Source organism: Natrix helvetica (genome assembly GCF_964273705.1).
Source record: "Natrix helvetica genome assembly, chromosome: 4".
Taxonomy (NCBI): Eukaryota; Metazoa; Chordata; class Lepidosauria; order Squamata; family Natricidae; genus Natrix; species Natrix helvetica.
In genome coordinates, this window is record NC_138550.1 from 94147631 (window position 1) to 94423343 (window position 275713).

Below are 275713 nucleotides of genomic sequence, written 5' to 3' on the forward strand. Positions count from 1 at the left end.
GGTTGGAGAAACCTTAGCTCCCCGAGCTGAGGAATGGAAGGAAACAAAGAGAGCCTCCAAACGTCTGAAGGGGGCTGTGCACTTGAGGTAAATGCGCAGAGCCCTCCTCACGTCCAGGTGGTGCCAGGACCTCTCTCTCTCCGTTGCAGGGCAAGGACAGTAATCTGGAAGGATTATCTCCTGGCCCCTATGGAAGGGAGAGTTAACCTTGGGCATAAGGTTGGATCGAGCCTAAGCACAACTATGCACCTGTGAAAGGTGCATAGATCTGCCCTGGTAGAAAGAGCATTAAGCTCAGAGACCTGTCTGGCAGAGGTGATCGCCATGAGGAAGACCACCTTGAGGGTGAGGAGTTGAAGGCTAATCTCCCTGAGGGGTTCGAAGGGTGCCTCCAGGAGAGCCTGGAGCACCGTGGGGAGATCCCAGGAGGGGAAACGGTGGTTCACTGGAGGCCGAAGGTTGGCCGCTCCTTGGAGGAATCTCTTAATGACCGGAACCTGTGACAGGGACTGGGAGTCCCCCCCAAGGATCGTGGCTAGAGCAGATACCTGTCTCCAGAGGGTGCTATGGGCTAGCCCCTTCTCCAGACCAAAACCTGAGAAACCGAGGCTGATGTTGGATCTATTTGTGCAGACTGACACCCGGCCGTGTCAGGAAGTCCAGGTCGCATCGTAGATGGGGGTGGTAGATCCCCTCCTAGAGGCCTCAATTGTCCTGATGACCCTAGAGGAGAATTCTCACCCTGTGGAATTTTCCAATGGAGCAGAATCGACAATTCCACCAGGTCCACAAACCAGGGACGCCGTGGCCAGTGAGGGGCCACTAGGATGATCTCTGCCCTGTCTACCACTAGCTTCCCCAAGTCCCCGGGAATGAAGGGAAGGGGAGGAAAGGCGTAAAGGAGGCCTGCCGGCCATCTGCAGTGTAGGGAGTCGATGTCGATGGCTCCCCACGTTGGAAATCTTGAGATGAATCTTGGCAGCTGGGCGTTCAACGGTGAGGCGAAGAGATCCACAGTTGGAAGACCGAACCTCTGGCAGATCTGGTTGAAGATGTTGGGATGAAGTTGCCACTCCCCGTGGTCTACTGTCTCCCTGCTGAGCCAGTCCGCCTGCTGGTTTTCCACTCCGGAGATGTGTTCTGCCCGGATCGACAGGAGGTTCCGCTCCGCCCAGCATCCCAGACGTCTTGCCTCATCGCGCAGTGCCACGGAGTGAGTGCCTCCCTACTTGTTCACATGGACCTTGGCTGCCACGTTGTCCATCAGCACCAGAATGTGATTCCCGGCGACCGTCTGCTTGAACCATCGAAAAGCTTGGTGAATCGCTCTGAGCTCCAGCCAGTTGATGTTCCTCCACAAGTCCATTGGTGTCCACCAGCCCTGGGCCAACTGAGACTGTAGGTGAGCCCCCCATCCGAACAGGCTTGCATCTGTCGTTAGGACCAGCCTGTCCGGTTCCCTGATTAGGGAACCCTTGGCTAGGGCCGGAGACATCCACCAGTGGAGAGAGAGAAGCACCTCCACCAAGACCTTGAAGCTTGCATCGCTTGTCCCGTTCCTCTGGTGGGGAAGAAGGGACCACTGCAACTCCCTGGCATGGAGACGAGCCCAGGGGACGATCCCGATGCAGGAGATGAGTTTCCTGAGGAGCCTGGAGAGAAGAGCTATGGGAACAGATCGAATCCTGCAAATCTCTTGAATCAATTTCACAATACCGCTCCTGGGACAGGAACACCTTGCCCTCCACTGAATCAATAACTGTGCCCAAATGCTGAAGCCTAGTGGAAGGGACTAGATTGCTCTTCTCTAGATAATCGAGAACCCCAGGGACCGTAATGTGCTAATGGTGGTACTGAGGTCCCCCTCTGCCCGAGCCGCCGAGGGGGCTAGGACAAGGATGTCATCAAGGTAACAGTGTAAACAAGTCGGGAAGGAACAAAGGTGAGCCGCGGCCAGCTCTTTGGTAAATGTCCTGGGGGCAGAGGCCAACCCGAAGGGAAGAGCCCTGTATTGGTAGTGAGACCCCCAGTACGAGAATCTGAGGAACCTGCAATGCACAGGGACAATCATGATGTGGAGATACGCCTCCGTGAGATCGATGGAGGCTAGGAAGTCCCCATGACGGATCCCCACCAGTATGGACTTGAGGGAAGCCATTTTAAATTTACGATATATGATCCTGGAATTTAAGAGCTTGAGATCGAGGATGGCTCTCCACCCCCCACCCCTCCGAGCTCTTGGGGACCAGGAACAGGTGGGAATAGAACCCTGACTCTTTCGCCCCTTCTGGAACTGGTTCTACAGCATTGATTTCTAGCAGATAACAGATGGCTTTGCGCATGAGAGAGTGCTTAACCGGGTTCTTGGAGGAAGGGAAGGTGCAGAATGTATTCGGGGGTTGGGAACGGAATTCCAGGTAGAGCCCTGACCTGACTGTCTGGAGGACCCAGGCATCCATGGTGATGCCCTCCCAGCAGTCCGTGAAGATGAAAAGGCAACTGCCGATGGGGTGATCTGGTCCCAAATTACTTAGTTCTGCGGAAGGGGCGGCCACCTCCTCCTCGAAAGGGCCACTTGCCAGGCTGCTGGAACCTATACCTGTCCCTGGAAAATTGCCTATCCCCCTGTCCGGGATACCTAGGAGCAGAGTACCTCTGCTGTTGGAAGTCCTGTTCAGGAGGGCGGTAGGAAGGTCTCCTGGAATACGGAGTCACCCGGTGGTCCAAGCGTCTGGACGTGGATGGGAAGACTTTCCTCTTGTTCTTGTCCTCGACAAGGATGGGATCCAGGGAAGGTCCAAAAAGCTTGTCCCTTGTGTATTCTGCTTCTGCCAGATGCCACTTTGCCCAGAACTTGGCCTGCCAATGGCGTAGCCACAGAAGACGTCTGGAAGCCACTGAGGATGACAATGTCCTGGAAGAATACTTTACCACGTCCAAGGTGGTGTCCGCTGAGAACTGAATGGCCGCCATCAACTTTGTAATGTCCTGCAGTAGCCTCATGTCTGATGCTGGTGTCCTATCTAGGATCTGCTCCAGCTATAGAAGGGTGGACCTGTTGAAGAAAGAGGTGGCGGCCGCCCCCCTGATTGCCCATAAGACAGCCTGGAAGGTCTTATGCATGACCAGCTCCGCTCTCCTGTCCTCTGCTTTCAGGCAGTTAGAAATATCTCCTGTCACCATGGCAGAGGAGGAAACCAGGGCTGTTACTGGGGCATCCACGGGAGGAACCTGTAAGGCTTGGGCGAAAGAAGAATTCAAGTTATAAAATCTGTGATTATTGCTCCCTGGAGTGGGGAAGGAACCAGGTTTGGACCACTGGGACTCTAGGAAGAGGTCTGGGGTGGGAATCTCCTCCTTCTCCACCTGGGGTCTGTGAAAGGGACGCTTCTTATTACCCCTGCTAGTAGAGGGATTAGTGGGATTCTGGTTAAGGGTAGGGTCCAAGTCTGATGTGGCTTTGGCCTTGCGTAGCAAGGAACTAAATAAGGAGAAAATAGACCCGTGATGGTTGGGGCCTCTGGGCTGTGGCCTCCTCATCTGAGAACCCAAGATACTTCTGGTCCTCCCCCTCAAATTCTGAGCCCTCGCTAGCAGTGGAGGGTGAGGAGTCTCTGAAATCCCTGGAGGTTGAGGGCTCGGGCTGGGCTGTATGTTCTTGTGGAGCCCCACGAGTAGATCTATGCCTGGCTCCCTGAAATTGGTGTTGCATGCCTGATGCAATGCCATTCGCAATGGCTCTGGCTAACACGTTTTGGAGGCTTTCAGGGAGCTCTGGATAGCAGGAGAGAGGCTTATGGTTCCCTGCTCTCTCTGGAGCCATGAGATTGAGGGGCCAGGCGTTGCCTGGGGGAAGCTGCTGCCCTGCGACCAAAGGGATCACCCCTCGCCCTAGGGGAGTGGGATGGTGATAAGGGAGGAGATAAGGGACTGCCCTCCGTAGGGCCTCTCTCTGGGCCTGGAGAGCCAGGCTCTTCATGCAGGGACGAAGGCCTGTGGGGTAATGTGATCTGGCTGGGGAAGGGCTGATAAAATTCCTGGCCCTCCTACCAGCCGCTCTAGTGAGGGGGCCATCCTGCCTGTGCCCTTCCTTCCTGGAAGACTTGGAGGAGCACTTCCTGGGAAGGGCTCTCCCCCTCGACACAGGGCCTACCTCCTGAGAGGTTCCCTCGCCCGGGTCTGATTCCCCTGGGAGCTTGGAGCAGCCGCTCCTCTGCTCCTGGTGGCCTCTGCCATTGCAGTACTCACTGTTCGTGGATTCTCTCTCTCTCTACCTCCTCTCTTATAGTCCCAGTCTCTCTTCTATCTCACGGATTCAGCGCTCCTCGAATCTGCGCTCTTCACAGCCACCCGCCAATCTGCGAGTCAAATGGAGACCAGTGCACTGCTGGCGAAAAGGCCCTCCCCGGATTACTGGCGGAGCACAGGCCAGCTAGCCCTCCTGAGTGAACGTGGTGTAAAATGCTGTGGCGGCTGCGACAGCATGCCTCTCTACGCCTCCCGCATGTGCTCTTGCTTTTAAAATGGCGACTGCTGACCACGTAGTCTGATAGCCTGAGGCGGCTCCAATCTAGCCGTTCTTCCCGCGCCGCTCTGCCTTGACAGAATATTCCACGCTGTCTTCGCTGGATTGCCTCCTGTGAGGTTGGTGGCGGCGCGTGAGCTCTGGGGAACCCCACCCACCCACCGAGTGCCGGTAGCTCAGGGCCCACGAGACTGCCACGAGCGTAGCTCATGCACAGGCAGGAAGAGAGCGCAGGAGAGAGAAGTAGGAGGGTAGGAAGAAAGATAGTGAAAGACCTTAAAAAACTTTAGAAAAATTTAAAGAAATCCGGAGAGTCACTAAATAGTCTCCTTTTAGGCCGAAGACTGAGGTTAATCTGGGAAGTCAGAAGGAGGAACAGAGGGAGTGTCCTCAGATTTACCTCAGTCTCCAGACAATTGGGCCATGATAATACCCATCCGTGACTCCTCCCACGCCCCACCTTGGAGACTATCGTGTTTTGCTAAAACTCCCTACTCCCACACCATATTGTTTCTCCAGGTGCATATTCCATGGCAGCTATGAAATATGCAGATTTACAGGTTCCTTGTTTTTCTCTCTTTTATCCACACACAGTTATGTTTCTTGTGAATTGTAGAAGTATTGCAGCTCACCTTATGAGATAGATCCAGATTTTTCAATTAAATTGCAAACTGTATGTATAATATGCATCTCTTTTCAGAAGAATAAACTTTCCCCAAAGACAATTCTGTTCAGGGTACATTTCAATCAAAACAAAGGATGCTAATCTCATGGTTAAAGTACTGAAGAAGGCTAGTGGTGTTGTTCAGCTTAAGCATGGTTATCATGACAGTGAATTGGAAAATTTCAACACAGACTACATCAGCCTTGAGGGACATGTCTTCATTATGTTATTATGACTGCTTGCTTAAATGCAGTTAGAAAAAGCAAAGGCTGTCAAGAAGGAACAAGGAGATTAATTGCATCTCTAATTGATTGGAGATGAGCATTGTTATTATTCATTAAATGTAAATGCTTCCCCGCTTGCTATCCATAAAAAATATACTTATTTTAAAATTCTATAATTAAATACATGTCTCATTTTCATAGGATTTCTTGACTAGCACCCAGAATTTGTATGGAGCTGAATTATCCACAGTGGACTTCTCAAATGCTCCAGGCAAGGCAAAAAAGGAAATTAACCAATGGGTTGAACAGCAGACTGAAGGTGAGATTTTTAAAAAAATTAACAACTATAGTATTATCTTTTCTTGGGTCTACATGATAGTCAAATCCTTACTTTTATTTGCCATAATGCTGCTATAAAAGCATTGATAAAAGTGAAAGCAAAATAATAGTTTGGAACAGTTCATTTTACAGAATGGATTCTTTTTGCATACTGTTTAATAAGGGATCCAGTTAGCAGCACGTAATTTAAGAATAATTGCAGAGCAGAAATGTCCATTTAAGAAAATAAAAATAGGAAAGTGCATTTTCTATTAGTCTCAATGATCTGGTAATATTATTTAAGTCTCAGTTCTTTGCACAGCTAATTAACAGTGAACTTTGTCTGTCAAGGTAAAATCTCTGAGTTGTTATCTGAAGGATCCATCAATGAAATGACTAAATTGGTTTTGGTGAATGCTGTCTACTTTAAAGGCAACTGGGCAAAGGCATTTAAAGAAAAAGATACTAAAGACAAGCCTTTTAGACTAAATAAGGTAAATAATTATTTTCAGTCTCTTTTCTGTAATAATAGTTTGTTGTTTAGGCATATGTATTAGGCATGAAGCATCAGATCCAAGCTTTTATGATGGCGTTGAACACATAATCCTAACTTATCTGTAGCCATGTAGCCATTGAAGCCTTATATCAGTTCCTTTGAGCCTAATCACTAGTTTTTTCCCCTTGGTTTACCGTAATTTTTAAATGGGTTTAGATGTTCTATTTATCCTTACCTAGAAATGAATTTCAGTTAGCCTAATAGAGTTGTATGATTCCAAAGAACAGTTATATATTAATATAGTTTTGCAAAGATCCACTTCCCAGAACTAGTTCTATCAACTTCAGTATATACATAGAGAAACTTTCTTTCCTTCTTGTTTGATAAGCTCCTCACTGTAATATTCTTAAAATAATGTAGACAGAAAAGAAGAATGTGAAGATGATGTTTATGGAACAGGAACTTCCTTTTGGTTATATCCCTGAATGTACGTGTTGTGTGCTGGAACTGCCATACAAGGGAAAGGATCTTAGCATGATAATCCTTTTGCCTGATAACATTGAGGATAATTCCACCGGCCTGGAACAGGTGATTCTCTTGTTTTCTTGCTATTGCTGTAAAATCATTGTCCTAAACAAAATTATTCTAAATATCACATAAATACAGTACAGTGGTTTATGTGATACGTTGAGTGGGTCCCAGTGGTGAAATCTAGATTGTTTTGCCATTGGTTCTGTGGGTGTGGCTTGGTGGTGGTGGGGTTATGTGACTGGGTGGGTGTGGCCAACATTTTTTCAATTTTTAAAGCATTTTTTCCCCTGCCGATTCGGGCCAATAGACAGGAAAATAATGCTTTAAAAAGCGGGGGGGGGGGGGGGGAGAATTTCCAATGATTGCTCGGCTCACAGTTGGAAGCTTTTTTTTTTACTACCAGTTCGCAGTACCTATGATACTCAGCCCTACTGGTTTGGCTGAACCGGGCCGAACCGGGAGAATTTCACCCCTGGTGGGTCTACGTGCATCTGTGGGATTCTGAAGAGAGGCTGTTATTCTGGGAATCTCCAGAAAATCTTTAAAAGTTTTCTGCATTTTTGTACCAGGCACTATGAATTCCTAATCATCTTGGGTGAAAGAACTGAAAACAAATTAGAACTGAATTCAACTTAAGTAGTATCTTAAATGGTAAACAACAAGGTATCTATAAAATAAATGAGTTATGTGTTATGTTATGACAAGATAACAATAGTTTGCCCGAAAATACTTTTTTAAACATCTATGTTTACTTCTAATAATGTTTATGCTATAAATTCTGCATTATTTTTTTCCCACCTGAACATCTGTTAAAGATGCAAATAGTTTAGCATGAGGCAGAAACCATCTTGCACTCAGTTAGAGAAAGGCCATGTCTGAGGTACAGAAATGTGCCCTCTGGCTCTGCAAATTAATTCATACTGAAGTCAGAGATGCCCTTTTCTCTCTGTGCTGAAATGGAAATATTGTGGCACAGAGATGCAAATGACTACTTCTTCTTTTTTGCCGTTTTAGCTGGAGCAGCAGCTTACTTTGGAAAAACTGCAAGAATGGACCCAGCCCAAAAATATGAATTATGACATGGTCGTCTGTGTACATCTACCTAAATTTCAGCTGGAAGAAAACTATGATCTTAAATCTTACTTTGCAGCTCTGGGGCTATTAGATGTGTTTGACAGTGACAAGGCTAATTTGTCTGGAATGTCAGGATCTCAGGATCTCCATGTATCTAAAATTGTTCACAGGTCATTTCTTGAAGTAAATGAAGTGGGCACTGAAGCAGCAGCAGCCACTGCTGCTACATTTGAGGATTATTGTTCGCCCATGGAGGAGGATTTTAATGCTGATCATCCTTTCCTATTTTTTATCCGTCATAATCCAACAAACAACATACTTTTTCTTGGTAGATTTGCTTCTCCATAAAGAGTATCATAAGTCATAAAGCTAACTTCCAGTCACCTAGCAAATACTTTTTTCTCTACTTGCTTGCGAGAATTGCTATAAACAAGTTGGGTTCCTCCAGATATTTTCCATCTTTGATTTTCTTGAACTCCTACACCTGTTAATAGATTTTGTGTAACACTTTGCTCTAAAGCAGGGCTTTAAGCTCAAAGCAGGGCTGTCAAACTAATGCAGGGCTGTCAAACTCGCAGCCTGTGGGCTGGATGAGTCATTCACTGGCCACGCCCACGCCTGATTTAGTAAAGGCAGAAAAAGTCATGCGAATTTGACACCCCTGCTGTAAAGGGTAGCCATCTCTAATTTAGGATATTCAGCTGTGTTTGACTACGGTTCCTTTAATTTTCAGCTAGCTAGGAATTCTGGGAATTGTAGTTTGAGCTGTTTGAAGCCATCAGGCAAGAGGCAGCTACTGTACATTATATTTGTAAAATGAATAACGCATGAATTACTGGAATAAAATTGGCTTTCATTCAATATAATGTGTCTTTGATCCTTTGACTTTTTTGTTCTCCAAAATACAAAACAATTTGGCACTTGTCTTAGTAAATACCTTATGAGGAATTATGGTACAACTTTTTTATCATTCAGTAAATGCAGAATTTTCATACACGAATCACCAGTGACCTTAATCTACTATTTTTTTTTGATATTTTTTGTCCACATTCTCTCTCCTCAGTAAATATGTAAAGTACATATTGTTGTCCATCCTCCAGGCATTGCTTTTATTAAAGGTGGGTGTGAAATAAAGACATTCTAATGACATTTTGAAGGAGTTGAAAGACTAGCTGTGAATATGAACAAGCACAAGTAGGAGTTCCTGTTCAGATTACATCTTGGTGGTAAAGGAGGCAGTGTCAACATCTCTCCATCTTTATTGAGTTTACATACTGCCATCCTAGTCATATTCAATTTGAATACTTTTTTTCCAGGATAGAATTATCTTTAATGAAGTCAAGGAAATAATTTTAATACAAGATTCCAGTGCTCTGATTAATAGATGAATCCTGCACAATTGCTTTGAGATGCATGGGAATTTGGTATGTGGGGGAGAAGTGACTAAGCATAAATCAAGGTTCACAACATAGACTTATCTGCTGGATGGGGAACAATGGGTTGAAACCTAACCATGGCAAGACTGAGTGGCTCTGGGTTTGGGGTTCTTGGCTCAGGGAGAATTGCCACCTCTGGTCTTGGGTGGGGTGGCACTACCCCAAACAAACCCTGTGTGTAATCTGGGGGTTCTCCTGGACTCACGACTCCTGCTCGAAGAGCAGATGGTGGTCATGGCCTGGAGGCCTTTGTGCAACTGGTAGTTGTGCACCAGTTACGCCCTTTCATGGACCAACAATCCCTACTCACAGTCACTCATGCCCTAGTTCCATGATGGCGAACCTATGGCACGCATGCCAGTGGTGGCACACAGAGCCCTATCTGTGGGCACACACGCTGTCACCAGCTGCTCTTCCAGGTTCCGTCGCATGCATGTGTGCTGGCCAGCTGCTCTCTTCCAGGTACTGGCATGTGGATGTGCGTCAGCCTTCTGGTCTTTGTGTGAAGACCAGCTGGCTGGCGTGCACATGCACACCGGAACTGAGAAGAGAGAAGCTGTCCAGCATACATGCATGTAACAGAACCTAGAAGAGCTGCTGGCTGCTGTGTGCATGCGCACCAGCCTGCTGCTCTCTTCCGGATTCCAGAGTTTCCAGTTCACGCACGGTCCAGTTTAGACACTCAATGCTGGAAAGGTTAACCATCACTGCCCTAGTCACTTCCTGTCTTGACTATCGCAACACGCTTTACATGGAGCTGCCCTGGAAGAGCATCCAGAAACTCCAATTGGTACAAAATGCAGTGGCCCGCATGGTTTTGTGCAGACCCAATTGTGCACATATATCACCTCTCCTGTGGGACCTGCATTGGTTGATGATTTGCTTCTGGGTACAATTCAAGGTCCTGGTTGTCAACTTTAAAGCCCTTCACAACTTGGGATCAGGTTATCTGTGGGACTATCTGTTGCCAGTCACATCTACCCGACCCATCACAGTGGGGAGGCAGGGAATGTTGCGGGTCCCATCCCCTAGGAAGATACACCTAATGGGACCCAGAAGAACTTCCAGTTTGCTCAAAGGGCCGGCTTTAGCCCTCCAGAGCCTTCAGGAGCCTTCAGAGAAGCCTCACTTCCGTTCCCGAAGTTCCAGTTTGTCCCTTAGGGCCAGTTTTGTGCACACCGGAGGCTTCAGGAAAGCTCCTGAAGCCTCTGGAGGGCTTCGGGGGGGGCAGGTGAGGCTGTTTTCACCCTCCTCAGGCTCCCATAAAGCCCCACTGCGCTTCCCCCGCTTTTGGCATGCAAGCCAAAAAAGTTTCGCCATCACTGCACTAGACAGTCACTTGTCTGAAATAGTCTCCTGCTTGAACAGGGGGTTAGACTATATGACGTCAGAGTGTTTTCCAGTAATAGATAGATGGATTGATTGATTCTGGAGATATAGCACATTGATAGAAATGGCCAGTCAGTGCCATTTATATCAGCCTTTGCAAATTCAGGATTTTTTTTAAAAAAAAATTATAAGATAATTGCAAAGGGGAAATATACGTACATTTAACAACTGCATTTACAGTAGATCAGTCTCACTGACAATATTATTTAAGTCCCAGTTCTTGGCACAGCTAATTAAGAGAAAAATGTCTCTGTCAAGGTAAAATCTCTGAGTTGTTACCTGAAGGATCCATCAATGAGATGACTAAATTGGTTTTGGTGAATGTTGTTTACTTTAAAGGCAACTGGGCAAAGGCATTTAAAGAGCTGTTGTCAAACGGTCCAGTGCTGGATTTGTAAATAGTTTTCTAATGAAGAGCTGTTGTTTGTCACTGAAGCCTGAGTGTGTTTTATCCATTCACCCAATCAAACACTCTCTGTCAGAAAGTTTTTCCTTATTTCTAGGTTGAATCTCTTCTTGGTCAGTTTCCATCCATTATTCCTTGTCCAGCCTTCAGGTGCTTTGGAAAATAGCTTAATCGCCTCCTCTCTGTGGCAGCCCCTCAAATATTGGAACACTGCTATCATGTCTCCCCTGGTCCTTCTCTCTCTGTCTTTTATATGTTTTAGCCTCCAGTCCCCTTGGACTTGGCTGGCTTTTTGTTGCTGGCTTGAAGAACTTCTCTTGCATCGATCAGGGACTTTGCGATGTCCCTAAGATCAGCAAGATGTATTCTTCCTGTTCACCATCTCTTTGGGATGGTTTAGGTCCGATTGGATGACCCAGTGGCAAAAGTATTGGTTGCGGCCTCGGATCATCGAGACCGCACGTCCGTATCGTTGCGACGTTGGAACCTCCTTCTCTCAACATCTTTTTATAATGTGGTGACCAAAACTGGATACAGTACTCTAGGTGTGGTCAACAAAGAAATAAAGATTCTGTATGTATATGCTGAAGTTGACAGAATTAGTTCTCAGAAGTGAATCTTTGCAAAACTATATTAATATATAGCTGTTCTTTGGAATCATACAACTCTATGAAGCTAAATGAAACTCATTTCCATGTTAAGGATAAACAGAACATCTAAACCAAGTTAAAAATTATGGTAAACCAAGAGGAAAAAAACTACCTATTGTATAAAGAAATTAAACTACTTCATTATTTTCCTCCATGTATTACAGAAAATGACAATGCTAAATTCAGTAAAATATTTCAGAATGGTATTAGGTTTAACTTATGGGAAAGTTGAGGTTTGTAACACGTGATTAGGCTCAAAGAACTGATATGAGGCTTCAAAAAGATGACTACAGATAGCTTAGGGTTATGTGTTCAGCGCTATAATAAAAGCTTGGATCTGATGCTTCATAAGTGCTTATTCCTATGCCTGCCTAGACAACAAGTGATTATTACAGAAAAGAGACTGAAAATAATCATTTACCTTATTATAAATATATATTTTAATAAATTTACAGACATTTCTAAAATTTTCTTTGCACTTTGTCATTATGGGGTACTAAATGTCGATTAATGAGCAAAAAGTGAATTTCAACAACTGTGGAATCAGGCTGCAGCATAACAAAATTGACAAAAGTGATGGGGCTCTGAACACATTCTGAATGCACTGTAGAAAGTATCAATAATTACAGTCACCATGCACCCTTTATTATAAAGGATAGCAGCCCTTTAGAGTTAATTATTTCATCATTTTGCTCTTGAATTTTTCTCTGTAAAACAAAGGCATAAAAAATTATTAGCATGTTTCCCCGAAAATAAGACAGGGTCCTATTTTCTTTTGCCCCCCCCCCAATTTTGCTTGGGACTTAGTATCGGGTGGGCTTATTGGTTTGGGTTTGCCGGGTGGTTGCTCTCTTGAGAGCGGCCGGCCGAAGAGCCGGGCACAGCCTCAGGAGCAAACGGCTGTGTTGCGCTGTCGCAGCAGCACAACAAAGCTGCCATGAGGTGACCACGCTCATGAGCAGCCACCCGGCAACCCCCTTTCTAGCTGGACAGAGAGCCACTCACCGACCCAGTAATATCCCAAAGACGCTAAGCCGCGTGGTGCTCTGCCCGTCTGGAAAGAGAGATTGCGCGAGCACCTGTTCTGCCTCCAGCTCACATGCCTCCCAGCCTCACCATGCCCAGATCTCCCTGCAGGGTTTGGCCAGGCCGCCGCTGCCACCGGGCCCCCGCTGCCACCGGGCCCCCGCTGCCACCACCACCGCGCTGCTGCCGCCATGCTCCAAGTATAACCAGCTTCCAAACTCTGGAGATCCGCTGCCGAATCTTCCGGCAGCGGCCACTCTGCGACTACGCTCTATGGTTGTGGGCTGGCTGCGGGAAGACTCTCTGTCCCACCAGAGTCTTTCAACAGCCAGCCCACAACCATAGAGGGTAGTCCCAGAGCGGCCACTGCCGGAAGACTCGGCAGCTGATCTCCAGAGTTTGGAAGCCGGTTATGCTCAGAGGATGGTGGTGGCGGCGGAAGTGGGGCAGCGGCAGCGGAGTAGAAGCGGTGGTGGGGCAACGGTGGCACCAGCACCCTCGCTCAGCCTTGCAGGGAGAGCTGGGCATGGTCAGGCTGGGAGGCACGTGAGCTGGAGGCAGAACAAGTGCTCGCGCAACCTCTCTTTCCAGCCGGGCAGAGCGCTAAGCAGCTTAGCGCCTTTGGGATATTACTGGGTCAGTGAGTGGTGCTCTGCCCAGCTGGAAAGGGCCGTTGCTCGGTGGCTGCTCGTGAGAGCAGCTGCCCGGCAACTCCCCACTCTATCTGGGCACAACACCACCCACCAACCCTGCAGTATCCAAAGGCATCAAGAAATGTGAGCGCCTTTGTCTCCCCTCGCCCTGGCTCCTGCGACTTTGCGCCTTCGGGATATTGCTAGGTTGGTGAGTGGCGTTCTGCCTGGCTGTACGGGGGGGTTGTCCAGGGCCTTATTATTGGGGGAGGGCATATATTTTTGCCCACAGGAAAAATATGGCATGGTCTTATTATCAGGACATGTCGTAATTTCGGGGAAACACGGTACTATTTTAATCCCTGTGAACCTCCTTCAGATTTGCCGCTTTTTTTCTGTTTCTCCTTTATTTTTTCTGAAAAATAAAGTGATCATTGTATCTACAATCCATTTCTCTAGCATGTGATTGAGAAGAACCCCAGAGGATGCTTTAGATATCATGGCAATTTTTGAAACTACATTGGGGTGGGGTATGTTTTTCTTAAGAACTAAATAACACAGTTGGAAGGGACTTTGTAGGTCATCTGGTCCAAACCCCCCCCCACCCCAGCAGGAGACCCTACACCATTTCTGACAGATGGCTGTCCAGTCTCTTCTTGAAAGCTTCCAGTGGTGAAGCTCCCACAACTTCTGAAGGCAAGCTGTTCCGTTGGTTGATTGCTCTCACTATCAGAAAATTTCTCCTTTTTAGAGGTGGTAAATGAGAGAAGAAGAGGGGGAGGGTAGTGAAATTGTAGAAACAATGGAAAATAAAAAGCAGACAAGATTTCACTGGGTTTGACAGTGGTGCAAGGAAAATTGAAAAGGGTGGATATGTCCCAACAAAGAAACGGGAACAGATTATAGAAGAAAGGAAAGGGAATGGCCAGACAGGAATAGAGAAGAAAGAAAGGAGTGATGAGAGAAAAGAGGAAGAAAAGATGCAGCAGTAGGTGATGGAAAAGTTTGAGAAGGAAGAATATATACCCAGTAGAAAGGAAAAGCAGTTTAGAGTTTGGGATAAAAGGCTCACTAGGAAGAAATTGGATATTTAGAAACTACTATGTGGAGAATATATAGTAGAGGTTTACTCTCTTACATGATAATTCAACTGAGTTGCTAATTGATTGTATATGATAATGAAAAGATAATCAAATATAGGTTAAAATATATGAAATATGGATACATATAGAACTTTTAAGATGAATAAAAGTCAGGTCCATATTGCTTGTTATTTTATATAGCAGATCAATGGAATTGTAATAAGCATTGAACAGCAAGAATTGTAATTTAAAAATAATTAAATGTAAGCTAAGTAAAACTATAGAAAAATGGAGGGGAACTTGAAAGATACTTATAATAGAAAATTTGTGGTGTGTAATGATGTATAACTATACAATATTATGATGAGAATAGCTGGAAATTGTAACCAGATCCACATTTCGGCAAAAATAAGTTTGGGGGTGGGGTTTAAAAATATAATTGCTATATATGTATACTTTTCTCTTTTTTTAAAAAAAAGGATATATGTTAAAATTAAAGGTGTTTATTTAAATGAAATTACTAATACCATCAACATAAAATGGAGCCCACTAAGAGGCTGAAATACACCATGTAAATGAGATGAAGAGTAAATGGAAGAGAGGAGAGAGGTAAGAGGAAGAAAAGAGGATTAGCAGAGAGGTCAGGAGGGGGCAAGAGGAGGAGAGAAAGAAGGAGTGGAAAGAAGAGAGAGGAGAAGGAGAGAGGAAGGGGAAGTAGAGAAGAGAAGGATGACAGAGGGAAGAAAGGAGGTCGGGAGGAGGAGAGAGGGAGAAGAAAGTGAGGGATAGGGTACAAATATGATGTATGGAGAGCAGAAGAGCCAATGGTAGTTCTTGGGGGTTGATGGTATGATGAATTGACATAATATTTAATAATATAAAATAGTGTTGGTTATGTAACGGTATACATGTGGTTATTTGTATGAAAATTAAAAAATAGAAAACTTCACTATGTATAAAAAAGAAATTTTCTCCTTATTTCTAGCTTGAATCTCTTCTTGATCAGTTTCCATCCATTATTCCTTGTCTGGCCTTCAAGGGCTTTGGAAAATAAGTTGACCCCCTTCTTTGTGTGACAGCCCCTTAAATATTAGAACACTGCTATGATGTCTCCCCTGGTCCTTCTCTTCACTAGACCAGCCATGCCCAGTTCCTGCAACCGTTCTTCATATGTTTTAGCCTTCAGTCCCCTAATCATCTTTGTTGCTCTTCTCTGCACGCTTTCTAGAGTTTCAGTATCTTTTCTATAGTGTGATGACCAAAACTCGATGCAGTATTCTAGGTGTGTTCTTACTAAGCCTTTATAGAGTGGTATTAGAATAGAATAGAATAGAATTCTTGATTGGTCAAGTATGATTGGACAAACAAGGAATTTGTATTTGGTGCATATGCTCTTAGTGTACATGAAAAGACAGATACTGTACATTCATCTATGACTATCATTAAGTGTTGTACCTTATGATTCTTGACCAATATATCTTGTGCCTCAGGTGATCTTCATTGAATCCCTCTGTTGGCTGATATTGAAGAGTACTGGGCCTAAGATGGAACCTTGTGGTACGCTGCTGCTTACTTCCCTCATGTAGACATAGTACCAGTGGTGGGTTGCAGGCGGTCCATACTGGAGCCTGCCCGGCACACCGGGTTCTGTTCTGGTATGGTGCTCCAGAGGGCCCACCCTCCCAACAAGCTCCTTACCTGTCCTTTAAAGCCTTTGGCGCTTCCGTGCATGCACATGGCATGTACAGCGCCTGTGCGACACTCGGATGAGCAGCTCGCAGCTACAATGCATGTGTGTGCCCCGCGCGCATGCGCGCAAGCTGCACATGTCCATGTGGGTAACACCGGGCCCGTTCCAAACGTACCAGTTTGAACGGGATCTGGAACCCACCACTGCATAGTACCATTCAGGACTACTTATTGAGTACCGTTAGTTAGCCAGTTACAAATCCATCTGATGGTGATGCTATCTATCCCATTTTTTCAAAGCTTACCAAGAAGTGGGTTGTGGTCTACTCTGTCAAAAACCTTGCTGAACTCTAAGTATACTATGTCCACAGCATTTCGATGTCTACTAATTTAGTCATGATGTCAAAGAATGAAATAAGTTTGGTTTGGCATGATCTGTTTTTAACAAACCTGTGCTGACTTCTAGTTATTACTTTACTTGTTTCTAGAAGTTCGGAGATCTGTTTTTTGATTATTTCCCCCCCCCAGTATCTTCCCTTGTATTGGTGTTAGGGTGATTGGTTTGTAGTTTACTGGGTCTCCCACCTCCTTTTTTTTTTTTTGAAGATGGGAACCACATCAGCTCTTTTCCAGTCCTCTGGTAGTTCCCCAATGCTCCAGGATTTTTGAAAGATATGAAACAGTGGTTCTGAGATGACATCTGTCATGTCATTTAGAACTCTGGGAAGAATCTGTCAGGGTGCAGTGATTTAAATTCATTGAGATCAGACAGGTGTTCTCTTATCTTTCTTTTTTTTTTTTTGCTTATTTTAACTTATATTTCCAGGCTGTCTTTTACAGTTGTTTTTGGTAGGTGGATCTATATTTCTCTTTGCATGAAGACTGGATGCAAAGAATGAGTTAAGCAGCTCTGCTTTCTCTCTGCTGCCTGTTACTTCCTTTGCGGTCTTCTCTCTTTAGTGGACTGACTGTTACTTTCATTTTTTCCGATGTTATTTATATGTTGAACGAAACTTTTTAAATTATTAGCTTTGACTTTTGTTGCAAGTCTTTGTTCATTCTGAGCCTTTGCTTTCTTAACATCTTGACAAGACTACATATATATCGGTGCCTTTAAGAGGAAGTTCTCTCCAGTAGGTTTTTCACCCCCTCTGGCTTCGGCTGCTCCTTTCGGTTTTCCTTCCCTCCCCCCTCCTTCCCCCCTTCCTCTCCTCTCGCTCCCTTTCGGTTCAACGAGTTTGTGCAGCTGGGGTTGGTGGACTAAGTGCGTGTACTGGATGCACTGTGCTGATGTGGGCAAATTGATAGCAACCCCACCCTTCCTCTTCCTCCTCCTCCTCCTCCTCTCGCTCCTCTCACACCTTCCAACTCTCGAAGCCTGCCTGGTTCAGAACTCTTCCCCTACCAGCCGATGAAAGTCTGAGTGAGGCCCAGGGCTTTGCCGTCTTGCCAGCTCCAGAGACCTTCCTCACAACGTCAAGACCTGGGATCTGTGCGGCTGTGGCTCTCTGTGCATCCAACCCACCTTCAGCATCGGCGCTGGTCTTCTCTCGGCAGGTAAGGGCGGGTCCCGCAGCGTCGCTTGTTGCCGTTGAAAGCTTGTGCTTGCTCTCCGGTGGACGTTGTTCGGGATTGGTGCTATGATTTGAAAGGTGCCTCAGAAATAATTGTCTTTCTTTTTGCTTGTTTTCAAGCTTTCCCGTTCGTCACTATGGATAAATTGGCTAATGCAAACTCGCAGTTTGCTCTGGATCTTTTCCAAAAGTTGAAGGAAGCCCATCCAACCGGCAACCTTTTCTTTTCTCCGTTCAGTTTATCCTCCGCCCTGGCCATGATCGTCTTAGGGGCCCGGGGTAACACAGCCTCGGAACTCTTGAAGGTCAGCAGATATATTTTTTTCTGACGTTTTAGTTACTATAAATACGGCTGCTATGAGGAATTGTGGCTGTTTTGTAAGGAGAGTTGTACTTTAAGTACTGTATATTTGAAAGATCGCCTCTAGTTTAGGGATGAATCATTGACTTAAATGTATTAAGTATGTTGCTAGATTTCGTTAGGACTTCCAAAAAGTTAGTAAGACACAAGATCAGCAATGTTGCTTCTTTAGTGATTTACTAGTGATCTGCTGAATAAACAATTCTCAAGATAATAAGGATGATGGAGAGATAGATGATAAAGATAGATAGATACATGATATAGATAGCTAGGTAGCTACTATCATTAGCTAGCCAGATGATGATGGAGGGTGGGAGGCATTATGGAGATAGATGTAGGTAGGTAGGTAGATAGGTAGGTAGGTAGTCAATTTTCTATCAGTAAAGTTGACCTATTGATCAGATGTTCTTGGAATTGTATTTTTAACTGTCAGGTTACACTCTGAGAAAGTTTGAAAACCCTTGGTTTAGATTTTCTACATATAGTCCAACCTGTATGGAATAAGGATGTAAGAACAAAATTGATATACAAAGACATACAAAGACGTAATGCTCTTTTTTTTATCACCAGGCCTCAAGCAAGCTCAGCATATGTACAGACTCATGCCATTGTCAGCTATGCTGAAATTTTCAAGCACAATGCAATTGTATTAATCTTAGATACTGTATGCGCCTCTTTTAAAATGAAACATATGTTTGCAAAGAGTGGTCCATCATACTATTTGTTTATGTATGCTTTCTACCTGCAATTATGCAGATTTCTGAAATGTCTCCATTGTTCTTAGACAAAATTATTTTTGAACTAACCAATTCTTATTGGTACTAAATTAAGACTTATCTTTTCCATGCAGACACTTCATTTTGAGGGAGTTGAAGACCTTCATTCATTATTTCACACACTCAATACTAAAATTAACCGGAACAATGCACCCTACATTCTGAAACTTGCTAACAGGTTGTATGGAGAAAAAACTTTCAACTTTTTGTCTGTAAGTAGATTGCTAAATAAATAAACATCAATAATATATGGGTCATCAGAATGGCTTTATAGATGAATTTCAAAATTTATTAGACTATGATATTCATCAATACAATTATCCTTTGTTTGAAGTGAATCTTTAATCTCTCTTAATTAGGTCTGTTATGGTCAGCCCTGTCCAGAAATGATACTGAGAGATCCAATCGCATCCAGTCATTCATTTTCTTACACCTAATGGACAGAATTTAGCCAAATGAAGGTTATAACCATATAACCTACTATATCCTGAGAAATTCCAGGATGTGGCTACCTTGAACCTCTTCCCCTCCTCCCCTTCCATATTGGGACTACACAGCCTCTTAATCTGGGTATCTTCTTTGTGAAAACTTGGTATTTTGTTAAAATGCTCCCATCTCATTCCTCACTGCTTCTCCAGGTCCACATTCCATCACAGCTTTGAAATATGCAGTTTTACATTTCCATTGAATTTCTAATTGATTGGAATAAATATCTAATTGATTATTTATTTATTTATTTATTTATTTATTTATTTATTTATTTATTTATTTATTTATTTATTTATTTATTTATTTATTTATTTATTTATTTATTTATTTATTTATTTATTTATTTATTTATTTATTTATTTATTTATTTATTTATTTATTTATTTATTTATTTATTTATTTATTTATTTATTTAGTCATTCATTCATTCATTCATTCATTCATTCATTCATTTTAGGTGCTTCCCTTCTTGTTGTCCATAGTAATTCTATTCATTTTACAATTTTATAATGTATTTTACTAATAAATATTATATGTCTCATTTTGCTAGGATTTCTTGACTGGCACCAAGAATATGTATGAAGCTGAATTGTCCATGGTGGATTTCTCAAATGCTCCAGACAAGGCAAAAAAGGAAATTAACCAATGGGTTGAACAGCAGACTGAAGGTGAGATTTTTAAAAAAATTAACAATATTTTTATCTTTTTTTTGGGTCTACCTCAAGAGTGTCAGACTCTTGTAATCATGGTGGCGTCACATGACGCATCGGGACTTTCCCCTCCTTCGCTAAACCAGGAATGGGTGTGGCCAGAGCATAATGGATCCGGCCCATGGGCTGTGAATTAACAGCCCTGATCCCCATGGTAGTCAAACCCTTACTTTTATTTGCCACAATGCTGCCATCAAATACCAATTTCAGGAATTGATAAAAGAGAAACCAAAATAATAGTTTTCAGCAGTTAGTCTTACAGAACAGTGGTTGTAAAGTGGTTGATAAAGGATCCAGTCAGCAACTGGTATCTTAATAAAAGGTATTTTGGGTTCACATAACAAGTCTGAGAATAACCCATAGATACTTATTGACTAGATTGATTTTTATATATAGAAATTGCTAGTTTATACTATTATAGAAAAGTACAAGTTGAGGCTCAATGTTAATGCTTCATTCTATTGCAAGAGAGGGAGTTGGAAGTCAATGTCTTTATTTCTTTTCTATCCTTTCTTCCTCACTTATTTTCCCCCTCCCCACCCCTCAGTGTACCCAGTTTCTCTGAAAATAAGACCTATCCCCAAAATAAGCCCTAGCATGTTTTTTTTCATGTGCACCTAAGCCAGTGGTGGGTTTCAATTTTTTTTAGAACCTCTTCTGTAGATGTGGCCTGCTTTGTGGAAGTGGCTTGCCGGCCATGTGACCGGGTGGGAGTGGCTTGCCGGCCATGTGACTGGGTGGAGTGGCTTGCCAGCTATGTGACCGAGTGGGAGTGGCTTGGCAGTCATGTGACTGGGTGGGCATGGCCAACTTGTAAAATGTGGGGAAACTCACTTAACAATGATCTTGCTTAGCAACCAATATGTTGGCTCAGAAACTCTGGCATTTGAAGCACGCAAGTCTTAAAGCTATCAAGTTACAAGACCCTTGCACCCCTAACCCTTTAGAAAAGAACCCCAGGGGTGTTCAAACTTGACAGCTTTAAGACTTGTGGACTTCAACTCCCAGAATTCCTCCTCTTGCTCTTCATCAGAGCGGTGGCGAGGCAGCCCAACAAGCGAGGGAGGGAGGATCGGGCATCCTGATCCTCCATCGCTCGCTCGCTCTTTCACCTGCCCAGGCCGCCTCGCCATTGCTCTGGCTACCTTCCTCCATCCAAGCCCAGCAGCGCCCAGCAGGCACTTGAACCGGTTCTTAATGGCCTGGTAGATTTCTACCGAACTGGTTAGAACAAGCAGGAACCCACCCCTGACCTAAGCCCTAGCCGCACAATAAACCCTACTTAAGAGCCTGCAAACCCATTCAGGTGTCTGGGATAGATGGCCTGGCTGTGGTGGCCCTGAGGAAAGCCATTGTGGGGCACATGGAGTAGCTCCACCTGTCTCACCTCATGGCCACAGCACCAGTTCATTGTTCAGCCTCCTGCTCTGTTGTGCCCACGAGCAAGAGGAAGAAGTGGGACAGAAGCTACATGAGGTCCTACTGGATGGGGCTGCTGGTGCTGTGGCCACAAGGCAAGGCAGATGTTGGGGCATGTGTGGCCTGGCTGTGGAGGCCCTGAAGAAAGCCAGTGAAGGGCGCGTAGGGAAACTTCATATCTCCTGCCTTGTGGCAGAGGCACCGGCACAGTGCATGGCTGCCTGCCCCATCGCAAGCAAGCAGAAGAAGTGGGCCTCTTATACATCGGGAGGGAAAAGACACTCCCTGGAAATAAGCCCTAGTGCTTATTTTGGGACCCACAAGAAAATAGGACCCAGTCTTATTTTGGGGGGGAACACCACCATTTGCTTTCATATTTGTGTATTTTATTCTATAAGGAAGCTGTGGTCCACTCTCTTCTTAAGAAGCCATCGCTGGATTCCACCCTGTTGGGTAATTTCTGACCTGTTTCCAATCTTCCCTTGTTTTGGCATGGTGGTTGAGAAGGTGGTTGTGTGGCAGCTCCAGAGGTTTCTGGATGAAATCTAGACTCCCTCCAGTCAGGATTCAGGCCTGGATTTGGGAAAGAAATGGCATTGGTTCTGCTTTAGGATGATCTCTGGTGGGAGTGGGATGGGCATCCATCCTTGATCTACTTAACCTCTCAGCAGGTTTTGATAGCACCGTCCATCATATTCTCCAGGAGCAGCTTCGGGGGATGGGAGTGGGAGGCCTTTTGCTATCCTGGTTCACTTCCTTACTCTGTGGCCGCTCTCAGTCAGTGTTGATAGGAGGGGAGAGATCCAGCCCTCGCCCACTACTTTGTGTTGTTCCACAGGGCTCGGTACTCTCCGCTCCTATTCAAAATTGATATGAAACCACTGGGTGAGATCATCCGTCTCCATAGACTGAGGTATAACCAATATGCTGATGGTACTCAGCTGTATGCCTCAGCCCGTGGTGAGTTAAGCAATGCCGTGTTCTCCCTCTCGCAGTGTCTGGAGGCTATTAGGGGCTGGATGGGGAGCAACTAAACCCTGGCAAGACTGAGTGGCTCTGGGTTTGTTGGCTCAGGGAGAATTGCTACCTCTGGTCTTGCATGGGATGCCACTACCCCAAACAGACCCTGTGTGTAATCTGGGGTTTCTCCTTGACTCAAGACTCCTGTTCAAAGAGCAGGTGGCGTTTGTGACCAGGAGGCCCTTTGCACAACTGCTAATTGTGCACCAGTTATGCCCTCTCCTGGACCAACAATCCCTACTCATAATCACTCATGACCTAGTCACTTCCCGTCTTGACGATTGCAAAATGCTTTACATGGGGCTGCCCTTGAAGAGCATCGGGAAAGTCCAATTGTGTGAAATGCAATGGCCCGCGTGGTTTTGTACAGACCCTGTTGTGCACATGTATCACCTCTGCTGCGGGAGCTGCATTGGCTGCTGATTTGCTTCTGGGTACAATTCAAGGTGCTGGTTGACAAGACAATTAAAGCCCTTCATGACTTGGTACCAGGTTATCTGAGGGACTGTCTTTTGCCAATCACATCTATCCGACCCATCAGAGTAGGGAGGTAGGGAATGTTGTGGGTCCCATCCCCTAGGAAGATACACCTGATAGGACCCAGAGGGACTTCTCTGTGGTGGCCCCCCCTCTCCGGAACATCATCTCCCCAGAGATTAGAATGGTCTCCACTCTAGCACTCTTCCAGAAGGGAATGAAGACCTGGTTCTGCCAGAGGGCCTGGGGGACCCAGAGCAGGATGGAGCCCATTAAATGGCTCATGTGAGGTGCAGCCGCTGGGATGGGAGGTGATTTTATTATATTAAGTTATAATATGATTCTTCTTTTATTAGTTTTATTGTTTTTATATGAGGTTTTATATTCTGTAAGTCGCCTTGAGTCGCCTCGTGTGAATAGGCAGCAACATAAATTCAATTAATGTATTAATTAATTAAAAGAATTTTAGCTTGAGAGAACAAACCACAGATACATAGGACACAATAAACGAATGTTCCATATTGTCCTTGCCCTTAAGAATCTCCCGAAAGATACAGGTAGTCCTCAACATGACCACAATTGAGCCCAAAAGACATTTATAAAGTGAATTTTGCCCTATGTTACAACTTTTCTTGCCACAGTTGTTAAGTGAATTACTGCACTTATTAAATTAGTAACATAGTCGTTAAGTAAATCTGGCTTCCCCATTGACTTTGCTTATGAAATGGTGATCACATCACTCCGGAACACTGCAACCGTCATAAATATGAGTCAGTTGCCAAGCATCTGAATTTTGATCATGTGACCATGGGGAGGCTGTAACAGTGGGAAGTGGGAATAATGGTCATAAGTCAACTTTGTAACTTCGAATGGTCACTAAATAAACTGTTGTAAGTCGAGGACTAACTGTACTTAGAAAGTAGACTTTTAATATTAATGTATCTGCTTAACTCAACTCACATTCTTTTATTTATTAAATGTATATTCTGCTTATCTCACCGCTACAGCGACTTTGGAGATCTTATAAAATGATAAAAAAAGAAAAGCAATACAAAATAATTGAAATTTATAAAGAATAAATAAACCAAAAACCAATAAGACGGGAGACATGAGGATGGGGATCTACTCTCTATCCCATCAGCCAGCCCCCCAGCATAGGACTCTCCTGTCGGAGCTCCAGACCAGCCAGCAGAGTCAGATTTTAAGACTCTTCCAGAAGGCCAGGAGTTTTGGGACTGATGTTACCTCAGCAAATGAATATTAAAAACACTGAATGTTTTGATTAATATGTTGAGTAAAAAGAGTATTTTACTTTAAATTGGGTGATTTTGGGTTTGGTTAGTCTAGAGAAAAGAAGGATTAATATAATAATAGCAGAATTTCAGTATTTGAGAGGTTGCCACAAAGAGGAGGGGGTCAAATTATTTACCAAAGCACCTTCAGGCAGGACAAGAAACAATGAATGGAAACTAATCCAGGAGAGAAGCAACTTGGAACTAAGGAGAAACTTTCTAACAGTGAGGACAATTAATCAGTGGAACAGCTTCACGGCAGAAGTTGTAGTTTGTCACTGTACAGTCACTTGTCTGAAATGGTCTCCTGCTTGAACAGGGAGTTAGACTAGAAGACCTCAAGGGTGCCTTCCAGCTCTATTCTGATTGGTTGATTGATTGATTCTGGATATATGGCACATTAAGTACATGGCAGAAATGGCCAGTCAGTGTCATTTATAGCAGCTTTTGCTAATTCAGAATTTTTAAGAGAAAAATATTTATAATTGTAAAGGGGAAATATACATGTAACAAGTGCATATAGATTAGTCTCATTGATAATATTTTTAAGTCTCAGTTCTTCACACAGCTAAATTAACAGTGAAATTTCTCTATCAAGGTAAAATCTCTGAGTTGTTACCTGAAAGATCCATCAATGAAATGACTAAATTGGTTTTGGTGAATGCTGTCTACTTTAAAGGCAACTGGGCAAAGCCATTTAAAGAAAAAGATACTAAAGACAAGCCTTTTAGGCTAAATAAGGTAAAAAAAATGTTTCTCTTCTGTAACAAGTGTTTGTTGTTTAGGTAGGTGTTGTAATAGCCACTCTAATGAAGCATCATCAACCTTTTTTGATGGTGCTGAACAGATAATCCTAATCACTCGTTACAAATCTCAACTTTCACTTGAGTTAAATTTAATTCTGTTCTGAAATATTTTACTGAATTTAGTGGGTCATTTGTCTATTTGCTCTAATATATGAAAGAAAACAATAAAGGAGTTTTTATTTATTTTTATACTAAAGGTAAATTTTCCCCTTGGATTATTTTTTAAATAGGTTTAGATGCACTGTTTAGCCATACCTGGAAATGAATTTCATTTAGCTTAATAGAGTTCTATAATTTTAAAGAACAGCTATATATGAATATAGTTTTGCAAAGATACACTTCCCAGAACTAGTTCTATCAACTTTAGCATGTACCTAGAGAAACTTTCTTTCTTTCTTGTTTGATAAGCTCCTCACTGTAATATTCTTAAAATAATGCAGACAGAAAAGAAGAAGGTGAAGATGATGTTTATGAAAGAGAAACTTCCTTTTCGTTATATCCCTGAATGCAAGTGCCGTGTGCTGGAACTGCCATACAAGGGAAAGGATCTTAGCATGATAATCCTTTTGCCTGATAACATTGAGGATAATTCCACAGGACTGGAACAGGTGACCCTTTTTTTTTCTTGCTATTGCTGTAAAATAATTGTCCTAAGCAAAATTATTCTAAATATCACATAAATACTTGGTAGGATCACCCATATGCATGGACAAACTTGTGGGTTTTGTGATGCGTTGAGTGACTACACATACAACTGTGGGGTTCTGAAGAGAGGCTGTGTAATTCTGGGGATCTTCAGAAAATCTTTAAAAGTTTTCTTCATTTTTGTACGAGACACCATGATTCCTAATCATCGCAGATGAAAGAGTTGAAAACAAATTAGATCTGAGTTAGATTGAAATAGTATCTTAAATAGTAAACAGTAAGGTATCTATAAAATAAATGATTTTTACGTTACGTTTGGAGAGGACAACCTGAAAATACTTTCGTTTACTTCAAATAATGTTTACACTATAAACTCTGCATTATTTTTTCCCCATCTGGACTTCTGCTAAAGCTGCAAATAGTTTAGCTTGGGGCAGAAACCACCTTGCACTCAGTTAGAGAAAGATCATGTCTGGGGTAGAGAAATGTGCTTTCTGGCTCTGCAAATTAATTCATACTGAAGTCAGTGACTTCCTCTTTTTCAGCAACATGTATCTTTGTGCTGAAATGGAAATATTGTGGCACAGTGATGCAAATAATTACTTGTCTTTCTTTGCCGTTTTAGCTGGAACAGCACCTTACTTTGGAAAAACTGCAAGAATGGACCCATCCAATAAATATGAATTCCGGCTGGGACATCTACATACATCTACCTAAATTTCAGCTGGAAGAAAACTATGATCTTAAATCTTACTTTGCAGCATTGGGGTTAATAGATATGTTTGAATGTAGCAAGGCTGATTTGTCTGGAATGTCAGGAGCCCCGGATCTCCATGTGTCTAAAATTGTTCACAAGTCATTTCTGGAAGTAAATGAAGTGGGCACTGAAGCAGCAGCAGCCACTGCTGTTACACTTGTGCCTTATTGTTGGCCCTTGGAGGAGAATTTTAATGCTGACCATCCTTTCCTATTTTTTATCCGTCATAATCCAACAAACACTATACTTTTCCTTGGTAGATTTGCTTCTCCATAAAAAGTATCGTAATTCATAAAACGTCCAGTCTCCTATAGAACACACATTTCTCTGCCTGCTTTGGGGAATTGCCCAGGAACAAATTGGATTCCTCTGTGTATTTTCCATCTTCGATTTTCTTGGACTCCTGAGTCTCTCAATAGGTTTTATGTCACACTTTGCTCTAAAGCCATCTCTAATCTAGGACATTCAGATGTATTTGACTGGCGTTCCTTTAATTTCCAACTACCTAGGAATTCTGGGAATTATAGTTTGAACTGTTTGGAACCCTTCAACTACTGTGCATTATATTTGTAAAACAAATAAAACATGAGTTACTGGAATAAAATTGACTTTCATTCAATATAATGTAAGAGACTTTGGTTCAGACTCTTTAGTCCTGGAAAATCATTGATAATCTAGAATCCAGAAATGACTTTTTTGTTCTTCAAAATACAAAACAATTTGGCACTTGTCTTAGTAAGTACCTTATGAGGAATTATGGTACAACTTTTCTTATCATTCAGTAAATGCAGAATTGTTCACATACAAATCACTAGTGACCTCAATTTACTAATTTTCTGATATTTTGGTCCTCATTCTCTCTCCTCAGTAAATCTGAACTATATATTGTTGCCCATCCTTCAGGCATTGCTTTTATTGAAGGCAGGTGTGAAATAAAGAAATTCTAGTGACATTTTGAAGGGCTTGTTACTTCTATAATTCAGTTTAATTCATGTTAACCAGATGTTTTAGAGCTGGCAGCTTGCCTAACGTTCCTGTCCTGTTGTCCCCATTTATTTGTACCCATTTCCTATGTTCTTATTTATGTTTATTCTTATTCCTGTTAACTTGTACATGAGTGACAATATATGTATGTATGTATGTATGTATGTATGTATGTATGTATGTATGTATGTATGTTACAACCCCTGGTATGCCAAAATATGGGAGGAAGGTCACTACTCCCTCTTTCTGTCCTTCGGCTTATCACAGACGACCATGCAGGCAGAAAACCATATTTTTATTTTTAATGTTGCCTTTTTTATATTTGTGTTGTATTTGAACTGATAAATAAATAAAGGGAGACTAGTATAGATCTATTTCGAGCTAATTAGCTCTCATCAGCTAGCCAGGTTCGAATCCCAGTAAGGGTATGGCTAGCTGATGAGAGCTAATTAGCTCGAAATAGATCTATACTAGTCTCCCTTTATTTATTTATCAGTACAAATACACAGTAAAGTACAAATTTATCAGTAAAGTACAAATTTATCAGTACAAATACAACACAAATTATATATATGTTTTCTGAGGTTTTCGCAGGTGTTTGTATGTACATCTTTGGTTGTTCGGGTTTTCTCCCGCGTAGAATTGGAAGTATCTTCACGACGTTTCGATGAAGTCTCATTCATCATCTTCAGGCTGGTGCTTCCGGCTTGGTGCTTCCAGCTTGGTGCTTCCTTGGTGCTTGCTCCTGGAAGCACCAAGCCGGAAGCACCAAGCCGGAAGCACCAGCCTGAAGATGATGAATGAGACTTCATCGAAACGTCGTGAAGATACTTCCAATTCTACGCGGGAGAAAACCCGAACAATCAAAGATGTACATATATATATATATATATATATATATATATATATATATATATATATATATATATATATATATATATATATATATATATATATATATATATATATATATATATATATATATATATTTGACACCCTCCTCTCAATTATTGGAACATTGCTATCATGTCTCCCTTGGTCTTCTCTTCATTAAACTAGACATACCCAGTTCCTGTAACCATCCTTCATATGTTTTAGCTTCCAGTCCCCTAATCATCTTTTTGCTGTTCTCTGCACTTTTTCTAGAGTTTCAATATATTTTTATAGTGTAGTGACCAAAACCTGAGGCAGTATTCTAGGCGTGGTCTTACTTAGGCTTTGTAGAGTGGTATTAGTGCTCTTGTCACTAAAGCAGAGGGTTGTCCTATTACAACGGTCGCGGGGAGGAGGGGATGCGAGGACAGGATAAGATCTCAAGGTCGGTTGGGAGACCGTGGCTGTTGGTTACGCCCGGTCGCTTGTACCAACCCCTGCAGTCTAGGTGGACAGGTCATACAGAGCCAAGGCCTGCGGCTGATGCTTTGCAACGCAAGGTCTGTCACCAACAAGGCCCCCCTCATTAATGAGTTGATCTCAGAGGGGGAGCTAGACCTTGCAGGGATAACGGAGACCTGGCTGGGCCACGAGGGTGGTTTACCCCTCGTGGAAATGTGCCCACCGGGTTTCCGTGCATTCCATCAGCCTCGGGCCCTGGGTAAGGGTGGAGGGGTGGCGGTGGTTATGCGGGAATGTTTAGAGCCGAGGGAGTTCACTGTCCCTCAGATACCCGGGTGTGAGTCCCTTGGTGTGAACTGGGGCCCAGGGAGGCAGTGGGGCTTGCTGATTGTATACTTGGCTCCTCGCTATGCATCAGCAGCCCTGCCCGAGCTCCTCGAGCTAATCTCAGCGACGGCAGTTGAGACTCCCAGACTCTTGGTCATGGGGGACTTCAACTTGCCGTCAATGGGAGCGGCTTCCGAGGTGGCCCGGGAGTTCATGGCTTCCATGACGGCCATGGACCTGACCCAATTAGTGCAGGGCCCCACTCACGAAGGGGGCCACACACTGGACCTCATTTTTGTATCTGAACAGTGGACGAGTGATCTGGGAATAGGGGATTTAGTCATCACGCCCCTGTCATGGTCAGACCACTCATCCCTCCGGCTGGACTTCCCTGGCGCTATCCCCCACCGCGAGGAGGCGGAACCAGACTCTATAAACTGGTACCGCCCCAGGCACCTGATGGAATCTGATAGATTCCAGACGGAGCTTGGGCCAATTCCTGTAGCCTTGTCCCGCTCCCGCTCCGAGGACCTAGTGACTGCCTGGAATAGGGCGACGACTGGGGCCTTGGACCGGGTTGCGCCTTTGCGACCTCTCCTGCGGCATCGACCCACCCGGGCTCCTTGGTTCACTGAGGAGCTTAGGGTGATGAAGCGCCACAGGAGACGTCTAGAGAGCAGGTGGAGGTCCTCACGCTCCGAATCTGACCGAACATAGGTAAGAGCCTATTTGCGGACTTACCTTGTGGCAATAAGAGCGGCCAAACGTAGACATTGTGCTGCTCTTATTGCGTCCGCGGATAACCGCCCTGCCGCCCTGTTTAGGGTGACTCGCTCCCTTTTATCGCAGAGGGCGCGGGAGACACCCTTACAGGGTAGAGCAGAGGAGTTTGGGGAATATCTTCAGGACAAAATCGATCAGATCCAGAGCGGGTGGACCTCCGTCAGTGGACCAGACGAGCCGCCAACAGCGAGTCTTGAGAGACCATTCTGGGAGGAGTTTGACTCTGTTGCCCCCGAGGATTTGGACAGGTTGCGTGGACGGCTGCGACCCACCACTTGTTTAACGGACCCGTGCCCCTCCTGGCTGGTACTGGCAGCCTGGGAGGTGACACGAGGCTGGCTCCTGGGCCTGGTGAGCGCATCACTGGGTGAGGGATACTTACCAACCGCCTTGAAAGAGGCGGTGGTGAGACCCTTGCTCAAGAGGCCTTCGCTCGACCCAATGGAGCTAGCTAACTATCGTCCAGTCTCCAACCTCCCCTTCGTGGCGAAGGTTGTTGAGAATGTGGTGGCGCAGCAGTTCCCGCGACACCTAGACGAATCCGACTATCTAGACCCACGCCAGTCCGGCTTCCGACCCGGGCACAGCACCGAGACAGCCTTGGTCGCGTTGGTCGATGATCTCTGGAGGGCCAGAGATAGGGGTTGCTCCTCTATCCTGGTCCTATTAGACCTCTCGGTGGCTTTTGATACCATCGACCATGGTATCCTATTGCGCCGGTTGGAGGGGATGGGAGTCGGAGGCACCGTTTTGCGGTGGTTCGGCTCCTACCTCTCCGACCGGAAGCAATGTGTGTTGACAGGGGGACAGAGGTCGTCCCTGAGGCCACTCACTTGTGGGGTGCCACAGGGGTCGGTCCTCTCGCCTCTCCTGTTCAACGCATATGTGAAGCCGCTGGGTGAGATCATCCGTGGTTTTGGGGTTGAGTACCATCTCTACGCTGATGATACTCAGCTGTATATTTCAACCCCAAACCACCCCAACGAGGCTGTCGAAGTGATGTCCCGGTGTTTGGAAGCCGTCGGGGTCTGGATGGGGGACAACAGACTCAAACTCAACCCCTCCAAGACCGAGTGGCTGTGGTTGCCGGCACCTCGGTTCAGCCAGCTGACTCCATCGCTGGCCATAGGGGGCGAACAGTTGTCCCCTGTGGAGCGGGCGCGCAATTTGGGTGTCCTCCTTGATGCCCGGCTGTCAATGGAGGACCATGTGGCAGCCGTGGCAAGGGGGGCATTCCACCAGGTTCGCCTGGTGCGCCAATTGCGCCCCCTACTGGACCGGAGTGCCCTGCGCACGGTCACTCATGCGCTGGTGACGTCTCGCCTGGACTACTGCAATGCCCTCTACATGGGGCTTCCCTTTGGACGCATCCGGAGACTGCAGCTAGTTCAGAACGCAGCCGCGTGGGTTATTATGGGAAGTACCCGTTACTCCCACGTAACACCTCTCCTGCGCGAGCTGCACTGGCTACCTGTGGCCTTTCGGGTGCGTTTCAAGGTATTGATCACCATCTTTAAAGCGCTCCATGGCAGAGGACCTAGTTATCTGCAGGATCGCATCCTACCACACACGTCCCTGCGACCTATCCGCTCACACAGGCAGGGGCTCCTCCTGGTGCCGTCTGCTAGGCAATGCCAGCGGGCGACACCTAGGAGTAGATCCTTCTCTGTGATGGGCCCAACCCTCTGGAATGACCTCCCCCCAGACATTCGAACTACCACCGACCTCCGTTCCTTCCGGCAAAAGTTAAAGACTCACCTATTTCAATCAGCTGGCCTGGCACTTTCTTAGTTTTACCTCCCGGGATTTATTTATTTTAATTGGGTTTGGGGTTTTAATAGGCTTTTAACGTATTATATTTATTATTCTATTACAGTCTCACAACCTCCTTCACCTACGTATTTAATTATTTAACTGTTTTATGTATGTATTTTACAACGTATTTTAGTGACTGTACACCGCCCCGAGTCCTCTCCGGGAGAGGGGGCGGTCTATAAGTGAAATAAAAATAAATAAATAAAATAAATAAAATTAAATGCCTCTGTTAATGCAATTGAGGATTACATTGTTTTTTTTTTTTGCTGCCACTGCACACTGTTGGCTCATATTTAATTGGTTGTCCACTAAGACAACAAGATCCCTTGCAAAGCTGCTGAAGCCTGGTTTCCAAAAATATGTGTACTTTTGGTTTTTCTTGCCTAAGTGTAAGCATTTACTTTTCTCTACATTATTGTAGTATCACCTGAAAATTTGGTAAGTTCCCCTTCTATTCCCTCATCTAAGTTGTTTATGAAGATATTGAAGGGTACTGGGCCTAAAATGGAACCTTGTGATACCCTGTTGCTTACTTCCATCATGTAGACATAGTACAGTTCAGGACTATTTGTTGATTATGGTTTGTTAGCCAGTTACAAATCCATTTGATGGCGATGCTATCTATCCCAATTTTTCAAAGATTACCAAGAAGTGGGTTGTGGTCTACTTCATTGAAAGCCTTGCTGAAGTCTAAGTATACTATGTCCACAGCATTCTAGATGTTCAAAGATCTGTTTTTTCATTAGTTTTTTCCAGTATCTTCCCTGGTATTGGTGTTAGGGTGATTGGTTTGCACTTTCCTGGATCTGTTTTTTTTTCCTTTTTTGAAGATGGGAACCACATCAGCTCTTTTCCAGTCCTCTGGTAGTTCCCCAATGCTCCAGGATTTTTGAAAGATATGATACAGTAGTTCTGAGATGACATCTGTCAGATCCTTTAGAACTCTGGGAAGAATCTGTCAGGGTGCAGTGATTTAAATTCATTGAGATCAGACAGGTGTTCTCTTTTTTTTTTTTTTTTTTTTGCTTATTTTAACTTATATTTCCAGGCTGTCTTTTACAGTTGTTTTTGGTAGGTGGATCTATATTTCTTTTTGCATGAAGACTGGATGCAAAGAATGAGATAAGCAGCTCTGCTGCTTTCTGCTGCCTGTTACTTCCTTTGCGGTCTTCTCTCTATAGGGGACAGTTTCCTTGATTTTCACCCCCCCCCTTGTTATTTATATGTTGAAAGAAACTTTTATTATTATTACCTTTGACTATCTTTGTTCATTCTGACTCTTTGCTTTCCTAACTTCCTGACAAGACTACATATACTGTATATATATATATATCGGTGCCTTTAAGAGGAAGTTCTCTCCAGTAGGTTTTTCACCCCCTCTGGCTTCTGCTGCTCCTTTCGGTTTCCCTTCCCTCCCTCCCCCTTTCCCCCCTTCCTCTCCTCTCCCTCCCTTTCGGTTCAACGAGTTTGTGCAGCTGGGGCGGGTGGACTAAGTGCGGTACTGGATGCACTGTGCTGATGTGGGCAAATTGATAGAAAGCCCACCCTTCCTCCTCCTCCTCTCGCTCCTCTCACACCTTCCAACTCTCGAAGCCTGCCTGGTTCAGAACTCTTCCCCTACCAGCCGATGAAAGTCTGAGTGAGTACCAGGGCTTTGCCGTCTTGCCAGCTCCAGAGACCTTCCTCGCAACGTCAAGACCCGGGATCTGTGCGGCTGTGACTCTCTGTGCATCCAACCCACCTTCATCATCGGCGCTGGTCTTCTCTCGGCAGGTAAGGGCGGGTCCCGCAGCGTCGCTTGTTGCCGTTGAAAGCTTGTGCTTGGTCTCCGGTGGACGTTGCTCGGGATTGGTGCTATGATTTCAAAGGTGCCTCAGAAATAATTGTCTTTCTTTTTGCTTGTTTTCAAGCTTTCCCGTTCGTCACTATGGATAAACTGGCTAATGCAAACTCGCAGTTTGCTCTGGATCTTTTCCAAAAGTTGAAGGAAGCCCATCCAACCGGCAACCTTTTCTTTTCTCCGTTCAGTTTATCGTCCGCCCTGGCCATGATCATCTTAGGGGCCCGGGGTAACACAGCCTCGGAACTCTTGAAGGTCAGCAGATATTTTTCTGGCATATTAGTTACTGTAATACGGCTGCTAGGAGGATTTGTGGCTGTTTTGTTAAGGAGAGTTGTACTTTAAGTGCTGTATATTTGAAAGATCGCCTCTAGTTTAGAGATGAATCATCAACTTAAAATGGGTTAAGTATATCGCTAGATTTCGTTAGGACTTCCAAAAATTCAGTAAGACACATGATCGGTAATGTTGCTTCTTTCGTGATTTACTCCAGGGTTTTACTAGTGATCTGCTGAACAAACAATTCTCAAGAGAATAAAGGTGATAGAGAGATGAATGGATGGATGGATGGATGGATGGATGGATAGATAGATAGATAGATAGATAGATAGATAGATAGATAGATAGATAGATAGATAGATAGATAGATAGATAGATAGATAATTTTCTATCACTAAAGTTGGCCTATTGATCAGATGTTCTTGGAATTGTATTTTTAACTGACAGGTTACACTCTGAGAAAGTTTGAAAATCCTTGGTTTATATTTTCTACATATAGTCCAACGTGTATGGAATAAGGATGTAAGAACAAAATTGATATACAAAGACATACAAAGAAGTAATGCTCTTTATTTTTGCCATGTCTCAAGCAAACTCAGCATATAGACCCATGCCATTTTCTGCTATGCTAAAATTTTCAAGCACACGGCCATTGTATTAATCTTAGATACTGTATTTGCCTCTTTTAAAATGAAATATATGTTTGCAAAGATGATCCATCGTACTATTTGTTTATATATGCTTTCTACCTGCAATTATGCAGATTTCTGAAATGTCTCCATTGTTGTTAGACAAAATTATTTTTGAACTAACCAATTCTTATTGGTACTAAGTTAAGACTTATCTTTTCCTTGCAGACACTTCGTTTTGAGGGAGTTGAAGATCTTCATTCATTATTTCACACACTCAATGCTAAAATAAACCGGAGCAATGCACCCTACATTCTGAAACTTGCTAATAGGTTGTATGGAGAAAAAACTTTCAACTTTTTGTCTGTAAGTAGATTGCTAAATAAATAAACATCAATAATATATAGGTCATCAGAATGGCTTTATAGATGAATTTCAAATTTTATTAGACTATGATAGTCATCAATACAGTTTGCTTAAAGTGAATCTTTAATCTCTCTTAATAAGGTCTGCTATAATCACCCCAGCCCAAAGATTATACTGTGAGACCCAACCACATCCCTTTATTTATATTCTTATACCTAATGGACAGAATCTGGCCAAATGAAGATTATAGCCATAATAATAATAATAATAATAATAATAATAATAATAATAATAATAATAATAATAATAATAATAATAATAATAATAATAATAATAATATTTAATTTGTTAGCCGCTCCCTCTCCACAAGGGACTCGGGGCGGCGTACAATAAAAGCACATACATATATACATATAAACATACACATAAACACATACACATACACGGAGGAGGTAACAGCCATTAAATACATACAATAATAGTAATAAAATTAGCAATTAAAATACCCCACATTAAAAATTACAAATTTAAAAAAGGCTGTCAGGAGGAATAGGATGAAACTATGGTTGAGCCAGGCCAGATAATTGAAAAAGGTGGGTCTTGAGCTTTACACGGAAGGAGCGGAGATCGGAGGTAATCCTGATGTCAAGGGGGAGGTCATTCCAAAGGGCTGGGCCCATCACAGAGAAGGCCCTGCTCCTGGGTGTCGCCCCCCGACACTGTTTAGTGGACGGCACCCGGAGAAGTCCCTCTCTGTGCGAGCGGATTGGTCGTAGGGATGTATGGGGCAGGATGCTATCCCGCAGGTAACTAGGTCCTGTGCCATGGAGCGCTTTGAAGATCGTAATCAAAACCTTGAAATGCACCCGATAGACCACAGGAAGCCAGTGCAGCTCGCGCAGGAGAGGTGTTACATGGGAGTACCTAGTACTCCCCATAATCACCCGCGCGGCCGCATTCTGGACCAACTGTAGTCTCCGAGTGCATCTCAAGGGAAGCCCCATGTAGAGAGCATTGCAGTAGTCTAGGCGAGACGTCACCAGCGCATGGGTGACTGTGCGTAAGGCATCCCGGTCCAATAAGGGGCGCAATTGGCGCACCAGGCGGACCTGGTGGAATGCCCCCCTTGCCACGGCTGTTACATGGTCATCCATGGACAGCCGGGCATCCAGGAGGACGCCCAAATTGCGCACCCGCTCCATGGGGGCCAGTTGCTCACCCCCGATGGCCAGAGATGGAAGCAACTGGTTGAAACGGGGGGCCGGAAGCCACAGCCACTCCGTCTTGGAGGGGTTGAGTTTGAGTCGGTTGTCACCCATCCAGACCCGTACGGCTTCCAAGCATCGGGACATTATTTTGATGGCCTCGTTGGGGTGGTTCGGGGTGGAAATGTACAGCTGATTATCATCAGCGTACAGATGATATCCCACCCCAAAGCCACGAATTTAATTTTTTAATTTAATTTAATGCTTCTAGACCGCCCCCTCTCCCGAAAGGGACTCGGGGCGGTGTACAGTTCATACAAAATATAACAAGATACAATAAAATTAAATATGTACAGTTGACAGTTGACATGGAGGAGGTTAAAATGCCGTTAAAAGAACTCTACAAAGCAGATATAAAATAAATTCAAACCCCTAAAAACAAATACAGTAAATTAAAAAACCCCTAAAATAACCAGATATAGTACGTTTGCCAGGAGGGACAGTTGAATTATGCCAGGCCTGCTAATCGGAACAGGTGAGTCTTCAGTTTTTGCCGGAAGGAGCGGAGGTCAGAAGTGGTTCTAATGTCGGGGGGGAGGTCATTCCAGAGGGTTGGGCCCATCACAGAGAAGGCCCTACTCCTCGGTGTCGCCCGCCGGCATTGTCCAGTGGATGGCACCAGGAGAAGTCCCTCCCTGTGTGAGCGTATTGGCCGCAGGGATGTATGTGGGAGGATGCGATCCCGCAAGTAACTAGGTCCCGTGCCATGGAGCGCTTTAAAGATGGTAATCAGCACCTTGAAACGCACCCGGAAAACCATGATCTTGCCCAGCGGTTTCATGTATGTGTTGAACAGGAGTGGCGAGAGGACCGACCCCTGTGGCACCCCACAAGTGAGGGGGCTCAGGGTCGATCTCTGCTCCCCTGCCAACACACGTTGCGTCCGGCCGGAGAGGTAGGAGCCGAACCACCATAAAACGGTGCCCCTAACCCCCAACCCCTCCAGCCGGTGCAGTAGGATACTACGGTCGATGGTATCGAAAGCCGCCGAGAGATCTAATAGGACCAGGATAGAGGAACAACCCCTATCTCTGGCCCTCCAGAGATCATCAACCAACGCGACCAAGGCCGTCTCCGTGCTGTGCCCGGGTCGGAAGCCAGACTGGCACGGGTCTAGATAATCATTTTCCTCCAGGTGACGTGGAAACTGTTGGGCCACCACACTCTCTACTACCTTCGCTAAGAAGGGAAGGTTGGAGACTGGACGATAATTGGCTAGCTCCGTTGGGTCCAGGGAAGGCTTCTTGAGTAAGGGTCTCACAACCGCCTCTTTCAAGGCGGCCGGCAGAGACCCCTCGCCCAACGAAGCATTCACTAGGCCCAGGAGCCAGTCGCGTGTAACCTCCCAGGATGCCAGTACAAGCCAGGAGGGACATGGGTCCAATGAACATGTGGTAGGTCGCAGACGTCCACGTAACCTATCCAAATCCTCGATGGCAACCGAGTCAAACTCGTCCCAGAGTGGTCTCTCAAGACTCACCTCGGGCATCTCCACTAGACCACTGAAAGGGACCCATTCCCTCCGGATTTGAGCAATTTTATCCTGCAGATATTTCCCAAATTCCTCTGCCCTGCACTGTAGAGGGGCTTCCCGCGGCCTCTGAGACAGAAGGGAGCGGGTCACCCGGAACAGGGCGGCAATCTAACCTACTATATCCTGAGAGATTCCAGGGTGTGGCTACCCTGAACCTCTTCCCCTTCCATATTGGGACTGCACAGCCTCTTAATCTGGGCGTCCCTCTCTGGGAAAACTTGGTATTTTGCTAAGCTTCCCCCACCTCACATCTCACTGCTTCTCCAGGTCCACATTCCATCACAGCTTTGAAATATGCAGTTGTACAGGTTCATTGAATTTTTAATTGATTGGAGATGATTTTATTTATTTATTTATTGTGAATGCTTCCCTTCTTGCTATCCATAATAATTCTATTTATTTTATCATTTATGAATATCAAAGCTGTGATGGAATATCCACATTCCATCACGGTTTTGAAATATGCAATTTTACAGGTTGATTGAATCTTTAACTGATTGGAGATAATTCCATTCATTCATTCATTGTAAATGTTTCCTTTCTTGCTATCCATAATAATTCTATTTATTTTACAATTTTATGATTTACTTTTTCATTTACAAATATTATATGTCTCATTTTGCTAGGATTTCTTGACTGGCACCAAGAATATGTATGAAGCTGAATTATCCACGGTGGACTTCTCAAATGCTCCAGGCAAGGCAAAAAAGGAAATTAACCAATGGGTTGAACAGCAGACTGAAGGTGAGATTTTTTTTAAAAAATTAACAATATTTTTATCTTTTTTGGGGTCTACCTCAAGAGTGTCAGACTCTTGTCATCATGGTGGCATCACATGACAAATCGGGACTTTCCCCTCCTTCGCTAAACCAGGAATGGGCGTGGCCAGAGCATGACGCATCCGGCCCATGGGCCATGAGTTTGACAGCACTGATCCCCATGGTAGTCAAACCCTTACTTTTATTTGCCACAATGCTGCCATCAAATACCAATTTCAGGAATTGATAAAAGAGAAAACAAAACAATAGTTTTCAGCAGCTAGTCTTACAGAACAGTGGTTGTAAAGTGGTTAAGAAAGGATCCAGTCTGCAGCCAGTAACTTGATATATGGTATTTTGGGTTCTCATAACAAGTCTGATGAAAAACAAAGGCTGAGAATAATCCACAGATACTTATTGATTAGATTGATTTGTCTGTATAGAAGTTTCTAGTTTGTACCTTTATAGAAAAGTAAAAGTTAAGGTTCAATGTTAATGCTTCATTCTATTGCAACAGAGGGTGTCGGGAGTCAGAAGTCACTGCCTTTATTTCTTTGCTATCCTCTCTTCCCTTTTCCCCTTCCCCACCCCTCTGTGTACCCTGTTTCCCTGAAAATAAGCCCTGCCGCCAAAATAAGCCCATAAGCCTTAAGAGTCTGCACAGCTGACCGCCCACCCGTTTTGTCTGGTTCAGTGGTGGGTTTCAAAATTTTTTAGAACCTCTTCTGTAGGTGTGGCTTGCTTTGTGGGAGTGGCTTGCCGGCCATGTGAGCGGGTGAAAGTGGCTTGCTGGCCATGTGACTGGGTGGGCGTGGCCAACCTGTAAAATGTGGTGAAAATCACTTAACAACGCTCTTGCTTAGTAACCAAAATGTTGGCTCAGAAACTGGCACTTGAAGTCTTAAAGCTGTCAAGTTACAAGACCCTCGCACACCTAACCCTTTAGAAAAAAAACCCCAGGGGTGTTCAAAATTGACAACTTTAAGACTTGTAGACTTCAAGTCCCAGAAATTCTCCTCCAGTCACGTTGGCTCAGGAACTCTGGCATTGAAGTGTGCAGGACTTAAAGCTGTCAAGTTACAAGACCTTTGCACCCCTAACCCCTTAGAAAAAAACCCCCATGGGTGTTCAAACTTGACAGCTTTAAGACTTGTGGACTTCAACTCCCAGAATTCCTCCTCTCGCTCTTCATCTTGATGATGTGCGGATGTGCGGGGGGAGGGAGCTGGAACCGGATCTAAACGGCACTGTAGATTTGTGGAACCTCTTCTATAGAAGAGGTTAGAACTGGAAGGAACCCACCCCTGGTCTGGTTGCTCATGGTGCTGTGGCCAAGAGGCTAGGTGGGGTGATGGAGCTGCCCCATGCACCCACACCAACTTACCTCAGGGCCCCCACAGTCGGGCCAGAAGTGGGTTCCTACTAGTTCAGCCCGGTTCGGCTCAACCAATAATAGTATGTCAGCCTCGGCTGCAGAACCAGCAGCGACCCAGGCTGACCATGTCCTCTGCCACTGCCGCCATCTTTTTTTTGAGTTCTGCACCATGTGCAGAACAATTTCCATTGAACTGCGCATGCACGCAAAGTGCACGATCGAACTGGCAGTAACGCCAGCTGAAACCCACTCCTGAGCCAGGCCATCCATTCAACACCTGCCTCGCGGTGGCAGCACCAAGAGCTATGTGCAGCAGGATTCCAGTAATTGAGAGGTTGCCACAAAGAGGAGGGAGTCAAATTATTTACCAAAGCACCTTCAGGCAGGACAAGAAACAATGGATGGAAACTAATCCAGGAGGGAAGCAACCTGGAATTAAGGACAAACTTTCTAACAGTGAGGACAATTAACCAGTGGAACAGCTTGCCTTCAGAAGTTGTAGCTGCTTCATCACTGGAGGTTTTTAAGAAAAGACTAGACCCGTGATGGCACACCTATGGCACACGTGCCAAAGGTGGTACATGGAGCCATTTATCAGGGCATGCGAGGCGTTGCCCTGTCAGCTGGCCAGCACACATGCGCGTGCTGGCTAGCTGACTTGGTCTTCTTTGGAGGCTATTTTGAAGCCTCCAGAGCGTGAAAAACCGGCCCTATGCGGTTTAACTGGTAGTTCAGGAGCACACTTCCAGTTTGCTCGAAAGGCTGGTTTTAGCCCTCCAGAGCTTCCCTAAAGGCTCCAGAGGGCAAAAAACGACCCTATGAGCAAACTGGAAGTCACCCTATGAGCAAACGTTCCCGAAGTTCCGGTTTGGGAAGCTCCTGAAGCCTCTGGAGGGCCTCGGCGTGGGGTGAGGGGAAGAATGTTTTCACCTTCCTCAGTCTCCTATAAAACCTCTGGAGCCTGGGGAGGGTGAAAAAAGAACGCCAAAAACGGGGGAGTGCTGGTTGGGCGTGCATGCGCGCTGGGGTTGTGCGCATAGCATTATGGGTGTGGCATGCCCTCGCATGACCCCACTGCGCTTCCCCCGCTTTTGGCCCACGAGGCAAAAAGGTTCGGCATCACTGCACTAGACAGTCACTTATCTGAAATAGTCTCCTGCTTGAACAGGGGGTTAGACTAGATGACCTCTAGGCTTCCTTCCAGCTCTAGATTGTTTTTTTTTATTCTGGAGATGTAGCACATTGACAGAAATGGCCAGTCAGGGCCATTTACAGCAGCCTTTGCTAATTCAGGATTTTTTAAAAAGATAATTATTTATAAGTAATTGCAAAGAGGAAATATACACTTAACAAGTGCATTTACAGTAGATTAGTCTCACTGATAATAATATTTAAGTCTCAGTTCTTGGCATAGCTAATTAACAGTGAAATTTCTCTGTCAAGGTAAAATCCCTGAGTTGTTACCTGAAGGATCCATCAATGAAATGACTAAATTGGTTTTGGTGAATGCTGTCTACTTTAAAGGCAACTGGGCAAAGGCATTTAAAGAAAAAGATACTGAAGACAAGCCTTTTAGATTAAATAAGGTAAATATTTTTTGTCTCTCTTCTATAACAGCTTGTGGTTTAGGTAGGTGTAGCAATAGCTACTCTCATGAAGCATCATCAACCTTTTATGATAGCGTTGAACACATAATCCTAACTCATCTGTACTCATCTTTTTTCAGCCTTCTATCAGTTCCTTTGTGTCTGATCAATAGTTACAAATCTCAAAGTTAAACCTAATTCCATTCTGAAATACTTTACTTAATTTAGTGGGTCATTTGTTTATTTGCACTAATACATGAAGGAAAACAATAAAGGAGTTTTTATTTATTTTTATACTATAGGTAGGGTTTTTCCCTTAGTTTATTTTTTCATTTGGCTTAGATGTTCTGTTTATCCCTACCTGGAAATGAATTTCATTTAGCTTAATAGAGTTGCATAATTCCAAAGAACAATTATATTAATATAGTTTTGCAAAGATTCACTTCCAAGAACTAGTTCTATCAATTTCAGCAAATACGTAGAGAAACTTTATTTCTTTGTTGTTTGATAAACTCCTCACTGTAATATTCTTAAAATAATGCAGACAGAAAAGAAGAATGTGAAGATGATGTTTATGGAAGAGAAACTTCCTTTTCGTTATATCCCTGAATGCAAGTGTCAAGTGCTGGAACTGCCATACAAGGGAAAGGATCTTAGCATGATAATCCTTTTGCCTGATAACATTGAGGATAATTCCACAGGCCTGGAACAGGTGATTCTGTTGTTTTCTTGCTATTGCTGTAAAATCATTGTCCTAAGCAAAATTATTCTAAATATCACATACCATATTTTTCAGAGTATATGACACACTTTTCCCTCCAAAAGAGAATGAAAATTTGGGCGCATCTTATACACCAAATGTAGTCCAGCCCCCCCACCGGCTCCACCCTTTGGCCTCTGCCTCCCAACAATTTGCCTTCTTGCAACAAACAGCAAACAGCCTGTTTCAGTTTCAGCTTTAGCACAGCTTGATTAGCACAAGCAGCTGAGTGTTGGTTGGATCGGCCTCCCTATGATCAGCTGTTTCAGGTTGCAGGGATTGCCATTGCCTATTGCTGCCTCCGTGGGCCCTTTTCTTCGCCCATTCCGATCCCTGTCACCCAGGCATAAAGTGGGGCATGTAGAGGCTGAAAACAGGGCATGTGGAAGCTGAAAATGGGGCATGCGGAGGCAGCAATAGGCAATGGCAATCCCTGCAGCCTGAAACAGCTTATCATCAGGAGGCCATTCCAAGCGGCAATCAGCTGCTTGTGCTAATCAGGCTGTGGTGAAATTGAAACTGAAATACGCTGTTTACTGCAAAGAGGCAAATTGCTGGGAGGCAGAGGCAGATTTTTTTTTCTTGTTTTCCTCCCCAAAAGCTAGGTGCATCTTATACTTTGGAGCATCTTATACTCCAAAAAATATGGTAAAAACCTAGTAGGATCCCCCATATGAATGGACAAAGTTGTGGTTTGTGTGATGCATTGAATTTTTTTACATTCTGAACATCTGTTAAAGCTGCAAATAGTTTAGCCTGGGGCAGAAACCATCTTGCACTCAGAGAAAGGCCATGTCTGGGTTAGAAAAATGTGCTCTCTGGTTCTGCAAGTTAATTCATACTGAGGTCAGTGATGTCCTGTTTTTCAGCAACACATTTCTCTGTGCTGAAATGGAAATATTGTGGCATAGTGATGAAAATAATTACTTGTCTTTCTTTGCCGTTTCAGCTGGAGCAGCAGCTTACTTTGGAAAAACTGCAAGAATGGACCCAGTCCAAAAATATGAATTCTGGCCTGGATGTCTATGTACATCTACCTAAATTTCAGCTGGAAGAAAACTATGATCTTAAATCTTACTTTGCAGCCTTGGGGCTATTAGATGTGTCTGACAGTGGCAAGGCTAATTTGTCTGGAATGTCAGGATCCCAGGATCTCCATGTGTCTAAAATTGTTCACAAGTCATTTCTGGAAGTAAATGAAGTGGGCACTGAAGCAGCAGCAGCTACTGCTGCAACATATGAGCTTTGTTGTTTGCGCTTGCCGAAGAATTTTAATGCTGACCATCCTTTCCTATTTTTCATCCGTCATAATCCAACAAACACTATACTTTTCCTTGGTAGATTTGCTACTCCATAAAGAGTAAGTTATAAAATCAACTTCCAGCATCCTAGCAAATACATTTTTCTCTGTCTGCTTGGGGAAATTGCCACGAATACCATATTTTTTGGAGTATAAGACGCACCTTTTTCTCTCAAAAAAGAGGATGAAAATCTGGGTGTGTCTTCTACACTGAATACAGCACTTTTGGCCTACTGAAACCCTGACCCCTTTGAAAAAATGGCCGTGCAGAGGGTTTTGGAGGCTTGCAAAGTGCTCCTGAGGGCTGGGGAGGGCAAAAAAGAGCAAAAAAGGGCCTGTTTCCCCCCAGCCTCCAGGAGTACTCTACAATTCTTCCAAAGCCTCTGCATGCCCCCCCTTTTTTTCCAAAAACTGGCCCTTTTTTGCTCATTTTTACCCCCTCCCCCCCCCAGCAGCACTCCAAGAGCTTCCAAACTCTGCATGCCCTTTTTGTTGCAAAATACGGCCTTTAAACTCCTTCCATAGACTTCTCAATTTCGAAGGTACTGGACTATTTAGCTGGAGAAGTTGGGGGTGCGCAATGAGTTTCGAATGAACCGGCTCTAAAAACTCCAGCCACGCCCTGGGGAAGTTTCCAAGAGCTTCCAACAGGCGAAGCCAGAGAAGCAACAAGTCCAACCAACCTGACCGAAGTCCCAGCACCAACTGAACTGCGCAGGTCAGAGAAAGTCTCTAAATGACCCGCCTATCTGTGTGACTACATCACAGGCCAGATCAGTCCAATTAAGAGGGGAGGGGTGTTACATAATGGCAGCCAAATGGTAGGTTCCACCAAGGTCCTCCGATCCAGCGGGAAAATACTGAAAGCCGATTGGCCGAGCCGTTGTCAAACAGGCCAGTGCTGGATTTGTAAATAGTTTTCTAATGAAGAGCTGTTGTTTGTCACTAAAGCCTGAGTCTGTTTTATCCATTCACCCAATCTTGTCAGAAAGTTTTTCCTTATTTCTAGGTTGAATCTCTTCTTGGTCAGTTTCCATCCATTATTCCTTGTCCAGCCTTCAGGTGCTTTGGAAAATAGCTTGACCGCCTCCTCTCTGTGGCAGCCCCTCAAATATTGGAAAACTGCTATCATGTCTCCCCTGGTCCTTCTCTCACTGTCCTTTATATGTTTTCGCCTCCAGTCCCCTAATCATCCTGGTTGCTCTTCTCTGCACTTTTTCTAGAGTCTCAACATCTTTTTATAGTGTGGTGACCAAAACTGAATGCAGTACTCTAGGTGTGGTCAACAAAGAAATAAAGATTCTGTATGTATATGCTGAAGTTGACAGAACTAGTTCTCAGAAGTGAATCTTTGCAAAACTACGGTATATTAATATAGCTGTTCTTTGGAATCATACAACTCTATGAAGCTAAATGAAACTCATTTCCATGTTAAGGATAAACAGAATATCTAAACCAAGTTAAAAATTATGGTAAACCAAGAGGAAAAAATGACCTATATCAGTGATGGTGAACCTTTTTTGGCTTGCGTGCCATAAATGGGGGGAATGCAGGGGGATCGTGTGCGGGTGTGCCGCACCCATAATGCAATGCATGACCCCCCCCCTGTGTGCATGTGCACACTACAGGCGCAACCCCATTTTTTGCACGCTTTTTTCATCCTCCCCAGGCTCCAGAGGCTTTATAGGAGCCTGGGGAGGGTGAAAACAGCCTCCCACGCCTCCCGGAAGCCCTCCGGAGGCTTCAGGGACCTTCAGGAGGATTCCCTGAAGCCTCCGGAGCAGTCAAAATGAACCTCCGAGCAAACCGGAAGTTACTTCCGGTTTGTTCAGAGGGTCGTTTTGAGCGTCCCGAAGATTTCAGGGACCTTCAGGACGCTTCCCTCAAGCCTCCGGAGCAGTCAAAATGAACCTCCGAGCAAACCGTAAGTGCATTCCTGAATGTCCGGTTTGCCCGTAGGGCTGGTTTTTTGCGCTCCGGAGGCTTCAGAGAAGCTCATGAAGCCTCTGGAGGACCTCCGGGGTGGGGGGAGGGGGAGGCTCCTTATAAAGCCTCTGGAGCCTGGGGCGGGCAAAAAATGGCTTTAAAAAAGGGTGAACGCCTCGCGTGCCCTGACAAATGGCTCTGTGTGCCATGTATTACAGAAAATGACAATGCTAAATTCAGTAAAATATTTCAGAATGGTATTAGGTTTAACTTATGGGAAAGTTGAGGTTTATAACTAGTGATTAGGCTCAAAGAACTAATATGAGGCTTCAAAAAGATGACTACAGATAGGTTAGGGTTATGTATTCAGCGCTATCATAAAAGCTTGGATCTGGTGCTTCATAAGTGCTTATTCCTACGCCTGCCTAGACAACAAGTGATTATTACAGAAAAGAGACTGAAAATAATCATTTACCTTATTATAAATCTATATTTTAATAAATTTACAGACATTTCTAAAATTCTCTTTGCACTTTGTCATTATGGAGTACTAAATGTAGATTAATGAGGAAAAAGTGAATTTCAACAACTGTGGAATCAGGCTGCAGCATAACAAAATTGACAAAAGTGAAAGTGGGTCTGAATACATTCTGAATGCACTGTAGAAAGTATCTATAATTACAGTCACCATACACCCTTTATTATAAAGGATAGCAGCCCTTTAGATTTAATTATTTCATCATTTTGCTCTTGAATTTTCCTCTGTAAAACAAAGGTATAAACAATTATTACTATTTTAATCCTTGTGAACCTCTTTCATTTTTGCTACTTTTTTCCTGTTTCTCCTTCATTTTTTCCAAGAAATAAAGTGATCATTGTATCTACAATCCATTTCTCTGGCCTGTGATTGAGAAGGAACTCCAGAGGATGCTTTAGATATCAAGGCAATTTCTGAAAATACTGTATATTGGGGGTGGAGTATGTTTTTCTTAACAACAACAGAATAACCTAGTTGTAAGGGACTTTGTAGGTCATCTGGTCCAACCCCCCAGGAGGCCCTATAAGCAGGAGGCCCTACCCCATTTCTGACAGATGGCTGTCCAGTCTCTTCTTGAAAGCTTCCAGTGGTGAAGCTCCCACAACTTCTGAAGGCAAGCTGTTCCTTTAGTTGATTGCTCTCACTATCAGAAAAGTTCTCCTTATTAGAGGTGGGAAATGAGAAAAGAAGAGGAGGAGGGTAGTGAAATTGTAGAAACAATGGAAAATAAAAAGCAGACAAGATTTCACTAGGTTTGACAGTGGTGCAAGGAAAATTGAAAAGAGTGGATATGTCCCAACAAAGAAAAGGGAAGGGATTATAGAAGAAAGGAAAGGGAATGGCCAGACAGGAATAGAGAAGAAAGAGAAGAAAGAAAGGAGCAATAAGAGAAAAGAGGAAGAAAAGACAGGGAGATAGAGGATACATCAATGGGTGATGGAAAAGTTTGAGAAGGAAGAATATATACCCAGTAGAAAGGAAAAACAGTTTAGAGTTTGGGATGAAAGGCTCACTAGGAAGAAATTGGATATTTAGAAACTACTATGTGGAGAATATAAAGTAGAGTACTCTTTTACATGATAATTAAACTGAGTTGCTAATTGATTGTATATGATAATGAAAAGATAATCAAATATAGGTTAAAATATAGGAAAAAATATATGAAATATGGATACATATAGAACTTTTAAGATGAATAAAAGTGAGGTGCATATTGCTTGTTATTTTATATAGCAGATCAATGGAATTGTAATAAGCATTGAACAGCAAGGATTGTAATTTTAAAATAATTAAATGTAAGCTAAGTAAAAATCTGGAAAAATGGAAGAGGAACTTGAAACATACTTATAATAGAAAATTATTGAGATTATAACGACAGAACTAAAAATTGGGGCATCTAATGATGTATAAACTATACAATATTATGATGAGAATAGCTGGAAATTGTAACCAGGTCCACATTTTGGCAAAAAATAAGTTTGGGGGCGGGGTTTAAAAATATAATTGCTATATATGTATACTTTTCTTTTTTTAAAAAAAAGCAGGATATATGTTAAAATTAAAGATGTTTATTTAAATGAAATTACTAATACCATCAACATAAAATGGAGCCCCCTATGTGGCTGAAATACACCATGTAAATGAGATGAAGAGTAAATGGAAGAGAGGAGAGAGGTAAGAGGAAGAAAAGAGGATTAGCAGAGAGGTCAGGAGGGGCCAAGAAGAGGAGAGAAAGAAGGAGTGGAAAGAGGAGAGAGGAGCAGGAGAGAGGAAGGGGAAGTAGAGAAGAGAAGGATGACAGAGGGAAGAAAGGAGGTAGGGAGGAGGAGAGAGGGAGAAGAAAGTGATGGATAAGGTACAAATATGGTGTATGGAGAGCAGAAGATCCAATGGTAGTTCTTGGGGGTTGATGGCATGATGAATTGACATAATATTTCATAATACAAAATAGTGTTGGTTATGTAAGGATATACATGTGGTTATTTGTATGAAAATGAACAAATAAAAAAAACTTTATTATATATAAAAAAGAAAATTTCTCCTTATTTCTAGCTTGAATCTCTCCTAGATCAGTTTCCATCCATTATTCCTTGTCTGGCCTTCAAGGGCTTTGGAAAATAAGTTGACCCCCTCCTTTCTGTGACAGCCCCTCAAATATTAGAACACTGCTATCATGTCTCCCCTGGTCCTTCTCTTCACTAGACCAGCCATGCCCAGTTCCTGCAACTGTTCTTCATATGCTTTCGCCTCCAATCCCCAAATCATCTTTTTTTTTTAATAAAAAGTTTTTATTTTAGAGGCATATAGACAAACAAAACATACAACATAAAACCATCTTCAATTACACACAGCGATTTGTTATAAGATTTTTGTGCATCCTTTCCATAGTCCTCACAATTTATGTAAAGTCACATATTATCAATCCAATATATATGTATACATTATTATCATTGTACATCGTTTATATGACTATAACTATTATTCCTTCATTTTAAATGAGATATTATAAATATTGGATTCCTTTATATTATAACAATTCATTACATCATCTTAAATCTATCCAATAATAATGTATCTTTATGTTGTAATTCTGCATCATTCTATTATTCTTGTCTTATTAAAATTCTCCAGTGTCTTTCATTTCCATGTTTTTTTATCTAACCAGTGATAAAATAAATCCCATATCTTGTAAAATTGTTTAACTTCTTGTTCTCCAATTTCAAATGTCAGTTTACTCATTTCAGCACATTCCATTATTTTCTGAATAACTTCCTCCTGCGTTGGTATTTTCTCATTTTTCCAATTTTTAGCAAATACAATTCTAGCCCCTGTTAACACATTTACAATCAAATATTGCAATTCCCTACTATATGTTTCCAGTAAAATTCCCAATAAAGTCCCCTAATCATCTTTGTTGCTCTTCTCTGCACTCTTTCTAGAGTTTCAATATCTTTTTTACAGTGTGGTGACCAAAACTCGATGCAGTATTCTAGGCGTGTTCTTACTAAGCCTTTACAGAGAGGTATTGGAATAGAATAGAATAGAATAGAATACAGAATAGAATAGAATAGAACAGAACAGAACAGGATTCTTTATTGGCCAAGTGTGATTGGAAAAACAAGGAATTTGTATTTGGTGCATATGCTGTCAGTGTACATAAAAATAGATATATTCATCTATGACTCTCATTAAGTGTTGTACCTTATGATTCTTGACCAATATATCTTGTGCCTCACATGGTCTTCATTGAATCCCTCTGGTGGCTGATGCTGCACACTGTTGCCTCATATTTAATTGGTTGTCCACTAAGACTCCAAGATCCCTTGCACAGTTACTGCTATTAAGCCTGGTTTCTCCCAATCTATATGTGTACTTTTGGTTTTTATTTGCCTAAGTACAAGCTTAGTATAAGTATAAGTATGTAAGTTGTTTATCAAGATATTGAAGAGTACTGGGCCTAAGATGGAACCTTGTGGTACGCTGCTGCTTACTTCTCTTATGTAGACATAGTGCCATTCAGGACTACTTGTTAACTACCCTGACATCAACTGGGAAACAAACTCTGCACCAAGTGGAAGATCCAACAGGTTCCTAACAAACCTAGCAGACAACTTTGTTTTCCAAAAAGTAGAGAAGGAAACAAGGGGATCAGCCATACTGGACTTAATTCTCACCAACAGAGAGGAAATGATAGAAGGTGTTGAAGCCATAGGAACCCTGGGGGCAAGTGACCATGCAATATTGGAATTCAACATTATCCAAACACAAGTAGTAGAACAAAGTCAAACTAGAGTCTTGGACTTTAAGAAAGCTAATTTCAATAAACTTAGAGAGAGCTTGGGAAAAATTCCATGGATGAGAATCCTCGAGGGGAAAACAACTCAAGAAGCTTGGGAAATTTTGAAAAATGAGATTAGAAAAGCCCAGTCTAACACAATACCAATGAAGAAGAAAAACAACAGCTCCCAAAAGAAACCAGCATGGCTGCATAAACAACTATCTGACAAACTGAAAGACAAAAAAAGTAAGTATAAAAAGTGGAAGGAGGGGGACATAACTAAGGCAGAATATCAGCAAATAGCCCGAGCCTGTAAAGATGAAGTGAGGAAAGCTAAGGCTCACAATGAAGAAAGGCTTGCCACAAAAGTAAAAATTAACAAAAAAAAGCTTCTTCCAACATGTTAAAAACAAGAAAAAAGTTAAGGAAACAATTGGTCCATTGCTAGGAGAAAGTGGCAAGAAGGTGACAAGCAACAGGGAGAAAGCAGAACTATTTAACTCATGTTTTGCATCTGTCTTTACACAAAGGGATAAAACAGTCCAACCTATCAAAAGCAGCACCACAAAATTAGGAACACAAATTGAAATAGGGAAGAAAATGGTAAGTGAGCACCTGTCTACCCTAGATGAGTTCAAATCACCAGGACCGGATGGATTACACCCCAGAGTTCTGAAGGAACTAGCAGACGAGATCTCAGAACCACTGAATTATATCTTTCAGAGATCCTGGAACACCGGGGAACTACCAGAGGACTGGAAAAGAGCTGATGTGGTTCCCATCTTCAAAAAAGGGAAAAAATTAGATCCAGGAAACTACAGACCTATCAGCCTAACCTCAATACCAGGAAAGATTCTGGAAAAAATAATCAAGCAACGAATTTGCGAACACCTAGAAGCAAACAAAGTAATAGCCAAAAGCCAACATGGATTTGTCAAAAACAGATCATGCCAGACTAATCTTATTGCATTCTTTGATAATGTGACAAAATTAGTGGACCAGAGGAATGCCATTGATATAGTTTACTTGGACTTCAGTAAGGCTTTTGATAAGGTAGACCATAACCTACTACTAGATAAAGTAGAAGAATGTGGGTTAGACAGCATCACCACCAGATGGATTGGTAACTGGCTGACCAACCGCACTCAACGTGTAGTTCTCAATGGAACTGCATCTACATGGAGGGAAGTATGCAGTGGAGTACCCCAAGGCTCTGTTTTAGGCCCAGTACTCTTCAACATCTTCATCAATGATTTGGATGAGGGAATAAATGGGGAACTCATCAAATTTGCAGATGATACCAAGCTGGCAGGAATAGCCAACACTCCAGAAGATAGGCTTAAGATACAGAAGGATCTTGACAAACTTGAACATTGGGCACTATCTAATAAAATGAAATTCAATGGTGAAAAGAGTAAGGTTCTACATTTAGGCAACAAAAACGGAATGCACAGGTACAGTATAGGTGATACCATACTCAGTAGTAGTAACTGTGAAAGGGATCTTGGAGTCCTAGTGGACAACCATTTAAATATGAGCCAGCAGTGTGCAGCAGCTGCCAAAAAAGCCAACACAGTTCTAGGCTGCATCAACAGAGGGATAGAATCAAGATCACGTGAAGTGTTAATACCACTTTATAATGCCTTGGTAAGGCCACACTTGGAATACTGCATTCAGTTCTGGTCGCCACGATGTAAAAAAGATGTGGAGACTCTAGAAAGAGTGCAGAGAAGAGCAACAAAGATGATTAGGGGACTGGAGACTAAAACATATGAAGAACGGTTGCAGGAACTGGGTATGTTTAGCTTAAGAGAAAGAAGGACTAGGGGAGACATGATAGCATTATTCCAATATCTCAGAGGTTGCCACAAAGAAGAGGGAGTCAAACTATTCTCCAAAGCACCTGAGGGTAGAACAAGAAGCAATGGGTGGAAACTAATCAAGGAGAGAAGCAATTTAGAACTGAGGAGGAATTTCCTGACAGTGAGAACAATTAATCAGTGGAACAGCTTGCCTCCAGAAGTTGTGAATGCCCCAACACTGGAAGTCTTTAAGAAGATGTTGGATAGCTATTTGTCTGAAACGGTATAGGGTTTCCTGCCTAGGCAGGGGGTTGGACTAGAAGACCTCCAAGGTCCCTTCCAACTCTACTATTGTATTATTGTATTATTGTTGAGCCAGTTACAAATCCATCTGATGGTGATACTATCTATCCCATTTTTTCAAAGCTTACCAAGAAGTGGGTTGTGGTCTACTCTGTCAAAAACCTTGCTGAAGTCTAAGTATACTATGTCCACAGCATTTCGCTAATCTACTAATTTAGACATTATAGTCAAAGAATGAAATTAGTTTGGTTTGGCATGATCTGTTTTTAACAAACCTGTGCTGACTTCTAGTTATTACTTTACTCGTTTCTAGAAGTTTGGAGATTTGTTTTTTGATTATTATTTTTCCCAGTATCTTCCCTTGTATTGGTGTTAGGGTGACTGGTTTGTAGTTTACTGGATCCCCGCCCCCTTTTGTTTTGAAGATGGGAACCTCATCAGCTCTTTTCCAGTCCTCTGGTAGTTCCCCAATGCTCCAGGATTTTTGAAAGATGTGATACAGTGGTTCTGAGATGACATCTGTCATGTCCTTTAGAACTCTGGGGTGTAATCTGTCAGGTTCCAGTGATTTTCATTCATCAAGATCAGACAGGTGTTCGCTTATCTTTTTTTTGTTGTTGTTGCTTATTTTAACTTATATTTCCAGTCTGTCTTTTACAGTTGTTTTTGGTATGTGGATCTATTCTATAGTTGTTTTTTGCATGAAAACGGATGCAAATAATGAGATAAGCAGCTCTGCTTCTCTCTGCTGCCTGTTACTTCCTTTGCAGTCTTCTCTCATTAGCGGACTGTTTCCTTGATTTTCGCCCTCCCCCCTCCGGTTATTTATATGTTCAAAGAAACTTTTATTATTATTAGCTTTGACTGTCTTTGTTCATTCTGAGCCTTTGCTTTCCTAACTTTCTGACAAGACTGCATATATACATATATCGGTGCCTTTAAATGCAAGTTCTCTCCAGTAGGTTTTTCACCCCCTCTGGCTTCTGCTGCTCCTTTCGTTTTTCCTTCCCTCCCTCCACCGTTCCCCCCTTCCTCTCCTCTCCCTCCCTTTCGGTCAACGAGTTTGTGCAGCTGGGGCGGGTGGACTAAGTGCGGTACTGGATGCGCTGTGCTGATTTGGGCAAATTGATAGCAACCGCACCCTTCCTCCTCCTCCTCTCGCGCGCCTTCCAACTCTCGAAGCCTGCCTGGTTCAGAACTCTTCCCCTACCAGCCGATGAAAGTCTGAGTGAGTACCAGGGCTTTGCCGTCTTGCCAGCTCCAGAGACCGCCTAGCGCGCCCTTCCTCCAACGTCAAGACCTCGGGTCTGTGCGGCTGTGGCTCTCTGCGCATTCAACCCACCTTCAGCATCGCCGCTGCTCTTTTTTCGGCAGGTAAGGGCGGGTCCCGCGGCCATCGCTTGTTGCCGTGGTCCTTGTTCGGGATTGGTTTCAAAGGTGCCTCAGAAATAATTGTCTTTCTTTTTGTTTGTTTTCAAGCTTTCCCGTTCGTCACTATGGATAAGCTGGCTAATGCAAACTCCCAGTTTGCTCTGGATCTTTTCCAAAAGTTGAAGGAAGCCCACCCAACCGGCAACATTTTCTTTTCTCCTTTGAGTCTATCTTCAGCCCTGGCCATGATCGTCTTAGGGGCCCGGGCTAACACAGCCTTGGAACTCTTGAAGGTCAGCAGATTTTTTTTTTCTGACGTATTAGTATGGCTGCTATGAGGAGTGTGGCTCTTTTTAAGGCGCGTTGTATTTTAAGTGCTGTATATTTGAAAGACCACCTGTTGTTTAGGGATGAATCATCGATTTAAAATGTATTAAGTGTATCACTAGATTTCCTTAGAACTTCCAAAAAGTTAGTGAGTCACTGGGTAAATAATGTTTCATTCGTGATTTACTTCAGGTTTTTACTAGTGATCAGCTGAACAAACAATTCTCAAGAGAATAAGGGTGATAGATAGATAGATAGATAGATAGATAGATAGATAGATAGATAGATAGATAGATGATAGATAGATAGATAGATAGATAGATAGATAGATAGATAGATAGATAGATGATAGATAGATAGATGATAGATAGATGATAGATAGATAGATAGATAGATAGATGATAGATAGATAGATAGATAGATAGATAGATAGATAGATAGATAGATGATAAAGATAGATACATGATAGAGATAGCTAGGTAGCTACTATCATTACCTATCCAGATGATAATGGAGGGGGGGAGGGAGGGAGGCATTATGGAGATAGATGTAGGTAGGTAGTTAGCCAATTTTCTATCACTAAAGTTGACCTATTGATCAGATGTTCTTGGAATTCTATTTTTAACTGACAGGTTACACTCTGAGAAAGTTTGAAAACCCTTGGTTTAGATTTTCCACATATAGTTGTCCAACCTGTACGGAATAAGGATGTAAGAACAAAATTGATATGCCATTGTCTGCTATGCTAAAATTTTCAAGCACAAGGCCATTGTATTAATCTTAAATACTGTATGCACCTCTTTTAAAATGAAACATATGTTTGCAAAGATGGTCCATCATACTATTTGTTTATGTATGCTTTCTACCTGCGATTATACAGATTTCTGAAATGTCTCCATTGTTCTTAGACAAAATTATTTTTGAGCTAACCAATTCTTATTGGTACTAAGTTAAGACTTATCTTTTCCTTGCAGACACTTCATTTTGAGGGAGTTGAAGATCTTCATTCATTATTTCACACACTCAATGATAACATAAACCGGAGCAATGCACCCTACATTCTGAAACTTGCTAATAGGTTGTATGGAGAAAAAACTTTCAACTTTTTGTCTGTAAGTAGCTTGCTAAATAAATAAACATCAATAAGGTATGGCTCATCAGAATGGCTTTATAGATGAATTTCAAATTTTATTAGACTATGCTAGTCATTATCAGTTTTCCTTTGCTTATAGTGAATCTTAAATCTCTCTTAATTATATCAGCTATGGTCAGCCCAGCCCAAAGATTATACAGAGATCCAATCGCATCCAGTCATTCATTTTCTTATACCTAATGGACAGAATCTTGCCAAATGAAGGTTATAACCATCTAACCTACTATATCCTGAGAAATTCCAGGGTGTGGCTACCTTGAACCTCTTCCCCTCTTCCCCTTCCATATTGGGACTACACAGCCTCTTAATCTGCGGGTCCCTCTCTGGGAAAACTTGGTATTTTGCTAAAATGCTCCCATCTCATTCCTCACTGCTTCTCCAGGTTCACATTCCATCACAGCTTTGAAATATGCAGTTTTACGGGTCCATTAAATTTCTAATTGATTGGAATAATATCTAATTGACTATTTATTTATTTATTTATTTATTTAATTACTTATTTAATTATTTAGTCATTCATTCATTCATTTTAGGTGCTTCCCTTCTTGCTCTCCATAATAATTCTATTTATTTTACAATTTTATAATTTATTTTACAAAAAAAATTATATGTCTCATTTTGCTAGGATTTCTTGAGTGGCACCAAGAATATGTATGAAGCTGAATTATCCACGGTGGATTTCTCAAATGCTCCAGACAAGGCAAAAAAGGAAATTAACCAATGGGTTGAACAGCAGACTGAAGGTGAGATTTTTTTAAAAAATTAACAATATCTTTATCTTTTTTGGGGTCTACCTCAAGAGTGTCAGACTCTTGTCATCATGGTGGCATCACATGACAAATCGGGACTTTCCCCTCCTTCGCTAAACCAGGAATGGGCGTGGCCAGAGCATGACGCATCCGGCCCATGGGCCATGAGTTTGACAGCACTGATCCCCATGGTAGTCAAACCCTTACTTTTATTTGCCACAATGCTGCCATCAAATACCAATTTCAGGAATTGATAAAAGAGAAAACAAAATAATAGTTTTCAGCGCTTAGTCTTACAGAACAGTGGTTGTAAAGTGGTTGATAAAGGATCCAGTCAGCAGCCGGTATTTTAATAAAAGGTATTTTAGGTTCACGTAACAAGTCTGATGAAAAACAGAGTCTGAGAATAACCCACAGATACTTATTGATTAGATTGATTTTTCTTTATAGAAATTGCTAGTTTACACTATCATAGAAAAGTACAAGTTGAGGTTCAATCTTAACACTTTATTCTATTGCAACAGAGGAAGTATGAAGTCAATGTTTTTATTTATTTTCTATCCTCTCTTCCTCACTTCTTTCCCCCCTCCCCACCCCTCGGTGTAGCCTGTTTCCCTCAAAATAAGCCCTAGCATGGTTTTTTTCATGTGCAAGTAAGCCCTACCCGCAAAATAAGCCCTACTTAAGAGCCTGCAAAGCTGGCTGGCTGCCCATTCTGTCTGGTTGCCCTCGGTGCCACAGCCAAAAGGTGAGGCAGGGTGATGGAGCTGCCCCACGCGCCCTGCACTAACCTACCTCAGAGCCGCCGCAGCCAGGCCAACCATCCAACAGTTGCCTCGTGGCGGCAGCACCAACAAACATGCGCAGCAGGACCCCATGTGGCTGCCAGCCCACATCTTCTGCTTGCTCACGGCCGCAACAGGGCAGGAGGCCGAGCAGTGTGTTAGTGCCATGGCCACAAGGCAAGGCAGGTGTCTGGGATGGATGGCCTGGCTACGGTGGCTCTGAGGAAAGCCAGTGTGGGGCACATTGGGCAGCTCCACCCGTCTCACCTCATGCCCGCAGCACTGGCAGCAGTGCATTGTTCAGCCTCCTGCTCTGTTATGCCCACAAGCAAGCAGAAGAAGTGGGCCAGCAGCCACATGAGGTTCTACTGGATGGGGCTGCTGGTGCTGTGGCCACGAGGCAAGACAGGTTTTGCAGTGTGGGTGACCTGGCTGTGGACGCCCTGAAGTAAGCCGGTTCAGGGCTCATGGGGCAGCTTCATCCCTCCTGCCTTGTGGCAGCTGCACTGGCACACTGCACGGCTGCCTGCCCCATTGCGAGCAAGCAGAAGAAGTGGGCCTCTTATACATTGGAAGGGAAAAGACACTCCCTGGAAATAAGCCCTAGTGCTTATTTTGGGACCCCCAAAAATAAGATCTTCTTTTGGGGGGAAATACTACCATTTGCTTTTGTATTTGTGTATTTTATTCTATAAGGAAGCTGTGGTCCACTCTTTTATTAAGAAGCCATCGCTGGATTCCACCCTGTTGGGTAAATTCTGACCTTTTTCCATCTTCCCTTTTTGGGGAAGGTGGTTGAGATGGTGGTTGCATGACAGCTCCAGAGGTTTCTGGATGAAACAGATTATCTAGACCAGGGGTGGGTTCCTGCCAGTTCTAACCTCTTCTATAGAGGAGGTTCCATAAATCTATAGTGCTGTTTAGAACCGATTCCAGCTCCCTCCCCCCACCCATCCGCACATCAAGATGAAGAGCGAGAGGAGGAATTCTGGGAGTTGAAGTCCACAAGTCTTAAATCTGTCAAGTTTGAACACCTTGGGGTTTTTTTTCCTAAAGGGTTAGGGATGCAAGGATCTTGTAACTTGACAGCTTTAAGACTTGCACACTTCAATACCAGAGTTCCTAAGCCAACATTTTGGTAGCTAAGCACCAAGTCACTCCCAGCCGGTCACATGGCCCGCAAGCTACTCCCACAAAGCAGGCCACACCTACAGAAGAGGTTCTAAAAAAATTTGAAACCCACCATTGATCTAGACCCCCTCCAGTCAGGATTCAGGGTTAGGGTGCCTTTAAACTATCTCCCAAGAGATACAGTCGGGAGTTGGGAGTCAGAAGTCACTGCCTTTATTTCTTTTCTATCCTCTCTTCCTCTCTTCCCTTTTCCCCTTCCCCACCCCTCTGTGTACCCTGTTTCCCTGAAATAAGCCCTGCCTCCAAAATAAGCCCATAAGCCTTAAGAGTCTGCACAGCTGACCGCCCACCCATTCTGTCTGGTTGCTCATGGTGCTGTGGCCAAGAGGCTAGGTGGGGTGATGGAGCTGCCCCATGCACCCACACCAACTTACCTCAGGGCCCCCACAGTCAGGCCAGAGGGGGGTTCCTTCTGGTTCAGACCCGTTCGGCTGAACCAATAATAGTAAGTCAGCCTGGGTTACAGAACCAGCAGCGACCCAGGCTGGCCACGTCCTCTGTCACTGCCGCCATCTTTTTTTTTGAGTTCTGCGCCATGTGCAGAACAATTTCCATTGAACTGCGCATGCATGCAAAGTGCACGATCGAACTGGCAGTACCGCCAGCTGAAACCCACTCCTGAGCTAGGCCATCCATTCAACACCTGGATCGTGGTGGCAGCACCAAGAGCTATGTGCAGCAGGACTCTGTGTGGTTGCAGGTCCAGTTCTTCTGTTTGCTCACAGCCGCAATGGAGCAGGAGGCGAAGTAGTGTATTGGTACCACAGGAACAAGGCAAGGCAGGTGTCAGGGCATCTATCGCCTAGTTGCAAGAGCCATGAGGTAAGCCAGTGCAGGGCACAGGTGGCAGCTCGGGACTAGGTTATCTGAGGGACTCTCTCTTGCCGGTCACATCTTACTGAGCCATCAGAGCAGGGAGGCAGGGAATGTTGTCGGTCCCATTGCAATCCTCATAAATGCGCCTGCTGGCCAGCTGACTTGGTCTTCTTTGGAGGCTATTTTTCACCCTCCTGAGGCTTCCTCGAAGCCTCCAGAGTGTGAAAACCTGGCCCTACGGGGCAAACTGGAAGTTCAGGAGCACACTTCCGGTTTGCTCGAAGGAGCGGTTTTAGCCCTCCAGAGGGTTCAGGAACCTTCAGGAGGCGTTGAAGATGTAGTTCTGCCAGAGGACCCGGGGAACCCAGAGCAGGATGGAGCCCATTAAATGGCTCATGTGAGGTGCTGTTGCTGGGATGGGGGGGGGGTAATTTTATTATATGAAGCTATATATGATTCTTCTTTTAGTAGTTTTATTTTTATATGATGTTTTATATTCTGTAAACCGCTTTGAATCATCATGTGCAAAGAGCCAGCAATATAAATTCAATTAATTAATTAATTAATTAATTAACTAATAAAAGAATTAAAGCTTGAGAGAAGAAGCCGCAGATATATAGGAGACAATAAGTGAATGTTCCATGTTGGCCTTGCCTTTAAAGTATCTCCCAAGAGATACAGGTCGTCCTCAACGTATGACTCCAATTGGGCCAAAAGACATTTATAAAGTGAATTTTGCCCTATTTTATCACTTCTTTTGCTACAGTTGTTAAGTGAATTATTGCACTTATTAAATTAGTATTAGTATTAATGGATCTGCTTATTTCAATTCACATTCTTTTGTTTATTAAATGTATATGCTGCTTTCCTTGCACTGTTGCAGCAACTTTGGGGATCTTATAAAAAAAAACACAATACAAAATAATTAAAATTTAGAAAGACTAAATAGACCAAAAACCAATAAGACAGGAGACATGAGGATGGGGATCTACTCTCTATCCCATCAGCCAGCCCCCCAGCATAGGACTCTCCTGTCAGAGCTCCAGACCAGCCAGCAGAGTCAGATTTTAAGACTCTTCCAGAAAGCCAGGAGTTTTGGGACTGATGTTACCTCAGCAAATGAATATTAAAAACCCTGAATGTTTTGATTAATATGTTGAGTAAAAAGAGTATTTTACTTTAAAGTGGGTGATTTTGGGTTTGGTTAGTCTAGAGAAAAGAAGGACTAGGTGTGACATAATAGCATTAGTTCAGTATTTGAGAGGTTGCCACAAAGAGGAGGGGGTCAAATTATTTACCAAATCACCTGCGCGCAAGACAAGAAACAATGAATGGAAACTAATCCATGGGAGAAGCAACCTGGAACTAAGGAGAAACTTCCTAACAATGAGGACAATTAACCAGTGGAACAGCTTCACGGCAGACGTTGTAGCTGCTTCATCATTGCAGAGTTTTAAGAAGCGACTAGACAGTCACTTGTCTGAAATAGTCTCCTGCTTGAACAGGGGGTTAGACTAGAAGACCTCTAGGGTCCATTCCAGCACTAGGTTGATTGATTGATTGATTGATTGATTGATTGACTCTGGAGATATGGCACATTGACACAAATGGCCACTGAGTGCCATTTACAGAAACTTTTGCTAATACAGGATTTTTTAAAAAGAAAAATATTTATAAGATAATTGCAAAGGGGAAATATAGGAACATTTAACAAGTGCATTTACGGTAGATTAGTCTCACTGATAATAATATTTAAGTCTCAGTTCTTGGCACAGCTAATTAACAGTAAAATGTCTCCATCAAGGTAAAATCCCTGAGTTGTTATCTGAAGGATCCATCAATGAAATGACTAAATTGGTTTTGGTGAATGCTGTCTACTTTAAAGGCAACTGGGCAAAGGCATTTAAAGAAAAAGATACTGAAGACATGCCTTTTAGATTAAATAAGGTAAATGATTTTTTGTCTCTCTTCTATAACAGCTTGTGGTTTAGGTAGGTGTAGCAATAGCTACTCTCATAAAGCATCATCAACATTTTATGATAGCATTGAACACATAATCCTAACTTATCTGTACTCATCTTTTTTCCGCCTTCTATCAGTTCCTTTGTGCCTGATCACTAGTTACAAATCTCAAAGTTAAACCTAATTCCATTCTGAAATACTTTACTTAATTTAGTGGGTCATTTGTCTATTTGCACTAATACATGAAGGAAAACAATAAAGGAGTTTTTATTTATTCTTATACTATAGGTAGGGGTTTTTCCCTTTAAAATTTTTTTTAAGTTGGTTTAGATGTTCTGTTTATCCTTATCTGGAAATGAATTTCATTTAGCTTAATAGAGTTGTATGATTTCAAAGAACAGCTATATATTAATATAGTTTTGCAAAGATTCACTTCCCAGAACCAGTTCTATCAATGTCAGCATATATGTGGAGAAACTTTATTTCATTGTTGTTTGATAAGCTCCTCACTGTAATATTCTTAAAATAATGCAGACAGAAAAGAAGAATGTGAAGATGATGTTTATGAAAAAGAAACTTCCTTTTCGTTATATCCCTGAATGCAAGTGTCGTGTGCTGGAACTGCCATACAAGGGAAAGGATCTTAGCATGATAATCCTTTTGCCTGATAACATTGAGGATAATTCCACCGGCCTGGAACAGGTGATTCTGTTGTTTTCTTGCTATTGCTGTAAAATCATTGTCCTAAGCAAAATTATTCTAAAAGGGTGAAAATTTGGGTGCGTTTTATACACAGAATGTAGTCCCGCCCACCTGCCAGCCCACCCTTTGGTCTCTGCCTCCCAGCAATTTGCCTCCTTGCAGTAAACAGTCTGTTTCAGTTACAGCTTCACCATAGCCTGATTAGCACAAGCAGCTAATTATCGGTTGGATCGGCCTCTTGACCATCAGCTGTTTCAGGCTGCAGGGAATGCCATTGCCTTTGCCTATCTCTGCCTCCACGTGCCCCATTTTCTGCCCATTCTGATCCATGTTGCCTGGAACTGGCAGAAAATGGGACACGCAGAGGCTGAAAACGGGGCATGTAGAAATTGAAAATTGGGCGCGAGGAGGCATCAATAGGCTATGGCAATCCCTGCTGCCTGAGACAGCTGATCGTCAGGGGCCTGATCCAAATGACAATCAGCTGCTTGTGCTACTCACACTATGGTGAAACTGAAACTGAAACAGGCCGTTTGCTGCAAGGAGGGAAATTGCTGGGAGACGGAGGCAGCTTTTATTTCTCGTTTTCCTCCCCAAAAACTAGGTGCATCTTATACTTCAGAGCATCTTATAGTCCAAAAAATATTGTAAATACTTGTAGGATCACCCATATGCATGGACAAAGTTGTGGCTTATGTGATGTAATGATTGGCTCAAAATACATCAGGGGATTCTGAAGAGAGTCTGCCTTATTCTGGGGATTTCCAGAAAATCTTTAAAGTATTCTTCATTTTTGTACCAGGGACTATGAATCCCTAATCATCTCGGGTGAAAGAATTGAAAACAGATTAGACTTAAATAGTACCTTAAATGGTAAACAGTAAGGTATCTATGAAATAAATGATTTTTATGTTATGTTTGGAGATGATTTTGCCTGAAAATGCTTTTTAAAACATCTATGTTTACTTCTAATAATGTTTATGCTATAGATTCTGCATTAATCGTTTTCCCACCTGAACATCTGTTAAAGATGCAAATAGTTTAGCATGAGGCAGAAACCATCTTGCACTCAGTTACAGAAAGGCCATGTCTGAGGTACAGAAATGTGCTCTCTGGCTCTGCAAGTTAATTCATACTGAAGTCAGTGATGTTCTGTTTTTCAGCAACACATTTCTCTGTGCTGAAATGGAAATAGTGTGGCATAGTGATGCAAATAATTACTTGTATTTCTTTGCCGTTTTAGCTGGAGCAGCAGCTTACTTTCGAAAAACTGCAAGAATGGACCCAGCCCAAAAATATGAATTCTGACGTGGACGTCTATGTACATCTGCCTAAATTTCAGCTGGAAGAAAACTATGATCTTAAATCTTACTTTTCAGCCTTGGGGCTATTAGATGTGTTTGACAGTGGCAAGGCTAATTTGTCTGGAATGTCAGGATCCCAGGATCTCCATGTGTCTGAAATTGTTCACAAGTCATTTCTGGAAGTAAATGAAGTGGGCACCGAAGCAGCAGCAGCTAGTGCTGTTACAATGAGGGGTTGTTGTTTGTCTTTAGGGGAGAATTTTAATGCTGACCACCCTTTCCTATTTTTTATCCGTCATAATCCAACAAACACTATTCTTTTCCTTGGTAGATTTGCTTCTCCACAAAGAGTATCGTAAGGCATAAAACCAAATTCCAGCATCCTAGCAAATAAGTGTTTCTCTGCATGCTTGGGGGAATTGCTATGAACAAGTTGGGTTTCTCCAGATATTTTCCATCTTCAATTTTCTTGAACTCCTAAGTCTGGTAATAGGTTTTATGTGGCTTTGCTCTAAAGGGTAGCCATCTCTAATCTAGGACATTTAGGTGTGTTTGACTGGAGTTCCTTTAATTACCAGCTAGCTAGGAATTCTGGGAATTTAGTTTGAGTTGTTTGAAAGCTCTCAGGCAAGAGGTAGCTATTGTGTATTGTATTCGTAACACAAATAACACATGAATTACTGGAATAAAATTGGCTTTCATTCAATATAATGTGTCTTTGATCCTTTGACCTTGAAACTCTTTGGTCCAGACTCTTTGGTCCTGGAAAATCATTGATAATATAGAATCCAGAAAGTGACTTTTTTGTTCTTAAAGATACAAAACCATTTGTCACTTGTCTTAGTACCATGAGGAATTATGGTACAACTTTTCTTATCATTCAGAAAATGCAGAATTGTTCACTAATGACCTCATTTTACTAATTTTCTGATATTTTTGTCCACATTATCTCCCCTCAGTAAAGATAAATTACCATGAATTGTTGTAATGGGCCTGAACATTTATGCCAAGTATTGTGGCATAAGCATTGATATTTCAGTTTTTTTCTTTTTTAATAAATTTACAGACATTTCTAAAATTCTGTTGTCACTTTGTCATTATGGGGTACTGAATGAAGATTAATGAGAAAACAAATGAATTTCAACAACTGTAGAATCAGGAATGGGCGTGGCCAGAGCATGACGCATCCAGCCCATGGGCCATGAGCTTGACAGCCCTGATCCCCATGGTAGTCAAACCCTTACTTTTATTTGCCACAATGCTGCCATCAAATACCAATTTCAGGAATTGATAAAAGAGAAAACAAAATAATAGTTTTCAGCGGTTAGTCTTACAGAACAGTGGTTGTAAAGTGGTTAATAAAGGATCCAGTCAGCAGCCGGTATTTTAATAAAAGGTATTTTAGGTTCGCGTAACAAGTCTGATGAAAAACAGAGTCTGAGAATAACCCACCGATACTTATTGATTAGATTGATTTTTCTTTATAGAAATTGCTAGTTTACACTATCATAGAAAAGTACAAGTTGTGCTTCAATCTTAACACTTTATTCTATTGCAACAGAGGAAGTATGAAGTCAATGTTTTTATTTATTTTCTATCCTCTCTTCCTCACATCTTTTCCCCCTCCCCACCCCTCGGTGTAGCCTGTTTCCCTCAAAATAAGACCTATCCCCAAAATAAGACCTAGCGTGTTTTTTTTCATGTGCACCTAAGCCCTACCCGCAAAATAAGCCCTACTTAAGAGCCTGCAAAGCTGGCTGGCTGCCCATTCTGTCTGGTTGCTCTCGGTGCCACAGCCAAAAGGTGAGGCAGGGTAATGGAGCTGCCCCACGCGCCCTGCACTAACCTACCTCAGAGCCGCCGCAGCCTGGCCAACCATCCAACACTTGCCTCGTGGCGGCAGCACCAACAAACAGGCACAGCAGGACCCCATGTGACTGCCAGCCCACATCTGCTTCCTCACAGCCGCAACAGGACAGGAGGCCGAGCAGTGTGTTAGTGCCATGGCCGCAAGGCAAGGCAGGTGTCTGGGATGGATGGCCTGGCTACGGTGGCCCTGAGGAAAGCCAGTGTGGGGCACATTGGGCAGCTCCACCCGTCTCACCTCATGCCCGCAGCACCGGCAGCAGTGCATTGTTCAGCCTCCTGCTCTGTTATGCCCACAAGCAAGCAGAAGAAGTGGGCCAGCAGCCACATGAGGTCCTACTGGATGGGGCTGCTGGTGCTGTGGCCACGAGGCAAGACAGGTTTTGCAGCATGGGTGACCTGGCTGTGGAGGCCCTGAAGTAATCCGGTTCAGGGCTCATGGGGCAGCTTCATCCCTCCTGCCTTGTGGCAGCTGCACTGGCACACTGCACGGCTGCCTGCCCCATTGTGAGCAAGCAGAAGAAGTGGGCCTCTTATACTTTGGGAGGGAAAAGACACTCCCTGGAAATAAGCCCTAGTGCTTATTTTGGGACCCCCCAAAATAAGATCTTCTTTTGGGGGGAAACACTACCATTTGCTTTTGTATTTGTGTATTTTATTCTATAAGGAAGCTGTGGTCCGCTCTTTTCTTAAGAAGCCATCGCTGGATTCCACCCTATTGGGTAAATTCTGACCTTTTTCCATCTTCCCTTTTTGGGGAAGGTGGTTGAGATGGTGGTTGCATGACAGCTCCAGAGGTTTCTGGATGAAACAGATTATTTAGACCAGGGGTGGGTTCCTGCCAGTTCTAACCTCTTCTATAGAGGAGGTTCCACAAATCTACAGTGCTGTTTAGAACTGGTTCCAGCTCCGTCCCCCAGCCCATCCGCACATCATCAAGATGAAGAGCGAGAGGAGGAATTCTGGAAGTTGAAGTCCACAAGTCTTAAATCTGTCAAGTTTGAACACCCTGGGGGTTTTTTTCCTAAAGGGTTAGGGATGCAAGGATCTTGTAACTTGACAGCTTTAAGACTTGCACACTTCAATACCAGAGTTCCTAAGCCAACATTTTGGTAGCTAAGCACCAAGTCACTCCCAGCCGGTCACATGGCCGGCAAGCTACTCCCACAAAGCAGGCCACACCTACAGAAGAGGTTCTAAAAAAATTTGAAACCCACCATTGATCTAGACCCCCTCCAGTCAGGATTCAGGGTTAGGGTGCCTTTAAAGTATCTCCCAAGAGATACAGGTAGTCCTCAACGTATGACCACAATTGGACCAAAAGACATTTATAAAGTGAATTTTGCCCTATTTTATGACTTTTCTTGCAGCAGTTGTTAAGTGAATTATTGCACTTATTAAATTAGTATTAGTATTAATGGATCTGCTTATTTCAATTCACATTCTTTTTTTATTAAGTGTATATGCTGCTTTCCTTGCACTGTTGCAGCAACTTTGGGGATCTTATAAAAAAAACACAATACAAAATAATTAAAATTTAGAAAGACTAAATAGACCAAAAACCAATAAGACGGGAGACATGAGGATGGGGATCTACTCTCTATCCCATCAGCCAGCCCCCCAGCATAGGACTCTCCTGTCAGAGCTCCAGACCAGCCAGCAGAGTCAGATTTTAAGACTCTTCCAGAAGGCCAGGAGTTTTGGGACTGATGTTACCTCAGCAAATGAATATTAAAAACCCTGAATGTTTTGATTAATATGTTGAGTAAAAAGAGTATTTTACTTTAAAGTGGGTGATTTTGGGTTTGGTTAGTCTAGAGAAAAGAAGGACTAGGTGTGACATAATAGCAGTATTTCAGTATTTGAGAGGTTGCCACAAAGAGGAGGGGGTCAAATTATTTACCAAATCACCTGCGCGCAGGACAAGAAACAATGAATGGAAACTAATCCAGGGAAGAAGCAACCTGGAACTAAGGAGAAACTTCCTAACAGTGAGGACAATTAACCAGTGGAACAGCTTCAAGGCAGACGTTGTAGCTGCTTCATCATTGGAGAGTTTTAAGAAGCGACTAGACAGTCACTTGTCTGAAATAGTCTCCTGCTTGAACAGGGGGTTAGACTAGAAGACCTCTAGGGTCCATTCCAGCACTAGGTTGATTAATTGATTGATTGACTCTGGAGATATGGCACATTGACACAAATGGCCACTGAGTGCCATTTACAGAAACTTTTGCTAATACAGGATTTTTTAAAAAGAAAAATATTTATAAGATAATTGCAAAGGGGAAATATAGGAACATTTAACAAGTGCATTTATGGTAGATCAGTCTCACTGATAATAATATATAAGTCTCAGTTCTTGGCACAGCTAATTAACAGTAAAATGTCTCCATCAAGGTAAAATCCCTGAGTTGTTATCTGAAGGATCCATCAATGAAATGACTAAATTGGTTTTGGTGAATGCTGTCTACTTTAAAGGCAACTGGGCAAAGGCATTTAAAGAAAAAGATACTGAAGACATGCCTTTTAGATTAAATAAGGTAAATAATTTTTTGTCTCTCTTCTATAACAGCTTGTGGTTTAGGTAGGTGTAGCAATAGCTACTCTCATAAAGCATCATCAACATTTTATGATAGCATTGAACACATAATCCTAACTTATCTGTACTCATCTTTTTTCAGCCTTCTATCAGTTCCTTTGTGCCTGATCACTAGTTACAAATCTCAAAGTTAAACCTAATTCCATTCTGAAATACTTTACTTAATTTAGTGGGTCATTTGTCTATTTGCACTAATACATGAAGGAAAACAATAAAGGAGTTTTTATTTATTCTTATACTATAGGTAGGGGTTTTTCCCTTTTAAATTTTTTTTAAGTTGGTTTAGATGTTCTGTTTATCCTTATCTGGAAATGAATTTCATTTAGCTTAATAGAGTTGTATGATTTCAAAGAACAGCTATATATTAATATAGTTTTGCAAAGATTCACTTCCCAGAACCAGTTCTATCAATGTCAGCATATATGTGGAGAAACTTTATTTCATTGTTGTTTGATAAGCTCCTCACTGTAATATTCTTAAAATAATGCAGACAGAAAAGAAGAATGTGAAGATGATGTTTATGGAAGAGAAACTTCCTTTTCGTTATATCCCTGAATGCAAGTGTCGTGTGCTGGAACTGCCATACAAGGGAAAGGATCTTAGCATGATAATCCTTTTGCCTGATAACATTGAGGATAATTCCACCGGCCTGGAACAGGTGATTCTGTTGTTTTCTTGCTATTGCTGTAAAATCATTGTCCTAAGCAAAATTATTCTAAAAGGGTGAAAATTTGGGTGCGTTTTATACACAGAATGTAGTCCCGCCCACCTGCCAGCCCACCCTTTGGTCTCTGCCTCCCAGCAATTTGCCTCCTTGCAGTAAACAGTCTGTTTCAGTTACAGCTTCACCATAGCCTGATTAGCACAAGCAGCTAATTATCGGTTGGATCGGCCTCTTGACCATCAGCTGTTTCAGGCTGCAGGGAATGCCATTGCCTTTGCCTATCTCTGCCTCCACGTGCCCCATTTTCTGCCCATTCTGATCCATGTTGCCTGGAACTGGCAGAAAATGGGACACGCAGAGGCTAAAAACGGGGCATGTAGAAATTGAAAATTGGGCGCGAGGAGGCATCAATAGGCTATGGCAATCCCTGCTGCCTGAGACAGCTGATCGTCAGGGGCCTGATCCAAATGACAATCAGCTGCTTCTGCTACTCACACTATGGTGAAACTGAAACTGAAACAGGCCGTTTGCTGCAAGGAGGGAAATTGCTGGGAGACGGAGGCAGATTTTATTTCTCGTTTTCCTCCCCAAAAACTAGGTGCATCTTATACTTCAGAGCATCTTATAGTCCAAAAAATATTGTAAATACTTGTAGGATCACCCATATGCATGGACAAAGTTGTGGCTTATGTGATGTAATGATTGGCTCAAAATACATCAGGGGAGGCTTCCGGTTCCGGCGGCTACGGCGACAGGCAGGTCTTTGCCTGCTCCAGCTCTCCCGGTGGGCTCCCCCCGCTTCTAGGGGGGCACAAGACGCCCTGGAGGGGCGTCTTGCCGAGGGAACGGCTCGCGGAGGGTCCTGGCGTCGGCGGCGGCTGGCGGGGGCTTCTCCGCTTCGTTCTAGGCATCGGGGAGCCTTTTGGAGGACGCGCGCGCGTGCGTCTCGCCCCATGCCGATCGGAGAATATACTTCTGAATGAAGCAGCGGCGGTGTGGTGAGAGGCTTCCTTTCTTCATTCCCTTTCTTTTGAATTAATGGACTTTTCAGCTCTTTTTTTAAACAAAGTTTCTTTCGGACTTTGCTGGAGGTGCGGCTAGAGGGAGGGGGATTTCCCCCCCCCCTTGGACAAGCGGCTTGAAAAGATTTTGCTCTCGCCCCCAGGGGAAGGAGGAAGGGGGAGAGCCAACTAATGATGCCTCACCCCTATAAAAGTGACTTTCCTTGGACTTAGATCTAGAATTTATGGGTGAACTGAGAATTTTCTGAACTTTTAAAAGTTTGTTATGCCTCTGAGCCCAAAACTGGCAGGGCAAGATGGCACACTTCCGTTGTCTTTGTGAACTGTGAGATCTGACTCCACCTTCAAAATTCAGGCTTCCGGTCTTTGTCTCCGAGCCGCCCAGAGGAATCTCTTGTGGATTGTGATTTTTTGAACCCTCTGGGAAAAAAAAAAATCTTTCATCTATTGCTAGAGTGACTAAAGAAATTCCCATCTGTTTGGATTCTCTGTCTCCTGGACTCGACTGCCTGCTCTTCTTCTCCAGCTGCCCAATCTCTACAGTGACTGATCTCTTTGCTTTTTAAACCATGTCTCCAAAAAGACCACCTCCTGGAAAACCTGGTTTTGCTACTTCTGCTCCAACATCTGCAACATCCAGTCCAGCCACACAGTCAAAGATAACAGAATTGATGCAACCCAAGACTACAGAGATAGACTTTCAACAAATGCTCCAGCAAATCTTACAGGGCCAAGAGGAAATTAAGAAACAGCTAAGGGAAATGAAAGATGAAATTAAAGAAAACCAAGCGCAAATTTATAAGAACTCACAGAGACTGGACCTTGTGGAGGGTGGGGTGGCGGAGGCGAGAGGGGGGGTTGAGGCCTTGCAGAGGGGAAACAAAGAGCTTGATATTCAACAAATGAAAACAGATTTTGAGAGAATGTCCTTTTATCTTAGATTCCAAAATGTAATAGAAATAGATGGGGAAAATATAAGGGACATAATGACTAATATTTTAGCTGAATATACACACAAAGATAAACAACAGATGGAATGGGAGATAGATCTGGCTTATAGAGTGAACTCAGCATATGCCAGAACACACAATGTACCCAGGGAGGTTCATATTAGATTCCTTAGGAAAAGCACAAGAGATGAAATTCTGGGTGTGCAAAGGGGGCAAACATTGATATACCATGATAGGGAGATAACCATTCTAAAGCAGATTCCCAAAAAAATTAGGGAGAAAAGGAAAAATTATTCGCAATTGGCGAATAAATTATACCAGAAGGGGGTGTGGTTTAGATGGTTGATGCCTGAAGGTATGCTGATATTCTGGGAGGAGACAAGAATTAGAATTAACACACCCATAGAGGCACAGGCCTTTATGGAAAAAAACAAAGCGAACCTAGAAAAAACAGAAGACACCACAATGGTCACACAGGACACGGGAGGGGCCGGAGCTCTGCCAGCAGGGGGGGAAGGGGCAATACCAAGAAAGCTCAGATCACAAAAATGAATAAGAAAGCCACAATGTTATAAACAAACCGAAAGCAATAATGAAATTATATCTAGATTATATATTATAACTATATAAGCTGACTGAAAAATTTTTCTCTAGAATTAATATGCTGATTTTTTATGACTATGGATTAATGTCTGATATTTGGATGTAACTTATGAGTTTGGAGGGAGGGGGCGTCTGTCACACTTGCTACTGCCAAAATTTGTAACCATTCCATTTACCCTTTTCACTATAAATGTTTTAAAAAACCAATAAAACTTTTTTTCAAAAAAAAAAAATACATCAGGGGATTCTGAAGAGAGTCTGCCTTATTCTGGGGATTTCCAGAAAATCTTTAAAGTATTCTTCATTTTTGTACCAGGGACTATGAATCCCTAATCATCTCGGGTGAAAGAATTGAAAACAGATTAGACTTAAATAGTACCTTAAATGGTAAACAGTAAGGTATCTATGAAATAAATGATTTTTATGTTATGTTTGGAGATGATTTTGCCTGAAAATGCTTTTTAAAACATCTATGTTTACTTCTAATAATGTTTATGCTATAGATTCTGCATTAATCGTTTTCCCACCTGAACATCTGTTAAAGATGCAAATAGTTTAGCATGAGGCAGAAACCATCTTGCACTCAGTTAGAGAAAGGCCATGTCTGAGGTACAGAAATGTGCTCTCTGGCTCTGCAAGTTAATTCATACTGAAGTCAGTGATGTCCTGTTTTCAGCAACACATTTCTCTGTGCTGAAATGGAAATAGTGTGGCATAGTGATGCAAATAATTACTTGTATTTCTTTGCCGTTTTAGCTGGAGCAGCAGCTTACTTTCGAAAAACTGCAAGAATGGACCCAGCCCAAAAATATGAATTCTGACGTGGACGTCTATGTACATCTGCCTAAATTTCAGCTGGAAGAAAACTATGATCTTAAATCTTACTTTTCAGCCTTGGGGCTATTAGATGTGTTTGACAGTGGCAAGGCTAATTTGTCTGGAATGTCAGGATCCTAGGATCTCCATGTGTCTGAAATTGTTCACAAGTCATTTCTGGAAGTAAATGAAGTGGGCACCGAAGCAGCAGCAGCTACTGCTGTTACAATGAGGGGTTGTTGTTTGTCTTTAGGGGAGAATTTTAATGCTGACCACCCTTTCCTATTTTTTATCCGTCATAATCCAACAAACACTATTCTTTTCCTTGGTAGATTTGCTTCTCCACAAAGAGTATCGTAAGGCATAAAACCAAATTCCAGCATCCTAGCAAATAAGTGTTTCTCTGCATGCTTGGGGGAATTGCTATGAACAAGTTGGGTTTCTCCAGATATTTTCCATCTTCAATTTTCTTGAACTCCTAAGTCTGGTAATAGGTTTTATGTGGCTTTGCTCTAAAGGGTAGCCATCTCTAATCTAGGACATTTAGGCGTGTTTGACTGGAGTTCCTTTAATTACCAGCTAGCTAGGAATTCTGGGAATTTAGTTTGAGTTGTTTGAAAGCTCTCAGGCAAGAGGTAGCTATTGTGTATTGTATTCGTAACACAAATAACACATGAATTACTGGAATAAAATTGGCTTTCATTCAATATAATGTGTCTTTGATCCTTTGACCTTGAAACTCTTTGGTCCAGACTCTTTGGTCCTGGAAAATCATTGATAATATAGAATCCAGAAAGTGACTTTTTTGTTCTTAAAGATACAAAACCATTTGTCACTTGTCTTAGTACCATGAGGAATTATGGTACAACTTTTCTTATCATTCAGAAAATGCAGAATTGTTCACTAATGACCTCATTTTACTAATTTTCTGATATTTTTGTCCACATTATCTCCCCTCAGTAAAGATAAATTACCATGAATTGTTGTAATGGGCCTGAACATTTATGCCAAGTATTGTGGCATAAGCATTGATATTTCAGTTTTTTTCTTTTTTAATAAATTTACAGACATTTCTAAAATTCTGTTGTCACTTTGTCATTATGGGGTACTGAATGAAGATTAATGAGAAAACAAATGAATTTCAACAACTGTAGAATCAGGAATGGGCGTGGCCAGAGCATGACGCATCCAGCCCATGGGCCATGAGTTTGACAGCCCTGATCCCCATGGTAGTCAAACCCTTACTTTTATTTGCCACAATGCTGCCATCAAATACCAATTTCAGGAATTGATAAAAGAGAAAACAAAATAATAGTTTTCAGCGCTTAGTCTTACAGAACAGTGGTTGTAAAGTGGTTAATAAAGGATCCAGTCAGCAGCCGGTATTTTAATAAAAGGTATTTTAGGTTCGCGTAACAAGTCTGATGAAAAACAGAGTCTGAGAATAACCCACCGATACTTATTGATTAGATTGATTTTTCTTTATAGAAATTGCTAGTTTACACTATCATAGAAAAGTACAAGTTGAGGTTCAATCTTAACACTTTATTCTATTGCAACAGAGGAAGTATGAAGTCAATGTTTTTATTTTTTTTCTATCCTCTCTTCCTCACATCTTTTCCCCCTCCCCACCCCTCGGTGTAGCCTGTTTCCCTCAAAATAAGACCTATCCCCAAAATAAGATCTAGCGTGTTTTTTTTCATGTGCACCTAAGCCCTACCTGCAAAATAAGCCCTACTTAAGAGCCTGCAAAGCTGGCTGGCTGCCCATTCTGTCTGGTTGCTCTCGGTGCCACAGCCAAAAGGTGAGGCAGGGTAATGGAGCTGCCCCACGCGCCCTGCACTAACCTACCTCAGAGCCGCCGCAGCCTGGCCAACCATCCAACACTTGCCTCGTGGCGGCAGCACCAACAAACATGCGCAGCAGGACCCCATGTGGCTGCCAGCCCACATCTGCTTCCTCACAGCCGCAACAGGACAGGAGGCCGAGCAGTGTGTTAGTGCCATGGCCGCAAGGCAAGGCAGGTGTCTGGGATGGATGGCCTGGCTACGGTGGCCCTGAGGAAAGCCAGTGTGGGGCACATTGGGCAGCTCCACCCGTCTCACCTCATGCCCGCAGCACCGGCAGCAGTGCATTGTTCAGCCTCCTGCTCTGTTATGCCCACAAGCAAGTAGAAGAAGTGGGCCAGCAGCCACATGAAGTCCTACTGGATGGGGCTGCTGGTGCTGTGGCCACGAGGCAAGACAGGTTTTGCAGCATGGGTGACCTGGCTGTGGAGGCCCTGAAGTAATCCGGTTCAGGGCTCATGGGGCAGCTTCATCCCTCCTGCCTTGTGGCAGCTGCACTGGCACACTGCACGGCTGCCTGCCCCATTGTGAGCAAGCAGAAGAAGTGGGCCTCTTATACTTTGGGAGGGAAAAGACACTCCCTGGAAATAAGCCCTAGTGCTTATTTTGGGACCCCCCAAAATAAGATCTTCTTTTGGGGGGAAACACTACCATTTGCTTTTGTATTTGTGTATTTTATTCTATAAGGAAGCTGTGGTCCGCTCTTTTCTTAAGAAGCCATCGCTGGATTCCACCCTATTGGGTAAATTCTGACCTTTTTCCATCTTCCCTTTTTGGGGAAGGTGGTTGAGATGGTGGTTGCATGACAGCTCCAGAGGTTTCTGGATGAAACAGATTATTTAGACCAGGGGTGGGTTCCTGCCAGTTCTAACCTCTTCTATAGAGGAGGTTCCACAAATCTACAGTGCTGTTTAGAACTGGTTCCAGCTCCGTCCCCCAGCCCATCCGCACATCATCAAGATGAAGAGCGAGAGGAGGAATTCTGGGAGTTGAAGTCCACAAGTCTTAAATCTGTCTAGTTTGAACACCCTGGGGGTTTTTTTCCTAAAGGGTTAGGGATGCGAGGATCTTGTAACTTGACAGCTTTAAGACTTGCACACTTCAATACCAGAGTTCCTAAGCCAACATTTTGGTAGCTAAGCACCAAGTCACTCCCAGCCGGTCACATGGCCGGCAAGCTACTCCCACAAAGCAGGCCACACCTACAGAAGAGGTTCTAAAATTTTTTGAAACCCACCATTGATCTAGACCCCCTCCAGTCAGGATTCAGGGTTAGGGTGCCTTTAAAGTATCTCCCAAGAGATACAGGTAGTCCTCAACGTATGACCACAATTGGACCAAAAGACATTTATAAAGTGAATTTTGCCCTATTTTATGACTTTTCTTGCAGCAGTTGTTAAGTGAATTATTGCACTTATTAAATTAGTATTAGTATTAATGGATCTGCTTATTTCAATTCACATTCTTTTTTTATTAAGTGTATATGCTGCTTTCCTTGCACTGTTGCAGCAACTTTGGGGATCTTATAAAAAAAAACACAATACAAAATAATTAAAATTTAGAAAGACTAAATAGACCAAAAACCAATAAGACGGGAGACATGAGGATGGGGATCTACTCTCTATCCCATCAGCCAGCCCCCCAGCATAGGACTCTCCTGTCGGAGCTCCAGACCAGCCAGCAGAGTCAGATTTTAAGACTCTTCCAGAAGGCCAGGAGTTTTGGGACTGATGTTACCTCAGCAAATGAATATTAAAAACACTGAATGTTTTGATTAATATGTTGAGTAAAAAGAGTATTTTACTTTAAATTGGGTGATTTTGGGTTTGGTTAGTCTAGAGAAAAGAAGGACTAGGTGTGACATAATAGCAGTATTTCAGTATTTGAGAGGTTGCCACAAAGAGGAGGGGGTCAAATTATTTACCAAATCACCTGCGCGCAGGACAAGAAACAATGAATGGAAACTAATCCAGGGAAGAAGCAACCTGGAACTAAGGAGAAACTTCCTAACAGTGAGGACAATTAACCAGTGGAACAGCTTCACGGCAGACGTTGTAGCTGCTTCATCATTGCAGAGTTTTAAGAAGCGACTAGACAGTCACTTGTCTGAAATAGTCTCCTGCTTGAACAGGGGGTTAGACTAGAAGACCTCTAGGGTCCATTCCAGCACTAGGTTGATTGATTGATTGATTCTGGAGATATGGCACATTGACACAAATGGTCACTGAGTGCCATTTACAGAAACTTTTGCTAATACAGGATTTTTTAAAAAAGAAAAATATTTATAAGATAATTGCAAAGGGGAAATATAGGAACATTTAACAAGTGCATTTATGGTAGATCAGTCTCACTGATAATAATATTTAAGTCTCAGTTCTTGGCACAGCTAATTAACAGTAAAATGTCTCCATCAAGGTAAAATCTCTGAGTTGTTATCTGAAGGATCCATCAATGAAATGACTAAATTGGTTTTGGTGAATGCTGTCTACTTTAAAGGCAACTGGGCAAAGGCATTTAAAGAAAAAGATACTGAAGACATGGCTTTTAGGCTAAATAAGGTAAATATTTTTTTGTCTCTCTTCTATAACAGCTTGTGGTTTAGATAGGTGTAGCAATAGCTACTCTCATGAAGCATCATCAACCTTTTATGATAGCGTTGAACACATAATCCTAACTTATCTGTACTCATGTTTTTCAGCCTTCTATCAGTTCCTTTGTGCCTGATCACTAGTTACAAATCTCAAAGTTAAACCTAATTCCATTCTGAAATACTTTACTTAATTTAGTTGGTCATTTGTCTATTTGCACTAATACATGAAGGAAAACAATAAAGGAGTTTTTATTTATTCTTATACTATAGGTAGGGGTTTTTCCCTTTTAAATTTTTTTTAAGTTGGTTTAGATGTTCTGTTTATCCTTATCTGGAAATGAATTTCATTTAGCTTAATAGAGTTGTATGATTTCAAAGAACAGCTATATATTAATATAGTTTTGCAAAGATTCACTTCCCAGAACCAGTTCTATCAATGTCAGCATATATGTGGAGAAACTTTATTTCATTGTTGTTTGATAAGCTCCTCACTGTAATATTCTTAAAATAATGCAGACAGAAAAGAAGAATGTGAAGATGATGTTTATGAAAGAGAAACTTCCTTTTCGTTATATCCCTGAATGCAAGTGCCGTGTGCTGGAACTGCCATACAAGGGAAAGGATCTTAGCATGATAATCCTTTTGCCTGATAGCATTGAGGATAATTCCACCGGCCTGGAACAGGTGATTCTGTTGTTTTCTTGCTATTGCTGTAAAATCATTGTCCTAAGCAAAATTATTCTAAAAGGGTGAAAATTTGGGGGCGTTTTATACACGGAATGTAGTCCTGCCCACCTGTCAGTCCACCCTTTGGTCTCTGCCTCCCAGCAATTTGCCTTCTTGCAGTAAACAGTCTGTTTCAGTTACAGCTTCACCATAGCCTGATTAGCACAAGCAGCTAATTATCGGTTGGATCGGCCTCTTAACCATCAGCTGTTTCAGGCTGCAGGGAATGCCATTGCCTTTGCCTATCTCTGCCTCCACGTGCCCCATTTTCTGCCCATTCTGATCCATGTTGCCTGGAACTGGCAGAAAATGGGTCACGCAGAGGCTGAAAACGGGGCATGTAGAAATTGAAAATAGGGCGCGAGGAGGCGTCAATAGGCTATGGCAATCCCTACTGCCTGAGACAGCTGATCGTCAGGGACCTGATCCAAACGACAATCAGCTGCTTATGCTACTCAGGCTATGGTGAAACTGAAACTGAAACAGGCTGTTTGCTGCAAGGAGGGCAATTGCTGGGAGGCGGAGGCAGCTTTTTTTTCTCGTTTTCCTCCCCCAAAACTAGGTGTATCTTATACTTCGGAGCATCTTATACTCCAAAAAATATCGTAAATACTTGGTAGGATCACCCATATGCATGGACAAAGTTGTGGCTTATGTGATGTAATGATTGGCTCAACATACATCAGGGGATTCTGAAGAGAGTCTGCCTTATTCTGGGGATTTCCAGAAAATCTTTAAAGTATTCTTCATTTTTGTACCAGGGACTATGAATCCCTAATCATCTCGGGTGAAAGAATTAAAACAGATTAGACTTAAATAGTACCTTAAATGGTAAACAGTAAGGTATCTATGAAATAAATGATTTTTATGTTATGTTTGGAGATGATTTTGCCTGAAAATGCTTTTTAAAACATCTATGTTTACTTCTAATAATGTTTATGCTATAGATTCTGCATTAATCGTTTTCCCACCTGAACATCTGTTAAAGATGCAAATAGTTTAGCATGAGGCAGAAACCATCTTGCACTCAGTTAGAGAAAGGCCATGTCTGAGGTACAGAAATGTGCTCTCTGGCTCTGCAAGTTAATTCATACTGAAGTCAGTGATGTTCTGTTTTTCAGCAACACATTTCTCTGTGCTGAAATGGAAATAGTGTGGCATAGTGATGCAAATAATTACTTGTATTTCTTTGCCGTTTTAGCTGGAGCAGCAGCTTACTTTCGAAAAACTGCAAGAATGGACCCAAAAATATGAATTCTGACGTGGACGTCTATGTACATCTGCCTAAATTTCAGCTGGAAGAAAACTATTATCTTAAATCTTACTTTTCAGCCTTGGGGCTATTAGATGTGTTTGACAGTGGCAAGGCTAATTTGTCTGGAATGTCAGGATCCCAGGATCTCCATGTGTCTGAAATTGTTCACAAGTCATTTCTGGAAGTAAATGAAGTGGGCACCGAAGCAGCAGCAGCTAGTGCTGTTACAATGATGGGTTGTTGTTTGTCTTTAGGGGAGAATTTTAATGCTGACCACCCTTTCCTATTTTTTATCCGTCATAATCCAACAAACACTATTCTTTTCCTTGGTAGATTTGCTTCTCCACAAAGAGTATCGTAAGGCATAAAACCAAATTCCAGCATCCTAGCAAATAAGTGTTTCTCTGCATGCTTGGGGGAATTGCTATGAACAAGTTGGGTTTCTCCAGATATTTTCCGTCTTCAATTTTCTTGAACTCCTAAGTCTGGTAATAGGTTTTATGTGACTTTGCTCTAAAGGGTAGCCATCTCTAATCTAGGACATTTAGGCGTGTTTGACTGGAGTTCCTTTAATTACCAGCTAGCTAGGAATTCTGGGAATTTAGTTTGAGTTGTTTGAAAGCTCTCAGGCAAGAGGTAGCTATTGTGTATTGTAACACAAATAACACATGAATTACTGGAATAAAATTGTTTTTCATTCAATATAATGTAAGAGTCTTTGGTCCAGACTCTTTGGTCCTGGAAAATCATTGATAATATAGAATCCAGAAAGTGACTTTTTTGTTCTTAAAGATGCAAAACAATTTGTCACTTGTCTTAGTACCATGAGGAATTATGGTACAACTTTTCTTATCATTCAGAAAATGCAGAATTGTTCACTAATGACCTCATTTTACTAATTTTCTGATATTTTTGTCCACATTCTCTCCCCTCAGTAAAGATAAATTACCATGAATTGTTGTAATGGGCCTGAACACTTATGCCAAGTATTGTGGCATAAGAATTGATATTTCAGTTTTTTTCTTTTTTAATAAATTTACAGACATTTCTAAAATTCTGTTTTCACTTTGTCATTATGGGGTACTGAATGAAGATTAATGAGGAAACAAATGAATTTCAACAACTGTAGAATCAGGCTGTAGCAGAACAAAATTGACAAAAGTGAAAGTGGGTCTGAATACTTCCTGAATGCACTGTAGGTGATGTCTATAATTATAGTGACCATGCACCCTTAATGAGAAAGAGTCGCAGTCCTTTAGATTTAATTCTTTCATGGTTTTGCTCTTTAATTTTCCTCTGTAAAACAAAGTTAGAAACAATTATTTCTATTTTTAATCCTTGTGAACCTCATTCAGGTGTGCCCCTTTTTCCTATTTGTCCTTTATCTTTTCCAAGTAATAAAGTAATTACTGTGTCTACATACCATTTCTCTGGCATGTAGTTGAGAAGCAACCTCCAAGGATGATTGAAATATCAGGGCAATTTCTAAAAATATACTGAGGGTGGGGTATTTTTTCCCTAACAAGAAGACTATATATATTGGTGCCTTTAAGAGCAAGTTCATTCCAGTAGGTTTTTCACCCTGTCTAGCTTCTCCTGCTCCTAACACTTTTGGTTTTCCTTTCTCCCCCCACCCCCCCTTTTCCTCCTTTCCCCCTTCCTCCTCCTCCTCTCCTTTCATGATGCATAGATGTTAGATAGTCAGACAGAGGATAGATAGATAGGTAGATAGGTAGATAGATATGTAGATAGGTGACATTGTAGATGGATGGATGGATGGATGGATGGATAGATAGATAGATAGATAGATACATAGATAGATAGATAGATAGATAGATAGATAGATAGATAGTTTAGAAAGAAAGAAAAAGATAGATAGATAGATAGATAGATAGATAGATAGATAGATAATAGATAACATTTTAGATTAGATAGATAGATAGATAGATGACATTGTAGATTAGATAGATAGATAGATTTGATTAGATAGATAGATAGATAGATAGATAGATAGATAGATAGATAGATAGTTGACATTGTAGATTAGATAGAAAGATAGATAGATGATAGATAGATAGATAGATAGATAGATAGATGATAGATAGATAGATAGATAGATAGATAGATAGATAGATAGATAGATAGATAGATAGATAGATAGATAGATGATAGATAAGGTGACATTGTAGATTAGATAGATAGATTGGTAGTGTTGGATCTGGGCAACGAGAGAACAGACTGCGGACACGAAGTGACTTAACAGCTCTTTATTAGTAGTAGTAGTGATCCAGCTTGTTCTGTGGCCGGAGGGTTCCCCTTTTATAGTACTCGGGTACGCCTCTCGACCAATCAGAGCGATACCTGTTTCCCGCTGTAGCAGCAGACCAGAGAGGAGACTTCCTCCGATATATGTTAATATCTAACACCCCTCCCCTCGTAGACGGAACGTTGCGGTTAGTAACATAGTCTTTTAGGTATGTTGGAGTTTGCCTTACTCGGGAGGAGCGTCGCAGTTCGGGTTGGTTAGAAGTGGTTACAGGATCGGATGTTTTTTCTGCTTCGCGTTCGGGGGTTTTCGTGCCTTCGTTGCTAGGGCGTTCCGGAGTCTGCTCGCTTACGTTGCTTGGGGGTTGCTCTGCTTCGTGCTCGATCTCTTGTTCAGATCTGGGCTCGCAGGTGTCGTAGTTCTCTGCGTTGGGGCTCTCGAGTTGCTGACTTTGCGTTGGTAGGTAGCTCTCGTCCTTGGTTCGAAGGTCTGAGTGTGCTAGGCGACCCCGAAGTTGATCGATGTGCCTTTTCCAGTTCCGCCCATCTTCCAGTTCCAACAGATACGATCGTGGACCCGTGATGCCAATGACCTTTGCCGGCATCCACAATGTCCCCCCTGCATAGTTGTGGGCGTATACTGAATCCCCTATGCTAAAACTCCGAATTTTGCTTGTAGAGTCTGGGGGAGCTGTGGCAGAGTAATTTGGGTGAAGACGGTCCAGGTGAGACCGTAGACGGCGGCCCATGAGTAGTTCAGCGGGGCTCCTACCCGTCATTGCGCTGGGGGTAATGTGTTGGATCAATAGGTAATGGTCAATGCGTGTTTCCCAATCGCCTGGACCCATCCTAGCGAGGGCCTCTTTTGCGAATCGCACCATTCTCTCCGCCTGTCCATTTGATGCCGGATGGAATGGCGCGACGAGGGCATGCCGAATTCCCTGACCTGCTAGATATGTCTCAAATTGCATGGCCGTGAACTGGGGCCCGTTATCGGAGACCAGGAGGTCGGGCAGGCCGTGAGTGGCGAAAAGTCGCCGTAGAACCTTAATGACTGCCTCTGCCGTGGTTGAAGTCATTAGGACTACTTCTAGCCATTTTGAGTATGCATCCACAACTATAAGGAAGGTCTGACCTTGGAATGGCCCTGCGAAGTCGATGTGTATTCGCGACCAGGGTGCTTTAGGCTTCTCCCATTCTGTGGTGGGCGCTTCCGGGGGTGCTGGTCTCGATTCCTGGCATGGGTCGCAAGTGGCCACCCATTCCTCTATTTCTTTGTCCATGTTTGGCCACCAAACGTAACTTCTTGCTAACGCCTTCATCCTAACAATCCCCGGATGACCAACATGTAAAGCATCTAATACATTCCTACGCAAAACATATGGAATAACAACTCGATCCCCCCACAATAAACAACCTTGTAACACTGAGAGTTCATCCCGTTTTGACCAAAACACTTTGAATTCCGGGCCCACGTTTCCCTTCGGCAACCCCCTCCAAACCCAAGTTTGAACTTGCTTTATTAAACTGTCTTTAGTAGAGAACCTTGCAACATCGTAGGAAAAAACCGGTCCTGAGTCCAAACAATCAATGAGCAGCACCGGTACTTCGGGAGTGGGATCTGGTAAAAGGTCCGGTAGTGGGCAACGGCTGAGTGCGTCTGCATGTCCTAGAGTGGAGCCCGGTCGATGAATTAATTTGTATGAGTACGCAGCCAGGAAAACAGTCCACCTGGTCATGCGAGGAGAAAGGGAGACTGGAGTGGGGCGGTTTCCCACCAAAAGTCCCAACAGCGGTTTGTGATCTGTAATCAGTTCAAAATCGCGGCCGTAGAGGTATTCGTGGAAACGTTTTACTCCAGCTACAGCAGCTAGCGCTTCCCTGTCCATCTGGCTGTAATTCCTCTCGGCCGATGAAAGAGTCCTGGAGTAGAAGGCGATGGGTGCTTCTTTTCCGTCGGGCATCCGGTGGCTGAGGACTGCGCCGACTCCAAAAGGTGATGCGTCGCAGGTCAATACCAGCGGTAGTGTCTGGCTGTATTGGACTAACAGTGAGTCAGTGGTGAGCAGGCGCTTTACTCCGGCAAAAGCTGCAGCTTCGGATCGTCCCCATTTCCATGGTGTGTTCCTCTGGAGTAGACGGTGTAGTGGCTCAGCAATGGTCGCCTTCTGTCTCAGAAAAATGCTGTAGAAGTTAAGTAGTCCGAGGAAGGCCTGCAACTCGGTCTGATTTCGTGGTGTGGGGGCGTCCTGGATCGCCTTAATTTTCTTTGAAGTGGGGTGTATTCCCTGACCATCGATTCTATACCCCAGGAATTCTACGCTAGGCACGTTAATTTGGCATTTTTCCTTTTTGAGGCGGAGACCCTTTTCTCTGATTCTGGCCAAAACAGTTCTGACTCTTTTATTTAATTGCTCCTCGTTTGCAGCGGACCCCAAGATGTCGTCAAAATAGGGGACAACTCCCGGTATCCCTTGCAAAAGTCGTTCCATGACGCTCTGGAACAATCCTGGAGCAATACTCACACCGAATTGTAGCCGGTTGCATTTGAATGCTCCTCTATGCGTCACTATAGTTTGGGCCTCCGCTGTGGCGCTATCTACGGGCAGCTGCTGGTAAGCTTGTGCCATGTCTAATTTAGCAAATACCTTTCCTGGCCCCAACGAGTGCAATAAGTGCTGTACTACAGGCACAGGATATGCGCTTTGTTGTAGCGCGACATTAATTGTGCATTTATAGTCCGCGCAGATGCGGACTGATCCGTCTGGTTTGACTGGGGTCACGATGGGCATTTCCCAGCGCGCGTGATCCACCGGCTCAAGGATTCCTTGCTCCACTAACTTATCTATTTCCTTATCTATTTTTGGATTTTTGAGTGCAAAGGGCACCCGTCTTGGTTTAAGTCGGATTGGCGCCACTTTGGGGTCTAAATTGAATGAAATCGGTTTACCCACATACTTACCAACACCAGGGCTGAACACATCCTCGAACTCCTTAAAAATCTGCTCAGTGCTGCTGTTTTCCACGGCGTTGATTCCGGTGACTTCTAGCCCCAAGGATTCAAACCAATCCAGTCCTAGGAGGTTTTGTAATGGTGCGCTGGTGATGGTCACGGGCAGCTGGGCTACGATGTCCTTGAAACGGATCTGGAACGTGCCTTGGCCTACTATGGGGACTCGGTTCCCCTGGTAGTCTCGTAGCAGGATGTCTGGAATGCGTAGTTGGCTCTTTTTGAGGCTAGGGATAGCCTGTTTCATGGATGCCCATGAAATGATCGTCAGGGACGATCCTGTGTCAACTTCCAGCTCGCAAGGTGAGCCCTCCAAGAGGACTGTGACTTTCAGCTTTTTTGGCCGCTTGGTGCGGACCTGACTTATTGTGGTGAGATAAGTTCGCAACTCCTCTCTCTGGGTCAACTCTATCTCAGCATCTGAATCCTGAAAATACTCTCGTTGAGCGTCTTGATAGAACGCTCTTTCAGCTCTTTGTGTGTGATCTCTCTGGGGATACGCTCGCTCAGCTCCTTGGGAATTTTCTCTCTGGGTAAACACTTGTGGATTTCTCTCTGGGCGCCCTTTATGATTTCGCCAAGCCCCTGGGTTGGGCTTCTGTTGGCGGTACATGGGTGGTTGCCTTGAGGCAGGGGCTTCGCTCCGGCACACTCGTGCGATGTGCCCCAGTTTGTCGCAGTGCGAACAAACAACGTTCCTGAACCGACAGGTAGACCGGGGGTGATTCCCTCCGCAGCTTGCGCAGGGCGGCAAACGGGATCCGGGTCTCCCCCCAGGTCTCACGTGACTGCTCCGCATCAGGTGACTTTCCTCGAGCTCGGGATCCCCGAAATCTGGAATGGTGTCCTCGTAGTGGACTCTGGTGTGTCTTGGCGCTGGCTGGCCTGTGTTGAATCCGCGTTGAATGGTCTCCGCTGATCTGTCTGCTGCTTCTGAAGCTCTTGCCTCGTCGAGTACAATCTGTAGGCTTAAATTGGTTTTGGCTAACAGCCGTTTTTGTAGGGAAATGTCTCTCAGCCCGCTAACGAGTCGATCCATAATCTGCTCATCCAGGTCTCTGAATCCACAATGTGTGGCTGCTTTTCGTAGGGCTGCAACGTACTGGTTGATAGATTCTCCCGCCTTCTGGTTCCTCGTGTTGAATGCTTGGTGGCAAACATGGCGGGAAGGTTTTGGCGCGTAATGAGTCTGTAGAGCCTGTTGCAACGCCGCCCATGATACTGCCTGTATTGGAGTGGGCGCGGTGAGGTCTCTGGCCGTGTTGAAAACTTCTTTTCCGCAGTAGCCGAGGAAGATGTTTTTCTTCCGGGCGTCGGTGATCCCCGTGTATTCGTTCGCTTCGAGAAAACCACTCGAAACGAATCATGAAGGCTTCCCATTCGTCGTTCTCTGGGTCGAATGGAGCGGGGGGAGTGTGCATCGCCATCTTCTCTCGTTTGAATTTGCCGCGCTGTGGTGACCTGAGATGGCTGCCGGAATTTCTGCCGAATTCCTAGGCTGGATCAATTCTGGAGATTCTGGAGGTAGCGTTCTTCGTCCTATCTGTCTCTCGATCCCACCTTCGTCGCCAATGTTGGATCTGGGCAACGAGAGAACAGACTGCGGACACGAAGTGACTTAACAGCTCTTTATTAGTAGTAGTAGTGATCCAGCTTGTTCTGTGGCCGGAGGGTTCCCCTTTTATAGTACTCGGGTACGCCTCTCGACCAATCAGAGCGATACCTGTTTCCCGCTGTAGCAGCGGACCAGAGAGGAGACTTCCTCCGATATATGTTAATATCTAACAGGTAGGTAGGTAGGTAGGTAGGTAGGTAGGTAGGTAGGTAGGTAGATAGATAGATAGATAGATAGATAGATAGATAGATAGATAGATAGATAGATAGATAGATAGATAGATAGATAGATAGATAGATAGATGGATGATAGACAGACAGACAGACGATAGACGGACAGATGATAGATGGTAGACATGATGGAGAGAGATAGAGATGATAGTTGGAAAGGTAGATGAGAGAGACAGACAGACAGACAATTTTCTATAACTTGGCCTATTGATCAGAGGTTCTGGGGATTTTATTTAGACTTACATATTATACTATACTCTATGAGAAAGTTTGAAAATCTTTGGTTTACCTTTTCCACGTATAATTGTTCAACCTGTAGGGAATCAGGATATAAGGAGAAAATTGATGCACAAAAAATACAAAGAAGTAATGCCAGCAAGCTTTTGCAGCTGGGGCGGGTGGCCTAGGTGTGTGTATTGGAGGCCGTGTCTTCGGATTTAGGCACATTGATGGCAGCCCCACCCTTCCTCCTCCTATCGTTCATCTCACGCCTCCCGATTCTCGAAAGCAGCCGGTTCAAAACACTCCCCCACCCCCCGTGCCATCCGGTGAAGTTCAGAGTCCGAGGGCGCTACCGCCTCGCCGGCTCCAGAGATCGCCCCGGCCCTCCCTTCCCGCAACGTCAAGAGCCGAGATCTGCGCGGGAGTAGCTCTCTGTGCATCCAACCCAGCTTCAGCATCGACGCTGGTCTTCTCTCGGCAGGTAAGGGTGGAATTTAAGGCATTTAAAGCTTGCTCTTGCTCTCCTGTCGTCGTTGCTCGGCATAGGGGCTATAATCTCAAAGGTGCATCAGAAATATTTCTCTTTTCTTTCTTTCGTTTTCAAGCTTTCCCGTTCGTCACTATGGATAAACTGGCTAATGCAAACTCGCAGTTTGCTCTGGATCTTTTCCAAAAGTTGAAGGAAGCCCACCCAACCGGCAACCTTTTCTTTTCTCCGTTCAGTTTATCCTCCGCCCTGGCCATGATCGTCTTAGGGGCCCGGGGTAACACAGCCTCGGAACTCTTGAAGGTCAGCAGATATTTTTTTCTGACGTATTAGTATGGCTGCTATGAGGAAGTGTGGTTCTTTTTAAAGCGCGTTGTACTTTAAGTGCTGTATATTTGAAAGACCGCCTCTAGTTTAGGGATGAGTCATCGATTTAAAATGTATTAAGTATATCGCTAGATTTCGTTAGGACTTCCAAAAAGTTAGTAAGACACAAGATCAGTAATGTTGCTTCTTTCCTGATTTACTCCAGGTTTTTACTAGTGATCAGCTGAACAAACAATTTTCAAGATAATAGGAGTGATAGATAGATGATAAAGATAGATAGATAAATGATAGATAGCTAAGTAGCTAATATCATCAGCTAGCCACTTGATAATAGATGGATGGAGGGAAAGAGGGTGGGAGGGATGGGCAGATGGATGGATGATGGAGATAGGTAGGTAGGCATGCATGCATGAAGGCAGGCAGGCAGGCAGGCAGGCAGACAGACAGACAGACAGACAGACAGACAGACAGATAGATAGATAATTTTCTATCACAGTTGGCATATTGATCAGAGGTTTTTAACTGACAGGTTACACTGTAAGAAAGTTTAAAAACCCTTAGTTTAGATTTTCCACATATAGTTGTCCAACCTGTATGGAATAAGGATGTAGGAACAAAATTGAACATAAACATTCTGATGCTCTCCATTGTATTCAAAGGAAACATTCTCTACTCTCTTGCTATGCTTTATCAAAAAATCATTTGTTAATGAAAATCAGACTAATATTTAACTTTTCCTTATCCATTCCAATTAGTTTTGTGCCATAGATTCTGTAATTGATACCCTAAGGTAATTTTGAATAAACCAACCTGTTTTCTAATTTCCCAAGACAGAATATATAGTAAACACATTCAGGCTTTGATAAATCCCTCATTTTTCCTCGTATATGTATAACCCATCCTATTAATCTTAGATATTATATGTGCCTCTTTTAAAATGAAACCTAAGTTTGCAAAGAGTGGTCCATCATGCTGTTTGTTTATGTATTCTTTCTACCTGTGAATCTGTAGATTTCTGAAATGTGTCCATTGTTCTTAGACAACATTATTTTTGCACTAACCCTAATTTCACTGTTCTTATTGGTATTAAAGTAGGACTTGTCTTTTCCATGCAGACACTTCATTTTGATGGTGTTGAAGACTTCCATTCAGTATTTCACACGCTCAATACTAAAATTAACCGGAGCAATGCACCTTATATATTGAAACTTGCTAATAGGTTGTATGGAGAAAAAACTTTCAACTTTTTGTCTGTAAGTAGCTTGCTAAATAAATAAACATCAATAATTTATGGACCATTGGGTTAGTTTTATAGGTCAATTTCAAGTTTTATTAGACTATGATATTAAGCAATAGTTATTCTTTGCTTGAAGTGAATCTTTAATCTCTTTTAATTAGGTCTGCTATGGTAAGCCCAGCTCAAAGACAATAGTGAGATCCACTCTTATCCAGTCATTCATTTTCTTATACCTAATGGCCAGACTCTTGGCAAATGACAGCTGTAACCATCTAACCTACTATATCCTGAGAGTTTCCAGGGTGTAGCTACCCTGAACCGCTTCTCCTCTGCCTCCTTCATTTTGGGACTTCACAGCCATTTAATCTGGGTTTCTATCTCTGGGGAAACACCATGTTTTGCTAAAATTTCCTAAACCCCTCCCCACATTGTTTCTCCAGGTGCATATTCCATGGCAGCTATGAAATATGCAGATTTACAGGTTCATTGTTTTTCTCTCTTTTATCTACAGTGTCATCTTCCTTGTGAATTGTAGAAGTATTGCAGCTCACCTTATGAGATACATCCAGATTTTCCAATTAGATTACAAAGTATATGTATAACATGCATCTCTTTTCAGAAGAATAAACTTTATTCAAAGGCCAATCTGTTCAGGTTACATTTCAGTCAAAAACATGATGCTTAATCTTGTATCATGGTTAAAATGAAGAAGAGCATGGAGGTCTAGATTTACGATCTCACTCAGAATAGTCCACTTTTCCCTTTGGCTATTTGTGTTTTTCAGCCTAAACATGGTTATTATGACAGTAAATTGGAAAATTTGCCAAGCAGGAAGAGGAAGATTAATTAGATCACTAATTGATTGCAGATGATCTTTGTTATTATTTATTAAATGTAAATGCTTCCCCGCTTACTATCCATAAAAATTATACTTATTTTAAAATTTTATAATTAAATATTATATGTCTCATTTTCATAGGATTTCTTGACTAGCACCCAGAATTTGTATGGAGCTGAATTATCCACAGTGGACTTCTCAAATGCTCCAGACAAGGCAAAAAAGGAAATTAACCAATGGGTTGAACAGCAGACTGAAGGTGAGTTTTAAAACAAAAAACTATAGTATTATCTTTTCTTGGGTCTATGTGATAGTCAAACCCTTACTTTTATTTGCTGCCATAAAAGACCAATTTCCAGAATTGATAAAAGGGAAAGCAAAATAATAGTTTGGAAGAGTTAATTTTACAGAATATGGTGGTTTTTTTTTTTTTGGTATAGTGGTTAATAAGGGATCCAGTTAGCAGCATATATCTTGATAAAAGATATTTTGAGCCAGCATAACAAGTCTGATAAAACACAATTTTGGGAACAGCCCACAGATACACAGGACACAAATAATGAATGTTCCACATTGTCCTTGCCCTTACAGTATTTCCTGAGAGATACATTACATATTAATAGATCTACTTAATGCAACTTGAAGGGACTCAGTGGCTCAGTGGCTAAGACGCTGAGCTTGTGGATCAGAAAGGTCAGCAGCTCAGCGGTTCGAGTCCCTAGAACTGCGTAACGGAGTGAGCTCCCGTTACTTGTCCCACCTTCTGCCAACCTAGCAGTGTGAAAGCATATAAAAATGCAAGTTGAAAAATAGGAACCACCTTTGGTGGGAAGGTAACAGTGCTATGTGCGCCTTCAGCATTTAGTCATGCTGGCCACATGACCACTTAGACGTCTTCGGACAGCACTGGCTCTTCAGCTTTGAAACGGAGATGAGCATTGCCCCCTCGAGTCAGGAACTACTAGCACATATGTACCAGGGGAAGCTATACTTTACCTTAATGCAACTTAAGGTAACTTTACCTTAACTTAATGCAACTTTAAGACTTTTCCAGAAGGCCAGGAGTGTTGAGGCTGATGTTACCTCAGCAAATGAATATTAAAGGCACTGAATGTTTTGATTAATATGTTGAGTAAAAAGAGGATTTTATTTTAAATTGGGTGGTTTTGGGTTTGGCTACTCTAAAGAAAATAAGGACTAGCATTATTCCAATATTTGAGAGGTTGCCACAAAGAGGGGGGAGTCAAATTATGTACCAAAGCACATGCAGGCAGGATAAGAAACAATGGATGGAAACTAATCCAGGAGAGAAGCAACCTGGAACTAAGGATAAACTTTCTAACAGTGAGGAAAATTAACCAGTGGAACAGCTTCCTGGCAGAAGTTGTAGGTACTTTGTCACTGGAGGTTTTTAAGAAGAGACTATATAGTCACTTGTCTGAAATGGTATAGGGTCTCCTACTTGAGCAGCGGGTTGGACTAGAAGACCTCCAAGATTCCTTCCAGTTCTATTCTGATTGATTGATTGATTCTGGAGATGTGGCACCTTAAGCACATGACAGAAATGGCCAGTCAGTGAGATTTACTGTACAGCAGCTTTTGCTAAGTCAGGATTTAAAAAAAAGAAAAATATTTACTAGATAATTGCAGAGGGGAAATATATATTTAACAAGTGCATTTAGATCAGTCTGAATGATCTGATAATATTATTTAAGCCTGAACGCTTGGCACAGCTAACAGTGAAATGTCTCCATCAAGGTAAAATCCCTGAGTTGTTACCTGAAGGATCCATCAATGAAATGACTAAATTGGTTTTGGTGAATGCTGTCTACTTTAAAGGCAACTGGGCAAAGGCATTTAATGAAAAAGATACTGAAGACATGCCTTTTAGACTAAATAAGGTAAATAAATTTTTGTTTCTCTTCTGTAAGAACAGCTTGTTTACGTAGGTGTAGCAATAGCCACTCTCATAAAGCATCTTCAACCTTTTATGATAGCATTGAGCACATAACCGTAACTTATTTTTAGTCATGTTTTTGAATTATATTAATTCCCTTGAGCCTAATCACTAGTGACAAATCTCAACTTTACCATAAGTTAAACCTAATTCTGTTCTGAAATATTTGACTGAATTTAGTGGGTCATTTGTCTATTTGCTCTAATATATGAAGGAAAACAATAAAGCAGTTTTTATTTATTTTTATACTCTAGGTAGGTATTTTTTTCTTGGTTTAATTTTTTAATTGGTTTAGATATTCTGTTTATCCTTACCAGGAAATGAATTTCATTTAGCTTAATAGAGTTGTATGATTCCAAAACACAGGTATATATTAATATAGTTTTGCAAAGATACACTTCCCAAAAACAGTTCTATCAATTTCAGCATATATAAAAACATATATGTTTGATAAGCTCCTCATTGTAATATTCTTAAAATAATGCAGACAGAAAAGAAGAATGTGAAGATGATGTTTATGAAAGAGAAACTTCCTTTTCGTTATATCCCTGAATGCAAGTGCCGTGTGCTGGAACTGCCATACAAGGGAAAGGATCTTAGCATGATAATCCTTTTGCCTGATAACATTGAGGATAATTCCACAGGCCTGGAACAGGTGATTGTGTCGTTTTCTTGCTTTGCTATAAAATCATTGTCCTAAACAAAATTATTCTGAATAGTACATGAATGCAATACTTGGAAGGATCAGCCATATGCATATACATCAGTGGTTCTGAAGAGAGTCTGCCTTATTCTGGGGATATACAGAAAATCTTTAAGAGTTTTCTTCATTTTTGTACCAGACACTATGAATCCCTAATAATCTCGGGTGAAAGAACTGAAAACAGATTAGATCTGAATTAGATTTAAATAGTATACAGAAAGGTATCTATAAAGTAAATGCTTTTTATGTTATGTTTTTTGTCTGAAAATATATATTTTTTAAATCTATGTTTACTTCGAATAATGTTTATGCTGTAAACTCTGCATTATTTTTTCCCCATCTGAACATCTGTTAAAGCTGCAAATAGTTTAGCCTGGGGCAGAAACCATCTTGCACTCAGTTAGAGAAAGACCATGTGTGGGGTAGAAAAATGTGCTTTCTGGCTTTGCAAATTAATTCATGCTGAAATCAGTGACTTCCTCTTTTTCAGCAACATGTACTTTGTGCTGAAATGGAAATATTGTGGCACAGTGATGCAAATGATTACTTCTTCTTTTTTGCCATTTTAGCTGGAGCAGCAGCTTACTTTGGAAAAACTGCAAGAATGGACCCAGCCCAAAAATATGAATTCCCATGTGGACGTCTATGTACATTTGCCTAAATTTCAGCTGGAAGAAAACTATGATCTTAAATCTTACTTTGCAGCCTTGGGGCTATTAGATGTGTTTGACAGTGGCAAGGCTAATTTGTCTGGAATGTCAGGAGCCCCGGATCTCCATGTGTCTAAAATTGTTCACAAGTCATTTCTGGAAGTAAATGAAGTGGGCACCGAAGCAGCAGCAGCTAGTGCTGCTACAATTATGTTCCTTTGTTCGCTCATGGCGGAGGATTTTATTGCTGATCATCCTTTCCTATTTTTTATCCGTCATAATCCAACAAACATTATACTTTTCCTTGGTAGATTTGCTTCTCCATAGAGAGTATCGTAAGTCATAAAAGCAACTTCCAGCTTCTTATCAAATACACGTTTCTCTGCATGCTTGGTGGAATTGAATAAGTTGGGTTCCTCCAGATCAGGGGTGCCAAACGCACGTCGTCATGTGACATGTTGTGACTGCCCCCTCCCTTCGCTAGACTGGGAGTGGGCATGGCCAATGCATGAAACGTCCAGCCCAAGGACTGCAGGTTTGACACCCCTGCCCCAGATGTTTTTCATCTTTAATTTTCTTTAATTTTCTTGATTTTATGTTAACAGATTTTCTGTGGCACTTTGCTCTGAAAGGTAATCATCTGTGGTCTGAACATTCAGATGTGTTTGATTTCAGTTCTTTTAATTTCCAGCTAGCTACAAATTCTGGGTATTGAAGTTTGAGCTGTTTGGAAGCCGTCAGACAAGGGGCAGCTACTATGCATTGTATTTGTAAAATGAATAACATAAATTACTGGAATAAAATTGGCTTTCATTCAATGTAATGTAAGATTCCTTGGTCCAGACTCTTTGGTCCTGGAAAAATCATTGATAATATAAAATCCAGAAAGCAACCTTTTTGTTCTTAAAAATACAAAACAATTTGGAATCTTAGTATGTACCTTATGAGGAATTATGGTACAAGTATTCTTATCATTCAGTAAATGCAGAATTGTCCACATGTGAATCATTAATGACCTCAATTTACATTTTTTTATTTTTTCCACATTCTCTCTCCTCGGTAAATCTGAACTATATATATTGTTGTCCATCCTTCAGGCATTGATTTTATTGAAGGTGGATGTGAACTAAAGAAATTCTAGTGACATTTTGAAGGGCTTGTTACTTCCAACAATTCAGTTTAGTTTATGTGCCTGGATATCTGTCATGCACAGGAGCGCACCCGAACTGGCAGTAAAAAAATTGGCAACTCACCTCTGGCTGGCTGGCTGGCTGGCTGGATGGATAGATAGATGATAGATAGATAGATAGACAGATAGATAGATGACATTATAGATTAGATAGATAGATAGATAGATAGATAGATAGATAGATAGATAGATAGATAGATAGATAGATAGATAGATAGATAGATAGATAGATAGATAGATAGATAGATGGATGGATGATAGACAGATAGTTTAGAAAGATAGATAGATAGATAGATAGATAGATAGATAGATAGATGATAGATAGACAGACAGACAGACAGATGATAGATAGATGGTAGACATGGAGAGAGAGAGAGATGATAGTTGGAAAGATAGATGAGAGAGACAGACAGACAGAAAGACAGATAGACAAATTTCTATAACTTGGCCTATTGATCAGAGGTTCTGGGGATTTTATTTAGACTTACATATTATACTATACTCTATGGGAAAGTTTGGAAATCTTTGGTTTACCTTTTCCACGTATAGTTCAACCTGTAGGGAATCAGGATATAAGGAGAAAATTGATGCACAAAAAAATACAAAGAGGTAATGCCAGCGAGCTTTTGCAGCTGGGGCGGGTGGCCTAGGTGCGTGTATTGGAGGCCGTGTCCTCGGATTTAGGCACATTGACGGCAGCCCCACCCTTCCTCCTCCTATCGTTCATCTCACGCCTTCCGACTGCCGAAAGCAGCCGGTTCAAAACACTCCCCCCCCCCCCCCATGCCATCCGGTGAAGTTCAGAGTCCAAGGGCGCTACCACCTCGCCGGCTCCAGAGATCTCGCCCCGGCGCTCCCTTCCTCGCAACGTCAAGAGCCGAGATCTGCGCGGGAGTGGTTCTCTGCGCCTCCAACCCACCTTCAGCATCGACGCTGGTCTTCTCTCGGCAGGTAAGGGTGGAATTTAAGGCATTTAAAGCTTGCGCTTGCTCTCCCGTCGTCGTTGCTCGGCATAGGGGCTATAATCTCAAAGGTGCATCAGAAATATTTCTCTTTCTTTCTTTCGTTTTCAAGCTTTCCCGTTCGTCACTATGGATAAACTGGCTAATGCAAACTCGCAGTTTGCTCTGGATCTTTTCCAAAAGTTGAAGGAAGCCCACCCAACCGGCAACCTTTTCTTTTCTCCGTTCAGTTTATCCTCCGCCCTGGCCATGATCGTCTTAGGGGCCCGGGGTAACACAGCCTCGGAACTCTTGAAGGTCAGCAGATATTTTTTTCTGACATGTTAGTTACCATAAATATGGCTGCTCGGAGGAATTGTTGCTCTTGTAAGGAGAGTTGTATTTTAAGTGCTGCATTTTTTGAAAGACCGTCTCTAGTACAGGGAAGTTATGTTTGGCTTTAACACGATGAATCATGTTAATGATTACTCCCGGGTTTTTACTAATGTTCTGCTGAACAAATAATTTTCAAGGGAGACAGACAGACAGACAATTTTCTATCACTAAAATTGGCATACTGATCAGAGGTTCTTAACTGACAGGTTACAATTTATGAGAAAGTTTGAAAACCCTTAGTTTAGATTTTCCACATATTGTTGTAAGGATGTAGGAACAAAATTGAAAATAAAGATTCTGAGTTGAATTCAAAGGAAACATTCTCTACTCTCTTGCTAAGCTTTATCAAAAAATCATTTGTTATGAAAATCAGACATTTAATTTTTCCCTCATCAGTTCCAATAGTTTTGTGCCTAGTCTACATAGATTCTGTAATTGATACCCTAAGGTAATTTTGAATAAACCAACCTGTTTTCTAATTTCCCAAGACAGAATATATAGTAAACACATTCAGCCTTTGATAAATCCCTCATTTTTCCTCGTATATGTATAATCCATTCTATTAATCTTAGATATTATATGCGTCTCTTTTAAGATAAAACCTAAGTTTGCAAAGAGTGATCCATTGTGCGGTTTGTTTATGTATTCTTTCTACCCGTGAATCTGTAGATTTCTGAAATGTGTCCATTGTTCTTAGTCAAAATTATGTTTGCACTAACCCTAATTTCACTGTTCTTATTGGTACTAAAGTAGGACTTGTCTTTTCCATGCAGACACTTCATTTTGATGGTGTTGAAGACTTTCATTCAGTACTTCACACGCTCAATACTAAAATTAACCAGAGCAATGCACCTTATATATTGAAACTTGCTAATAGGTTGTATGGAGAAAAAACTTTCAACTTTTTGTCTGTAAGTAGATTGCTAAATAAATAAATATCAATAATTTGTGGACCATCAGAATGGCTTAATAAGTCAATTACAAGTTTTGTTAGACTATGTTATTAAGCAATACAATTCTTCTTTGCTTGAAGTGAAACTTAACCTCTTTAATTAGGTCTGCTATGATCAGCCCTGCCCAAAGACAATACAGTGAGATCCAATCACATCCAGTCATTCATTTTCTTATGCCTAATGGACAGAATCTTGCCAAAGGAGAGCTATAACCATCTAACCTAGTATATCCTGAGAGATTCCAGGGTGTAGCTACCCTGAACCTCTTCCCCTCTCCCTCCTCCATTTTGGGACTTCGCAGCCATTTAATCTCGGTGTCTATCTCTGGGAAAATACCGTGTTTTGCTAAAATTTCCTATCCCCACACCATATTGCTTCTCCAGGTGCATATTCCATGGCAGCTACGAAATATGCAGATTTACAGGTTCCTTGTTTTTCTCTCTTTTATCCACATACAGTTATGTTTCTTGTGATATGTAGAAGCATTGCAGCTCACCTTATGAGATAGATCCAGATTTTTCAATTAAATTGCAAACTGTTTGTATAATATGCATCTCTTTTCAGAAGAATAAACTTTCCCCAAAGACCATTCTGTTCAGGGTACATTTCAATCAAAACAAAGGATGCTAATCTCATGGTTAAAGTAGCCATTTGCCTGAAACGGTATAGGGTTTCCTGCCTAGGCAGGGGGGGTATAGGGTTTCCTGCCTAGGCAGGGGGTTGGACTAGAAGGCCTCCAAGGTCCCTTCCAACTCTACTATTGTATTATTGTATAAAGTACCGAAGAAGGCTAGTGGTGTTGTTCAGCTTAAGCATGGTTATCATGACAGTGAATTGGAAAATTTCAACACAGACTACATCAGCCTTGAGGGACATGGCTTCATTATGTTATTGTGACTGCTTGCTTAAATGCAGTTAGAAAAAGGCTGCCAAGCAGGAACAAGGGGATTAATTACATCTCTAATTGATTGGAGATGAGCATTGTTATTATTCATTAAATGTAAATGCTTCCCCGCTTGCTATCCATAAAAAATATACTTATTTTAAAATTCTATAATTAAATACATGTCTCATTTTCATAGGATTTCTTGACTAGCACCCAGAATTTGTATGGAGCTGAATTATCCACAGTGGACTTCTCAAATGCTCCAGGCAAGGCAAAAAAGGAAATTAACCAATGGGTTGAACAACAGACTGAAGGTAAGATTTTTAAAAAAATTAACAACTATAGTATTATCTTTTCTTGGGTCTACATGTTAGTCAAACCCTTATTTTTATTTGCCATAATGCTGCCATAAAAGACCAATTTCTGGGATTGATAAATGAGAAAGCAAAATAATAGTTTGGAACAGTTAATCTTACAGAATGGGTTCTTTTTGTATAGTGGTTAATAAGGGATCCAGTTAGCAGCATATATTTTGATAAAAGGTACTTTGGATCGGCATACCAATTCTGATAAAACACAAATTTGGGAACAACCCACAGATACACAAGATACAATAAGTGAATGTTCCATATTGTCCTTGCCCTTAGAATATTCCTTGAGAAATACCTACAAAATGGACATTACATATTAATGGGTCTGCTTAATGCAACTCACATTCTTTTATTTTAGTAATTCAATTTATATGCTGCTTACCTCACTTTTTAAGTGACTTTGGGGATCTTATAAAATGATAAGATAAAGACAATAGAAACTAATTAAAATTTAGAAAGAATAAATAGATCAAAAACCAAGAGGACAGGGTACATGAGGATGTGGATCTACTCTCTAACCCATCAGCCACCCTTGCCCTCCCAGCACAGAACCCGCCTGTCAGGGCTCCAGACCAGCCAGCAGTCAGATTTTAAGACTCTTTCAGAAGGCCAGGAGTGTTGGAACTGATGTTACTTCAGCAAATGAATATTAAAAACGCTGAATGTTTTGACTAATATGTTGATTAAAAAGAGAATTTAATTTTAAATTGGGTGATTTTGGGTTTGGCTAGTCTAGAGAAAAGAAGGACGAGGGGTGACATAATAGGAGTATTCCTGTATTTGAGAGGTTGCCACAAAGAGGAGGGGGTCAAATTATTTACCAAAGCAATGGATGGAAACTAATCCAGGAGAGGAGCAACCTGGAACTAAGGAGAAACTTTCTAACAGTGAGTACAATTAACCAGTGGAACAGCTTCATAGCAGAAGTTGTAGGTACTTTGTCACTGGAGTTTTTAAGAAGAGACTATATAGTCACTTGTCTGAAATGGTATAGGGCAGCGATGGCGAACCTTTTTTGGCTCACGTGCCATAAGGGAGCAGCAGAGGGGGAGTCATGCCGCACCCATAACGCAACGCGCAACCCCCCACCCCATGTGCATGTGTGCATGAGAGGTGCTTTCCCCCATTTTTCGCATGCTTTTTTCACCCTCCCCAGGCTCCAGAGGCTTTATAGGAGCCTGGGGAGGGTGAAAAAAGCCTCCCCCTCTCCGAGGCCCTCTGGTGGCTTCAGGGACCGTCAGGAGGCTTCCCTGGAGCCTCCGAAGGGCAAAAACGACCCTACAAGCAAACCAGAAGTGACTTCCGGTTTGCTCGTAGGGTCGTTTTTATTCCTCCTGAGGCTTCAGGGAAGCCTCCTGAAGGTCCCTGAAGCCTCCAGAGGGCTTAAACCAACCCTACAAGCAAACCAGAAGTCCGTTCCCAAACTTCCGGTTTGCCCATAGGGCCAGTTTTTGCGCTCCAGAGGCTTCAGGGAAGCTCCTGAAGCCTCTGGAGGGCCTCTGCAGGGGGGGAGGCTCTTTTTGCCCTCCCCAGGCTCCTACAAAGCCTCTGGAGCCTGGGGAGAGCGAAAAATGGCTTTAAAAAAGGCTGAACTCAGTCCGTGCATGCGCGCTGGCCAGCTGATAGGGAAACGCCTCGCATGCCCTGACAAATGGCTCTGCATGCCACCTGTAGCACGCGTGCCATAGGTTCGCCATCCCGGGTATGAGCAGCGGGTTGGACTAGAAGACCTCTAAGGTCCCTTTCAGCTCTATTCTGATTGATTGATTCGAGATGTGGCACCTTAAGTACTTGACAAAAATGGCCAGTCAGTGAGATTTACTGCACAGCAGCTTTTGTTAATTCAGGATTTTTTTAAAAAAGAAAACTATTTACAAGATAATTACAGAGGGGAAGTATACACTTAACAAGCGCATTTAGATTAGTCTCGTTAATCTGATATTATTATTTAAGTCTCAATTCTTGGCATAGCTAATTGCAACAGTGAAATTTCTCTGTCAAGGTAAAATCCCTGAGTTGTTACCTGAAGAATCCATCAATGAAATGACTAAATTGGTTTTGGTGAATGCTGTCTACTTTAAAGGCAACTGGGCAAAGGCATTTAAAGAAAAAGATACCGAAAACAAGCCTTTTAGATTAAATAAGGTAAATAATTTTTTGTCTCTCTAACAACAGCTTGTTGTTTAAGTAGGTGTCGCAATAGCCACTCATGAAGCATCATCAACCTTTTATAATGTTGAACACATAATCCTAACTTATCTGTAGTCCATCTTTTTGAATCCTTATATCAGTTCCTTTGAGCCTAATCACTAGTTACAAATCTCAACTTTCCCATAAATTAAACCTAATTCCGTTCTGAAATATTTTACTGAATTTAGTGGGACATTTGTCTATTTGCTCTAATATATAAAGGAAAACAATAAAGCAGTTTTTATTTATTTTTATACTTTAGGAAGGGTTTTTCCCTTGGTTTATTTTTTCAGCTGGCTTAGATGTTCTGTTTATCCTTACCTGGAAATGAATTTCATTTAGTTTAATAGAGTTGCATAATTCCAAAGAACAATTATATATTAATATAGTTTTGCAAAGATTCACTTCCCAGAACTAGTTCTATCAATTTCAGCAAATACGTAGAGAAACTTTATTTCTTTGTTATTTGATAAGCTCCTCACTGTAATATTCTTAAAATAATGCAGACAGAAAAGAAGAATGTGAAGATGATGTTTATGAAAGAGAAACTTCCTTTGGGTTATATCCCTGAATGCAAGTGTCAAGTGCTGGAACTGCCATACAAGGGAAAGGATCTTAGCATGATAATCCTTTTGCCTGACAGCATTGAGGATAATTCCACAGGCCTGGAACAGGTGATTCTCTTGTTTTCTTGCTATTGCTGTAAAATTATTGTCCTAAACAAAACTATTCTAAATATCACGTAAATACTTGGTAGGATCACCCATATGCATGGACAAAGTTGTGGTTTATGTGATGCATTGAGTGGCTCCACAGTGGGGTTCTGAAGAGAGGCTGCCTTATTCTGGGGATCTACAGAAAATCTTTAAGCTTTTTCTTCTTTGTACCAGACACTATGAATCCCTAATGATCTTGGGTGAAACAGATTAGATCTGAATTAGATTTAAATAGTATCTTAAATAGTAAACAGATATATATAAAATAAATGCTTTTTTTGTTAATTTTGGACAGGACAACCATGGTTTTGCCTGAAAATGTTTTTTAAAAAAATTGTGTTTACTTCTAATAATGTTTATGCTGTAAACACTGCATTAATTTTTTTTTCTCCATCTGAAAATCTGTTAAAGCTGCAAATAGTTTAGCACTCTAAGGTAGAGAAATGTGCTTTTTGGCTCTGCGAATTCATTCATACTGAAATCAGAGATGTTCTGTTTATCAGCAAGGAGTTACTCTGTGCTGAAATGGAAATATTTCAAATGATTACTACTTCTTTTTTTTCCGTTTTAGCTGGAGCAGCAGCTTACTTTGGAAAAACTGCAAGAATGGACCCAGCCCAAAAATATGAATTATGACGTGGACGTTTATATACATCTACCTAAATTTCAGCTGGAAGAAAACTATGATCTTAAATCTTACTTTGCAGCCTTGGGGCTATTAGATGTGTTTGACAGTGGCAAGGCTAATTTGTCTGGAATGTCAGGATCTCAGGATCTCCATGTGTCTAAAATTGTTCACAAGTCATTTCTGGAAGTAAATGAAGTGGGCACCGAAGCAGCAGCAGCTACTGCTGCTACATTTGTAAATTGTTGTTTGCCCTTGGAGGAGAATTTTAATGCTGACCATCCTTTCCTATTTTTCATCCGTCATAATCCAACAAACACTATCCTTTTCCTTGGTAGATTTGCTTTTCCATAAAGAGTATCGTAAGACATAAAACCAACTTCCAGTCTCCTATAAAACACACGTTTGTCTGCATGCTTGGTGGAATTGAATAACTTGGGTTCCTCCAGATCAGGGGTGTCAAACCCAGGTCATCACGTGACACATTGCGACTTCCCCTCCCCTATGTTGGACCGGATGTGGGCATGGCCAGTGCATGACACATCTGGCCGGTGGGCTGCGAGTTTGCTAACCCTGCTCCATTTTCCATTTTTGATTTTCTTGAATTTTCTAGGTTTTCTGTTAACAGATTTGCTGTGACACTTTGCTCCAAAAAGTAATCATCTATAATCTGGGACATTCAGGTGTGTTTGATTTCAGTTCTTTGTAAAACAAATAACACATGAATTACCGGAATAAAGTTGGCTTTCATTCAATATAATGTAAGAGTCCTTGGTCCACACTCTTTGGTCCTAGAAAATCATTGATAATATAGAATCCAGAAAGTGACCTTTTTGTTCTTAAAAATACAAAACAATTTGGCACTTGTCTTAGTAAGTACCTTATGAGGAATTATGGTACAACTTTTCTTATCATTCAGTAAATGCAGAATTGTTCATATACGAATCACCAGTGACCTTAATCTACTATTTTTTGATATATTTTGTCCACATTCTCTCTCCTCAGTAAATCTGATCTATATATATTGTTGTCCATCCTTCAGGCATTGCTTTTATTGAAGGCAGGTGTGAAATAAAGAAATTCTAGTGACATTTTGAAGGGCTTGTTAGGACAATTCAGTTTAGTTTATATTGCTGGATGATTTAGGGGCATTCTTGCTTTAAATATTTAAGAAAGCCCCCTCATGCTTTCCTCTTAGCTGTCATTTATTAAGATAAGCTGGCAAATGATTTTGCCTTTATGACTACTTTGCCTTCCCTTCCCAGACTCTTACAACTATCTATGGATGGAGCTCTGGGCTAGCAAAACAAAATCTCAGGAACACAGTATAAGACTGCACACCATACAACAGAGTACTTACAATTTTATTACTGAAGTTTTTTTTAGCAAAATGGAAACAGTGATGGTTGTAAATTAACTTTATTTTCACAGTTTCAAAAATATTTTCTCGTTTACATTTTAGCAAAATGGAAACAGTGATGGTTGTAAATTAACTTTATTTTCACAGTTTCAAAAATATTTTCTCATTTACATTTCAATTATAAGGTGGGTTTTTTTTCAGCTTAAGGTGCAAATGCAGTATATCTTTACAGACTGGAATAAATCATGTTCCAATCAAGGACATGTCAAAATTAGGCCTTTGTAAGCTCTATTGGTTGCATTAAATATATACTTATATTAGTCCCATTGAAAAAAGCCTAATATTAGCTAAGCTGGGCAATTCTGATTTTTTATATTTTTGCAATAATGTCCTTTATAGTCTTGATTAAATCAAGTGATTTTAGCCGTTAACTATATATAATATGTATTTGATGCAAAGTTATCAAACAATTCTTACATTTGCATAAAACTTACAATAAAATATTCTTTGTAGTATAAAATGGTTTAGGAATGTGCAGCTGTTTGGACTTCAAGTGGAGAAGGAGCAGGTCCTTACATAGAACACATATTTTCCTCTGACTACGCAATTAGTGTAGAAAAGGTGTAGTTTCTTTAAGAAACCTCTGACAACATTAATGCGTATATGTATATCTGTGCTGAGCAGTTTTTTGCCTCAAATTGGAACAGTAGAATACCCCCAAAATAGTTTCATTTGTACCAAAGATAATTTAATTAATATGCATACTATTTAATACAAAAAAGGTAGGCATCCCAGTTTGAGGCTACCAGTTTAATATGGCTAGCCTGGAAAAATACAGTTTTCTAAAACTGAAATGAACTTTTAAGAAAAATATTATGGGATTATTTTTTGCTTTGTGTGAAAAAATCAATCCCTTTCAACTCTTCAGGCAAATATTCTTGTTCTACAGGATGCTTGTACATAGGATTATATTTATAATCTTTACCATAACCTAAATTTTTCATGAGCTTGGTTGGTGCATTCCGCAAATGTAAAGGGACAGGCGGAAGAGGTCCTTGGTGGTCTCTTATGCATGTTTTCACATTACTGTAAGCGCTGTACACTTCAATAGACTTTGGTGCTCTGGCGAAATAGACCACACACTGTGCCAGTAAGACCTATCCAACAAAAAGAAGGGGACAATTAAAGAAGCAAGTGAAATGTACTGTTTCTTTTCTGGACTAGTCATACTATTCTAGATTGTGGAAATTTGTACCTTGTCCAGTCTTTGAATACTACTAATTGTTTCTAGTTCAGAATAATTAACTTTTGAAATTACTAAAACATCGTTGGAGTGACATGATTGCCATGAATCAGAGGAATGACTGTTTCCAGAGTTTTCTGGAACATTCCATTCTTGGAATGTTAGCTTTTGTACCTCCTAAACTGAACTCATTGGCATATATTCCTAGGAAAAACATACAAGGTTACATTACTACCGTATTTTTCAGAGTATATATATATATACAGTAGGTATGTGTAGATAGGTAGGTAGGTAGAGGGATATATAGAGAGAAATAGAGAAATACAGTAGATAGGGAGAGGGAGAGAGAAAGTAGGTAGGTTGGTAGGTAGAGGGATAGAGAAAGAGAAATAGAGAGAAATACAGTAGATGGGGGGAGAGAAAGTAGGTAGGTATATAGGTAGATAGAGGGGGTGGGGGAGAGAGAGAGAAATACAGTAGGTAGATAGGGAGAGAGTATGTAGGTAGGTAGGTAGGTAGATGTATAGAGAGAAATAGAAAGAGAGAGAAATACAGTAGATTGGGAGAGAGGGAGGGAGAGAGAGTAGGTAGGTAGGTAGGTAGAAGGAAAGAGAGAGAAATACAGTAGATAGGTAGGGAGAGAGAGAGTAGGTAGGTAGGTAGATGTTTCCAGGTGTATTTATCCATGTGCTGGAGAAGGAAATTGCTGACCACCTGCAGCACCTAAGACTTGTTTCTGCTGGCATAGCACTCGATCAATGCAATTCTCATCAACCACTCTAACTAAACAGCTTTCCGAAAGGGGGAAAATTTTTTTTTTGCACTCTGCAAACCTCCCCAAAACGGCCTGTTTTTCGCAAAAATGGGTCTGTTTTTTTTTTCAAAAAAAGATGCATGAATAGCCTTGGGGGGGGGCTTGCAGAGTGCTCGGGGGGGGGGAAGAGGCCAAAAACGAGCAAAAAAAAATCCGCTGTTTTTCACAAAAACAGGCCTTTTGTCAAAAAATTTCCATGCAAAGCCTTATGGAGGCTTATAGAGTGCTGTTGAGGGCTGGGGGGGGGGTGGCCCGTTTTTCGCTAATTTCTACCTTCCCTAGCCCCCAGGAGCTGTCTGAAAGCCTCCATAAGGCTTTACTCGGCCATTTTGGTGAAGGGGGTGGGGCTTCAGGAGGCAAAAAATGCTGTATTCGATGTATAAGACGCACCCAGATTTTCAGCCTCTTTTCAGAGGAAAAAAGGTGCGTCTTATACTCGGAAAAATATGGTAATTATATATTTTAGTAATTATATACAATAGAAGAAAGTACAATTACTATACAGGTAGTCCTCGACTTATAACTATAACTGGGACCAGAATTTCCATTGTTAATCAAGATAGATGTAAAGTGATTCATGCCCGATTTTATGACATTTTTGCCATGATTGTTAAGCAAATCACTGGAGTTGTTAAATGAATCACATTAAGCTTCCCCTATTGACTTTGCTTCCTAAAAGTCAGCTGGGAAGATTGCAAATAGCAATCACACAACCCGGGGATATTGTAACCATTGTAAATAGCAAGCACCCGAATTTTGTTCATGTGGCTGTGGGAATGCTACAGTGGACATAAATATGAGGACTGGTTATACGTCCCTTTTTGCAGTACCACTGTAACTTTGAACAGTCATTAAATGAATGGTTGCAAGTTGAGGACTATCTGTAAAAGAAAGAGTAACATTTAGAAGTTCTGATATTGGCTGTTTATAAATTATATTACCTCACATTCTGGCATTCCAATAAAGTGGCAACCCTGATAAGCAGCCACAGCTTGAGGTAAGGCCAAGGGATCTGCCAATCCTATAATGAAATTTTATATTCTAATCAATAATATGATACATCAAGTCAAGTCGACTCAAGTAAACCCCTACCTGGCACAGGGCCTTTCCATTTGAGGGACTGCTTGTTCTGTGTGCTTCAAAAGACTTGGCGTCCTTCAGGCCTCATTGATTAAGCAATTATCTGATCTTTAAAACCCTAGACTTTCTCCTAGGTTTGGATTTGAATGGTTGGGGTGGACACTAGGGGAAGGGGTTGTATTAAGATGGTCTGTTTCTCCCTTGGGTAGTTATTATTTCATGGGTGCTTGTTGTTTTACATTGGCAGTCTAGAAGTTTGATGAATAAATCAACAGGATATATTTATCTGGTAAAACTGATAATGGCAACATATTAAAACTTGCTTTCATAAATATTCTCCTTTGTAACATTAATATCAAAGAAGATAGGAACATTGGTTTCTCTTTAGGACAAATGACTCAGTCTCTTATCCCACTAGGGAAAGAGGTAATCTCTCTTTCATAAGCCTTTGAGGCTCACTTTTAGCCCAAGGGATAAAGCACTTCTGGAGATAAATTGGATGGAAAGCTATTAGTACAAATGAGGGGCACCAGAGTGACTGAGAAAAAAATGACTTTCAACCAATAGTTAGTTGTTGCACACCAATCTCTGGTTTCAAATGGAGTACCCCAGTTTTACTCTTTTCAAGCCAAGTGAACAAGTGAACAGCAGCACAACAGGTAGATAATTTTTGTTCATTTTGAACTCTTTCCCTCAACTAGGGATCAATGGTGAAATGGGCATCTTGTCAAAAAGCTTCCAAAATAACAAAACTATTGGAAGAATATTTCATGTATGTTAAATACTATATAAAGGCCTTGTTTGATGAATAGTGAAATAGGGACTTTAGCCCAATTCTGCCTGTCTATACCTGGAAGAACACTGCAATATGCAGGGACTGAGACTGCAAATATTTCTGTCATTCAAGTTAACCGTTAGAATATCAATTAGTCAAGTGGTTTTGATATTGGAAATCTCCATATTCATTATCTAAAACCCTATGCTAGACAAATGCAACATAGTTTGGGGGCCATACCTCTATTTAGTAAGTTAGTGCATAGGCAAGCACATTTCCAGTTTCAATGAGCCAAATACACTTTCATAATGATATCTATTAAACAGTCAGATGACTCCAAATGCTATAATATTGCCTGTTATACTCTGAACTTCTCCTAATATGTTAGAACTGCAATTCTCAAAAACTGAGCTAATTAACTTCTGGCTAAAGTTTGGTTCTAGAGCAAATATCTCAAAAACTGTCACCTGCTCCTTCATAGTTGCCCTGGAGTCAGGTTTTCCCACATGTCCTATATTGTAAGAAGGACAATGACTATAACTTGCACTTTTGAATTAAAAGCTGGTTGGCAGCATGAGGGACACAGTGCAGTGTTGGAGATAAAACTACTAGAGTGGCCATAAGGATCCAGTGGCTAACTGGGCAAAAGTACCCATAGAAATCCATGTCCTTTTGAGTTACTCACCTATATCCTCACTTGCAAATCTTACCAATCTTCTTGCCACATACAGTGGATCCTCACCCCCTTCAAGCATTCGGGCCAGCCAGTAAAGGGAAGCATTTTCGTCAGAACCACGCATAGATTTATGAAGTGCAGAGATGCAGTTATAATGCTCTTCACCTATTGAGAAACAGACCAAAAGCCACACAATGCTTAGATCATCCAATGCATTTGAGTAGCAGAGGCACTGCAATTGAAATGCCTATTTTTCCAAGGCATATATTAATTCCAACATGCCTGCATTACTTTAAAGACTGATAAAAGTTGCATTCTTCAAAGTAACTGGAGGCAAAGACCCTGCTGCATGTTTTTTGTCCCAGTTTCAAGCTGCTTCTTGTGGGACACTATATCAAACATTTTACGTTATGTTGTATTGGTGACATAGAACATTACAATATTCAGGATTGCATTATTATTTTAATGCTCATTTATATTGTGTATTGTTTCTACACTTAGTTCATCATCCAGTGATAAGAGGGACATTTACATGAATCAATATAAGTTACGATTCCCTTGACAGAGAAAATATATACTGTAGAAAAGCAGTTCATCGGAAGAGCTAACTCAAGCATCTGATTTCCTTCCCAATGCTGCCATAAGGAGTGTTATATTTGCCACTTACCAGCTCGGTCATACAAAATGTGGGATCGCTGGAGTCCTTCCTTCACATGATCTTCTGTGATGACCACTTGTTTAACGGGACACTCATGGTTGTTATTCTGATGGAAGGGGTTGGTTAATCTTGCCTGGACGGCCATCTGGAGCCCATTCAACCCAGTCCTTGCATCACCATCACAAAGATGGGCAAGAGTGTTTATTGCTCTTCTTTCAATGCATACACATAACCTGAAATAAAAACTTAACTCATTACTTCTAATAAGGATGGAACATCTGAGCTCATTACACATCGTTTGTTCACAAAATCGCATTTTTAAAAAATTGTTTTAATTAGACAAATAACACACACACAAAACACTCTAAAATACAACTGCCAGCTAGCATGTCAATTGGTTACATCTGAGTTCCGTGCATTACTACAATCATTCTTTATACTTCATTCACATTAAATTGTGCATTTTAAATAAAAAACGATACCCACATTCTCCATTAGCTACATTTGTTTTGAGAGTACTTTTATCAAGAGACATTCGTATTTATATTATTCAATGGATAAACATTTTAACACCGACAACCATCTATGAGAGCTACCACATTCTGTTTATTTATCGCCTAAAAAAAAAATCGCATTTCATTAACACTGAGAGTGAAATAGACCAACATTTTATCCTCATGAAATTATTCCAAACATCACAGAAGCTTTACAAAGAATATGTCCTCTTCTCGTTGGCTTTGACATCAGAATATTAAAAATACATAATGTGGTCATAATAAATATTCCTCTGAGTCCTTCTTTGTCATATGATAACAAACAGAAGATAAAATGGTAGTGAGATTTAAATCTATACATGGTCACATTCAAAACAGGTTAGGGAATCATTGCAAACCCATACTAAAAATTGAAATTTGAACCGTATTTTGCCCTGAATTAACACCATTAACTGCTTTATTTATTCTGTCAATAGGAACAAAGACAAAAAGCTAAATAAGTAAATATCAAGCTGTAGTTACAATAGAAAACCTTGATTTACCTTTCTTTCCCTACATGCAGACAAATAAATGTCCACTAAGGAGGTCAACCTTTGATCTCTTTTAGAAAGAGCTGAAACATCAGCGTAAATTATGCCATCTAATAACCATGTTCTCTTTTCTTTAAATGAAACAAATCATTAAAATAAATCATTCAAAATCAAAATCGACTACCAACAAAAATTTAAAATCATCCTAAAATGATGATTTTCAATGGCAGCAAATAAAATTAATAAGTTTTGTAAAGATTACATGGTTGTACATGCTTGTAGCGGGATCTGAAGGACATTATCCTTTGTCATGATCAGAGCATTTACTGGTCACCATGAGGCTAATGGGCAATACTGACTTCTGCAGGGAAGAAGATCTGATTAAGAAGGGCTGGGCCAGCTGCCTTCTGGACCCAGTGTATTTTGAGTGGGCATTTGGAATTTTTCCAACAATCTGCCGGGCAGCTCAAGTGCCCAGTAACTCTCTAGAATACAGAACAATGAATAAAGAGATACTGGCAAAGACAACAGAGTATTGCCAAACAGCCCCTCTCTGCATGCTGATCCAGGAATGCTCCTTGATTAACTAAGGACCTATGGGAGGTGAAGGAACAGAAGAGATACTCAGAGCAACGCTGGTGAAAGACTAGCCGTGAATATGAACAAACGTAAGTAGGAGTCCCTGTTCAGATTACATCTTGGTGGTAAAGGAGGAAGTCAATATCTCTCCATCCCTTACTGTGTTTGTAGACTGCCATCCAATGGCCTTGTTTAAGACTTTCTGATCTCTTCTCAGTGATGGTGAGTCAGAAGGGCTCCTTCCAGGCTGCTATGATTTTTTTTTGCTAAGCAGATTGCAGACAAATCCACTGATATTCAGAGCAGCACCAAATCTAATCCCATGACAGGATAGCATCTTTAGTGCTGGCAGTGCAAATGAACCCAGCATTGCCAGAAAATCTGCAATTCACGTGTGGAAGAATGTCAATGTACCACAAACAAGTACAGCTGTTGGTTGGGGCGCAGTACCCACACCAGTTTGATGTAATGGTTCTGGTGCTAGAATACAAACCAAGAACCTTTGAGTTCTTGGTCAGTTACTTTGCCTCAAACCAACCTCCCCTCCACTACAGAGTTGTTGGGGGGAAAATAGGAGGAGGGAGGAATTAGGTATTGTATACCATCTTGGGTAGGGACGCGGTGGCTCAGTGGCTAAGACGCTGAGCTTGTCAATCAGAAAGGTTGGCAGTTCGGTGGTTCAAATCCCTAGCACCGCATTACGGAGTGAGCTTCTGCCAACCTAGCAGTTCGAAAGCATGTAAAAATACAAGTAGAAAAATAGGAACCACCTTTGGTGGGAAGGTAACAGCATTCCATGCACCTTCAATATTTAGTCACGCCAGCCACATGACCACAAAGACATCTTCAGACAGCGCTGGCTCTTTGGCTTTAAAACGGAGATGAGCACCACCCCCTAGAGCCAGGAACGACTAGCACATATGTGTGAGGAAAACCTTACCTTTACCTATACCATCTTGTGTTGTACAAATTGAAGGCAGGATACGAATCAAAAAAAAAATTAGCTTCATAAAACAGATATTGTTGTTCCTGCTTCTGTTCCCCCCCCCCCCCCCACACACACACACTTTTTATTTTCACACCCTCTAGAAATCCCTTTAGGAGCAGAGAATTACCTCATCACATAATACTTTACCAGAACGAAATCCCAACTCTATACATGAATAAGTCTTTGAATAGACAAGCAGTCCATTTATTTCTTTAATTTATAAAATTTATAAAATTTATTGTCTGCTCATCTTACCACAGGGTAACTCTATTCTTAAGTCTATTCTTAAATTCTATTTACAGGTAGTCCTCACTTATCAACTACCCCGTTTGCTGACCATCTGAAGTTATGACGGTAATGAAAAAGTAACTTGACAACTAATCCTTGCACTTATGACGGCTGGACTGTCCTGACACTCTTCAACCAGCCAGCATTTATGACCATCACAGGATCATTGGAGAAACTGGCAGTAAAATAGCAAGTCTCAGCCACTTGATGTCTCCTTTAGCATCCACGGGTGATTTGCTTAATGACCGTGGTGGAAGTGAGGTCATAAGCCAATCGTGATCATGTGATGTTTCATTTAAGAGCCGTGTTGCTTAGTGATGGAATTTCTAGTTCCAATTGTGTTTGTTAACCAAGAACTACCTGTGTTCAGTTCTTTATAAAATGGCCGCTTCTGAGGTGGCCTTTCATACAAGAAGTACAATGATAAAATAGCAGGAATATTCTAGGGGTGTGAAGAGCTTTGAATTCAAAGGCAAAAAGCGCTCTGGAGGAAGTGGGAAGCCCTCATGCAGTTTGTAACTCCTTAAAACAGCTGCTAGTTTTCCTGGGGTCACTCATCAGCCACTACAACGTGTCATACATTAAAACAGAACAGCCTTCAATAAAGTTGTTGAGTTCTATATACTATGCTGTTACTTTATGTTGCATGATGACACACCATTTTGCTATCCAATTATCATCTGAATTAATTTTTTTTCCTTTTAGTACACATCTGTTTATTATTTCAGCCCTGTTTTGGCTTTAGTCTTCATTTTTAGTATTTTTCCTTCTCTTCAATATGTGTCAGTTTAAGATATTTAGTTCATTAGTTCTATAAAAATAACTAGTTGTCTTCCTAATGAATATAACATATAAGGACAACCAAAAGTTCAAGTCTATATTTGACTCTAGCACATCAGATGAAGATTTGGAGGAATAACTGCATATGTGGACATTCAGCCCTAATCTCTTTCTCTGCAGGATTGAAGTTTACAAGAGACGTAAATCCACAGATTTATCTGCAAACCCTGCTCTAATTTATCATACAAACAGGGGTATCTTCTACCAAATGTTGTAGGGAGCAAGTACGTAGATAAAGATTAGAAAACCTGCTCCAGCAGGATTGTTCCTCTTCCAAAATAAAACAGGAACCTTATGCTCTGTGGAAGGATCTCTTGATGTGTGTGTGTGTCAAGGAAAGCATATATACATGTATGTGTAATTTTAAAATTGTTATTTGTGAGCCACCTAATTTAGAATATTTATATTTCATCCTCGTATTCTCAAGTGTATTTGTATTTAAAAAGATATTTGCATTTCTATTCTCAAATACAAATAATTATATTAAATACATGCTGCATATAATCTGGCAATGCATAATATTTGCCAGAAGATAACTATATATTCTCATAAGAACATCTAGTTCCTCGCAGAGTTGAGTCATCCTGCAGAATAGCAAAAGTATCTAGTATAACTTCACATTTCTTTTCTCCTATGCCAGGTTAAGACAATACTTCCTCTCTCTGAGATTTCTGTGTCTGACAGAGGAATATGCTAAATTATCAGTAACTAAGAGCAGGCTAATCCACTTTTCTCATCCCTGACAATATGCAAAACAGCCTTAAAACATGGCTGGCCAGGGAATATTATGTAATAGCTGCTTCTTGTTTTACTTTCAATTCAGATGTGTTTATGGTCTTCACTGATCATCAAGCTAAGCGAAACAGCTCTCGTATACAGTATCTTCCCATGTGATTTAGGAAAAAATATAGCAACTCCCATGGTATTAAACACAAAAGCACTTCTGGACTGAATTTGTCTACTTGCCTTATATCTCTTCTGCAGATTATTAGGCTGCAGTCCATTTGCTATCTCATAGATGCCACTAAGTTTGTAAATGAGCTGAAGCTGACTAAAAGGTTATTTTTAAAGGCAAAGTGAGCTGAGCAAATACAGATCAGGTCACAGTGCTTGTCTGAAATTAAAGCCAATTTTTAAAAAAGTTAAAAACAGAAACAAGTCAGTTAAAAGTTTGAACTTAAAAGTTCTTGCAAAATAATAAACGTAAAAAGCCAAAAGAGGTCTCCATCTCTTTGGTCTAAACTCAAAAGGCACATGCAATCGTAAAACAGTAAAAACTGCACTCATTGGCAAAATTATTTTTAAAACTTTTGTATTGTTGTTCTGGATTTTGTATTGAGTTGCCTTCTATGGATCTAGAAAGATGATTTTATGGTTCTTGAACCTTACAGGAATATTACTGGCTACAACTTTGGTAAATCAAGAAACGATACCATGTTTCCCTGAAAATTATTTTCTTTTGCCCCACGAAATATGGCCTTGGGCTTATTATAGGGGGGAGGGATTATTGTTTAGGGTTGCCAGGCAGCTGCTCCCTTGCGAACTGGCTTCCAAAGAGCCGGGCACAGCCTCAGGGGCGAAACAGCCATAGAGTAACCACGCTGATGAGCAGCCGCCCGGCAAACCCCCTCTCCAGCCGGGCAGAGCGCCATTCACTGACCTAGGGGGTGTCCTTAAGGTACCAAGCCACCTGGTGCTCTGCCCGCCCCCCAGGTCCCGTGGCTTGTCACATTAGGGATACTACCTAGGTTAGTGCATGGAGCTCTGCCCGGCTGGAGAAGGGTGTTCCGCCCCCAGCAAGCATGCCTCCCAGCCTCACCATGCCCTGGCCCAGCTCTTCCTGCAGGGCCAGGGCACCGCTGCTGCCGCGCTCTGAGCATAACTTATTCTCCGGCTTCCAAACTCCAAAACTCGGCTGCCGAGTCTTCCAGCAGTGGCCGCTCTAGGAGTCGCTCTATGATTGTGGGCCAGCTGCAGGACAGAGAGTCTTCCAGACAGTGTGTCTTCCAGCAGCCAGCCCACAACCATAGAGCGCTTCGTCCCTGAGGCTGTGCCCGGCTCTTCAGGAACCAGTTCGCAAAGGAGCAGATGCCTGGCAACTCCTCCCTCCGGCCAGGCAGAACACCACTCCCCAACTTTGCGGTATCTCGAAAGCGGCAAGCAACGTGAGCGCCTTTCTCCCCCCGGGTCCTGCGGCTTGGTGCCTTCAGGATACCGCTAGGTTGGTGAGCGGCGCTCTGCCTGGCTGGGGGGGAGGTTGTCCAGGGGCCTTATTTTCGGGGGTGGTCTTATATTTTTTCCCACGTGAAAAATGTGGCAATGTGTTAGTTTTAGGACAGATCATATTTTCAGGGAAACACAGTAAGACAGCTGGGAGAGCTTGGAGGATTAGGAATTATGAGCAACTGTTGAAAGCAATATCAAAATCTTTTGGAAGTCACTAATGGAGATATTTTAAATGGAGATATTAAGGAATACATCTGAGAACTTATTCACAAAAACGAAAAAGCTTAGCCTCTGAATTTTGATGCTTCTTTTTGATGGGCATGATGTAATGGAATTTAGGAATAACCTTGAGGAAGCAGAAGCTGCCAGTGGCTTAATGGCCAAAGAAACAAACTTAGGAAGGACCCACCCTAACAGATCAAGCAATTAAAGCAGGTAGCTTTGTACTTCCAGCTTTGCAAGATTATGTTAATATTCCATAGAATAAATCAGATTTAGCTCATCTAGTTGTGTTTTCTTATCTGGTTTATGTTCTCAAGTAAAATTTGAAAAAAATATCAACATACATAATACAAAGAATAACAAGGCACATCCAGATACATCTTTACTACAAGTGTAGAGGCAAAACAATCTAAAGGAACATTCTAATTGATTCCATCTATACTGTAGATGTTATCTTGTTGATGTCAATCTAGAAATCATGCTCACCATTTCCCAGCTCCCTCTAAAAGAAAACCTACTCATCATTTGGATATTATTATAAATATCTATATAAATTTCTGATTCCCTACTATCCAATGTTTATTGACAATAAATAAGATATAAGATATAAGAATGGGATGTGACATTCTGAAACTTTTAAAACTATCTCAACAAACCTAGCATAAATCTGAAGCTTTAGTATCATTAAAATATCTACTTCAGGTCTCTCTACCTATGCGAATAACAATTGCAAGGCATTAATCTAATCTAGTTCCCAACTTCCGTTGAGTTTTTTCTCAGTCTCGGCTTTTACTTGCACAATAGTGTATTTTTGCCAGCCTCCCAAATTAAACACAGGGCATCAAGAACACCAAGTCTTGATGTTTGTACCCTGTAACCAGTGAGACAAAAATATACACAGAGGCAGAGAGGACACTCTAGACCTAGCACTGGCTGACCTCCAAGTGGAATGTCAACTAAAAGGATACCGGTAGGAAAAACACAATAATGCACCAGTATTTGACTAAAGGAATACAATTTTTAATGAATAAAGACACATCAATGATTGCCATAGAAGCAGGGGTGGTATTCACTTAATTTCCTTAATGGTTCGCGAATGTGTGCGGGTCCACGCATGCGCTCGGCCTTCCATGCATGCACTTTTGCTTGAAAACGTGCCTAAATAGAGCTGGGGCAGGCCCACACAAGATTTCCAGTACCGGTTCGGGCAAACCGGTCCGAACCAGCTGAATACAACCTCTGCATAAAAGTAATTGGTATTTATTATATACCTGTCTACACATACTGCTGAGTAATATAAATAATTATCAGTAGTTTGTAGTGCTTACCTTTAGTGTATAGCATCATTTTATGCTAGTACAGGTATTCCTCGACTTTCAGCAGTTCACTTAGTGACCATTCAAACTTACAATGGTACTAAAAAAGTGACTTATGACCCTTTTTCACACTGATCAATATTACAAGCATCCCCATGGTCATGTGATTTACATTCAGATGCTTGACAACTGACTCACATTTATGATGGTTGCAATGTCCTGGGGTCACGTGATGACCTTTTACAACTTTCTAACAAAGCAAAGTCAATGGGGAAGCCAAATTCACTTAACAACCGCGTGACTGAACAACTGCAATGATTCACTTAACAAATATAGCAAGATCATAAAATGGGGCAAGTCTCGCTTAACAAATTTGTCACTTAGCAACATAAATTTTGGGCTCAATTGTGGTTGTAAGTTGAGGACTGCCTGTATGTAACCACAATGACATACAGAATAAAACATGGGGACAAAATTACATTGTTATTTCTAATCAGGTATTTGCCTCATACTCCCTAGGCACTTTAGATAAAATTAGAAGGGATTCTATTAACTTTCACCTCACAACAATTCTGAGGAAAGTTAGCCCAAGGATATAACTATGTCGGATAATGACTGGCTCAGGGTTTTTGCAATATTTTTAAAGTACACAGATGAAGGAGAGTGATTTTTTTTATTGCAAGAGTTGAATTTCATGCTTTTTCTGTGCCTACCACTGTTACAATGCTCTTGTTAAAATAGTTTCTCCTGCTTCAATTCAGAAACTGGTTAGGGGGAAGGAGCTGCAGGAGGCAAATTATGAAGCATTTCTGATTGTCTAGTCTAGAGGAGAAAGCAGATGCCTACTGTGAACAGTTGTAGCTTGGCCCTACGAAACAATTATTGCAACAAAATCAACCACAGACCTTTATGCTCAAATAAAATATTAACATTAAAAAAAAACAGATTTAGGCCCACTCTCTGAAATTAGAGCTACAGTTCAGTAGAACTTGCCGTATTTTTCGGAGTATAAGACGCACCAAGGTTTTGAAGAGGCAAATTTTAAAAAAAGTTTTTGCACTTTGAAACATATTTTTAACAATCTAGCTACATACAAAAAATACTTTATTTCTGACTCCTTTGTCATGTCTGAGTCTTTTCACTTTAAGACTTCTTTAATGTGTCTAACATTCCTGCCTCTACTTTTTTTCTATCCCAACTTATATTTGGAGATATCCATTACACAGTGAATGTTGATTGTGATGTATGCAGTGCATTGCAGGCAACACAGTGCCGCATCTATGAGAAAAACAGTGTGAGAGTTGGATGCTTACAGCACACAACTTCCTAGCCTTTGAATTGCAGAGAGGAAATTTGTATTAGCCTTTGCTGAAGACTAGTCTCTAACTTCTGGCCGTGTTGTATTTCTTAATTATTATTATTTTTGCATTTCTACTGAACTGTTCACAGTCAAACGAGGCTATGGCTCTTTATAATATAAATCCAGACAATAATAAAATGACACTGCAAAAAAGATATATAGTAAAAATATCCCGATACACTGTAACATCAAATAAAAAAACTTTAAAATATTGAGGACTTGCCCTGGCAAACATTCCCTCTGTCTTTTTCCTATCTTTGTAAAAGTTTTGCCCTAATTTCCCACAATTATTTCTTTCACAATTATTTCTCATGTGAATCACCTCAGTGTTTTTAAATCACGTTTCTTAAGTATGAAGCAGACTGAAAAGAACCAAATCTATGTAGTTTGATTCTATCCACATAATTTATTTCCATAACAACATTTGGAATTATGTGAAGCAGAATTTGTTTCTGTTTGGTTTTTCTGAGGAAAGGATAGACAATGAATACACTGAATACTGCTGAGCTATTTTTATTGCTATGAAATGGGGCTATCTGCCTCACTATCTCCCTATCTTATCCACCACAACTCTAGGTGTCTAACAAAATAATAATAAAACCCATCTGAATAGTAAAACTAATATACAAAAAAAAGCCCAAAACACGAACACCAGTGCCTGTGTTTGAAAACTCCTGGGAGACCATTTCCTCTATTTAAAAGAGCCAAGAGAATACACTGTGAAACTTGCAAAAAATGATTTGGTATTACATGTAGCCAACATTATGTACCTTACAGTAACGTACCGTGACTACAAATGAGCACTCCTTTGGATATAATAGCAATGGTACAGCCGCCAACTTTCCATAACTTCATTCCAACGTGCTGCTGTGATGCTTGAAGGCCAAGTATTAGTTCAAAAAGCCCTTCAAATGTGAACCTTTCAGCTAAACGCCTAATCTAATAGGATATTATCCTATAATATGATAGACTTTTAAATACTACAGAATTGTACAATAAAGTCATATGACACAATCATAGAGACCAGTGTGTCCAACACACACCCTATGGACCATATGCGGCCCTAGACAGCTAGTATTGTGGCCCTCCAAGATCATAAACTTTTAACATTATGTGATTTAATACCGTGACACCCGAAATAAGCACTTGGCCTTATTTTTGGGGAGGTCTTATTGTTTTTGAGGTGCAGGAGGCAGTGAGCATGGTCACCTCATGGCTGCTGCTGTGTTGCAATATTTTCAGGGAGGGCTTATTTTCGGGAGAGGGCTTATTTTAGCGCATGCGTTCAAAAGCCTGATTGGGCTTATTATCCAGGGAGGTCTTATTTTCGGGGAAACAGGGCATTATAAAACTATATATTTTATATGTGTCCCAAGACAATTCCTCTTCACTCAATGCAGAATAACAGACTCGGAAGGGACCTTATAAGTCTTCCAGACCAACCCTATACCATTTTAGACAAATGGTTGTCTAACCTCATCTTAAAAAGCTCCACTATTTTTAACACTGAGGCCCAGGCAAGCCAAAAGGTAGGACACTCATGGTAGAGACAGTACTTTTCAAGGCTTCTGCTTTTTTTAACCACTTTCTTTTACTGATCATATAAACTTGAGTAAGATTCTTAACTTTTCTGTGCTTCAGTTTATTCATGTTTATCCAACTGGTGGAGCTGGGATGATATAAATACACAGAGCAATAGCAATAGTTCTTGGACTTATGTACAGTTTCATAGTGCTTTACAGGCATCACTAAGTAATTTAGCGTGTCAGCATATTTCCCTCAATAATCTGGATCCTCATTTTACCAACCTCGGAAGGATGGAAGGCTGAGTTAACCTTAAGCCTGTTAGGGTCAAACTTTATTGACAGAGTTAGCCTGCAATACTGCTTTCTAACCACTGCGCCACCACATGTGACATAAAGCATACTGTCCTCGTCAGTATGAAGTACCTCACAGCGGCAACAAGCTCACTAAAAACCTCTTTCTTTTGAGAAACGAGATGGGGAAAATGTGTACCTCCTACACTGAACTCTAATTGGGAGATCACCGTAATCTATTAACAAAGGGTCACCAATCCTAAAGCTTAAAGCCTTGGCCTGAAGAACTTAAATTATATTTATTTAGCATATGCCCAAGAATACACACATGCCCAAAATGGATAGTGAAACACAAAACTGTGAACAGGAGGAAAAAAATAGTTTCTACTATCTACATTCTATTCAGAAACAAAAGCCTCCAACATAAGCCAAAGAATTGCTGTAATCACAGCTGTGACATTATGTTACTTCGTCTCTGTCCCATAAGCCACTGTTTATATCCTGCTGCAACATGAAAATGTGACAAATGCAATATCGTAAATAAGGAGGCAAAATGCCTCTGTTCCCCTAAATCTTGCAGTCTAGTTAGAAGCATATCATTTTCTTAATTATCAGAGAAAAACTGAATAAAAGGTAATGGTTTATTTCCCCCCAAAAGGCTTCATAATATTAACATTAACTAATGTATTGACTTCTGTGAAGGCAATGGTAATTTAAAAATATTTACTAGTTTCTCAAAATATAAAATACAGAAGTACAAAGAAAAAATAAAATAATGGGAAAATAGGGGAGGAAAAGGGGAAGAGAAAAAAGTATAGAGCAAAGTGGAAAAGACAAAAACATTTACTTCAACCCCTTTTGATGCAGTAGAATAAGGTAGTAACATAAAACCTCAACTGTTTACTTTTATATAATCACATATTACTAGCCATTTCTATAACAAAAAAACTATCTAAACAGCAAAACCTAAAATCAAACTTTCATTTTTTTCCACTTCAAGTATAAAGTCCAAAAGTGGTTTCCAAGCAGAAACAAAATTAGTTGTCTTTTTTTCTTTAATTAACCGGGTACTGACCTAGAGAAATTCTCATTTAAAGCTAGGAATAGATATTTGAGACCCATGGGCAGCTTCTTATGCTCCTGATCAGGCTTCACTAGGCAAAATAAATATGCTTTTACATTGAAGAAGTTGTAGTATATAATTTATTAAATGTAACTGTTTTCTATGTTTCAATCTGATGTAGCACTTATCTTAACGTTTAGACTTCTGAATTTCTGAAATAAGGTAAGATGAAAGCAAAAATTTCACATGAGGTCAGCTTCATAATTTTACCCGGAATTGATTTTAAATATTTACTTGAATTGTTTGATAGCATTTTAGGATCAGCAATGTGTCCTTATGGGAGATAATCATTTTTCTTTCACTGTTCACTTTTAATAAAATACTCAGGATACAAAGGCAATTCCGATCAACAGAACCAAAACAAGTCAGGGAGAGCTGAGCTGGCCAGCATTTTGGAATATTGTGATAAACTTGCAATAAACTGCTGCATAGAAATACACAGCTGCTGTCAAATGTAAAATGGCCAATGGCCAAAGCAGATGTTACAGAATTAGGCTCAAACTTTGGCTTCACACTGCTGTTTTCTACTACTCGTGTTCAACACAACCCCTTTCCTTTGCTATTAAAAGACTTTGGTTTTTGCATCCCCCTCCCCCCCCTCCATAAGTTCTTCCTGCCTTCTGCTTTGGCAATCTGCCACTGGATTCCTTCGGTGGTGTATGTTAACACGCTGCAGTCTACAAAGCATACTTACTCAGAGCCCTTGCTGTTGTTGGCATTCAAAGAGCTGGTGAGTTCCTCATCTTGGCTCAGAACCTGGATCCCTAAGGACTTGACAGCTCGCATCAGAATAGCTTCCACTGCTTCAACGGAGAGTTTCTCAAGAATAATAACACGGCACCGACTCAGCAGTGCTGAATTGACCTGGAAGGAAGGATTTTCTGTTGTTGCCCCAATCAGGGTTATGGTTCCACACTCAACGTGAGGAAGGAAAGTGTCCTGGACATGGGAAGAAAACGAACAATTGGCCCAGTCAATGACAACCACAGACATCCCATGTGAGTATATTGATAGCTCGTCTGCTTAGAAAGGTAACAGCTTTGTTAAGTTTGTGTTGCAGACAATCACCTCTGCCCTCATTACCACACCAAGCTAAAAATTTTGGGTGGAAAGCATCTTGAGTCTTAGAACTTTAGCTCTGGTGCCTACGCAACTAATAACGTGGTTCATTCATTGTAACCAGGTTCATTTCTATGATGCCACAACAACCTTGATCATGCAGGATACTGAAAACAGTATGTTTTTGTAACATAGGTATCATTGTTTTGGAGAAATTAAGGGTGTGATGGTAAATCTTAACCAGTCTCCTTGATTTTCAAAAGGATTGTTCAAAGATTGCAAAACACCAGGTACATTTGGATATTATATATAACACAGTGAACGTTTGGAAATTTTATCATAGCCTAGTTTCATTGCAAGTCACCCCCTATTTAATAGAATTATTTTAATATAATTTAATTATTTAATATAATTTTTGTTATGTCTTCATCTCAAGTCTCCAAATCTCCCCATGTGGTCATTTGATGATATAATCAACCAACTCATCTCAAAAATGTTCTAGCATTCTATTTTAGTTGTGAAACTAACATTGTAAAGTTACATGTACAAGCCAACAAGTACTTTTTTACTCATGAACAACCTAAGTAAAGATGGCTGTAATGCTCTGACTGTCCCTTCATAACCTTGCTTGGCTAGAAAAGAAGTTTCTGCTTTTTGCTAGCGGGATAGGAAGGTATATGAAAAATGGAAGCGGTTGCCAAATTCTCAATCTCAAACTTGCTTTTTAAATAGACTGTAATGATGTTAAATCTTAATACTGCAATCGGCATCAATATGGTAGTATCAAGTATCAGCATTGATTTTTAATGGCAATTAAAATGAGTCTCTAAACTCAAGACAAAATGCATGTAAACATGCATTATGCCAGCATGATATGGCAGGTCAAGTGTAGACACTTGAACTGGGGAGACCTTGGCACAAAGCTCTGCTTACTAAGTGACCTTGGGCCAGGCACTCTCTCAAATCTTGTTCTGCTTCAGAAGACAAATACAGAAAAATTGGATAATTCTCTAAATAGATTTCCAGAGCCTTAAGGAAAGGTGCATCACAATCGTTCAGACTTAAACTCTTTGCTGAAGCACACTGATTTAAGGACTTCGCTGCAATACTCTAGTATTCTGACGGCATATAGAAAAAATAATACCTGTTGGGACTTATTGAAACGGTGTATCTCATCTATAAATAGGATAGTCTTCCTCTTGCAGAGTCTCTTTTCATTTTGGGCTTGGAAAATTACATCTCGGACATCACTTGTTTTGGCACTTGTGGCGGACAGTGTCACAAATCGTATTCCATTCTTCTTACTGCTGCTGGCTATGATATGTGCCAAGGTTGTCTGAAATGAAAAAAAAAAAAGGCAAAGCATGCTGATTTTGTTCTGAAAACAGAAACTAACCTATATGAAAACATATGGACGTGAAAGAAACATTGGGATAAAAACATAGCGAATGGGTATATGCATGTATGTATGTAAAATAATTCCTTCCCTTCCAATAGAAAGGGGGTTACCTAAATAGAAAACCTAAACTATTTAAAGCTTAAAAAAGAATTAACATCCAGACAGGAGGTCGAGTGGGGAGGAAAACAGATCTCCTACCCCCTGGCTGGGATCCAAGAGCTATTTTAGCCCTTGGACATGCTCAGTAGGCTTCTAGAGGTTCCTTTGACCGCAGGTTCATATTATCTCACTGAATATGTTAATCTGAAAAAGGGATGGGCTGCTTTTAGCTATTTCTTTCAGCCATCAATTGGCCTTAAGAAACACAATAAATCTAATTTATTTGTTGCAGGTGTCATTTGTTAAAGGGAGAATTATGCTATCCGCTTTGTTTTGCCCTCTTAATAGGACACCATAGTTTACAACAGTGATTTATTACTGGGTCTTTTATGGGTCCTTTTTGCAGTAACTATTTCTGACCCACAGCTACAAGGCCTGCCAGTTACTGAATATTTTTTGCAATCTACACCTTCAGACACAAAGACAATGTAGTGCTATTCTTGTGGACTAGTACCCACATCTGCAAAACTACGTTTGATTTCTAAAGTGGGTAATAATTTCTAAGTATTAGTCAGTACAACACTTACCACATTACAGGTGGTCCATAGGTTACCAACAGTCCTTCAGTGACTGTTTAACCTTGCAATGATGTGGAACAAGGATTTACAACTTGCCCTCTGAGTTCTGTCTATCACAGCTTCCCCATGGTCACATGATCACAATTTCCAACATTCCCTGCTAAATTCCCATAGTCAATGGGGAAGCCAGCCAGAAGCTGGAAGCTGCAGACACCTAAATCTTTGCTTAACGACCCACACAATCCACACTTAATGATGGCAACCAGAACTGCCAGAATTCCCTTCACACTTTTTATGACTGTATTGCTTAGTGATGACAACCCAAGTTTCAACGGCTATTGTAACCCTAAGACTGTAGTAAAAATACAGTATAAAGAATAAAAATGTTTGCCAAATCGCACACACTTTTTCATTAGTTTGTTAATGTCAATTACAAATTTTATTAGAACTAAACTGTTGGTCTCATCTGACAAAACCCCCTAAGCTTTTTTTCTTGACGTAACCTCATTCTCTGCAGAGAAAAAAGCATGGGCTTTTATAAAACAATACACAACTTCTCTACAATGCATGTAAGTGCATAAAAAAAGAAAAGGCTTGTAAACACTGTAAGTCTGCAAATATTAGTGTTTCTCTGTATTTCAGATGTTTGAATGGAGGATGAAATAATAATATTTGGAGAATATTTGTTGAAATGAGGAGCCCTTGGTGCTCTCTGACCTTAGTTGTTTTCTTGCAGACTTTTCATTACCCAAAGTAGGTAACATCATCAGTGCTGCACTGTTGATGTTACCCAATTTGGGTAGTGAAATGTCTCAAGAAAACAACCAAGCTCAGAGGGCATGGCGGATGAAACACAATGATTTGCCTATATACTTACAATGTAGTTATGGCAGAGAGGCAAAATGTCAAAGCAGGAATAATAATAGTCTTTCATTCTCAGCTCCACCCCTTTCTTCTTATCACCTGGCAGAAGCAAGACTAGCACTCAAAAAGTTGAAAAATCGAATGCATCTTAACATTTTCCAATCGTGGAACATTGATAGGAGTTTTCTTTCCTTAAGGGAAGCCATGGCTGTTCCATTCAATAATATCTACTCAAGTCATCTTGCAAAAAAGAAAAAAAAATCCCAGAAAAGTAACAGTAGCATACTTGATTGGTTTGCTTACTCTTGTAATGCAAAAGTAGAAGTAAAACAATGACAGGAGGAAAAATAGAAAAACACTGCTTAGGAAATAAAGAGATGAAATGTGGGTAGAATTTGGGAAGCAGCTGTACACTTCCTTTAGCCCTATATTGGTTGTGCTGGCTTTGAACAGTTTCAAGGTTTCAGACACAGGTGTTTTCCGGATGTGGCTGTAAACGTTGGAATTTACTTTGGAGTTTTAGAATTTCCATTGGGCAATGGATTGCAAGGATCAGAGAAGAAAGCATTCCCAGAAGCAAGAAGGGAAAAGAAAAGCGTAGAGATTTTCCACAAGTGGAACACTGAAAAGAGGGGCCACCCCCCCCCCCCCCGGATATTTATAGGATAGAAGAGAAGAGAATTCTTTATTGGCCAAGCGTGATTGACACACAAGGAATTTGCCTTTGGTGCATATGCTCACATTGTACATAAGAGAAAAGATGCATTTGTCACGAATTATAACGTACAATACTTAATGTTAGTCAGAGGGTACAAATAAGCAATCAAATTATACTAGGAAACAATCAATATAAATCGTAAGGATACAAGCAACACAATTACAGTCATAGTCATAAGTGGGAGGAGATGGGTGATAGGAACAATGAGAAGATTAATAGTAATAGTAATGCAGACTTAGTAAATAGTTTGACAGTGTTGAGGGAATTATTTGTTTAGCAGAGTGATGGCGTTCGAGAAAAAACTGTCTTGTGTCTAGTAGTCTTGGTGTGCAGTGCTCTATAGCATCATTTTGAGAGTAGGAGTTGAAACAATTTATGTCCAGGATGTGAGGGGTTTGTAAATATTTTCCAGCCCTCTTTTTGACTCGTTTAGCCAAATCTGCAGATACTCTCTGGGTTCAGAATTTCATACTGGGCATCCTCCTCCTTTCTTTCCTGCTCCTCTCCTTATTTTACCCTTCTATCTCTGTGAGAGGAGATCTTCAAATTCTTCCTGCTCCCTACTGAGAAAATCTAGGCAGAACCTGACTTTCCTTTGATGCAGTGACACAGAGATTATGGTAAAATGGCTGGACGACAAGTAGAGAAGTAACAAGCGAAACAGATTTTCCAGTAGGATCATCCATCACTTGGCAATATTGCATATTCTTTGCTTGGGAAAAAAGCTATAGTCAATTCCCGGCAGCTCCAGATTCCTTCTAGAGCTGTTGACAATTGACATAATCAAGCCTTCCTTGCCACGATTTTCCTCAGATTTATTGAAATACAGTTCCCAACATCTCCAAGCTTATTAAGTTAAATAACCTAACTTTGCAACAGCTTTGTAATGTTCTATCATTAGTAGTCACATCAAACCCTTGCTTCCAAGCCCAATGGATTCAGACATCACATTAAACCATAATTTAATTTGTTTGACTTTGAGTTAGTGTGCTATTTAAGTGCAACGTAGTGCTTTATTCTAGCCACTGATCAGAATTCTGCAGATTATAAAGTAAGTGAATAGCTTGTTTCAATTAAAATACAAACAATATTTTTACTTATATTGTCCACATAATCAAAGCATGATGAGTTTTAAGGCAATATTACAACATTTTGCCATTTTCAAGGACACTGAATTATAGTAAATAAATTATAATTGCCTCAGTTCTTCACCAAATAAGAAGTTATGTCAGAATGGGCCCTTGGGTCCTTAGACAAGTAATATTTAAATCCATCAATTAATTACTATTTACAGATCTTAGTTAATACTTTGAACCATGATTAGAATGAATGATTTCATGTTGCGTGAACCCAATCTAGAGCTGCACTCATCCTACTGTAACCAAATTGGGAGTTATACAAAATGGCAAATGTAGCCATAAAATTATGTGACATATAAATCCAGCTTGGTTTTTCTATAAGCTAAGATTAAACAAGATTGGTTTGATACCAATTTAGCCAGTGTACATATGTATATGTGTGCATCTGTGTATGTGATTTAAAATAAATCCAGATTGTTTAGTCCCCTTGCAATAGTTTAATTTTCCTGCAAACTGAATCTCATTTGGGTGAAAGGCAAGGAAGTTCCAGCTGTTTTGAGTTCTAGAAGGAACCTCCAGGGAGAATGGGGTAGTCTTAAAAATATGAGTTCACATTTTTCTTTCTGACAATAAACAGAAAGGATATTTGCAGCTATTGGTTTCCAGATAAAATCTAGTCCAATATGACTTTTATATTAGTATTTTATTCAGTACTAAGGAAATCAAAACCTATTTAATTTTCTGCCTCGTTAGTTTCAGGGATGCTGAATCCTAAATATGAAACAGAAAATAGGATGCATTTATTTATTTAACTGGTTTATAGAGTCACAGCAGCCCACTTTGAGCTGCACACAAAGATTAAATCCATCATTAACAATATACAACCATAACACCCCAGTTAAATCAACCGAGGTAGTCCTTGGCTTACAACCCGTTTGTTTAGTGACCATTCACAGTTACAATGGCCCTGAAAAAAGTTGTAATATTCAGTTACAATTTATGACTGTTTTTCACACTTATGACCGTCATGACATTTCCATAGTCACGTCATCAAAATTCAGGGGCTTGGAAACGACATATGACAGTTGCCCTGTCCTGTGGTGAGATTCAATTTTTTTTACCTCTGGTTCTGTGGGCGTGGGGTGGCTTGGTGGGCATGGCAGGGGAAGGATACTGTAAAATCTCCATTCCCTCCCCACTCCAGGGGAAGGTTACTGCAAAATCCCCATTCCCTCCCGATCAGCTGGGACTCGGGAGGCAGAGAATAGATGGGGACGGGGCCAGTCAGAGGTGGTATTTACCGGTTCTCCGAACTATTCAAAATTTCTGCTACCGATTCTCCAGAACTGGTCAGAACCTGCTGAATACCACCTCTGGCCCTGTCCCAACATCATGTGATCACCTTTTATAACCTTTCCAGTCTTCTTCTGACAAGCAAGGCAATAGGGGAAGCCAGATTCACTTACTGGCCCTATGACTTAACTGCAATGAATCACTTAACAATCGGGACAACAAAAGGTCATAAAATGGGGAAAACTCACTGAACAACTGCCATGCTTAGCAATGGAAATTTTGGGCTTAACTATGGTCATAAATCAAGGATTCTCTGTAATCCCCCAAACAAAAAGTCAAATCACCGACAGAGCTTGTTCCTGCCCCAAATGCCTGGGGAACAGACACATCTACAATGCCTTGTGGAATGCTAACAGGTCGCTGCCATCCCAATCTTGGGCTAGCATAGGTAAAGCCATAGACTCCAGGGTCCAGTAAGCTAGCATTGTTTAATAAAACAGACTAGAACTGTGCTAGACTTTGTAAGCCAAGTAGAAATAATGGGAGACAAATTGTCTTGTAGGACAAAGAGCATGGTCCTGTGTATAGGGCTTTATAGGTAAACCAAATGTTATATGTAGGATGGACAGACGTTTCAAATTAGGAAAGGGTTACCTACAGCTGTGTGAAAAAGTCCTGCACACTTTCAGTTTTAAGCTGTATTTACATGTTTAATCAACTTTCATAGAAACCACGCAAAATTAGTATTTTGATGAAAATTTCTGTAGTCTGATTGAGATGCATAATTTTTATTAATATAGCCAAAGTCTTTTTAAGGTTTTGAGTGAGTTTATGTGCTAAAACAAATAGAACTTGAATTTTTGATAATGTTAGGATCGAAAGTAGCCAATCAGCAGCAAGCTGTGGCTGACCAATCAAAATGCAGAGAAACTAAATCTATGAGCCAATCAATGTTGTCATACTCTCTGACTATAAATGGGCATGAAAAGCATCGAGAAATTTAATTTAACTCTGGCTGCAGGCAAGGATGAAGGCCTTTGCTTTCACCAGTACTGAGCAGCGGCATTGCATCATTGTGCTTCATGAAGAGGGTTACTCCTGTACAGAAATAGCCAAGAGAGTGAAATGCCATTGCACCACAGTGAGCAGAGTGGTTGAAAAATACCAAATAACTGGTTCACTTGATGACAGGCTCCACTCTGGAAGACCAAGAAAGTTGACAAAACGGCAAGATCAGGCTCTGAAACGCATTTTGATGGCTGACAGGAAGCTCACCTCACCTCAGATTACAAGAATTTGGGGTGAAACATGGAATGTAAAAGTGTGCACAAGCACAGTGTATCACAGACTGCTTGCCAGAAGGCTCAGAGGCTGTAGGGCTTTAAGTAAACCTTTGCTCACAGACACTCAACGCTCTGGTTGATGTGCGCGGGCCAAGAAGTAAGCCAAGTGGACCAACGAACAGTGGGCCAAGGTCATCTTCAGTGACGAGAGCAATTTCTACTTGAGTGGGAATCAGTGCAAGAAGATTTCCAACTGAAGAATTTAGACCATACTGCCTGAATCTATCTGTGAAGCATCCATTGCACGTGATGATCTGGGGCTGTATCGCTGCTTCTGGTATTGGTCGGATACAAATCATGCAGGGAATCATGAATTCCAAGCAGTACGTTGAAGTCCTGGAAAAGACCATGCTTCCTTTAGCTCAGCAACTTGTAGGGAAGGACTTTTACTTCCAGGATGAAAACGCTCTTTGTCATCGAGCCAAGTCTGTCCAGCAGTGGATGAAGAAGCATGATGTTCGATTCCTGGATTGGTCAGCTCAGGGCCCGGATTTGAACCCAATTGAGAACTTGTGGACCAAGATTGGTTACAAAATAAGCAAGAAGGACCCGAAGACCAAACAGGTGCTGATTGAATCCATTATTGCAGTCTGGTACCACATTGTCACCAAAGATCACGTGCAAAGGCTTATACAGTCTATGCTGAAGTGATGCCGCCTGGTGATAAGGGGTGGCCAATTTCATATTAGTAACCAAGTTTGGTTACCTAAATGGTCCTTTTGAGGGCCATAAACAATAAAAATGTTAACAAAACATTAGCATCGGCGTTAGTAATTGCAACATGTATGCCACTCGGTATGTATCATTTAATCTGTTTTCATAGTCATTGTAAGCATGCATTTTAAGCATGCAAGAAAATTCACAATCCCCATCCAAACAGCACCAAATTGCAAAAAGCTTATGATTTTCACTTTAAAACCACCAGTATTTATTTAAATATAACAATATTTGCATAGCAGTTAGCATAAAATATCATAAAATCAATGGCCTATCCAAAAAATGTCATAAACTGTAAACCGTGCAGGACTTTTTCACCCAGCTGTAACTGTATTTAAGAGTACCAGTAAGGATCCTATTACCGTACTCCTTATGAACCTCCTAAAAAAGAACTGGGAAGATGCATTGGCCCAGAAGCATGAAGGGAAAAGATCTTCAACAAGTTGGTGCTGGCACACACAAAAACTGGCCAAGGATCAAGATTGCTGCAGAAGTTAAATAGATATCTCTGTATTGTTCAGCAAGGATATATCCTGAATATAACCAAACATAAAAGTACTCAGAATAAATTTACCTGAGAAAGAACATTTGACTGGGCTTCCATAACAAGATGAATTATGGTTTCCTTAATCATAACATGCTAAATAAACCACTATGTTCTGAAGTTACATAACTATTAACTCACAGTATAAACTATTGTTTTACACACCAAAACAATTAGACACCCAGGGTACACTAAGCCAAACCCAATCTCATTGTGACTTAAGGAATTATGGTGAATCCAGTTTTACAAAGACCACCATGATAAAATTCCTTTGCCTTTTTGTTCTTCAGTGGTGTTTTATAATTAGACCACAAAATAATCCAGAATCCTTTTAAAGGATTGAAAGGGAAAGGAAAAAGGAAAAGAATACAATCTACTACTATAATTTTTCCTTAGGACTAAAATATATTTTGTATCCTAAATGACAAAATATTTTTTAGTTCAAATAAGCCACATATCCAACTATTTCTGCCCAGGTTTTGAATGGTTGCTAATTCTGTATGGTACCTAATATTTCCAGAACCAAAGTTGGATATATTTATACCCCTGTTGTAAAACATATGTCAATCCATGAGCTTACATGCACAGTACATCTTACTAAAGGGCTTAATCTCAGAAATCTGTGTATGTTACTGCAGTCTTAATTAATTAAGGTAACAGGTGTAAGACCTGATTTTATTAAAAGAAAGGTTTTTTTTAAAAGACTCATAAATAGATTGTAAGCAGAGAGATTGTAAGTGCAGAGGAGCTGTTACAATATTGTATAACAGCTAGCATTCTCAATTCCATCTTGATAAAATTTCGCATGCAAGGAAAAATATTTGCAGATTTAGTTTTCTACAATCATACATAGGGAATTGTGTAACACAAACCCTGTGTACAACACGCTATCTAAATGAGGTTACACTTTTATTCCCAGCCTAACCATGATACCGATGGTGCATCTGTTTACTTTGAAAACATTTTAAAAAGTAATCGGTCATATCATTCTTTTTCCCTTGGGACATTATTAAAAATTTAAATGTTCACTGGAAGTTACAGAGCAGGAATCAGGTCTTTGCTCTAACATGATATTCAGTTCTAATTAAATCTAATAAAAGGGTCTTCTTGCACCGTCCAAGACCAGCTTTCTCCACTATGATACATTCCAAAAAAATGTATCTGAAAGAAAAGGGGTCTTTCTGTATCCATAATCCTGGAGCCAACGACATCTATTTCTCTTACTATATTTACGCCATTTAGACCTCAACGGTTGCTCCTGGCAATGGGCTCAGGAAGCAAACCAGGATCCATCCAAATTTTTACACTCTTTAACACCAGCAAATACCCACACAGAGGTGGCTTCCATTTTGTGCAATACCTTACTGGTTAAAACTCATTTAGAATTCACTTTTTTCTCTGAGCTTTACTAAATTTTAGTAATCATTGGTCAATTGCAGCAATCCTGTGTGGCCAGCAGCTGCTTCCTGCTTTTAGTTCTCTTGGTGAGGCAGTGATACAGGGAGAGAGGGACAGGGACCAGGGAACTGCATTTATTACATAGGTTTGCTGCCAGTTTTGAGGAAAGTGGGGCTGAACGGTCTGTAGAGGAGCGGTGCATTCATTTCACAGCTTCATTGCCAACATTCCGGGCAACCAGCTGGAAAAGCCATTCTGTAAAATAGAAGCAAACTGAACCGAGGGCTGCCATGCTAAATTAAGGGTGCTAAGCACTGCACTCTAGACCTGCATTGCTGTGTATCCTGTTCTATCAGCGGCAGGTACTCATTTCCAAAACAACAGTCGAAGAGCATTAAGGGGGCAATATTTAGCTTTGCATTTGCTAACTACTAAAAGCACATCACATATATTAACGGAATAACAGAGATAGAAGGGATCTTGGAGGACTTCTAGTCCAACTCCCCTGCTCAAGCAGAGGGCATCAGTGATGGTTAACCTTTTTCTCCTCGTGTGTCGAAATCTCTCTCTTGCACGCGACAGCACACACGTGTGCCCACACCCACAATGCATGACCCCCCCCCTTGTGATCCCCCTGCCCATGCATATAACCCCACTGTGCTCCTTCTACACATGGACACAACCCACCCTCCACGCCCCATTTGAAGCCTCCTGGGACCAAAAACATGTCGCGGGGAGGGCACCATACCCCCCCCGCGACCCCCATCCCCACACATGCATGCACATCTCCCGCATGCATGGCAGAGACCCAAAATCAGCTGGCTGGTGGGAGGCATGCATGCATGCGTGGTGGAGCTGAGCTGAGTGATGGCTCACGTGCCCGCAGTGAGGGATCCTGTGCCACGTGTGCCATAGGACGGCGAACCTTTTCGGCACCAAGTTTCAAAAAGCACTTTGTCTGGGCTGTGAGCAGGAAGAGGAGGTGTCCAGGAGGCATGTGCACGCCAAAAAATGAACTCCTGGTTTCCGGTGCGCGCATGTGCACCAGCCAGCAAGTCTTTTGGTTATTGCCATGCATGCGTATGTGCCAATCAGCTGGCTGGCACACATGCTCATGCCAGAAAACAGACCACCAGCTCTTCTGGTTTCGGGAACTGCCGCACACTGGCAGAGCTGGGAAGAGCTGCCTACATCCGCTTCAGTTCTAGGCTACCCCGCCGAGATCTTTGCTTAAGCTTGTTGCGGGACCCTTGTTCTAAACCTGGTCTAGTGAGTGGGGAGCCAGCTGATCATCATATGCGCATTCGTGTGAGAAACCCAGAAGAGGAATGGGCAATGCCATGCATGCCAGGCATCATGGCTCCATGTGCCACTTTGGGCATGCATGCCATAGGTTCGCCATCATGGATCTAGGGGGAAAAGAGAAAAAATGCAACTCTTCAGCAAACAAAACAAAATGATGCACAACAGAATTTCCAGTTCTGTATTTTAAAACCCAAGACTGAAAATGGTGGCTACAGTACAATCATTTTCCTATATTTTATGTGGAAAAAGTCTTTCTTTCCCACCATTGGCATTATAGTGGAAAGCCATTAATTTAGCCTCAGCAATGCCAATACAACCTTCTCATCTCTCTATGTCAGCCATGGGAGAAGGGCTATATAAAAAGGGCACCAAAAGTTCAATCAAAGTTCAACTGTCAAGCAAAATATAATAAAATAAATGTTTTTATACAAACACACACACAGAGGCAGAACCTGAAGTGCTTTTGCCTTCTCATGACTAGGTTTAGAATAAAACTTAAGGTAAGCTATGTGATAAAAATAAGGTCACTGAAACACAACACCAATTGCAAAGACAGCGTGTTACTTTGAAGTTAACGCTTTCCCATCACTGATTACTTACATTAATGCAATCTAAGATTGCACTTATAAAACCAAGGATAGCTGCTGTGTCATCCTCAAGTCAGTTTCTATGTAATATGTCAGACATTCACTTAATTATCCTTTTTTCCATCTCTGGTCATCAGTACACTTACATAAGCAAGGTTAGCTTTCTGCAAATACTCAGTTTTTGGCTCCCAAGTTAATTTCCAATGCTGAAGCTGCTCTGTGCTTGGGTTACACAGTAGATGTCTCTCTCAGCTAAAACTGAGCACTCCGTGGCAGACAAACAAAAATCTAAATCTTGCACATTAAAGGGTCATAAATCAAAGGGCGACTTACTCAGGTTGCAACTTATGTTTAAGCAGCTGGACCATTTGCAGCCATGGAAACTTTCCTTTCTTTTTAATCAGCAGTCCAGACTGATGACCCTTATTGTGTAAAGTCAGATACATCCCCCTTCAGGGGTTTATAAACTCTTTTTGAGTTTCTGCTGAATTCAGACAAACAGATCCTTTAGCCCACATTGCTCCCTTGAGACCTACATGCCAGACATTCGGAGCAGAGGGTCGTTTTAAGCGTTCCGAAGGCTTCAGGGACCATCCGGAGGCTTCCCTGACACCTCCGGAGGGCATCTGGGGGGCGGGCGGGGGAGGCTGTTTTCGCCCTCCCCAGGCTCCTGTAAAGCCTCTGGCGTGCCATAGGTTCGCCATCACTGCCCTATACCGTTTCAGACAAATGGCTATCCAACATCTTCTCAAAGACTTCCAGTGTTGGGGCATTCACAACTTCTGGAGGCAAGCTGTTCCACTGATTAATTGTTCTAACTCTCAGGAAGTTTCTCCTCAGTTTTAAGTTGCTTCTCTCCTTGATTAGTTTCTACCCATTGCTTCTTGTTCTACCCTCAGGTGCCTTGGAAAATAGTTTGACTCCCTCTTCTTTGTGGCAACCCCTGAGATGAATGGGGCTTCACTCATTTGCATGGCCTGGGTTCTGGTGTGCCGCAAATCACTGCGAGTCCATAGCCTGGGGGTTGGGAAACCCTGCTCTAAAGCACAATCAAGCGTTAGTGTTTTATGAATCTGGTTACTGCATCTTGTGGTCAGCCAAATTTTTGCAGGCCACTTGTAGTTGACCAACCTTATACAAAATTGTTAGCTGTATCATGCTATGAAATCGCAATAATGCAATTCCCACTTCATCAGTGAATGATTTATGAAAGCTTTGCTTATGCAAATATGCTATTAAACAATAGAATGGTTTATTCTTAGGTTACTGATTATATATTTAAAACACCTGTAGTTATTTAAACTGTGATATCATGAAGTTATAACGAAACAGAGGGGAGTGTAGGAACATTACTTTTTTTCATTTTGGAGAATGTAACCTATTCCTTTTTAAAAAATAATAATAATCAGGATTTGGGTATCTAATTGACATATATGAATTTATGACAACACTTTTAAAAATATGCATAGAAGTATAGTTCAAAGGGGTCAAATTCCTAAGTAATTATGTTCAGGAATAGTTCAAGTTACAACCAAAATGTGCCATACAGTTGTTTTGTTATGTTCCCAGAAATCCTGGAAGAATTCTTGGCGGGAGGAAAAAAATAGGAAAGAAACAATGCTTGGTTAATAGGCTATACATTGCTTTCCACAAAGTGTTTCTCTCCTGCAATACTATGACTAAAACTCCAACAATTCTCAACTAGTGACAGTCCCCATAAAATGAGAAGGTGAAGACACAAAGCTAAGACACGAAGATATGAGCTTTTCAAAAGTTCAATTGGACCAATTCCTTCTCTAGTCTTCCTCCTCGTCTCTGAAAAGTATATTTTGCATATTACATAACTCAATTATTCTCTTCCTTAGCTCATCCTGCTGTCATAGGGTGATTACACAGCATCAGGCTCCTGTAAGTCGATCTTTATACAAACTTTGTAGAATTGAAAATGAGATTCCCCCCTCCCCCCCAGTTTTACCACCTAATTTCCCCATTACCTCCAATCTTGGATAATGGAATGGCAAGACAATTTTAACTTCTAAAAATAGCACTAGTAGCGCTTCAGCTGGTTGTCTCTTTCTTCTGAAGACAAGAATACCTTGATGCCTAGCACTAGCAAATGCTAGCATATACCTCCTGAAAGCTTTTGTGGTCTTCCAAATAGAAAAGAATCGTGTAGTATTTCTAAACAATTTGGAAATACGTTGTATGTGGAAATGATGTTGGGATACAGGAGGAAGAGCCGCAGACTAGACAAATATCATACAAAAAATATCTCAGCCCACAGAAGGAAAGGAGCACGGGAAGCATTTCAGAATGCTTCCATTTCCATATTAGACAAACCTCCCCCATTTATAATTTTTTTTTGGGGGGGGAATTGGTCTAATATGGGGTTGGCTTATAGGTCTGATACTATATATGCATTTTACGGTTCCCTTGGCTTCAATGAAGTTTACATAACTAATTAAATAATTAAACACTATATTATATAAATCATTCGATCAAATCAAAAGAAGAGCAGATACATTTTCCCTTATGATCACTTTTTAAAATATTAAGACTGTAATCTTATACACATTTAACTAGAAAGAAGATCTTCACCAACTTCTAATACGGACAAAATGACACTATCAACACTATTAAAAATCCCAATTTATTCTTAATCGTAAGGCATATAATAATGGCCTGTATATTATGCCTTTAATATCTCTGTCTTTGGTTGATTTAGCACATGCTTCTTCAGCTGGATGGCTTCAAATACGCTGATAATAATTCAGATAATTTCCACCAATATAGCCTAAGTTAATTTGTTAATTCTGGGATTTACAGTCTTAATTAATCTGGAGGGGCGACAGGAAGGGATAGACTAATGTAGTCTCTAGAATAGACTGATATAATTCAAGATGGAGTTACTTAAACTTTTGGAGCTTAACCTCCAGATACGAGTGGCTTAATATCTACATGGTATTTTAAGCCATGATATGAAGTGTTTGCTTTAGTATATTATGTAAACATTTCCAATTATTGCCTACTCAAAAAATTCTGGTGAAGCATAAAGTATCTTGTTGTGAGAAACAATCAACTTTCAAAAGGATACTCAAATAAAACTGAAAATTATAATTCTTATTAATGATAATTTTAAATGCATTTAACACTTAGTTTTGCTAAATACTTGTCTAGGAATCTTATGCTATTTGCTCATCTGATCAGAAGAAAATAAATCTGTCTTCCCGTCAGGAAGATAATTGTTATCCAAATCGAAAATCATTATGTATTATTCTGTGATATCCATAATTCTGCTCACTGCATTGCTAAGAGAAATGCAGCTGAATGGCGTAACATATATATTATAGTTAGATGATAAACTGCTTTCTTTAGTGTTTACACTGCATTCAGAAAGTATTCAGACCCCCTTCACTTTTGTCAATTTTGTTATGCTGCAACCTGATTCTACAGTTGTTGAAATTCATTTTTCCCCTCATTAAGCTACTCAGTACCCCGTATTGACAAAGTGAAAACAGAATTTTAGAAATGCCTGTAAATTTATATAAAAAGAAAAAAAAACCTGAAATATCACATAGGCATAAGTATTCAGACCCTTCACTCAGTACTTTGTTGAAGCACCCTTGGCAGCAATGACAGCCTTGAGTCTATTTGGGTATGACGCGACAAGCTTTTCACACCTGGATTGGAGGGTTTTTTGCCATTCTTTCTTGCAAATCCTCTCAAGCTCAGTCAGGTTGGATGGCAATTGTCAATGGACAGCCATTTTCAGGTTCCTATAGAGATGTTCAATAGGGTTCAAGTCAGGGCTCTGCTGGGCCAGTCTAGGACATTCGGAGAGTTGTCCCTAAGGCACTCCTGAGTTGTCTTGGTTGTGTGTTTAGGATTGTTGTCATGCTGGAAAGGGAACTTTTAGCCCAGCCTGAGGTCCTGAGCTCTGTGGAACACCTTTTCATTCAGGATATCCCTATACTTTGCTCCATTCAGCTTTCCCTCAATCCTGACTAGTCTAGACTGAGATATTGACCTGGTTTATAGAGTTAATTCAGCTTACGCTAGAACACACAATGTTCCAAGAGAGGTTCACATTAAATTTCTTAGAAAGGCTACAAGAGATGAGATTCTGGGGGCACAAAGGGGGCAAACGTTAAAATACAAGGACAGAGAGATAGCCATCCTGAAACAAATCCCGAAGAAAGTAAGAGATAAAAGGAAAAAATATGCACTATTAGCAAAAAAATTATTTGATAAAGGATTCTGGTTTCGGTGGCTTCTGCCAGAAGGTATGCTGATTTTCTGGGAGGGCAGTAGAGTTAGAATTAATACAACTATGGAGGCGGAGGCCTTCATGGAAAAAAACAAAGCCCTCTTAGATAAAGCAGAAGACACTACACAAGATATGGGAGGTGCCGAGGCTTTGCTGGCAGGCGGGTGGGAGGAGGCAACAATGAGAAAACTCAGATCACAGAAGTAAGTTAGAAAAATAGTGCAATTGCTGATATAATGAATCTTTTTGTTTGATACAAAGTAAATGACTGAAATTATTGAAAGATACAATGTAAAAATAAGCTGTCAAAATCTAGTTAAACAATAACATCTTGTTTATCATTATGTAAAAGTTATGAGAACTGGGGGGAATACCATTTCCTGCACGATGTAGCTGTCAAAATTTGTAACCATACCCATCACCCTTTTCCTTAAAATTTTGTAAAACTAATTAAAAAAAATTCAAAAAAAAAATCCTGACTAGTCTCCCTGCTGCTGAAAAACATCTGCACAGCATGATGCTACCACCATCTGGCTTCACTGTGGGGATGATATTGGGCAGGTGAAGAGTGGTGCCAGGTTTCCTCCAGATATAACATTTAGAATTGGGACCAAACAGTTCAATCTTGGTTTCATCAAACCAGAGAATCTTGCTCCTCAGTCTGAGAGTCCTTTGTGTGCTTTTTTGCAAACTCCAAGTTGACTTTAATATATTTTGCACTAAGTAGATGCTACCGCCTAGCCACTCTGCCATAAAGTCCAGATTGGTAGAGGGTTGCAGTGATGGTTATCCTTCTGAAACTCTGTCCCATCTCCACACAGGATTTCTAGAGCTCTGTCAGTGACCAACAGATCTCTTACTAAGTCCTTCTCTCCCGATTGCTCAGTTTGATCAGGCAAACACCCTTGGGAGAGTCCTAGTTGTGCCAAATTTCTTCCATTAGAGAAGTATGGAGGCCACTGTGCTCTTAGGAACTTGCAGTGCAGTAGAAATTTTATTGTAGCCTTCCCCAGATCTGTGCCTTGCAATAATCCTGTCTTTGAGGTCTGCAAGCAGCTCCTTTGACCTCATGGCTTTTGGTCTGCTATAGTATGCATTGTCAGCTGTGACACCTTCTAGAGAGAGGTGTGTGCCTTTCCAAATCATGTCCAATTTAATTTACCACAGGTGGAGTTCAATCAAGATGTAGGAACATGTCAGCAATGACTATGAGAAATGGGATGCACTGGAGCTAAATATCAAGTATTATTGCAAAGGTTCTGAATGCTTATGCCAATGTGATATTTCATTTTGTCTTTTTAATAAATGTACAGACATTTCTAAAATTCTGTTTTCAGTTTGTCATTATGGGGTACTGAGTGTAGATTAATGAGAAAAAAATGAATTTCAACAAGTGTAGAATCAGGCTGTGGTATAACAAAATTGACAAACATGAAGGGGGTCTGAATACTTCCTAAATGCACTGTATAACTAAACAGCTCAATTAAATATACTGTATAGCAAACTATATGAGGCAATACTGCAGAGATTTCTGAAATTTGTTGCCACACCACAGAAGAATTTATCTATGCTAGAGTCCAAATGTCCTCCATGTGCTATTGATTATAGAATTTCTTATCAGTCATGCTGCTAATAGATGTCCTATGATAAAGGAATCTTTGGGTTAAGAGATCAGCTTCTAACTAAGTGTCCCAATAGATGCTCTTCCTTGCAATTTTCTCACCCTAAATCAACAAAATGATTAGAAGCTGGAGGAACTGGAATCCAATAAGAATCATTACATGAGGAACTGTCAACCCAATTCTTTTTTCACCCATGAAAAAGACTACTCATAATGCAGACACAGCTTAATTCTCCCCCAAAGTGGAAACACAATTCAGGATCCAGAAAATTATATGTTCACTCCCAGAAGTTATCTCCTCCCACATCTTTTACCATCCAATCCACTGGACCTTAAAAAAACAGGGTGCAGACTCCCCCCTCCCCCCTGGAAGGATGCTTTATCTTAAGCAGAAGCATAACTGAAGCTGACAGATCCTTTCCCTGAGACCCTTTGCTGACTAATCCTAAGCATGTGAGGGTGAAATGATATTCTCCTGACTGCATGTTCTTTGATAACCTGAAACATTTCCTTCTAAACCAGCATGTGCTTCAACACTGGACAATAACAGTAAAATGTCCCTCGGGCCAGGCCAGGCTGCCTTCCAGCATGTAAGCAAACCTTAGGATCACAAGCTATGCTGAGTTTAGCTGGAAGAGACCTTGGAGGTCTTCTAGTCCAGCCCCCTGCTCAGACCGGAAACCCTATCTACACCATTTCAGACAGGTGGCTGTCTACTCTTTTGTTAAAATCTCCAGTAATGGAGCACCAGCAACGTCTGAAGGCAGCGTTCCACTGGTTAATTGTTCTGAGTTGCCCCAGGGAAGGAAATTAGGGAAGAAAACAGGTAGTCAAAGGGATGCCCCTTAGTACCACTCACCTTTCCACAGCCTGGGGGTCCCCAAAGAATGAGTGAGGGGATTTCGTGAGCCTCCAGCAAGGACCGCAAGAGTGTCTTTTTCCCCACCGCCTGGTTCTGCCCCACATAATCACCCAGGTGGCTCGGCCGCAGCTTATCGGCCAAAGGCTTCCCTTCCAGTTTTTGGGCCAGGCTCTCCCCCCGCAACAGAGGCTCCAAGGCATCTGGTGCTCGCTCGGGATTCGCCCCCGGCCGCTCTTCCCCCCTTTCTGGATTTGGAGAGGTAACAGCATCCCGGGGTGCCCCCGCTTGGGCCCCTCCGGAATTTCTGCCTCTGTGAAAAAGGGAAAACACCGGAGGAGAACCGAGGTCATTCCCCGGCTCCTCTTCTTTGTTTCTCCGCTCCGGAGATTGGGAGAGCCGCATTTTCTTAAAGCAGGGCTGCTGGGCCAGAGGGGCCAGCCCCGCTCCTGCTGTGGGTTTTGGGGCGCTGTTGCTCCTGCCTCCGACCTCTCCGGTGAACAAGTCTTCCCCTTCGCCCTGCAGCTGCAAACAGGTATCCAGATGTGAGTTGATGTGCGCAGAGGGAAGTTCTATTAGGCAAACCGGGCAGCTCACCAGCGGCTCTTCCTGCGTAATACTTCCTTCCATTTCCCGGCAGGAGGAGGGCAGGACAGTGGGACCCCTAAATCTACACTAATCGGTGGCTCTTGGGGAAAGGGACCCCTTTGATCAATCCCTTCTAGACTCTTCCCGACAAAAACAAAAAAACAGGGGCGTCGACCAGGAAAAGTTTGCCTCTGGGCTCCCCTGTAACCACATGCTCAAGAAGGAAGAAGAGCAAAGTCACCACCTCCTTCTTCGGCGGACTGCTTACAGACCCACAGGCTTTCGGGAATTGTAGTTCTTCCGCCCGCCTGCAAAAAAATGCCCAGGACTTAAATTTCTGCGCCGGTCTATAAAATATATATATTTTAAAACTGTATATTTCGAGGATAGAAATCGGTCGCTTGTGTGCACTTTTAACAGAGAGAGCGTTTTCCAGTGAAATCAATTGCTGATAGAGAGAAACGTTACACACATAAAAACACGCACACACAAAAAGAGAGAGACAGAGGTGGCGAGATAGGCTGCCAAGGTGACCTGCTATTAGAGGTGTTCAAACTTGGCGATTTTAAAGTATGTGAATTTCACCGCCCAGAATCCCCAACTGGTCCTGCTTCACGTTGCCAAGCGTGAGAAGCACCGAAAGGAAAACAACAACTTCTATTTCATCTATTTCAGGAGTCATGACAGGACAGCAAATTATTTCCCGAGTTTCTATATATGCACACTTTCAAAAAAAGAATATTTAGCAATGGCAATGTAAAAAAAAATGTGGTTGGCTGCAATTTTAAGATGATAGTCAAATCTTAAACTGAAGTTGGCAGAGCTGTAAAACTGCTAAAAGGGCAAATGCAATTTTTCCCTGCTTCCAAGTCATGAGAAATGATATCTCTCTATTGTACTTCTTCAGTGATGCATCTTCTCATTGCATGGCCAGTTATGGTGCCAAATGTCAGAAAGGATATAATTGGGGTAAAGATGATTAGAAAAGTGGAAAATTCAAGAGTCAAGTAATTTTTACTTGAGAAAAATTAAAGGGGATGTGTCATTAAATATAAAATAAGGGGATCCTTGGTGCTCTGTGAGCATTTTCTTGCAGAGGTTTCATTACTCAAACTAGGTAACATCACTAGTGCTAGTAAGGAATGGGGTTTGTTCTGAGTTTTCATTTGGTACTGTTTACTTTTTGATTAAAAAAAGTAAATGTTAATAGATGTTAATCTTGGTCTAACTTGGTCAGTTTTCCAGTTGAAACTATGGTTACATCTGTCTGTATGTTGAGAAATGAATGAGTTTTCATCATGTCTTCTGATTGTTAGTTGGTGTTAACAAATGTGTTATTAAAGTAGGCTAAGATTTTTTCTTTGTTATTCTAGAGGGTAGGACTTGAATAAGGGACTCCAAAAGGATATGCCCACTATTAACTTCAGGAGCCACCCCTTGAGTTGTCAAAAACTTAGACCCAGACTCATTCTGCATTATGAAAGCTGTCAGAGTGGTAACCTGTGATTGTGGTGTGGTAACACCCTGTTTGAGGAAGAGGGTGATAACTCCTGCCTGGAAGATGGCAATAGTACAGTCCCACCTCAAGAGGTTATCCTTAGACCAAGCACTTTTAGATAATAATGTTCCTGTCACTAACTTTTCTGTTTTAGGAAATGTTGTTGAGGAGATAGTCAGTCTACAATGGGAGAGAACCTGAAGGGAATGGATTATCTAAACCTGTTTATGTCAGGTTTCAGGCTAAGGAGGAGGCAACCCTGTAGATAACCTGTAGCAGAGGGACAAAGGTGTTGCCTCCATTCTTTTGCTCTTCAATCTCTCTACTGTACAGCTTTTGATACACCATTGACTATGGTGGGGGCTGGGGACATAGGCACCATTCTACAATAGTTGTCTTCCTTCCTCTGATTTTGTTTTCAGTAGGTGTTAGTGTGGGGAGAGGTTGTCCTCCCCTTTGTGGAATGCCAGGGTTCAATTCTATCTTCCCTTTTATTCAGCACCTACTATATGTTAAAGTTCTGGTTTAGGAGTCTACCAGTTTGGGTTCAGTACCATCAACATGCTGATGATAATTATATCTTTAACCCCAGGTCAAGTGGGGATGTTGAGGATCTGCCCCAGTGCCTGGAGGTTGAGCTATTTTTTAATGAGGAGAACCTATCTCTGACTCAATTCTACAAAGACTAAACAGCTGTAAATGTTAGGTCTACCTAGATCTGGGGATTGTGCATCTGTAACCTTGGATTGGATCATACTTTCTCATTCAAGAGAAGTGGTGTTCTGACTCTATTCCTGGACTGATCATTCTTGCTATACACAACATAGACTTTTTTTAAAAAAAAAAAAAAAGAGAAGGGAATAAATCCAGAAACAGAATACATTCATGCTACATCCATATAGGAAAGGCTTTTATGAAGAGAAATATTTTCAATAAATATCTAAAAGATGTGACAGAAACAAATTTCTCTGGGGAGAGTATTCTGTGGGTCCATTGGACAACTCTCCCAATGATTTCTATAATCAACCAGTACTGTAAAGATTGATCTGTCAGATAGTGTAATCCCAAGATTGCTTCGAATCTTATATTTCATAAGTAAACCCCTGAGCCTGGTTTGTTAGGTAATTGGTAGCCAGTTCTATTGGTTCAATGGAGATGTATTATATAAGTGGTTAGGTGTCCCATTTGGTACCCTGGATATGATATCATACAGCAACTTTTTTTTTTGAAGGTTGGGGGGGGAACCCTCTAATGTTCAATATTTTCCACTTCTGTTTGTTTTCCTTTTTACAGACAATAAACAAGAGAAAATGAGGGAGATATTTCTACACTGATTTGTGAAACTACAATGAATAAACATATAATTGAATACCGTCCAGAGTTCTATCAATTTAACCAGCTACACAACATGAACACGCAATATTACAAGAGTGGAGAGAATGGAGTGACTTTTTTTCATAATTTGGAATCAGTGAAAAGTATTACAAAAGACAATGAGGTATGTGTATGTCTATGGGTGTATTGTTGTTAATTATCTAATGTATTCATTGTGCAAACTGTGGCTGTCGTGGCCATATATTCTTCCTCTTCACAGCCATTTTTGGAAACATGGCAGCCAAAGAGTGAGTTTGTTTGCTCGGAATTGTCATAAATTTTTCTAAGTTTAATTAAGGGTCAAATAAATACAATTTAGAATCTTGCTGCAATCCGCCTCACCCCAATAACAACACAAAAGTTGTTCTGATCAGGTTTATTTCTATACTGATACTGTATCTCATGGAATAGTTTCCAGTAGCATAGTATCTTATCGAATAGTTTCCAGTAGCATAGTATCGTAGACATGGAGAGGGAGGCTCTCTCATTTGCAGTAAAGAGTTGCTTCAATGAAAGTGCCCCATTAAGGTGTCCCCATTAATTATGAACAACTAATTATTTAACAATAATATTGTATGGAAAATTAATGTAGGGCAAATATTGCTTCTTTTAAAATAGATACATCACCAAATCCTCTTTTCACTTGTTTACAGAATGATTGTTTAGTTTGACGTTTCTTTTCTTTTTTTTCTGGCTTCCTATCTTCTTCCTCTATCCACCTGTCAGGTAGATATCTCAATTTTTCTCCCTCTGGCTTTTTTGCACTGCAGCCTTCAACTGCTTATCTCTCGTGAATTAACTAGCTGGAATGAAGAAATCCTTTCCTAGGTTTCATCCTCTTCTTTCACTTTGGCCACAAAGATGGCCAGGTGTTCTGTTTGCACCACAATGAACAAGTTTCCTTCTTCCCCTTCATCTCCTACTCAGACCAGGAAAACGAGCACCAATTCCTTTCCTTTCTATGGGAATATCTTTTGAGGACTGATAGGTTGAGGGGACACCCCCTTGGGCTAGAAGGGAAAATTGTGCACAAACAAATTAGCAGCATTTTGCTATTCCTCTGACAAGGGGGAATGGGAGCCCATAAAAGTCCAGGCTTTCATGACAGACAGCACAGAAAACAGCTGTTGAAGACAAAGAATGGGGATGGGAGGGGCACACCAGGAGAACATACACCAACCAATTGAAATGGAGACATTTACATAAGATGGAATGAAGCATTTTAGGCCATTCAGGCTTCCTTGCTTGTATCACATTTAATGCAAGAAAACCCAGATAGAGACTTCTTTACTCCTGAGGGAGGAGGGGGTGACCATGGTGTTACCCATTCATGCCTTCCCAACATAAGCAGGTGATCTATCTTGACTATGAGGCAACCAGGAAGTGCAAACCAAACCTTACTTTCGTTTGTCTCTCTGGATTCTTTGGGGTTTTTTTTGGCTAGTTTGCTTATAAGGAAGCAGTTGGCTAATTCTTTACTTATAGAGCCCCAAAACAGCAAACTACCATTTTATCACCGCAAATGAGGCTGTCGTGCACATACACCTCCAGAGTCCTTCAAAGTATTCTGAGAGATACGTTACAGAACTGCAATATTATAGACGCTGCAGATCAAGGCAGCAAAACCATGGCAGGGTGTAGAACTGAGCCAGGGTCATTCGTGGTATTCAGCAGGTTCTGACCAGTTCTGGAGAACTGGTAGTGGAAATTTTTAGTAGTTCGGAGAACCGGTAAATACCACCTCTGACTGGCCTCACCCCTATTTACTCTCTGCCTCCTGAGCCCCAGCTGATTGGGAGGAAATGGGGATTTTGCAGTAGCCTTCCCCTGGAGTGGGGACAGTACCCTTCCCTGCCACGTCCACCAAGCCACGCCTACAAAGCCATGCCATGCCATGGCCACAAGCCACGCCCACAGACCCAGTAGTAAAAAAAAATTGAATCCCACCACTGGCCAGGATCTCTCTGCTTGACAAGCTTACTTCACTGGCTGCCCATTGGGAAAAGTTGTAAATCCAGAACCAGACAGCAGCCAATTTTATAAGTGCTCTTTCCTGAAGAAGTGACCCAGGGCAGTCAAGGGTATTCTTTTCAGCTATCCCAATTGCTCACCAGCTCTGTTGCAATACTTATCTGCTCCTTACATAATCCTGTTGGCTCTGAGCTAATGTCTTTGGGAGGCGCTGCAGGAGGATTGAGTGCTTGGTTTAATATTTCTCACAGGGTCTAAGTTAGAGCTTTGAGAAGCTGTTTATTGATCCCTCGGGGTATGTTCTGACGAGGCTTTTGTGAAACCTCTCCACCCAGGGCACTTTATGAAGAGTCCAGACATTTTTATCATCTTCCACTTGTAACCTTTTGAGTCTTTCCTGCCTCTTTCCCCATCTGTGGCCTTTTTGCAGAACAATACACTGCAAAAGAAGAAAATCCAGGGAAGCTGCATTAAGGCATTTGATTGTTAGAGGAGGGGTTGTGTATCTTGAAGACTGTTTTTTATGACATTATGATTATATGTGGTTGTAAACTGCCAGGAGTCTGGTATAGAAATCCAGTAAGTAAGTAAATAAGTAATCAATCCCAGATTCCATACAACTGATGTCTACATGATAAAATAAAATATATAACCCCATTAAATTATAAGATTGAAAATATTGCTCTACAGACAATTGCTAATGGAGAGCAGGGGTGGGTTCTTGCCAGTTCTAACCTCTTCTATAGAAGAGGTTCCACAAATCTACTGTGCTGTTTAGAACCGGTTCCAGCTCCCTCCCCCCACCCATCCACACCACACTTGCCCCGCCCACCATCACTGATTGGCTGGCTCACCAATTGCCCCACCCACCTCTAAGATTCCTATCTAAATCTTAAAGTCTTAAAGCTGTCAAGTTTGAACACCCCTGGGGTTTTTTTTCCTAAAGGGTTAAGGGTGCTAGGGTTTTGTAATTTGACAGCTTTAAGACTTGCACACTTCAACGCCAGAGTTCCTGAGCCAACATGATTGAAGGAGGAATTCTGGGAGTTGAAGTCTACAAGTCTTAAAGCTGTCAAGTTTGAACACCCCTGGGTTTTTTTCTAAAGGGTTAGGGGTGCAAGGGCCTTGTTACTTGACAGCTTTAAGACTTGCATGCCTCAAATGCCAGAGTTTCTGAGCCAACATTTTGGTTGCTATGCAAGAGCATTGTTAAGTGAGTTTCACCACATTTTACAAGTTGGCCATGCCCATCCAGTCACATGACTGCCAAGCCACTCCCACCCAGTCACATGGCAGGCAAGCCACTCCCACAAAGCCGGCCACACCTACAGAAGAGGTTCTAAAAGTTTTTGAAACCCACCACTGATGGAGAGCACCCAGTTGTATCCAGTTATGGAAGTGTTCTCATTTTGAGATGCAACACGATGTATACCCGCCTGCTTTTATATGCTCTTATTCCTGTTCATAGGGTGAATAGGGTGAAGAGGATGAAAGATTTAACAGAGACATTGAAAATGTAACTTTGCGGTCAGGATTTTTTTAATGCTTTATGGTTTTCATAGTTTTATAGCGTGCTGTTTTACTGATGCTATTTTAATAGTTGATGGGGAGCCACCCAGAGTTCAAGATAAGGTGGTCGGCTATGTAAATGTTTTACATAAATAAATAAATTCCATGATTGTAGTGCTTAACTGTTTATAAACACAAAGACTGCTATTAAAAAGTACTCTAAAGGATCTTATTACAGGAAGTAAAATTGTGGAGTTTCTCACTGAGCTAGAAAACAATAAATTATATGTTGAATGATAGACATTTTTTCCTGGTATTTCTTCTTTTCTGAGCCTAAAATAGATGGTCATTGTGACCTCCTATAAAGAGGTCACAGTTTTAGGCAGATGTTTCATTGAACAGCGTCAACCAGAGGATCCTCAGAAATAGTTAAGGCTGTTTTATTACAAATTACACGTGAAGTAATTCATGTTATTATCTACAAGGCTTGTTATTTCAGGACTACCATGCCCCAGGCCTATGATTATGACTGTGTGCTTGGTTGTTAATCTAAATGGCTTAGAACAGGAGTGTCAAACTCAATTTCATTGCAGGCCGCATCAGGGCTGTGGTTAACCGCGGGGGGGGGGGACTGGGTGGGTGTGGCCAACTGGATGGGCATGGCCAGCTTGACGCCACTCCCCAAAGTGCTGGCATGTTTCCTCTTCACACTGTGTAGACTGGGCTGAAGCTACATTGGCCAGATATTTCTTCTTCGCATTGGGTAGATCAGGATGGCTCTGCGGGCCGGATGCAACCATATCACAGGCCGGATCGAGCCAGCCGGCCTTGAGTTTGACACCCCTGGCTTAGAACCAATAATCTGTTGGAAGACTGGGCATCAGTGGAAGAACTGGAGGCATCCCTTATATTTTATTCTGTTCTGCTTGATTAAAATTGTTTTTGTTTGTCAATAAATACTGATTGTATGAAGTTTAAATGTATAAGAAATTGCAAGGTGAATGTCTTTTGAACTTTCATAGGCAGTAGCTTATAGTATAACCCAGCGATGGCTAACCTTTTTTGGCTCGCGTGCCACAAAGGGGGGAGCGCAGGGGGCTTGTGTGCAGGCGTGCCGCACCCACAATGCAATGTGTGACCCCCCAGTGCGCATGTGCGCACACCAAGCGTGACCCCCCCATTTTTACATGCTTTTTTCACCCTCCCCAGGCTCCAGATGCTTTATAGGAGCCTGGGGAGGGTGAAAAGAGCCTCCCCCGCTCCCCCGGAGGCCCTCCGGAGGCTTCAGGGACTGTCCGGAGGCTTCCCTGAAGCCTTCGGAACGCTTAAAATGACTCTCCGAGCAAACCGGAAGTCACTTCCGGTTTGCTCTGATGGTCATTTTAAGCATTCCGAAGGCTTCAGGGACTGTCCGGAGGCTTCCCTGATGTCTTCGGAGCGCTCAAAACGACCATCCTAAAAATGGCTTTTTAAAACGGTGAACTCAGCTGGCCAGCGCACGCATGCACGCTGGCCAGCTGACAGGACAGCACCTCGCGTGCCCTGACAAATGGCTCCGCGTGCCACCTATACCATCACTGGTATAATCACTTTTAAGGGACTGAGAAAATCATTATCTTTCTGTGATAAACTATAAGCTGTGTATAGAAAAATCTTTAATTCAACAGGCAATGTAAATTATCTTTGATATCAAGGTTACTAGATTAAAACACAATTGTAGTAGATTGAATGAGAACACTGCGAGTTAATTGTGAATTTAGCCAATAATGTAAGAGAAGAAACATAACCAGATATTTATTAAATCCTAATGCTTATTCTGTGGTATTGGTTGATTATAAGTTTAATGCCTGCCTTTGAACTGCTTCTTTTGGAATCTCTTTGCATCTATTTTTCTTTTCCTTCTGTGTGGGCTTCAGCAGCTGCTTTGTGCTTATTACTGAGTGTAGAGAAATATGGAACTATCCTTGAAGAAGATATGTGATAGCCATTGGGAAAACATGATCTTAATCCTGAAATACAGGAAAGGGTGAGGAAGAAACTCAAGATAGCTCCAGCTTAACTATCTTTAGTTTGAGAGAGAGGGAAAGAAATGCTATCAGGCTTTCAAGATTCCATTATTATAGCCTACATCAATAAAACAGAATTCTAGTATTTCTGGTGGTATCCCTTTCCTGACATGATCTACCTTGAAGGGCTGAAACAATCACCCAGCTGCTTTGATTGGTCAGTAGATAACAGCATAAAGAGAGTACAGGGGAGGCATAAGGAGGCTCAGGAAATTTGCATGGGAGATGTGTGAGGGTGCAGTGGGTGTGTGGCAAGACTTGGAGAGAGTGCACAGAGCTGCAACAACCTGCAACTTTCTCAGCTGGCCTCTACATTGACATTCTGTGGAACGTGACAGGGAAGTCACAAATAGCAATCATGTGATTGTGGGCTGTTGCAATTGAACCTAAGTGCAAGCCAGTGACCAAGCACACAGATTGCAATCATGTGACTGCGGGAGTGCCTAGATAGACAGAACTCTAAGGACCTGTCATAACCACCATTCATTCAGGGTTGTCATAACTTTGATCAGTTTCTGAAAGAATGGTCGTAAGATGAGGACAATCTGTAAAGAATACTTAGTCTGAGCAATCTAGCATGTCAGATGCAGCAAAATAAAGTAACTTGATTCCTGTAAATTGGCTTGCTTTGGAGCAATTGCTATGGTTTACAACAGGGGTCGCCAGCAGAGGTGGTATTCAGCAGGTTTTGACCAGTTCTGGAGATCCAGTAGCGGAAATTTTGAGTAATTCAGAGAACCAGTAAATATCACCTCTGACTGTCCCCGCTCCATCTATTCTCTACTTCCTGAGTCCCAGCTGATTGGGAGGGAATGGGGATTTTGCAGTAACCTTCCCCTGCCACATCCACCAAGCCACGCCCACAGTACTGGTAGTAAAAAAAAAAAAGAATCCTACCACTAGTCTCCAGCCCCTGGTCTGCAGCCCGGTGCTGGGCTGTCGCCTATTTGGAATCGGGCTGCAGAAGTGGTGGGTGAGCGTATGCATGAACGTGTGTGTTAGATCAGGGCAATGAGAGAACAGACTCAGGTTCAAGGCAACAACAGCTCTTTATTCACAGACAAGTAAGTACAATCCAGCAACTGTTAGGTCTGACAGCTCTCCTTTTATAGGGAGCTGTCAGACCTCTCAACCAATCAGGTTAAACCTAGGCTCTCGCCTAAATGGAGGACTGGAGTGGAAACCACAGCAGCTTGTGTGGATATCTAAAACCCCTCCCCTCTTGTTTGGAGTGTTCCTATTCGTTACGTCGTCTTTTAAGTAGGCGGGTCTTTGCCCAGCTCTGGCAGACCTGCGCAGTTCATTTTGAACCGGTTCTTGGAACAGGTCAGAGGGACCTGTGTGCTCCTCAGCTCCTCTCGGTGGAAGCTGCTGGAACTTACCCCAGGCCGCGGCTGGAGTCCTTTGAGCTATTTCACTGTGGGCTCGCTGTGGGCTTGCAACAATCTCTGGTAAGTCTGCCGATTCTTTCGGGATTGAGAAGTCTGTGGAAGGAGTGACTGTTTGCTCATTTTGGATAGGGCCTTGGCCGGTTGGCGTCAGAGTTTCGTCTGGTGCCCTAAGATTGGAGTGGGTTAGGCACCCCGGAGTTGGTCAATGTGCCTCCTCCAATTTCTATCATTCTCTAGCTCTAACAGATAAGAGCGAGGCCCGGTGATGCCTATCACCGTGGCAGGAATCCCCTAAAGTTCCGAATCTTGCTAGTGGAGTCTGGGGGGCGATGTGGCAGAGTAGTTTGGGTGTAGCCAGTCTAGGTGGAACCTTAGACGGAGACCCATTAGAAGCTCGGTGGGGCTTCTCCCAGTGGTGGCGCTAGGAGTAATATGTTGTATTAGTAAATAGTGATCAACCTGTGTTTGCCAATCACCCGGACCCATCCTGGCGAGGGCCTCTTTTGCTGAGCGCACCATTCGTTCCGCCTGTCCATTTGAGGCCGGATGGAATGGCGTGACTAGGGCATGCCGAATTCCCTGGCTAGTTAGATAGGTCTCGAAGTGCATGGCTGTAAATTGGGGCGCGTTGTTGGAGACAAAGATGTCAGGCAGGCCGTGCATGGAGAAAAGTCTCCGTAGCACCTTGATGACCGCCTCTGTTGTGGTAGAGGTCATCAGGGCTACCTCTAATCATTTTAAATATGCATCCACAACTATTAGGAACATTTGGCCATGAACGGGGCTTGCAAAATCTATGTGCACCCTAGACCAGGGTGCCTGAGGGCGCTCCCACTCCTTAGCAGGCGCCTCTGGGGGAGCTGGTCTGGATTCCTGATAAAGAGTGCAAGTGGCCACCCACTCTTCAATTTCCCTGTCCATGTTAGGCCACCAGACTTAGCTCCTAGCCAATGCCTTCATCCTGACGATGTCAGGATGCCCCACATGCAATGACTCTAATACTGGTTGTCACAGTTTGTTTGGAACAACCACCTGGTACCCCCACAGTAAACATCCCTTCAAAACTGACAGTTCATCACGCTTTGCAAAAAAACATTTTAAATTCGGCCCCAACAGGCCCCTTGGGCCACCCCCTCCACACCCAGTTAAGCACTTGCTTAATTACATTGTCCTTCACTGAAAAACGGGCAACATCAGCAGAGGAGACTGGTCCAGAGTCCAAACAGTCAATCAAAAGGACCGGAGTCTCAGGAGTGGGGTCGGCCAACAGTTCGGGTAGGGGACAGCGGTTCAAGGCATCGGTGTGTCCCAGCGTGGAGCCAGGTCGGTGTACCAGTTTGTATGTGTAGGCAGCCAGGAAAACAGTCCACCTGGTCGTGCATGGGGAAAGGGATACCGGGGTGGGTCGGTCCCCAGCCAGCAACCCCAGCAGCGGCTTGTGGTCCATCACAAGTTCTAAGTTGCAGCCGAAGAGGTACTCGTGGAAATGTTTGACTCCCGCTACAGCAGCCAAGGCTTCTCTGTCCAGTTGGCTATAGTTCCGTTCAGCGGGAGACAAGATTCTCGAGTAGAAGGCGATGGGGGCTTCGGTGCCATTGGGCATTCTATGGCTGAGGATTGCGCCGACGCCAAAAGGTGAAGCGGCGCACGTCAAAACCAGCGGCAGGGTCTGGCTGTACTGGACCAGCAGGGAGTCGGTTGTGAGCAGGCGCTTTACTCCGGCGAACGCGGCGGCCTCGGTTCCTCCCCAGGTCCATCTAGCGTTTTTGGCTAGTAGTCGGTGCAAGGGCTCAGCAACGGTTGCTTTCTGTCTGAGAAAGACGCTGTAGAACTTAAGGAGCCCGAGGAACGCTTGGAACTCGGTCTGATTGCGAGGTGTAGGGGCGTCCTGGATTGCTTGAACTTTTTGGGATATTGGGTGGATCCCAGAACCGTCAATCATGTACCCTAGGAATTCTACCCTGGGCACATTAATTTTACATTTTTCTTTTTTGAGGCAGAGTTTTTTGAGGCTTGGGATAGCCTTTTTTAGGGTTGACCAGGATATGATCGTGAGAGACGATCCAGTGTCAACTTCAAGCTCGCAGGGAGCGTCCTCAATGAGGACCGTGAGCTTCAGCTTTTTTGGCCGCCGCGTGCGGACTTGACCTATCGTTGTGAGATAGGTTCTCAGTGGCTCTCTCTGAGTGTGATCTCTCTGGGTATACTCTCTCTGAGCTGTCTCCCTTGGTTCTCTCTCTGGGTGCCCTTCATGCTTCCTTCCGCAGATGAGATTTATGGGGATGCTGACTTCATTTTACAGCTGCCCACACTGCCAAAAGCACCAAAACCTGGTTCAATGACTGTGGGATTACTGTGCTTGATTGGCAAGCAAACTCACCTGACCTGAACTCCATAGAGAATCTATGGGGCATTGCCAAGAGAAAGATGAGAGACATGAGACCGAACAATGCAGAAGAGCTGAAGGCTGCTATTGAAGCATCCTAGTCTTCCATAACACCTCAGCAGTGCCACAGGCTGATAGCTTCCATGCCACGCCGCATTGAGGCAGTATATGCTGCAAAAGGGGCCCACACCAAGTACTGAGTACATATGCATGCTTATACTTTTCAGGGGTCCGATATTGTTCTATGTACAATCCTTGTTTTATTGATTGCATGTAATATTCTAGTTTTCTGAGATTGTGGATTTGGGGTTTTCATGAGCTGTACGCCATAATCATCACAATTATGACAAATCACGGCTTGAACTATCTTGCTTTGCATGTAATGAGTCTTATCTCATATATTAGTTTCACCTTTTAAGTTGCATTACTGAAATAAATGAACTTTTGCACAATATTCTAATTTTTCGAGTTTCACCTGTATGTCGAGATCTACCTTCTGTATTGTTTCTCAGGTTCCAGCCTAACACTAATTGGAGAAATTTACATTTGATTGCATGTCAACACAGTATGGCTAATTGGCTTCCTGGTTCATGAAATTAACTTAAAACAATATGAAAGGTAGCATGAATGCATTTTTATTTCGCTAATGACAATTTGCTAGAAAGAGGATTCATACACAGGCCTCCGCATCTGTCCTTGTCTGTCAAAAGAAAGTTATGTTCCTTGCATTTCTTGAGGTTTGGCATCCGTTTCCTGTTACATATCATGCTTGCCATGTGTTAGCCACTTGTTTGCTGAGTAAAAATAAGATACAGGAATTTGTTAATTAGTTCCCTCAGAACGGGATGTTTCTCTCTAATTACGTGAGCACTTAATTATGTTTTGTTGTCTGCTCACACCAGAAAACTCTCTCTCTCATTTAACTTCAGCTAAAGTTTAACTTAGTTCCATAACATTGCATTCTAATTTTGTGTTCTATAAGTACAGCTTTTCTAACTGTAACATTAACTGATTTATGTGAAGCACATAGGAATTAAATTAGGTTATTTCAACTTTTAGAAATGTTTTTTCCCCTGAGACTGGCATCCTAAAAATATCAGTTGAGCTGGATAAATGTATGTGATGAGAAACTAGGTGAGTTTTTCTTGTAGTTTTTACCAGTGAAACTATTGTTGTTGAAATTAAGTCATGTGGAAAGTCAGTGATTTGTAGCTTCTTCAGATCTATCAAGCACTAGATAACTTGTGATCTTTGGGTCATTGTTTCGGAGATATTACCTCACATAAACAGAGAAATAGAATACCCACAGAAGGGAAAAAATCAGTTGGAGCAGGACCTTAGCCTGTCCTTCCTTCCTTCCTTCCTTCCTTCCTTCCTTCCTTCCTTCCTTCCTTCCTTCCTTCCTTCCTTCCTTCCTTCCTTCCCTCCCTCCCTCCCTCCCTCCCTCCCTCCCTCCTTTCCCTTTCCTTTAAGCAAGAAAGTGGCTGCCTCCCTCCCTCCTTTCTTTCTTCCCTCCTTCCCTCGCTTTTTCTGAAAAAAAAGAAAAGAACTGAGCATGCTGTCATCTGATGATCTCTCCCCCACCCACCCACCGTCCATCACTCCAATGTATGGAAAAACAGTGAATTTAGTTGGTCAAATGTGGATAAGTGCAAAGCAACATCAATATATTATAGCTGGATTAGATAGGAGCCCAGAGCAGGGTATATTTAGAAGCTTTATTCCTCCTGTAGAACATTGCTGAAAAATAAAGTATAGGAAATCAGAAGTTACTAACAGCCAATTTCATGCGGCACATCTCCCATTCCCTTTCTGAATACAGCCATCAAGCATTTACCATTTAGTACTGGATGTCTTCCTGCCAGGAACCTGAGGAGTTCAAAACATTAAGATTACAGTGACCTCCAGTGGTGAGAAAATACATAAAAAGAAAATGATCTACCATTCCTCAAAGCTCTCCCCTGAATAATAAACCCCCCCTTTTTGGTCCTTGTTCATTGGAAAGCATCACAGTTACAATGATAAGAAAATAAATCCCCCATCGTAGGTTTGGGAACCATAAAGGTATAAGCTGTATACACTTTCTCAGAATGTATATCATCTATCTTGTTAAGTGCACGGTGCTTCCAGCCCAGCATTAAAGGTAAAGGTTCCCCTCGCACATATGTGCTAGTCGTTCCTGACTCTAGGGGATGGTGCTCATTTCCATTACAAAGCTGAAGAGCCAGTGCTGTCCGAAGACGTTTCCCTGGTCATGTGGTTGGCATGACTAAATGCCGAAGGCTCGTGGAACGCTGTTACCTTCCCACCAAAGGTGGTTCCTATTTTTCTACTTGCATTTTTACATGCTTTTGAACTGCTAGGTTGGCAGAAGCTGCGACAAGTAATGGGAAATCCCTCCGTTATGCGGCACTAGGGATTCGAACCAATGCCGAGCTGCCACCCTTATCAACAAGCTCAGCGTCTTAATCTCTGAGCCCACCTTCAGTTTCCCAGCATTACACCAGGGCAATATGCAAAGCATAAATGATAGCTCCTATTCAGTAAAGATAATTGTTCCATAAGGCTGAGCTTCCTGGGTCTGCCTTTCATTAGGCTATTTTTTTCAGGAACTTTAGGGAAGTGATTGCTCTTTCCTTCTTCTAGAAGATCTTATTCAACTTCCCAGCTTCCTAGTTTACAGTATGTCCTTTGGATTTTCTGCTATTCCCTGCAAAGGAATGTAGGGAAATTCCATTTCAAGAGGTTCAGACTCTGGAAAAGTTAAAGGACAGCGGTTGATCCAAGTAAGAGGAGAAAAGACAATTTGTACCAAAGAAGAAAATTAAAAGCAGAGAAATGAAAAAAAAAAGTTTCCTCTTTCAGATGGATTTTGAAATAGGTCAGGCCAGTCTCCATTTTACCCTTCTCTTTTGACATTTACTTTCTCTTTTCAGTGAGTGACTGAAAGCTACCGTAAGCAACAGCAAAACTCCACTTAGCAACCTCAATGCTGAAGAAAGTGATTTCAAAATAGAGTACTTTATTTTATGGACTGAGAACTGAGCAGGATACATTTGTTGGCTTGATTGAGCCTGCAGGCTAGGGGGAGTGTCTGACTGAGACCAGCCTCATCAAAAGGCACTTGTTTATTCCTTCTCTCTTTGCTTTTCCTTTCCATTTTTCTTCTAAGTCTTTGAGGTGACTATATTTATAATTCTCCATTGGCACCCATTCTGGGAAAGGAGCTTACCTGTAAAGATATGCCTCTGCCTCGGGTTGGGTTACTTAAAGAAGCGTGAATTGCTTCCTCTAATCCCTAATTTCCACTAATTCCCTAATCCCAATTGCCTTCTTGATTAACAAGCAGCAAAGATTTCTCCAAAGTAAAATGGTTGATGGTAGAACCAGAGGTGGGTTGCTCTTGGTTCGGCCTGGTGGTGGAAACGTGGCCTGGGTCACAGAATCGGCAGCGACCCAGGTTCGCCATGCCCACGAACCAGTTCCCCAATCTTTTATGCTGTTGATGGCATAATTCTGTGCATGCGCGGAACAATATTACATCAACTGTGCATGTGCCAGCAATGCATGGCCTGCGTGCGCATACAGCGAACCAGTACCAACCAGTACAGGAACCCACCCCTGGGTAGATCACCTAGTTGGCTTATTCTAGGAGTTGCAGGCAGTGCACTACTGAATAGTGGGAGGAAGATTTGAAGATTTCTCATGGAACCTGCAGAATGCGAGGCAGGCATGAGGGCTGGGCACCCCATTACAGCCCTCTATCCAAATTGGGCAACCCCCACTTAGATTCTGGGATCAGCCCATGTTCACCGTGTCCCTGCAATGTACGCTGATCAGGAGACGAGACCTGACAAAAGGCCCTTTACAGGGAAAAAAAATCAGCACTATAACTTAGTGCGGTGGCAAATTGTAGTGAATATGCCCATCAAAACCGTCTTGTCAATTTTTGTGAGCATCTGCATGCTGAAGATTGTGATAATTCTTGGGGTGCAACTTTTAGGATTTAGGAAGAAATGGAGGGAAATAGTTCAGCCGGATTTAAGGGACAAGAAATTTTGATCAGTTCATGTGAATGGACCACAGAACAACAATTTGGTCCGGTCTCAATTCTCCAACTAATTTAATCTAGGCTTTTTATTTGACACTGCCATGCCTATTTATTTATTATTATATTTTTATCTCACCTTTACTTTTGGTCAGCTTAAGGCAACACACATAACTAATATTCCTGCTTCCTATTTCTCCCACAGCCTTAAATGAGAGAAAGCGAATGGTGTAAAATCATTCAGCTCTTTAGCTTTCATGCTTAAGGGGAGTAGAATTCATGTCTTCTGATGTCTAATCCAGCACCTTGATCACTACACCAAACTAGCTTTCGTCTCGCATAATACAATGTGGATGGTGCACATGTTTGTCAGTAATCCTGGGATAATTTCTGAGTATTCTAATATATCAGTTCTCTTTTTCTTTATATATTACTAATTGCTACAAGGGCTTCCAATGATAGAATATACAGTAGTTCACTGCATTTAGACTTAAAGCGCATTTAGACCAATGGTTCACAACGTGGGGCCCAGGCACCACAGGGGGGCAATTTGATTGTTAATGGGGGCAATTTGAACCTTGTTTAAACCAACTTAATGGCTTTTTAGGCTTCCTTCGAGTGAGTAGAGTTCACTTTTTGTCTAAAGTAAGAATTATATGTCACCGGTGGGAGGGGGGGGCATCAGGATTTTAAAGATGCTTAGGTGGGAAATGGCCAAAAAAAGGTTTGGAACCACTGATGTAGACTTAAAATTGCCAAGTTCTCCAATTTGATTTTAAGACAACCTATATTTTCCCAACCTTGTATGTTAGAAAATATTTATGTAAATATTTAGGAATATGCTTTTATATTTGCATAAAACAGAAATGTTTCATAATTGAATAATAAACATATGGATCTCCCACTTTTCTTTGGCTAAATACAAAACACCAGTTAAATTTCTCATTAAGTCCCCTTAAGGAATTCCAAGAGATTGTACCGTTATACAAATTAAGAAAAACAGCTTTGATGTCCAATTAAACACTTTGGGGAGGCATCTAGAAATAGCTCATCTGTTTTTCAGAACTGCAAAGCAGAGAAAACGTGACTTCATAGGTGCCAAGTGAAAAAGGTGGTAGGTCCAGTTTTGGATAAGCTAAGCATGTGCTTTTTCCTTGTAAGGGTTTGTGCAGTTGTAACCCAGACATCAGGTTTCATAGCCATGTGAGAGATAATGGATCTTTGACAAGAAGTTGACAACATTTGTGCATCATGGAAACTTTAAAACCTGTAGATGCCAATAGAGCAGCAGGTGCTGTTGAAACGAAAACTCTAGCCAGTGACTCAGAAAGTGGAGATGTAAAGTTTAGTTGATTTCTACACGATGGCATTCAGATGAAGTAACTTTTGGATGCTAATCCACTCTCTGATTTTTGACAGTGTTGTTTTCTTTCAAATATAGAAACATAGTAAGTTAAACTATATTAAAAAGAATGTGTAGATAATTATTTTACATAACCTTATTGCTCAAAAACTATCTCCAAAAGTATGCTTTGGGGAAAATTTTATGCAAGTCTATTTTGCTGAATATTAGCTACTGAATTTACTGCTTTTTTAAAAAAAACATATTTCTATGGGCTAAGTATAGATTTAGAGCTAAGTATAGTATTTTGGGGCAGTTATTTTTCCTATTTTTTCCTATTTTGGATTATGGCAGATCTTCATTATATAGTTAAATAGTAAAAAGTCTGTTCCACTGAAGATGTAAATGACAATAATTAGAATTTTGTTGGATGTTTGTGTTCTAATTAAGGAAGACAAAGTAAAACTCACATTAATCTTGTAGCTCTTGAATGGGAAACCGTTGACATAAATGGCTCATTATTTTAATTCAATTCATTTGTTTCAATAAGGCATGTCAAACTACAATAGTAAAATTGGTTATTATTAAAAAATCTTGATATTTAGATGCTTATTGAACAATTCAATATTTCCAGCAGAAAATCCTGATCAGTGATTTAAACTAGACTATTGGAAGTGCAAATCTTAACATGTGAATTTTCATATTTTGAATACATTTGATCTTTTTTAGGGAAATTTACTGAAATCTTATCTTTTTCATTGTTCATTATTTCAAAATGTGACATGAGTGAATTCTCTCCATGGCAGCAAAGAGAGAGGAAGCAAGAGTAAGAAGAGTTTCCTAAAATTGATAAATGACTTTGGATTCAATCTTAGGAAAAAAATAAAGACAATACAGGTAGTCCTCAACTTACAGCTACAATGGAGCCCAAAATATATGTTGTTAGGTGAGACATTTGTTAAGTGAGTTTTGCCCCATTTCACAACTTTTCTTGCCGCAGTTGTTAAGTGAATCACTGCAGTTCTTAAGTCAGTTATACAGTTGTTAAGTGAATCTGTTTTCCACGTTGATTTTGCTTGTCAGAAGGTCACAAAAGGTGATCACATGATGCAGGGACCCTACAACCGTCATAAATGTGATTCAGTTGCCATGCATCTAAATTGTGATCACCTGCCTATGGGAATGCTGCAGTGGTCATAAGTATGAAAAATGGTCATAAGTCACTCTTTCCAGTGCTGTTGTAACTTCAAGCAATCACTAAATGAACTGTTGCAAGTTGAAGACTACTTTTATTGTGACAGATTCGGGGAATGTGGGGAGAGCATCTTTACAAATCTTTAAGTACAGCAAAGCAGATGGAAATCTTCATTTATAAATCTTGAAGAAGGGTCCAAATGAAAGGAAGGGAAATACCAATTAAGATGAACAGCTAGACAAGATATTATTGGAGTATAAAGAACAAACAAAAACAAAGCACTATGGTTTTGGAACATAATTTAAAATGTTAACTGAAAGAAATATTGTAAAGGGGCATGAAAAAAACTAAGCACAACTGGTGCTTTGCAATATTTTACAAAGGACACATTAAAAAAACCAGACAGAATGCAAATTTGAAATCCACGTCATACCCTTGGTTTTCTTCTTATTGGCTGTGTGATCTGAAACAGAATCATGTTTAAAAACAGATCTCGTACAGATCTTTAGTAAGTGTGTAATCATATCCATTGGAATATGTAGCTATCAAGTCCCACTGTGACATAAATATAACCTGTCCCGTCTCAGAGGACAGTGAATCAAAATAACTCCTCCATAGAGCATCCTCGTGCCGTAATTTCACGTGCAACTATTCTTGTGGGCTGTCAGAGTTCCCCCATTCCCAGTTTAATGGGAATGCATAAATGTGCAATCTCAGCACTTTTTATTTTTTGAAGGAGATGGGTTTTGGAAAGCTGAATTACAGACAATCTATGTGTGTTATAGAACTTATTTATTTGTGTTAGACTAGAGATGAGAGTAGCTGGCATTAAAAAAAAGCAAAGCTTGTCCATGGTATTCTGGCATGAAAGTAGTGGTGGTTTAGGAGAGGGGAAAAAGAAGAAGATCTCCCAATCCATGGTACATTGGCAATCTTCACAGAGACAATTGGCCCAGCAAAACTGATACGGGATCATCCTCTCTCATTCTTGGACGTGATCCTGTTCAGCCCTGCTATTTTGATTAAATAGCTTAAATACCTTCTAAGGGCCTGATGGCAAACCTATGGCACCGGTGCCAGAAGTGGCACGCAGAGCCCTTTCTGTGGACATGCACACAGTCGCCAGCTGTTCTTCTAATTTCCGGTGCACACATGCACGCCGGCCAGCTGGTCTTTGTGGGTGCCGGGGTGCTGGAAAACAGCCTGAACAACCTGAAAACAGCGAAAAATGGCCTGAAAACGGCCTGAAAACGGCCCCAAAAACCGGTGTGCATGTGTACCGGTTCAGCTGGTCTTCGGGTTTCTGGTGCTCTGGTGCACAAACATGCATGTGCATTCACATGCGTTCCAGTTTGGGCACTCAGTGCTGAAAAGGTTCGCCATCACTATTCTAAGGGATACTAAAATTGCAGCTTCTGTTGCCGCTTACTTTAGAAAGGAAAAGGTTGATCAACCTAGAAAGTCCAAAGCTCTTAAGGTAAGTAGCAGTGTCAGCTTTCTGCATCTGATTGAAAGGACTGGCTCTTGTGTTTCTGTAGCTTGTGGGATAGATAGCTATCTCAGTAATTGCTGTTCTGAAGGAAGTCCTGGGTTTTCATTCCTGTCAGTTCCAGTTCCTGGAATTCACTCCTTCATAGAATGGAACCTCCTACAGATATGGCTTCAAGAGGTGTTCAGGGAAGAAATGGTGAACTGAAGATGGCTCTGTGAAAAGCAGAGCTGATGACAGTGGAGGAATATAGAATTGGCACATAGATCAGCTCTTCTTAATTCCTCTCCAGACAAGGAGAGGGTTTGAGATTACCACATGTGCTCCAGACAGTTGCTCCTCACGAAAACAATCTTCAAGCATGTTTAGGACTCAGGGTGATGAGGGAATAGCCATCTGGCTCAAACCACAGTCAGCACCCTTGAAAGTACACTGGGTTTCCATACTTCTTTTTCTGATCACTTTTGGAAATAGCTTGTTAACTGCTTTTCGTCTGTTAAGAACTTTTACATCAACAAGTCCAGCAGTGCTGGGCGAACTTCCCTCACTCCTTAGCAGAAGGAATTTTAAATGCAAGTTTAAGAATTTGATTTTTGTTTTAAAAGAATAAACAGAAGGGTGATTACAAAGTTGCAAGCAAAATAAGGACCCAGATAAATTTGAAATAAGATATTAGAATTAATAATAAGGAATATTTCCAGTAGGATTTATATATATATATATATATATATATACACACACACACACACACACACATACATACATACACGTATATGTAACATTAAAAATTGGACACTAGAGAAAACTAGAAGAAACTAAACAGTACAATTAATTGAAAAAACATTCAAAGTTGTCTTGTTAATATAGAATGAAGCAAACTCTTTTAACACTGGATATGTTGAATGATGTTTTTGAACAATGGATCAAAGATCATTTTAAGAGTGTCTGCTCTATAAGCTGTATTGGAAAGATGCTATGGAAGAGAAACAAGTATTACCGGACACGATTTAGACTGATTTGAAAATGGATTTAAAAATGATAGGCTACAAGAATGTCATGAAGAAAATGGAGATTCAAAAGAAACCTGCTAATATTTCTATGATTAAAAGAGATATACAAATAAGAAACAAATGATACCTAGATAATTTTCCTAGATTGGATTTACAAAAGATGTTTATTAAAGTTTTAATGAATTTGTGGCAAGAGACAAAGAAAAAATAAATAAAAGTTTACGACTCCACGTACTGTAAAGAATTTTTAGCAAATATTTGTTGCATTTCCCTGGTAAATATGGAGAGAGGAAGAACACTGATGATCTACAATTTTCAAATCATATGGGCAAATATCTTATATCCTTCCTTAATCCATATAATAAATCGTCATGGTATTTCCCCAGTGATCTGTGCATCAATAAGATATGGCTGAGATACTTCTGAGTAGCATCTTTTTTGTGTGCTAGAAATAGAAAATGAGGAGAGACGGAAAGCTAGAGTGGATGAAGCCAAATTTGGACAAGAGGCCTTCTGAGGTAAAAGAAGAGTCTGTTTCATAACAAGATGTTGCTCTTCTCAGATTTCTCCATCCCAAGAACTGAGCTGCTTGACACAGCAGCAATTTACAAAGGCTTTCATCAACATTCTTTTTCCTGAAATTGTCATTCATCGGGGTTATTCTTGCCAGCAGTCTAGTTAATTAAGATGTTGATTTTCCCATTGTCAAAATAAGAGTGACATTTCCATTTATTTCATCTACTAATCTACTAAACCACTTCCTTCACCTGTTTTAACCTGTCAAATTCCTTTTGGCGCCTTACATAATAATAATAATAATAATAATAATAATAATAATAATAATAATAATAATAATAATAATAATACAACAACAACAACAATAATAACAATCTATAATGTACATTGTGCCTTTACAATATGATAATAATATAGTACAAGGATTGGTAAACCTCTTTCAGAATCACACCTATAGCCCTGAAATTCCTATTTGTTAGATGACAGAGCTCTCTCTGGTATGTTTGCTAAAAACTGATAGCACAGTTTTGTGTCTCTTTGAGATGGACAACACCACCAATTGACATTGTTTTGACTTCAGTTGGCATGGTTTGCCTGGTTTGTTCCACATCCCAAAATATGGACTCATCATCTCCCTTTATAAATTAAAAAAATATAGCATAGATATTTTAAAACCGTGGAATAACCATGAAAACTTGGAACGTGGGAAATAAAGAAAGGCCTGGTTGTTATCAGGAGTTAGCAATTTAAGGTGTTAAAAGCACACCAGATCATTGGTTTCATTTCTAAAAGTTTCTACAAGCAAACAGTTCAAATTTCTGGGGAAAATGACATACCCCCTCAGAAGCTTCTTGGATGGTGATGAGAGTGTGGGAAGGGAAGAAGAGAGAAAGACGGAAGGGTGCCCAGCAGAAACAGAAAACATGGCTCTGATCCTTTTCATGTTCAACATAGGACTCCTCAATTCATCAGCAGCTTAAGAAAAACAACCTGTACCATTCCTCTTACAGACAGAAGAGCAAAACCAGAATCATCTTACTTTCAACTAATTCAGCAGGTGTTTCTCCTTTCCTGATTTATATAAGGCAGCGTTTAGCCGTTTCCACTAAGTTTTATCCAAAGTTTTAAATTTGTTAAAAGTGCATTAATTTCAAAAACCTTTAAAAAAATAATATTCCTCTGCACCTGTTTTAAGACAGGAAATAGTGGGAGGAGGAAATGGCAGCACAGAGCCTTCATCTGACCAGCCAAAACCCTACAGAGAAATTGTGTTGAATCAACACAGAAAGTATGCGTCTCTATTTTTTTTCCCCAAAACTGTTTGAAAAGTAATCTCTTTTCAAAGCCTCAACAGGCTGCCATCCTCTGACTACTTGCTTTTTTTATGTTGGCTGACTTATTGCATGGCTCATTGACAATTTTAGTCTCTGTTGGAAATAACATGTGTTCTACTTGTGCAGCCATTCTCCTTTAAAAAAGGCAGTGAAATGTATGTTATCACTTTTACATATGCAATGCATAATGATATGAATAAATCAGAGGTGGATTGCTAATTTTTTTACTACCAGTTCGGACGTGCTCCCATGCGCGCTCCTGAGCGACGCTAATGCGCAGAAGCGTCCAAGTGGGTGGGCGGAGCCTCCCGCTGCTACTACTACTGGTTTGGCTGATCCGGCCCGAACTGGCAGCAACTCATGCCTGGAACAAATGTATATGTCTGCAATATATATGTACTCCATTGTGAACAGAAAGAGACAGACGAATAGCAAAACAAGAACAGGATTAACAATTGTATTTGGGGATTGAAGAGCTGTAAAACTAAAGAAAGTTAGGTACTTAGACTAATAGAGTGAGAGTTAAAGAAAGATAACAGGATGAATTTGGGGAAAGATATAAGATCTTATTTAAAAAGAGCGAATTCATTCAGAAAATAGGAAAAGGAGTGTCTCTTGTACCATCTCTTCCTTCTCCAAATGGTCTTTCCTAAACAAATGCTAACAGAAGAGGGAGATGCAAACAAAAGAACTGAGCATATCTTTCTCAAAACTTCGATAAAAATGTTCTGCTTATGTGATAAAACTTTTTGGATTTGCAAATCAATATCAAAAAGTCCACCACACCCTCACCAGTCACAGTAAGGTTTGAAGTTCCACAAAATAAAAAATTCATCAAATGTGAATCACCTTTCAGATCTCTGTAAAGAAAAACAAAGATGGGTGATTCAAATATTTGAAGGGGTTGATTAGTCTAAATCTTTTTCCAAATCAAAATTAGTAGCCTTAACCTTAATAATTTTGATATGTTTAGGTAGATTGTTATGATTCCCTTACTTTTGGTGAGCAGAAAAAGAATACAGATAGGAACTACTGTGTTTGAAAGGGTTGAGGATATGTAACATTGTGGTAAAGAAATCATGGAAGTATTAGGTTTTCAAAGACCAGTTCATATGAATAGAATATAATCAGCTGGAAGGGACCTTGGAGGTTTTCTAGTCCAGCCCCCTGCTGAAGCAGAAGAACCTATACCATTTCAAATAAGTGACTGTCTAGACCAGTGATGGCGAACCTTTTTTGGCTCGCGTGCCATAAGTGGGGGGAGTGCAGGGGGTCTGCACCCATAATGCAATGTGTGAACCCCCCAGTGTGCATGCACGCACTACAGGCGCAACCCGCCCCATTTTTGCATGATTTTTTTGCCCTCCCCAGGCTCCAGAGGCTTTATAGGAGCATGGGGAGGGTGAAAACAGCCTCCCCCGCCCCCCCGGAAGCCCCCTGGAGGCTTCAGGGACCTTCAGGAGGCTTCCCTGAAGCCTTCGGAGCGCTCAGAACGACCCTCCGAGCAAACCGGAAGTGACTTCCAGTTTGCTCGGAGGGTCATTTTAAGCACTCCGTAGGCTTCAGGGACCTTCAAGAGGCTTCCCTGAAGCTTCCGGAGCAGTCAAAATGACCCTCCGAGCAAACAGGATGTCCGTTCCCGATCATCCGGTTTGCCCGTAGGGGCGGTATTTTCTGCTCTGGAGGCTTCAGGGAAGCTCATGAAGCCCCCAGAGGGCCTCCGGGGGGGGCAGGGGAGGCTCTTTTTGCCCTCCCCAGGCTCCTATAAAGCCTCTGGAGCCTGGGGAGGGCGAAAAATGGTTTTAAAAAAGGGTGAACTCAGGTGGCCAGCGCTCGCATGCATGCTGGCCAGCTGACAGGGCAGCGCCTCACATGCCCTGACAAATGGCTCCACGTGCCACCCCTGGCACGCGTGCCATAGGGTCGCCATCACTGGTCTAGACTCTTCCAGAAATCATGGAGCGCCCATGATTTCTGGAGGCAAGCTGTCCCACTGGTTAATTGTCCTCACTGTTAAGAAGTTTCTCCTTAATTCCAGGTTACTTCTTTCTTTGATTAGTTTCCAACCATTGTTTCATGTCCTGTCCTCTGATGCTTTGGAGAATAATTTGACTTTGTGGCAACCCCTCAAATATTGGAATGCTGCTATCATGCCACACCTAATTCTTCTTTTCTTAAGACTAGCCAAACCGAAATCTTGCAGCCATTCTTCATAGTCTCCAGGCCTTTGATCATCTTAGTTGCTCTTATCTGAACTTTTTCCGAAGTCTCAACATTTTTTGTAGTATGGTAGCCAAAATTGATTATATTCATCAAGAAAAAATGGTACATTTTCTGCAGGGTACTTTTCACTTTTGAATGGCTTATCCTGTGAGAAGTAACGCTTTCTTAAACCCATTTCACTGGGATAAGTAATGCTTCTCATGTATATTTTTTCGATCAGGCAATATGCCATTGGCAGCTTGAAATGGTACATTCCAGGAACAGGTATACTGTAATGCTACATTCTGGCAAATGTATATACAAGCTGGCATTTGAAAGAATTAATATGAAATGCAAGCCATAAAGAGAACCTGACAAGTGGCCAGCTGTACATTACAAGCTGGAATGTCAAGGAAAAAGAACAATTACATAAAGATGTTCAGGGAGCTCAAAGAGAATATATGTTCCAAATGGAACATAATGATCAAAGAGTAGACTTGTACCAACAAGGACAATGACATCATTTTGATGGTGTTAATTTAAGCGGCATTGGATTATGAATTGATTATAAATTTTAGGAGAGAGAGAGTGAGAGAGAGAGAGAGAGAGAGAGAGAGAGAGAGAGAGAGAGAGAGAGAGAGAGAGAGAGAGAGAGAGAGAATATAAATATGTATGATCCTAAAATAATGATAATAAACCTTTGAAGGTGCTCTTTACTGTATATTTCACTCAGAACAGAATATCAAGTACAGTAAGCTGCACTGCATCACCTTTTAGCACACCATTTTAAATTTATTACTGAATGTAGGAAAGATAAGATTATCTTTCCTAAAAAGGGAGAATTGTCACCTCTTCTAAAAATATGCCTGAGATTCCTCTTCTTTCTCACAAATGGTTTAACTCAAATGCAAATATATGTTATGTCATTGACTATGAAACAACTAAAATTCTTAAGGTTATCTGATAAAAAATATAAGTTGTTAGGTACAACCCTAATTATAAATAAATGATTTTAAAAGGTCCCATGGATTCACACTATTAAACATTTAGTCGTAACCAGGGGTAGGCTTCAAAAATTTCAGCAATGGCTTCTCTGCCCTTTTGCACTTACCTCCCATCCAAAACGGGCCATGTAGAGACTCCTGGGAGGGGAGGGAAAGGGAGGGTGGGAGTGGTGGGGCGGGTGAGGCTAGTCAGGGGTGGGATTTGGAGGTTCTCCGAACTGTCCATAATGTTAACTATAGGTTCTCCTGAACCCGGATGAACCTGTAGCAGCCCACCCTTGGCTGTAACTGCAAAACATTTCCTCCTACCTCCTCACTCCCTTAAAACTATGCCATAATTTTCAGATCAGATCTCAAACTCTTTGGGTAGAGAGATTCATTCAATAAATTCTAGGTAAAGCAACATTTAAATGGTTGGTGATATAATAATAAATCACAATATGCAAAATGTAAAGATTGTTGACTGGGGTATTTTGATTACTGTTTTAAACCAGGAATAATATGAATCTATAGGGAAATTACCAAAACCTAAGAATGCTTTCAGGAGTTTTCTGGACAATACAGTAGCTTGAATATGATTTTTATAGGAATCATAGATTACACATGGAATTGTTTAATAGCAAGAGAAGAAATTTGTTCCTGGTATCTTCACTTCTGTATGCTAAACCTGGCTTCTGGGATTTTGACCGAACAAGAGCAAGGATGCAACCTACAATTAAAAAAACCAAAAACAAAAGGAGTTCATTATTGAAACTGAAAAAACTGTACAATCAAGCTATTCCCTCGGGGATATATACCACTATTTCCAATGTTTGTTGTTTTGTATAAGCAAACTTTAATGAATATTTAATCCCCTATCTATTATTTAATAAACAAACAATTTTCAATCGGAAACATTCCAGCACCCCTCTTTCTTTACTATATTCTTTCACAGAATTATTAAATAGAACATAAGCCAGGAAGTGTTAAATACTTTTGAGGGCCATGGTTCACAATGAAAGAGTTAATTGTGAATAATTCTACTATTGAAATAATCAAAGTTGATGTGCCATCAAATTGGGGTTGACTCTTAACAGCCACATTGATAGATGATTGTTCCTAACCTGCTCTATTAGGTCTTCTAACAGTGCACCCATTGCCACTATAATTAATTTCAACCACCATGCTGTTGGTTGTCTTTTTTTCCCCTTCTATCTTCCCAAACCTTATAGCTTTCTCCATAGAGTAGATCTTCATATATTACTGTATGAGCAACCTATAATTTGCACCTTGTCATTTGTGCCTCAAACAATAACATTGGGTTGGTTTGTTCAGTGATGCATTTGTTTTCTTGGCTACCCATGTTATTTTCAGGAGTCTTCTCCAATATCAAAGTTCAAAAGCATTAATATTTTTTCTAATCTGCTTCTTCAAACCCAAGCTTTCACTTCTATAGGGCATAACATAACAAAACTATTGCCTGCACAGTTCTGATCTTTGAAAGTAGACACATCCCAGCATCTAGATATCTTTCCCAAGGCCTTAATCCCTAACAAATATTAGTTTGTGATATTTCTTGACTCGTGGTTGCTTTAAAAGGCATAAATTATCTCCCACTTCACAATTTTCATTGTCAATTCTAAGGCTGTTTCTTTGGTCTTCTTTAATTGAATCTTACTTCCATTTCTTTGCTGTATTCCTTGACTTTCGTTACTAGGGGTTGTTGATCATTTGCATTTACAAGTACAAATGTCAAGTGTAATCAATATAATGCAAGTGATTGCTGTTTTTTCCAGTTTTAAAGCCAAACTCAGTTCTTTCAATCCTGTTTCCCTCAATAAATATGCCACATAAAACTGGGTAACGAATATTGCAATACCCAGAGATAGATGAATGGAAGACAAAGAACTGGAGAAACTCCCAAAATATGAAGACATATAAAGAGAAGTAGAACACCTATAGCAAAAGAAAGCAATGATAGGACCAATAGTAATAGGCAACTTGGGTACAATTTCAAAACATCTGGAGCATCACGTGAATATCATCTACGTTGACAAAATCGCCATCAATCATTTGAAAAAGGCTTGGAACAGCTTAAATCCTGCAAAAATGCTTTTATTATTATTAGACAACATCTGCCAATCCCAGGTCCTTGGGAAGGACTCGATAGTTGGAAGAAAATGTCAAATCCATTCTAAACACCTGGCTGACTGTGCAACCAACCATAATAATATAATATATTAGACTTATAAATAGAGAGCATACAACCTTGTCTCATTCCTTCGCCAACCTCGTGCCAATTCATTTCACTATGTCCATAATGTGGCTTCCTGAGTTGTGCATAGTTTTCATATTGTGAGAACAATAAAATGTTCTGGGATTGCCATTTTTCTAGGCACATTCCACAGCTTGACATGATTGAAAAAAATCAAAGGGCTTTCTATAATAAATGAAGCACACACTGACTTCTCTTTGATATATTCCTTGGCTTTCTCAATTATGCGCATCAGCAATAACATCTATGTTCCTTGGTCTTTTTAAAAACCAGCTTGAACATCTGGCATTTCCCTTTCCATGTAAGGCTGTAATCTATGTTGTATAATTATAAGTACTATTTTTCTAGCGTGTGGAATTAAGTATAATATGATAGTTTGTACATTCTGTTAAATCTCCTTTCTTTGGTATAAATTATGTAAAACTTTACAATCTGTTGGCCATTGTGTTGTTCTCCATATTTTTTGGCATAGTTTGGCTAAAGCCTTTACAGATTTTTTTTTCTGTTTATGATGTAGATATTACATCAATTCTGTTGTGGTTCTGTTGTGCTCTATGGAATATCATCCCCTCTGAGATTAGATTGGCCTGTCAGCCTTTTGCAAGGCCTTAAAGTCACAGTCTTGTCACCAGGCCTAGGGATCCAAATGTGTGGCAGAGTCTATGCAGTGGTTATATAGATGTGCTTTTGGTAATTTGATTTACTTTGGCTGCAGATGACATATGGTGTTGTCTTTACTGGTCTATTTTTTGATGATGTTTTTAATTGCTGTTAATTGCCCAGAGTCATGGATTTGAGATGGGCAGCCATACACATCGAGTAAATAAATAAATAAATTCCAACAGCTTTCCAACTTGAAAATGATCACAGCACTGATCTAACTTCTAGTACTGTAGATAGTTGTGAATGGGGAATATTTTCTAAGGTGTGGTGGATGTTGAGATCTCTACTGTTCAGAATTTCAACATAGGTATTCTTTGCTTAATGACCAGTCATTTAGTAATTATTCGAAGCAACAACAGACCTCCCCTCAAAAGCTTCAGTTCTGGAGTTCTGATGGGGGCACAGTGGTTAAATGACTGCATTTCAGGCATTTAGCAACATGGTTCACTTTTATGGCCACTTGCAGTGCTCTGTGGTTATATGACCACAATTTATTATATTTTTGCTGGTTTATGGCCTTTCCGGCCAATTTCTGGCAAAAAAACGCCCATAGAAATTAATGGACTCATTTAACAACCACAATGTTTGCTTAACAGCCACTGCAGAAAAGTCATAAAATTGGGTCAGTCAAATGGGCGCCTCGACTTAGGACCGTCATGACTTATGATGGAAATTCCAGGTGCCGTAACAGTCATATGTCAAGGATTTATCTTGCAAACAGTTACTATCCATTGGCATCCTTTATTCTACCAATTTGAGGTAAGACTTCCTCCTGAGTTCAGAGATTTTTTAAAAAAACTTTCCTTGTTTTTTCATGTCTATTTTTATCTTTGATGGCCTTTGAGATGTTGTAATACTACTGTTTGTCTCCTGTAACAGCTCTCTACATTTTTTGTTAAGCTGCTTCTTGAGATCTTCATTTTTCTTGGTTTTTCTTTTTTTCTTAGCAAATCCCACCTTTTATTCTGACATCCAGTTTGCCTTCTTCTCTGTCTATTTTCATATTCATCATTAACAACTTCTTTGATTCATTCCACATTTCCTCTAGTTTCCTATCAATGCGATTCAGAACTTCAAAGCGAATTCAAGACAATCTCTTTGAAAATGGTGATCCAGATCTTATCATAGAAACTGGTTAAGTTTCTTTTTTTCATTTTAGCTTAACCTGAAACATCACGCAAACAAATTGTGATTTGTTCTATAAGTAATCCCTGAGGACATCTTTCCTTTTATAATTGACAATTAAATTTAAATTGTGCTTAATATTGGCTGGGACATATAGCCTTATTTATTGGGGATAGGGAAGGGAAGGTCATTTTCACTGGTGAACAAATGGAATCTGAGCTGATAGGGATATTATTTCTGCTGATCTAATCTCTAGTATATTCTTTGTGATAGGAACAAATGTCATATTCTCCTAAATATGTGCATACCAAAGGCCCATCCGATCATAATTGTCAGACATTGCGGGCAACGTTTTCTGCCTTGTTGAATAAGAAAACATAGAAAAACTATTAAAAATACCTCATAAAAGAAGACATTTCAGCGAAGAGTTTTGGAGCTTTCTGAGTGAAAACTTTTATCAGCCTAACTTTTCTTTCTTTGGAAATCAGCTGTATTTTTTAAGTTGATTCTGATGGAGCTAGAAACCATTTTTTTGTATCCAATTTTCCACATAACCCCCTCAGTTGCTCTACCTTTTAAAATCTTTTTCAGGCTATCCATCTGCCATTAACCTTCTTTTAAGAAAAAGCCTTTGGTGGTTTATAAATTTTTAATACCGGATGCGAGCTGCCAGAACAGAGTTGGACAGCAACCAAAGATTGAAAGCAGTCTCCAAAACATGAAATGAAGTACAGCTCCTTGGGCACCTTGGAGACAGTGCTTCTTTCATTCCCCTTCTTCAGAGTTATGACACCTCTGGCTTTCACCTCAGAACTTCAGGGGTTTTTCTTCAGATCGTTTTCTTGGAACTATTAGTGGATAATTTATCACATCGTATTTTTTTTCCTGCCTTAAAAAATTCAGATGGAGGCTCTTTTGAATGGAGTCATTTTTTAGAAAGGAAAGAAACGGGGCTACAGTGACTGTTAAACCCATGCAGGAATCTTCAGATGAGGCCAGATGAAATGGACAATGGAAATTAAGTTAGGGCTAAGAGGCAGTGTGTGTGTGTGTGTGTGTGTGTGTGTGTGTGTTCCAGCATAACTTTGTAACACCTCGAGCAATTTCAACCAAACTTGGTACACCGATGACTTACTCTCTGGAAATAAATACTGTGGGAGTAAGACACTCCTAACATCCCTCGGGGTGTGTTTCTTTGTCTGTGTGTTCCAGCATAACTCTGGAACTCCTGGACCGCTGAAACAAAAAGGAATAAATTATATCTGTAGTGTCAAATCACAGTACTTTTGATAGTGATAGTGTGCATTAGTGTGATAGTGTTAGGATACAGTCTGTTGTGCCTTAAGATGGCGTCTACTCTATAGCACAGTGGAGTTGCCATGGTAATGGCTTCATAGTACTCCATAAGGGGGCTCTAACCTAATACAGAATTAGGATAAATAAATACCCAGGCAATGCCGGGTTATCAACTAGTTTTATTTAAATGTTAAACTTGCCATTAAGGTTCTGATCTTCTACTCTTTGCCTACTTCTCACAAAAAATGCACTGTCAAATTTGTGAAAAATGCTTTCTTGGGCCAAAATTCATTCTCAAAACATGCCACTAGCTTACACAGGGCAGTAAATACAGATTTATATCAAACTCGCCCATTAGATACAATACTTGTCATCATCATCATCATCATCATCATCATCATCATCATCATATCATCTTCATTAAAAAAAACCTGTCCACTGGAATCATTGATATTTAACCTTTGTTCCATTCCTGAGATCCTGAGGAAAAAAACTCTAAAGCTGAAATTAGCTTTGGAAAAAATTCTCCACTAATCCCCAAGGGAAATCTGCTAGACTTTGGGGGACTCTGCTGAAATTAGATAAAATAACCCCGGAGGAGGATATTTCCAGGAGATAGAATTGAGTTAAGGATTGAGTTTGGCAGCATAATCACTCAGATGGATCTAACTGCTGTTTTGAAAAAGTAATCAGTACTATCATTTCCCCTGATTTTTCTTCAACTTTTCAAAGCCATTTAGCTACTTCTACATGTATTTACATGCTTTTGAGATGTCCTCAGAATGACTCCCTAAAAAGGATTCTTAGGAGCATTGGGTATAATGTCTTTGTTTTCATATATTACTACTAAGAATAACAGTATATCATCATTGGTCCCAGGGGTCTTTCTTGAGATTTTATTTTATTTAGATGTTTTTTAAATTCCACTTTTATTATTTGTATAAAATAACTCAAAGTGGCAAACATACTTAGTGCTTCCTCCTCCTCCTTGTTTTCCCACAAGCAACAGCCTTGTGGATTGAGAAGCAGTGACTCACCCAAAGTCACTCAGCTAACTTTCATGCTTACGACAGGACTAAAACTCACAGTCTCCTGGTTTCTAGCCTCAAGCCTTAACCATTAGACCAAACTGGCTTTCTTTGAGATAGTAGACATCTCTCTCTTCTCTTGAAAACCTCTTAATATTTATGCCCCTTGTACCTTCACGAAAAAGAGAGTCTTGCCAAAATTGAAGGATTCATTCACAGTTCCAAATTCTCTTTCAGGAGGACAGGATAGGAGACAGAACATGATTAAAAGGATCATAGCTAGTGGTAAGCTCTGGTTTCTCTGCCACGGTTGTAAGTACATAAGCAGTTGTGACTCTACCTGAACACTAAGAGTCTCGATCTTAGTAACTAATTCATATTTAGAGTGGTGGACCTTCTACAAGGCAAGTTTACAAAACAGCATTTTGCAGAGGATACACTTTTGTGACACTTGTGCAAGCTATTGAAACAGGGCGACAGTCAATGAATGATAATGTAAGAAAGGGAGACCACAGCAGGTGAGGAAGGAAGGAGGGTAGGTCAGACAAAGATAGCAAAAAAGGGATATGAACAACAGATGTATGCTTAAGCTTTGTTTCATTTGGACGTGGAAAATGATATGCTTCTAAATGCAACCCTGACATTAGTGTGCCAAACATTTTCAATCAGTTGGCACTTGTTGAAGGAAATCATTTATTTTAAAGCCATTCAAATATTGAAAGACAAGACAAATGGCTTGCTTTTAAAGGGGATTTGTCTTAACACATAGCTCAACTTGCAGCATTGTGCTTGCCTTTTCAAGGACATTGGAAGCAGGAAGAAAGCTCACAAAGAGCTCGCATGCCAAAGGTAATGAACCAGAGGAGGCAAGATGTCCTGCTTTTTGCTGCCATTGCAAGACCGAGATAATGTGAAGGGAAATCTTCACCGGACTTACAATGGCCAGTGAAGATTAGCTGTTCTGTCATGATTTATTACTGCAGGGTATTTGCAGAACACCTTGCAGACAGTTAGCTTAGGATAAGGGAAGTCAGGTTTCAGAACTGATGAACAGGTGGTAAAATCATTGTAGCTAGAGACCAAATAGATACTATGCATTCTTTATTTTTGCCTCATTGTGCAAAGCTTTGTCTGAGTTTGTGTGCATGCTCTTTATTTCCCTTGGGTCAAGTAGAAGAGGGCTGAAGACAACTTTTGGGATGACCCATGGACACCCCACTCATTTATCATGAAAGACAGGGCAGTTATTTTAGATGCTGCACAACTGTCACATTATCACAAAGTACTCAACTGATTACTCAAGTTATGCAAATTCAAGCAAGACATTTTAGTTCACTTTCTTCAGAAAGGAGTAGTCACCTAAAGGTACCTAAGTGGGTAATTTTAGATGGCATATTCACTCACTCTCTTTTAGACTAAAAGGGTCTTTTTCAACACTTGGAAATTCAGTTCCGACTATCCTTCCTATCATTGATTAAATCTAGAAAGAACCATATTCCCCAGGGAAAAAAGTTTTTCTCTTAAGATTTTTTTATGGAGTCATATATAGTGTCTTGCTATGTTGATCAGAGCTAACTAAATGTTATTGCTATAGTAAGCAGTTTTCCACACTTTTTTTCTTTTTTAAAGCACATGTTTGTAGACTGTCAAGCAACTATATTTCAAACTTTGGATTATTCATAACTAAGAATCCACCATTGGCTTTTTCATGAACTTAAGTGGATATCCGAGGAAGCATAATTCTTGGCCTGAAGGCTTATAACAGAAAGATGGACTTGTATGGGAAATGCAGGGAGGCCTCTTCTGGGGACTGTTTATAAGAACAAACAAGCAAATGAATAAATGAATAAATCATACCGTAAAATATTTTGTAATACTTATTCAAATAAGGAAGGAAATACAACATGAAAGAATTAACCTGCCATGACAATGGTCTTTAAAGATGATCTTTCTCTACCCAGTAGAGTTAAATATTAACTGTTGTGTCCTCAGAGTTACGACCAGCAGGTGCCGAGAGAGACTGGGAGGCCCTGATTGGCTGAGGCGCGCCTGCCGGCTGGTGGAGAATTACACTACTCTCATTGGTTCCCCGCCTGACAGCTAAAAGTATAAATAGCTGTCAGGCAGGTTAGTTGCTGTCCTGTTCTGCCATTACTACTGTAGAGTTATTGTTAAATAAATAGTTAAACCTTTCCACAGCCTCCGTTATTCGCGAACCGCAAGAACGTAAAACTGGCGACGAGGGTGGGATTGGATTGATCGGCCATTTCGGAGCGATTTTTAAACACAGTTCAGAACGAGCGAGGAGGCGCCAGTGAAAATGTAGGTGCTTGAGACCGTAGATAAATTGCTCGAGGAGGGCCTCATCTAAATCGAGGAATTCGCAGCGTATGGTGAGAGCCCTGAGGGAAGCGATGTAATGACTGATCGATTCCCCCTCAGCTTGAATGCACTTGTGGAAGAATTGCCGCCGGGCGAAACGGGAGGGCATAGGAGCATAATGCAGTTTAAGTTTAGTGAGGAGCAAATCCCACGGAATCGTGTGGACAGGAGTGGGCGCGGATAGCGCCCTAGCAGTGGCGAACATTTCGGAGCAACAAGAATTTAAGAAAACTCCTCATTTGCGGTCAATGGAGAGTTCGGTGAGGTGTGCTTGGAGGAAACACTCGAAGCGTTCAAGGAAAGCGTCCCAGGAAGAACGTAAAATTAACTAATATTAATTGTATATTTATATATATACATATATATCAGTGGTGGGATTTAAAAAAAAATATTAACGGTTCTGTGAGTGTGGCTTTGTGGGCATGGCAGAGGAAGGTTACTGCAAAATCCCCATTCCCTCCCCATCCCACTAACCTGCTTTCCAGCTCGATTCTCCTGTTCAGGGCAACAAAAGAAGATCCGCTGGGAGGCTGGGAGGCAGCAGGGGTGGGGCCAGCCTATTTGTTGGTTCTCTGAACTACTCAAAATTTCCGCTACCAGTTCTCCAGAACCTGTCATAACTGGCTGAATACCACCTCTGATATATATTCAGTGGTTCGAATCCCTAGCGCTGCGTAATGGAGTGACCTCCCATTACTTGTCCCAGCTTCTGCCAACCTAACACTTTGAAAGCATGTTAAAATGCAAGTAGAAAAATAGGAACCACCTTTAGTGGGAAGATAACAATGTTCCATGCGCCTTCGGCATTTAGTCATGTCCAACACATGACCACGGAGATGTCTTTGGACAGTTCTGGCTTTTCAACTTTGAAATGGAGATCAGCACCGCTCCCTAGAGTCAGGAACAACTAGCACATATGTGCAAGGGGAACCTCTACCTTTAATATTCATTGTAAATTAATATTAATTTTAAAAAGTAATTTAAGAATTTTTTTCCTTGCACAGATACCTCTTAGATCTTTACATCTCCGGTGGGGTAGACTTGGAGGCAGGACAGGGTAGACAATTATTGCGAATTCCCAGCATCCTTAGCAAAATATGGGAATTTCCAGAATTCTGGATGGAAAAAAATGGAAAAACTTTGATATACTGTAAATGCAAGTAAACGTTTCCTTAGTCCTATCTATATGAACAAAACATGACCTCTAATTTAATAGTTAAAAGTAAAAAGGCCTCTTGTGGTGAGATAGGCAGCAAATAAATTTAATAAATGAAAAATACAAAGCAGGTGTTGCCATTTTATCAGGGTTTGGGGCAGCATTTATAAAGGCTTGGAAAAAAGAATAAATCATCTAACAAATTTGCGAAACTGAGAATGTTACACTTTGGAGCATTATAACATACAATAAGTTGCAGTCTATTGGTAATGAAGTGCAGTAGCAGTACAGAAGGCATTTGTGAATGATGGCATACCTCAATAAGCAGCATAAAGCCAAAAAAAATCCAGAGCTGGAATCTATTGCGGGAATATTTCTAGCTGAGCCCATTTGTCATGTTGAATTCCAGATACCATAAATTTAAGCTGCGTAATGTTAGCCTTCAGCAAATAAGCCCTTTGAAACAACTGGTGAGAGATGCTAAATCAATGCAAAAATGCAATATAAAATCAAGTTTCTTGGGGAAAAGTAGCCCAGTTTGTTCTTTTTTACAGCACAAACTCTTGATAGCATTCAGTGAAATGCAAGGACTATAACAAACAAGCAATTTGTGTCATGGAGGGTAAATACCTGTGAAATGCATTAGTGTGAGATAGACTGCTGGATGTTTGATTGCTATTACCCCTGGGTTATTTTCATATATATCCTGATATCCTTCAAATTATTCTAGTGAAAGGCCTTGGAAAACACTCTGACTACTTCTCAATGCACATTTTGACTAAAATCAGTCAAGACATCATAAATCTTTTTTCCCCCCATTGGGAATTTTTCTTGAGTTAGTCTGACTATTTAAGTACTTTGTTTATATAAGCAACTTATATAGCTGCCCATCTTACACACCACAAATGAAAGAGGAGAGGAGGAGGACTGAGATTAATATAGGAACAGCTTGTGCTGATTTACATCTGTTAATTTATGAAACCACATGTGCTAATTAAGGTAATATATGGGAATACAACAAATATCTTCCTCCCATGGAAGGCAGTAACCAGTAAATTATCCACTGCTAAGTCTTCTGTTAGATAATATTTAATAATGAGCAACTTCTAGGCTGCTTCTCCTCCTCATGGTTCTTGATCATTCAGTAAAACCTCCAAGTTTCAGGTAGAGCCTCTCTTCTGACATCTAATTAGTTTGTCTTCCACAAAGTAAAATACCTGGATTCTGAAGGTATTACTGTAATAGATACTTGATCTCAGCTAAAGTGTTGAGATTTACAGTTTCCTTAAAACTCTATAAGATGGGGACCATGGTTTTTGGTTCTATCTTGATGGCATGCTCCAGTTACTTGCTTCATCAGTATAATTCAAGTTATTTTGCACAGGCAATGTTTGTGTGTGCTACAACTCATCAGGTGAGGGAGGAAGCAGGCAGATGAATTAGGTCAGCAGCATAAATTGATTTAAATTATTGTAAAATGGATTGCTAATATTTATGGGCTGCAAATTGCCTCCCAGCGCCACCCCCATTTTAAGTCCTTGGAGGCCTTCTAGATTGCTGAAACTTTCATAGCCGCATTAGGGATTCTGGTTTTATACATAATTTAAAATATCACAATTGATGCCAAGTGCTTCATAATGCTAGCATATTCTCCAACCCCTCAAAGATTCTATACATCATTAAATCACTAAGAGAAATATGCCTCTATATTCAAGTTATGTCCTGACTTGGAAATTTGGACATAGCCACTTCAAACTCATGGACAGAATGCACGTTTTGTTGTTGTCTACCATTGCTCATTAATAGATTAACTTCTTAGAAACTCATTGGCTATTCTTAAATCTTTCTTATATCCACTGCCCATGAGTCAAAAGGATTTAGTTGACAGTATAATTTTAGCTGGCAGTAACAGTTCAATTCAGTCTTCAGTTGCTAAACTGAATTTGTGTGTTAAAATTTCAGGTGTGTGTACAAAAAAGGTCCAGGGTCATGGTTGGGCTAAGTTTTTTATACAACACTAAGGAGTAGGATTGTTTTTTTTAACTTTATTTAAAAAAACTATGCATGATGATTTCAACCAGTACTGATTCAGTAAATTGTCAGTCTTGTAAATGCAGTGTAGTTATAACATAGCGTTTGAGATCTCTTGTTTCCTATTCCTACTAAATGGGCAAAAATAAAAATAAAAGATCAGAGTGATGATGTAAGAAATGCTTGATAACTTTTTACATATTTTGAAAAAAATAGAAAACAGAATGAGCAATTTTGGAGGGAAGACCTGACCAGGGTTATGATTGTACCATATAAGTGTTTTTTTCAAATTATAGTAAACTGCCTCAAATGCTTCCTTTTATATAAAAGTCAAGATGTAATTGCATTATACACAATACAACAATATTTGTGTTGTAATTGTACTGATAAATAAATAAAGGGAGACTAGGATAGATCTATTTCGAGCTAATTAGCTCTCATCAGCTAGCCATACCCTTACTGGGATTAGAACCCGGGCTGTATATATCTTAGGCAGGAGTCTTAACCACTAAGCCACGGGTTCTCTTCCTTATCAGTTGAGCCAGGGAAATAGGTATGTATTTGTGTTACAAAATAAAAATATGGTTTTCTGCCTGCATGGTCTTCTGTGATAAGCCGAAGGACAGAAAGAGGGAGTAGTGACCTTCCTCCCATATTTAGTCATACCAGGGGTTGTAACACAAATACATACATATATACATATACATATACATATACATATACATATACATATACATATACATATACATCATATACATATACATATACATCATATACATATACATATACATATACATATACATATACATATACATATACATATACATATACATATACATATACATATACATATACATATACATATACATACATATATATATATATATATATATATATATATGTTGTATTTGTACTGATATATATATATATATTCTCTCTCTCTCTCTCTCTCTCTCTCTCTCTCTCTCTCTTACATACTGTGTATACACACACGCACGCACACACACACACACACATATATATATATCTGGTAGGCAGGAGGTATCTTCACATTTATTCATGTTGTGGGGGTGTTTCTCTATTTGGATAGCTTCCATCATTATTTTCTTGTTGAAGTGTTCTGTTTTGGAGAGTAACCTGGTTCCTTCAAAATTAATTTCATGTCCTATAGCTTTAAAGTGCTGGAAAAGGGAGGAAGTTTTTTCTTTTTTTCTTATTGTGTTCTTGTGTTCTGTGATGTGTGCATTTGTTCTCCTGTTTGTTTATCCTAGGTCTGTTGCAGGGCAGATTTTGCATGGTATTTAGTAGACTCCTTGGTTTTCTTGCTGGATTTTGTCTTTGGGGTTTCTTAAGATGTTGTCCTGCAAACGAGCCCCATCCACCACCCAGACCATTATATATATATACCATTGCTCTATTTTATAAACAAAACTCTATAGCTTTTGTCCCAAAACATTTGCAAACCATTTGTTCCTGAGATTAGTATATCACTATACTAATAGTTATAGGAGCCCTCACTTATCAACTGCAATAGGGACCAACAACTTGGTGGCCAAGTGATGAGGTCATTAAGCATGACATCATATAACCACAACTTGTTTCTTGCTGCTGGCTTCCCCGTTGACTTTCCTTGTGAGAAGCTGGCTGTGAAAGTCACAAGTGGTAATTACTTGACAGCGGACAATATTGCAATGGCTGTAACTCTGAGGAGAAGTCATAAGTCTCATTTTTCAGCGTTGTCATAACTTTAAACAGTCACTGAATATGTGGTTGGTGCGTGTGGACTACCTGCATTCCCTTTTAGAATTGCTGTTCATAGTGGAAACTGGTGGAAAGACCAAATTAATCAAAAATGAGATCTGAATGGTCATTTCCAAAAGTATTAATTTTGATATCATCAATCTACTGTCAAAAGAGATTCTGTTTTCATTAAGGCACAGAGTAATTTTTCTATGGCTACATTTGGCAGTTACATTCACACACAAATAGTCCCTGTTGCCAATGTTGTGTACATTCAGCCATGAAATGTTTTCTTTCTAGCATACGCCTATAAAAACTATAGCAGATCCAAGTTTTGATACCGTGGTTTCACTTGATTTCCTAACAATTGTTTCAATACAGGTTGGAACGGACCATCACATAAGAAAAACAAAACAAAACAAAAAAACCAAAGTACCTATTTAGCCTAATTCTGGCATTTCAGCTGAAGTTATGTACAATCTTATGGCCTTGTTAAGGTTGCTTTAAGACCTTGAAACACATTCGTCTGAAGTTGACAACGAGAAGTATGTTTTTTATTAATCCCCTACCAAGACTTTAGGTTTTTTACTTTTACTTTACTTTTATTTTTCCCGAAACTCTTCATTTTACATTGTGTTTTTGACATCTCTCACCAGTTGTTTCAGACATCTGCATGCTCCGTTCAAAGTTCTGGCTCTTCCTACCTAAGAACAAAGAAAATATGAAGAGCTCCAGCCTTGTAGTAGTCTTTTGTGAACTTGCAGAAAAGTCCACATTTGAGGCTTTTCCCAAAATTAACTAATAGGACAGGATGAATAACTGTTAGGGATGCAATGGCTCAGTGGCTAAGACGCTGAGCTTGTCAATCAGAAAGGTGGGCAGTTCGGCATTGATTCGAATCCCTAGTGCCGTGTAACAGAGTGAGCTCCCGTTACTGTCCCAGCTTCTGACACCCTAGCAGTTCAAAAGCATGAAAAAATGCAAGTAGAAAAATATGAACCACCTTTGGTGGGAAGGTAACAGGGTTCCATGCGCCTTTGGTATTTAGTCATGCTGGCCACATGACCACGGAGACATCTTCAGACATCGCTGGCTCTTCAGCATTGAAACAGAGATGAGCACCTGCCCCAAGAGTCGGGAAAGACTAGCACATATGTGTGAGGGGAATCTTTATCTTTACCTAAATAACTGTTATCACTTTTCAATCAAATTAGATCTGTTTTGAAATTATAAGTTGCCTGTCTTCTACTTTTACAGCTAGTCCTCAACTTACAGTAGTTCATTTAGTGACTGTTCGACGTTACAGTGGCGCTGAAAAAAGTGACTTATGACCATTTTTCACACTTACACTGTGGCATCTCCATGGCCACCTGATCAAAATTCTGACATTTGGCAGCTGGCTCATATTTATGACGGTTGCAGTGTCCCGGGATCATGTGATCACCTTTTGCGAACTTCTCGCAAGCAAAGTCAATGGGAAAGCCAGATTCGCTTAATAGCTATGTTTCTAGCTTAATAACTGCAGTGATTCACTTAACAACTGTGGCAAGAAAGGTTGTAAAACAGGGCAAAACTCACTTAACAGCTATCTCACTTAGCCAGAGAAAAATTGGCTCAATTGTGTTCCTAAATTGGGGACTACCTGTAACGAGTCACAGTTATGGGTATATGTGTGTAAATTTCATATCCATAATAAGAAATGTATGCTTGTTTATTTATTTTATTTAACAAAAATTGTCGCTCATCTCATCCTGAGGTGATTCTGTGTGGCTTGCAATGTTAAAAAGAATAAGACTATACAAACACACACATATATAATAAGAATAAAATGTTATAAAAATACAAATTATCAACTATAACTAAAAGATGCAGAGGGAAGAAGTAGGATGAGAAATGGGGGGAGAAAGGGGGGAGTGGGGTAGCATTTGTTGTTAATCTATAAGCCACCTCCAGCATGACACTCCCCCATTGCAGCCTCAGGCCAACATATAATAATTTTAATATTCAATTCAATATCAGATGACTCTCCTAATCAGTGGGGAAATTGAAATAACAGCAGTATATAATTTCAAGGGATTTGGTGTTTTGCATTTTACATTTCTAAGTCTTTATATTCATAGGACATACAAACATTTTTTTAAACTGATATACAAGAATGTCAGTTGCATATTGCAAAAGAAACGCCAAATGCCAACTATCAATTTTTCTAATATGGTAGTTATAATAACTGGCATTTACTCACAATATTTGTCACAACCAAATATGATTTATTTATTTATTTATTTTATTTATTTATTTACTGAGCGCTTATAGACCGCCCCCTCTCCCGAAAGGGACTCGGGGCGGTGTACAGTCCATACAAGAAATACATCATATAAATAACTAAATAATTGAACAGTTAAAATTGTTAAATAGGTAGATAGATACGAAGGAGGTTAAAAAGAAGGTTAAAAAGAACTGTACAGCTGAGTAAAGTATATAAATATAGTTTTAAAACCGCTAAAAATATCCCATAAAATTAAATTTAAAAAACAATTCCCCTAAAATACCAGTTAAGAAATATGTCTGCCAGGAGGTAGCAGTTATGATTATGCCAGGCCAGCCAATCGGAACAGGTGAGTCTTCAATTTTTGTCGGAAGGAGCGGAAGTCGGTGGTGGTTCTAATGTCGGGGGGGAGGTCATTCCAGAGGGTTGGGCCCATCACAGAGAAGGCCCTACTCCTTGGTGCCGCCCGTTGGCATTGCCTAGTGGACGGCATCAGGAGAAGTCCCTCCCTGTGAGAGCGAATTGGCCGCAGGGATGTGTGTGGCAGGATGCGATCCCGCAAGTAACTAGGTCCTGTGCCATGGAGCACTTTAAAGATGGTGATCAAAACCTTGAAACACACCTGAAAAACCACAGGCAGCCAGTGCAGCTCGCGCAGGAGAGGTGTTACGTGGGAGTACTTAGTACTCCCCATGACAGCCCGCGCGGCTGCGTTCTGAACTAGCTGCAGTCTTCGGGTGCGTCCCAAGGGAAGCCCCACGTAGAGAGCATTGCAGTAGTCCAGGCGAGACGTCACCAGTGCATGAGTGACCGTGCGTAGGGCATCCCGGTCCAGAAGGGGGCGCAATTGGCGCACCAGGCGAACCTGGTGGAACGCCCCCCTTGCCACGGCTGCCACATGGTCATCCATTGACAGCCGGGCATCTAGGAGGATGCCCAAATTGCACGCCCGTTCCACAGGGGGCAATTGTTCGCCCCCTATGGCCAGCGATGGAGTCAGCTGGCTGAACCGAGGTGCCGGTAGCCACAGCCACTCAGTCTTGGAGGGGTTGAGTTTGAGTCTATTGTCCCCCATCCAGACCCCGACGGCTTCCAAACATCGGGACATCACTTCGACAGCCTCGTTGGGGTGGTTTGGGGTTGAAATGTACAGCTGGGTATCATCAGCGTACAGATGATATTCAACCCCAAAACCACAGATGATCTCCCCCAGTGGCTTCACATATGCTTTGAACAGGAGGGGCGAGAGGACCGACCCCTGTGGCACCCCACAAGTGAGTGGCCTCAGGGTCGACCTCTGCCCCCCTGTCAACACACATTGCGTCCGGTCGGAGAGGTAGGAGCCGAACCACCGCAAAACGGTGCCTCCGACTCCCATCCCCTCCAGCCGGCGCAATAGGATACCATGGTCAATGGTATCAAAAGCCGCTGAGAGGTCTAATAGGACCAGGATAGAGGAACAGCCTCTATCTCTGGCCCTCCAGAGATCATCAACCAACGCGACCAAGGCTGTCTCTGTGCTGTGCCCGGGTCGGAAGCCGGACTGGCGTGGGTCTAGATATTCCGATTCGTCAAGGTGTCGCAGAAATTGCTGTGCCACCACATTCTCAACAACCTTCGCTAGAAAGGGAAGGTTGGAGACTGGACGATAATTAGCTAGCTCCGTTGGGTCAAGTGAAGGCCTCTTGAGTAAGGGCCTCACCACCGCCTCTTTCAAGGCAGTTGGTAAGGATCCCTCACCCAATGAGGCGTTCACCAGGCCCAGAAGCCAGCCTCGTGTCACCTCCCAGGATGCCAGTACCAGCCAGGAGGGACACGGGTCCATTGAACATGTGGTGGGTCGCAGCCGTCCACGCAACCTGTCCAAATCCTCGGGGGCAACAGAGTCAAACTCCTCCCAGAATGGTCTCACAAGACTCACTGTTGACGGCTCGTCCGGTCCACTGGAGGGGGCCCATCCGCTCCGGATCTGAGCGACTTTGTCCTGCAGATATTCCCCAAACTCCTCTGCTCTGCCCTGCAAGGGTGCCCCCCGCGTCCTCTGCGATAAGAGGGAGCGGGTCACCCTAAACAGGGTGGCAGGGCGGTTATCAGCGGACGCAATAAGAGCGGCACAATGTCTGCGTTTGGCCGCTCTCAATGCCACAAGGTAGGTCCGTAAATAGGCTCTTACCTGTGTTCGATCAGACTCGGAGCGTGAGGACCTCCACCTGCTCTCTAGACGTCTTCTATGGCGCTTCATCACCCTCAACTCCTCGGTATACCAAGGAGCTCGGGTGGGTCGCTGCCGTAGGAGAGGTCGCAAAGGCGCGACCCGGTCCAAGGCCCCAGCCGTTGCCCTATTCCAGGCGGCCACTAGGTCCTCCGACCGAGCGCGGGTCAGGGCTACAGGTAGTGGCCCAAGCTCCGTCTGGAACCTATCCGGTTCCATCAGGTGCTTGGGGCGGTACCAGCTTGGACAGTCTGGCTCCGCCTCCTCGCGGTGGGGGGTAGCGCCAGGGAAGTCCAGCCAGAGACATGAGTGATCTGACCATGACAGGGGAGTAACAACTAAATCCCCTATTCCCAGATCACTTGTCCACTGCTCAGATACAAAAACAAGGTCCAGTGTGTGGGGCCCTGAATTAATTGGGTCAGGTCCATGACTGTCATGGAAGCCATGAACTCCCGAGCCACCTCAGATGCTGCTCCCGTCGACGGCAGGTTGAAATCCCCCATAACCAGAAGCTTGGGGATCTCAACCGCCGTCTCTGAGATCAGCTCGAGGAGCTCGGGCAGGGCCGCTGATGTATAGCGAGGAGCCAAGTATACAATCAGCAGACCCCACTGCCTCCCTGGGCCCCATTTCACACCTAGGGACTCACACCCGGGTATCTGAGGAACAGTGAACTCCCTCGGCTCTAGACAATCCCGTATAACTACCGCCACCCCACCACCCTTACCCAGGGCCCGAGGCTGATGGAATGCACGGAAACCCGGTGGGCACATTTCCACGAGGGGTAAACCACCCTCGTGGCCCAACCAGGTCTCCGTTATCCCTGCAAGGTCCAGCTCCCCCTCAGAGATCAACTCACTAATGAGGGGGGCCTTATTGGTCACGGACCTTGCATTGCAAAGCATCAGCCGCAGGCCCTGGCTCTGTAGTTCCTGACCACCTAGACTGTGGGGGTTGGTACAAACGACCGGGCGTAGCCAGCAGCCGCGGTCTCCCAACCGACCTTGTGATCTTCTCTTGTCCTCGCATCCCCCCCTCCCCGCGACCGTTGTAATAAAACAACCCTCTGTTGGAATAACTTGTTCCCTCTCCCCCCCCACCCCGCTCACTTCCCTCCTAGAGTCACCTGTTCGTCTGGCACTGGCTTCCCTCCCGGCCTGGTTGACCCACCCCCCCTCCCTGGAACCCCCTAACAACAATACAAAACATTTAGATAAAAATCCCCTCAGCTTCCGTTTCTTCCACCTCTCAGGGTTCACAAACCCGTCATCAAGGCAGGCCCTTGAGAGAGCCAAGGGCCATGCCTGCGAGAGAGGGGCCTCCCGCAGGCGGAGCAGGTCTGACCTCGAGTAGATTGTTAAAAACCCAGTAGGGTAAGGGTGCTGGTGATGAAAAGTTAGTAGACGGTGGGTTAGAGTCTCAATAGGAAGTAGGAGGCTTCAATGTCCAGTTAGTACTTGGATGGGGGGGGGGGGCGGGAAATGATCGAATATCCCCAAGTGGTGAAGGATGGCAGAGATGACAGAAAGGTGGGAGACAGTCCAAGGTGGTTCCAGATGAGTGTGGGTTCCTTAATGGGTGGGTGGGCGTTCTTGGCCCAGTTGTTCTTGGCCTAGGTAACCGTTCAGGCCTATCCATAGCCCTGAAACAGGGCCTCCAGTGGCCTCCGATGTTCCAGGCCACCCCTAACCGTTGTTTCAGACCTTCGCCCTCACTCCTGGTTCCCAACCAGAGCGCCCGGTGGGCACACTCACCTTGGGCCCCCACCCGGCGCTCCAAAGTTCTCCACAGTTCAGGATAAAGTTCTCCAAAATTCTCCAAGTTCGAGATAACCATTCAGCGTCCTCTGCTGGTGCCGGCAGAGCCCGGGAGCATGGAAGCAGCCAGGATACGGCAGAATACCACAGAGGAGTCCCTGGCTGCGGCGTCACTCTTTCCACTCGTCCCGTCGCCGCAGCTGTCTCCCTCTGCCTCTCCCGACTGCCTCCCAGCCTTGTTCACCTCCCCGGTGCCTCGTTCTTCTCTCCGGTGCCTTTTTTCGCCTTTTTTCGCCGCCAGCGCAATCTTATGCCACGCCGCACTGCGTGCGCCGCCGCCATTGCTTCACAGCTTTGTCCCCAGCCGCTTACAGCCTTCCGTTCCTCCTTTCCCTCCGATCTCGCCCGACCACCCTGGCGGGCCAAAACGAGCCCAAAACAAGCCAGGGTGGTCGGGCTGTCCAACTCTCGGCCCTCTGATGACATGAGGGCCGGCAGCAATCCCTTACCCGGTCGGGAGCTCCATGGCGTTCTTGGGAGCTCAGGAGGCGACCGCCATCACCGGAAGCTCCTCCTCCGTCATGTATATCAATTCCATGGTACAGTTCCTGTTCTGTTAGGTGCCTTGAGCAGGCAGGATATAAAATAAATAAAAGAATGAATAGCAGTGTGTGCATCTCTTGTTCAGCTTCTATGCAAACAGTTTCTACATTTTAGGAACTATTTGTGTTATAACATGCTTTGAAATAAATTATCTGCGTGCCAACAATTTTTTTGTAAAGCAGCTGGCACATGAAACAATTAGTACTAAGCTGTAAAAATGTCAAGCACCCAAATTTAGCATCCCCTATAGGGGTGCTCACTTGGCTCATATCGCTGATAAGGATGGATACTAGGCGTATATTGGTCATAAATAGTTGCTAAAGTGTCCTTCCCTTCTCGGATATCTAACAGCCTTTAAGTCGGATTCCACAAGTACAATAGTTCTTCTGACTTCCCCAAGAACTGATGGCCACTGACTGCAAGTGTGCTTAGGTTAGGATGCTTGGCAAATGTCCGCCTGAACATTGCAATCCTTTTAAAGGAATACTTAAAAAAGAAATAGGCATTTTTCATAAGAACTCAAATTGTCTGTCCAAGTCATGACATCCTCTTTTAATAGATTGAACTTGATCTATTACATCGGGACTCTGTCTTTTAGAAAGCTTCTGGAGGTCGTTGTTTTCTTTTAGCTTCTAATGCTGTGATGTAAATAGATATAATGACTACCACCAGCAGAAAGAAGCCTTCTTCATCAGTGGTAAAATCCTTGGGCAAATGTTTTGATCCTAACACTTTACAGAATCAACATGTCTCATGAAGAGGAACACTTTTCAACTGTCTTTATCAAGCACAAAAATTTCTGCACTCCTGAAGATAGCTGTATATTGGACCTGAAGGCTTCCTTCAATAAGGAAATGTATGCATTGCTGACAACTTTCTCCATAGGTTAGATTGTGCTTCCCAAGAAATCTGATCTATGGAAAGGAATATTGAACTCTTGAAGGAAAATGGAAGAAACTGGCAGGATACCACCAGCTGCCACGTCAAAAAAATTAATGAGGTCTGATATGAAGCTGGTAAGCACAGCCATTAAAAAGAAGTTCTCCGAGATGGTGGAGAATGCTGAAGAACATAAACCAAGATTAGAAGAAGTTGAACAAGTGATTCTAGAGGTTCAGCAACACGTTGGTTCTTTGGAAGGGGAATTAAAGACTTCTACGCTCACTGATCCAATATGCAGGAAAGAAGCTCCTTTTAAGTTCCTCGGAGTTGTTGGTAGTTTGAAAAAAGATAAGTCAGAAAGTTGTTTCAGAATGCAGATGTTCTCAGATAAAAAGGAAACATCGTCCAACAAATGGAATGAAAAGGTAAAATTGCAGCTAGGACCCTATTTGTATCTTGTGAACATTGCTTGCTTGTTAATTTAGAAATAATCTAACTTTATGTTTTATTAAGTTAAAAGCAGAATTAATAGTGCAAACCAGGTATTAATGCAGGATGCATCTAAATATTCAGTTAATTGTTGTTCATTCTAAAAACTTTAAAGAGAAATTGTCTTTGGTGACAAAACTCTCTTTCAAGTTCAGTGTGGTGTAATTAGTCAAATTCTAACCAAATGCTACTTTTCAAGCTCTTGGAATATTACTGTATTGGATTTTTATTCCAAATTGAAAATAATGTAAATTATCTCTGGAATGAGATAATTGCACTATTAATTTTTGGCCAAATTATCCAAACATACAAGCAAATAAATGACAGCAGTAACATTTAAAAATGAAATAATTGAGCTATTATGTATTATATTTTATTCAATGCTCATAATCAACAAAACTATCAATTTCTTTTTCCCAGTCCCTTTGTATCTCTAATTTGTTTATAAATTACATGGTTTGTAAAAAAAAAAAAGATACTTTATATAGATAGTCCTTGACTTACACAAGTTCACTTAGTGACTGTTCAAAGTTATAACAGCATTGAAAAAAGTGACTTATGACCATTTTTCACACTCACGACGATTGCGCTATCCCTTTGGTCACATGATCAAAATTTGGATGCTTTGCAATTGGTTCATATTTATAATATTTTCATGTCCCAGAGTCATATAATCCACCTTTTGCAACCTTCTGACAAGCACAGACAATGGGGAAGCCAGATTAATTTAACAGCCATGTTACTAATTTAAGAACTGCAATGATTCACTTAACAACTGTGGCAAGAAAGGACATAAACTCACTTAAATGTTTGACTTAGCAACGTAACTTTTGGGTTCAATTATGGTTGTAAGTTGAAAACTACCTAATACTAATGACAATATATTTTATTAGACTAAAATCTTGGTTTGATTCAGATGCATTACTAAAAATTTTACTTTATCTGTAGATTATCATGATAAGAATTAACCTAAAGCAAACTTGACTTCGAGTTGGAGCAATCTTGTACTGATCAAAAGTTTCATCATAATTAAGATTAATTATAGTTTGCCACCTGTTCAAGTGCACAGCTAAATCTGGCACAAATCTACACTACTTAATCTCAGATGGCAGCTGAATCCTTGACTTTTTCTTTGCAGTCATATTGGGAAACTAGAGGAAAAGTGAACATGTGAACCTAATGTTTGATCTACTTATATTTAACTTAATACTAAACTATGATACAGTTTTACTTGTGAATCAGGCCATAAGTAGTGAATGTATTTCTCTAGTCACCTCTCAACTATTATTTTTCAGGTTCTATAAAGACCTAAAAATGTTCACATGATATGAGATTAAAAATAAAACAAAATTTGTGAACTTTGAAAAAATGTCCATGAGTAACTTCCACACCCCCAAAAATCAGATTTCCCATGTTGAGTAAGTAGACCATCCCTATTTCCATCAATTGTAGTGCAAAAATGCAATGGCAATATTTATTTTCTGGTACAAATGTTTTAATCTTTTCACTATTTAACTTATTAACACGAGAGTATGTGATTTGAATACATTTATTTGTTTAAAAAAATTATACAGCCATCCATCTTAAATACATAATTCTGGGTGATGAACAATAGATACAAGATAATATAAGCATCCATTAAAATAATAGAGTTGAGGGAAAAAGTAGGAAGAATCTAAGCATTTACAATTGCCTATTGCTTAAACCAGTTGTCCTTTGTATCAAGCAAAAAAAATATCTTGCGCTTGAATAACCTTATTTGACTTATGAGATGTGTATATATAACTATACTAATCTGCAAAAGATTCCTCATAGTATTTGCATCAACCTATAGTATCTTTTCTCTTTCTTCCTCCAGAGGTATCTGAGTAAACCTCTGATCTCTAATTGGAGAAAAACAAATATGGCAATCTGATATAACTTTTATGGACAATAGACACTCTTGCTCATTTTCACTATTTGGCTCTCTTCATTATTTTTCCCTGCAACAGTTTGAAATTTTGTAATAATCTCATGATAGCACATTCTCATCTGAAACCAAACAAGAACGTATGGAAGAAAACCAACAATTTGTGGAATTTGGCAGATTTTGTAAGTTGTTAATCATTTTTAAAAAGTTAAGTTTTTTTAAGATCTACAGAACCCTATACAGATATCGCAAGAATCTTGGCACCCAAGATTAGCAAACTTTAACATACAGTGTTGAAAATTCACCCTTAATATGTTTGGAGATAGCAGTCCTATTAGCGTTCTGTTGAGTGTAAAGACCTGGCTTTTGTCCTAATCATTAGGCTAGGGTCACACTTGAGCACATTCTATAGTACATGTGTATATTTTTACCACCAGTCTCAATTACATGTTTTGGGTTTGAGATTTTTTTGCAGTGCATTTATTCTTTTTTGTTTGTTTTTTACACCACCTTGAGTCACAAGTTGATGGTCATCTGTATAAATCTTTTAAATTAAAAATATAAATAAATCATTTTCAAGCTCTGTTTTCTTCTTGTATGGCAGTTAAAGGTTAGGATTTTCTGCATTAGGATTGAAGTTTTGTTTGCAGTTGAAATCTGAAAACCAGAGGGGAAAAAAAGATAAAATAGAAAAGATTTTGGATTTTTTTTTACTAAGTAATGTATGTGTAAGATGAGTGTCCGAATCTGGGGGTGGAATCAAAAGAGGAATTAACCTAGAGTCTTTAGGAAGCCACAAACAAACCAAGTCCAACTCCTCTTGAATTCCAAAGCCCACCAATGTTTTCACTTTTATTCGAAGTTCTCATCTGTTTACTTTGAAGTAAATAAAAAGTAATTGGGGGCTGAATACTATGTGTAATTTGTTTGGCCCTGCAAATCTGTGGAATGGTTGGTCTCTCCTACTCTCCATTTCTTTTCCCTTTCTACTATCCAGTAACCTATTGCACATATTCTCTTTGGTACAGACAACTACCCATTTTAAGTGGTATTACTGAGAAGTCCAAGTCTTTCTAACTTTTCTCAGAAGATTATTGGAAAGTTGTAGTGAAGCATAGGATGCCATTGATATAAACTGAAGGTGCATCCTATGATACAGTCTGTGAAGAAGAAGATTGTCTCTGCATTTTTTGCATTTCTCTGAATGACAGACAAGAATGTATCTCCCCTCCATACATTTTACAAAACTACTTCAACTTATTTTTTGGATAGGTAGAATATGATTAAGGCCTTTGGGTTTGGAGTGTTGTCCTTTGGAATCATTATCAGCTAAATTAACAGGTGATGTTTATGTAAGCTAGCCAAAATACACATTTAGTTTAAGGACAGTCTGTTCTTCTATATAAATATATTTATCTTTTCATAGCGTCAGTCTAGATTTTTTTAAATGAACAGCTGGTAGGACCAGCAGATTTTAGCTATGCTCTCCCCACCCTTATTTAGCTTTACCCTGTTCCACTCTTAATCAGAGCCACTTAAATATAATCATTTTTGACCCAATAGTTTATGCTTGCGGTGGAAAGCACAGTTACTATAGAATATGATTTTTAAAAATCATGGCATGGATTTCACTAGATAAATATCAACTTTCTTTTTAACTTGGAGTAAGACATTAAGAACTTTAATGCATATGCTTTCAAAAACATGTACATTACTTCTTACTTCTAAAGTATTAAGAAAATAACCACGTACTAATAAGACATCTTGAGCCAGTAAATTCAAGGCAAAATAAGCTTCAATCTTTGCAAGTGGCTCCTTTATTGCCAAGACTGGCAAATATCAAGGACAAAATGCCCTCTCAAATTATGAAGGCCAAACAAGGATAATACAATTATGATTTGGATATTGTTGAGAGGACTGAGCAATTTTCTATGCTAGTTTTCCAGAGAAACCAGGATGCTTTCTGTGAACTAGCACAGTTGTTAGGCGATACATTCTATGCTGAATTCCCCACTGGAGAATTCAGTTTTCTTCAGCTGTGGTGAATTATTTCCTTGCTTTCTAGTCACTAGTTATAGGCCAAAGCTACTCTAAGCCATTTCTGAAGAATCAGACTGATTCATTTCTCATCCATTTCCAAATACGCAAAAGATAAATGAGCACAAGATAAACGGTTTCTTTAAATGCTTGATCCAACATAACACGATGAAATCAAATGGGACATTCTAGGGTTAGTCATAGTTTTCCTCTTCTGGTTGTCTAGTATGAAAACCTTACCAGAACGTTTTTCAAATTATATAGATCTTATTGCAGGACAACTCTCATCTGTTTTGATACTGGCCATATTGACTAGGATTGGTAGAAGTTGGAATTAGTGAAGTAGAGGGTCATTAGCTGTTGACTTTTCTTTAGGAAGACTTCTATCATCTCCAACTGTTAATCTAAGCAAATGACACACTTACAAAGTTTCATAACTTTTAATTTATTGGTCTTCATCCAGTGATGGGATTCAAACATTTTTACTACTGGTTCTATAGGAGTGGCTTGGTGCGTTGTAAAATCTCCATTCCTTCCTTATTCCAGGGGAAGGATACTGCAAAATATCCATTCCCTCTCCACTGCAGGGGAAGGATACTGTAAAATCTCCATTTCCTCCCCATCAGCTGGGACTCGGGAAGCAGAGAATAGATGAGGGTGGGGCCAGTCAGAGTTGGTATTTACCGGTTCTCTGAACTACTCAAAATTTCTGCTACCAGTTCTCCAACTACAGCTGTTATGGTGTTGTACATACTGGACCCATTGTTTCTGTTTTCTTGAAATAAAAAAAAATGTAGATTATCAACACAGGAAAAAATAAAATTCCTATCAGCATGGAGGATAGGCTATTCCAGCATTGCTCTCGGGTAACTCTTCTTATTGTTTGATTTGTTGTTTTGGATATTATTGCATTTGTTCTGGCATGTTATTGTTAATCACTCCAGTTGTCCATATAAAAGGGAAAGGTCTGCGTGAACATGAAACACAATGAAAGCTTAATGTAGGCAGTAAAAATGCATTTTAATAGAATCCAGGGCCAATTTAGCTATTCTCAAAAAGGAGGGGGAAAAAATCATTGGCTCCATCCAATAAACCACAGCTGGATTTACTAAACATGCATCTGTACAACGTTAAGCAAAACCAGGTTATAATTCAGTTCTTAAATAAGAAGTGAAAGTTTCTCTCTAATGCTTCCCAGCTGGGCTTGTCTGCTTCTTTTGCCGAGACTGTCTGTCAAACTAAGGCTTAGTATTTACTATTGTTCAGAGTACAATTGGCAATTAGAATCTCATCATTCACTCCACAGGGGGAAAAAACAGTGGTTTCCCAACGGAACTACTGAACATTTGGAAACATGCTCCAAACTGGTTTGCACTTAGAAACCTGTCTCCTTTCAATAGTACTTATATTTTTGTGCTTAACGTATATTCGGAGGGATTGCTTTATCATTCAAAACAAACAAAAGCATCCTTGCAACCTTTAAAAGGGGACAAATCATGGACACAGGTTTTTTTTTTTAAATTTGGGTGAAGTTTAGATTTTGGTAGACTTGCATCTTCTGCTGGATGTGGTGGGGCTGGAGAAAGACATACGGACTTTTTTCATTTCTTTTTCCCATTTAGACGTGATTGTTCAATATTCTTTTAGAAATGGCACTTTTAATAGCCTAACAGTTCTTTGGGGTATTTTTTCTAAATCATTCATGTCTCCGTGGGATTCCGGAATGATACACTGTAAACATGCAATTTAAATTAAAGAAATAGTACAAGACAATAAAATAGCATAACAGCCTCCCTATTTAGTTTAGTTTAGTTTAGTTTAGTTTATTAGACTTCTAGACCGCCCCCTCTCCCCGAAGGGACTCGGGGCAGTGTACAGGTACCAAATTAAGACCATACAATCGATAATAAATATAATTAAGATCGGATTAAATAGACCCCTGTACAAGTTTATAAAAATTAAAAAACTTGACCTTAAAACCAAACCGTAAAATTTAAAAATATAAACTGAGGTGGGAAAGCTTGCCTCCAGAAATTGTGAATGCCCCAACACTGGAAGTCTTTAAGAAGATGTTGGATAGCCATTTGTCTGGAACGGTATAGGGTTTCCTGCCTAGGCAGGGGGTTGGACTAGAAGACCTCCAATGTCCCTTCCAACTCTACTATTGTATTGTATTATTGTATTAAAGCTGGAATTAGGCCAGGCTGGCTAGATTAAACAGGTGGGTTTTGAGCCTCTGGCGGAAAGAGCGGAGGTCCGTGGTCGTTCTAATGTCAGGGGGAAGGTCATTCCAGAGGGTCGGGCCCATCACAGAGAAGGCCCTTCCCCTGGGCGTCGCCCGCTGGCACAGCTTAGTGGACGGCACCCGGAGGAGTCCCTCTCTGTGTGAGCGGAGTGTCTTAAAGTGTCTGGGCAAATAAAGGATTGCTTTAACATGCCATCAAAATAATTGCAGTGCCAGTTGCACTTGGTCTACTGCTATAAATGTTCTCTCTTAGAATCATTTAATGATTATAGTGAGAATGGGAGGTGTAGTGCAAGGATGGGCTGCTACGGGTTCATAGCTAATGTTATGGCTGGTCCAGAGAACCTCCAAATCCCACACCTTGATGGTCCTGCCCACCCTGCCCTGCCCTGCCCTTCCACTCCCACCCCTCTCCTCCCAGGAGTTCCACATGGCCCATTTTGGATGCCAGGTGAATGCAGGGCCCACCTGGAGGCTCGGGAAGGGGGAAAAACAGGCCTCCCAGAAGCTCCAGAAGGGAGGGCCTCCGGTGTCCGGGGGAGGCAGTTTTCACACTCCAGAGGCTTCAGGAAAATTGAGAGTTATAAAGTTGATTTTAGAGAAGAAACCCAGAGGCTACTGGGGAAACACCAAGTATGGAAGAAATATACATTAAGTCCAGGGAAGTGAGAGAGTGTCACAAAGACAATTAGTCTCTTCCTTGACTCCCTGGGTTATAGGAGTAAGGTGAAGGGCCAAAGAACCCTGCAAGGTTATATCACTGCTCTTAATAAAGTTCTAGTTTTTGTGTGAAGTGTTTGCCTGATCTGATCTACCTTAATGAGATGGCAAGAGAACCTTTTCAAACCATCCTGAGATAAGGAAATTATGTCACCCATTTGTAAAATGCATTTTAACTTAATTTTTAATTATTTTGAGGGCCCAGAACATGCTGTCTGTATGCAAAGGGAGATGCTTATGAGCTCCATGTGGCTGATTCATGATCTAAAACAAAAATAAGATTGGTAGAGGAGCTTCAGAAAAGTTCCTTAAAGTGGCTGAATGTCTCCGGTCTTTTTGTATTGACAGTTCATTGAATTCAGAGCCATTGTAGTATAAGATGTGATACTAAGTCTAGAGAAATCCCAGTGTATTCATTTAACCATGGCTGACAATAAATGACTAATGGGCCAGCCACACTCTTTTAGCCCAGCTAATCTCACAAGGTTGTTATGGGGATAAAACGAAGTGAGACTCTTCTTCTAATCAATATTGCCTTCAAATCCCAGATGGGAAATAAATTGAATGAATGAAAAAAAAAACATGAATGCGGTTAAAACATGCACAGCTTTGATGCCATGACAATTCTCAACAAGGATAATCTATTGATTCTGAGTGGAAATATGAGCATTGAGTATGTAAGACATAAAAGGACAAAATGTGTTTAGTCTTAACCAAGGACAGTACTTGCACAATATCCAAACACAACATTGTGCTTATCCAAGCACAATTCATGCAAGCTGGGATACTTTTGCAACGCCTTTTGCTTGCTTTGTAGTATAGTGCCACAAAGTCTTTATGTATAGTAGTCACAGGACCGATTTGGTTCACACCAAATACATAGAGACATTCAAGGACATACCATGAGCCTCTTAAAAGGTCCTACTAAATCTTGTCAGCCCATCATCATCTTTAGTGGATATTACCTCTAAGCTAAGATAAGACATGGATGCATCAGGAAAGCACATGTATATCAACAACCATGATATGAGATTGGTTAAGATTTATATATTAAACAGACTGAAATCATTACTCAATTAATCATAACAGTTAATATGGTTAGTAATTGTTAGTGTAGTTATTAATGGACAGCTACAAAAGCTGAATGTCACATTCCAATAATTCTCTGAGGGCACTTTGAGGTGCAGAGAGTATAGTTGTTGTAAATACACATATACACATGCATACACACACGATCTAATAAATGCAGATGAGCTGAAGTGATAGACCAGTTCATTTTGGTGCTTGAATCAATCTGATGGAATCATAAAGGACCAAAGATCAAGGAACTGCAGAATCACAGGGTTGGAAGATACTTTGGAAGTCTTCTAATACAATAATACAATAGCAGAGTTGGAAGGGATCTTGCAGGTCTTCTAGTCCAACCCCTTGCCTAGGCAGGAAACCCTATACCATTTCAGACAGATGGCTATCCAACATCTTCTTAAAGACTTCCAGTGTTGGGGCATTCACAACTTCTGGAGGCAAGCTGTTCCACTGATTAATTGTTCTGTCAGGAAGTTTCTCCTCAGTTCTAAGTTGTTTCTCTCCTTGATTAGTTTCCACCCATTGCTTCTTGTTCTACCATCAGGTGCCTTGGAAAATAGTTTGACTCCCACTTCTTTGTGGCAACCCCTGAGATATTGGAACACTGCTATCATGTCTCCCCTAGTCCTTCCTTCTATTAAACTAGACATACCCAGTTCCTGCAACTGTTCTTCATATGTTTTAGTCTCCAGTCCCCTAATCATCTATGTTGCTCTTCTCTGCACTCTCTCCAGAGTCTCCACATCTTTTCTACATCGTGGTGACCAAAACTGAATGCAGTATTCCAAGTGTGGCCTTACCAAGGCATTATAAAGTAATATTAACACTTCACATGATCTTGATTCTATCCCTCTATTTAAGCTACCTAGAACTGTGTTGGCTTTTTTGGCAGCTGCTGCACACTGCTGGCTCATATTTAAATGGTTGTCCACTAGGACTCCAAGATCCCTTTCACAGTTACTACTGTTGAGCAAGATACCACCTATACTGTACCTGTGCATTCCGTTTTTGTTGCCTAAATGTAGAACCTTACTCTTTTCACCATTGAATTTCATTTTATTAGATAGTGCCCAATGTTCAAGTTTGTCAAGATCCTTCTGTATCTTAAGCCTATCTTCTGGAGTGTTGGCTATTCCTGCCAGCTTGGTGTCATCTGCAAATTTGATGAGTTCCCCATTTATTCCCTCATCCAAATCATTGATGAAGATGTTGAAGAGTACTGGGCCCAAAACAGAGCCTTGGGGTACTCCACTGCATACTTCCCTCCATGTAGATGCAGTTCCATTGAGGATTACACATTGAGTGTGGTTGGTCAGCCAGTTACGAATCCATCTGGTGGTGATGCTGTCTAACCCACATTCTTCTACTTTATCTAGTAGTAGGTTATGGTCTATCTTATCAAATGCCTTACTGAAGTCCAAGTAAACTATATCGACGGCATTCTTATGGTACACTAATTTTGTCACTTTGTCAAAGAATGCAATAAGATTAGTCTGGCATGATCTGTTTTTGACAAACCCATGTTGGCTTTTGGCTATTAGCTATTCTAGTCCAGCCCCCTGCCCAAAGCAGGTAACCTTATATCATCCTGGACAAATGACTGTCCAATCTTTTCTTGAAAACCTCCAGCCATGGAGCACCCATGACTCTGGGAGGCAAGTGGTTCCATTGATGAATAGTTCTCACTGTCAGGAAGTTTCCCCTTAGTTCAAGTTGGATCTGCCTTTAACAAGCTTCCACCCATTGCTTCATGTCCTGTCCTCAGATGCTTTGGAGAATATGTTGACCCCTCTTCTTGGTGATAGCCCCTCAAATACTGGAAAACATCTATCTTGTCACCCCAATCTTTTTATTCATTAGGCTAGGCATATCTAACTCCTTTAGCCATTCATTATATGGTTTAGCCTCCAGACTCCTTATCATTTTTTGTTGCTCTTCTCTGCACCCTTCCCAGGATGTCAACATATTTTTTGAACTGTGCAACCAGATCTGGATATAGTATTCCAAGTGTGGCCTCACTAGTGCAATATAGAATGGTACTAGTATTTCTCATGATTTTGATGCTATCCCCCTGTTGATGCAGCCTAGGATTGCATTAGCTTTTTTTTTAGGCAGCTGCAGCCCACTAGGAAAGCAATATCCTTTCACAGTTACTACTGTTAAGCCAGGCATCTCCTATTCCCGTGATGGGGAACCAACGTACACCTACTTACGTGGCACGCAGCTCCCTCTCTGATGGCACGTGACCTGTCACCCCAGTTCAGCTCTTTGTGCCTCCCACCAGCCATCTGGCCTTTGGGTCTCTGCATGCATGTGCAGTGGCCCGGGTGAGCTGGGGGAGTCACGTGTGCATGTGCGGGTGACAGGACACATGCGTCGGGTGCATGTGGAGGGGAACATGCATGCTTGGGGGTGGGGTGTGCAGAGAGTTGCACGCATATGTGCAGGGGGCAGGGGCATGTGTGGGGGGCATGCATTGCATTTTGGGTTCGGCCACTTTGGGCACTCGGTCTGGAAAAGGTTAGCCATCACTGGCCTATTCTATGCCTAGGGAGTTGGTTTTTCCTGCCTTACTTTTCTCTCTAATGAACTGCACCTTGTTGGATAGAATGTTGGACAGAATTTTACGATTAAACTTTCATAAAAACATTCATTGTAGAGCTTCTGGCAGAAGGGGGAAAAAATCAAAGGGAATTAAAAAGAAGAAGGAAGTTGAATATTATAACACTGCCAGATGAGACTTGGTACATAAGGAGGTGATTCAAATGGCTCTTTCAAAAAAGAAGTCAGGTGTTCATAAAACCTCCCGGTTAATTTTGGATGGAATCCCCAATTGCTGCTAATGGTATGATAATTTATGTCTAAAGCTGCCTTCAGCTCTAACTCCTGCCTTTTCCAGAACATGTTTATTAAAAGTAATCGTATCCAACCATTGGCCCAGGCTATGGTAGATGGGAATGAATGAAAATGGCATGATATTTAAAAGTAGGTTTTTTTGTCTTGATTGCTTTAAGAACACTTTGCTCTCAGAAGAATCCAGGCAAATATTATGCTCCAGAAAAAAAACAGCCAGAGGGCTTATAAAAAGGAGACCTTGTTCATCCTGGCTCAATGCTGGTTTCCTCTTTGAAGGCAACCTGCTTCACAGTTGCCAGATTGGGACACCTGAGAGAAAGTGGTAATTGAAAGCAAATATTTTATACAGCTTTCAAATGACTTCGTCTCTAGTAGCAGGGGAGGCTAGCTGTGGAAGATGGGAGTCCCAAGAGAATGTGTACTCTAGTCTGAAATATCCAAGGATGGGGATTACAGTGGTGGGATTCAATTTCAATACAAGTTCTGTGTGTATGGCTTGGTGGGTGACTTGGTGGGTATGGCAGGGGAAGGAGATTGTAAAATCTCAATTTTCTCCCAATTAGCTGGGACTTGGAAGGCAGAGAATAGGTGGGGCGGGGCCAGCCAGAGGTGGTATTTACCGGTTCTCTGAACGACACAAAATTTCAGCTACCGGTTCTCCAGAAATGGTCAGAACCTGCTGAATACCACCTCTGATTAGAGTGAAGGGATCTCAATAGAAAAGCAGATGTTTCTGATATGAAATGAAGTCTCAGGGCAAAAAATGGAATTCTAGCTTAACTTTTTCCTTGATACATCAGTTCTCTGTGACAAATACACATTCTTCAGAGTCATACAAAATAGCACAAAGGTTTCTTAACTGGTAGTAAGGTATAAGCCTAAATTGACTATTCAAACATTATGTGTGTGTGTGTGTGTGTGCGCGCACATAAACGCGTACCCGTGCGTGCGCACACACACTACACACACACACACACACACACACACACACCTTATTTTTTGGAGTATAGGACGCTCCGAAGTATAAGACGCAGCTAGATTTGGGGGAGGAAAACAAGGGAAAAATATCTGCCTCTCAGCAATTTGCCAAATATACACTGTTTGTAGTGTTATATTTCAGACTATACTTGTACAGATGCTGTTAAAATTGATGTCTCTTCAGATCAAGCATTTATTTTAAAAAGCTTCTTCATTTTGTTAAGTTGTCTAGAATAATAGTAAAGCAGTCTTTAAAAAATAAGTCTAATAATTTGAACATAGTATAGGCATTTATAGTTGTTGACTTACCTCCTTGCAGCAAACAGCCTGATTAGTACAAGAAAAAAAAAACTGCCTCCCAGCAATTTGCCACTGGAGCAAACAGCAAATTTCACTTTCAATTTCCCCCCGAACTTCAGCTGTTTCAGGCTGTAAGGATTGCTATAGTTTAGTGAAGCCTCCGCCCCTGTTTGCTGCGTAAGAGGTAAATTCCTGGGATGCAGAGGCCAAAGGGTTGATGCTGGTGGGTGGGTGGGGCTACATTCAGTGTATAAGACGCATCTAAATTTTCACCTTCTTTTAAGGGAGAAAAAAGGTGCTTCTTATACACTGAAAAATATGGTATATATAAAACATAAATCCTGGGTCTATAGTCTGAAATATACCATTCCATTCCCCTTCCAATGAATATGTTCTCCTCATTACAAGAAATTAATTAGATGTAAAAAGCTATTAAAAAGGATTAGCTTCTAAAGCAGAGTGGTTTCATTATCAAAGACAGGTCTTTTCTCTGAAAAAATGGCAAAAAGGAGTTTCAATGAATATTCCCTGAGAAGGAATATTCTAGAGTCATTACAAAAACGTATGCTGTCAGGGTTCCAAATAGCATCCTCAATAAAATCAGAATCCAAGGCAAGAGGTTCCTCAAAACTCCAATTTATTAGAAGAGCCATGTTGGCACATCTGGAAGAACACAAATCTGAAAATTTCCAGGTTTTCCCCACCCAGTTGAAAGTTCAAGACCCTGCTCCAACACCAGTGGTGGGTTCCGGATCCCGTTGCAACTGGTATGGTGCAACGGGACCGGGCATCCACCACATGAACATACGCAGCACACCCATGCATGCGTACTTACCGCCCGCAATGCTCCAGCTGCTTGGTGGAGTGTTGCGCAGGTGCTGCATGTTTCGACACAGGCGCAGAAGCCCCAAACAGCTCAAATACAGGTAAGGAATGCAGGCGGGTGGGCCCTCTGGAACACCGTACCGGAACAGCACCTGATGCTCCCAGCAGGCACCGGTACGCCCGTACCAGGGCGTATCGGTCGTATCCCACCATTGCCTAACACCCATGAGTCCATCAAAAGGGCCAATCAGTTATTGCCATGAAGATTCCTCCCATCCACATCTGTCCAGGTGCAGGGATGAGACAACCTTGACTTTCTGAGAAGGAATGTTATTTTCACTACACATCTCCCATGCTCTATACAATCCCTCCACCTCCCAGTTTCCCATAGTAGACTATGTTCTAATTTGTGACATGCTTGAGGCCCTATGCCACCATGGCTTCCAAGCCTAACAAATGCCCTGTTTCTCATTGAGTTGTATAATGGTATTTTGTGCCTCTATGATTTATTATATTGTTTGACCACTGTGGAGGGGATGTTGTGGGAGGGGGAAATACTTGGGACACAAACTATTTAGACACTTCTTGAAAATCTTTTCAGAAAAAAAAATATTTTAATGTATAGCAATAGCACTTAGACTTATATACTGCTTTACAGTACTTTACAGCCCTCTCTAAGCGATTTATAGAGTCAGTATATTGCCCCCAACGATCTGGCTCCTCATTATATATGGGAATGGCATATATGGGAAACAGTCATAATGCCTTTTGGCTGAATTCAGGCACTACTTGAATGCCTAAACTCAGTTATAGGAATCTCTTTTTAAAAAAAAAAATTAAGTAGCTCTTTAACATAATTATGCACACTTTCACATTTGTGGTCCCTTTTATAGTGGGAAATCACAGTTAATTTCCTTGCAAGTAATATTTTCCATGTGTTGTGCCGTTTTAACCATTCTTTCAGTGGGGAAGTTGCCATGATAATTATGTAAAGCTCAGTTTTAGTTTGTCTAACTTGGAAGTGACTCTTCCCTTATTCATCATTTGTGTGGATGATACAGCTTGAAACATTTGTAACTTGGATTAATGCATGTTTATTGAGGATACTTTTAATGTTAATTTTCTGCTGAAATGTGGGCTTATAATTAATTTTATTACTGCTATTTTACTATCTATGCCTAGTACTTTTTAAAATTGATTAGTTGACTTTGTTTTCAGATTAATTTGTTTTAAAGTTTACTTATTTCTTTTACACATTTGCTCATATTAAACCTGTAAATTATCTACTGTTCAATCAACAGGGACTCTTAATTAAATAAAATGTGGTAAGGTTCAAAGAGAGGGCTTCAGTTACAAGCGGTTTCCTTTTTATTTATTTTTTAATCTTTTGTGCATTTTATACAAAATGTTGAAGATACCATTTATATCTTGGAGTCTTTATTATTTTAGTTCCAGTCAGCAATTTCAGTTTAAACTGCATAGTGGTTTAATATTTATCAGCTATCATTATAGCCAGTTTACCTGAAATAACAAAATAGCGGAAGGTCAAGTGATAGGAGACAATTAGCTCAGAAGTCTCTGGCTGGCTTTTTTGAAAATGGAATGCTTATATGAAAGAACTGTCTGGGATTAATCCAGGCATGATCTATCCCTTCCCCCATTAGTTAATAGTGTAATTTTGGGGTGGAGGAATACATTCATACAAGCATCCTCTAGATGTCACTGAAGCACTGAAGACTACAGAAAATGTAGACCCAAACAAGGTATACTATAAATTCACTACTAACCACAGTCAGCATTTTGTCAGTTTATTTTTATTTTTTAAAGCCTGTTCTGGCTTTATAATTTATATACTACCAAAACTCTTGTGTCTGTTTGATTGCTTGTAATCTTTGATTAGGTGAAATGACAACCATTTTTGAATCGATATACTTCAAGTGGGCTGACAGAATGTATCCAAATCCAGGGTCCATAACTTCCATGGCATTTGGCAAAATTGTGGCTGCTTCAGTGCTGCCAAATTGGTACACCATTGTGATGCCCATGGTAACTTTCCCTACAAGGAAAGTCAATGGGGAAACTGGCAGGAAGTCAAAAGTCGCCCACCCCTCACTGCTTTTTGGCCCACCCGTGGTCATTCTGTTTGTCTGTTTAAGTAAAGTCTCTAAATTATCAGTGTCAATTAGTGTTAGAAGCTATCTATTAGTTTCAAACCACCTTTATTCTTTAAATGATAACAAATTTTGGGTAAAAAAAAATTTCAGATCAGTCCTGTTTTTATTTTAAATAATGGGAATGTTAATCGGTTTCACAGAACTGTGAAAATCTCTTAGATTTTAGATGTTGAATTTTTATGGGCTGTTACTCTAACACTCTGGCAGAAAGATCAACTTTAGATCCCAATGTTCCTTGCTATGTGCCAGATTAAAAAGGACAATAAAAAAGAAAGAAAAAGAAGGGAAGCTATTTTATTGAACTGTATCAGTGAAAATGCCCAGCCAGATGGATAATTTTGAATAATTAAACGGAACCATATCTGATGAGGATTTCCCCAAATCCCTTCTGTATAGTTGCCAAGGAACATGGGTGTGGAAACATTTGTAATAGTAACAGGAGTTGAATTTGACCCCAAAAAGTCTTAACTGCTAATAGCGATTAAGAAATATCCCAGTAGCAATGGTATGGTTATTGTTATACCAGCTCTACAATAGTTGGATAGAAGAACTTATCAAAACCTATACGTTTAGCTGTGGATAAATGGGCACAGTATACACCAGAACATTCTCATATGGTCCAATTCATATGTGAATTATCAAAAACAATTGTCCTAAAAAAGAATCCCTCTGACTCACTCAGGAATCTGAGACTCCTTATCCCACCTTGCAAACACCCACAACTGCAGATGCTGTCGGATAGTTTTAAAACATGCCACACAAGGTAGCAAAGGGCAGGAATAGAGGCAGCTAGTGCCATGTTTAGTACTGTCTCATTGGCCAACTAGATAAAATATTAGCCATTCTCAAGGAGAAGGTGAAGACATATATGTTAGTGTTGGAAACATGCTTCTTACAGTTGGCATCTGTCTGGAAAGGGCTGTGTTGAAAGTGGGTGACATAATTAGGATGTGATCGATATTGCTTTGAAAAAGATATTTATTGCCTGCCTTGCAAAACCTGCATAGCCACCTGGAGATCAGACGTAGATTCCAAATTGCAATTTATACACACGCACACTCTCACACACACTGTTTCCATGCTTTGCCTATTTTGAGGGCTCTCTCTCTCTCTCTCTCTCTCTCTCTCTCTCTCTCTCTCTCTCTCTCTCTCCTCCCTCCCTCCCTCCCTCCCTCTCTCTCTCTCTCTCTCTCTCTCGGTAACAAAAAAGCCTTATGTGCTTGCTTTGTATGGTTTTATAATGTAATTCAAAATATAGTTGTTGGAAAACCATTTCTGTTGCAATAGATCTAAGATGTGTCAATGTTTTTTTTTAAATTAGGTTTTGTTAAGATAACTTTATAATTGCACATTGATTACATATTCATGTAAAAAAAACCTTCAAAAATGAGAGTTGTCTGGAAAGGCATGCCTCCTCAAATTTGTATTTTTATGGATCCCTAAGATAGACTTCTAGATTAACTGTTTTAAAAGTTAACTGGCTTATTTTATTTCAGTACCAAAATTCATTATCATGCTTTTATCTTCAGTAGGTTGGCATATTCATTATTTCATGCTTTTATTTTCAATAGGTTTGCAGAGAATTCTGCTCATCTTAATTTCATTAGGGAATGTAAATATGTTCTATCATTTATCTAGCTAGCAATGACAGGAGGAAAGAAGATGTAACATTTCACTAAGTATTTCAGATTTAAAATTTTACCTTCATGATGGCCAAATGTTGAATAAGAGTAAAATCTTAAGTACATTTTCATACACAACAGCTTATGCAAGTCAGCACAGACCTTTCCAAGAAATAAACATTATCTAGCAGCAGGGACTGGACTCTGAATTCCTTCTTTAAGGGAACCCCAGACAGTTCAGAGAAGTATATTGCACAATTACAAAATTCAGGTGAAAGAATTTCATAAATGGTGACAGAAAGGGGAAATAATTACAGATGCTGTCAAAGTTCGATTTTGATTGGCAGTCCTGGAAAATCTGTGCTTAGAACAAGGAAATGCAACATTTTACAGAGGAAATATGTTATGAAACCTTGACCTGTTTGCTTGTTTTTCCCATAGGAAAAGTCGTATCTGACTGCAAAGGGAACAAAATCTATAGAAAAGAAAAAAATGCCTGATTCCTCAGGTTAGATATCTTTTTCTTTCTCTGAAAACTAACACAAGTGGTATTGTTTTTGCAGCTTTGTGCCCTAGACAAGGAGAATATGATTTGTCAAATGGAAAAAAGGGGTTTTCACCCCAGGGCATTCTGGGATAAAATTTCTTAACCTTGGCTTTTTGCCCATGGGACTTGTGCCAAGTCTATCCCTCTAGATCAGCTAGTTGTGTTTTTCTTGTGCCAGCATTGCATAACCTCATTCCTGTAACTAGATCAGCCATGTTACTTACCAATATTAAAAGCACTGTGTCCCCTTAATTGTCTGTTGCCATAACTTGTTTGCTAAATCTTAGAGAGGTTGTGTTGCTCACTGCAAACAGAATTTTCGATTTGAGCTACAATAGGGCTTGTTCAGTAGAACAAAGGAATTACAGTTAACACAACTGACAATATACACTTGTTTTATTTTTGAAATGGCCCAAAATATCAGACAAACATCTGAAAAATCTGTTCTCTGAATGGGGACGAACAAATTAACTGTATATTAACTGTAGAGTCCTTTGGAGTGGAGTGATCAATACATTTAAATAAATAAAATAAAATTAATGAATTTAAAGTTCTGAACCCATATAGAGTTTCCTTTCAGAGTTTTTTATGGTTCCAAAAATTTTAAAATAGGAAGGATGAAAAGAATAGTCTTCTGCCTTCTTTTGCAATTAATATAGATACTACACTATACTATACTATACTATACTATACTATACTATACTATACTATACTATACTACCGTGTTTCTCCGAAAATAAGACAGGGTCTTATTTTCTTTTGACCCTCCAAATAAGGGCTTGGCCTTATTTTCGGGAAGGTCTTATTATTTTTCAGGTGCAGGAGGCAGCAAGCCCACCAGCCCCACCCTTTCCATCCCACCACATGCTTGCCTGTGGCCACAGTGACCCAAGTTCTCCTTGAATCCTGGCCTTCGCCTGCCCTGCTTGCTGGCCGCCGAACAGCTGACTGTGCTGCTCTGGCCTCACGGGGGTGGGTGAGCTCTTCCTGGCAGAACACACACACACACACACACACACACACACACACACAAACCCTCCAAGGCAGCCACATCCCTTCACTAACTTGCTTTCCAGCTCTATTCTTTGCTCCACGTGCAGGACAAGAAAAGTAGACTGCGTGCCTATGGTAAAAAAAAAATACCAGAAAATACCTTCCAACTTCTTGCAAAAAAAAAAAAATCTCGCAAACTTGGAAGTAGTCCCACAAACTACTTTTCTTGCCCTGCACATGGCAGTGGAGAATTGAGCAGGAAAGCAGGTTAATGGAGGGATGTGGCTGCCTTGGGAGGGGTGGGGGGTTAGGGATCTCTCTCACACACACCCACACACCATCCTTTCCTTGGGAACTCTGTACAGATGCAGAGAAGGCTTTGGATAGAGCATTTGAGGGATGTGTGTCTGCGCTGAGATGCCAAGGAAAGAACAATTGCCAGGAAAAAGGGGGGTGGATTTTGCCTCTTATCCTGTTCTGTCTGAGCTTCAGAACTGGGTGAGAGGAAGGAATATCTCCCCTCCCCATTTTCAAGCCATTTGCAAAAATGCCCCATTTCGAGCCTGCAATCCTGGAATATGCTGGAGGCTCGAAATGGGGCGTTTTTGCAAATGGCTTGAAAATGTGGAGGGGGATATTCCTGCCTCTCACCCTGTTCTGAAGCTCAGCACAGACTGAAAACAGGATAAGAGACAAACGGTTTTCAAGCCGTTTACAAAAATGCCCCATTCCGATCATTCAATGCTGCAATCCTGGATAATGTGAAGGCTTGGAATGGGGCATTTTTGCAAACTGCTTGAAAATGGGGAGGGGGGATTTTGTCTCTCATCCTGTTCTCAGTCTGTGCTGGCCTTCAGAACAGGGTGAGAGGCAGGAATATCCTCCTCTATATTTCAAGCCATTTGCAAAAACACCTCATTTCATGCCTTCAATGTGAATATGCAGGTGAGAAACGACCTCCTGTAGACATGAAAATCCATACACTTGGGACATCGGAAGAAGCTCTGTGAGGAGACGCTGCTGCTGAGGTGCAGGAAATCTCTCCCTCCCCCCACCCCCGGACTGCAGATCGTCCTTTCGAAGAGGAGTTTCACCAGGACGAAGAGGTGGCTGAAGGCAGCGTTTGTGTCTCTATCCTGGTGAAATTCCTCTTTGAAAGGATGATCTGCGGATGGGGGAAGGATTTCCTGCACATCAGCAGTGACGTCTCCTCGCAGGGCTTCTTCCAATGTCCCAGATGTATTGATTTCCATACCTTCCTTTCCTGTTCCGTGGACGGAATTGCCTGCTGTGACTGCCACCATTAGGTAAAGAGGGCATGAGGCATTTGGGTTGTGTTGCTTGGCCTTCAGTTTCTTTTGCAGCTGCAATTGGCTGCAAAAGCGACTGGTGTTTGCTGGAGGCAGAGGCCTGAGCGACACCTGCAAATCAGTTGTTTTGTGAATGGAGTGGCTCAGCTGATCCAATTAAGGGGATGAGAAGCCCTGAGGTAACCGGGGAAGGACTGCCCCCTGTTCTGGCTAAACCCACCCCTTCACTAGGACTTGTTTTTGGGGGAGGGCTTATATTTTTGCCCACCCTGAAAATCTGGCATGGTCTTATTTTCAGGGAAACACGGTATACTATACTATACTATACTATACTATACTATACTATACTATACTATACTATTACTATTACTATTACTATACTATACTATACTATACTAATAAAGTTTATCTGGGGCGTAACTGTACACTTTAGGTGCAACATGTCTGTTATTGAGTTACATTTTTCTTCCCTGCTTCCCTGTAACATTTGGGTTGGATTCCTATGCTACTTGGAAGTTGTGCTTCATATGTGGAAAATGGATGGAAATGTTTTAAAAGAAGAGCAATGAATAACAGTGGTCAGAATTCTTCAACTAGAAATACCCTTGAGTGAGAAGAATACAATCTTTATAATATATAATATTTAGACTCTTAGTGGTTGACTGCATCACATCATAAACTGGAAAGTCCCTGACTTTCCAGTTTATGGGAAAGAAGTTTCTGCAGTGTGGAAAGGAAAAAGAAGTTTCTGCAGTGTGAATAACTGAATGATGTTGCATAAGTATTCTTTTTACTGAAATCATTGGTATTTCCCCCCCCTTAGTTCTAGATGGATCTGATGAGAAGTCAGAATCACATTCTCATACAGAAAAGGTCCATAAACTCAACAAGGAGAATACAGAGAAGGCAAACCCATTTCTTGTTCAGAGAAACTCCCCCAAATCTCGTGACTCTTCTGAGTCTAAAGAGTCTGCAGAGTGGCATCATAGCAACAGTTGGAAAAGTTCCCTGCAGAAGACCTCAGGAAAGAGTCCAGTGGAAGTGAATGCAAATGAAGCCAACCAAAGTCAAAATAACCCAGATACAGGAGGTGATGATCCAGGACTTGTGAAGAAGCATGATGGATCTCAAGGAAGTCCAAGGAATGCAGGAGAAGATGACAAAAGAAAAGATATTCCCAGGGATGAAAAAGCAGAAGTATCAGAAAAAACATCTCAAAGAAAAAAATCAATCGCAGATGCAGATATCAAGTATGTTTTTAATACCATACTATCTCCCTTTAGATGTATTCTTATAGCATCATGCAATGTTTATTGAACTATAGAAGCTAGATTTGTAACACACACACACACACACACTATCACTTTGGATCAGGGGTGTCAAACTCGCGGCAACATGTTTTCGTCACGTGACATATCGTTACTTTTTTCCCCTTTGCTAAACCGGGGGGGTGGGCATAGCCAGCACGTGACACATGAAGCACGTGGGCCATGAGTTTGGCTCCCCTGCCTTGGATCATTAGATTAAAGATAATCCACACACAAAGATACACTATACAACCTGGAAAGAGATTATTGGGGGGGGGGATGGATATAGTAGCTCTGAAGAAGTATCAGATGGAGAAAGGCAAAAGTCAAAGAGTAACTTATAGAAATATAAATTTAGGTTAAGTATTAAGAGAAATATATGGAATGTGGGGATAGTTTGACAAAGGAATTAATTCCTTAGTGTAATTATAGATACCCCCTCATTAAAAGCTGTGAAGCAGAAACAGGCTAGCCATCTGACTAGAATGTTCTATTTTGAATTCCCTGCATTAAACAAGCCTGGACTATGAAGCCTCTACAAACACTTTTTTTGAAGTATTGGCCTTCTGGTCTTGTCCTTCTGTGTTAAAAAGAATGCAATATCCAACTTACACTTTTTTCTAATTGACTTGAGCAGATGTTGAAATAATTGTTAGCCTAACAATTGTTGACAAGAATACAAAACTTGTTCAACATGTTGTAGGATACTTGGTCCAAATGTTGGTCTTGCATTACTTATAATCCTCTCAAGTCTTGGCTTTTATTGGACAAGGAATTATTATTATTTTGCAATCTCATTGGTATAACCCGGAATCAGAAATACAAAACACGCATAAGAAAACTTCCTGTTGGATTAGGTTGGTTTAGAACTTTTGGACAACAAAGAAAACATTCTTACAGAAATGTTGACACGTTACTAATGAAATTGATAGCAAGACTTAATGTTCCTGCCCATAATGAAACAAGTAATAACAATAATTTGATAGGTGTTGAATTCTAGAGAAGGAAAGAACAACATACCATACTCTAAAATTTTGAAGAGAAATTGAATAGTTCTATTCAACCAAAACCATCTCCCTTAAAAATATTCTGTAAGTTAGATAGAATCCATAATATGTTATGCACATATATAACGAGTTACCCAACATGTTGTAGAAGCTTGTGAGATAATGATAAAATGTCAGCTGTCTGCTCTGTAAGGTTCCCAATTTAGCTGGGAGGGGATTTGTCTCATATACCTACAAGATCTATTCCTGTTCTAATGTTCTGCCATTTCGTTGGCAGTAAAATGGTATACAGGTAGTCCTCAGGTTATGACAGTTATGATTGCCATTGCTAAATGATGTACAATATGATGGCATGTGATCACATCACTTAGCAACCACAATCCTGGCAGTCCTGATTGTCATTGCCAGGAAATAGACAGCTTCAAATAAGAAGCCCAGAAGAGCCATAGGGGAGTTGTGGAGGTTGGGGCATGTCTTGGGAGGCCCAGCGCAGGTCGCACAAAAGCACATAAAACTGGGGAAAGGGGATATAAACTTATTTGCCACCCAAAATTGCTTCAATAGTGACATGGGCAGCATATACATTGAATATATAAATGCAATAAATAAATGCAAGAAGGCAGGCAATGAGCAATGCAGGGTCACGGGAGTATAAGGAAGCTTGGGGGGGGGGGGGGGACTTACCAGAGTCACTCGTGACCTTCCCTGCTGCCTTTCCCATTTTATTGTGGGAAGCCATCACAGATGGGAATCACATGAGATGAGACGTTGCATCGGTTGTAAGTGCAAGCCAGTCACCAAACCTGCCAGGGCTGGTGATAAATACCACTTATTCAGTGCTGTCATAACTTCAAGCAGTTGCCAAACAAGTGATTGTTAACTGAAGACCACTTGTACCAAGTCCCCACATAAATGAGGCTTTATGCTCAGTTATTCATGTCCTGGTTACCTCCTGTATAGATTACTGTAATGTGCTCTAAATGAAGCTGCCCTTGAAGAACATTTGAAAGCTTCAATAGTGCAAATGCAGCAGCAAAGGTAATTATGTGCACAGATAGGTCTGCACATGTTATACCGCTACTCTGCACACTGCCTCAGCTACCACGTTACTTCCAGGTTCAATTAAAGGTGTTGGATAACCTATAAAGTCCCATATGACACGAGGTCAGGCTATTTGAGGGACTGACTCCGCCCAATTACATTTACTTGTCCAACAGAAGAGGCAGGATATGGATTCCATCTACGAGGGAATGCCAGCTAATGGAAGCAAGAGTGGAGCTTTCCTTTCACTGCACCCACCCTACAGAAATCATTCCCCCAGAGGTCAGGCTGGTTGCAATCTTGCTGGCCTTCCAAAAAAATCTGAAAACATTTATCATCTGGCCTGCGAATGGTAACCACTGTAATGGTGTTGCAAAGCTCATAAAACTGTTATTGGTAACCTAAATCGTCTATTTTCTCCTCTGGGTTGTATTGTGTAGTTTAATTATTTTAATTAAACAATTGCAGGAATTTCTTTTTAGTTCTCTGATACTGTTCGTGTTTTAATCTTGTAAGCCACTGAGAATCAACTATGTGAGATGGGCAGCTCTATAAACTGAATATAAAAATAAAAAATAAAATAAAAAGTAAAGTAAAGTAAAAAAGTAAAGTGAAATATGTATTCATTTATAAACCATGAACTCTTAAAAAAATGCTTCTTATCATTTGGGCTGTTTATATTTATCCATAACTCTTCCAAAGATGACACTAGAATAATCTACATCTTCTCATCTAGGCGTAAAGAAACTGAAAAAGTTTCATTCCTTTTGAAAGATGAGCAAACCAGCAGCAGCAAGCGTCGTGTGAACAAGGAAAGTTTTCTCAAAGATGTCAACAAAAAGAGCAGAGTGTATGTAGTGAAGGCCAGCTGTGGACTTAAACCAAAAGAAGCAGCTAAGCCAAAAACAACAGAATTTGCCTTACCTGGGAAAACAGTCGCATCTAAATCAACAGCTGCCAACAAGAACAAAATGAAGCCAGAAGCTTCAAAAGGGGATAATTTTATAATTGGTACAACTTAGCTTTTAAAATATATAAAATAATGTACTAATTGCAAGCAAAAAGAATGCATTTGTATTTCATTCTCTACATTCCTCTGTTAACAGAAGAATTAACATTTGGATTGTTAGCTATACCAGCTGAAAATCCCATCTGAGAATGAGAAGTGCAATGTGTTCTTTTGCCTATTATTGTTATTAACCTTTTTATTGATTTATTTGATTGCCAGATTATAAGGTTTGTGCTTTGCTAGATGCACAGAAATAGAAGCAAGTTGTTTTAATATTAAATTAAATTTTCCTTAAATGTGCCACCAAGTTGTTTCAGCTCCTATTGACAACACAGATAGATTTTCTCCATAACAATTTATTCCTATTCTTACATGTCTCCCAAAGATGCGCCCTTCACTGTATTTTCCAGCTTATTGTTTGTCCTCTTAGTTTCCTTCCATCTTTTCCATCTTAAAGCCTTTTCCAGAGAGCTGGGCCTTCACGTAATGAGTCTGAAGTAGGATAATTTGAAGCTGGTCATTTGTCCCTCGATTGAGAGCTCTGGATTGATTTGTTTGATGATCCATTGATTTCTTCTCTTGGCTGTCCACAGTATTCTCAGGCGTCTTCTCCAAAAGTTCAAAAATGTCAATATTTTTCCTATCATGCTTCTTTAAAGTCCAACTTTCACTTCCATGCAGTGTCAAGGGAATAAGATGGCTTTCACAGTTGCCATCATTGTAGTTATAGGGGCCTGATGGCATTCCAATTTGTTTTCCAAGACCTTCAGGGCTGCTACAGTGCTTTCTAAACTCTTTTAAGTTTCTTCCTGATATTTTTGTCTTCCTAGGCTTTGGCTTCTCTGTTCTTGGTAATTTCCAGAGTTTGCTTTCATCTCTTCATACACACACACACACATACACACACACACACACAAATTGTGTCACAACCCCTGGTATGCCCAAATATGGGAGGGAGCATACTGCTTCCCTTTTCCGTCTTTCGGCTCACCCTAGGAGCCATCCAGGCAGAAAGCCTTTTTTTAAATGTTGCCTGAAAAATGTTTATGTTGCCAGAAAAATGGCTTTCTTTCTGGATGGCTCCTAGGGTGAGCTGAAAGACAGAAAAGGGAAGCAGTATACTCCCTCCCATATTTGGCCATACCAGGGGTTGTGAGACAATACATACCTATTTCCCTGGCTTAGCTGATAAAGGAGGAGAGCCTGTGGCTTAATGGCTAATACAACTGTCTAATATGTAATATAGCCCATGTTCAATTCCCAGTAAGGGTATGGCTAGCTGATGAGAGCTAAATAGCTTGAAATAGATCTATACTAGTCTCCCTTTATTTATTTATCAGCACAAATGCAATGTATGTATGTATGTATGTATGTATGTATGTATGTATATGCATTTTCTTTTCACATTCAACTTTAACCATTTCTTTAAGTTCATTTGTAATTCCTCTGAGTCTTTAATCATTGAAGCTCAGTACGTCAGCATGATTTCTGATATTCTCCTTGAAGAGGGTGGATATATGTTCAAGATCATATTGGAAAATTATTGGTTTTCTTTGTCTGTTTTAGCTTAATTTGTAACTGTGTGGCTTTGGGCAGTCACTCTCTCTCAGCCTGAATCACCCCAGATTTTGGGGGGAAATAGAAAAGAGCAGTAATTAGGTATATTTACTGCCTTATTTATAAAGTAATAAAGGCAAGATAGAGATTAAATAAATAAATAAATTAGCAGATGACCAGCTCATGATTTGTTCCACAGTCAGTACCTTAGCTCCTCTGCTTCCTTTTGGCAATAATATTGTCAATTTGATTTCTATATACCAGTGACGTGCGGTGAGGTTTATGGCTGGTGAGGCTGGTGACGTCATCAAACCGCGTGGTTGCTCTGATCGCACGGGCGCAGCCCGATCGGAGAAGGAAGGAGGGGAATGGGATCACATGTGCAGGAGGCTCCTCAGTGCCAGCCTCAGATCAGCGCAAGCCACGGTCCCCTTCCCCTGCACACATGGTCCCATTCCCCTCCTTCCTGAGCCAACATGAAGGGGACCGCGGCTGCACTGATCTGAGGCTGGTGCTGAGGGCCCTCCTGCACACGTGGTCCCATTCCCCTTGCAAGGATCCCGGGCTCGCCCAATGCAAAAAATGGCGAGATTGGAGCACTTGGGGCTGCTGATGTCCAGGGAGGCTAAATCAAGCCCCGTGCCTCTCCTAGCCACTTTCGCAGCTTCCCGGAGTAATTTTTTTTTTGTTTTCATGATGAGAGAGGTGAGGCTCTGCCTCCCCTGCCTCCCCTGACTGCACGTCACTGCTATATACTTCATCTGGTGATATGATATCCATGTATAGAGGCATGATTTTGATTTTTCAACACAGTATGAGCTATGAAGATTTCATTGGAGCCTTGGAGATTGGAGCATAAACTTAAAAGGTTGTCATATTAAGGGATTGCCCATGAAGTCTAATTGATACCATCATTGATTACATTGAAACGAAGTACAATTCTTACTATGCTCTTCCTAATTATAAAAGCAAAGCTGTTTCTTCTTGTTTTTCATGTCCTTAAGAATAAAAAGTATGGTTTTCTGACTGAAAGTGTCCAATCCATTTTGACTTCCTGATGCCTAAGATATCAATTTATAGTTGTTTCATTTCATCTTTCCCATGTTCGTGCTGCTTGGATACAATGAAGGTTAGAATAGAATAGAATAGAATAGAATAGAATAGAATAGAATAGAATAGAATAGAATAGAATAGAATAGAATAGAATAACAGAGTTGGAAGGGACCTTGGAGATCTTCTAGTCCAACCCCCTGCTTAGGCAGGAAACCCTACACCACTTCAGACAAATGGTTATCCAACATCTTCTTAAAAACTTCCACTTGTTGGAGCATTTACAATTTCTGGAGGCAAGCTGTTCCACTGATTAAAAGTTGACTTTATTAAGATGAATAGGTAGCTCTGTGTAGCCTCCAACTGCATTACAAGTCTGTATTTCTAGGTCATCAACATTATGTTTTTCAAATTTTCAAACAGTTACAAAGTTCTTTTAGGACCTACCAAGTCAGAATCCACCATGATAGAATTTGTGGGATCCTATTCCAAGCCAGGTCTTGAGATTTTCAGAAAACAATGAATCTTTTGCACTGTCAAAATGAAAGCTGTCATGAAACAACAATGCCCAGGACTAAGACCCCGAAGAAGGGAAAATAGACATTTGAAGTTGCTCATTACATTTAATACCTGAACAAAAACTTGAAAGGCACACAAAATAATTTTGAGATACCAGGATAGAATCTGAGAGACAGTGAATTCTAATCCTGATTTAGGCAGAAACCCAATTGGATGACCTTGGGCTAGTCGTTCTCTCTCAGCTCTAGGAAGCAGTCAATAGCCAACTACTTTTGAAAACTTCTCCAGGCAGTTGCCAGCAGTCAAAAACCTGCCTCAAGTGGATGCATACCCATATAAACATGAGGGTCTCTCAATTATTAGTTCATATCAGATGTGACATTTTGTGTTTATCATTTACAGATAACATGCCCTCACCGCCTGCTCCTTTTGATCACAAGATCATCAAAGCAAAAAGAGCTGGGATTAGTAGCTTCTATCAAATCTTCAAGAATGAAGTTTTGGGAGGGTAAGTTGAACCAAAATTATAGTTCGTTCAGTGCAGAATCTCTTAAAATAATCAGACCAATCCCTGGATACTGTCCTAGATTACTATAGGGCAGATTAAGTAGCAGTGTAATTTGGATGAAGCAATAAGATAGCCATCCTAGTCCAGAATAACAATGGTTTACATCTTTTAAATCAATGACTGAACAGAAAGTTGATGGTTTCTGGACCTGGATTATTCTGGGGGTTCAGGAAGTCCTTCTTCTTACCAAGCAAACAAATCAATTCACGGTTCAAATAAATGGTCTATCCTATACTAAAAATGAATGAGTTATCTAAATTCTACCTCAGAGCATGACACTTTCATGAGAAGGAAAGTCTGCTGGTCTTAAAGCTCTATTTTGTCCACCCCGCCATTTACTGAAGCGACCAGCCAGAAGACTGGTGGGCATTGTCATTTTTCTTGCTTCTCTTCTGGAAGTAGGAGCAATCATGTTGATGTCCTAAATCTTTTATTATAATGTTTTAGCAAGTATATAAGATCCGCCTTACAGTGTCAGGGCAACTGATTCTCCTAACCCCTAGGACTGCCCTAACTTCAAAATAAATGAAATGAAAAGTCACCTGACATCTGAATTCAATTATGCTTTTTTTCCCCTTTCTCTAGTGGACGATTTGGCCAGGTGCATAAATGTGAAGAAAAAGAGACAGGTCTCAAATTAGCAGCCAAAATTATAAAAGCCAGGAATGTAAAGGAAAAGGTAAGTGGGGTTTGAACTGGCAGCCTGCAGGCTGGATGCATCACACCCACCCCTGGGGAAAACATTGTGAAACATCACATGACAGCAACGTGACATGGCAAGTTTGACACCCATGCCTTAGAGCAGTGATGGCGAACCTATGGCACGTGTGCCACAGGTGGCACGCAGACCCATTTGTCAGGGCACGCAAGGCACTGAGTTCACCCTTTTTAAAGCCATTTTTCACCCTCCCCAGGCTCCAGAGGCTTTATAGGAGCCTGGGGAGGGCGAAAAGAGCCTCCCCCCCCCGGAGGCCCTCCGGAGGCTTCATGAGCTTCCCTGATGCCTTCAGAATGCTCAAAACGACCCTCCGAGCAAACCGGAAGTCACTTCCTGTTTGCTTTGAGGATTGTTTTGAGTGCTCCGAAGGCTTCAGGGACCGTCCGGTTTGCTCGGAGGGTCATTTTTAGAGCTCCGAAGGCGTCAGGGAATCCTCTGGACGGTCCCTGACACCTCTGGAGGGCGTCTGGGGGGGGCAGGGGAGGCTGTTTTTGCCCTCCCCCAGGCTCCTATAAAGCCTCTGGAGCCTGGGGAGGGCGAAAAAAGCATGTAAAAATGGGGGGGTCATGCCTGTAGTGCATGCATGCATTATGGGTGCGGCACGCCCGCACACGACCCACCTGCGCTCCCCCCACTTATGGCACGTGAGCCAAAAAAGGTTCGCCATCGCTGCCTTAGAGCAATGCATGGTTTGTTTCTAGTGACTTGGTTTCACCTGGACAAACTTGGCTTTTTGTGTGATATAAAGATCTTAGCTATTTTTACAAAGAGCAGCCTTTGAAATCTCCACTTCACTCTCTCCCCACCTCCCCACATCAAATTAATCTATAATCTATAAAGCAGAGGTCAGAAATCAAGGCTCTTTATTGTAATTTCTTTCACATTATTATTTTAGGAAGAAAATCTTATTCTCTTTTCTCAGCTTTTGCTCATTTGTCCAACAACAATTTAGCAAAGCTTCATTGCAGAGTGCCTCAAGACTCTGCTTTGGAATTGAAAGTTAAGCATACCCTATACTTGGGTGGGAAGCCACATAGGAATACCATGCTATAAACTAGATTTAAGTAGTAAAAAGCAAAAAGCTCGGAAGGCAGAAATGGCAAGTCAGATCTACATTGTTGTCAAGAAAAAAACAAATGTCCCCATGAGAGTTATTTCAAGTTGAAAGAGACTATCAGATCAAAGGTCAGCCACAATTGTAATTCTCCATTATTCTGGAAACTTAATCCTATTCTTAGGAACTAGGGAATAACAGAAGCCCAAAAGATTGATTCTTCCCCCAGATATGTTATCGCATTTTAGTCAAGAAAAAAAATTGCATATATTCAGAAGATCAGCCTGCTTCAGAACACAGAATCTCAATCTCTCTCTCCTCCCACCCCCTCTCTCATCATCTTTCTAAGCAAGCAAGCCTAGGTATAAGCCTCTTATACTTTTCTCTCCTGCTCTTTCCTGTAAAGACCTTAAGATATTTTTTCTCATCCTTGGTCACAACTCAACTGCTTTCTTTAGTCTTTTTCTGGAACAGCATTCAGCTTGCCAGTTTAAACATTATAGAGAGTTCACCTGACCAACAATATAAAGTAGGTTTATATTGTAAATAAAACTGCCTGAGTAGAAAGTACTTCTAGCTCATCAGATGGAGCAGAAGTAATGTCTACCTGAGTAGAGACCTAAAGAACGACAGTCGTGACTTCTTCTGAATTGCAGTTGCTCTTGAAATCTTAAGGAAAAATATTTGCTATGAGTTCTGCTCTCTGATCTGTAACCTCACAACGCCAGAGTTAGTACTGAAGATTTGGGCAAAGCATTCATTTTGTTGTCGTGCGTAATTTGGAGCACTGTAGCCACCAAATCTATTTAGATAAAACCTGATCTGTCTATTATGAACGTTGTTGGTGGATATCTCCAAAGGTTTAGCACTTTGGGATTGCATTGCATTGGGAAAGGGTGCTTTAAGAGTTTAAACAAATACACGGAGGCAGGAAAATCAACAATACTAAAGATGACATCAAGATTTTTGCTACATTCTCCTCAAATGTAACAACGTTCTTTTTTTCTTTGCAGGATGAAGTAAAAAATGAGATTAATATCATGAATCAATTGACCCACATGAACATCATTCAGCTGTATGATGCTTTTGAATCAAAAAATGATGTTGTCCTTATTATGGAATAGTACGTATCAATCAGATGCTTATTCTGCTTATCTTTCTCAGCTGTGTCTGGAACCAAAGCCTTTAATGTGATCCTCCTCATTCCCTACTCAGCCAACAGTATGCTAAACACAGCAATTCATAGTTATATTTCATAGGAGTGTAGAGGATATAGACATCCTCTATAGTTTACACAGCTGTTCAGTTCCAACCTACATCTTCCATTTTCCTCTGACATACTTAACTTGGAACAGGTTTATAAAGATTACATAGTGACTGAGCAGAAGTAAGTTCTGAGGAGGAAAAAAAATCTTCTAAATTCACCTTTAGGAAATTCCTTTATTGGAACCAGTGTCTGCACTTAATACCTCTGTGCAGATATTACAGATTCAAAATTAGAAACCATACAGAGGTTGAATCAACTTCTGTTTGCATATGGATCAGAGGTGGGTTGCTGCCTGTTTGGCCCAGTTCGGCTGAACCAGTAGTAGAATTCAGGCCTGGGTCGCAGAACCAGCAGCGACCCAGGCCTGACACGCTTCCGAACTGGTTTCCTCGCCGCCACTGATGTCGCTGCCATGTTGGATTTTAGTGACTGTGAGTGCACAGTTCACTGTAAATTGTTCTGCGCATGTGCACAGAACAATTTCCATTGAATAGTGCATGCACGCGAGCTGCACGTGGGTTGCAAACCGGTAGTAAAACCGGCAGCAACCCACCCCTGATATGGATGTATTGAAACATACAATTTGACTGGGTTATTTGAATTTTTATATGCAACTTTACAAGGTATCCTGAAAGGGGGAAGGAGAAGGGGGAAGTATGAACTAGATTGGCAACATTTTCAGTTAAATGTGCTTAGAGATACTGTATCTGGGATTTAATTTTGCATATAAAGCATGTGCATTACTACTGAAGTATGTCATGAATGCATTAGAGGGTTCATATTCTTAAAGCAGTCATTTCTCTCCCTCTCTGTCTCTGCCTGAAGAATACTAATGTAGGCCTCATAAACGCTATACTTAGATTTTTGTAGCTCCATGGTTTACAGTAATTGTTTACTCACTGAAAACCGTATGTATATCTATGACAAATCTCTTGACATTCACCTCTTGATGTTCTTCACCTTCAAAAAACATAAGGCTGCTGACACTTTTTTTTGGGAATTGCTATCAAATACTGTATTCTAAATCATGTAATAACCAAGTCCTGAATGGTTTGTTGTAGTTTGTTTGTTTTGTACACAATCCAATATATGAGGGCCTATGTACATAGTCACATGAGAATGTACATGTACATAGTCACATGGGAAGCACACATTTCTGACCAGCCTTCCTCAATTGTAGTTTTCTTTATAGTCCTAGATTGTATGGACATGTGGACCTTGCCAGGTTGGAGAATATTGTTCTTGAATGTGTGAAATGTTGAGCACATTGACTAACCAATTAAGTCTATCTGTCTCTCTTTTCAGTGTGGAAGGAGGAGAACTGTTTGATCGGATTCTTGATGAGAACTCCAACTTGACAGAGATGGATGCCATCTTATTCATAAAGCAAATCTGTGAAGGGATTCAGTACATGCATCAAATGTATATTCTCCATTTGGACTTGAAGGTTCTGTGCATTTATTATACTTCTTATGCAAAACAAATGTATATACTAGACTGAACATCTTAAAACTCAATATTATGACTGCAGTTAATGGCCCTTTTTGATTTGAAGTTCTGAATATCACGAATAGACTTAACTTTCATATTAGGAATGGGGATAGAAGTAAGAACCCAGATTCTCCTTAGACCTTGTAGGCAATGGGTAGAACATCTACTCAGGTTGAGGACTATTGTTTTTAGCAGTAATCCACCACATTTCAATGAATCAGAAGAGGATCCAAGTGCCAAAAGAAAGCAACTAAAATGACCCATCCTCTTGTAAGATCAATTGCACTGGGGAACAGCTTTTCTGTTTCCTATTTGCTTTGATTGTAGTACACTGCCTTCCTGCATGCCGTGGTCTTGAAAAGCAGAGTGACATTCAAATGCTAGGGAACTTGGATCTCCTCTCTGCTCTGTAGTATTCCTTCATTTCTTGATATGGTAGCTCTCAGGACAGAAAAGGGATAGTCATTAATATTAAGGAAATAATTATTCCTTTATATCCTAAACTCTTAAGGCAAGCAATTAAGTGAATGGATATAGAAAAGAATACTTTATTTGGCCAAGTGTGGCCAAGGAACACACGAGGATTTTGTCTCTGGTGCAGAAGTTCTCAGTGCACATGCAAAGCAACAGAGTAATAATAATGATAATAATGATACCAATAAGAGGGGTGGTAAAGACATTGAGAAGGATAATAATAATACAACATGGGTAAGACGGTACTGTGAGAATAAGGGTTTCAGCAGAGTGATGATACAAGGGAAAAAACTATCCTGTGTCTAGTTGTTTTGGCATACAATACCCTATAGTGGTATCTTGAGGGGAGGAGTTGAAACAGTTTATGTTCAAGATGTATGGGGTCAGTAGCAATAGCAATAGCACTTAGACTTATATACCGCTTTACAGTGCTTTACAACCCTCTCTAAGTGGTTTACAGAGTCAGCATATTGTCCAAAACAATTTTAGTCCTCGTTTTACCAACCTCAAAAGGATGGAAGGCTGAGTCAACCTTGAGCCTGGTGAGATTTGAACTGCCAAATTGCAGGCAGCCGGCAGAGAGCAAAAGTAGCCTTTAGTACTGCACTCTAACCACTGTGCCACTGTGACTCATTTTCTCAGTCCTTCTTCTGACCTGTTCAATATACAGGTTTTCTATGGAAGTCAGGATGTTTGCAACATTTTTTCTACAGTCCAAACTCTTCGTTGAAGCCTGTACTTGTCCTGTTTGGTTGCTGTACCAGACAGTTACAGAAATATAAATGACTGACTCAATCATTCTGTAGAACTGTATCAACATTTCTTGGGGCAGTCTGAACTTGAACTTCCTGAGTTGATTCAAGAACATTCTTTGTTCTGCCTTTTTAATGATGGCTCTAATGACATTTCAAATCCTTGAAGAGAAAATTTGGGGACTTCTACTATTGATGATGGTATCAGGCAGAAGTTCTATCACCTTTTTATAAATAATGAGAATTTAAGAGGCATACATTTGATGTAGTAGATGTCAAAGCGTACTCTCCATTGAATCAAGAACTGCCCTGAACTTGTCTTCCTCTATGAAGAGCAGCTATTGAGCCTTGTTGCATTCTATATGTTTATTTATTTAGGAATCCAGCCCTTTGGTTGTCTCTAAACTACAGCCATGTATTTGGCTACTTAGCTTACTGAATGTGATCCCAAATAATTGAAAAATCTGGTGAGAGTGAATGCATATTACGTTACTTGAACGTCACTCTGTTTTCAGTTCTATAACACTAAAACCATTAGGAAAAACTCAGTAGCCTCTGGCCAAAGGAAAATCTAATTTTTGTTCATGCCAAACCTCTGTTGCAAAAACCACTAAGTCTGGATTCAAAGAGAGAAAATATCAATTTTTCCTTTTTGTTGATACTTATTTCATTGGATAAAGTAGTTTTTAATTGCCAATTTACTGAATAGAATACCAATTTGTTACATTACCTCTATGTATTTTTATCAGATGTTGGAATATTTCATTTTATGAGACTAACTGAATGGAAATCTGATTAATTCTGTATTTTTTCTGGTTTGGGGATTTAGCCCAAATCAGATACAATTTACCTTGAAATATTTCTATCACATAGATGTTCATGATTTATTTTTCTTTAAATATTTATATTCTGAATCGGGAAGCGCAGCAATCTCCACTTTCCCAACTGTGTCCCACATCCAGACTGGAACTGGTTTCAGATCTGGAGTTAACTATTTGTAAAATTGGGGGAAGGGAGTGCAAGGGAGATTGTTTGAAGGCTGACATCACAAAGGAAACTGATGTTTAGCTAAACTTGTAAGTTACATCTGAAAGTTTGACTCCATCATTAATCTAGGAAGCAGAACCAATGAAACTAGCATTTAAATAATTTAGTTGTTTACCTACAATAGCTTTTTATCACCCTATATTAGTTAATAGTTAATTTCTGTACAGTTCACAAATTTGCCTGGTGTTAATCAGTCAGATATTGGCTTGTTGAAGAATAAACTAAGAAGTTCAACTACACAGCAAAGTATTAAAGCAATGTTTTCTGAAATGTCCCGATATCAGCACACAATGGGCTGCAAATTACAGTCCCTGACTTCCTGAAACCAGCCCAGAGTGCTTTCATTTCCTTTCTGAAAGCTCACTAATGAATTCTTTATCTCAAATTTCTGTATTCTGTCAAACAGAAAGGCCACCACAAGGGAAATGCTGCCCTGGTGGAGTGTTCCCAGCCTCAGATACCACATGATTATAGTTTGATGTATCCACAGAACCTAACCTGCTATAAAACACAAGCACCCAGATGTGTATTTTTATGCTCGGGTGTATTTTTAACACTGATCCCAGAGCATTTCTTTCAGCATTTCTCACAAATGTCCCCTTTTTTTTCTTTTCTTCTGACAGCCTGAGAATATCTTGTGTGTGAATCGAGATGAGTATCAAATAAAGATTATTGACTTTGGGCTGGCAAGAAGGTATGTTGTTTTAATCCAATAGTCGGCAGTTCTCGTTTTTCTCAACTGGTGACATTTCAGTTTGATGTCCTGTTTTTGGGATAAACAAGATTAAATTAGAAGTGAACTGTCATTAGTTTATTAGAAGAGGGTTGACCTTGGATAACATTGCTCTAGTTTAGATACTTCAGGGGCTTGAAATTTTCATAGAAAAGTTCTGTATGCTATTTCTTCCGTCATTTTTTTAATCAATTAAATTAAATTCAATTTGATTCAATAATCAAATCAATTCAAATAATTAGCTGTTGTTATTGAAGTGGAAAGGGGGCTGATACAATAAACAGTGAGAGATGTTCTAATGAGGCCAAAATCATGGGTAAAAGTCAGAGCCTTTCATTCTGAAAGCCTTCAGCACTTTCAAGTGGCACTTATTTAACATCACAAGTTAAATCTTAAGCCCTTTTTAAGAGGCCATCCCTTAGACCCAAATAGTATTCGAGAATGTTCATCCAGTCTTCAACCTTCTCCCTTAGGGAAGGTTATTGAGAACGTGTTTGGCTCCAAGTTACAAAGAACCCAGGATGAAGCGAATTTTCTGGACCTTTTCAACCTGGGTTCAGGACAGGGCACAGCACTGAAATAACATTGATCACATTTGTTCATGACTTCAGGAGGGATGCAACAATTATGCAACCATTTTGTCCCTCCTGGATTTCTCAGCTATCTTTGGTACTATCAATCATGGTCTCTTCCCTCTAACTCAGTGGTTCTCAACCTGTGGGTCAGGACCCCTTTGGGGGTCGAACGATCCTTTCACAGGGGTCGCCTAAGAGCATTGGAAAACACATATTTTTGATGGTCTTAGGGACCGAGACACCAATTTTATGGTTGGGGGTCACCACAACATGAAAAACTGTATTAAAGGGTCGCGGCATTGGGAAGGTTGAGAACCACTGCTCTAACTTCTCCCATCAATTAAAAAAAACCCTGATAAATAACCTGATCATATTCTCCTTAGATCATTAAAACCCTAAACAAATCTTCTCCACCTTGCTGTCCCTTACTTGGAAAATTAGAATGGCTAGCTAGGAAAACTGTTGAATTATTATCATATGCTATAAAGGCCACATTTGCTGCTACTGTTTCCCACATATATTTTTTTCCGTTTTGTTTCTTAGATACAAACCAAGGGAAAAACTTAAGGTCAACTTTGGCACCCCAGAATTTCTTGCTCCTGAAGTTGTGAACTATGATTTTGTTTCTTTTCCTACTGATATGTGGAGTATTGGTGTCATGGCCTACATGTTGTAAGTTGAACTAGGGTCGAAATATTATGATTGTGAATTTTTCATTGTAAAATTTTATTGCATAATTTTATTGGGTCATGGAATTTTATTGGATGAGGACAGATAATGATAATGGCCATTTTCTTTCTTCATTTTTAAAATTTATTAGCCACCCATCTTATCATACTGTAACTCTCGGCAGCTTACAATGTTAAAAGATGGAACACTATAAAATCAAATAAGTACTGTACCATTTACTGTAGTATTTAAGTACAATACCAGAGGTGGGCTGCTGCAGGTTTGCACGGGTTTGGGAGAACCTCTAGCTAAGAATCTGCCCAGTTCGGAGAACCCGCAAATCCCATCCCTGGCTGGCGCCGCCCACCCTGCCCCACTCCACCCACCCTGCCGCGCCCCTCCCAGGAGTCCCCCACATGGCCCATTTGGGAGGCCAGGTAAGTACAGGGCCCATGCAGAGGCTCGGGGTGGGCAAAAACTGGGCCTCCTGGAAGTTCTGGAAGGCTGGAAACAGGTCCATCTCTGGCCTCTGGAGGACTTCCGGAGCCCGGGAGAGGCCGTTTTCACCCTCCTGGAAGCTCAAGAAAAGCCTCTGGATCCCAGGGAGGGCGAAAACACAGGAAGCTGACCAGTCCACCATGGCCACACCCACCCAGCAACTGAGCAGAGCTAAAATTTTTGAAGCCCACCCCGTACAAAAAAAATGAAGCTAACTAAAAAGATGGGGAGGGAGGGAGTATGATGAGAAGGAAAGAGGGTGGGATCTGTTGTTAATCAACCACCCCCAATATGAAACTCTTCTGTTGGAGCCCCGAGTGAACTGACAAAGCCAGGATTTTAAGCTGTTATGGAAGATAAGGAGGGTTAGAGCTGACCTCACTCCAGCAGGGAAGGTAAGATGTTCCAAAAGAATCACATTTTCTGAGAACATCTTCTATTATTCCATATACTAGAGAATCTGTTGGGTAGAAAAAAATGATGGCATAATACTTTGTGATTGATAACATAGACTTCCCATCTGGAATATCCTTAGGTATTTCTTTTTGTGTTTTTTAAAAAACCTTGACGGACTTCTTGGACTAACTCAAATATCATGAAATAATTTACAAAGATTTTAGCATATGAAGCTTGATTGGAAAGAGCAAAAAAATTGGCTGATGATGAAGCCCGGAATGCTAAAATCAAAGTCTTTAGTGCTATGCTGATGACTTTACTGTGACAGCTGAAAATGCAAAATATCTGCAACCTCTAGTGAAAGGAAGGCACAATGAAAAAAAAGTACAAATATTAAATAGAAAGAAGAACAAACTAATAGCAACAGATACAGCAGGCGGTTGGAGTTAAAATGAAAATATGGTGATAGATTATGACTTTCTGAGATCTACGATCCACCGTAAAATAAATCAATAATAAAGAAATATACTGCAAATTAGCATTTCATAGAATAGGAATGAAGACCTTGGAAAACAAATTCAGATGCTATGGTGTGTCTATATCTATAAAGACCATAATCATGCAAGCTATCCCATTCCCTGTGACACTTTATAGAAGCAAAAAAAGTTAAAGTAGAAGCAATACAGAATTATGCTTTTGAAAGTTGGTGTTGGAGAAGACTCCTGCTAATGCCATGGGTAGTCAACAAAACAATGTCATGCAAAGAAAGTATGTTGCAGACCATGTCAATTAAAGAATCGCAAGTGGCAGGGTCCAGGAAGACAACCTTCTCTGCTGTTGTCCCCTCCTTGTGGAATGTTCACACTGCCACAGAGGTGAGGCAGGCCACCATCTCCTGGCCTTCTGAAAAGGGGTTAAACCTCATGTGGGGAACCCAGAAAAGCGTGCAGCTGTGGGGCTGGATGGTATTCTTAGAGAACTCCATTCAACTTTTAACTACTTTTTTTAACAGAGTTCAATCAACCTTGCTTCCTTTTAGATTCTATTTATCTAAAAAATAAAATTCTTATATACTGTTCTTATATTTTAACATTTTTATTGAACACCGTCCAGAATCCCTCTCTGAGGGAGATGAGTGGTTCAGAAATGTTAGGTAAATGTTCCCCTCACACATATGTGCTAGTTGTTCCTGACTCTAGGGGGTGGTGTTCATCTCCGTTTCAAAGCCGAAGAGCCAGCACTGTCCAAAGACGTCTCCGTGGTCATGTGGCCTGCCTGACTAAATGCTGAAGGCACACGGAACGTTGTTACCTTCCCACCAAAGGTGGTTCCTATTTTTCTACTTGCATTTGTACATACTTTCAAACTGCTTGGTTGGCAAAAGCTGGGACAAGTAACGGGAGCTCATTCGGTTACACGGTGCTAGGGATTCAAATCACCGAACTGCAAACCTTTCTGATCGGCAAGTCTTAGCCACTGACCCACCATGTCTCTTCAGAAATGTTAGGTTATGCTTAATGAAGACTGTTTCTTCTTTTTATAGGATTACTGGATTATCTCCTTTTCTGGGTGATGATGATAATGAGACTTTGAACAATATCCTGGCTTGTAGGTGGGACTTTGAGGATGAAGAATTTAAAAATGTGTCTGAAGAAGCCAAAGATTTCATCTCTAAGCTTCTTATCAAAGAAAAATGGTAATTGCACATCTGTAATGTTTTGTTTTTAATATGTTGTCTGGTCAGTTCCATTGGAAATACACAAAAATAATAATCATGTTTGACAGGGTTATATTAAGACTACTAAAATGAATAAGAAATAAAACAAATTCATGAAATGCCAAAAATGAAAACTCTTTGCGTTTTATTAAGAGGTTATTTAGGATAAGGCATATATTAATTGTTAAATACTAGTTACATAATGTTACTAAGTTGTTTTTTTTATTAATAAACCTGAACCATGTTAATTATAAGGTCCTTGACTTGCAACCGGTCTTAAGTCCTTGACTTACGACCAGCTGCAAGTCCTTGACTTACGACTGATAGCCCGGCAACCAAAGGCTCACTCCTATTGACTAAGACGCGCCTGGTTGGGCTTTTTACATTGTTCTTATTGGCTGCTCTGCTTGACAGTTCCCATATAAATAGTTGTCAATCAGAGCAAAGTGTGCTCTAGTTACCTTGTGTGCTGTTCTTCTTCAATAAACGTTGTTCCGGTTACCTCATCGAGTCTGTCATCTATCTGTCAGTGATGTTGATGATGACTGAATTGCCCAAAGAGGAAGAATAGGAACACCATAAAAGCTGCCAAGTTCTAAGGAAAAGAAATTGCACAAATCACTCATTAGGATTAAGTAGTCCTTAACTTATAATCATTTGCTTAGTGCCCATTTGAAGTTATAACGGCACTGAAAAAAAGTGACTTACCACTGATTCTCAGACTTGCAAGTATCGCAGCATTCCCAGAGTTTTGGATCAAAATCCAAGCCATGAATTTATAATGATTACAGCATCCTGAGGTTATGTGATTGCGATCTGCCATCTTCCTAGCTGACTTCTGACAAGCAAAGTCAGGAAGGGGAAACTGACTTTGTAATTCATTTTGGAAAAAGGTTGCGACGTTAGGCATGTCTCATTTAACAACTGTCTGTCTTAGCAATGAAAATTCTGGTCCCAATTGTGGTTGTAGATGCCAGGTGTAGGTGCCAGAAGATGACGCCATTTCCATGGATGAAAATTAGGTTAGATCAGGGGTGCCAAATCCACTCGCATCGCGGGCTGTATCGCGATGTTTTTTTGCCTTTGTAGAGCTGGGGTGGGTGCAGCCTGTGCGAGCCGAATCCAACCTGCGAGCTACCACCTGGCCTAGATGAACTAAATTACATCCAGAATGAAATTTGCCAGCTTACTAATGAAGAACTTACATAATGAACCTATATGTTTGCCATAAGAGATAAACTTAAGAACACAATTTCTGAAAATATGCTTTGCTTTTTTTTCATATTCAAATCTCAAGTTAAAGCTGCCTGTTGCTGTTACTTCTATTACCTTAAAACACCAACACATAAGCAAATATCAGACTTAAGTATTTCAACATTCCTGTATATATAACACATGACAATCTTGTTCTTTTCTGTTTAGCTGGAGAATAAGTGCAGGTGCAGCTTTAAAACATCCTTGGTTGTCCAACCAAACACTCCATTGCAAACTGGAAGCGAAGGTATGTAGATCTGATCAAAATTGTTATTTGCTTTTATCTCTTAATCTCTCTGTATGAAGAAGCGCTTATTAATTAGGCAGATCACCATACATTTGTCTCCTATTCATTTCTACTATTTGATGACCAGATTATTGCAGCGGGGTTGTGGATATGTGGGAGATGCTATGTAAGATATTCACTGTCAGGTCCACACTAAAATTAAGTTATTGTCTTTGTTATTATAATTCACTATTATCCCATAAATTATGATTGTGTGCAATTTCTTGCAAAATATGTTCATACAGTACTTGCAGGTACATGCAGGTAAGTAACTTGAAATATGAATGTAGCCCTGGTCGTAAGGTTAGATCATTTGGTTAGTTATCTTGCCTGTAATGGAATAACAGAGTTGGAAGGGACCTTGGAGATCTTCTAGTCCAACCCCCTGCACAAGCAGGAAACCCTATACCAGTGATGGTGAACCTTTTCAGCACCAAGTGCTAAAAAGGTTGCATGGAAATGTTGTACATGCGCGCTTGTCAGGGGCATGCTCCAGAAAAGCCGAACTTCCAGGTTTTAGTGCACATGCATGCCTGATGATCAGCTGGCCGGCGTGCATGAGCACATCGGTTTTCGGGACTGCCGCACACACAAAGGGATTGCGCTCCAGAAAAGCCAAACTTCCAGGTTCTGGTGAGTATGCGCACCTGACAATCAGCTGGCCGACACACATGCACAGGCCGGTTTTCGGCACTGCCGTGTGTGCGAATGACAGCTGATCGTCGCATGTGCATGCACGCCATAAACTCGGAAGACAAATAGGCAAGGCCGCGCATGCTGGTTGACATGGCTTTGCGTGCCACTTTGGCCACACGTGCCACAGGTTCGCCATCCCGGCCCTATACCATTTCAGACCTCTTATATACTTCTCAATCTTGCCTGTACTACTCTAGAAATGCCATTTGCGTGCTAATTCCTTGGCTAGCTGATCACTTCTTTTTGTTAAAGAGGAAGGACTGAGATATTCATGCATTTGCAAAAACTCACATCCATCTGATCTCCCTATCTCTTTCAGATATTAACTGTATAGTGAGTAGAGACAAACATATCAATTTCTCACTATGTAAAGATAGTCAGTGCCTCAATAGATACACCAACTCTATTATCTGATTTGCATTTTCTCAGCTTAGCCAAACCAATAAGAACCCACTGACAATTGTTGTTTGAAATATATTATTATTATATGACAGGTCTTATGATTTATTTTATCCTTCTTGCTCTTGTAGAAGAAGAAGAAGAAATGTTCTTCTTCATCTTAAGCACCTGTGGTTCCATAACATCTCTCAGAACTGAAAGGTTGGTATTAAGTTTATATGTATCTATGTATGTGTTACTGGCAAAAGCCCATTTTGTGGCCACCATGTGGAGGTCATCTCAGATACTCCCACTGCCAGTTATTGCAACATGGTAAATCTGAGCAATTTCTTCCTGCCATCGCAGTGGCCAAAAGAAACATTAGAACTATGTAATGAGCAGTTGCAAACTGAATCCACTAACTGCAATTATCCAGCGTCATTTTCCCACGCTCCGCGTGCGCACTGGCTTTCCGTAAATACCAGAAGGACACGGCAAGGGATCGTGCCTTCTCTTAACATTGCTAAATGATCAGTGATGCTAAGGTTAGGGTTGTGCATACAAATATGTATGTTTACAAACAAGACCCATGGAACGCAATGAGGGTTAGTTACAAGAAAAGGCACATAAATTCTGCAAAAGGGCAGGGGTGAAATTTGTACCAAATATTGCCACAAGTTGAATGATATAATATATAAGCATATGTACAAATCTGTGGGACTTTTATATACATCTTTTTTTTTTTTGCGTGTCCCTAACTACTTGTGGATTGTGGGCTGGACTGGAGACTGAAAACCTACACTGTAATTTCAGGAAATCCTGCTTAGCAATTTGAGATCTCAGTAGATATGGCCCACCTATTTTCAGGAATACTATAGAAATCCTAAGGTCTCAAATCTTACTGTTCAAGAAAAGTTTAAGTTCTTTGGAATCTGTATTATTTGGCCATGATTGCATTCTCCTTTTGTGTTACCCCGCAACACTGTATATTAAGCCAATTTTGTCTTGCTGAATCGTCTCTATAACCAGTAGGTGGGATTTTTTTTTAAACTTTGAAACAGTAAAGTTATCTAGTGTTTGTAGTGTAAGCTTTAAAATAGCCTTATCCCTATATATGTGATTGTGATGCAATCTCTCTCAAAAAGACTATTCCCAGACCAGTGGTGGGATTCAGCCAGTTCGCACCACTTTGGGAGAACCGGTTGTTAACTTTCTGAGCAGTTTGGTGAACTGGTTGTTGGAAGAAATCATTAGGGCAGAGAACCGGTTGTTAAATTATTTGAATCCCACCACTGCCCCAGACTCAAAGTGATAAAGCCAATTAGTCCATGTCTAAAATAATGAGCTTAAATTTGAATGACTTCCCTATGAGAATTTTTTCCCCTTTCCATTATCAGAGATTCCATTAGTGCAGTGGTTCTCAACCTGTGGGTCGGGACCCCTTTGGGGGTCGAATGACCCTTTCACAAGGGTCACCTAAGACCATATTTTTGATGGTCTTAGGAACCGAGACACCAATTTTATGGTTGGGGGTCACCACACCATGAGGAACTGTATTAAAGGGTCACGGCATTGGGAAGGTTGAGAACCACTGCATTAGTGGCTCTCCACCGCCAAGAAACTTTGGGACCATAGCTCCCAGAATTCCCAGCCAGTGTGGTTGATGGACCTCTGGCTGGAAATTTGTGGAACTGCAGTTCCAGTACAGATGAAGGACAGCAGAGAGGCAAAGTGTCTGTTTTTTTTTAAAAAAAAAACCAAATGTTTGTTAAATTAATAATAAAAAAATATTTTATATTTAAAGCATCTCAGCAAAAATATTTAAAACATCTCAGAACTAGTTTAAGGGCACAGTTCTGAATTTGCAAAGGCTGAGAATCCCTGCTTTATCACAACCACTATTGTTTTTAAACACCTTGGATATTAACTACGAGATAGAAAAAAAAGGAGACAAGCCACTTTTCATTTAGAGGGCTAATTCTGAACAGGCCATGTGGTAATATGAATCCGCCCTGTGGAACTACGAATGTAATTGAGTGGTTTGTCATTCAAGTATTGCGTTGCAAAGACGCCTCTGCAGAGTTTCAAGGCTCCTCGTTCACAGTGGGTTCCCGTAAATTGTGCTGCATGTTTCTATGTCTAAGCCACCAAAACCACATTGTCCCTAACCGCTTCAGACATGTAAGGAGTCAAAATTGTGGGAAGAACCATGATTGCTTGATCCAGACAGGGATAAGGCAAAGAATTCTAATTTTTACCGTCCCTTGATCTTTGGTGCTGCTTGAATGGAACTAACTGAAATGAAGAAGAATCCATGGTTTACCTAAGTCATGCAAGACACTCCAGCTGAAGCAGAAGACGGTTGGCGAGGCTTTCCTTCTTAGCTGTTGTTGAGGATCACTATGTTTATGGGGAGGGAGGGGTTCCTCTCTATTTCTCTCCTATTTGGACACTATGCCATATTTTCTTTGGGGTGTGTGGGAATCATAGGTTTAGGTTCCTTCAGATAAAACCATCTTTGCAAATGCATATTGTGGCTGGAAGGCTGAGACAATAGTCTCTAGCCGCGCAATGCTGTTTTATTTAAATGCAGCTTAGCTTAGTGAAGTAGCTCATTTCAATCCTGATCCCAAACACGAATTACACCCGAAACAACTGTAAGAATCATATAAAAGCGTTTTCTTATACTGAAAAGCCAAGTGACACCAGAGGTTAAAAGTATCTCCTGGGGCAAGTAAAACATTGAAGCTTGTTGTTAACTGCTGAGTTCCATGATGAATAGGCCAAAGCGTATTACTCTGATTTAATTAGGTATAATCTAGTTTAGGTTAGATTGTAAAGAGTGCAAAAGAGATTTCAGATCACACACAGAAGTATTGGAACAAAGAAACAATAGTAACTCGCTTGCATGTGTTTTAGGGGGGAAATGCAAAAACTAGCAGTTCCTCAGATCTGATTCCAGCATTAGGCAGAACACACAGGTCTCTTGGCAGGCAGAGAGCAAAATTAAACAGAAATGTTGTAACATAATATGTACTCAATGTCTCTTTTGTTTTGCTTGGTGATGTTGACTGCTAATTCATTCATAGTTTTTAAAAGACCATCACAACAGTCTCAGAGGACATTTTAGAACTAGGCTTCTTTGTAAGAGAAAGCAGAGAAGAGCAACAAAGATGATTAGGGGACTGGAGGCTAAAACATATGAAGAACGGTTGCAGGAACTGGGTATGTTTAGCTTAAGAGAAAGAAGGACTAGGGGAGACATAATAGCATTATTCCAATATCTCAGAGGTTGCCACAAAGAAGAGGGAGTCAAACTATTCTCCAAAGCACCTGAGGGTAGAACAAGAAGCAATGGGTGGAAACTAATCAAGGAGAGAAGCAACTTAGAACTGAGGAGAAATTTCCTGACAGTGAGAACAATTAATCAGTGGAACAGATTGCCTCCAGAAGTTGTGAATGCCCCAACACTGGAAGTCTTTAAGAAGATGTTGGATAGCTATTTGTCTGAAACGGTATAGGGTTTCCTGCCTAGGCAGGGGGTTGGACTAGAAGACCTCCAAGGTCCCTTCCAACTCTACTATTGTATTATTGTATTATTGTATTATTGTATTATTATTAAAAGAATACATAGGATAAAATCAAATGCAGGTTTTTGGCTGATGAAACTGCTGCGATCAATGGAATAAGACAGAGGATACATCCTTCCAACACAATCTTTTCAATATTTGAAATATTGATGGAGCTTGAAGAAAGTGATTGGTATTGTGGCCTGCCAGCAGAGCTGGTGACAGACTCAGACAATGAGGAGGTTGGGGAGGAACATGGGCCAGTCCTGGAGTGTAGGGAAGGCTCTGATGAGAGGTGTGCATCGGAGGCAGAGATGGGGCCAGGGCCATCCAACAGTTATCAGCTGCCTTCGGAGTCGGAGATCAGTGAGGCAGAAAAACAGCTAGAGCTTGTTCCCAATGTGCACATGCGCAGAGCTGCCAGGAGAAGTAAACAGTTAAGGAACAAGAGCCAACTCAGGAGTAAAGGCACAGGTGGATGGTGAATGGCCATTCCCATAGGGAATAAAAGGGGTTCTGTTGCGTCTGCTTCGTGATTTTGTGAAGCTTAGGTCAGAACAACTGGCTTTTAGCAAAAGTGAATGTCTGGGTGCCTGTTACTGAAAAACCATACAAACATTTTGCCTCTTATAAGTCTGAGAATTTCTATATGTAATTTTGAATTCTGACCACTCAGATTCTAACCCAGGCAGAAGTCCTGTTTCCCTTCACTCTTCTCCTCCAACACATATATCCTCATTTTACCCACTTCGGAAGGATGGGTCAACCTTGGGCCTGGTGAGATTCAAACTGCCAAATTGCAGGCAGCCAGCAGTCAAGGATCAAGGATTACTTCTAGCAAGAATATGATGGCAGGGATACTGTAGATAATCTATATCCCTCACTCCGTATTATACCGAATTATACAAAGGAAGAACAAATGATAGGAAAAAATATCTGTGGAATTGTCTCTTTCTAGCAATCAGATGTGAAATAATATATCTGTTGTCTTGCAGGAATACCTCCTGCATGCATTGCTAGTGTAAAGAGGTACAAAGATGTTTTCAGTACTTAAACCAGGATAAAGATCACAATCAGCAGGCTTGATCAGACCAAACCCAACAATGCAGGCTTTAGCACTGTTTCACAATGTTCTTCCCTTTTGCCTGCTTGTGCAGGATATTGTCAGTTTCAAATTCTCCCTCACTCCAAAGGAATCAAGCCAAGACTTCCTTTCATTTTGGGATATTTCTTTGGTCAGCAAAATGGGTAACTAACATGCAACAATATGAAAAAGAAATCCCTGAAATTATCTGTCAAATTGTGATTCAGATCGTGATCCTTTTTAAATGGTGTCAGAACAGTTTTTCCTGGACTGTGGCAAATCAACATTGGAATTTACATTCTTTTATTAGTCAGGAAAATAACCATGTAGTCTGCTTTGCACTTAAGCCAGTGCTTCTCAATTATTTTCTGTCATGCCCCCCCTAGGAAGAAGAAAACATTTCGCGCAACCCCCCGCGCGACTGTAAATAGTATAATTTGTCTATAAAATTGTTATAAGTACACCTCTGCATAACATAGCACACAGGTCTTTCCTCGTCTCCCACCGTAGTCACATGCTTTCTTTCCTCTTTCCCTCTTACTTGTCTATCCTTCCTTCCACCCTCCCTTCCTCCTTCCCTTCCTTCCTGCCTCCCTTCCAGTTCCCTCCTTCCTCTTTCCCCCTGCCTGCCTGCTTTCTTTCCTCTTTCCCTATCCTCCTATCCTTCCTTTCTCCCTCCCTCCTTCCCTGCCTCCCTTCCAGTTCCATTCTTCCCTCCTTCCTTCTGCCTCCTTCCTGCCTGCTTGCCTTCTTTCCTCTTTCCCTCTTGCTTGTCTATCCTTCCTTCCACCCTCCCTTCCTCCTTCCCTTCCTTCCTGCCTCCCTTCCAGTTCCCTCCTTCCTCTTTCCCCCTGCCTGCCTGCCTTCTTTCCTCTTTCCCTATCCTCCTATCCTTCCTTTCTCCCTCCCTCCTTCCCTGCCTCCCTTCCAGTTCCATTCTTCCCTCCTTCCTTCTGCCTCCTTCCTGCCTGCTTGCCTTCTTTCCTCTTTCCCTCTTGCTTGTCTATCCTTCCTTCCACCCTCCCTTCCTCCTTCCCTTCCTTCCTGCCTCCCTTCCAGTTCCCTCCTTCCTCTTTCCCCCTGCCTGCCTGCCTTCTTTCCTCTTTCCCTATCCTCCTATCCTTCCTTTCTCCTTCCCTCCTTCCCTGCCTCCCTTCCAGTTCCATTCTTCCCTCCTTCCTTCTGCCTCCTTCCTGCCTGCTTGCCTTCTTTCCTCTTTCCCTCTTGCTTGTCTATCCTTCCTTCCACCCTCCCTTCCTCCTTCCCTTCCTTCCTGCCTCCCTTCCAGTTCCCTCCTTCCTCTTTCCCCCTGCCTGCCTGCCTTCTTTCCTCTTTCCCTATCCTCCTATCCTTCCTTTCTCCTTCCCTCCTTCCCTGCCTCCCTTCCAGTTCCATTCTTCCCTCCTTCCTTCTGCCTCCTTCCTGCCTGCTTGCCTTCTTTCCTCTTTCCCTCTTGCTTGTCTATCCTTACTCCCTCCTCCCTTTCTTCCCTCCCTCCCTGCCAGCAGCTCCTCCAGCATCCCAGCTGGAAGCAGCAGCACAACAGTCGCCGTTACCAGGGCGAAGGGGTGGCGGTGGCAAGATCGGGCGACCGCCGCCCCTTTGTCCCTTCCCCAACAGCGGCTGTTGCGCTTCCGCTTCCAGACGGAATGCTGGCGGTGGAGCTGCTGGCGGGGAGGCGAGCTACCTGCATAAAGACGCCGCCGAGGGCATGGCAGAATATATCCCGGCTTGAAGTGGCAGCGCTGGGGACTGCTCAGAGACTCATCAGAGCCGCGGGCTGGAGCTGTGCAAAAAGTCTGCTTGGGCTGGGGGGGGGGGGAAGGGAGGGAAGCCTGGGACAGCCATGCTTCCCTCCCTCCCACCCCCGCCCGAGCAGGCTTCTTGCACAGCTCCAGCCCGCGGCTCCAATGAAAATCCACAGTCCGAAGTGCTGCCACTTCCAGGTGGGATATATTATGCCTCGCCCACGCCGCCGCCGTTGCACCCAGATGGAAAGGGAGCCTTCACGCCCCCCTTTACGGAGCCTCGCGCCCCCCCAGGGGGGCGCGCCCCACTATTTGAGAACCGCTGACTTAAGCTAACTTGCCATGTGCACAGTGGGTTTCACACAAAAAGCAATCTGTCCTTGTATTTTACAATAGCAATAGCACTTAGACTTATATACCACTTTGCCGTGCTTTACAGCTCCCTTTAAGCTGTTTACAGAGTCAGCTTATTGTCCCCAACAGTTTAGGTCCTCATTTTACCCACCTCGGAAGGATGGAAAGCTGACCCACCTTTTTCAATTATCTGGCCTGGCTCAAACATAGTTCCATCTTATTCCTCTTGACAGTCTTTTTTAAATCAGTAATTTTAATCTGGGTATTTTAATTTCTAATTTCATTATTATTATTTTATGTATTGTAATGGTTGTTACCTCCTCCGTGTAATATATATATGTGCTTTTATTTATTGTACGCCGCCCCGAGTCCCTTGTGGAGAGGGAGCGGCTAACAAATCAAATAAATTGAATTGAATTGAATTGAGTCAACCTTGGTCCTGGTGAGATTCAAACTGCCAAATTGCAGGCAGCTGGCAGTCAGCAGAAATACCCTGCAGTACTGCACTCTAACCACTGTGCCTCCAAGGCTCATGCCACAATGATACAATTCACCAAATGGATTGTTATAGAGCCATTTTGATACTGAAGTATGGCATCAGGCTATCGACTGAGAGATGGTGATTCTGGTCCCACCTTGGCACAAAGCCACTTGGTTGGCCTTGGGCTAATCACTCTCTCTCTCTCAGCCCTAGGAAAGCAAACCACTTCTGAAAATCTTGGCAATAAAATGTCAGAAACTTGTCTAGGTAAGCATTAGGAATCCACACTGACTCAATAGCAAAGAGAGAGAGAAAATCTTCTGAAATTTTTCATGAAAGATATTTTCATTTCTTACAATTTTAGACTTTGACTGGTCTTTCTTCCACAACTGAGATGGCTCACAGATGTCACAAAATGTTTTCCACTAGAGCTCCAGTATTTCACTCCCACTGCTCCACTTCCCAATTCCAAATAATGGGATTATAGTCTATGTATTGAAGCGGAAGTGAAGCAGCCATGAAGCAGAGAGCAAAATGATTCTCTGGAAAATGCTGAGAAGCCGAGAGTGAGATAAGAAATTAAAATACAAGATGAAGTGTACAACAGTATTTGTGCTAAGTCTCAAACTAGTCTGCTGCTCTCAAATATGGTAGAGGGTGAAGTATAGTAGTAGATGGCCACCTATCAGATCCATCAGCTCTGTTCATGGAATGCCCAAAATATCAACAGATCTTATCCTGGTCTACAAAATACTTTGTGCTGGTCTTAACAGCGATCATAGTTATGACTGCTATCTTACCTTTTTTGACCACACTCTGCAGACATCCTGTAAATATTCAACATTATTTATTTATTTATTTATTTATTTATTTATTTATTTATTTATTTATTTATTTATTTATTTATTTATTTATCCATTTTATATGCCGCACCCTCTCCACCAAGGGACTCGGGGCGGCGTACAATTTACTACATAACAAATAAATAACAAGGAGGAGATATACAAAAATAAATAAATAATCAATTAATTAAAAACAGCAAAAAGCAATTAAAAACACTTAAAACACCCAGAGTCAAACCTTATTATCCAGAGGGATTAGAATAGCTATAATTCAGGCCAGGCCGGCTAGTTGGAACAGGTGGGTCTTGAGTTTCGTGCGGAAGGAGCGGAGATCGGTTATTGTCCTAATATCGGGGTGGAGGTCATTCCAGAGGGCTGGGCCCATCACAGACCATTAAACCATGATTCAGTGTAACGTTTGGATGCAGCTGTGATGCTTTTGAAAGAATATATTGTGGATTTAATCTGTGCCTTATTCTGTTTCTTTTGCAGGAGAAGCTGCTGTGTAATCACTGTTTTTGTGATGTTTGGAAACACAGTGAGTTGTTCTGAGGCTTCACCTTCCTCTCCTACTCCCCAAGATAACTTGAGGTTTTTACTAAGTGGACCAACAACCACTTGAGCTGCAGGATTTACATCCTAGTAGTGCTGAGCTACTTTCTTATTCCCCTGCTTTCTTTCACTCTTCAGTGTCAATTGGTATTTCCAGGAAGGAGTGCCATTTGAAGACAGTACTGATTTGTACTTGAGATTGGTATCTTGGCTTACAATCAGCGTGATATTTCTGGTGTTTCCAGAAGTTTCAGCTTTGGAAGTATGGTGAGATGATCAGATTCCTGCTCAGCTCAGCAATAGAGGTTGACTTTGATTTTGTGATGGCTGCTTTCAAAACTACTGCATTGAAAAACGTGTTGTTAGAAAATAATGGGGTAAAATTATGTGTGATGTGTAATAGTTCAGAGAAGGTGGTCTCTCTTTTCCCTGCAAACACAGAATGACTCTGCTATTGTCATGCATGAATGACATGATAAGATGTTCCCTGGAATGTCTTCTCCATACCTGCTGCTAACATAATATTCTAATATTGTTTAAAGTGGGAACTTTGGAAAAAGTTGCATTTAGCAAGGATGGGTCGCAAATGCAGACTTTTCTTTCATTTTGTTTGAATTTGCTAGTGAATTTTGAATCTTCTTCATAGCCTTTGAATGTTTCTACCGTATTTAAAATTGTCATAGGTTAAAAACAAATGGGTTCTCCTAGTTTCTGAAAGCTGGTGCAGCGAAGGATTGGGAGTTTAAAATGGGAGCTGTGAATAGCTAGAAACTCCCCTGGTAATCTTAGGCAACAAGCTGTCTCTCAGCTGTAGCTCCCTGGGTGTTGGCAAAGAGGGTTGTGGGATGGGGTGGAGGAGTCGGGTGGAGTGGGGTGGGCAAAGGGAATTAAAGATGTCCTGTGCTTCATGATGTCATCATGCAAGTGAAGGAACATGATCTGTATCCTTTGTGAAATGACATCATGCTGCATATGACATATTGTTGCATGCACTGGATGTCTCTGATCAACCCATCATCTCAACATTATATTAGCTTACAAACCCAGGTTGTGCCTGCAGACAGCTTTGTGGGTCTCAACACAAGAAACATTTTACAGACAAGAAATAATAGGAAAACACAATAAGTTATACAAGAATTTTGTCAAGGGAACTGTAAACTAAATGGAGTGAAGAATTAGTGGCACAGGGATATACTTGTCAGTGGTTCTCTTATTTACACTTATTTGAAAGAGTTCAAGTAGACAAAAGAATTTATAGTTTTGGACATGGTAAGACTGAGTCTCAAACAGAACTGCACCCAAATTAGCTTAGTAAAACATATAAGTGTTTATTGGCATTTGAAACAGATGAAAACAAATGAAAGAATTATGATAAAGTGGGCAAAAATGTTGGATGTAATACACAAATGGAATGATGGGGAAATACATTGCTGAAAGTTTTGAAATTTACCTTATGTTATAATCTTAAAATGATTTTTTATAAAATGATGTACCATAAGTATATGTACCGTTGAGATATCTATCTATCTATCTATCTATCTATCTATCTATCTATCTATCTATCTATCTATCATCTGTTTTTCTATTTTTCTTTCTTTCTTTCTTTCTTTCTTTCTTTCTTTCTTTCTTTCTTTCAAATTTATGTTTTATTATGTTTAGTGGATGTGTAAAAAATCTAGAAAATTCTGGATCCAAACCCATACACTGATTCAGCGGATTTTCAAGATTAATATACAATTGAAACCAGAGGTTTTTTTGAGGGGGATTGATGGACAAAAGTTATGGAATGTTGTTGTTGTACAGTATAATTGCAGTGAGATTTTTGTATGCACAAAAATGGAAATATATGGCATTATCCCAATGGAAGGATGGTTGATGAAAATCATAGAACTCTCCAAGACAGCTAAATCGACTTATTTGGTCAGGCAAAGTATATATGTTTGTTGCTAACTGGAACCTTTATAGAATTTTTTGTGTAAAACAGAAAAAATTGAACTTATGATTTATGGTTTGAATGATTAGACAGAACGGATTACAGAAAGGAGAGAGTTATGTTGTAATCATACAGAAAGAGGTAGAGTGATCATTGTTCTTGTAACTACTGTAAAGAAGATTGGAGGTTACTACTTTGTATGTTTTTTTTTCCTATTCTATTTTTGTTTTACCTTTTTTCCCTTGCAGTTTAACTTTTTCTTCAATTTATTTCTTTTTCTTTTCTTTATCTTACTTTGTATCAGTTTGTATTTATTTTCATTTTTCTTTTTAAAAAATCTTTAATAAAATTATAATATTACCACAGCTACATCAAATAGATCTAACATTAAACATATTTATTCATCTATTTTTTTCTCTCTCTTTTTTTTCCTGTTCTGTATTTTATCTTTGGTGATAAAAGAAAAATAAACGTGTTTTTTTTAAAAAACCTGCAAGATCAATTAGCAGTAAGTGAGAATTTATATTAGCTGCATTACTAAACAATGCCCTCCAAATATACACTGGCTAAGGAATTAAAATATTATGAATTTGGTAGTTTGGATAAGTTGTGAGAGATCAGCATCTATTTTATCAAATAGCAAAAAAGAGAAAAAAATCTTAGGGCAGTTTCTTGGGGGGAAATATTTTATTTCCTTGAGGCTGATTATTTCTTTATCCAACTTCATAAGACCCTTGGCTGTAGAAAAATAATCTCTGGAGAAATCTCTCTCTCTCTATAAGTGTGTGTGTGTGTGTGTGTGTGTGTGTGTGTGTGTGTGTGTGTGTGTGTGTTTATGTTCCAGCATAACTCTGGAATGCCTAGAGTAATTTCAACCAAACTTGATACACAGATGACTTACTCTCTGGAAAAAAATGCTGGGGGGGGGGGGGAAGACACCCCTAACACCCTTTGGGCTGTGTATTGTGTCTTAAATGACTTCTACTGTACTGCCGTAAAATGGCTTCTACAGTACAGTGCAGTGGAGTTGCCATGGTAACGGCTTCACAGTACTCCCCAAGGGGGCTCCCTCTAGTAAGGAGAAAAATCCAACATTAGAAATTACATTTGGTCCGGACATTTCCCCCCTATAAATAAATACCCAGGCAAGGCCAGGTTATCACCTAGTAATTTATAAATGGTTCTGCATCACATAATGCTCCAGAAGATAAGGAGGAAGTAAATATATAATATGAGTTAAGGGAATGTCTTCTAAGAGATCCTGCAAATACAATCCTTACCTGTTCAGTTAATAAATGGACACCAACTTGGTTAGTGTGTGTATGTTCATTTAAACAAATAATATTAAGAAACATTACATTGGCTATTTCTACCATGAACCTATCTCTCCCCATTGTTTTTAATTATGTGTAGCTGATTAACTCCGGGACTGTCCACAGGAGAGAGTAAAAAAAAAAAGTCAACATGTTACACAACCATGCAATAAAAGCCTTTTTTATATGCATTGTGACTAATTAAATCAAAACAGTCTAACTATCCAAATCCTTGTCAGGACAGAAGTTCAAGAGACAGACATAAAGCTTACTCCTTGCTTTCACCTGCACAAAAAACTTTTCTGACTGAGATCACACATTGCATGAAGGTATGATTTAAAAATTGCTATTTTGAAGTGGTTCACATTCAATAAAATTGTAAACCAATTAAAAACAATTCTGCTACGGCTGGGTATCAAGCATGAAATTGGTCATGGAAATATGCATCTAATATTAGTCCTTTAAACTCAAAATGTCTACTCAGAAGGACAGGTAGTTCTTGTTTAGCGACTGCCTCATTTAGTGACCATTCAAATTTACAGTGGTGATGTGACCAACCCTCGCATTTACAATCTTTGCGGTTTTGTAAAGCAAAACATGGTTGAAATTAGATCGTAAGAACATATGTGGTTTCTCTTAATGAAGTCCATATTCTTCAGATAAATGTTGTGTGATCCAATGATCACTGAAAGGAAACTAAGATGATGATGAGAGTTGGCTTCATGCCCTTCTCCTTTATTTCTATCCTCATCCTTGTCTTATTCCTTCTTTATCAAACCAGAGTTGCAAACTGAAATAATATAGATTTAGTGCAGCGGTGTCAAACTTGCTGCTCGTGGGCTGGATGCATCAAGTACTGCCTCTGCCCCCACCCGATTTAGCAAAGGGAAAAAAGTCCCGATATGTCACATGATGCCACTGTGATACTTCTAGGTTGACAACACTGATTTATTGTATACAATAGCATACACATAGATAAGCCCAAGAGAAGGGAAATTAAACATTCACATAAAAGAAAGCATGTCTTCAATTCTTTTTGAATTTGATCATTAATTCCAGTGGTATGGAAGATCAAATAGCTATCTGGATTACCTTAAAAAGAAAAAAAAGTGGGTTAACTACCCAAAAATTCATTGGGTCCCTCTCTGCCAATTCTGACTCTTTAAGAAGGTCATCTTCATACTTGGAAAACTGACTTTATAGTGGAGAATTTCATCTTCAATATATGCTTATAGATCACAGTTAGCTATTTATTTATAAAACTATATGAAATATGCAGCAAGATAAGATGTTTTGTAAATATGCTTTTGCAAGTTTATATACAGAGGCCATAAGCATCATAACTACATGCTTTAATATGTTTTTTGTTTTCCATACTTTTTCTTCTTTAAAGTAGTGAATGTCTTCAGTGTACTTAGATCTGTGCAAATGTGCCGATGATTGTGCAATTTAAGCAGGATTTAAAATGAATATCATGTTTCCAATTAACATGCCATCTTATTAAGATTGAAAACATAGCAATTATGAACACATATTATAATCTGGAATAAAGTATTACTTTGATTACTCACAACTTTTGGACTGTTGTGCCTTTATGTTCCAATTTTCAGCCTTCTGATTTTGAATGTTTAATTACCATCTTTAAATTTATTTACATCTCTTGAATGTTTACTAATTGCTCAATATAACATACAGTAAGTAGCCGATTCAAAATCATTACAGACCAGCCACCAAAGGCTGCCACAACAGATGTGAACATCAAGTGTTACTGAATGTCAAACAGTTGCCTTTAATTGTGGTTTGTTGTTACATCTGAATTTGTTTCAGGTTAGTTATAATGTGCTACATCATTCTGCCCACAAGGCACAATGACAGAACTGGTACAAAACAGAACCATATGTGGAGCTAAATGATTCTTTGGAGATCCACCATTACCACCACCAGGATATGAGTCTCTACACTTCACATTCCTGACCCCATGGAGTAGAATGTAGGGAACCACACTCAAAATGTCTGAGGTGAATCCTCAGTTAAATGACTTATTATGGACAGGGTAGATTCAGGCCTCAGGATTCCCTTTCAAATTCAGGAGAGATGAATATGCAATAAGGCCCCTTAAGACTGTTTGCTGGTCTGATGTATTTCCCAGACTTGTAGAAAGCCAGTTGTCTGTGTTGACTTGCCAACATAGTAATATCTTCTGCTTTCAGGACATGCCTGCTCAACCACTGACAGGAAATTTGGCATTACACACCATTCAGGTCTAGATCACAGACAGTCCTGACTTAGCTCTGATATTATGGTGTCTGAATTTTACAGTGTAAGTCATGGGGAGAAACTACTTTTCATCAAGACACTATTTTGGCATTACTTTGGTGACGATATAATTAGTAGTCTAGTCCAGAACAGGTACAAAGAATTCAATTTAGTAGCTACAATTTGAGGCTGTCCCCGGAATACACTAAAGTCTAATGAAAGGCTCACTGGGCAACTGATCAGGCCACTGAGAGTTCTGGCTTTGACTTCAATTAAGAATAATCTTGCCCAAAGTGATGGAATTAATTATAGACGAAAGAAGCGCTTGGAGTTTATTTAGTGACTCACTGTTTTTCACAGTTTTTCTGGCTGTGACAATCCCATCTTTCTGAATGGTGCTTCTGTTCTACTCATTTTGCAACATGTTTATTTGAAAATATGGGCAAGATGAATTTAGCAAAAGAGGATTTGGCCTACAAATAATATATTAATATAATAAATGTACAGACAAGATTACAGGCCACTACAGTTCAATCCACACAACATTTAAAAATCTCATTGATTTCAACAGCATTAAGTTCAAATACTACAAGATATTGGCTTCAGGATCAGGTCAACCATATTTCAAGTTTGCTTGTGAGTATTTTACCAATTTAGCATCTCAGAGAGCATTAGGATTTATGCTGGCTTTACTGGTAAAATGTTTACTTCATTTGATGTAGACTTGGGACTTTTAGTGAAAAGTAATAAGGTAACTGTCAGGACTGGAAGCCATCTTTTGCATTGGACCTTCAGTCCAGCCACATTTAATGCTGTGGGAAATTGGGAGGAGGATCATTTGGAGTGGGATAGATATAGTCAAAATAACATTCCTTTCTCAGAGAGTCAAGGTCGTCTTGCCCTGCACCCGGAGCAGCGTAACTGGGAGGAATCTCCAGTTGGGATAGTGCCTGATTGGACCATGTGATGGATATGTGGGTGCTGGGCAGGGATTTGAACTTTTGTTTGGGTGGGGAAAACCTGGAAACTTTCAGATTCGGGTTTTCTCAGATGTGCCAATGTGACATCTCTAATAAAATGGAACTTTGAGGAACGTCAAGCCTCAAAGTCTTCTTTCGTTAGGGGTGTTACTTGGAACTCTGACATACAATGGACCCTAAAGTCCACTGAATGAAGAAAATTGAAAATGTATGGTTGGACTGGTAAGTCTCAAGTACCAGATAGTTTATACTCCTCATGGAAGAGATTCTCTACTCTTTCCCTTTGGAAATCCTTTTATTTTTCAAAGGCCCTCACAAGCAACCCTTTGGAGGAGTATTTGGGAGGCCAAGAAGGGTTACAGGTGGCATGGAAAAACATCGATACCTCTCTCCCATCCCCCATGCTCTTGAACAGCTGAGGTGAGGTGAAGATCCACTTTCAGCTATCATATAAACTTGAGTTATTTGACTAACGAACTAAAGGAAATCCCAAATTTGAAGCAATCACTGACTAAGCCCCTCTGCAAATTATTGTGATCCATGCTTGCTACAGCAATGGCTCATTTCAGAGAATGGATCTGATGACATTTAGGTTAGGTATAGTTCACTTAACCTCCTTGATATTCAGAATAGCTTATTTATCATCTCTGTTTCATTTTATACCAGTGCTGGGTTCTCCATCCAGTTGCAACTGGTACGGTTGCAATGGGGCCCGGTGTCCTTCACTCCATTACATGCACACACGCACAGCGTGCACATACGCCTTACCATCCAGCAATGCCTCTGCGAGCGTCCACAACGCTCCAGCTGCTCGGCGGAGCATCGTGCAGGCTCTGTACATGCCATGCGCATAAGCACCAAAGGGTTTAAATACAGGTAAGGAGCGCGAGCGGGCGGGCGGGCCCTCCGGAGCACCGGAACAGAATGATACCCGGTGCTCTGGGCAGGCTCCGGTACGCCTGTACGCCTGCAACCCACCACTGTTTTATACTCACAAAAAACCTGTGAATTACAATAAACAGAGATGTAACTGGCTGAGGCCACCTGGTCCAAAGCAGTCCATTGAGCCTGACAGCAGATTAGAGATTTCAGCCTAGTTGGAGATTTCAACCTTCCATTCACTACATTATGTCACAGTCTTAAATACTACCACGAAGCATATAAGTATAGGCTGAGCTGTAACTTGAAAGTACATTCTATGACTGTTCCAGGTATAGGTAAAGTTAAAGGTTCCCCTTACACATATGTGCTAATACTTTAGGGGGTGGCCCTCATCTTGGTTTCAAAGCTGAAGAGCCAGAGCTGTCCGAAGACATCTCTGTGGTCATGTGGCCGGCATGACTAAATGCCGAAGGCACATGGAACGCTGTTACCTTCCCACCAAAGGTGGCCCCTATTTTTCTACTTGCATTTTTACATGCTTTCGAACTGCTAGGTTGGCAGAAGTTGGGCCAAGCAACGGGAGCTCACTCCATTATGCAGCATGAGGGATTTGAACCACTGAACTGCTGACCTTGATCCACAAGCTCAGCGTCATAGCCAATGAGCCACTGTGTTCCAGGTATAATCTCTGATATTTTCATATATTGCTGGGAGAGAACCATTTTCATTCCCTGTTACTAGGAAATATATGACCAGCAGTAAATGTAAATATATTTTTGTATACTGCTATTTTCCAGTAAACTTCATTAACATTGCCTATAAAACCTGGGCCCCTAAACAAACTTTTACAGTAATAGTAAACTATATTATAAGAAACCACGACTTTTTATACCAATGCCATCCCCCCCCTTTTTTTTTTTCTCAGACTATTTTTAACAAGCTACTGTCTGGTCATCAATACTGTGGGATTTGTGGATAGCAGTCAAAAGTGAAAAATGACCACATTGCCTGAAATGCAATTATTTTAATTGGTCACGTCACTTTTCTAGGAAATTTGGGTTAGCAACAAGTTGCTTGGGTTATTTTCCCATGCCTCTCTATGGTTTAGAGAGAAAGAGAACCTTAAACCTGTGAGAATTCATTTAGTATATAGTAGTGTCAGTTCAGATATAATATGAATAATCTTAGCAGCATTTTTAGCTAACCTATACCCTTTTTTATTTTCTTTGCTTTACTGAGTACACATGGTATCCAACAGTCTTGGTTTTATTCAGAACTTAAACTCTTTATTAGTATGATCACAATTCATTAAAAACCTAGACAGACAGGAAGTGCTACCTTCCATAACACAATAGTACATATTTCAGTACTGATTGTAACCTACTACTCTAGTGCTGATTCTGCCAAATGTATGGATGTGTAAAAGTTATGTTGCTTACTTTTCCTGTTTCCACTGAAGAACAGGACAACCAGCCTGCCAGATATCTCTATTAGAAACAGACATTTGATAGATGTACTGTGCGCTAACCTCTTCAGCTCCCATTTTGAGAACTAGTTACTGAAATACAGGACTTACGACAATTTGATTACTGAAAAAAGTGACTTACGACTAGTCCTTGCACTTACAACTGTTACAACATCCCCGCAGTCATGTGATCAAAATTTGGGCATTTGGCAATTGTTATGTATTTACAACAGTGGCAGTGTCCTGGGGTCACATGATCACTGTTTGCAACCTTCCAAGCTGTCTTTGAACAAGCAAAATTGGGTACAACTGATTTAACTACCACTTTGCTTAACAACGGAAATTCTCATCCCTATTGTGTCATAAGTCGAGGACTACCAGTATGTGTTTTGTAAATTAAATTTAATCGGATTTAGTGAAAGAATAAAGCAATTCAAAACAGGCAGAGTGAAAATAGGAAAAAAATCACCTAGTGGCAAGTATTCACATACTTTTATGCACAATTTCAGAACTGTAAAGATTAATGATTATGCAGTAGCATTTGGAAGCAAATTATAGCACTATATAAACAACCTTAAATTTCTAACCTTAATGAGAAATGAAATGTTGAATAGCTAGATGGGGAACTTGGTGTAGTGATTCAGGATACGGTATTTTGCAGAAACTGAGAAATACACCTGAAATACAGTGCTAAGCCTGTCTGATGGTTTCTTCACAGTTTTTGCTTTTAATGCGGGCAGGAAATGTACTGAATTTTCACAGAGTTACGGAGGCTGTATAATAGTCATTCTTTCTATAATAGGGACAAGCAGAGAAATGCCTAAATGGCTTCATTCAATCAATCAATCAGTCGGATAGTATGTACAGAATTTGCATAAACTCATACAACAGATTTTATGATATTTTGATTCTTTTACAGAGACAAGGTCAGATAATTCAGCATGGCAGTCAACAGAGAATTGTGAATTAGGAGAATGTAGCAGCATTTCTAAACTTCATCTCTCTAAATATCCAGAAAACTAGAGGAAGAAGAAAATGATTTGACTACAATCCAATATTCAAATAATTTAAGCCAAATTTCTTTGTGGAACTAATTTAGATAAAAGCCAAGAAATTGGGTTTAGAATGTTTACAGAAAAGAAAGAGTAAGAATTCATTGTTCTGATCTTATATTTCACCGAACAGATTGAGTAAAATGAGTAAAAGATACATATTCCCCTATTCTTTCTTTTTGAAGATTTGAGGAATTCACCCCAAAAGGTGAGAGTACTGGTGAGCAGAAGCATGTATCCATATTTAGCAAGTGACTTTGAAGTCTCTACTAAAGGAAGTCTTTCCTTTCCTTTAGAAACGTGAAGTCTCTTTGGTATCAGGTTCAAATTCCAGACACCATGTGGAAAAGTCCATTCTGTTTTCCTGGTCAGTAGTACATTGTGCTTTGCTTTTGCATACTTTCATGAGGTTCTGCAGTATAGCCAACAATCCTAAAATTACCTGGAATTTACCTATCTAATATAAATTAGAGCTGAGACTCTGCTTAGTTTTTTTCAAACTGATCCGACAAGGTAGCTATGGATCAATTGTGATGAAAGTCAAAGATATAATCATGATTTAGAACATGGGTGTCAAACTTGCCGCGTCACATTGCCGTCACGTGACATATCACAATGTTTTTTTCCCTTTGTGGAGCTGGGGTGGGAATCGGGCCAATGAGCCGCCAGTTTGACACCCCTGATTTAGAATAATCTCCACAGCTTTTCTTTTGATGTATTTTTATATTTAAATATCACTGATGTTCCTAGTGATTGGTGATATAACTCTGTCATTGTTATCAGGGTAAAGAAGGTCTGTTTCCAAGGATAGAATCTAAAAATGACATTTATTTATGGTATTTTCAGCTCCCCTCAAAACTGCTTTTTTGAATACAAAAATGGTTTCCCTCCAAATCTTCTATATAGACTTAAATATTTGCAAAGGATCTTTTTTTAAAAAGTGTGCAGATGACCAGTAGGGGTCAGTTTTGCTATATTTTATTCAGTGAAATGTACTTGAAAGTTTCTCAATAATTTTGAAAAGCCAATTTTGAAAATGTTTTGAAGTTTGTTCTGAAGTTTCAGGAGATCAGATTCTTTTGTTAAAAACTAGATTAGGCAATATCTAATATATTACATCATATAATTTTATAATTCATAGTATATAGGTATTGCATAGAAGGATGTGGAAGTGTAAGCTGCTTTTATTTCTATACAGCATTGATTATAGAAAGAAAAATTAATTTGCAATAACAAAATTCCCAATGAAGTGCTGGTTTCAAGTTATGGGACTTGAAATCCATCAATTCTAGAGAATGTCAAGTTTAAAAAGACCGATGTAAGTGGATCCTTTATATTTCAGTAACGATAACATTGGATCAAAATGATAAAAGAGATCAAGCTAAATAATCAGTAAAAATGATATATGCAAAATATGTCAAATTTGACATGGTTACAATTTCAAACCAGATGGCTGAATTGACATTGTTGCTAAGATCTGATTATGCTAAGCAGTGTGTTGCCAATGAGTTCATTTTCCTCTGACTGACAGAGTACGTACAGGAAAGTGAAAATAGGTCTGTATGAAGATAAGAAGAATGGAGAATATATTTTGAGGTTGGGAGATGCAAACAACAAAAACAATGCTATGTGATGGCCAGATGAACGTGACATTAGTAGAGTCAAATTTCTTTGCCCAACTTTGGGGCAATTTTTGAATTTCATTAAAAACAAATAGCAATTGATTGTACAGTCTATGTCTCAGATTCATTTAGTAGAAAATACCGTAGTAAACCTTTGCAAGAAGCCACTCAAAACTATATTTGACTGAACCAGTGGATTTATTTTTGGTATATAGGGAAGTAAATCAGTGTTGATTGCTAATATTAACTTTTAGGAGCAGTATAGACAGATTTTTGCCAAGTTTATGCTATAAAGTGACATAGTGCATGTTGTAGTCCCTGATCTTTTTCAAGGATCATAAGCTCCACAGTGGAGACACATACTCACATGGCATCATTATGAAGCCTCTATTATATCGTGATAGGTGGTGGTAATCTTTTTTCCCCTGAAGCCCTTTTTACGGTGTTTATTCTCTACAAAAACAGATTATTTCCAGAAATTTGTTTATTTTAAATGGTGTGTAAAATAGTTATGGTAAAATAAAAAGGGCTAAGTTCTGAAAAAACAACAAATCAAGGAATAAATATGAGAAAGAGATGAAACTGGTTTTACAATAAGTAAAACGTCAATTTTCAAGACCCATAAAAGTAATCAAGTGATAACAAGCAAAGAATCAGCAGAAGCAACTGCAGACAGCATTTCTTACCAGAAAATATATATTTCTGAGCCTTGATTTTCCCCTCTACTATGATCCATTAGAAGAAGAAATCCAGAACCCTAATTTATTTTATTGCACTGCTGACAGTGACTTCAAATCTAAGTTTTAGGCTTAGGTTTAGGTTTTTCTTAACCAGGCAAAAATGAAGGGATGCTATATTCCAAAGAATTCAGCAGTTGAGACCACTTGAGGGGGAAAAAACAGATACTTAAAAAAAATCCTGTCAATATATTTGTAATAATTGCCTGAATCAACAACTTTCATAGTCATGTAGTCAAAACAGGCAAGATGGCAGTGTTGAAACTGCATGCACCAGCATCTCATATTCATCTGAAAGGATGAGTTTTGATTTCCAGCTTATCTGTTTTGATTTCATCGCGCACACATACAACGCCCCATTCTCCCTGGACATCACTAGTCTGAATAAAGTATAATTTTCTGTTATGGAAAGCAAAGTATTTTCATATGTAAAGAAATGCATTTATATGTATGTAAATGTGTGAGTTATATTGCATTATATTAAGTATCAAAATATTTTAAACCTTCTAAACAATATTAGAAATTAAACATTGCATACATTATAGTCTTCCAGAAATTACTATGGGGGAAATGTTTTTTTTTTCCCTACTGATTTAACTGTTTTCCATTAAGCAAAATGAGGAACATGGTATTTTGGAAATGTTATATTTCTAGTCAGTTCACTTGCCTGCCACAATATAATATATATATAAAGTATAGTCTTTACCTACCAAAGCTAAGGACTATTCTTAGTCATTTTGTATCTTGTCATAAGATACAGCTTCTATATTATTCCAATTGTCCTCTGAAGAATCTTATTTCTTGATTTAATAACACATTACATGGGCTAACTCATCACATTCAAAAGTGGCACTAAGAAATAAAAAGAAATATTTCTCCGGATTGAATTATTTCATGGAATATTTCAAAATCTTGGTTCCTAGCACTACCAATCAGAAAGCTGATGTTCTGTTAACAGAGTTCAGTGAGATGAAAAAATAATGAAACACAGAAATAGGAAGATAATGAAGAATTATAAATGTAAAATTAAATTTCTACATAATGATTGTATGACAGCAATAGCAAGACCCAATAGCAATAGCAAATGAAGGCTTAGAAAAATAAATATATAGAATGTCTATTAGGAAATGGCAACAAGGAGGTAAAATTAAATTACTGTTAACTCAAATAGTTGATAATTGAAGCAACTGTTCAGTCAGATTAGTATGAACACATCTTCTGCAATTTAAAAAATAAGTAGGATAAGCTGATCAGAGAAATGTTTTGTCTAAATCCCATGAAGTGAATTTTATTCAAAACTTTCAAATAACTAACAATGTTTATTCATTTATAAGAATTTGTGTACTGTCCAACATTACTACTACTACTACTACTACTACTACTACTACTACTACTACTACTACTATTATAGAATTAGAATTAGTTCAAGAGTTGCCTTCTAGGGATAATGGGGAGTATAAAATTTAAATGACTGACTGACTGACTGACTGACTGACTGACTGACTGACTGACTGAATGAATGAATGAATGAATGAATAAGGGAATAAAGGAATAAAGGAATAAAGGAATAAAGGAATAAAGGAATAAAGGAATAAAGGAATAAAGGAATAAAGGAATAAAGGAATAAAGGAATAAAGGAATAAAGGAATAAAGGAATAAAGGAATAAATAAAGGAATAAATAACTGAATAAATAAAGGAATGAAGGAATAAATGAATAAAATAAATAAACAAACAAACAAACAAACAAACAAATAAATAAATAAATAAATAAATAAATAAAAAATCTATTCTTATTCTGGACTCGGTGTTCTAAGCTTGGCTGTTGCAGACATTTCTTATCTGGGTGTAACCTGCTGAAGAAGTGGTCTACTCTTTTCATTTACTTAACTTTTTTATTGTTTTGAATGGTGTGTAAATGTTGCTGTATGTGCTTGTTGATGGCTGATTTGTCTAAGTGTCTAACTTTCAAGAATTCCCTAGGGATTTAGTCCTGAATTTAGTTCGGTCTAGGATGCTCAGTTTCCCAGTTAAAATTATGGTTAAGTCTGTCCATTTGCTCTGAAATTAAGGTCTTCTGGCTGCTACTTGGTGTAAGATAGATGCTTTCTGCTAGTTTTCTGCCCGTCTGTCCTACGCATAGGCTGTTATGGCCCTTACACTGCATGTTGTAGATGACTCCTGCTTTTTCTTCTTGGTACTAAGCATTAAGGAATTTACAGTTCAGTTCTGAACTACATTCCCCCCACCCTATTTTTGTCATTTTTGTAATGGTAGTTTTCTGCTTGGGTTGTGTTGTTTTATAGTTTTATTATTTTATTAGCTGAATGTTTTATTGGGTTTTATGCTGCCTTGATTCTAAACAGTTTAAGAAAATCCTGTCTGGATTAAAACATCTTGGCCACAATTTGCAAGGAGTCTGGGCAGCAGACTACCATATCCTCCCATTGAATAATCCCCAGCTGCTGTTCCCTATCAGTTTTCTGTTCCAGGACAGCAAAAGCCACTAACTTTCCTTCCCGTAAGTAGGTCTGTTTGGTCATACAGACTTCTAAATATAAGTGTGCTATATGAGAGCCAGTATGATATAGGGATTAATGCGCTTAAGAAATGAGGAGAGTCAGTTTTAGTCCTTCCTTAAGCACTGAAGGCAGTTGGGTGACTTTGGGCTAGTAATTCTCTTAAGCTTAGACTGGGATGTCAAAAATATCTAGTAATGTACTAACCGTCATTGAATTAGGCTATAGATTTTAATCCATAACAAGATGATAGATAGATAGATAGATAGATAGATAGATAGATAGATAGATAGATAGATAGATATGATAGATAGATGATAGATAGATAGATAGATAGATAGATAGATAGATAGATAGATAGATAGATAGATAGATAGATAGATAGATGATAGACAGATAGATAGATGATAGATATATATATAGCAATATTATTATAGATATAGATATATGGATAAATAGAATTTATGTACATACATTATATTTAAAAAGTTAAAGCATCAATATGCACATACATTCTGATATAATAAGCCGATTTAAAATAAAAATGCATTAGCAATTTGTTTACAGGAAATCCGTAACAGCACAGTAGTCCCAGTAGTTGCCTTGTAAATAGAAAATTGCTGATTGAGAACCCTCATATTTAAAAAGCTATTATTCTTTCCCTTAGCCAGACACTTTTCTCTAGGTAAGAGATAGTCCAAAGGTAAGTCCAACAATGCACAGTTTCAACATTTTCCCCCTCACTTGTGGTAGAAGGATTTCCCTCCCAGTTCCCGAATAGCCCATAAATTATTCTTCTATTATGATATTCTGGTAAAGAAGCTTTAAAAGATATCAGAGACAATGTTAACCACTGGTTCAGTTAAGAGGACATTCCTGCAGTGCTACTACTATAAAGTAGCCAATAAATTGCTGGGGTCAACCTGCTGCAAACTGAAGCAGTGTGTTTGAAATGGACAGAAATATCTAACCAATGTATCGTGGAAAAGTGTAAGTAAGATAGAAGAATGTACCTAGAAGTCACTTTGACAGTAAATTAAGGGTTTAGCAGAGGGCAAGTGATTCTATTTCTATCCTCCAAAAACTATTTCCAGCCTATTCTGGTGAACCAGAGAGTGTGGAAGAGGCAAACAATAATGTGTTATTGCAGGAAGTGAGTAACTTCCAGAAAGGGAAATTAATTCTGACCAATCAGTCCCAAGGAGGACTTTCTCATATGCCCTCTTTTCATCTTTTTTTAAAATGTAAAATTGATTCACAGAGAGAACTTTGTCTTTTACAAGACTGAGTAACACTGACTTAAAAAAAAAGAGGGGGGGATTCAAAACAACTGGCCTTTCTGTCTCTTAATCCTTCCACAGCCACTTAATATTCACATAAAATAGAAGTGGACTCTAATGGCTATTTATGGAGCACCATGGATATTATTTTAAGGGATAATTGATGAGGTTGGAAATATTGTTTTTAATATTGTTTGTTGTATTATTGTAAGCCTCAAGTTGTCTGTTGTATTATTTATTGTGGATACAGTAGTATTTAAAGTATTGGCTAGAGATTATAAACACTGATGATTTAGGTAATTTAAATCATCTGGCAAATGTATTATTATCTGGTTATCTTAGGGTTTTTTAATCTGTTGTGTCTGTTTTAGGGATTTTAAAAAAATTATATTTATTTAGCTTTGTACAGTTCTTTTAATTGCATTTTAACCTCCTCCAAACTGTACATATTTAATTTTTTATTGTATTTTTGTGATATTCTCTATGGACTGTACACCGCCCCGAGTCCCTTCTGGGAGAGGGGGCGGTCTAGAAGCACAAATAAATTGAATTGAATTGAATTGAAATAAACCTTAAAAGATTAAGGGGAAAAAGATCAACCAAACTTTCTAAAATGTTAATGTTGATACCCATAAAGTTGCTTAAATTTTATATTTAAAATGAATGTAGTATTGATTAAAATCTACAAAATACAGTAATTGTACATTATATAATAAATATTTATATTTTAAGCCTAATACTTCCTATTAAGGTCTCCATTGTATTGTTACTTAATTTTTGTATGCATATAGGAAAAAAATGAGAAGAAAGAATAAACAAAATAAGTAAATAAAAGGCTATTTGGTTTCTAATTTCCTGCTTTTTCTACCTTTATGAAATGTTTTCATAAGAGTGAGATTACTTAGATAAGGAAACTTCCCAACCTCATGACAGAATATAAATTTTGTGTTGATAAAACTTCAGGGTTAGTTATTAGTTTTGTAATTAAAACAATCAAACCATGAAGAGAGATAAAACACCTATGTTTGACTCCCTGAAGTGCTTATAATTTAAAAGTTTATAAATATATAAATATATAAATTACAAATTAGTTTTTAAAATAGCTATCTTAGATAACTCAAGAGTTTAACATACCAGCCATACCATAAGATCTGCTAGCAGTTTAGATTTCAGTTCTTATCAACGTGAGTCAAAATACTCAATGACAAGAATTGTGAGAGTTATAATCTAAAGTTTCTGGAACATACTGCAAAGCAATTTCTTTACATTTTCAAAACCTTTACTAATGTCAATATGCAGTCTGAAATGAAACAACAGTGTGAACAGGCTATGTAAAACATACACGAAAATCGTGTGCTGTGCGATTTGGGTGAAAATCCTTCCAGAGCCTTGTAATGATTGCTATGCTATTAGCTGGGTGAATTCTGAATATGAAACGGAATGAGCTCTGCCCACCCCCACCCCCCAACTTGTTTATTTTTATAATGGGAACAAAATTATGCAGTGAAATCTGCACCAAGAATTTGAATTTCCTGGGGAAAAAACAACTGTACAAAGAATGTGCTATCAGTGATAGACAGAACAGCAACTTTCTGCATGAACTTCAGAGAGAAAATGGGCAAGTAAACTGAGCGACATTTTTAGTTTGTGCAACTGAGGAGTTTTGGAAATGATAACAGTTGATGCCAAAATTCATAATATTGCTTTCTGAAACACCCTAAATACAACTCTTTGAGATAAATACAGGGTTATACCATTTTTGTTAATCAAATAAAGGACACTAGATTCAGGACACAGGTTTTCTGCAGATGGATTTATCAAACATGCAGAAGAATAAATGCCACAGACTCTGCAAGAATGATGACATATATATATAAGCATTCCAAGGTAATTGAACAATGTTAGAAGATCATAGGCATGCTTAACCAACCAACCACAATGATTTATTATAGTACATACTGCTTTATCTCTATGATCATGGGGAACCAAAGCATATTCTTCCAAAAAGTATCCAGTGCATTTGCTACTGCTAGTAATTAACTGACTTGCAAAGCTATTCTGGCAATGAAAACTATACCCCTTCCCATTATTTGTAGTGTAACACTGAAAAACAGAGTCAGGGTCTTCTTTGTGTGATAACCCTTCCACTCTCTCTTTTTGAATCAAATATGGCCCCCTTTTCCTTCCTCAATGATAAACTTTGCTCTTAAATTTCATGGTTTGATTTGAAACCATTGACCAACAAGATTGTTTTGCATTTTTGTTCTCTAGGGTATCACTTATTCTGCCCAATATTGTGGTTGTGAATATGAAAAACATTCCCTTGACCTTGTTATTCAAGTCAGTAATAAAAATGTTGGGAAATGACAGAGCTAACCCTTGAGTCACTCCACTTGATGCCTCCCTCTCCTCATGCCACATGATCTACTTTCAAACACAGTCCAAGATTCACATAAGTGGTACTTCTCCAATGTGTTCAGCAATACTGTATACAGTTTCATTTGGAAATGATTTATCTGTGCAATAAAGCCCGTTAGGAACAGTTTTTTTTAAATGTTCCCTTAATTGCAGCTTTAATCTAAACTTACAAAGCAAGCTCAAAACAAATGCTTGTTTTTAACCATTTTTCTATTTCAAAATCCATATAAAAAGAAAGCATCACTTACAAGACGTTAGTGAGATGAAATTGTGAATAGCTGATCTTATAACTTATTTCAACCTCTATGAATATTGTGCACTCTGCTTCAGCCCCTTGTACAACCTAGCCCAGCTATCCAGAAATGTAGTATCTTTGGTTCATCTTTATATTTATTCTTATTAAGGTAGAATCCAGAAGGATGGATTTTTCCCATTTACACCAGTTAAACAGAGTTACACTATTTAAACTGGTTACATAGTTATATACCTTGATTTAGCAAGGGTGGTCATAGTTGTCTTTAATCACAGCAAAGTTATATTGAACTAGTTGTCTTTTAAAACCTGGATTGTATTTTAGAGTGCTTGCAATGAAGATTAAAATCTCACTCTTGAGCCTCACCACACAAACTATATATTAATTTTAAAAAAAATTGGCTCAGGCTTACTCCACATTTCAAATGAATATTATTATTTAAGGTATTGTACAAATATCTGTTAATTTGTAAATTAAGTCTGTAGTCTGTTTTTTAGAGTAAATACTTTCAGAGCTAGGAGTATTTGGGTAATAGCCAGCTAGTGGAGCCTAAAGTTGAGTTTGTTTTGCTGCAAATTTGCAAGATCAGACTTTCTTCCGCTTCAGCAGGGAGAAGAGAAGGTGTGTTAAAAACTAAACAAAGTGATGGAACTTCTATATTGCTCCCACTGGTCTGTAAATGTTACATGTGTCTTTACTCTTAGAAACAGAATCTACTCCTCTTTGTTTCAAGTCAGGATAAAAGAAAACATTTCCTTCATTTTAATTCACAACTGGGTTAAGCAATATCACCACTGTTTGAGATATAATCCTGACCGTGAAAGCATTCAGTGCGTTTCTAAAGAAGTGCTTTCCACCACACAAGCATAGCCCCATGTTTCACCAATCATAATAAGCATCCAACAAGGCCAGTAGAGACATGGGCTTGTTCATTGTGGAATCTATACCAGGAGATATTTATTTGCTTAGGTATTCCCACATGTAATATAACTTGACATCTTCAGTATAACTTGAAGAATGATGGTTTTATCCCGGCAGTGTTTTTATGCCAACTTATTAAATTGTGGCTTTGTGGAATTAAGCAGAACAAAGGTGTAATTCTGAATTAATTCAAAATTAATTGTTTTTATCCTGCAGGGCATCCCCAATAGCTTTTTTTTTCCTTTAGAGGAAGCCTAAAGATCTGTTAACAATAAATAAATAAAGCAAATAAGTCACTTGAACAAGAATAAGCTAGGGAAGGTTTCTTCGGAGGCCTAGGCCTTGAGGAAATTTTAGCTTGAGACATGTCTGAGGGTTGTAAAATATCCACCCCCATGTCTAATTTAATTCTTACCTAACTACCCAAGTTCCCTTTGGACCATAACGTACCATAACAGGGTGTGGGGAAGGGGCAGATGGAGAAGCTTTTGCTTCCAAACCAGCAATTCCCTCTAGAAAACTATTTCATTTTACTGGTAGTGGTTAAATACAGTCCACAATCGAAGGTGCAGTATCAGCAGAAATAAGGAACTTGGCTCTTTCCTTACAGCTGCCTTGGTCTAATCTACAACATATTCTTGAATATAAAGCTTGCTCTGTTTGCCTGCTCTGGGTGCTTTCATTAAGAGGCCTGACTCTTCAAAACTCCCGTGTGGAGGGCCAAGGTGATAATTAGGGAAGTCAGAGCTGCTTCTACAGTGTTTGGCTTCCCTTATCCTCCTGCTATTTCAGCTAGATGGGATTATTTCTTCATACACCTTTACTAACGCGCAACTAAAGAAATCTCCTAGCTGAATATGCAAGTTACAGTCAATATAGCTATGCTTTTAAAACACACATGCACGCACTGATAATCTTCAGTTTTGAAAAATATTGATCGCCTTTGTAAAATTGTGAAAGATATTTTAAAAATCAGGACAAAAGCTTTTGATATATGCCATTGGGATTTTTTCCCCCTTTTAAATGAAATACATAAGAAAGTTGCTGCTAGTCTAACAAGGGAATCAAGCCTATACTTTGACCCCAAGTGTGGGGAGAGGAGAAACTTCAGATTCCCATAATGGAAACATACCTGTAAGTAAACTGCTGCTTCGGCTGGTGGTGCTGGCCATTTGAAATTGGAATCTCCAGTGGAATTTTAACTGGAAGTTTTTAAAATAGCAATAGCACTTAGACTTATATATCGCTTCACAGTGCTTTTCAGCCCTCTCTAGGGAGTGTGTAGAGTCAGCATATTGCTCCCAACAATCTGGGTCCTCATTTTACTGACCTGGAAGGGTGGGATGGCTGAGTCAACCTTGAACCGGTCAGGATTGAATTCCTGGCAGTGAGCGATGAGTTGGCCTGCAATACTGCATTCTAACCATGGTGCCACCAAAGCTCTCAAAGCCAAGAGATCCAACAGTATGTTGTATGTAATGTATGTTAGTGTTTGGGGCCTAAAGCCTGAGATTGTCCTTAACGTATAAATACAAGGAGCAGTATGGTGGTCTTATCAAAATGCAGTGTTCCAGATTATTAATCTACAACTCCCAAAATGCCTAGTCCCAACACAACTGGAAGCAGGGCTGGATTTAGATGAAGAGGCCCTAGGCTATTCCACTTATGGGGCCCTTTCACCTCCCATTTTTAAGTTTGTAAATTACATGAGAGATAATAAAATACATCATTACTGTGATATATATCAATATATTAAATGAAACATGTTGCAATTGGTACTAACCTTTATAAAAAATGTGGCATGGATAATAAATAAAAATAAAAGGCCCCTCTTGATCTTGAGGCCATAGACTGAAGCCTAGTTAGTCTATAGAAAAATCCGGCCCTGACTGGAAGATATCATGGAGAAATTACTATAGGATTTAATTAACCAGTGTAATCCCAAAATGTAAGGGTTGCTTTATCATGTATTCTCCCCATTCCTAGGAATGGGCAAAACTGCCAGATGGAGCTGATATTCTTTCAGTAGTCAATATATAATTTACATATCTGAAACAAGCCTGGTTTAAAACTAAGGCCATTCAGACCTCCCAAATTGTAAGCTAAATCAGACTTTATTTTACAATGGTCACTTGGGAACAAGCAATATGAAAAGCAAATCAACATTTTGCAGCTGGATGTGAGAAGAGAATCGAGCATTTATTCACCCTTCCTGTACTGTATAGACACTGATAGGACTGGAAGCTAAATCTTACTAATATGCTGGTAACACGATATGTCCTCCCCCAATTAAGGTCAGTGATCTAGTTTATGGATATAACACAATCCATATGGTGTGTGTGTGTGTGTGCTTGCAAGCAGTATATATCCTGCAATAAGACATTCATTGTTTAGAGTGGCATAATAATGTGTCCTAACAATGGACAGTCAAAGACCACATTAAAACCACTACTAGAAATGTGCCATTAGAATAAGAATAATTATTCTGACATTATTTCAGATAAACCATCGAAGGAGTTGTAGTAGCTTCACTCTCTCATTCAGAAACAGGAAAGTATCAGTTACTATTTCATAAAAGAATAGTTGGGAAAGCACATTATGAATATCTCAATGTCTTAAGATCAACTATCATGGTTCAGGTTATAAGAACCCTAAGATTGCATAAGGTACATGAGAAAATTATTTTTTCCAGTAGTCACACATTTATGGAAATCCAACTTCTCAGGATGAGACTGAAAATTTATTGCTTTGAGCTTCCTTTCACTTATTCTATTTCATTCAAAATGAGTTTTCAATTAGACTTGTACAAATACAGGTTACTGGCCTAATTAGGGCTATTATATCTGGGTTGCAAATCCAGATATAAAAGCCCTAATCCATCTGACCACTAGATGACAGCAAATTCTGATTCCGTGATGTCATTTCTAGATTTCTGCAACTGGAATATGGTAACCCTACTGCTAATAGACAAGACTTATTGCTTTAGGTGATTCTGTTTATTGTAATGTGGAATTGCATGCACTTCCTGGTTCTTGCAATGGTATTCTGTGTTTTATATAACTGGCTTGGGAAGACCTTGTGTTGAAAAGGACAAACCTAAATTAAATAGGCAGAGATAGTGCTAGCATATTACCATCATAAATAAAATGTTGCTTTTTAATATTTATATAATACTATTTTTATTCATTAGATTTTATTTATCCCTCTTTTGTATAGGGAGCAAGTGCTCCCTTCTTCTATATCTCCTGGCAAAAAAAAAATCTGACTTTGGACCAATTACTCTTTGAGTAATTGGCCCAAAGTCACCCAGTGAGCTTCTGTAACTAAGTGAAGGAAGTAGAACCTAGGGCTCCCCACATCTAATCCACCGCCTTAACCTCTGCACAAGGAACAAAGTTCACTTCTAGCCATTGTTGTAGGCCAGAAAACATTCAGATTCATCATGAGCCAAACCCCATCTAATTCAGGGCTGTCAAACTTGTGGCCCGCATGCTGGATGCATCACGTGTTGGCCACACCCACACCCAGTTTAGTGAAGAGCTAATAGTCCTGATATGTCATGTGGCGCCGCCATGACAACATGAGTTTGACATCCCTGATCCAACTGATAAAGTATCTCTCTCCCTCCCTCCCTTCCCCCTCTCTCCCATCTATCTGTGTCTGTCTGTCTGTCTGTCATCTATCTATCTATCATCCGTCATCCATCATCCATCCATCCATCCATCCATCATCTATCCATCCATCCATCCATCCATCCATCCAGCCAGCCAGCCAGCCAGCCATCCATCCATCCATCCATCCATCCATCCATCCATCCATCCATCCATCCATCCATCCATCCATCTATCTATCTATCTATCTATCTATCTATCTTCCGAAACAGCGTTCATGGGACAGTTTAATCTTATAGGGATTCCAAATAAATGTTAATTCATGAGAAGAGGCTCACCTGCTTGACTTTTTTCTTTGCATGGAATATTGAAACCACAAAAATGAGGGTCATTACAGCCGATTTTCTCATTCGGTCACATTACCTGTGGGGAGATTTCATCTGACACTTACCCTGAGAAAGTGGTTCTTTGTATCTAAAATCTGTGTGGGTCTTTTCAAACATAAGCCTAACCATAATATATCTGAAATAGATGGGATTAGCCCCTTTTCCCTTCCTTTCCTGTGTGCCTTCCACAAGCTACATAAAAGCAAAACCCAGAGCTTTAGAGCTGAAAATAGCTGAAGTGAAGTGACGCAGATTTCACCCAAGATGAAAGCCTGGCTTCCAGAAGGCTAATTAAAAGCAACTGAGACACCAGTATTTGATACAGCATTTACTCACCTGAAAAAATAAATGGAGAACTGTAGCGCGGCTTTAGTGGGAAAGAGGCTGGAGGGGTTTTACTCGGGTCACAGGAAGGCCTAGCGTTATAAGGAGACAGCCTCAGCCTGTTCCTCAGAGTCAGGGGAAGGTCAGTCCAAGGGGTGGAGGAGTACAGCTGTTACCGCTCCACATCTGGAACAGGCTAGGCTACAAGGTGATCACCATTTCTAAAGGTATTGGGGCAAAGAGGCATACAAGTCTTTCCCCATTCTTTCCATCCCAATGGAATGGGGAAAGAAATTGGGCACAACAGGAACAGATACAATACAATACAATACAATACAATACAATACAATACAATACAATACAATACAATACAATACAATACAATAGTAGAGTTGGAAGGGACCTTGGAGGTCTTCTAGTCCAACCCCCTGCCTAGGCAGGAAACCCTATACCGTTTCAGACAGATGGCTATCCAACATCTTCTTAAAGACTTCCAGTGTTGGGGCATTCACAACTTCTGGAGGCAATCTGTTCCACTGATTAATTGTTCTCACTGTCAGGAAATTTCTCCTCAGTTCTAAGTTGCTTCTCTCCTTGATTAGTTTCCACCCATTGCTTCTTGTTCTACCCTCAGGTGCCTTGGAGAATAGTTTGACTCCCTCTTCTTTGTGGCAACCCCTGAGATATTGGAACACTGCTATCATGTCTGGTGGTGCAGTTGGTGAGAAGTTGACTGGAAAAAAATACCACATTTTACAGTGAGACAAACCCAGGGAGGGGGAGGTTGGTTTCCAAAGGACACCCCCCCCCCTTAAAAAGTTGTTCTTACAGGTAAGAACATCTATTTGGAGGAGAAGAGGGGGGGAGGTCAACAGAATCACCACAATCATTGTCCGTCCTAATTTTTCATGCTCCAATAACATCCCCTACTTCTCAACCTGAAACATCTCCAATGGGAAAACAACCTTTACAATGTCTGTCCCAAGGTAGACATTGTAAAGTTTCTTTTCTCACTGGAGATGTGTGGGAGGAGAGTGATGCAGTGAAAATAATGCCACTGTAGCCACCTCACCATCTCCAACAATTAACTTCAAAAACACCACTGAGATTCATTCAAAATAAATTACATATTAAGAAAAAGAGAAGCACCTTCTTAGGAGAAGAAAACATGGGAGACATGACAGGCCACAGTTCAGTGGCGTTTTCTCCACATGAGGCTGTCATTATGCTCAAGTATCTCAATCTCCTCCCCTATTTCTCATCTGTTCAACTGGTTATTGAGGAGAAATGCCTATATTCAGAGCAGAGTGGGTTGCAAATCCTGGCACTATCGGTTCGCTTGTGCTCTCATGCGCATGCAACACTTCTGCGCATGTGCAGAAGCGGGTGGGCGGAGCCTCCCACCACCGCCACCACCAGTTCACCCGATCCAGGCCAAACTGGGAGCAAACCATCTCTGATTCAGAGTACTGGCATCTGTGTTTAATTCTCCTTGCACACCTTGGTAATGGCTTTCAAAACAAGGCATTTTGTAAAATTGTGGTGCTGCATTGGGCTTAGCATACATCAATCTTACTCAGAAAAAGAGGATGTATTTTTAAATTTCTTTTCTGTGTTTGTTTGCCGTGTCACAGTTCAAGCTCAGAGTGGCTCATTTAACCTTATGCTACTACTTTATATATATATATTTAATATAAGCAGAAAAAAGTACCCTTAGTTTATGGGACAGCGTAATAAAAATTAAAAGTTATTGACAAATAAAATGCACTGCATCAAGAAAGAAAAAAAGACTTTGTTTAAAAAAATTAAATCTATCACCATATAATGACTGTAGGATTAGAGTAGCAGATGATGTTGTTCACATCCACTCAAAAAGTCTTAACAGGAGATTTCATAAATAGCCTCAGGAGATTTGGGGATATTGTTGTCTGCCAGATAGGAAGTAGAAACAGAGCAAAACAAGTGATGAATGACAGGAAAAGTGGAGGGAAGTGTATGACAAAGCAGAGCAGAGTGAAAAACCTAAACATGCACAACCATGTGAGAAAGATCACATAGAATACAACCAATGTGGTTTGGTCACTACGCCACAGAGGAAATGTGTATTGTACTTTTTAGATTTCCTGGAAAAGCACATTAACATCCTGAACTGGATTAACCAGAATTTTGAATCTACCAGAAATACATATTTATTGCGTTTATAGATATATTGATAAATAAATACTTTTTATTTACCATGTCGCAACTTCTGCCAACCTAGCAGTTCGAAAGCATGTAAAATGCAAGTAGAAAAATAGGAACCACCTTTTGTGGGAAGATAACAGCATTCTCTGCGCCTTCGGCATTTAGTCATGCCGGCCACATGACCACGGAGACATCTTCAGACAACGCTGGCTCTTCGGCTTAGAAACAGAGATGAGCACCGCCCTCTAGAGTTGGAAATGACTAGCATGTATGTGCAAGGGGAACCTTTACCTTTACCTTTATGGGTGATATGTGTCTTCTTCAATCCTGGGTTCTCTATCAGAGCTCTGGCAGTTTGAGGATTCTGCACATTCTCTTCGCTGTTCTTAGCACTGCGCTTTTCTGAACAAAGAGCAGCAAACATGGGATATACCATCAAAGATAGCTGAGGTGGCTGCCATTTCCCAAAAATCTTAAATGGCATTTAGAAAATCTGTGACTCCATCGACTGCAAAGGCCACATTGCTTGGATCCACACATATACTACACTGAGACATTATGATAGTCAATATATATATATGAAGGACAACACCAGCTAAAGACTTGACTGCTGTGACTTCACATTGTTGTGAAGATGAAAATAATAACATCCCAATTTTCTTGTATGAGATAGAACTCTTAGTGGTAGTCATGTAAGAGATACAGTCCTTCCTCAGAGAAATAATGAACAATAAATTCCAATTTAGAACTATGTATTAAAACTATAAGCCATAATAATCTAAGACACCCTGAGGAGATATAATATTTTTATAGTTCATACTTAGTCAGGGGAGAGCTGATGCATTTCCATCTGTGGAAACAAGGAACCTGCCTATCTCATGAAGCCTTCTCCACATATAATATCTGCTCTTGGGCTATTTTAGGAGAAATATGTATACCAGAAATTAAGTTAAGATCATTTGTGAAGCACAAAGACAAAGAATATGTGAAACTCTCTATAATGTACTTCGAAGCCACCAAAGTCAATTTGTTACCCCACCTCATTTATGAATCTAAATCCACCAAGTTATTTGAACTAGGATTTGTTGAATGGAAGCACTGTTTCAAAGCTTTGCACATCCTTAACTCCTATGGAATCCTAGATGGCTTGAGTAAACAAGTCAAGCTGTATACTCCAAAATGAATATAACGCTGCTCTTTACCCAAAGGTCAAACAAATGAAGGGAAAAAAGATGTGCAAATGGGTATGGGAAGTATCAAAAGTATCAAAACTTTTAAATAAATATTCAGTATGTTTGGCATTAAATATTGTAAGACAAATGCTCAGTGTATCAGTAATAAAAATGTTAAATTGTATATAACCTTTAAAAAAAACCACCACAGGATACATTTAAAAAAATATCCTGGAAATTAAAACACAGAGTTTTCATCACCCAAGCACCCTAAAGTTTAATGAGGCCTTATTTTGTAATAGTATACTTAGAACTAGGAAGAAAAGAACAAGCTTGCCAGTTCATCCAAAAGCAATAAGTAAGAGATTGAGAAAGTCTCCAGTTTACAAACCTGGAGGTAGGGGGTGGGTTAAAAACTCTGAATTCTGAGTAGGGAAAGCAATCCAATTGTAGAGTTTTCTGCAGTTATTATTTTATCCTCATGTGATCAGAATTGATTTAAGACACCGAATTAAGGTCAGAAACTAAAATGCATAGTAATTGCACAAATGGAGAGTATTCTGCATGTATGATGGAATCATTCTTCCCACCTCATAGAAACACATGTATATGCACACCTATTGTGGTCCCATAAAACATTCCCCAAAATGGGACAGAAATCTCCATTGGCACGAACACAAACTGAAACAGAAAATATTTTAATCAACACTTTTAATAGTTGGGTGGAGGATTAAACTGGCCTCATGACTTCCTGCAAGTCCGATTGAATTCACTTTTTTAATTTGCATTTTAATCATGTTTCACAGAGTATCGTGTTTACTTGAACTTTTTTTTTTTAAAAAAAATCACTTTTGATAATCTCTGATTATTTTATTTGAAAGAGGCAAAGGGGAAGAGAAAGGAAAGGAACATTTAATTTCTTGACAGAGACTTAGATAAGACATTGAGATAAGAATGAGCCTGTGCTACATTTAAAAATGGTATAATTCTGGCTAGAATTCTAGGAGAATAGGGGGGTCCTGAAAGGTACCAACAAAATGCATAACTTGTTTCAGAAGGTGAGAAAATGAGAGTCATAATTTTATTGATTGAAGCAGACATGATATTGATGCTACGTAGGGTTCGAATTTAACGATCGTGCAAAACCAACCTTCTTGGCAGCTGCAAACTGACCAGCTGGGAACTTTCCAAGGATAACAGTATGTGTGCATTGCCTAAATGTAATTTATTTATGCCATTGCTGATGGGAGAAGCAGCCAAGCCTTAATGCTCATGATCTTGGCTGGACTGTGAGGTCATTCCCTCCCCTCCAGCATTGAGCGTCTTGCCAAAATTCCCCCTCCCTTGACAGAGGTCATCTCTACCTGCTTATCACAGCCATGGATCAGCTCCATTCTCCAAATGACAGAGAGGATTTGCTATAGGAAAACCTTGACCCTCTGTCAAACTTATAAATGCTATGCTGTAATCATCAAGGTCCTTTGAACATCCCACATTTGCCAACCAGGGCCAAATTCTGAGATCTGCATTACATAAAGCCTGAAAGCACCCTCCACTTAAAATGACATTTCAGGATAAGCTTTCACACAATGGCCATATTTTCTTGGGGGGGGGGGATAAGGGATAAATGTGAAAGAGGCAGCTCTACTTAGATTGCACAGATATTGTTACCTAGTTGAGTAATGAAACATCTGCAAGCAAACAACCAAGTTCAGAGAGCCCCAAGAACTCCACAAATAAATAATTAAAAGTAAATAAATCTAAAAGCCAGCTTTCTGAAATAAAGGACCATCCTTTATAATACAATACAATACAATAGCAGAGTTGGAAGGGACCTTGGAGGTCTTCTAGTCCAACCCCCTGCCTAGGCAGGAAACCCTATACCGTTTCAGACAAATAGCTATCCAACATCTCCTTAAAGACTTCCAGTGTTGGGGCATTCACAACTTCTGGAGGCGTGCTGTTCCGCTCATTAATTGTTCTAACTGTCAGGAAATTTCTCCTCAGTTCTAAGTTGCTTCTCTCCTTGATTAGTTTCCACCCATTGCTTCTTGTTCTACCCTCAGATGCCTTGGAGAATAGTTTGACTCCCTCTTCTTTGTGGCAACCCCTGAGATATTGGAACACTGCTATCATGTCTCCCCTAGTCCTTCTTTCTCTTAAGCTAAACATACCCAGTACCTGCAACCGTTCTTCATATGTTTTAGTCTCCAGTCCCCTAATCATCTTTGTTGCTCTTCTCTGCACTCTTTCTAGAGTGTCCACATCTTTTTTACATTGTGGCAACCAGAACTGAATGCAGTATTCCAAGTGTGGCCTTACCAAGGCATTATAAAGTGGTATTAACACTTCACGTGATCTTGATTCTATCCCTCTGTTGATGCAGCCTAGGACTGTGTTGGCTTTTTTGGCAGCTGCTACACACTGCTGGCTCATATTTAAATGGTTGTCCACTAGGACTCCAAGATCCCTTTCACAGTTACTACTACTGAGCAAGGTACCACCTATACTGTACCTGTGCATTCCATTTTTGTTGCCTAAATGTAGAACCTTACTCTTTTCACCATTGAATTTCATTTTATTAGATAGTGCCCAATGTTCAAGTTTGTCAAGATCCTTCTGTATCTTAAGCCTATCTTCTGGAGTGTTGGCTATTCCTGCCAGGTTGGTGTCATCTGCAAATTTGATGAGTTCCCCATTTATTCCCTCATCCAAATCATTGATGAAGATGTTGAAGAGTACTGGGCCTAAAACAGAGCCTTGGGGTACTCCACTGCATACTTCCCTCCATGTAGATGCAGTTCCATTGAGGACTACACGTTGAGTGCGGTTGGTCAGCCAGTTACCAATCCATCTGGTGGTGATGCTGTCTAACCCACATTCTTCTACTTTATCTAGTAGTAGGTTATGGTCTACCTTATCAAAAGCCTTACTGAAGTCCAAGTAAACTATATCAACGGCATTCCTCTGGTCCACTAATTTTGTCACATTATCAAAGAATGCAATAAGATTAGTCTGGCATGATCTGTTTTTGACAAATCCATGTTGGCTTTTGGCTATTACTTTGTTTGCTTCTAGGCGTTCGCAAATTCGTTTGCTTGATTATTTTTTCCAGAATCTTCCCTGGTATTGAGGTCAGGCTGATAGGTCTGTAGTTTCCTGGATCTAATTTTTTCCCTTTTTTGAAGATGGGAACCACATCAGCTCTTTTCCAGTCCTCTGGTAGTTCCCCGGTGTTCCATGATCTCTGAAAGATATAATTCAGTGGTTCTGAGATCTCGTCTGCTAGTTCCTTCATAACCCTGGGGTGTAATCCATCCGGTCCTGGTGATTTGAACTAATAAAGGAGGTATGGTCTCTGTAGGTATAACTTGCCCTCTCCCTCCACTACCTAGCCAATATTGAACTTGCAATTTTATAGTGGTTTTTTTAAAAAGAACTTTTGGTGTTTCTAGGATATCAAACCCAATATGTACGGTAGTCCTCGACTTACAACAGTTCATTCAGTGACCATTCGAAGTTAAGTGACTTACGACCATTTTTCACACTTACAACCTTTGTAGCATCCCCCTGGTCATGCGATATACATTTGGATGCTTGGCAACTGGTTCAAATTTATAACGGTCGCAGTGTCCCAGGGTCATGTGACCCCCTTTTTCCAACCTTCTGACAAGAAAAGTCAATGGGGAAGCCAAGATTCACTTAACTGCCCTGTTAATAATTTAACGATTGCAGTGATTTACTGACAAATGTGGCATGAAAAGTCAAAAAATGGGGCAAAACTCACTTAGCAACATCAATTCTGGGCTCAGTTTGTGGTTACCAGTTGAGGACTACCTGTATTCACTATTATTGCCAGCCAGCTTAATTAGCAATCCTATTTTCTTAACTCTTCAGATTGCACAAATATTGAAAGGCAGCAACTGAGACATTTGGCTGACCTTAATCTTCACGGCCATCTCTCTGAAATGAAGACTTTAGATTGAATTTACTCAGGATTTCAATTCTATTTTGATTCTTCCTGGCAAATAGGAGTTGAAGAAAATGGCATTTTTAAAAATGCCATGTATCCTAAATAATTGGACAAAACAGCACCATCCTGTAATGATGTCATGACAACTGACGTAAGTGGTCAGACACAGCAATGACCTACATAAGTTGCAATGTTTATGTGCTGATGAAATCATCTATTCCAGCACCATCTTGCTCATGGAAGACCACCACACAAAAGCACTTAAATATCTAGGAAAACCATAACTGAGAAACCTAGAATGATGAGAACTAGAAGAACAAAAACCTTATAAATGATCTGGGCAGATAAGAATACTCCAGAATTCCAATTAGTAATGGGAGAAAAATGTAAAGCATCTCTTAGCTTCAGCTTCTGATTTCTTCCTTTCCAGCTTGTTGAACATGAACAAATGTGGAAAAGGTGGCAGATACTCCTGCTAACATAAAGGCTCAATGACTTGTATCCAAAATGACAGGAATGTTTGTGACAAAGCAAACATTAAAAAAAACCAGTCTTGCCAAATTTCTACCGTCATTATTGGGGCTTTATTCCTCTACAAGACATTATTTCATCTACTGACATAAATAGGACTACTTCTTATCTTCTTGGAAAACAACTTTAGTGTCAGGGTTCCAAATAGCTTTCAAAAGTAAATCAGAGTCCAAGGCAAAGTATTGCTCAAGGTTCCAATTTATTGAGAGCCATGTTGGCACATCTGGGAAAACCCGAATCTGAAAGCTTCCAGGTTTTCCCACCTAGTTGAAAGTTCAAGATCTTGCCCCCACACCCACAAGTCCATCACATGGTCCAATCTTCCACTGCCATGCTGGCAGCTTCCACCCATCCAGTTCTGGTCAGGTTCAGAGGGGCAAAGACAAAGGGTGACCTTGGCTTTCTAGAAAGAATTTTGTTATGGCTACATATCATCTAACTCCCTACGATCCCCTCTCCCACTTTCCCACAATAGAAAATGTATAGTAGAATAATAGAAAGTGTGGCAGGCCTAAGATCCACAAGAAAATATGGCTGCAGGCCTGATATTTAGTGTATGAGTAGTGTATTTGTTTCATTCAGCATCCTCCAGCCAATTAATATGAAATGAGCGCTCCAGATGTGCCTCATATTTTCTGTTTAGAGAGTATTCTAGTCCAGCCTTTCCCAGGCTGATGCCTTCTAGAGCAGGGTTCTCAGACCTTGGCAACTTTAAACCTGGAGGACTTCAACTCCCAGAACTCCCCAGCCAGTTGGCTGGGGAATTCTGGGAGTTGAAGTCCGCCAGGCTTAAAGTTGCTAAGGGAGAACCCTGCTCTAGAAATCTTCATGGACCACTTCCATGTCCCTTAGTTGACATCTGGCAACCCTGATTATGAAAAACATGGGCTGGAAATAATTCCACTGATTGCTTTTAAGAGTGAGCATTTCCCAATTCAATTTTACATATAATTTTTTGGACACACACTGTTTGGTCAGCTCTTTCACTTGCTTGTCTGACTGCATTTCTATCCACTTCTGTGGAGGAAACCTCAATGTGACACACATGGAAATGGGTCTTCTTCCCATAAAAGCAGTTCTGTGTGGAGGATTGGGAGCTGAGGTGGTATTCAGCTAGTTCAGAGCAGTTCAAGCGAACCGGTAGTGGAAATTTTGAGTAGTTCAGAGAACCAACCAATACCACCTCTGGTTGGCCCCACCCTTCCGCCCCTGTCATTTCCTGTCCTATATTCCCTCGTGTTTTTTTAGCTCAGAGCAGATTGTTTTTTCGTGCAGCAGAGCAGAAGGCCTCAGCTGAGCTAAAAAAACAGCTCAGCTCACCAGCACTGACACCAAGGGAGGTCTTTGAGTGCTGCGCACATGCGTGAAGCGTACTCTCATACAATCGGTAGGAAAAGATTTGGAATCCCACTACTGGCTGGGAGACATTGCCTGCCCCGAAATGACCGGTGAGATCTGTGAGGGCTTGAATATGGATCTACAAAGCACACCACATAAATTATTACAAAATGTAGTCCCATACTTGCTTTTCCTTAACATGAAGTTGTAGGAGTATCTCTTTTTTAAAAAAAAAATCCTTGTGGATTCTCATGGACACTTTTCTTTCCATGGCACAGAATGTAAATGCACTGAGTCAATTAAAAGGGAGAAAAGCCAACATTCATAAAGTTTCAAGGAGTCCTATGGGGAAGGCTTTAAACAGCTTTTAAAACAGATGTTAATATTAATATATTAATGTTAATATAATCCACTGAACTAAAATATGCCAACCAAGCAGGGCCTGCTGTGTCAGCCTGGCTACATGCCATTAAGAAAGTATGCTAAATTCTGTATAATTCCTGCCCATTTAGGAATAATATTGCTCCAAATGTGACACTTGCAACTGTAACGCTTGTTTATGACTCATTTTTCGATTTTGCTTTGTGTTCCCTGTTCGCTTGGGCCTCCCTTTGTTCTTTTACTAAAGAAACTGATCTGCAGAGAACAAGGTAAACTACATACAGTCTGGAGCCATTTGCAAGCGGAAGCTTTCCAAAAACCTGCTGCAAGCATTTCTCTTGCTGTTTAGCTTGAAATGATTGAAAGCTTCAGCCAACTGGCAAAAGGTTGTATATTGGTTTTTTTTAAAAAAAAGCAACAGAGAGCAAACACAGAAAAACATTTCAATAAGCTGTTTTAAAAATTATATGCAAGCGAAAAAAATTTTTAAGACAATCATTTTCATACTGATGAAGAACTTATTTTCCCTGACGTACAGAATAATAGAATAACAGAGTTGGAAGGGAACTTTAGGTCACCTAGTCCAGCCCCCGCCAAAGCAGGAGACCCTACACCATTTCTGACAGATGGCAGTCCAGTCTCTTCTTGAAAGCTTCTAGTGATGAAGCTCCCACAACTTCCAAAGGCAACTGTTCCATTGGTTGATTGTCTCACTGTCAGAAAATTTCTCCTTATTTCTAGGTTGAATCTCTCCTTGATCAGTTTCCATCCATTATTCATTGTCTGGCCTTCAGGTGCTTTGGAAAATAGGTTGACCCCCTCCTCTCTGTGACAGCCCCTAAAATATTGAAACATTATCATGTCTCCCCTGATCCTTCTCTTCACTAGACTAGCCATACCCAGTTCCTGTAATCGTTCTTCATGTGTTTTAGCCTCCAGTCCCCTAATCATCTTTGTTGTTCTTCTCTGCACTCTTTCTAGAGTCTCAACATCTTTTTTTATAGTGTGGTCGCCAAAACTGGATGCAGGATTCTAGGTGTGGTCTTGCTAAGGCTTTTATAGAATGGTATTAGTACCTTACATGATCTTGATTGAATGCTTCTGTTAATGCAATTTAGGATTGCATTGGCTTTTTTGGCTGCCATTGCACTGTTGACTCATATTCAATTGATTGTCAACTAAGACTCCAAGATCCCTCTCACAGCTACTGCTATTAAGCCTGGTTTCACCCAGTTTATATATGTAGTTTTGGTTTTTCTTGCCTAAATGTAAGCCTTTACTTTGCTCTATATTGAATTTCACTTTGTTAGTTAGGGTCTGGTGTTCAGGTCTGTCAAGATCCATCTGGATCTTGATCCCTACTATCCCTACTATTTAGATACACTGTTTTTGTCCTGATTATCCATATATAGTTTACCAACCACAACTGGGACAACCACTCCAGTGATTAAGTGAAGGGGTCACTAAGGGAAACTGCCAACAGTGCTTAAAATTTTAGTTCTGCTTTGCTTTGTTTTACAAATTTGCAAATGTTATAAGGGTGCAGATTGATTGCAGTTTCTTTTTCATCACCATTGTAACTGCAAACAGTTGCTTAATGAGGACTACGTAGTAAGGTTTGCCATGCTGAAAAAAAATTATGCATGAGGATAGAAATTATAGGGAATTATTTATTTATTTATTTATTTATTTATTTGGATTTATAAACCGCCCCCTCTCCCCAAAAGGGACTCGGGGCTACATTTCTTTCTGTTTTGGTTTGCGATATCTTGACAGGATTTTAGGCAACTTTTTAAAAAAAAGATGTGGCAATTTAATATCATATTTTTTTAAAATAAGTTCTTAAAATTTAAAATGAAGTCAGTACAGTCAATTAAAATTATTTCTTGTACATTGGACACCTCAGAAAATGTCTAAGAAACATTAGTTGCTCCCAATTTACTATTGGACTTATAATTGAGGAAGTGGAACACTCCTGTCGTGTGTGTGTGTGTGTGTGTGTGTGTGTGTGTGTGTGTGTGTGTAGATTTTCACAGGTGTAGGTATGCTGGTCTTGCTGTATTTGGGTCTTTTCCCATGTAATCTGCCCTGCAACATACATAGGACAAACGAACAGGAGAATAAATGCACGCATCGCAGAACACAAGAACGCAGTAAGAAAAAAAGAAAAAACTTCCTCCCTTTTCCAGCACTTTAAAGCTACAGGACATGAAATTAATTTTGAAGGAACCAAATTAATCTCCAAAACTGAACACTTCAACAAGAGAATAATTATGGAAGCTATCAAAATAGAGAAACACCCCCACAACATTAATAAACGTGACGATACCTCCTGCCTAACAGACATCTGGAAACAAGCCCTAGTCAACAAAGGAGCCCCACTGTCAGCCTCTGCTTTGATGCTTGCTTTCGGCTGCCATTGAAATGGGGAGGGGGGAGATAGCATGGTATTTGGGAGGGGAAGCTTAAGCACAGGAGTGAATGAAGAAGGGAGTGGTTTTCTCACCATCTACTGCGCATGCTGCAGATAGTGGAATTGCCCTCAAGGCCAACCATCCGGCATACCAACCTGATGATGGGTTTTGAAGCTGCATCCCACATGACACCTGTGGGGTGTGCAGATTGGACTGGGGGATGAGGTTACTAGGGGGAGGGAGTTAGGTCACATATTGATATCTATGATTACGCACGCTTTTGCCTCAGATCTTGCGTTGCTTAGCTGCTATCTACTCATAACCAGTAAAAGTACTCTTAATTCTGAAATATGGAGTTGAGTGGTTTCTTTCTTGGTTACTGATGGAGGCTGCCCTGACACCCACCCACCACCCAGGCCATTACAACACAAAACAACAACAGACACACAGCCAGCAGCAATCAGCACCAATCTACCAATCTTGATACAACTACACAGCCAATCAATCCACTTACTGAAACAAAGTGAGCACTCCACAAACCCCCACCAAGATTTATAGAAAGACGGTAGCTCCGACCATGCCTTATTCACACAAACATGAAGCCAAAAACACCAGCCTGAAGATGGTGAGTGAGACCTCGCCAAAATGTTGCAAGACAATCTCAATCTTACATGGGAAAAAACTTGAATACAACAAGACCAGCATACCTGCACCCGTGAAAATCTACAAAAACAAATATCTTACCTCTGTGTGGAGGAAACCTTCCTGCTCATCAGGACCTACGAGAAATTTGAAGTCCAAAGAGCCACCATCTTATGTTAGTTACCTCACATTCCTACGCAACTGCCAAGACAAAAGCCTGATTCCCACATGCTTCCAACTAAAATTCTATTCTAAAACCTCAGCCACCGAAAGGATCCTGAAAAGAACTGAATTAGCCATAATCAGAAACGAACTCCACAGGAAAACATTCCTACTAGACCAAACCAACCGGGACCTACACACTCTTTACCTCAAACTCAGCAACAAAATCCAACCAGCATTCTGGGACAAATCCAAACAACTAGCCCTCTAGAGAGCCGAAACAGAAACCTCCCACAAGACAGACACACACACCAACAAATTTCACAAACTAGAAAAACAACAGAAGCCCAACCCCCCTCCACAGCAATTCATGAAACAAACAGTACACAACATATCAGACAGAACCCTCACTACAGCTGAAACCAATGTCCTTTCCAAAGGATTCAACTTTGCAGTCCCCATTGAAGACAAAATGCATCCCCATTGAAGACAATAAAATCAGACTTGCAGTCACCAATGTCCTTTGCTCCAGCAATCCACCCAGAAGCAACTTACAGCAAGAAGAACAAATGTGTGTGTGGGGGGGTGTTTCTCTATTTCGATGGCTTCCATAATTATTCTCTTGTTGAAGTGTTCAGTTTTGGATATTAATTTGGTTCCTTCAAAATCAATTTGGTTCCTTCAAAATCAATTTCATACCCTGTTGCTTTAAGGTGCTGGAAAAGGGAGGAAGTTTTTTCTTCTTTTCTGACTGCATTTATTCTCCTATTAGTTTGTCCAATGTATGTGGCTGGGCAGATTTTGCATGGTATTGCATGGGAACACCCCCACAACATGAATAAACGTGATGATACCTCCGGCCTACCAGACATCTGGAAACTAGCCTTAGTTAACAAACGAGTCCCAGCCATGAAAACCGACACCAAACCCAGAACAACACCGGATGCACCACCAATCACCCTCACCAGACTCAAACCCAAACCCATCCAATAGACAAAATGCAACCACCATCCAGAAACCAAACCACGGTGGCATGACCAACTACTGCACCCCCTCCAGCCCCCACACAAAGCAAACTGACACACGCCATGAACACATGGCCAGACCGCAAACTCGGAGCCAAACCAAAGCCTGGGATGTTACATCACAGCCATCTGCTTAGGACATCACATCACAGAACTCAGGAGGTTACAATGCAAAGGCTCAGGATGTTACAACGCAGCCAACATCCCAGGATGTTGCAGCACAGGACTCAGGATATCACTACACTAGAACTCAGGATGTCATCACACAGCTCATTATCCAGGTCATTACAACACAAAAGACCAAGGGGCACACAGCTAGTATCTCAGCCACACATGATGTTATGAAACAGTCAACTAATCTGCATACATCAACTCCATCAACTAATCAAGATGTAACAACAGAGACAACCAACCCGCTTACAACAACAAAGCCAGCACTCCACTTCCAGTGGCGCCGCTGGCCTTGGAGGACGCTCCCTCGGGAACGCTGGCCCCGTGTTTGAGTAGCAAGCTGCTAGGATAGCATAAATCAACTGTCCAGTGGTTTGAAACCCCCTCTCGGGAAAAGAGGGGGAGGTGAGCTGTCTGGCATAGGGTAGAGGCCCCCAGCGGTCCCAGAAGCAATTCTGTGGCATGAAGGGTGTGAACTCCCCAGGAAGTCCAACAATCTCCTCATCTCGGGACGCTTCTGCCTTTGCAGAAACAAAAGGCAGCGTCCACCCCTGCTGTTTCAACACTTATTATACATCTGAACAAGACGCAGGCGGAGCAAACCAGGAGGTCAATATATCGCAAGTACTCCGTAGATTATATCTCCTTCTGTAAACTTAAAGGTAACTTTAAAAAAAATGGCGCCAGAATAATAAAGGGTGTGGTGAAAACGAAAGTGAAGCGGAAAGCTGATTAGCACTTGTTAAGTGCTTGTTAGTGCTGCTGGAATAGGTGGATTTTCTGGACTGAACAAATTGGTTGCTTAAAAGCTTGATTTGAATACTTTGAAATGGCTTCAAAGCAGGCAAAATTCAATGTTTCAAAAAGTGCTGGTAGTTCGCCAGCACAGTCACAAAAGTTGCAGTCTTTACTACCTCCAGTGGAAACACAAACACAAACCCTGACACTGGAGACTCTACAAAATAATTTACAAAATGCATTAAAAGAACAGGCTGTTGTCTTGGAGGGGAAAATTGCAAGTGCCTTTAAAGATATCTCTGATGAAATATCTGGAATTAAGGATTCAATCCAAACACGTAACCAAGCAATAAGGGAGGATATAGTTGAGGCATTTAAAGATTATTTGGTTACGTAACATCTCTCGATGAGAAGGTGGAAGAAATTAATGAGTGTAATATAAAGTTGGACAATAAACTTATGGAGGCACAAAGTAAAATTGATAAATCGGAGGCAGAGCTTACAATGATACAATATAGAACAATGGAATTTGCCCTGAGGATAAGGGGTTTGAAAGAACATAACCAAGAAAATTTAAGAGAGATTTTTGCAGACGCTTTCGCTCAATTAACTGGGGAACCAAAGGTTGAATGTGCCTGGCAAATTGACAAAATTTACCGCGTTAATTCATGGATTGCCAGACAAAGACAACTGCCAAGAGATATTGTAATCTATTTTGTCATCAGGAAAATTAGGAATGAAATATTGCAAGCAACCTATAAAAACAAACTGCAAGTGGCAGGTCAAGATGTGATAGTATTGAAGGAAATCCCCCCCCCCCAAAAAAAAAATGTTGAGATCTAGAAAGGACTATGCATTTCTAGTGGATGAACTTAGAAAGCACCAGATTCAATACAGATGGGAGACCCCAGCCGGATTGGTGGTGAACACCGTCTCAACTCTGTCTGGAAG

General features: G+C 40.7%; 8 protein-coding genes across 12 annotated transcripts in view; 7 read left to right on the forward strand and 1 right to left on the reverse strand.

Annotated features, from left to right (window-relative positions):
• The window catches only part of LOC309391422 (leukocyte elastase inhibitor-like), a 10828-nt gene extending 2164 nt beyond the window's left edge, over nucleotides 1-8664 (forward strand). For 2 of the 3 annotated variants that reach the window (XM_081951868.1, XM_081951867.1), the window contains 4 exons: nucleotides 5615-5732; nucleotides 6083-6225; nucleotides 6648-6815; nucleotides 7773-8664. In XM_081951868.1, coding sequence (XP_081807994.1) covers nucleotides 5615-5732; nucleotides 6083-6225; nucleotides 6648-6815; nucleotides 7773-8180 — 837 coding nt within the window. In that variant the 3' untranslated portion in view covers nucleotides 8181-8664. The remainder of the gene's footprint in view (nucleotides 1-5614; nucleotides 5733-6082; nucleotides 6226-6647; nucleotides 6816-7772) is intronic. The other variant, XM_081951869.1, reaches the window with a different exon arrangement.
• Nucleotides 8665-17287: 8623 nt separating this feature from the next.
• Nucleotides 17288-27418, forward strand: LOC309391420 (leukocyte elastase inhibitor-like). Of its 2 annotated transcripts, none has more exons than XM_081951864.1 (7): nucleotides 17288-17565; nucleotides 17837-18021; nucleotides 18928-19065; nucleotides 19893-20010; nucleotides 24859-25001; nucleotides 25507-25674; nucleotides 26337-27418. In XM_081951864.1, the coding sequence occupies exons 2-7, from the start codon at nucleotides 17854-17856 to the stop codon at nucleotides 26742-26744; spliced, it is 1143 nt and encodes a 380-aa protein (XP_081807990.1). In that variant the 5' UTR covers nucleotides 17288-17565; nucleotides 17837-17853; the 3' UTR covers nucleotides 26745-27418. The 2 variants fall into 2 exon arrangements, with proteins under 2 accessions (XP_081807990.1, XP_081807989.1); XM_081951863.1 differs by lacking the exon at nucleotides 17288-17565 and adding an exon at nucleotides 17579-17699.
• A 5544-nt stretch (nucleotides 27419-32962) lies between these two features.
• Nucleotides 32963-63182, forward strand: LOC309392184 (uncharacterized protein). The gene is made up of 15 exons (XM_081953185.1): nucleotides 32963-33485; nucleotides 33623-33807; nucleotides 34689-34826; nucleotides 38252-38369; nucleotides 41202-41344; nucleotides 41889-42056; nucleotides 43054-43449; nucleotides 43947-43977; nucleotides 52985-53125; nucleotides 53231-53415; nucleotides 54424-54561; nucleotides 55228-55345; nucleotides 59948-60090; nucleotides 60640-60807; nucleotides 62051-63182. The coding sequence occupies exons 2-15, from the start codon at nucleotides 33640-33642 to the stop codon at nucleotides 62468-62470; spliced, it is 2475 nt and encodes an 824-aa protein (XP_081809311.1). The 5' UTR covers nucleotides 32963-33485; nucleotides 33623-33639; the 3' UTR covers nucleotides 62471-63182.
• A 961-nt stretch (nucleotides 63183-64143) lies between these two features.
• Nucleotides 64144-70898, forward strand: LOC309392185 (leukocyte elastase inhibitor-like; the record flags this gene model as incomplete). The annotated part of the gene is made up of 4 exons (XM_081953186.1): nucleotides 64144-64348; nucleotides 66375-66517; nucleotides 67067-67234; nucleotides 70572-70898. 4 exons carry the CDS (start codon nucleotides 64144-64146, stop codon nucleotides 70770-70772), a joined length of 717 nt encoding a protein of 238 aa, XP_081809312.1. The 3' UTR covers nucleotides 70773-70898.
• A 13473-nt stretch (nucleotides 70899-84371) lies between these two features.
• Nucleotides 84372-91719, forward strand: LOC309391419 (leukocyte elastase inhibitor-like). Its single transcript, XM_081951862.1, has 7 exons — nucleotides 84372-84872; nucleotides 84997-85181; nucleotides 86321-86458; nucleotides 87422-87539; nucleotides 89039-89181; nucleotides 89725-89892; nucleotides 90510-91719. Exons 2-7 carry the CDS (start codon nucleotides 85014-85016, stop codon nucleotides 90915-90917), a joined length of 1143 nt encoding a protein of 380 aa, XP_081807988.1. The 5' UTR covers nucleotides 84372-84872; nucleotides 84997-85013; the 3' UTR covers nucleotides 90918-91719.
• Nucleotides 91720-92579: 860 nt separating this feature from the next.
• On the forward strand, nucleotides 92580-100210 carry LOC309391421 (leukocyte elastase inhibitor-like). 2 transcript variants are annotated; one of them, XM_081951865.1, is made up of 7 exons: nucleotides 92580-92730; nucleotides 92854-93038; nucleotides 93890-94027; nucleotides 95152-95269; nucleotides 97329-97471; nucleotides 98023-98190; nucleotides 98804-100210. In XM_081951865.1, exons 2-7 carry the CDS (start codon nucleotides 92871-92873, stop codon nucleotides 99209-99211), a joined length of 1143 nt encoding a protein of 380 aa, XP_081807991.1. In that variant the 5' UTR covers nucleotides 92580-92730; nucleotides 92854-92870; the 3' UTR covers nucleotides 99212-100210. The 2 variants fall into 2 exon arrangements, with proteins under 2 accessions (XP_081807991.1, XP_081807992.1); XM_081951866.1 differs by having other exon boundaries at nucleotides 97410-97471.
• Nucleotides 100211-100336: 126 nt separating this feature from the next.
• On the reverse strand, nucleotides 100337-137855 carry WRNIP1 (WRN helicase interacting protein 1). The gene is made up of 7 exons (XM_081951859.1): nucleotides 136977-137855; nucleotides 119450-119641; nucleotides 117941-118185; nucleotides 105473-105696; nucleotides 104815-104970; nucleotides 103216-103295; nucleotides 100337-101374 (listed from the first exon to the last, which is right to left on the reverse strand). The coding sequence occupies exons 1-7, from the start codon at nucleotides 137604-137606 to the stop codon at nucleotides 101099-101101; spliced, it is 1803 nt and encodes a 600-aa protein (XP_081807985.1). The 5' UTR covers nucleotides 137607-137855; the 3' UTR covers nucleotides 100337-101098.
• MYLK4 (myosin light chain kinase family member 4) lies at nucleotides 118106-236921 on the forward strand. Its single transcript, XM_081951858.1, has 15 exons — nucleotides 118106-118244; nucleotides 140356-140560; nucleotides 202980-203046; nucleotides 206212-206638; nucleotides 209480-209754; nucleotides 213281-213386; nucleotides 214032-214125; nucleotides 216232-216341; nucleotides 217791-217932; nucleotides 220873-220943; nucleotides 222101-222229; nucleotides 224664-224816; nucleotides 226260-226338; nucleotides 227604-227673; nucleotides 236022-236921. Exons 2-14 carry the CDS (start codon nucleotides 140411-140413, stop codon nucleotides 227634-227636), a joined length of 1836 nt encoding a protein of 611 aa, XP_081807984.1. The 5' UTR covers nucleotides 118106-118244; nucleotides 140356-140410; the 3' UTR covers nucleotides 227637-227673; nucleotides 236022-236921.
• The last annotated feature ends 38792 nt before the right edge of the window (nucleotides 236922-275713 follow it).

Excerpts from the sequence above, each read along its gene's own strand:
- LOC309391420 (XM_081951864.1), top strand. The coding sequence starts at position 17,854 with ATGGATAAATTGGCTAATGCAAACTCGCAGTTTGCTCTGGATCTTTTC. Across the intron at positions 25,002-25,506 it reads AGCCTTTTAGGCTAAATAAG|ACAGAAAAGAAGAAGGTGAA; the intron begins GTAAAAAAAATG and ends AAAATAATGCAG. Across the intron at positions 25,675-26,336 it reads ATTCCACAGGACTGGAACAG|CTGGAACAGCACCTTACTTT; the intron begins GTGACCCTTTTT and ends TTGCCGTTTTAG.
- LOC309392184 (XM_081953185.1), top strand. The coding sequence starts at position 33,640 with ATGGATAAACTGGCTAATGCAAACTCGCAGTTTGCTCTGGATCTTTTC. Across the intron at positions 38,370-41,201 it reads GGTTGAACAGCAGACTGAAG|GTAAAATCCCTGAGTTGTTA; the intron begins GTGAGATTTTTT and ends TTCTCTGTCAAG. Across the intron at positions 60,808-62,050 it reads ATTCCACCGGCCTGGAACAG|CTGGAGCAGCAGCTTACTTT; the intron begins GTGATTCTGTTG and ends TTGCCGTTTTAG.
- LOC309391419 (XM_081951862.1), top strand. The coding sequence starts at position 85,014 with ATGGATAAACTGGCTAATGCAAACTCGCAGTTTGCTCTGGATCTTTTC. Across the intron at positions 87,540-89,038 it reads GGTTGAACAGCAGACTGAAG|GTAAAATCCCTGAGTTGTTA; the intron begins GTGAGTTTTAAA and ends GTCTCCATCAAG. Across the intron at positions 89,893-90,509 it reads ATTCCACAGGCCTGGAACAG|CTGGAGCAGCAGCTTACTTT; the intron begins GTGATTGTGTCG and ends TTGCCATTTTAG.
- LOC309391421 (XM_081951865.1), top strand. The coding sequence starts at position 92,871 with ATGGATAAACTGGCTAATGCAAACTCGCAGTTTGCTCTGGATCTTTTC. Across the intron at positions 94,028-95,151 it reads AAACTTTCAACTTTTTGTCT|GATTTCTTGACTAGCACCCA; the intron begins GTAAGTAGATTG and ends TCATTTTCATAG. Across the intron at positions 97,472-98,022 it reads AGCCTTTTAGATTAAATAAG|ACAGAAAAGAAGAATGTGAA; the intron begins GTAAATAATTTT and ends AAAATAATGCAG.
- WRNIP1 (XM_081951859.1), bottom strand. The coding sequence starts at position 137,606 with ATGGAAGGAAGTATTACGCAGGAAGAGCCGCTGGTGAGCTGCCCGGTT. Across the intron at positions 104,971-105,472 it reads CATTTTGTATGACCGAGCTG|GTGAAGAGCATTATAACTGC; the intron begins GTAAGTGGCAAA and ends GTTTCTCAATAG. Across the intron at positions 103,296-104,814 it reads ATTTGCAAGTGAGGATATAG|GATTGGCAGATCCCTTGGCC; the intron begins GTGAGTAACTCA and ends ATTTCATTATAG.
- MYLK4 (XM_081951858.1), top strand. The coding sequence starts at position 140,411 with ATGAATAAACATATAATTGAATACCGTCCAGAGTTCTATCAATTTAAC. Across the intron at positions 222,230-224,663 it reads GGTGTCATGGCCTACATGTT|GATTACTGGATTATCTCCTT; the intron begins GTAAGTTGAACT and ends TTCTTTTTATAG. Across the intron at positions 224,817-226,259 it reads CTTCTTATCAAAGAAAAATG|CTGGAGAATAAGTGCAGGTG; the intron begins GTAATTGCACAT and ends TTTTCTGTTTAG.